Source organism: Lepidochelys kempii, chromosome 3 (assembly GCF_965140285.1).
Source record: "Lepidochelys kempii isolate rLepKem1 chromosome 3, rLepKem1.hap1, whole genome shotgun sequence".
Classification (NCBI taxonomy): domain Eukaryota; kingdom Metazoa; phylum Chordata; order Testudines; family Cheloniidae; genus Lepidochelys; species Lepidochelys kempii.
In genome coordinates, this window is record NC_136382.1 from 114,362,324 (window position 1) to 114,601,083 (window position 238,760).

At 41.9% G+C, this 238,760-nt stretch overlaps 7 protein-coding genes and 1 pseudogene across 30 annotated transcripts; 2 read left to right on the plus strand and 6 right to left on the minus strand.

Annotated features, from left to right (window-relative positions):
- Nucleotides 1–19,244: 19,244 nt before the first annotated feature.
- On the minus strand, nucleotides 19,245–42,202 carry ZC3H12D (zinc finger CCCH-type containing 12D). Its single transcript, XM_073337600.2, has 6 exons — nucleotides 36,424–42,202; nucleotides 33,215–33,655; nucleotides 27,971–28,110; nucleotides 26,490–26,724; nucleotides 23,858–23,964; nucleotides 19,245–23,134 (listed from the first exon to the last, which is right to left on the minus strand). The coding sequence occupies exons 2-6, from the start codon at nucleotides 33,514–33,516 to the stop codon at nucleotides 22,077–22,079; spliced, it is 1,842 nt and encodes a 613-aa protein (XP_073193701.1). The 5' UTR covers nucleotides 33,517–33,655; nucleotides 36,424–42,202; the 3' UTR covers nucleotides 19,245–22,076.
- Nucleotides 42,203–42,304: 102 nt separating this feature from the next.
- Nucleotides 42,305–69,509, minus strand: PPIL4 (peptidylprolyl isomerase like 4). 2 transcript variants are annotated; one of them, XM_073337601.2, is made up of 13 exons: nucleotides 69,268–69,509; nucleotides 68,039–68,106; nucleotides 67,889–67,953; nucleotides 65,636–65,753; nucleotides 64,684–64,826; nucleotides 62,185–62,281; nucleotides 60,011–60,127; nucleotides 58,608–58,732; nucleotides 57,921–57,988; nucleotides 57,060–57,185; nucleotides 55,897–55,993; nucleotides 55,277–55,415; nucleotides 42,305–42,734 (listed from the first exon to the last, which is right to left on the minus strand). In XM_073337601.2, exons 1-13 carry the CDS (start codon nucleotides 69,335–69,337, stop codon nucleotides 42,516–42,518), a joined length of 1,452 nt encoding a protein of 483 aa, XP_073193702.2. In that variant the 5' UTR covers nucleotides 69,338–69,509; the 3' UTR covers nucleotides 42,305–42,515. The 2 variants fall into 2 exon arrangements, with proteins under 2 accessions (XP_073193702.2, XP_073193703.2); XM_073337602.2 differs by having other exon boundaries at nucleotides 57,060–57,171; nucleotides 57,922–57,988; nucleotides 69,268–69,507.
- Nucleotides 69,510–70,857: 1,348 nt separating this feature from the next.
- On the plus strand, nucleotides 70,858–116,940 carry GINM1 (glycosylated integral membrane protein 1). 8 transcript variants are annotated; one of them, XR_012158078.2, is made up of 9 exons: nucleotides 74,887–75,181; nucleotides 95,520–95,579; nucleotides 95,774–95,870; nucleotides 99,295–99,446; nucleotides 101,588–101,744; nucleotides 102,540–102,673; nucleotides 104,836–104,999; nucleotides 115,321–115,446; nucleotides 116,728–116,940. XR_012158078.2 is itself a non-coding variant. In XM_078852204.1 (8 exons), exons 1-8 carry the CDS (start codon nucleotides 71,187–71,189, stop codon nucleotides 107,721–107,723), a joined length of 894 nt encoding a protein of 297 aa, XP_078708330.1. In that variant the 5' UTR covers nucleotides 70,858–71,186; the 3' UTR covers nucleotides 107,724–113,109. The 8 variants fall into 8 exon arrangements, 6 of the variants coding, with proteins under 6 accessions (XP_078708330.1, XP_073193711.1, XP_073193712.1 ...); XR_012158076.2 differs by lacking the exon at nucleotides 115,321–115,446 and adding an exon at nucleotides 107,624–112,304 and having other exon boundaries at nucleotides 74,890–75,181; XM_078852204.1 differs by lacking the exons at nucleotides 74,887–75,181; nucleotides 115,321–115,446; nucleotides 116,728–116,940 and adding exons at nucleotides 70,858–71,216; nucleotides 107,624–113,109.
- On the plus strand, nucleotides 83,415–87,992 carry LOC140909104 (BOS complex subunit TMEM147 pseudogene; annotated as a pseudogene).
- KATNA1 (katanin catalytic subunit A1) lies at nucleotides 108,224–144,692 on the minus strand. Of its 6 annotated transcripts, none has more exons than XM_073337604.2 (11): nucleotides 144,621–144,692; nucleotides 134,763–134,936; nucleotides 133,834–133,991; nucleotides 130,586–130,769; nucleotides 128,956–129,077; nucleotides 127,696–127,801; nucleotides 118,887–119,045; nucleotides 116,757–116,883; nucleotides 114,920–115,054; nucleotides 114,001–114,127; nucleotides 108,224–109,799 (listed from the first exon to the last, which is right to left on the minus strand). In XM_073337604.2, exons 2-11 carry the CDS (start codon nucleotides 134,931–134,933, stop codon nucleotides 109,601–109,603), a joined length of 1,488 nt encoding a protein of 495 aa, XP_073193705.1. In that variant the 5' UTR covers nucleotides 134,934–134,936; nucleotides 144,621–144,692; the 3' UTR covers nucleotides 108,224–109,600. The 6 variants fall into 6 exon arrangements, with proteins under 6 accessions (XP_073193705.1, XP_073193706.1, XP_073193707.1 ...); XM_073337605.2 differs by lacking the exon at nucleotides 144,621–144,692 and adding an exon at nucleotides 144,432–144,608; XM_073337606.2 differs by lacking the exon at nucleotides 144,621–144,692 and adding an exon at nucleotides 144,158–144,412.
- A 4,480-nt stretch (nucleotides 144,693–149,172) lies between these two features.
- Nucleotides 149,173–190,291, minus strand: LATS1 (large tumor suppressor kinase 1). 11 transcript variants are annotated; one of them, XM_073337619.2, is made up of 11 exons: nucleotides 189,891–190,285; nucleotides 186,948–187,063; nucleotides 183,486–183,624; nucleotides 181,725–181,839; nucleotides 180,865–181,377; nucleotides 176,608–176,758; nucleotides 173,708–175,239; nucleotides 168,770–169,352; nucleotides 167,423–167,605; nucleotides 166,004–166,110; nucleotides 149,173–155,797 (listed from the first exon to the last, which is right to left on the minus strand). In XM_073337619.2, the coding sequence occupies exons 5-11, from the start codon at nucleotides 181,213–181,215 to the stop codon at nucleotides 155,288–155,290; spliced, it is 3,417 nt and encodes a 1,138-aa protein (XP_073193720.1). In that variant the 5' UTR covers nucleotides 181,216–181,377; nucleotides 181,725–181,839; nucleotides 183,486–183,624; nucleotides 186,948–187,063; nucleotides 189,891–190,285; the 3' UTR covers nucleotides 149,173–155,287. The 11 variants fall into 11 exon arrangements, 10 of the variants coding, with proteins under 10 accessions (XP_073193720.1, XP_073193726.1, XP_073193718.1 ...); XR_012158080.2 differs by lacking the exon at nucleotides 186,948–187,063 and adding an exon at nucleotides 165,412–165,490 and having other exon boundaries at nucleotides 155,710–155,797; nucleotides 183,486–183,687; nucleotides 189,891–190,291; XM_073337625.2 differs by lacking the exon at nucleotides 186,948–187,063 and having other exon boundaries at nucleotides 173,708–175,236; nucleotides 183,486–183,687.
- Nucleotides 190,292–204,299: 14,008 nt separating this feature from the next.
- LOC140909109 (uncharacterized) lies at nucleotides 204,300–206,829 on the minus strand. The gene is made up of 2 exons (XM_073337616.2): nucleotides 205,503–206,829; nucleotides 204,300–204,915 (listed from the first exon to the last, which is right to left on the minus strand). Exons 1-2 carry the CDS (start codon nucleotides 206,074–206,076, stop codon nucleotides 204,395–204,397), a joined length of 1,095 nt encoding a protein of 364 aa, XP_073193717.2. The 5' UTR covers nucleotides 206,077–206,829; the 3' UTR covers nucleotides 204,300–204,394.
- Nucleotides 206,830–206,927: 98 nt separating this feature from the next.
- On the minus strand, nucleotides 206,928–223,429 carry NUP43 (nucleoporin 43). Its single transcript, XM_073337614.2, has 8 exons — nucleotides 223,139–223,429; nucleotides 221,794–221,916; nucleotides 221,436–221,513; nucleotides 218,622–218,802; nucleotides 215,595–215,730; nucleotides 214,689–214,840; nucleotides 211,239–211,361; nucleotides 206,928–208,120 (listed from the first exon to the last, which is right to left on the minus strand). Exons 1-8 carry the CDS (start codon nucleotides 223,256–223,258, stop codon nucleotides 207,909–207,911), a joined length of 1,125 nt encoding a protein of 374 aa, XP_073193715.1. The 5' UTR covers nucleotides 223,259–223,429; the 3' UTR covers nucleotides 206,928–207,908.
- Between the last annotated feature and the right edge of the window lie 15,331 nt (nucleotides 223,430–238,760).

The following is a 238,760-nucleotide window of genomic DNA, read 5'->3' on the forward strand; positions in this document are numbered from 1 at the left end:
GAGCCTGGGAAGATGTGAATGTGGCTTGGCACTGGGGTGTGGCTTGTGCAGCCAACATACTGTTGTTTGGCCTGGCAAGTAGACTTACCTGTTGTGGTAAAAGGGATTGGCTAAGTTTTTCAAGCTTGAGTTGAAAAAGATTTTTTAAACAGTTTAATATATGTAGGTTTTAAATATGTAGGCATGGCTTGACGTGTAATTGGACATGGGGGAGGCCTCATTTCTTGAAAGACAGGATTAGGGCAGTAAATGGATCAGCAGACTGGAAGCAGAATGTGTGTACTAGCTAAGATAAGGGGGAACACCTAGGGAACCATTTACAATGGATAAGATGAGGTAAAGAGTAAGTTGTGCATGGACAGTGTGTGCTGACAGCGATTGGTTCCTAAAAAGTGACCAAACCAATCGCAAAATGTGTTGTGTAATGTATAATAAATGGAATGAAATGTGTAAATGTATGTCAAGAAAGGTTTGCTGTGTGATATGTCCTATACCTTCTCTCTGTGCTCGAGTCTGAGCAACTCAGCATAGTACTGCTGTATGCCAAATAAAGGAACCTGGGTGATGAGACTGGAATTGAACTGAGTTCTTGGGGGAACCAACTAGAAAAGGACTCAGAAACCCCAGCAAAATGTATGCTTTATATACATACTATACGGTATATATTTAAAATGTATCTAATATGTAAAATACTATTTAGAAGAACAGTTGTCCCCAAAATATGCAAGTTAGGTCTATAGAAAGAAAGTATTTCAAGGCAAAGGGTGTGTGCATTTGTTTGTGTTACCCTTGAGCAGTTTAGAGTTCATTTTATGAAACAGATTTCCTGGAAAAAACATGTTCTTGTGGTTAAGGCAGAGGATTAGGAGTCAGGGAACGTTGCTCCTCGACTCAACTCTTCCACAGACTTCCTGTGTAACCTTGGGCAAGATATTTAATGATACATTTTAAAAGGATTGAGGCCAAGCCTCCCTTGTTATTTGAGCAGTTTGTGCTTGCAAACATGAATTGCAGAGCCAAATCTGAGTAGCTGCACCTCTGACAACCAGTCGGAGGTATGCATTCATCTAATCCCAGGACTCTGAGCAGATCTTTTCCCTTACTCAGGTCCCTTTAAAATCTTTTAATTCCAAGTCCCTCTGTATTTACCTGTCTAAAGAAAAGAGGAATGCAGCCAACCAAGGCCGGTTCTGGCTAGAGTGAGATTAAAACTAGGGTGGGGGGGAACCAGCCAGGGAAAGTGGCCATAATATGCTAATAATATGAGGTTTCACTGGGGAGCCAGCTGGGTAGAATCAGGTGAAGAAGCTGCTACCAGCTCCTTGATATGGGTTCCTCGGACAATTCTAGATCATGAGAAACAAAGGGAAAAGTCACCTGGCCAACAGAAGCCTGATGGGGAATCATATCACCTTCATGCAGTCTGAAGATGATCACATTGTTCGATCTCTTCCCTCCTGTGTGCTCTTGTTTATTGATCTCTCATTACTCACTATGGTTTTGTCTAAGTGGACCTCCCTTCTTGGAAGGGACTCTTACTCCTTGATATTAGACTGAGGCCTTTAGGGGTTGTGTATGGGAGGAGGTACTCCTACAGAATATCACCTATCAACCCATTGCATAAGTGTTTGTACTGGCAAGAAGAGTCTATACATGAATTTAGCATTGATCAGCAGTACAGCCTCTACCATGTCCCTTGTTGCCATGTTCCATGGAGTTATAGCTCCTTCTTAGAGAAATTTAGAAATAGGAACTTTTAAGAATACCACAAACAGGCATACTACTATAAACATTTAAACCAGATATTAAAGAAACTTTTCCTTTCTTCACAGCATCTGGGCATTGCTGCTTGTCCTACAGCCTTCTACTATGAATAACTCTTTTCCCATAAACCATCACTTTCCTGTACAAGGATGTATGTTTATCATGTATTAGTCATTTGGGATTGACCTGACAATTATGTGCTTTGGGCCTGTCCAGGGGATTCTTTGTTCTTAGCTCAGTCCCATTGTTCCATATTCTCTGAATATTATTTGCCTATGTTATGACATTGCATTTTTTTGTTTTTCTGTCCTGATTCTAGGAAAATAGGTGTGAGATGGTTATCCTGTTGCAAAGCGAAGTGCTTTCTGATATCCTTTGTCCCTTTATTTTAACTGAATTACTAAGAATGCTTTACACTGAATGCTGTTGGCATAATTGCATTTAAAAAGTCAAATAAAACATGAATATATTCTGCTTTATTTTGAAAAGTTTCGTGAAATAATCTTGGAGTTCGTTAAACAACAAACCAATGAATGAAAAAGGAATGAAACTTTTATTCAAACAAACTGGTGTGTGTCTGTGGTGAACTGCTGTACACAGCTACACTGTTTTGCCACCCGTGCTTCCAGGGCACATCTCAAAATTCCTATATTTATGATACTGTCCCTTATGAGAGAGTGTCTCTAAATTATAATCTTGCACAAACATCTCTACATCTTCCCTCCTAAAAAAACCCAATTATCTTGTATATCAACAGCTAACAGCTATCTAATAACACATTCATTAAATTCCCAATCCATCTAGTACATTTCCATAAACCCAATGCGTCTACTACCTAGAGGGAAGAGGTTACCAGCACATCACTCTGGAGTGAGTCTTTACCACTCACTTTCCTCAAATACTCCTCCTCCAGGTAGGTTAGCAAGTCTGAGTCTTTCGGAATGTTTAATCTCCCGCTCTGATCTTCTCAGTGTCAGCCTTTCATTGGAGTCCGAGTTCTCTTGTTCCTTGACAGTTTATCCTTTGTGCCTTGATGATAAATGATAAGTCTGTTGGTAAATGCCAGAGTCCACATCTGCTGTCAATGTTTTGGGAACTTACTCTTTGATCCCTTTGATTACACTGAAATGTGTCCCCTTGGTCTGTCTGGACTACAGAAGACCTTGGGTGCAGCTCTTCTTTAATGGTACCCCTTTGGTCTCAAGTATTAGAGTGGGCCTGAGGAATCACACCTCTGTCACCTGGGTTAAGAGATGAGTGATCCTGGGCCCTTTTGTCAAAATCATATTTCTGCTTCCACTTCTGATTTTCTTTCTTCTTTCACGTGGTTTCATTGTCCTGAGATTTCAGCAAATTATTAGTGATTGGTAAATTAGAACTGGTCCTTCTTCCCATAAAAAGCTGAGCTGGAGAAGAGCCATTCTCCAGGGTGCACTTCAGTAAACCAGTAACTCTTTGTACAGCTCACCCCCACTATCAAAAGTATTTTTTGTAAGGTGCTTTACCATCCATATAGACCTTTCCAGAAGTCCCTTCGATTGGGGGTAATTTGGATTTGATGTTTTGCGATGAAAACCCCAATCTCTAGCAAACTGTCTAAAATCTGCACTGGAAAATTGTGGCCCATTAGCGCTGAAGACTTCATCTAGAATTCTATGTCTGGAGAAGATTCCCTTAATGCTGGCCATCACTGATTTACTATTAGTACTGTTCAGTGTGCTGATTTCTGAATACAGAGAATAATAATCTGTGATTTAAATAATCTTTTGATTGCCAGGTAAATAAATCAGTGCCTACCTTCTCATAAGGCCTTTGAGGAACTGGATTTAGGTCACAGCAGCTCTTCCTGTTGGCGTGGCTTGTATTTAAAGCATGAAAAGCAGTTTCCTACCATAGTACTAATGTTGTGATTGATCCAGGGCCAATACAACACCTTCCTTGCTCGTTGTTTGCACATCTCAATTCCTAAAGGACCCTCATGGATCTTCTGTAGCATTTTTTTCCAGAGGCTCATTGGTATTACAATCTTGCTGCCCTTGAAAATCATCCCATGTATCACAGTAAGTTCATGTTTGCCGTTCCAATAGTTTCTTATACTTGGACAGCAACTGCTTATTTCTTCAGGTCACCCTTTAATTATCACTCCTTTTAGGATTCCGATAGTCATCTTTTTCTGTTTTTCCTCTCTTATTTGCTGCAGTTTCCTGTTAGCTACAGGAATTGACTTTAGAATCAAATCTACATAGGCTTGCATTTCTATCTCTCTAAGGTCTTCTCTGGGACGTGGCATCATTTCAGCAGCTGAAACCTTCTTTTTATCAGGTTTTACATTTGTTGAAAATAGTATCCCCATCAAAAGTCAGTTCTGTATGTCCTAAAACACATTTCTCCCTATTTAGTTAGAGATTTGCAGCTTTAGTTCCATCCAAAACTTCCCAAAGTCTATCATGTTCCTCTTTCACTGAGCTCCAGATGATGATTGATGTTAATATTTTAATACATCTTATATATGGTTTTGTGGTACACTTCTGGTGCTGAGGCTATGCCAAAGAGTAAGCGTAAGAATCTGTATCTTCCAAATGAGGTATTAAATGTGCATAGTTTTGAGCTTTCTTCAGTTAATTTTAGCTGCCAAAATCCTCAGGATGCCTCCAATTTACTGAAATATTGAGCATTTGCAAACTGAGCCATAATCTCTTCTCTGGTTGCTAGTTTTGAAATGGCTTTTTTGGTAGCCTTATTGAGGTGTAGCTGGCCGTTATTTTTCTCCAGAATGACTGGAGAACTCATTCATTCCATTGGCTCCTCGGTTTTTGTATTAGTTGGATTGCTTCCATCCTTGCAAGCTCAGTCTTGAGTTTTTCCACTAATAGCACCTTTCTACATGGATGGATAACTGGAGGGACTGTATATGGTTTGTATGTTCACCCTGCAAGCAGTCCATCCCTTGAAACTGATCATGATATACCCAAATAAGTGCCTCATAGCTAGGTTCACTATGTGATCTTGTAGTGAGAGCACCCATTTTACCAGATTGAGTTTTTCACAGGCAGTCAGGCCTAAAATTGGTGTCCCCTCCTTTGACGCTACAATGAACGGGAGCCTGCACATGGTGTTTTTACAGTTGCTGCTAACAATGCACTTCCCTTTCATTGGTGTATCTGTTATTTTCATATTTGTTGGGCCCAGTTTGGGTCTTATTTTCAGTCTTTCATAATCTTGTTCAGATAGAATATTAACCTCAGCTCCTGTGTTCAGTTTCAGTGGAATAATTGTTCCATTCATTGTCATATGCAGTATCCAGTCCCTCTTATCCGGTTTGCTTGATCCCACTATGTCTGTGTAAAACTCCTCAATCAAGTTATCTTCAGCTGAATGCACTTCACTTGTCTGCATTTGTGATCTGAAGCATTTTCCAAAATGATTATTTTCCCCATGTTTATGACCGTTTCCCAAACGCGAAACACTGTTTGGGGCCATGCTGTGATCCACACCTTCCACCTGTCTGTACCCGGTCTTTTTCCCCCTCCTCCCACACCCCCCAGCAGTGGTTTTCATAGCAAGTGGTTCTTCTTTTTGTTTTGACCTATTTTAGCTATATTATTTTGTTCTTAGTATATGAATAACCCCTTCTCGTGAATTCAGCTCTTTAGCTTGTGCTTTCAGTTTCTGTTGCCCTGCATATTGGGAGTGCTTTTTCTAAAGTTAAATCTCCTTCACGGAGCAGCCTTTCTCTTAATACGTTGTCTTTAATGCTACATCTGATTCTATCTCTGACCAGAGACTGCCAGGTCACCAAAGTCACAGGTTTTACTGAGACTCCTTAATTTTGTGACATATTGCTCTATGGTGGTGTCTGATTTTTTTGCATGCATGTAAAAAATGTCTGTCTCAAAAGTCTCATTCCTTTTTGGCATGCAGTGTTCCTCAAATTTAGTCAGTATTGTATGTAACTTCTTGCTTTCACCTTCTTCAAACTTAGTTGTTATAAATATCCAATGCTTCCTCCCCAACAACATGCAAAAATATTTGATTTCACTTTATCGCTTTTCTCCTCTGCCCCTGCAACTGCTAAATACAATTCAAATCTCTGTCAGAATTTTTTTTCAGTTCTATGCAGCATTGCCTGACACATTCAGACTGGACAGAGATTGCAACACATCAATTTCTGTTTTTTTTCAATTCTTAAGAAAGTCAAGTTACTATTGTGCTCATAAAATACATATACATGCTCCCCTTTCCTCTGCTTTCAGTTTCAAACACAGGAGTTAACCTCAAAATGACTGCAGTCTTTCTCATTCAGCATTTCTGACACCATGTAATACTCTTGGGGTTCATTAAATGACAAACCTATGAATGAGAAAGGAATAATACTTTTAACGAACTAGAAACTGTCTGTGGTGAATTACTGTATACAGCTACACACTGTGTCCTCCACCTCTGCTTCCAGGGCACATCTCAAAATTTCTATATTCATAGTACTGTCCCTTGTGAGGGAGCGTGTCTAATTTATAATCTTGCACAAACGTATCTCTACACTTAGAAAAGCCTCAACTTGCTTTTTGTTTGACCCCGTAAAAAAAAAACTTAAGCTTCTACATAGAATTCACCATTTTGAGTTTGTTATAAAGCAAACAAATGAGAGTAACCAATCTAGGAAAATCCCTACTGTGAGACAGCCTGGCAAACCAAAATGCAGTCTGGACAAAATACGCTTAATTGCTTATTGTCCACCAGAAACACTGCTGATTTTAAAATCCTGGATACCCGGATATAGAAGCGTCGAATCCAATTGAAAATGAAAAGTGAGTGCCTGCCTCAATAGACGTGTTAGTCTGTATTCGCAAAAAGAAAAGGAGTACTTGTGGCACCTTAGAGACTAACCAATTTATTTGAGCATGAGCTTTCGTGAGCTACAGCTCACTTTGAGCTGTAGCTCACGAAAGCTCATGCTCATATAAATTGGTTAGTCTCTAAAGTGCCACAAGTACTCCTTTTCTTTTTGCCTCAATAGAGCAACTGAAGAAATGACTTGCTTACCAGTCTACTTCTTTGCCGGACTCCTGCTCTGGCTCAATTCAGCCACTTGTGCCCCACATAACACTATGGGGAGCGTGCATGTGGCTAATCAGCCAGACCTTCTTCCCAAAGAAGAAATGGTAGAGATACCTTTTGGATCACAGCTCCCATTTACTGGATGTGCCTGTCAGTTAATCACCAGGGATTTTTAAGTGCAGTTTTTAATAAAAGTTGTTAGAGACACAGAAGTGCTGGTAAGAAACTACCCTTTAGTTTCTGATGCTAGCAATGTGACCATGGTCAGGATTACAAAAGGTGATATTCCACATGACATGGCAGAAGTTAAATAATCTGCTTTATTTAAATAAATAAAACTGCTAAAAACATCCACCTCAAACTTAATACAGCCAGTGAATAAAACACAAATTAGAGATGTTGTGGATGGAGGTTGGAGTAAATGACTGAAATTGCCCTGACATTTGAGAGGATTCTTTTGTGTCTCCTGGTTCAGCTGTCAGCAACTCTCTCTCTGGCTTTCCTGATCACATGACCCCCGGCTTGTGCTCAGAACAGTTTTGTCTGTAGTGGTTCGTTTAGCTGCAGAGTTCGCTTTGTACCTGGAACCTGTGTTTGCTGCTTCTGGTGTTTTTCATTCAGTGGGTGGGTGGATGTTAGTTCTGTCAGTGCACATGCATTGTCAGTAGCATTCTGGGTGTCCTTAAGATATAAAGAGTATTGTGCTCCTTGATTTTGTCCAGATGCTATTCCTTCTGTAGAAATGACCTTCAAGGGCAGTGAGGTTTGAACTGAAGTTTTTGTCTGTCAGCCCTTGTGTCTTTAAATGAGTGCCTCTAATACATCATTGTGAGGGACTTTGCGAACTGCTAACAAAGTTAAGAACTGAATTTTTAAATCCGCTCCAAGTACTTTGCTATTTGTGCTGCTTAGTAAGGGCTGGATGTGTCGGGTATGAATTGTTGAGTTACTCATGAACTGTGAGCCACTATTTGTTGTCAGCTCATCTCAAATCTCATGGCAAGTGAAGTATAGTTCACAATGTGTTACTGCATTGTTACTCCATATGTTGTGCAATGGCTCTATTGCAAACCAAAAACAAAAAAAGTGGAGAGATTTCCTTTTTTATTCAAATAAAACTGTGCTATCTTTGGACTAAGGCCATCACATGCAGAATCTGATGTGGTTTCTAGTGCTGCTTTTGCATTCTGATTCCAATAATTATTGCATATTTCCCATTCTGGATACCCTATCTTTACTAGCAGCATTCATGCCTGGTCAGAACAGGACATTGTGGACTCTGTTATCAGACTTCAAACACTGGGGATTATGTTTAGCATTTCCAACCTTGTGCTATGTGATGATATAACACACTGTCCTTTGTACAAGATCCAGTCATGTCACAATTTCCTCTCAGTATTTCCAATAAATTCTTATGTTTGGAAGCTTTCTGCTGGTCATCATCTAGAATTACTCTTTCAAACTCCTATAAGGCTGAGTCATTTGCTTTCACTACTCATAGTGAAATTGCTTTCAATAGTACTGTAAAATGCACCTGACTGGGTCTGTACTTCCCATTTTAATGAGTATTTATTTTTGCAATTTCATGAGCATCTCCTGAAGTCTAGGAGGTGCTTTGCGCAATGGTTTCTGTAATGTGACTTCCAGTGGTTTATGGCTTGGGTGATGAGGCGTTGGCCCCACACAGATGTAGAAAAGGTTAACCTCAGCAGGGAGCAGAGGCAGTGAATCCTCCGAGTGGCCCAAAGAGGCTTCATGGGATGCAGTCAATAGGAGAGAGGCTGCAAGGAGCAGCCAATCTGGGACCAGCAGGATCACATTAAAGGAGCTGCAGGGCAGAGCTGAGGTCAGTTGCTGCTTGGGAGCTCAAGGAGTCAGGACAGTGCCGCATGACTGTCTCACCCTGCTAGAGCGCAGGTGGGCAAACTTTTTGGCCTGAGGGCTACATCAGGTTTCTGAAATTGTATGGCGGGCCGGTTAGGGGAGGCTGTGCCTCCCCAAACAGCCAGGCATGGCACGGCCCCTGCCCCCTATCTGAACCCACTGCCCACCGCCACCCCATCCAACCCCTCCTCTCATTCCTGACTGCCCCCTGCCACCCCATTCACCCCCCCTCTCCTTCCTGACTGCTCCCCCAGGACCCCTGCTCCCATTCAACCCCCCTGTTTCCTGCCCTCTGACTGCCGCAACCCCATCCACATCCCCACCCCCCCGACCACCACCCTGAACTCCCCTGCCCTCTATCCAACCCCCTCTGCTTCCTGCCCCCTTACTGCGCTGCCTCGAGCTACAGCCATGCCACCCAGCGCACCAGAGCTGTGCCGCCTGGCTGGAGCCAGCCACGCCACCGCGCAGCACAGAGCACCGGGTCAGGCCATGGCTCTGCAAAAGCCCCGCCGCCTAGAGCATTGCGCCAGCAGCACAGTGAGCTGAGGCTGTAGGGAAGGGGGAACAGCAGGGGAGGGACGAGCCTCCCGGGCCAGGAGCTCAGGGACCGGGCAGGAGGGTCCCACGGACTTGATGTGGCCTGCAGGCTGTAGTTTGCCCACCTCTGTGCTAGAGAGACAATGGACAGAGCAGTTGCTTGCAGAGACTGACAAGGTGAGCACCTGAGCTAAACGTGAAGAAGGTGCTTGAGCCACAGGGAAGTGGCCCAAGGAAACCTACTGAGCAGTTGGAGGGGACACGACACGTGTCTGCCATCTACAGAGTCCCTGGGCTGAGACCTGGAGTAGTGGGAGGACCTGGGTTCCCCCTTCCCCCCCCCGACCCCTCCACTTGCCACTGGGGAAGCGGCATGATTATTAGACTGAGACACTAACCCCCGGAAATTGGGAACACGGCAACGCAGCCAGAGAGCTGAGTCGCAAACAGGGTGCTGCAGTTCCTGAGGCTGCAAGAGGAGCTACAGGCAGATGCAATGATGGTTTGCATGTCACGGATGGGAGCGTTGGCCTCAAGTTAATCCCCAGTGTGCCCAGGAGGTGGCGCCAGTCAGACAGTGAGTGACGCCCCCTGAGAGAGCCTGTTTCTATCATGACCAATTTCTGGCCATAAACAAATTCATGAAACTGCTCTCCACCAAAACTAATTGCCAGCATTTATTTTTCAATATGAGCCTAGTTCTGTTGGGTTTCAGACAGTGCTTTGGAAGTGTATGTCACTGCGTAACCATCTCGCAGAAGGACAGCATCGAATCCAAAATAACTTGCATTGCTTGAGATCTTAAGCTCTTTGGTAATTTCAAAATGTTTCATTATATGTTCTTCTGTGTGCACTTCTATTCCCAACAAGCCGCCTTGTTGCCTTTTTGTACTGTCTAGAAGCAGCACTTAATGCAATTAACTGGGGATGAATTTGCAAAGAGATGTTAATATGCCCATGAATCTTGTTTTGAGGTTTTTCTGTTTGTGCAAACATCTCTGCCTTTCTTGAGAGACAAGGTGGGTGAGGTAATATCTTTTATTGGACCAACTTCTGTTAGTGAGAGAGAAGCTTTCAAGCTTACACAGAGCTCTTCTTCAGGTCTCAAAGACCTGAAGAAGACTGGATGGGCTCTTGTAGTCCCTGTGAACGGTGTGGCAAGTTCATGCAATATCCTGGACTAACCTAGGATCTCATTGTATTAAAAATGCAAATACGTATGTGGTATGGAATTGTATGTCACTTGTCTAGAAGATGTGACTAACATAAACCTTGGGAAGTGTTTTGAGTTTCAAAGGACTCTCCCATTTTTGTTTAAAGCAATGGGCTAAGAAAAGAATCAACTGTTAGTTGAGTAGGTTTCCTAGGAAATATTTGGGATGAGGGGAATGCAAATACCCACCTCCTGATCTCATCTTTTGAAGCTTTGCTCAGGGGAAAGGGGAGCTCTGTCTACAAATGGCCTATTCCCTGGATGAAAAGGCCCAAATGGTATAAAGGAGTGACTCTAAGGCTCATGCGGATTCTTGTTCTGAGCAAAAAACAAAAGTTATGAGCTTGTAACCACAAGAATATCCCTGTGTGGGGTTTGAAGGCTTCACTACCTACCAGAGCCCTTGCTGGAGTTGGGGGTGAGCTCTACTACCCTAATTAGCGTGTCTGTAAGTTTTTATTGATTTTTAATGTGTTTTTCTCTGTAATGCTTTCACCTTAAGTATAAAAGTGCTTGCTTAGAAAGAGCTTGTGTGATAACTTATAACCGTGGGCAATTACAGCTGCTCATAGCCTTTGAAGAGTAAGCAAAGTACAGCCACAGAGCCTGTTTACATGGTTTGCCTTGCTGGGGAATAATACAGTGCAGGCAGGGAACTGCACAGCCTAGAAAACCCCCAGTTTAGGAAGGAGAGAGATGTGGGTCTCTGCCTTTCCTGTCTGCTTTACCTTTATAAGTCTTTACTGCTAACTACTGCTTCCTTACAAGTTCCATGCCTACAGCAGTGACTGTGATATGAGGAGAGGTGTATGTATATCTTGAGGAATCAAGTACGCTTCGTTTCAGTGCTGGATTTTGCAGGTTGTCAGTAGAGGTGCACAATGCTGTCTTTCTGCAATGGGGGTTGGTCTCTGGGGATTAGGGATGGTACGTAAAGGCAGTGTCTTAGAAGGAATCCTAAGGGCCAGGACAGAGGGGTGGTACCATTTAGCAAATTTGAGGTGGTTGTTTTGGGTGTAGACTGTGTTTGAGTATGGGCCAGGTTTACTATGCCTGACCTAAACCTAAGTTGGAGCATCACTTGAAGATGGCAGAGTTAAGGTAACAATGAAGGGGTGATGTGTATCTTAACTTTATATTTTCTTCTTTTCAGAGGCTTTCATTTGCATTACCTTAACTCTTCATTTCCTGGTTGGAGTTCAGCTGAGCTCAACATTTTGGAAGGGCATGAGGCACCTCTGGGCAACTTCAATTCTGCATTCAGTAAGTTTGGGAGCATTTAATTTCCTTGATTTTAATAAAAATATCTCCTCAGCACCCTCTTGTACCTCCACCTCCGGCTGCTTGGCAATAATTACCTTGGCCAAATGGCCCTAGAGCTAGGTTATGTTAGTTCCTCCACTGCCCCAATGTCGTCTCCAGTCTCACAGCCTGTGCAGTACAGCTTGGTGCTCCCCCTTTCCCTTCCTTCTCCTTGGCGTGATCTGAAGGCAATCTGGAGTTCTAAACTTCTTGCCCTTAACTTTTTCAATATTACTTCCCCATTGGAGCAGGGGGTACCAGGTACTCGCTGACAGAAATCTTGAGTGACTGAGATCAGTCTGGGGAGGAATAAAGCCGTAGTTTGAGCTTTAGGCATGTACAAAAAAAGAGAGAGAAATGGGTGAACAGTGGATTTGAGGGGGCTGTATCTGAAGAATTCCTGTGACAAATTTGGACCGCCAACCATATCCCAGATGAGATACCTGACAAACCTAGTCACCATGTGGATTTTAGGGCCCTTAGACTAGTTGACCTTCAGGTAGAAGGCAATGCTCAACCTTAACTATAATAGAGATAGTGCACTGTTGTTATTAGAGACAACGTGGTATTTTTCAGCTCCTTGAACTGGAACAAAAATTAGCAGCAGTTGGCTGAGGTGTCAATGAAACCATGTGGTGCTTATCGTTCTGTGGCGTGGCGTGTACCAGAGCACCTTGAAGGGAATGTTGCCGCTATTAGGCAAACTTCAGTTCAGGCTTTCACGATGGTGTTACAGCAGTTTTTATAGTGGGAGTGCTGAAAGCCGATGAACAAACCCTGTAAACCCTGTATATGTTGGAAACCACCCCAAGCCTGGGGGTGCTGCCGCATCCCCACAACCCCCATAGCACCCCTGGCCTTTCAGAACCTCTTTGGTCAGGATGCTTGAGACAATTTCTCTTAAGATTACAAGTCTACCCATCCGCCAAGCGGGCCTGAAACACCACAAGAACAGGCTTTTTGTGTGCTATTGACAGTTTTTCTTCTAGCCTCTTTCTGAATGGGGCGGTACATCTGTGAAGTGTGTACACATGTACACACACATGTAAACTGAGCTTTCTGGAATACCCAATGTTTGGCTGGAATTTGGGGGCAAAAGCTTGGGGTAATTATTTTATCTAAAGGAAAATACTTTGTACCCTTTCAGACATGAAGTAGGGATCCTGTGGCCCTCACCTAGTGAACCAGAGACCTCATGTCTTGTGCTTGCTGAAATTTATTTCAGTAATCTTCTTTGGAGCAGCAAATCTTTTCTGCTGTAAGTTTTGTGCTACCACAGTGATACCTGGTGGTGAATAGAGTTCATTACACTTGTTAATGTCCCTTTTGTCAGATCTCCTATCCATACCCTTTATACAAATCAGACTAGTAGACATTTCCAATTTCTGTATTAATCTTATATTTCTAATTTTCTTTTCTCATAATACCCCTGCTCTATATTTGTATAACAATGTTAAAATAAAAATCAGAACACCCAAAAACCAAAGCACAGACCCTAAAAAAATTAAATAATAAAATAACAAATCCTATTCCATAATGAATACCCAGTATCTGTATTCCCTCTAGTCCAGTGGTTCTCAAACTTTGGATTGTGACCCCATGTTAATGGGGTCACTAGGGCTGGTGTTAGACTAGCTGGGGCACGGGGACCAAGCCCAAGCCCTACCGCCCGGGGCTGAAGCCAGAGGGTTTCAGCCCTGGGTGGCAGGGCTCAGGTTACAGTCCCCCTGCCTGGGACTGAAGCCCTTGGGCTTTGGCTTCAGCCACCCCCCTGCCCAGGGCGGTGGGACTTGGACAAGCTCAGGTTTCCATCCCTGCTCCTGGGGTCATGCAGTAATTTTTGTTGTCAGAAGAGGGTCGCAGTGCAATGAAGTTTGAGAACCCCTGCTAGTCTCTTCCTAACATGATATCCTGTTGGGATAACTTAAAGTATCATCAGAATGAGAAATATTGGGTAGCACTTATAATTTTCTGCCAGCAACTCTGCATATTTTGGCAATAACAAATCATATGTTCTATGTTCCCTTCCCCATTGCAATTTCTCCAACACTGCTTGTGTGGCAGTAATTTAATAAGCTTTGAGTTTCCATCAAGTTTCAGGCTGTGGTAGCATTCTGGAGCATATTTTATCATTCCATTCTTCCATTTTGATGACAAAAGATTTTCCTTGACTTCTTATAGGTTATTTTGTTAATTTCATTGTCTATGTAAGATTTATACTGTTCCTGTCTATTTTTAACCCTTTTCTATTGAGAATCCAGAAATCAGGTTTTCTGTCAATTACTCCAGGAGTTGATTTTGTTCCCCTTGTGGCAAAAATATTTATTTATTTATTTATTTATTTATTTAACTGGAAAGAAGCAATAACAGAACCCCTTCCTGCTTCTCACATTATTCAGTGCAATAAATTGTCCGCTCTCAGAGGTTACTGTAATACTTTGTCATTTTCTACTAAGCTACTTTCTAAATTATTTAAACCTTTAGAGCACAAACATTAAGCTCAGTACCTAGAGTATCAATGGACTGGTAGTTTGGCCCCATTTTGCTATATGTTGTACAAACACAGATAGACGCATGTCTAATCTTTTTCGTAGACTCGGATTTTATACTACTTTGCTCAAGGATCTCTTTTGGCAGTGAGTTCCAGAAGTTAGCTATACATCATAGAGACTATATTGCCTCCCATTAGTTCTAAAACTGTGCATTTTTTTCTTTGTTTAATTGGGTGTCATCTTACTCTTGTATGTGAGAACTTCCATATACCTGCATGGACCCTCCCCATGCAATTCATTATTTACTGTATGTTTTCGGATTTTATACTGCTGCCCATCACTGTGGTATCTGAGCACCTTCTACCTAAAATTAATAGTAATAGTGAAGTCTCTAGTTAACTTCATGGTGTCTCTGGCACCTCTCCCTTTTGGGGAGGATGATAACTCTGCTTGGGCTAGGGTTTTGGTTTGAAGAGAGTAATTAAGCTAAGGACAGCTATGATTATAAAGCTTCCTGTTGGCGGCTGGCGGAAGCTTGAGTTATTAAAGCGGGTGTAAGTGTGCACAGAGAGTGAGGCAAATTTATACTCAGGTTTCCCTGTGGTGGCCAGATCCATGGGACTTTTCATAAAATATACCTTAGGGAAAGTAGCTGTAAGGAGACGGAGAGAAGAGATCAGACTTTGAGCATGCCAGGTCTCTGTCAGGAAAAAGATATCGACCTCAAAAGTAGTACTATAACTCCTTATACAGTTAGAGCTCTGTACAAAAATATATATTCTGATGAAGGGTATAGTTCAGAGAGATGTGTACTCTAGCAGGGATTTCTCATTAATGAATTAGATGTTAAGTAAAGCTTAAGAGCTTAGATGACACAATGGGGTTGGGGTGGGACTGATGTGTTGGTCTTGATCAGGATGGAACTGTCACTTTGTCATGAGAAGCAAGTAGTGGACAGCTGATACCTGAGGGGGAGCAGTGACAGGCCAGGTTGCTGAAGAGATTGAACAAAATATGGGTGATCTGGGATTGAAGAGTGAGAAAGATGGAAGGACAGGACAGGAGAATGCATAGTTGGGGACACAGGAAGAAAAGGTGGCCAAGAGTGCAGTAATGATAGGAAGGTGTGAAGATAGGAGGGTAGGGGAATGAAAGTGCTGTTCATGGGTGGGAAGTAGAAGGTGGAGGAGGGACAGTGGTATAACAGCTTGAGAGAAGGTAGAAAGAAAAGAGGTTGTTGCAGGGGAGGATTTAGAAATTGGGCAGGCTAAATAAAGGGCGTGGGGAGTGCTTGGATTGAAACCATGCAGAGCAATGAATGGAAGAGGAGAAAGAGAAATTAGTCAGGCAAGCAGGAGAGAAAAATTATGATGCTGGAGAAAAACAGGAAGGGATGGGGGGGAGTGGGAATAAGTGGGGTGGCTGTGATGAGCAAGTCCTAGAATGTCAGTGGTCTGCAGAGGGAGACTGTTTGTTTGTTTATTTTGATCAGCTGACTGTGTTCAGTGCTTAAATGGTCCTGTGTACTATTGTAGCATTTTAGCTTCCTGCCTGGCACGACTTATGCTTCTAATTATCCTCTTCACAGCTCCTCTTTTTCTGGCCCACATGCTGTATTTTGATTCCACATTACTCTCAGAAATCACTTCAAAGAAATTCAGCTGTTTTCTTGAGAAGGTAATTAAGAGGAGATTTTATTTAAAACCTTGTGCGAATGTTGATCCTGTTTGCAAAGTCAGCAAATGTATGTTTTGCAAGGGAATTTTCCTTTTGCCTGCAACAAAAGGAGCAGTTCATTCAGTACAGCAATTCTGATTCATAGCATGTAAAGGACACAGCTGATTTATTGTCATAAGCCGATACTCAAGGAATCGTTTTAGTAACATTAGCCACCCAAATGGCCGTGCTGTAATATTGCTGTGCACTTGTATAGCATTTTTTCATCCAAGAATCTTACAGTCAAGTAAGCCTGTACCTGTGAGGTAGATGTTACACCCATTTTACACATGAGCAAACCTAGGCACAGAAAGGTGATGACCTACCCAAGGTCACATAGTGAACTAGTAGCAGAGCTAGGAAGGAAACCCAGGAGTTCTGTCTGGCACCTCGAGAGTTTAGTTAATACAAAAAGATGATGAGTAAGGTAAATAAAATGTAATCATGGAGTGATGTGCTTATTCTATAGAGAACACAAGTCACGTGTGCTATGTAAGAGTGGAGTCTGTTTTTGAAAGGCTTTCACCAAGACTGATTTTGTTCCTTTTTTATTTGTGGTGATATTCTAATGCTCTAAGACTCTAAGTGGAATTTAATGTTTGTATTCTCTTAGGAACAAGAGAATTGGTAGGCAGGAAGGAAGCCATGAAGCCCATTTTGTTCTATTTAAATGTTTCTGATAAGTTAAAATGCTTCCTTGTAAACTCTGTGTCAGGTTGCATGTAAAGGGTAGTTTGAACGTTAACAGAATCTCTTAAATTGTGTTTACAGAACATTTTATGTTAATCTCACCCTGGTTTTGCATTTATCTGTTGTTTATAGACTTCCCTATGGCATTCACTGCAGTATTACCTGAGCACCCCACATCATTAATGGACTTATCCTCAACACCCATAGGAGGCATGAGAAGTGTCACTGTCCCTACCCCATTTTATACTTGGGAAACTTAGGCACAGATATTGTGACTTCCCACAGTCATGTAGGAAATCGGTGATAGAGCCAGAAATAGAACCCAGATCTTCTGAGTCAAAACCCAGTGCCTGAATCGTACCCATTAGCCCCTTTACTCTGTCCTGTGGTCTCCTTCCTGCATGGGTGGTTTGTGCTTATTGCTTTGTAATGAGGCATTTTATTTTTTGTCCAATTTCCCCTCCATGCTGTAACTGAGGGCCTCCCTGGCTTCTGAGACAAGGGGAGGAACTCATGGAAACTTTACAACACCCATACCCTCCAAGTTTCGCAGGAAAACATCTGTTCTGGGATGAGATGTAGCATATGAAATTTCAAGGGCACAAACTCATTTTGTGGAACTGGGGGGGGAGATTCTGAGGTTTTGAGAACCTAGCTTCAGCTTTAACCCTGGAGCCGTTACATCTGCTTCATAATTTAAATATCCCTGAAATGGTAGAGTGCTTTTAAATCAGCTTTATATCCACCCACATGACTACTTGTGATCTCTTGGGAGATAATGTGACAATTACATAAAGTTTGCATGTTGTCTCAGAACTTATGATCCAAACTTATTTCCTTGGAAGGTTATTGTTGAATCTTTTTGCCTTTAGTGAAGCTAAAGGGTAAGCCCCCTTATGTTAGCTTCCCTAAAGGCACAGAGATTCAACAATAACTTCCAAGGAAATATGTTGCCTTTCCTTTGGAAATCCTCACTTTGCTGTAGCTTTAGACAGGGCTATTTTTCACAAGTGTGATCACTGTTTAGTAAGTGGGGGAATTTTCCTCCAGCATTCTGGAACATAATTTAAAATGCTCTGATCTAGGTAAGAAGGATATAAATTTGCAGTTTTCCCTGTAGATGTTGGCAGGCCATGGAATTAATCTTGGCACAATAGAAACCAGAACTTACTACTGTCACTTCCAGAAAATGTTCTTGCCTAGACCTTTACTAAATAATTATGTAAATTGACCCTACTCTTCTGAACAAAAGAGAGTGGAAGGACTCCTGTGTGAGCAAATATCTGGTGAGCAGCTGTCCTCCACCTCCTCTTGGCCTGAATTCAAAGCCAGGTGTGGCTCTTTTCCTTTCAGACAATATGCACATGGCTTCTAGAGTGGCTTAACGCCAGCCTGCTGACATGCTTTACTGATCTTCTTTCAGAAGAACTTCATTTCTCCCCCCAAAGGAGAGAGGTACAGTATGGATATTCTGTCTGGGAGTGCTACTGTATCATAGTTTCAAGGAAATACATGTTTATAGAGGTAGAAGGGACATAGCATTAAACTGAATCTTGGGTTTAAAAAAAAAAAGGGCAGTTGGAATCAAAATTCTCAAGTTTCTGAAAAGCAAGGGTTGGTGAATAATTGACCCCTGCTGATATTTTAAGGATTTGAGAAGTTTTGGGAGCTTGTGAGGCCCCTGCCCCTGTTTTTCTCTAGAAACTCCATCACATCCAGTGAGAGGCCATCTATGTGACTGGACAACACCACCTATAGTGAAGGGGCAAGTTATGGATTTTTTTAAGATTCTCTGTTTAAAACCACCCTTGCATGTAACACACTTCCTCTACAGCTTTACCATTATGTGTCATTGGATGAGGAATTAAGTTTTTTATATTCCTAACTGAAATGGATAAGGGCATCAAAAACTCCAATAGTGCTCACTGATGTAGTAAAGCAGAGTGCATTAAGGTTAGTGCTATACACTGTTCTCCAGTAATCAATTACATTACGGATGTTATAGGAAATAAAAATACCAGATAAGAAACTCCTCTCACAGGCTGAATTACTTCCTGGTTCTTTGTGGTGCAGTCAAGCAGGCTTCAGTTACGCACACAGGCACCTTTGTGGTACTCTATCTTCAAAACTAATAAAGTTAAACTGAGTTTGCATGACTAGGAGGAAAACCACCTTATCTGCCCCAGTGAAGGTTTGGCAGCATAATAAATTAATCCAAATATGCCTGCTGAATCTACATAAAACAACATGAAAATTGTTTATTTTTTTTTTTAAATCACCATTGCTAAACTGCCCCCAATATAAATAGTTAAATCCCTTTCATTTAATCCTCTTTTTAAATAAAAGTAATTTCCAGGTGGCAGGGGAAACCAGGTTAGAATATTCCCACCTTCTTCCACTTAACAGTGCATCTAGTTGGGAAGGGCCTTGACAAGGGCAGTGACTGCCACATCCACAGCACCAACCCCATCCCCCCCACCCCTTATTGTAAGGAAGCTTCTCTAATGATGCATCAGAAGGACTCTCAATTCACATGCAGCCATGAGGACAAGTCAGAGCCAGGATGTTGGTTCTCCCTGTCTCCAATGCCACACCATGCCAAAGCTAATGTCATAGCAGGAGATTTATAAAGGCATGAGTGGGAGTTAATTAAGCACTCAACTTTCATTTGTCTTTGAAAATCTCCCCCATAAGAAGCAGCATCAACATCGGTTCTATTTGCTCTCAGTGCATAATGCACAACGCTGGCAGCAATGGGAGTGGAGAGTTCTGATCTGGTAACATTTTACATCCTCTTCTCAAAGAGGCTGAGCATTATGGAGGATGAGAGGCAGTGGAAAGATCAGGCTGTTTTGTATCCAGTGCTCTTGTGCCTTTCACACAGGTGTTATGTGGCAGGCAGTGTAATAGGGTTATGGGATATGCGTGTTTGATCTCCCAGAAATCCTGCTGTGGATAAATAGCAATAAATCAAGGCTCCCAGACAAGCTGCTGGATAGCAGTGATAGCGATGCATGTTCAGAGTCTCAAGCTATTGAGCTACATTGGCTCTTTTGTGCAGGTGGTAGGTGTGGTGGTCAGAGAGAATGCAGGGCCGGACCATATTACTCTTGAAGAAAATACCCCAAAAAGAAGCAATGGATAAGAGATCCTCTACCGATCCTACAGAGATTAGATGTAGACAGGTACTTGCAGGACAGTGTGGCAGGAGTGAGAGACTGTGTGTGTGTATTAAATTGAACAGCTCGGATATACAAATATTTTTTCTAAAGCAGAATGTCATCCATATAATGAAGAACATTTAATATGTGTTACAATGTGACATACTTAGAGTTTGGAAAAATTCCAAAAAGGGTCAAATTTTAAGATTCCATGTTTTGTAACCTAGATAATTAAATGGCACAGGCTAGCAGCTTTACAGCTTACCAAAATCAAACATGTCCCAAAGGAACACAGTTTAAACGTTTGCGTCCATAAATCAACTGTACAACTGGGATCATAGTGGGTAACTAAAGGTCAGTTTAACTCAGTTAAGTTTTTGTTTTTTCATATAAGAAAAACAGCTTCTCTTCTCATTATCACCATCCTTGTGTTTTGTCCAGAAAAAAATTCAGAGGAGTTCAGGGTTTAAGTCAAAGATAAACCCACTAAATGGAGTTGAACTGCTCTTAAGTGTTGAATATGGATCATCATCAGCTTCAGCTGTCTCTACCATGGTCTGTAGGAACCCTGCTAATATTTCTTAACTAACAAAACAGATTTTTAAAAGAAACCTACTTTTTATCTTGTGAAGTATAAAATGGGTCCAATCCTGCTCCCACAAAGCCGATGGGAGTTGTTAACCATTCAGCGAGGACAGGATTGGGCCTAATGGCTGTAATTATAAAGGCAGACATGCAATGACGAAAAGCCAACATTCTCTTATAGCTGGGATGTCAGACTAATGTGGGAAAAGGCCACATTAAAAATGTAATGTTGGTGTGTGACCAATGTCTATGAAGCAATATACTAGATCTTGTAGGCAGAGCTCCTACAATGGGAAGTTTGTACAAAGCTCAGAGAGAGTGTACGAGCCTTTTGATGGAACTACACTTTTTAGGCCAAAATTTTAAAACATGACTAGTGATTTGGTGTGTCTGTCTTCGGGTGCCCAACTCATGTTTGGCATGGTGAAACTGTCTCCTTTTCCAGAGCGCACAGGATAGACTATTGCATCCTGAGGCCACCCCTTTTTGGGAAGGGCTCAAATCTTGCAGTAATATATTCCTTAATTGGGCTGAACTTTCATTAGCTTCAATGGATAAGATAGTCTGTGAGTAAAAACTGCAGGATTTATCCTCTGCTGAAGTTCTGACTTTTCCAAATAGTTGCACTAAGCACACAGAAATGAGGACACTGCAGGAAGCCTGCATGCATTTCTGCAATGGGAACAGAACCTCAGTCTTCCCATTCAACCTTTGTCATTTCAACAGAGTAACCAAAAGACAATGAAAGCAGCTCTGTGTGAGACCGGGAGAAGTTTGGCCCTCATGGGAGGAAGCCCATGCTAGTGGGAGATATGCTCTGTGGCTTTCTGTGGATTGTCATCGCTTTATTTTATTTTTTTTAAAGAAAATCTGAGTTCTGAGGGGAATCCTTTAAAAATGCAAATCTCTTCAAAGGAAGATTGTCCCACATTGCTCTCATGAGCAGGGGCGAGGGATAGCTCAGTGGTTTGAGCATTGGCCTGCTAAACCACAGGCTGACCACAGGCTGAAATCCACTGCAATAGCATCTTTGATTAAAGGCTCTTAAAGTGCTTGTAAAACATACACTAAGCCTTGCAGCAACTGCTCTGTAAGGTGGGGCAATGTTGTTAGCGAGTAAAGAATAGGCAAGTTAAAGGCCCCGATTGTGACTGACCCTTCTTTGGATGGGTGGAAGGTTTTCAAAGAGTACATGTTCCTTGTGTGGTCTCTATATAGGTCAGTCACAATTGCAGCACCTGTATGCTGGTGACCCCAGTGTCTGCTCCACTTCCAGGGATGGCTGGCATCTCTCAGAAGATGGGAAGGGAGAAGGGGCAACAGCCCCACAACAGGAAGTAGAGTTGGCCATCCACACGAGGGGGATCCTAAGGGTGGCGCAGTCTCCCTGTCCTCTTGTAGGGAACTCGGTGAGGATTGTGCCTCAAGGAAGGAATCACTCTCCAAGGCACAGTCCCTCCCCAGGATCCCTCCACGGGTGGTGCAGCTCCGTACCATTGCCTGCTGGGCCCGTGGCTGCCTGCCACCATTTGAGTCTAATTGCCTTGCCCAAGGCTACACAGTGAGTCACTGGCAGAGCTGGAAACAACCTTGGACCCCTGGCCCCAGCTGGCAAAGTCTCTTGGTTTTTGGTTTTCTTTTGGGGGCACTGATGTTAGGAGGGTATCCACCACTTCATAAGTGCTTGTGTCTTTGAATTAGTAAAATTAAACTAGCCATATCCTTGAGATCAGGGTACAAGAACATAACTCGATCCACTACATCGTATGGGAAGACAGAGCAGAGCACACTGCGGATGTGTGCTCGCTCTCCAGCAAGTGGCTCTGGAGCATGATTCAGGAGATACTCGCTGTGAGAAGTGGGTGAGTGGCTGAAGGAGCCGGGCTCCTTGCGGGGATCTAACAAAAATGGCGGAATGGGAGGCTGATTCTGCAAATGCCTTTGGTATTGTCCATCTTCACGTTTGCTGTAGGGAAATGGGCCATTAAGAGGAGACCTGACAGAGTGTGTGACTTGCTGTTGGGCCTGTAGGCCTTGTGTGGACTGAGATCTGTCCACAATGTATTGGATTCTCTGACTTTGCGCCGCTGACATTTGCACATTGCAGCGGTGCTCAGGCCTAGGGTGAGCTGGGTGCCTACAAAGATGAGAAGGCAGCTCGCACTGTTGTAAGCACATGCAGTCCAAACTATGGTTGTGATGAGTTACGTATAGATTGTGTCTAAGATTACAGCATTGATGGATACTGTCCATTGCATCCCCTCTCGTAGAGGGGTCTGCCAGCCTATTTGCACTATATATCTTGTCCCTGAGGGATAACTCAGAGAGCTGCTTTTCCATGAGCCTTTGATCTCTCTGTAGGTCTTGGTGTAATACATTTTGTTGGGGTTCCAGCTTACGGAGCGGCCTGTCTCCCCAGGCTCTCGCTGAATGCTCGGTGTATCTTCTTTCCTGTTGCGCGGAATGGAACCAATCCGGTGCAAAGCTCTGAGTGGAGCTGCCGCCACCTGAAGCACCACTGGATTCCTCCAGCCTTTCTATGCCGGCACCGTGGGATGCATTCCCTCCTTGGGCTGTAGTCGGGGCAGCCTTCAGCTTTTCTTCCTCTGTCTCCAAGCTTTGAGAGGAGGCCTTTGTTTTGGCTCGGAGCTCATCAGCCACTGACAGCTGAGCTTGGTGCAATCGTTCTGGGTGGAAAAATTTGCACTTGCTGCCATATGTGCATTTTTTGCCTGAAAGAAAACAAAACAATGAGCTGAGAGGTAGGAGTGGGGCATTAAAGTATCAGACAAATATTAATTTATCTATTTTAGGTACTTAGAAGGGAACCCTTCCCCACAGTATTTGAGCACCTCACAGTCTTTAATGTATTTATCCTCAACACTGCTGTGAGGTAGGGGAAGTGCAATTTGCTATTACTAAGGATACCAGAGGTGCCAACTTGCCACTTTCACCGGGGGTGCTCGATCCCTGCTCCACCCCCAGCCCCGCCCCCCACTCCACCCCTTTCCCGCGACCCCACCCCCACCTCTTTCCACCCCCTGCCCTGGGTGTGCTCTGCCCCCTCCTCCCCAGTGCCTCCTGCATGCTGCTGAACAGCTGATTGCGGCGGGCAGGAGGCACTGGGGGGAGGGAGAGAAGCTGATCAGTGGGGCTGCTGGTGGGTGCTGAGCACCCATTATATTTTTCCCTGGGGTGCTCCAGCCCCAGAGCACCCATGGAGTTAGCGCCTATGAAGAATACGATTTAGTCACAGAGGTCAGGGAAGTCACAGATGCTGTGACTTTACCAGACCTCCGTAATCTCGCTTCAACAACAGGGCCGGAGTGCGGGCTGGTGCCCTTGACCTGCAGCTTTGGCCGCAGCTGGGGCTGTGTGCTCCCCTCAGAGCTGTGGTAAGGAGCTCCAGAAGAAAAACAGGCAGGCATCACTGTGTCAAGTTAAAGAAAACCTACCATAAGGACAGGGCTGCCATCTAGTAAAAGGAAACACTGGCTTTTTGCTGAGGAAATTGTGAAGAGTAGGTCCATGACGGCCTAGTGGGTCATCAGGAGGCATAAACCTGAAACCCAAAAAGAGCATTAGTCACTCAATAGACATCCCTTTGTGAAATACTGCATTTCACTTACATTCCACTCTGGGATCTTTATTTTTTTAATCATTTATTGTGCACAGTTATGACAGAAAAGCCTTGTAACATTTACACAATCCCTATCAAAAGGAGGAAGGATGTACTAAAAATCCACACTCCTCTATCTTAGATCTCTGAGCTGCAGCCACACTCTTTCTGGAAGGGAAATAGTGCTCTTTAGCTGACCAGCCCTACAGGTACCGTACTGCAAGTTCATAGAGCTCCTCTCCTTGCCACAGGTTCTAGTACAGGGGTTCTCAAACTGGGGGCCAGCACCCCTCAGGGGGTTGCGAGCTGTCAGCCTCCACCCCAAACCCTGCTTTGCCTCCAGCATTTATAATGGTGTAAAATATATTTTAGAAGTGTTTTTAATGTATAAGGGGGGTTGCACTCAGAGGCTTGCTGTGTGAAAGGGGTCACCAGTACAGAAGTCTGAGAACCCCTGTTCTAGTATCCGTGCTGGAATCTCAAGCTGCGGAGAGAAAGGGTTGGCATTATGTTGGCCAGGCAATGACGTTGAATTTTCAGGCCCTGTATGATACTTTCGAAGCAACAGAAAATGACATGTTGGTATCTGCCCAGACTCCCTGTGTGCATCTATTTGCAGTGTTTGCAGCACAATGATCTGTGTTTAGCCACCCCAACTCTACAATATATACATATTTTAAAACAGTAGGAGTTGGCAGACTCAAATCCACCAGTGAAATCAGAGTGAAGGCTGATGTCTCATCACTCTGCCATTACTTCATCTTCCTATGCAACACATATGCACTGTATGTAAGAACACATGGATTTCTAAGACCTAGCACTAAGCCTTGGTTGAATACCAGACCTACCTATGAGCCTCTGCATGCAGTGATATTGTGTTATGTAAGTCTTCGAAGCATGGCGAGTTGGAGAACTGATTCCCCTGTCATCTGAATGTGATGTTTTAGGAAGAGCCATCACAGCATGAATGTCAATAACAGTTAGCACTTTTATAGTAATAAACCAATTAATCCTCACAATACCCCTGTGAGGGACTAGCTGGCTGATGAAACAGAGGAAGAGGAGCTAACTGACCAATTTAGGCCACAGAAGTTGTCAGAGTGGATTAGAAACTGAGCAGCTCCTCTCTCCTCATCCTCTGTTCAGAGCACTAGCCCACACATCTCTCAGCAAATGCTGATTGGCCGTAGCTCTTTCTGGTCTATCGGTGACCATGGTTATGTGAGATAGCAACAAAGGGTTGGTGGGGTTGGGGCACATGAATGAGCGAGGACATTTAATTCCCTATCTCTGTGTGTAATGGAACCAGCAGCTGGCATCCTAAGTGTCTCTTAGAGATGAGCAGGTCTGTCCTAATGTGCTTGGCAAAAATAGCTAGACGTATTTTAATTTTTTTTTTTTTTTGCAGTGAGGCTTGTGAAAATGTTCTGACAGCCTTACGAATGGGAAAGGAAGACAAGGGCAAGGAGAAATGTTATGTAAATGTTTGATACCCATTATTAACAAGGGAAGTAACCTGATTGTTAGAGACACAACAGATCTGACCTTTGAGTCCCATTATGCTGATAAGTAAGGGCATGAAGAAACCAAACACCATTACATTAAATGCATTGCCAAGTATTTTAGTGCAGTTTTGGGTGGCTCAGAACTACCAGCAGTCTGATATATCAAAGGTAAAATCAATTGAGCGTACCACATCTCGAGAGGTTTGGTGGCTACGCTATCAGTTTGAATGAAAACTTGCTCTCAGTGCACATTACCCAGCTAAATAAAGGCCTGGACCAGTTGACTGAGTAACAACCTTTTCAGGGGCAGAGAAAGACCTACAAAATTGGGAATGATCTGCACACCACCCAGATTTATATATCTATGATGAATGCAAAAAAATAATGAAGGGATCAGTCGTGTGGGAGACCAGGATCTAATTGCAGATCCTGGCCCCTCTCTGCTGCAGCTAGAAGGATCCTGGCCTCTTGCTGCTGCAGCTACTGTCTGGGAGGAATTGAAAATGGAGGGGAAAGAATTACTCACAAAGGGAGGGGGAGGTTTAACTCACTCTTAACCCAGCAGGACGATTAGACATACTGCCAAGCAGCCAAATGCCTCCCTGTTGCCAGATATCAATTTCATTGTGTCTCTGTCCAAAATCAATGTTATAGTGCTGTGACAGGGAGACACAGGCCTATCTTCATCTCATATCTCTTATTCTCTGCACTAGTCGGGCTTTAGGAGCAACATGGGTCCTAGATCACCTTTCAGTAAACCTGAAATAGACAAATTCCTCAAGGAGTTACACAGGACCTTTGAGACCAGAGGTGGGGAAGAAAAAACTAAAGACAGGATGCCCTAGCAGACTCTCTTAAAAATACACCTGCTCCCTTTGACATCAATTAAAGTTGCACTTATGGGTTGAATTTGGTCCACAGCATTCAAGGATGTAAATAAAAGTAAAGACAATTGTCCCCTACTTGTCACTGACAAAGGAGTACATGAGTAGCCGCTTCTCTATGAACCACTTCCACTCAGGATTCTCACTCTGGAGGTCCCGGTAGTTGTCATTGGACACAATCACCCCATCTTTCTCATGGGCCACTTTAATTATATAGCGATCGTCGTAGCAGACCACCCGCCTGCCTTTCACCTTGCGGGATGGGGTGTACACGAGAATGGTTTGCTTTGCAAGCTCATCAAGAATGTGCTGATCTGAAAACAAAAACAAGAGGGAGGAAAATCAGCGATTAGCGTGTACCAAACATATGTAGGAGTCCTTTAAGAATCTAAAAGCATCTTAAAAATAATAAGGGTTTTTAGGTACCTAAATACAGACTCAGGACCCTAAGTGAGGGATGTGATTTTTTTTTAGCGGCACTGAACTATTGGCATCAGCAGGAGCTGATGAGAACTCAACAAAGGTATAAATTAGGTAACCTTTCTAGGTGTTTAAATATGGACTCAGGAGCCTAGCCTTAGACATCTATTTTTTTGAAATCTGGGCTTAAAGGATGATTAAGCTGTGATCCTGAGCTACGCTGAGCACCTACAACTCCCCCCAACTGCAGTGGGAGCTAATGGTGCTCTCAAAATCATCCCCTCATATGTGAGAACCCACCATTAAGCAAGCCTCTTTAGGAGGTAGCCAATTTACATATCTGAGACTGCGGATACTGTATTACTGAATTACAAACAACAGAAAATGTCTGGGTGGTTCAAAATCAGTTCTGAACCGATAACAGGCTACATGGCTTATTGTCAGTCATTCCTGCTGTTGGCTCTGTAAACATTAGGGCTATGCACACAATTTCACCTGTAACAGCAATTTTATTTCTTTTCCCTCTTCCACGTGGGTCTGTCTTCTTATCTAGAAGCAGCAGCACGATCGTAAGCTCAGTGTTCTTGCTGATTCATTTTTGTACACTCATTTCTTCTCCGCTCTCTGCCCCTCTGTGCAGATATAGGCTTTGGCTAACATGTTTTATATATTTTACACAGTAAGTGCCTATATCGGTAATGACATAACCGAAAATGTTGTGGATTGGCTGTCGTTTGTGTGTTGCAACTAACTGCTGCTGGAGAAATGTCACCCTCAAGTAATACAGCTGACAGCTATACCATACATCATAATGCAGTTAAGCGCTACCAGAGATTCATTCTCCTTTAGCTCAACTGGCAGAGGTCTGTGCTTTTGAAGCAAAAGATTCTGATGTCTGTCACACATGCTACATAGACAGCAACAGCATATACACGGCCACGGATTCATCACTGAAACACCCTGAAATGTGTGCCTTGCTGTCTGCTTCCATTGTGCTGCTTTCTCTCCAGGAGAGAATTGCATCAGATTCCTCAAGTCCCCAATGCCTACCCTTTGCATGACATGATAGAGGTACAGTATTGCTATAGAAAAGGTTAATTTGTAATATATTTCAGATTGTTCTTGGAACACCCTGTCTACCTGTAATGGGGCTATCAAATCGTGGTGCTTCCTTTCTCCACGATGGGACAAAGACCTTGATGTCTTTGTGGCCTCTCTCCTTGAACCAGTCCACTGCCAGCTGAATCCCCCGGCATGAGAACACTTCTTTGTTCCCATGGCTGCAACCAGAAAAGAGAGCGGGAAATAGGTTAAGATTCAGGAAGAGGTTCATGCAGCTCTTGGAAGCTGAATTAGTAATACAAGGTAATCACAACATCAGCCCCAGCACCTCTTAATGATAGCCATGGAAGCCACCTTTACATATTGAGCAGAGAGCCCCAGCTGCACAACTTCAAATATATCTTCCAAAGGAAGAAGTGACATTTTATTTGCACCACAACTGGGATGTTTTCAAGGACAAGTGCTCCTGTACACTAGACTTCAAGGGCAGATGTAATTGGGGAGATACTCTCCCTCTCCCTCACACTGACTACCTCAGCCTCCATGTAGAGATGGACCTGTGACATAAAGGTTGGATTCACTTTAGTCCATGTGGGGCTGCTCTGGACTCCCCTTCCGGTGTAGGCTGGTGTTTTGAACAGAAAGTGCTCATGGTGGGAGCTGAATCGCAAAGCAGCAATTTTCTCCTCAGAAATAAAACTTCTTAGGCCCTATTCTCTTGCTGTGCTATGTTAAGATGATGGCCAGGGTGGCTGCAGGTCACTCTTCTCCAGCTGACTCTTTGAGAGGCGTGGAGGACACATGACTGGAAATCCCCACCACCCTCCCAGCAGATTGCATGTGTAGGTGCTCCCTGCCAATGACTCCCCATCAGGGGACAGGACCACCATGTGGGGATGGGAAAATAGGAGACCCTGTGCCCTAGACCACTTTAATCTAGCCCAAATTGTTGGATTTTGTCTGTCCAGGCCAGAGGCCAGGGGAAAACCTAGGAAGATCTGTTGTAGCGAACCCAGTTATGGAAATCGGCTAAAATTCAGCATCAGTCAGGATGGCCTAGGGAAATGATGTCTGAGAGAGCCTGTAAGAGACTATATCCTTGTTCAGTTTCTTCACCCTGCCCCGTAAAGTTCTTGTTTGTCATTATGGCTTGTTTAAATTTGACTACATTGTACATTGAAGAAGGTTTAAATTTGACTAAACAGTACACTGAAGAAGGTAATTTCGTTGCTCTTAACCATCTCTGCACAAGGAAATAAATGTACTGTTTTCATATATAGTAATCATCACACACAGATTGAACCCTATGCTACGGTCCTGAAATGGAAAAACATATCCACACCCACGCTATCTACAGCAGCCTCACTTGTGTACTTTGAACTCTCTAGATCATATCTCCACAATCATACTAGTGCTTTCAACATTGCAGAATACACACACTAATTATTAGTCTGTTGTTATAGTTCTACATCTGCACCCATCTATAGTGACATGAAAGATAGGTTAGAAATGTTTATATAATTACTGTCACAGGTACAGAGTACATTTATCTTCCGAACTAACAAAGGCATGGAAAGTATCATTTTATGCTGAATCATAAGTGCAGTAGTGAAATGATTGATTATCCCAAAATGATAAAATGGAATTTTATGGAATGGAATTTAGGGGGAGCCACCCAGCTGCCTCTGAAGGAGCTGTGGTTACAGGCCTCCAATACCAGAAGCCTACTTCCCCATTCACTTACACCACTGTTATAGCCATGTACCGTCACTCTGGATTTACTCCAATGCAGATGCAAAGAGAATCAGACCCCAGGAGTTTGTGTTTGGCATAGCGAGTATAGCAATAATACTTAGCCACCTTTGTAAAATGCTTGAGGTTCTGTGGATGAAAAGCTCTAAGGATTAGTACTGGATAAGCAGTGATGTTATTACAGTGAAACAAAATAAAATAGAGTCAGGGCTGAATTACCCAGAATGCCTTCCTCCACCTGGCAGCTTGAATATTGCTAGACATACCTGCGCATAATAAACTACATAACCACTTTTTCATTTTAATATGCTTGCAGCTGGTAAGATTCTGGCAGTTCCCTTTTCAAGTTGGGAAGGGATATGTTTGTTGTTTTAACAACCCTGCCATCAGGAGCTCTGCTGTAGAGCTCCTCTCCCCAGGCAGTCTAGCTCATGGTTAATATAGTTTGTGACTCTGTTAGCGATGGGGATGCAAACTGTTTTTCAACCATCCTACTCAGGTTTGGGAGACAAGAGACAAAGACATGTTATTTCCCCCCACCATATATATAGAGATGGCTTGATACAGTACAGTGCCCCATCTACTACACCACATGATCTTTCTGTATCATGTACCAATGAAGTTTGTCACCAAGATGCTAGGATGCCAAAGCCCCTTTTCCAGCATCACTGGGAGTGTTTTAGCTAATAGCACCTTCTAGAGCCATCCAGTGATCTAATTAATTTTCATAGATTCTAAGGCCAGAAAGGACCACTGAGATCATTTAGACCAGTGACTCTCAACCTTTCCAGCCTACTGTACCCCTTTCAGGAGCCTGATTTGTCTTGTGTTATACCTCACTTAAAAACTACTTTTGGAAACCCATTTTGGGTATATGGCCTAAAAGCTCAAAATAGTAGCAACATTGCAACCAAAACCATCTACTGCACCTACAGCATAGCATCACTGGTTTTGAACATTTCCTGTCTGGTGATCTCTGAAGTAAAAGATTATGCACACAGCAGACCAGGGAGAGCTCTGAATTATGGAGTTGCAGTCTAATTCCATCGCAGGATCCTGCAAAGAAAGATGGTCTTGTGGTTTTCAGGTGAGCCTATGCACACCTGTGTTGTAACCCAGCTGTGATAGTGACTCCTTGTATGACCTTCAGCAAACCACTTAACCACTCTGCAAATTTACTTAGCTACCTTTCAGAGAGCTAGTGGGGACTCAGTAGTTAGCACTTTTCACTTTGAGTCCATTATCAGTATTAAGTACTGTAACGTGGGCATTAATTTCAAGCAGTTTGTGAATTCACTAGAACCTTTGATGATGGCGATCCAGCCCCTAATTCGAGATTGTTTTGGCTTTTTTATTTTTTACTATGCAGTACCTGTATCCAACAATAAAAACCAAGCTCCCTATTGCTTTACTTTATTGTTTAGCCCAGAACATGTGCATATACCCCCTGGGCTACAGTGATTCACTCTCAACTGGCCTAACACAAGGAATGAAGAATCAGCTGTTTAATCAACAACAAAGTCCCTTCTCCAAAGATCCTAAAACACTTCTCCAAAGCTCTTTGGGACATCATTTAAAACAGCATTTTCCTCCTCATTAGTACTACTGTGGAGCCACATGTCGGTATCAAAGCCCTCTCACTGTCAAGTCACGACATCATCAGTGGAGTCCAAATTTTCCAGCAACTACACACTAAGCATTATGGGACACTGCCCTGCTCAGAGGCATACTCAAGTGACAGCTGCAGTGGAAGACAGCTGTACAAGGGGTGAAGGACAGGTTGTTGGCTTTCCCCCATTGCCCTTGAAAACCTTCAGGGATCTGTGAGGGCAGAGGTCCTGCACGGAGTCGGGGCTAAATGGAGACTCAGCACCAATGAAGATCCTGCAGAAGGAGTACCTGGCAATGGTGGAGGTAGTTCAGGGGTCTGAAGGTTGAGAGTGGTTTGGGGCTGATCTCAGGGCCTGGTGAAGTAAGTGAGGAACCTGTGGCAGGTTCTAGGCTGAGTCGGAGGAAAAAATGAGAGGGTAGAAAATTCCAGTTTTGAGCAGGAGAGCCGAAGCTAAAGCATGTGCTGCTCCCTCCCTACTTGCCTAGGGGATGGGTCTCCCATGCTCATACCCAGCCTTCTCTCTCCTGCCTCGGGGAGTTGGTTGCTCCCACCATTCTGCCTGGAAGATAAATCTTCGGCACTTCTCCCTCCATCCAGAGGAAGAAGTTACCAGGCAGGGTTCTCTTTCCTTCCCCAAGGGTCAATCTCTGGAGGGGTTTTCTCCCTTCTCACTCTTGCTTCCCAAGGATCAGGCTCCTTATATGGGGAACTCCCCCTCTCCCCTTCCCAGGACTGAAGATGCTGAATGGGAAATCTTTTTTGTCTGTTCCCCCTCCCCACCAACAATGCAAGAAAGGAGAGCATGCCAAGGAGTCTCCTAAGACGATGTCATCAAGTAGGGAAATGGGAGTTGGTTGGATAGGAATAACTGACAGTCAGTGTAGGTTTAGAAGGTGATTGGTGCTGGGCTTGATGGCCTTGGAGGTTAAGGTCACTGAAGTAAACGATGAAACATTTGGATGTTTATCCAGTACTAACTCTGAACACCTGGAGTTTCCATCGCCAGCTTTACAGGGGTGTATAATGCAATGTTGGTGCTAGTTGTGTGTCTCCTGTGTGCTCAGCTGCGTTTTTGCCACAGTAACTGGAGTATGTATATTTTTAAAAATTCTACTTCTCATCCTAGAAGTGGAACACAAACTATTTACAGAGAGAAAGGAGATTTATTTCAGTATTAAAGTCACAACTGAGCTGATAAACACTTGGAAAATGTAATATAGTCCAATTCCTATAAATCATGAATCAAAACCAAAACACACAAGCCAGGGATGTTTTGGGGTTGTGCTTGTAAAACCAAAATGATGATGCTTGAGGTTTTGGCAAAACCAAAATCCACATTTCCCCATTTGAACTGCTTTCTGCTTCTCAGGTCAGTTAGACTCTTCACTCTCTTTCTTGAGTCATGGTCACCTGATTTACAATCCAGACAAAATGGCAAAAACAGTACAAGAACTAACCATGTGATCTACTGAACAAATACAAGATTCAATCAACTGAAATACTGTGCTGCTGCTTATCTGGACTTCTCCAAATGAATCTGATTTTTGAAAACCAAGTATAGTATTTACTTTATCTGGTCCTCCAGCTTGTCCTGCCAATGCCTCAGCATATTGATTTAGATCTCCTGGATACTTGTGTGTAGCGATAGCATGACCTCACTTAGGAACTAAAGTGAAGGGAAGCCTTGTGAAACATATTGCTACAGACAGTAGAGGTTAGGAGTTAGTTTCAAAATGGTGATCAGAGGTGATCATTATTTTAAAAATCAGCTCATGATACTGAGGGAGAGCAGGTCCATGAAATAAGCTACAGCCCCATGAACAGAGATATGAGATATCCTCACCAAGCATCTTGTGTGCTTCACACATAAAGGAGAGCACAACTTCAGGCTGGATTCAAATGCAAAGTTACTGAGAAATGGAAATCCCTTGTAGGTATCAAAATGGAAAGGCACATACCTCATAGCAATGTTGCTGCCATCGATCACGATAGGTCTCAAGTGACTGGAAGAATCGCTTGCCTCTTCTTCTGGCTGCTTGGGCACTGCCAGCCTGCTACATGACCCCCGGGGGACAAGTTTTGGGAGAGGATGCTGGGCCTGCCTCTCCTGAACCGCAGGCCTGCTACCTACCCGAATCAACTCTTTTAGCACATCATCCTCCAGGGCCCCTTGGCCCAGATTCTCCAGCACTTTGCAGATGTCCTGCTTGCCATACCCCAGCTTGCAGAAAAACTCCATCTTGCCCAGGTGCGCTTCCATCTGCACAGCAGATACTTCCTCTGGGTCTGGGCTGTTACCAGTCGGCAGGATGTGAACCTGCCAAGGCCAGTCTCAGCAGGCTTTTCTGTTCCCTTTACTTAATGCTTTTGTTCTCTCGGCTGCTTTTTGCTGGCATCAGCTTTAGAGGTGGGGAAAAGATTTTAAATAATACAGTTAAATGTGGTAGCCAAGGAACTGCTCTCTCTCTCACACACGTTCAGTACACAGTTACACCTGTACAAGAGGCCAGTCTTATTAGGTCCCTTCTGGCTTAAGAGAGAGCCTTAGCTTTTCCTCAGACACCATGGAGGTTCTTCTGTTCCACTCTTGTTAGAAAAGCACCCCTGTAGAGCATCCAGTTTTTGTCAGCTTCTTGGGGAGAGTGGTTGAAGACAGGCATTGCACTACTCTCATCTCACAGGAAATCACTTAGAATAAAACATAACTGGGGATTTTCAATTTGCTCAGTGTGGTTAATGAACCATAGATAACATCGTTCTGATTTCAATGGAGTGATCTCAGATGTCATAGCAACTCAACAAACATGGCAAACTTCATCTAGTGGCAAAGAGGGAGTGTATTATTTTCAGTATTACTTGGAACTTTGAAAACAGGTTAGCACTCATGAAAAATTCTGCTCTTGTGAAACTGTTCAGGTGAAATCACTCAGATGTTCCGCTGATGCCTGACTTAACCTGTTGTTTTTTTAGTACTAGCTTTTCTGTCAGGGAGGTTTTTTTTACTTGAACAAAAAGAGTTTACCCTTACAAAGGTGTAGGTGTAGCACCTTGAGCCTAAACTTATTTGAGCAGTTTTAATTTCAGTTGGATTCATTGTTGAGGGGCTGTGGCGAGAGGAGCAGACTGAGTATGCCTGCCTGAGAGTAAGCTAAGGTAACGTAACTTTCTCCAGCATTCGCTAGGAATGTTGTACTGGGTCTTGCCCTGGCATTTTTCTGAAGGCCTACTGCCACTGCAGCTCCATGATGGAAGCACTAGTTAAGACTGGCATTTTAACCCAACCTCATCTCTGCAGGAGTGAAGGCCGACGTTTCCTTCCAGAGAAGCTGAGCTACTTTACAACAGGAGGCTCTCTTGGGGGCAAAAGTGGATGGTAGTTAACTTAGAGCTTCAACGAATCAGGGTTCACCTGTAATACCATCTTTGTCTCAGCACTGGGCTTTTCAGACTTTTCAAAAGCCAAGTTCCTTCCCTGATGAGTTTGCACTTTAAAATATGGTCGTTGGCTAGCACAATGAACAAGGTGCTAGTGGGCCGAGACCACTGGCTGTGAGGCCGATCAGTCCTGTGTCACTGAGTTCTTGTACGCCCCTGCTGTATGTATCCTACTGTTGTCTCTCATCTTAGATTCATATTGTAAACTGCTCCTGGCCGGAGCCAACTTTTTTGTTCTGTGTTTGTACAGCACCTAACACGGTGGAGTCCTGGGCCCTGCCTCGCGCTCCTAGGCACAATGATAATATAACTAATTATAGAAGAGTAGTACCCCTTGGGTACCTGCCCTCACATTGCTGCCGTCCTCACCAGCGGCTAGTCCCAGGTACAGGCTCATGTGTTTGCTGCAGGCTTTGCATTAAGGAGCCAGGCTCCTTATCCCAGGCCATGGAGACTCGTGCTTTTGGTTCCATGGGTCCTGGGCTCAATCCCCATGTCAGTCACTCCAGCCAGGGCATCACAACATGTGTTGTGACCTAAGTGGGGATTGGGGGTGCTGTGGCTCTCTGGAACGTGGTCTGAGCTTCCCTGGCCAGACCCCATCTGTAACCCACCCACATCTGCACTGTGGCTCTGGGCTCCCCCTAGTGGTCCAGCCATGGACAGAGGATTGGAGTCTGCTAGCTCCTGTGAGCTGTGCAACCTGGGTCTTTCCGCTCAGGCACCAGAGGAGAGGTTTAGGCTGTTTGATCCCAAGTTCCTGGTTTCAAGCCCTAGAGGATTACACTTTGGGCTGGGAAAGCAGAGCAAGCAAATTGCCTTATTGAATAGATTGTGTGTGTCTCCTCCCTCCCTGCTTTTAAATGAGTAGCAGAAACGGAGGGGTCAAGGGGCACATTAATAGTGAAAATACATTTCCAAGGGAACTCCCACTGAATGTCCGCTCGGAACTGATCGGTAAGGCCACCGGCTTCTCCCTCACGCTCCCCTCCAGACTCACTTCTGCAACATCTCCACTAGCTGACTAACAATGTATGGGCTATGGGGCAACTGGGTATAGTCAATGGGTAGAGACTTCAAACAGACAATGAGCCCAACCCTCAACTTGTGTAAACAGGGTAGTTCCCCATGAGCTACCACAATTTACACCAGCCAAGGTTCTGTCCCACAGTCACTTCTCTTTGAAGCCCCTGATCTTACAGAGAGACCCTCACAGCTGGATATTTGTGCCAGAGGAGTGAATGGGGCTCTGTGTAGCTTGAAAGCTTGTCTCATGCCCAGAGGTTGGTCCAATAAAAGGTATTAACTCAGCCATAAATAAAAGGTTTTGGAGCCTGAGGTTGTTCATAGCTGGCATTAAGCCAGAGCAGCAGTCAGTCTCCTCTGACTTGCATGCTGCAGGGCCAGGAGTGCGTGGACAGCTTTATACCACTTTAGCGCTCCTCTCCATCCCCAACTTGTGCTGGCTGCTGCTGAAAAGGTAGCTGTACAGCTCTTGAAATGTATCAGCTACCACTAATTTGATTCTTACCTGTGGACATTGTCTCCACAGGAAATTTTAAGAACTAGTCTTAAGACGCTAAAAATACTGATCAAACAGCCTCACAGAATATTTGGTGGGAGGCTAAACCATTTGGTCATGCTGAAGGATTGTGTGGGTGAAAACTCAACTTTCTCCTCTACCACCCTCCTGCGTTGGCTGAAATGAATAAAAGTGAAGAGTTGTACTCACAGAGAGCTCTGTGACTCGTCCGATACTATGCTTTGAGTCACCGGCTGCCTTGTCCCACTGCTAATGCACCAGGCTGGCGTCTGAGCAATGCTGTTCCCCACAAGGAAGTCAGCCCTGTATTTAGAGGCTTGTTATAACTCTGATGTCAACTGAACGCAAACAAGTGCAGCAAGCAGGCGACGCCCCTTGCATGTGATCATTTTACTTCCTCAGTTGGTTGGTTAATATAATTGAACTACAAGTCCTTAGACTTTCATTTGTTTTGCAAAAGAAGAGGAGGAAACTAAAGGTTTGAAACAACAGCTTATGAGTCACACATGGAGAACCCAACAGCATTCAGTTAGCAAGAAAGAGAAAAATAAGTTAATCTAAAGTCTCAAAGTGGATGTTTACCAGGTAATGTGTTTTATCAGAATGACGGGGGTGGGGGCGGGATAGGGAGAAAGTAAAGAATGATTTGTACACCACACTGTCTCCTGAATTCCCCATTTTGTTTCATTTCCTAATGACCCACATCCTGCAAGCCCTTAGCCAGGTGCGTCAGTGGTGGAGAGGAGCTGCTCAGCAGGCCTATGATATATTTATAAATTCACTTGGCCATCACAGATAAGCCCAGAGCTCTTTACTGAAGGATTCCTGAACTCACACATTCATGTAGACAGACACACTACTCTCTCCAGAGCTATGGTGGGAGATGCCTTCCCACTATAAACATGGAGTTCTTTCATCTCACGCCGAATGCTGCCATAAGCAAACCACTGTGCCTGACACTTCACTGGCAGGGAGGGACCTAGCCTATGGGAAATATCTGCAGGGATGGTTAGTAGCTATGGGGGGGGTCCCAACAATTAAGATGGATTGAATCTCTGGAGCACTGAAGTTGCTGCAGCTGGCTCCTGTGGGAGCACGGGCCCAGGCCCCAGGCTGCTGCAGAGGGAGGGGGTGAAACAAGAAGGAAGCCTGCTCTCTCATTGTCACACAATAAGGTCTCAACACTAGCCTGCATTTTATGGCCAGTGTGGCTATTTATTTTATTTATAAAACTTCAACTTTAACTGACTGAGGCCCACCGCGTTGTACACAGACACGGCCCTAAGCTGTTAGCCTGCACGCTCCCTTCTCAGGGCCCTCCAATTTGTTCAGTACATGCAGGTGTTATACAGCTAGTCTTAAATGAGCCTGTGGGGCTTTCGCCTCTTTGTATGTACAGCACCTAGGACAACGGGGCCCAAGCCTTTTGGCCCAGCCATAATATAAAGTCAGCAATTGCCTTGCTGTTACTGTAAAACCCAGGAAACTCATTCCAGTACATGGTGACTGGAGCTGGTTTTTATTTTTTTAGAAGAATGATGAAAACTCTTACTGTGAAGTAGTAATAGTGAAACAGTGCCTGGGGTGGGTTGTTTCTGACTATACATAGCTGCGGCTGCAGCACATTCAGTGTCTGATAACCCACAGCACAACAGAGGAAAGGGATTTCCCCCCCCCGTTTTTACAATTCTAAATTTTCAAAACACCAGCTATTGCCCCATGACAAGCTCACCAGGGAGAAGTGTAACTAATTAAAAAACAGACTGTGCCATTAGTTATCACTCGTGATGGCATCGGGCTGTTTTCTCATTCAGTGTAACAGTACAGCAAAGACTGTGTGATATTAGCTGCCCGGCTTGCTAGTGCCTGTCCTGGCCCCAGTACCGCCGAAGTAACAATGAACCTTAGTTCATTTACCTAAAGAATTGCATTGCTTTGATCAAAATGTCTTTCCGAGTACCTTCTCGTAGAGACAAGGACTAGTAGACGTTCCCCTCTTGAGGCCGATTGTTTTTGGATTTGGGAATTTCCTGCATTGTGAAACAGCCAATATCTTCCCCCAGAAGAATGTTTTACCATCCTGAACCTAAAGTAGCTCGTGTTTGACACTGCTATGAGGTAGCGGACAGATTTTTGTGTGACTTCAATTGTCCCTATGGTCTTAGAGGACCGTGTACATTCTTGGTGTAGATTCCTCAAGTGAAATGCAGGACCCACTGAAGTCCATAGTAAAATTACCATCAACTCATATAGGGATGGAATTTCACCCTTGAACTTGAATTAAAATGTCTTGGCTTTACCTTCTCATTTGTAAGTGTATTACTGAGGCAGGGTGTTCAATCATAAGTACATACAATTTGCGCTATTGTCTGAGACTGTGGGTTCTGAGCAAAGAGATTCTAAATGGCAGGATCGAACATTAGGGCCTGACCCCAAAGCCCACTGAAGTCAATAGGAGTATCTCTGGGCTTTGAATAAGACTGAGTGCCTTGTGTCAGTTTATAGCAAATCTAAAATACTTCTGAAAGCAAGACACCTTGATTCAGGCCACCTGCTGATGACAGGAAGTGACTGTGGAACTTCCACTGGCACTATTATCACTCGGTAAAATCGTTTGGTTTCTTAAATTGCAAAATGACAGTCACCTTCCTTCACTAGGGGCACAGCAAAATATTATTTTGTTTGCTAATAAAAAGGGGACATCTGATTTGTTATCAGTGTTACAGCTACAAGAAACCCTGTTCTGGCCCATGCTACCGGTTTCAAAAGAGAATACTTTGCCAGAAATCTGGTGCAGTTTGAGGGGACTGCATGATAGACACACTTCGCTCTTTCAACCAATTTATGGAGCAGCATTGGAGGTAGGCTGCCAACAAAAACAAGCACTGCATTTAAAGCCAACCAAGGGGGACATAAAAGGCTATAGAAAGTGGTGATTAGTCAGAAAAGAGAGGAGAGCCCTCCCCTAGCCTGGCTGGATATAAGTTGGCCTGCCCCCAGCAAAACTAAACATAACGAGACAAAGCCACTAAACTCATCACGACCAGAATGCAACTATTTCAGGCCCAGGCCATTGCCAGCAGTTTCACTAAACAGGTGTAGGAGGTTTTTAAAAGATCTTCTTTTGATGCCATCAGGATACACATTGCCTCGTCCCCTTCCAGGAGCAGAAAATTCTTAGGCTTCTTGGAAAATGTTATGACCCCATTGCAAGATTTATCAGAACATGACCAGAATTTTTTTTTAAACTGTTATTGCACCACTGCTTTAAAGAGCTAGCAGAAAGATTTTATTCCTGTTTTTATAGCCGAGTTGTTTTTATACCCCAGAGTTTTCTATCATACTAACTTAAGCACCTCGCTCTCAACCAAAAAGTCCCAAACAAGCTTCAAGTTGAAAAGTTTATTACTAGTCAACCCGAGATTTCTTAAGTGCTCCTGAAAACATCCTTCAGCTTTAAAGATTTGTCATAACACCTACAAAATTCACGGTTACTTTTTTAATGCAGACACAGTGCATTACATTAAGACCATCACTTCAAAACAAAACAAAAATCTGACAGTAGCTAGAGCAAAGGTGTTCAGGCAATATATCACATACAACAAGCATTTGAGTGACCTACTGTCATTTAACATTTTTCAGATTGTTCTTAGCCATCAGGGTATTAGGCGCTTTTCAGAACTAGCTCCCTGCCCCAAGGAGCTTACAGTCTCCGGCTCTGATTTTACACTTGACAGTATGCTCTCAATTGCAGGATTAGAGACTAATTTTAGACCTGACAGACAGAGCAACAAGCCATGGGGAGACGAGGAAAGAAGAGACACACCAATAAGATCAGCTGGTTACTCAATTAAAGCACATGCACATTTTGGTGGTGCACTTAAACATATTTATCAGAATAATTACAACTCATTTTTATGGACATCAGGCAAAAAGTGAGTCTTAAGAATCCATTCGAATAGCGTGCGTGAGAGAGAGGGGTAAGTGACTTGTAGGATAGAACTGGGAGGACCTCTCATGCACAGGGGGAAGTATGGAGGAATAACTTTGGCAAATGCCCCAGTTAGTATTTCACAGAAGGGAAACACGATATGATTATAGCATTTACAAGTCGGCATTTTGATTATAGAAAACTGAGCTGGATTGAGAGCTACTGAAGCTGCCAAAATATGAACTGACAGAGCTGATCATACTAGAGCAAATTCATAAAATACTAAATATCTACCTACGAAGATCAAAACAGGAAACCATCAGCAAGACAATTGAGATGAAATACTAAGGTAAAGAAGGTACCTGGAAGAGTATAGGATGACCGATTACTTGTGGATCCTCCCTATCACATCATCTAGAATAGTGCACCAACCAGCCCCAGAATGCTAAAAATCAGGCTCCTCTCATTCCCCACCAATACGTCACAGGTGTAACCTTAGGCCTCTATTTTGAGACCCTGGCTTCCTGCAAATATTTTTAGTGCATTAACACCAGCACTGGCAGGTGATTGGGGGTTTGAACATAAACATTCTCTCACCTATGTGTGCAGCTGTTATGTGTGTAGAGAGGTGTCTACAAAGTTGCATGTGGACAAGAGCAGAGGACTTGAAGCTCCATTGAAACTCAGATCTATAACTCCCCATCGCCATGGAATAAGATACTTGAGAGTGTGCTACTGTACTTTAAAGCTGTTTAAGGAAAAGGGAATTCTATAAGGAAAGAAGAGGGGAAACCCCAAATCTTGAGCTCAGAAAACTGCACTGATGCCCTGGAGTGTCTGAAAAATTCCCCTTGAAAAGACGTCACAGCCACAGCTAAGTGAACGTAAAGAAGCTGAGGTTTCTGCTCCGAGGTTTGTGGTTTTACAATCAACATTGCCAGGGAAATGGATTATTTAAATATCATGCTCATCAAGTGTCAGTATTAATCCTGAAGTTGAAGCTATCGTAACTGACAAAAATGAAAGAACAGTAGGGAAGTATGAACGCAACATGATTAGAATGAGTCAGCTTTCTTAGGACATACAGGGCATGATTATGGCCTATTATTAAAAGAAGAATCTTTCTCTACTAAGCCACAAAACCACCGCAAGGACAGTCATGGTGTGAAATGGCTGGTTGTCTCAGCTGACCTTGCAACAGAGGTCAGTTCATCTACACTGTAATGTTACTTCTGAACGCACCGGACAACATGAGCATGATCATAGCAATGGATTCCATTTATCTCATAGTGCTTAGAACTTGTAGCAGGAAGAGTTTGGATATTTTCCAGAATAGCAGCCTTCACATAGTGAGACATGCTGGGAATTGAGGTAGGTATGCCAGAATTTCTCAGCCCCATTTGGCATCTCCTAAATTTAGGTACTTACATTTGTATTTAAATCATAGAACAGTAGGACTGAAAGGGACCTCAAATTGTTCATCTAGTCCAGTCCCCTGCACTCAAGTAATTACTCTGTACCTCTGTATTGAGTACAGTGACTTTTGCACATTTGAAAGGCAGCATGGAAAGTTTGCACTGACACCATCAGTGCGATGGATAAAGAGTATCCAAGATCATCAATCCATCTCTCTTCAGCAGCATTAATTTCAGATACAGCAAGCATTAAGAATAAGAATTGTGTTAATAGTTTTAAGTGTTTACTAGACATGTGGTGAAAAAAGAAGCCATTTCTGTCTTCAAAACAAGAGAACCTTTTTCAAGGAATGGATTTTCTTATAGCAAAGTAGGAAGTGACAGACAAAACCCAACTCCCTTGTATTTCTTAGGGCTATGAGAAAACCATACTGCTCAATCGGTCCCACTCTGGACGGTCTGTTGTAATACAATCCAACAGTCGAATACCATGTGCTGAATCCCACCCTGACTGATCACTGTTCCTAGCTCTGGGGGTCTCAGGGTAGGTCTACACCGCAACAAAAAAACCCCACTGAACTGAGTCTCAGAGCTTGGGTCAATTGGCTCAGGCTGCAGGGCTAAAAATGTCTACACTGCAATTTGGGGTGGGCTGGTGATGTAGAGGCCCATACCTCTACACTGCAACTTTTAGCCCTGTAGTGAAATAGCAAAGAAATACACATAAAATACAAAACCCTTTATTGAGAGAGTCACCCAGAGCCAAGCAGTATTCTACGCTATCAAAGGTTACACATGTACACTGGGCATTCCTGGAACTGAAAGGTCAAGAAGCACCGGCAAACACAACTGTGCTCTGGTACCTGCACAGTTGTCTCCAATGCATTATACAAATATAAAGAGAGAAGGGGAGATCATCTGTATCTGGACCGCTCCTAATCTTTGGATTTCTTAGGACTTCTGCTTCGGTCTCTCTTTTTATCACGCTCTCTTTCCCAAAGCTCTCCTCGGTATTTGTCTTTAGATTTGCTGGAACTGTAGTGGCTGTCTCTGTCCCGAGACTGGCTGCGACTGCGACTTTGATGTCGGTCTCTCTTTTCACTCTTTCTTTTCTCTCTACAGCATTCTTCTTCTTCATATTGTCGGTCAGAGTCCTGTCAAGGAAGTTTGGTGACATGCAGGTATAGGTGAAGGGGTAAAAATATTAAACGGTATAAAACAGAACAAGAAAGTAGGTAAGACCCGCTCTCTGGCTTTCTAAAGCTTGTACTACTAGTAAGCAATTCAAATGCATAAGGTGAAGCATTTAATGTGAAATAAACATGTAGCTAAATAAACTACAGCAACACCAAGAAGTGCTACCTCTAAGGCAATGGTATTCAATTACATTTTCTTGGCGGGGGGGCGGGGGCAGGTCGTGCAGAAAAGGCAATGTCCAAATCTTGGGGGGGGGGGGCCAAATGGCTCTTCAGGTGTTTGCACTTTAGTGAAACCATGTCAATTCTTCACCCAGCTGGCAGGGATTGGCTACCTATGGCGTATGCGCCAAAGATGGCACATTGGTTGATTTTGTTAATAGCATGCAGACTGCTAGTCCAATCAGGGGCATGCTTTGGGATGCACTTCCGTTTGCCTTCTGCTTACAGTCATGCCAGGTATAGGTGTGGTCTGTTTATCTGAATTTCAAATCGATCGAACATCATGATTATCTGAATAAGCAATGTGTTCCCCCACGCTCATTCGGGTAATCAGGATTTTCAGTCCAATGGTGGCGAGAGGAAGGGGGAGTAGCTGCAGAAGACACGAGCCTCCTTATTACTGCATGTGCCGGGGGGGAGCTGGGAGAAACCCAAAGGAACAGGGGACGACTTCCCTAGAGCCTGTCCCATCCCCACCTCCCCCTGCCTACATCCAGCTCAGGACTCCTCTGTAAGAGGACTCCTGCTACCTGGCTTCCCATCTAGCCAAGGGCAGCCCTGCTACTCAGCTCTAGCTCCACCCAGGCTCCCACCAGCTCTGACCAAGGATGGTCCTGCTACTCAGCTCTGGCTGTGGCCTGGGCTCCCAGCAGATCTAGCCCCTGTATTCTGTTCCTGGTCTCAGCTTCAACTTCTTTGCATGCCTTCACACCCAGGCCAGCGCATGTTGGCTTGGAGGATGCATTGCAGCCATGGAGTGAAAGGGGCTGCCTGGCAGGGGAGCTGCCCATGAGGCAATGTCCAAATCTCCACACAGCTCCAGCCTGTGTCAGCATGGGGACACTACAGCCAGGACCAGCAGGGGAGCCTGTGGCCAGAGCTCCCAGAGAGCCCAGGTTGGAGCTGGAGCCAGGTAGTAGAGCTCCCTGCATGGAGCAGGACAGAACAGCTGACACCCAGCCCATCAAATGGAAGGCCTCTGTGGCCAGATTCGGTCTGTGGGCTAGTAAATGACCAACACTGCTCTAAGGCCTTCTATCTTCCATTAGCTGAAAGAAGAATAGCAGATAGTGGTTAGTTCTTGTGATTAAGGTCATGAACCAAAGCAAGTGGTAACTTGGTAATAATGGTCGGGGTTCAGCTCCGGAGCTTTTGTTTGGCCTGTTATCACAATTGGAGTTATTTGCAAAATTCAGATCTGGGTTTGGATTTTGATTATTCTGACAATGGAGGTGTCTGGATCCAGGCTTTTGGTTCAGGCCCATCTCTATTTTGTATCAGCACAACACTGATTATGCAAAGCTCTATAATGTTAAGTAGTTAAACTAGGGAAATTTCAGACACTACAAGTCATCAGAGAACAACTGCTATTTGAAAGCTCATAAGTAACATGATTCAAAATGCCATTTGGCATTAGAACTGAGCAGCCTGCGGCACTTACCTACAAGCTCAACACATCAAAGCTTTTGTCAGAAGCGTTCAAGAATTTGCATTTTGGGAAGATCATTAAGAAACTGATTTGGCACTGAAATATCTGCCAAATGAAGACAACAGGCCCTTTAACATATCATTTCTGGAATGATTAAGACGATGGAGGCCACATCATTTCAAACCCCAAGCTTTTCCGTAAGATGTTCTGGTTGCTTTCATTTAAAAAAAAATAGACTCTTTACTGTTTGCACAATCATTAAACTACCCAGAAGTGAGATTTCTTTTATTTCAAGATCTGAAAAGGACGATTTACCCTTTTTTCCTTCAGCTCCTTCCCCTCCCAACACACATGCATACACTTCCTAAGAGGTTTTGTGAAAGTCCATATTCTAACCCCATTTTGTGTACTCTTCAAGCCAGTGTTGTAGCTTGCGTGGGAACAAAGGATACTTCACCAATATGCAAATATCAGAAAAAAACCACACAATGTAGTCATTGCCAAAGAGAAAGAAACGTGCTTAACATTTGTTCATAGTTATAAACTATCCCTTACCATAAAGGCAGGTATAAATTTGCCTTTTAAATAAAGGACATATACCCAGTCCACATGTACTACAGGTATAAAGATCAACATTTATAATCAATAGTACATTGATCAAACAGGTGTTTATATGGACACCACAACAAACAGGTTGGCTTGTATTCTCAAACCTATTAACTTTAGTGTATCAAAACACAATAGTCACATGTTTACCAAAGCTCACCTGGCCTAAAGCACAGTTAATTTCACTGACCAACAGCACCAATGCCTGTGTTCATTTACAATTTAAATACTAATTTAATGTAACTCATGCAGCTGTGTGTGTAAACCAGGTCTTAGATTCAAGGTAAGTCCCCAAGCATGCCCTCAATGAACTCCCACTGGACCTCAGTGGCCAAGTTTCTAGACTTAAATCCACAACTTTAAATGGAAACCTTTTCTGACAAAAGAAATCCAAAAACTGCAGCACTTCCTTCAAAATAACTCCACAAGTGTAAGGGAACAGAGAGAAACCCTTCATCTTTTAAGTTGTGGTTGTAAACAATAAAACTGAGATTACATGAATCCAAGAGAAAAACCTATATAATTATTAAGTGATTATATAGGTCACAGCCATTGAGTCCATAACCTATGTGAAAGATACTTCCAGGCTGCCCTCACACAAACACAGCAACTGCTGCAGAGGGAGATCAGGCTACACAATCTAAAGCAGTCTGAAAAATGTGAGCGTGACAGCATGCTCTTTATTTAAATAGTATGCGCTGCTACAAAAGATTAATTTGTTTGGGGATCACAGAGCATCTTCACCTCTCTGCCTCAGTTTCTCTACCTTTAAAATGGGGGTAATACCTAGCCTCACAAGAGTGTTATAAGGATTAGTTAATGTTTCTTTCCACAGCTATCTGGCCATGTGCCCTGCACCATAGGCTGCTGGAGGTAAGGGTAGCATGGCATGAGCTATCCCAGCTTTATGCCACTTGAAGATCTCTCTCACACTAAAGTGTGGAACAGATGGAGTAAACTGGGACAGGGAGCCTGGGGAGGAGAAAGAGGAAAAACAGATCAGATGAGGAGCTTGGGTAGTAGGAGGGGAAGTTTTGGACAGGATGGAGATGGAGACTGGGACAAGAAGCTAAATGGTGGGGTGGGAGAGTCAGGACTGGAACAGAGACAAAGTGGAGCAAAAGGGGTCAGGAAAGGCAGAGGAAGAAGGGTATAGAACCACTTGAGAAGATTCTCCTACAGAACCTGGAATTGTTCCGAGTCTCTACTGTCGTCATATAGCTGTGAAATTCACTGCCAACGTCTCTCTCCTTTCCCCTTTAGTGACTAGTCAACATAATATTAACTTTGGGTGTAGTTTTGTACATGTAAATTTCCTAGAACATTCTGAAGACTGCAAAGTCAAGCACTCAAAAGTTAGGAAATGACAGAATTAAGGTTGCCACCTTAATTCAGCAATGATGCCCATATGTGTTATGACATGGTCTTTAGTGACAGGATCACATATATGATTCCCCCCCAACCCCCCCAGGATCCCTGCTTTATTTAATGAACAGAATGGATCCGCGCTGGGGATGAATCAGGGATCTATGATTCTATGAGTAGTGAAGGCTGTTCGTAGGACCCCTGCCTTATTTGTTGCAGAAGATGGGTGTGTAGTTACTGAGGCATGGGACTGCAGGAAGAGAAAAGAGTCTCATGGTTTAACCAACAGAATGCAACCCTGGGAAATAAAATGTTATAGTGTATGTGGTGGAGGCAATAGGTAGATGAGCCAAATGATCCAAGTAGGATCATGTGTCATGAGAGTTAAAAGGAGAAGCAAGATAGCATGGAATGTTTCCCCCTTTAACCTGTATAGTTGAAGAATCCACCATACATTTCAAAAGCTTTTTATTAAATCCACGCGCAGTTTACGTGCGTGGCAGGGATATGCCCTTTATACAGTTATGCAAGAATTGCTGACATGGTAATTGGTCATGATAATAAATCAGAATCAAAACTTTATAGAAGGAAGAGTACAAGAGCTGGATTCAAAAACCTACAGAAATGTAAAATCTACCTTGCTAGTAATCATTTTATAATCAAATTCATTTTGGAGATACAATAACTTCAATATTTGATATATCACTATGAACTCTTGTAGCTGTTTGCCATCTTTATCATGATGTTAATAAAATTATATTAACTGAAAACTTACCTCAGACTGTTAATTATCTTTCTGTAGAATAGTTATGTCAGCACTATGTATAAAAACAACATCTCTCCCTTATTTTATGAAGGATAGCTGTACAAGTATTTTTATTAATACAAATGAAGAACACTACGTTGACAGTGTGGTTGAGTTTTTTACCACACCAAAAATGTAAAAATAAAATAAAAACCTAAAACCCAACCCCAAGCAGAATTTTTAACCTGAAAGGGGAGAAGCACCAGAGACTCCATGAAGGCAAGTAAGGACTTAAATAGTGCGATCAATTTTAAATGAAAGGCTGTCAGATACTACAGTGATAGAAAGCAGTATAAAACCTGAAGACAGACAGACAGACAAAGTTAAGGAAAAATAATCAGACACCTGCCTCCTGCAACAATCGTAATCACATAACACGACCCTACATTATTCAGTGGTCATCTGTTCAGGTGAATAAAGCCATCTTAAATACAATCCACAAATGGCAAACTTCTTAGATCCCCTGATTAAAGTTTCTTTCATAAGCAGCTTGGAATTGGGTAGGCAGGGTAGGAGACAAAAGTTTCTTGTTGCACAGATTAAGGCCAGAAAGGACCTTTACATCATCTCATCTATGACCTGCTGTATAATACAAGCCATAGAATTTAAATAAACTTTTCTGCAGAGAGTCTGAGGTATGTGCTCAACATGGAGTTCATACCAATTACCTTAAAATTAAGAGTGATCACTCTATTGACTGAGCTAGCCATGGCACCTTAAAGAGGAAGTAACAATGACCCTGATCCAATTCAGATAAAAAGAAAAGGAGTACTAGTGGCACCTTAGAGACTAACCAATTTATTTGAGCATAAGCTTTCGTGAGCTACAGCTCACTTCATCAGATGCATTCAGTGGATCACTGTATTTTCCACTGAATGCATCCGATGATCCACTGAATGCATTCATCAGATGCATTCAGTGGAAAATACAGTGATCCACTGAATGCATCTGATGAAGTGAGCTGTAGCTCACGAAAGCTTATGCTCAAATAAATTGGTTAGTCTCTAAGGTGCCACTAGTACTCCTTTTCTTTTTGCGAATACAGACTAACACGGCTGCTACTCTGAAACCAATTCAAATAAATAAATAGCCTTCAGACCTGGAGTCACATTCTACTGTTGTGCTATGAGCTTTTGTTGATCTTAGCTATCCTTTTCCATACTTTTTCCCCGCTTAAGTGTAATCTTATCTTTGAATACAGAGGGCTAACATTTGCATTTTCTGACAAAACTACTATGCATCTCTACAGGATCTCTCTGTTCCTTTAAGTAATTAATTTACAACCTTAACTCCACTTTATCTAAGTTTTTAACCTTAGAATAATATATATGGTTGCATTCAGTCATAATTTTGTAGTATTTTCTATAATGTTTGTTTAGTTGACTGAGAACAGTAAATCTCATGAAAGATATTGTGAGAGCCAACAGTAGTATTTTTACAGTCAAGTATGTTAATTAACTTTTACTACCCTAGGGTTTTCTGCATTGCACATCACTGTCATGAGTGACAAGAGAGGGTTATGTCTATGATCCTGTTTAACTTCTCAAGGAGAAACAGCAAAGAGATTTTTCTAACAGCAAGTTGGAAATTAAGTTAAAATGTGCAGTCAACATACATCTGATTTAGAATCAAACGTTCTGGTTTTAAGTGGACAGTACTGAATGGGGAGTTGGTAAGGGGTAATCCAACTACAGTACTTGGGTTGTATTTACCTATTCTTAGAGCAAAGGGAATTGTAAATTGTTGAATTAATTTTAAGTGCAAAGGAAAATGTTAATCCCAGAAGATGCTAATTTAAATTGGCTGTATAATGAAAAGGCAGCATGGAGGCTGTTGTACTTTTCTTTTCCTGATAAAATTATGATTCATGAAATTTAAGAAACCGGCTATATCTGCCCTATCAGCTATAAGAGAATTTAACGTAGTAATAGAATATCAGAAATTAAGAGAAAGAAAAGGCCCATTAGGTCATTTAGACTCTCTCTCTATGCCACCATAAACCAGTCACTCTAAATGTCTGAAGTGGAGGGATATTTACACTCATACTATACAGAAATTAGCATAGTTAAGCAAGAATTTATCAGATACTTGCTTATTCCCTGTAATTGAAAGTCAGGTGTTTAAGGCTCTGATTAAAGGGTGCAGAATTTTGAAAAAAATTCATTCAAGTTATAACATTGCATCAGCTGCTTTAAGATTCTTCAGTTTGATGCTAGTTACCATTGTGGCATTTTAGAAGTTGCTTAACTAGAGGGAAGCTATGATTCTTATGTTTCCAGAAAAATAACAGCTTGCCTCAACACCACTTATCATTCCTATGGGGGATCAGACCAACAGGCTAGTTAGAAAAAAAATTATTATATAATTACATCTGTAAATGCTTATTCTGCTACATTCAATCCTAGTCTATGGATCCAACGATTTCTGCTATTCTATCACTGCTACTCAGCAAAGTAGTCTGACTGGTGGTTAAACATTTATCATTTTTTTCTGCTGTAAATTTGTCTTATTTTTGGGTGCAATGATAATAAAATGAAGAAGGCTAAAGAGAACATCTTATTTACTGAATTTTGAGACTAAATTCAGACGGAATGTGGTAGTTTCAAGGTGCCTAGGAAGAAACCAACTGGGCATTGTGGGCAAAGAAATAAATAGACAGGTACACACGTAGGTGACAGCCATGTGATATTGTATTTTCACCACCCTCTGTGCACTAACCCAGATCTATGGGAATTACTACAAACAGAATCTGAGGCGCTCTTAACTTCCACTTTTTTATTGTATTTGAATTGGCTACAAGCAAAGTGTTTCCTTCTCCTCCCAATCTCCCATCTATTGAATTTCCCTCCATCTTTCCCAAAAATTAACTGGCCTGAAGCCCTGGACAAGCAACATTTAGTCCTGGAGGACAGATCAAAGTTTAAGATCCGACATCCTGAAAACCAGCAGGGCTAGAAGTTTACTCCACACCCAGGAGATACCCAGCTTTCCAATAAGACATGCAGCATTTCTATTCTGGGAGACCCAGAAATATCAGACTTTTAAAATTACAACATTACTGACGAGGAAAAAGCTTTTTGGGGGGGGGGGCGGTGGGTAATTTTTTTTATTGGGTTCTAAGAACATATTGACTAATTTTCCTCTCCCTTTGATACCTGTATAAGATGAACCTATAGTCTAAAGAGAACCTGGCTTTATAAAAGGAAGATCTGAAAAGGGATACAATTTTAAAAAAACTTTTTAAAATCGTTCTTTTGTAAAAATGACAGATTACATGATGCCATGGGGGGGTGGGGGCGGCAAATATTGTATTGCTTCAAGTTTAGGATTACTTTTAGAACCTGAAAGCGGTTTTACCTCTCATGAGTCGGGTAACCATCTCAAACTCATGCTGACCAAACCTTTATATTTCACCAGCCATTGTACATAGTCCCTATATTTTCTTCTCTTATTTACCATTGGTGATTCATGTGTACATTACATATTACACAAACTGTACAGTAAGTGATGGCACGATACAAAGATTGGTACTAGCATGAGTTTGTTACATCTTAAAGAATAGCTATTTTAACATGATTATCAATTACTTGTACTGTATTTCTATAGCACCTAGGAGCCCTAGTCATGGGCCAGTGTGCTCTTGTGCTAGGTTCTGTACAAAAAGGTTGTCCCAACTCCAGAAACCTCACAAGCTAAGTCTAAAATCAAGAGGCAACAGATGTATACAGAGTACAAGGAAACAAGAATGTACTGGTCTGCATGACAGGCAATACTCTCAGCACACCAACAGCCTAACTGTTGTCAAGTTTTTTGTAGGCCTCAGGGCAAAGGAGAATTTTAAGGAGAGACCTGAAGACTGATAACAAGGTAGCTTTGCAGATATTCATGCAGAGCGGCTCACAAACGAGAGAGGCAGCATAGGGACAAGCATGAGGGTGTTTATTTGAAAATTTAACAAGTGTGCAATGGAGGTGGCATCGTGGGCCAATCAGAGGTGGGAGTTGACATCTCCACTGTGAAGGAGAGATGACAGGTAGGGTGGGGACAGGCTGTGATGAATCTTGAAAGTGAAGACAAGCAGCTTATGTTTGATGCCATAGATAAGGAGTCAGAGGAGGGATGCAAAGAGAGGGCTATGTGAGTGTGACAGAATATGCAAATAATCTTTTCAGCAGCATTCTGAATGGACATGAGAAAGGCAAGATTGCATTTGTTAAAGCCAGAGAAAAGGCTATTGCCCAATCAACACGTGAGATGATTGGAGCCTGGATGAGAGTTTCAGCTGTGTGGATGGAAAAGGAAAGGCCATATTTTAATAATCTTATCCATGTGTAAAATCTGTATCTTAACATTTTAAAGATTTTAATCTATTTTATTTGTCTTTTCCCTTTAATTCTTTCTCAGCATGTAAAAACATGTATTGGCACAGAGAAAGATAAATCTTTTAGGAACCTCACAGTTACTAAAATGATAATGGATTTTAAGATCCAGAGTCTTGTGACATAGCAGAGCTACAAACATATGTCACACAGCATTGGAAAGGGAGGGGGGAAGGTTCCTAATATGCAGATAGAATAAATCCCTCATTGGCTAACTCCTTTTAGTTATCTCATGTTGGATTTTAGGCCTGTCATTGGTCCAGCATTAAATATTGCTCATCCTATTTCTTTGACCAGTGAAATGTTGGGGTGGAGGAATTCCACACTGGGTTGCAGCAGGAGGTTTAGAAAGGGAAGAGGAAATAGGAGAAGGGAATCTGTGGCAGTTTATTTATTTTGAAATGGCACTTATCTGCAAGCTCCTTAGAGGTTTGGAGTATTAGAAGCAGTCTAGCTTTAGGGGCATTACTTGGCAAAGGACAGGTGAAGCACCTGAAGGATCATGCAAATTGCTATTTATCACACATGATTCCACCACCAGAGAAACACCACAAATTTGCAAACTCATCTCACCATAGCAGAGATATCACAGGCATTTATATCAACAGAACAGCAAACAAATGAGATTGCCTTTTCCAATTGGCAACTTAAGATCAAACTTAGCTGTCAATATTTTTATTAAACTATTACAGCTATATAACAGAACAAAGTCCAACAGAAAGAGTAGCTGACTCACTAATCTAACACTTGCTAGCAACCATAAAAATCAACACATGGCTCACTATGCTCATAAACCGTGAGAAATTATAAACACATGGGAAAGTCAGTAAGGTCTTAAATAAATGTCAACAGAAGTCCACTGGACAAGAACTACACTCCTCCCACAGATTCACTGACTGATAAGAAATCAAGGAAATCGACACCGAGAGCAGAGGAAACTGGAAAGGAAGGAAGTCATAAATGAAAATAAAGTTCCCAAACAATAAGTACAGGTATTATCGAGAGCACCCTGCCAGCTCCTATTCAGATCCCTTCTCTCTGCCAGTGAGCCCACCTGCTCAAGACCCACATCCTGCTACTTACTGAAAGAAAACCACAATACCCTTACAGCCCTACCCTCTGGAATCAAGACACACAGTGGAAGAGTCAAAAATAATGTTTAAACCTGAAGTAGACTGAAGAGTCAGAAAACAAGAGTATGAAGAAGGATGAGTCAAAACACACTGAAGGAAAAAGAAAAAAAAAAAAAAAAAGACCACCACCAGAGAGCAGAAAAACATCTTAGCATCATGGAAACTACTCAGAGCACAAAAATACTCTTCAGATCATTATAGCTGATAGCGCCACCCAGAGTCAAGGTTGCTTACTATTATACGACTTTGTTTTCAGTTGATTAAAACTTCAACCATTCAGTTTCAAAATTTCCATACCGGGTGTCTACTTCAGGCTAAACTTTTAAATTAGGAAATTACATTTCAAACAAACAAAACAAAAACAAAAAACCCCCACTTTGTTAAAGGAACATTAAGCACTCAAGAGTTGGAAATGCCAGAATTAAGGCTGCTCTTGCCAGACACCAATATAGTAGTGATGAACACCACAGAAGCACCCAAGAGAAATTAATAATTTTGTATTCAGTGTAGGTTTGGATGGTATGCAGTAAAAAAGGTCGGGGACCATACAATGGCTGTAGAGTATAAAAAAATATTGAATAATCACCTGTTTATTGAATGAGTTAGGGATCCTCTGGGAAGAATAGCGTGTGATCACGTAATTAAAAAAAGGAGTACTTGTGGCACCTTAGAGACTAACATTTATGTGAGCATAAGCTTTCGTGAGCTACAGCTCACTTCATCGGATGCATTTGTTAGTCTCTGAGGTGCCACAAGTATGTCTTTTCTTTTTGCGAATACAGACTAACGCAACTGCTACTCTGAAACATGTAATTAAAGACTTTCACAGTGCACATGCACAAGGAAGCTGCATTAAGTTTGCACAGGAAACCTTTCTGGCATGTCCTAACTTTTGAGTGCTTGGCTTTCCAAGTTTCATGTTCTTTTAAGGTAGATTTTTTTTATATATAATTCCATAATGAAGTGAGGCCTTAATGTAGGACAATTCTATTTGAAATTATCTGCTCTTACAGAAAAATAGAACACATGCAGATAAACTTAGATTTTTAGGGGTCAATTCTGCATTTTGTAAAAAAAAAAAAGGAACAAATGGGAAAAAGGGGTAGAAAAGCAGAGCTATTTGAACTCTATAGAACATGTCTGAATGCTATGGAGACAACACAACTTACCTAGTGTATTATTCTGTTTGGCATGACATGTTTGTATGTGAAAGAGGAGGAGTTTCCACACTCTCTTAGCCTATATCTATGCCCATAATGGGAACCTGTTTAGATGTTGTCTCCCCCATGCATCACAGTCTCTCCATTGCAGGATGGATTTCCTAGACATTTCTTTACCTTGTTTCAGAAGAGGAACTACATTTTTTTTTAAATTGGTCACACTGTGCTGATTTATCTTCTCAAACTACAGTCTCCAAACAGCTTAGCCAATATGCCACCGATATGAGCGGGAAATAGGATACATTTACTAACACTTCTCATAGTCTATTTGTGGCCGATGTAATCGCACCTTACATATAGGTCAGCTGTTCTAAATACCACATCAATATGTAGTGCAGCATTGTACGGTTAGGATAGGTTGCCTGTCAGTGAAGTGAATGTCTCTTTTTAGCCACGGTATACCTCAGCAGACAGAACAGAACACAAAATGCCTTTGACCTAAAGAAAAGCAGCAGGGAAAATTACAAACATCAGCGGAACTGTATTGCTACCGCCAATAGTGGAAACAGTAGTGTAGACAAGTGCAGGTGTTTTTACTACCACGTGATTAGATGACATGATAGTAAAAATGCCTGTGCCCTGTCTGCACTAAGGGTTCAATGGTTAATACCAACAAGGCGCATGAAATCTGCCATGTGCCAGGCAACGGAGCTTTTTAAAAGGAATTGTCAATCAGCTGTGTTCTTTCATACATGGTGTTAAAGAATGCTAAAACGACCAACTTAATAAATTCTACTTGGATTACATTAAATGAAGATCAATAGTATCTTAAGAATAAAAACAGATGGGTGCAGGGAGCGGGGCCACTACTGACAATCATTGTCAGCAACTGATCGTTTTCACAGTGTCAACAAAGCCATCATTCTCCAGTATTACTAATCTACACAATACAAACACAGATTTCACATTTATACTTCTGAGTCAGCTGAAAGACAAGTAAAACCATTAAGAGGCTGTTTTCTGACTGCACGTTAGAGGAAGCTCCTGTGCACAATTCCAGGAAGTACATGAAAAATACATTGCACTCATGAAATATGATTAAGCTTCACTCATCTGTGATGGGAAATATGTGAAAAACAGACCCGTGTTGAAACGCCTACTTTTGTGAAGTCTGTGCTACCTTTTCAGGACATTTCAGCAGAAGGTCAATTATGTACACCTAGCTTTAGAAGTTCAAGAATATCTTGGGCAGCCACTTTCTACACTGCAACAAGTCCTTCATTCATTGCACGTTCGCATGCAAGGTCCCCAGTCGAACCCATTTCCTTTTAGCAGTTATGAGGAGACATGGCCGTAAGGTGACAGAATTAAATAGTCAGTGAAAAGGTGGCAGTTCAGTACCTTGGATTTTTTGGTCTTCTTGTCATCCTCTTCATCGTCTGAATGGCGGTGCTTTTTCTTCTTGTGTTTTTTACCTGAGTGTAGGTGACTTGCTCTAGCCTCCTCTATCTCCTCATCCAGCACAAGGTCATACTTTGCGCTACATCAGTTGATTAAGGGCAGACTTGATACCAATCATTGGTCAATTCAGAATATAAAAGCTCAAACCAAGCAAAACCACGCTTTATCATGGGCATAACATTGAGACAGTCAGTATTTTGTGCAAAACAAAAATCATGTATAATGAAAAATTAAAAGAGTAAGGCTGATTGAAATCTGCTCTGGGAAACAAAACATCCTGCCTCTCCACTGCTTTGCAGTAGGGTAGTTATTTACAACCGGGAGAAGTGGGTGTAAAATAAACACATTCTGATTTGACCGTGTGTTATTCACACAAAATAGCAAATTGAAAAATAAATCTGTAATTCGAGAACTGATGCCACATAGTTATGTTAAGCAGCAGTTAAACGTCTGCCCAACAAAAGCTTAGAGATTTAGAAGCTGTTTTCACAACATCTAGTTGCAAGTCCACTACATTATAGGCCAATATACCACACAGATTATTCAACTGTTAAGGATACTCTTGATTTAGCTTTACTTTCTCCTTCAAAGTTAATTTGGAAGGTTTATCACATTCCTTTTCATACTCTTTGAAGTCATCCTTGGTATACTTCCCACCTGTTCATACAAAAACAAACTGGGCTTTCATCTCCATCTTAAAAATCAAAGACATAGGAGTATAGCACATTTCAGGATACAATTGTCATCATTACTGTAATCATATTTACAGATGTGCACAGTAACAAACTCCAGGAATGGTCTTATAGTGTGCATGACCCAGAGCAAAAGAGGGAGGATCAGGCCATGATTTCCCTTCTGTCTCTAGTCCTTCTGCTGAGAAGACCTAGCTAGGTAATTGTTTCCTCCCACCTCATGCCTATTGGATGCAGAGCTTGGATAGGATCACAAGGCACCAAGTGGCAATTGTTCTGTTTGTGCTTGAAGCTGGTCCTGCAGCTCTCTGCTTACAGCTCTGTTGGCATTTCTGTTACTCCCCCCTATTTTCAAAATGAAAACAATGAAACTTTGCTCTGTGCTAAAACTTAGAGGAAGGGAGGGAATCACACTACAAAATTATACACTTTTTAGTATAAATTTTGAAAAACATTTTTCACCGGTTAACATTTTGAAGAGGCCTATTGGATTTTATTTTCCATATTTCTGTTTTGAAGTTTTGAAAACTAGTTAACAGTACTGTCAGTTATGTGCTGCCACCTTATGGTGAAGGCTAATACTGCAACAGAAGTATTAAATACCTTGATATTCAATTTGTCTTGTAAATGTAGTCCTTCATGAAGTGAATGGCAAACAAAAAGGCAGAATATGCTGATTACTGCAATTTTATGTTAATAAATAATATCCAAAATTATCCCTTTAAAGCTTGAGATTAATATAAAACAATACCAATAGTTGACTTTTACTGGCAAAAAATACACTTGGCAACATGACAGCCACCAATAAACCCCTTGTCCTCTAATATGTAGTAAACAGGTAGAGACCTAGACTTAGTAGCCTTTGCTCATGCAGCCAGGAATACCAAGCTGTGGCCATTATACTGCCGAAAGGAGTTGATTAACCTTGTAACAGAGATGCTTGTCCTATACAACAACTCTAGTTTAGGAGAGCAATATTTAATAATTTAAGGTTTGAAGTTGGTACAGAATCAAAAGGATGACAAAACTACCTTTTCCTCTCCATTTAATCTTTGCAACAGATTGGCTAAAATCCACATGTATTCTCCGGTCATCTATCAGCACGTTATCCATTTTGAAGTAGGCTTTCTCACAATCTTCCTCCTTTTGCAGTGTTTCCAGAAGATTTAAGTCAAGATTAATTAACAAATCATACACAAATATTCTTATGAAGTCAGCATTTAAATCTAAAGTGAATTGCTCTTGGCATAGAGATTCCTAATGAATATGCCACAACTGAGTAAATACGTATTTCATTTTCTAAAATGGATTAAATCACAACACTCATCACACTTCTAAAATTTTTAAAAATAAATATAATAATTTTACTATTTGCCTTAATGTAAGCATTTCATCTTTGAGATTAGATAAATCTATGCCATGTGTATTATGTTTGGAATAATACATTTAGACGCAATTACAACAGACAATGGCTTTATTAAAAATCCTAAACTCTCTGGCAGGCTAAAGATAAGTGTTCTGGCATACTCTTGAATTTCACTGATAACTTTCTCACAGAATGACAGTAGAGTGATAACAGCCAACCAATAAAACACAAGCTATAAATTTTATATCATGAGAACAACTCTTACAGTCTGATCATATTCCAATTGACTTCAAAAGGGACTGAAGTACATATTTAAACAGTTTGCTAAATAGGGATGAACTTATATATATGCTTAAATGTTTTCCTGAACCGAGGACTACATCCTTTGTAGGCTGCAGTCAATAGATGAGAATATTAACCAACACACTTGAGCAGATCACCTGTTCATTCCATCCAGCACAGAGCTGCGTTTGTGAGGAGAGAGATAACCCAAGCATATTATTACACTGCTTTTATAAGCAACCTACCTTTTCAAATTCAATGAAAGCATAACAAAGAGATTCACCCGTCTTCCAGTCTCTAATCACTTCACAGCTGAAAAAATAGCATGAGATTAAAGTGTCAATGCCTTCTGGTTTGAAAATAGCTGACGACTATCACTGTTTGAAAGGGACTTTAACAGGTTAGAAATTTTAACCTGTGTTATAATGCCTTTGAGGCTTGATCCTCAACCGTAACTCACATAAGTAACCTCTACTCACACTGGTAGCCTCAGTGACTTCAAACAGCTGAAGTGGATTTAAATAGGACTACTCATGTGAGCAATCGTTGAGATTTGTACGGGTTTTAAAATTAGTCCTAAAATTAGTAAAACGAAAGCTTCTTGAATCAGATTCTATTTTCCATCATTAATGCTCTGATTTTTTTTTACATTTTACTAAGCTAGGACAAAAATTTGTTAGTTTAACTTTTGGGATTGCAATTAATGCTGAGGAATGTTTAAGAAAGAGCCATGTAACAGGCTGGCAGTATTTCTCCGAAACACCCCAACTTGTCAACAATTGTCCCACTACTATACCCAGATACAAGGGTGGTCAAAGTGGGTCTCCAAAGAGAGTGAGCGCACGCAGAGCAGTAGAACCTAGGGAGACTGCTTAAACTGAACTTGGTTCTCTTTTTGGTGTTTTTTTTATAACTATTCTGTAAAAGTTACCTTTTAATGGGCCCAAATCGTGAAAATATTATCTCCAGGTCTTCATCTGTGGTCACAGGATTCAGTTTACAGACAAACAGCACATTTTCTGGTGGTTTGATATCTGCATCTGGTAAATCTCCCACCTGCAGCACACAGAAAAGGAAAGGCTTTTCAATTTGTTCTAGACAGAGCTTCCTGAATTTCATGGCGCTATGTTCTGTTGGGAAAGGAGGGGAGGGGACGGGACGACAAATATTCTTTTCCTCGTGACTCGATCAGTGGAAACCTGGGGAAATACCTATAGTCACTCAGAGGACTCAGAGGAGAACATTATTTTCCCCAAAAAGTATGGTTAGTGGTTAAAACAGGTGACTAGAAATGTGCAGTGTTCTACTGCCAGTGACTGCATGATTAATATTCTCTGCTTTAGTTTCCCCATCAGTAAAATCAGGATAATACTTCTCTCTCTTGCAGGAATGCTGAGGCTTAAATTTGTTCGTAAAAAGCTTTTTTTACGTTCTTTAGATGAAAGATGCTATGCCAGAGTACCATTAGAGTTTAGTTGGTATTAGTCAAATTTGGGTGGATGAATAATACAAAGTTGACAGACAAAACAATGCGTAATGATTTGTCACATACATTCATACAATGAAAGGACTCACTGCTGCCATTTTAAAAATAAGAATGGAACTGGGTCTTTTCCTCATTAATATTCCTAAAGAAGGTGAACTGAACCTCCTCTAAAGTCTGGCACCAGCCATATTAAATTCTAGTTCACTGCAATTCCACGAGGACTCCAGAAGCTACAACCATATAGTACCATTAAGTCAAACATCCCAAGGGCAGAAAGCAGGGAGAAAAAATTAACTATTAGTGGGTTCTTGCTTATTATCTAACAGCAGGCAGCTATTCTGTTGTAATTCTGTGAATGGGAACCAACACTATATTCCTGTGTATTCCCAATGCCAATATGTGAATTTGGGGAGAAATTATTTCATGGTAACTCAGCCATCCAATACATACAAACTTCCAGTACCAAGAAAGAAACACACAGCAGGGATAACAGTTCCATGCAGGACTGACCAGCTTTTATAATTTTACAAGCATCTCTAGCAAGTTCTTACAAACCCCCTATAAGACCAATTCTAGTCCTGGGTTTGGAACAGAGATGGTACAGGTGTTCCTGGGAAATCTCCTCCTACAAATGGATGAAGATCAAGTGTCCATGTTCACTCTTTTAGCTCTACCAGAAGCCTGATACCATGCACCCTAGTCCATGAGACCAACATTTCTGATATGCAACTCAAGGCAAGCACTTGTCTTAAGCATTCACTCATCCAAACATAATGTAGAGCATATATACACAAAGAAATTACATTTGACAAGACCAAAAAACCCCAAAACACAAAACTGATGTTTACCATTTCCAAAAGAATGGCCTGAGTTTTTGCTTCTTTCTCTGCCTGAATTTCTTCCACTTCATCAACAGACTTTCCTTTGAAGTCATCAATTTCTTCATCTGCTCTTATTCTGCCACTCTGAGAAATTGGAAAAAAAAATAGCATTTTAATACTGACCCATGGGTAAGCCTTTATTTTTCTTAATACTAAAACTCTACCTCAGTCTGGGATTGTGTGTGTTGTGAAACTAAGACTATATCCCTGAACCATTAGGCTAAGATCATTCATTCTGGTCAGACAGACAACTAAGCAGCCTACACATGGTAATGAGCTTCTATCACAGTCAACCTGGGCTAGATTCAATTAGACAATATGGAGTCTTTCACCTCTATTATACCAAATGTATCCCCAACATACCTGCCAGCTTGTTTCTATTTAGGGGAGTACCCCCCCCCTTTTTTTTTAAATATTTCTTTATTGAAATGAGTATACAAGTAGTATTGAAGATTTCAGCCTCATCTAGCAGGACTTCAATTTAACAGAATACAATTACAGGAACTGTATATTTTATACTATTGTATTTAGTCAAGTATTCCAAACAAAAACATTCCTACAACAAAATATTGGCCATTTTAAATTCTCTTCCAACAAGTTCTCTTATTTCAAAACATTTCACTAGAGCTAACTGGTGTATCCCTGTTTTTCCTCTGCAAGTGTCTGATAATAAAACTTTCAAGTGTTTGTCTAACATACACTGCGCTATCAAGCTCCATATGCAGTGTTTAGACTTGTGGATATATTAGACAAATTTTGGTATACCCTCTATTCTAATTAAGTTCCTATACCAAACTCATCACTAAGGTATCTGTTAAAACTTTTTTTAAAACATGTAACTTCTCTAGTCAATTTATTGTTTGAAACATTGCTCCCAGACAAAAGATATTTCCTTTCAGCAGCTCCAATAACTGCAAGGTAAGAAAACATAATAAACTGAATTGTTCTGCAAATCCCTTCTGCCTAGAATACAAACAAAACAAATCAGCGTGTCTGCTTGTATGTGAAATAATACTTTCCAGTTTAACAATAATTTCCTTTTGTGTGGAAATGCTGATAATGTTTCTTATTGAAAAAAAGGGAATAAAAGGATAAACTTCATTTTATACTGTAAAAAGAAAATAAGTTAGCAGTGATTTTTTTGATTCTTCCAGAAGAATGTATCAAGGAAACAATGCCAGAGCTGGGCATTTCAGACGACAGGTTCATTACTATTAAAATAACATTACAGCTTTTCTCTTTGTAGTGTGAATTATAAAGTAAGTCTTTGCATCCCATCCCACTATACATAGTCACAACCGGAAACACCCTGATCTTTTTTTTGTTCTCTTCTTCAAAATTGTAATAGTTATTTGCTTTGTAACCATAGAGGTCACTTCAAGTACAACTGTGCTGTGAAGGTCCATCTAGACTAGTATGCTGTGTTCCGACAGCGGCCAATGCCAGGTCCCAGTGGATAAGGAATGAACAGAACAGGCAATCATCAAGTGATCCAACAGAGGCAGGGACACCATCTCTGCCCATCAGCCACTGATGGACCTATCCTCCATGAACTTATCTAGTTCTTTTTTGAACCCTGTTATAGTCTTGGCCTTCACAACATCCTCCTCTAGCAAGGAGTTCCAAAAGTTAACTGTGTGTTGTATGAAGAAATACTTCCTTTTGTTTGCTTTAAATCTGCTGCCTATTAATTTCATTTGGTTACCCCTAGTTTTGTGTTATGAGGAGTAAATAACACTTCCTTATTTACTTTCTCCATACCAGTCATGATTTTATAGACCTCTAACATATCTCCTCTTAGTCATCTCTTTTCCAAGCTGAAAAGTCCCAGTCTTATTAATCTCTCCTCATATGGAAGCCATTCCATACCCCTGATAATTTTTGTTGCCCTTTTCTGAACCTTTTCCAATTCCTATATATAGATCTTCAGAAATCTTCCTCCACTCAAGAAATGTGTAATTGCATATTGGCAGCTCTTATTTTGCTAAACACTTCCTTGCATGTTTAACTTTAAGCACGAGTAGTCTATTTGACTTAAATGGACCATTCACGTGCTTTGCTGAATGTGGGCCATAGGGGAAACTAGTTAGCACATTTATTCATTTTCAACACCTTCCCAAGAAGCTGTTGGCAGTACTTACATCTAGTTGTTCCTTGCTGGGCTCTGGGGAGCAGTCAGGTATTATTAAACCGGAGGGGTCATCAAATGGATCATCTAATATCACTGTATGATTTATCCTAATGGGAAATTTAAAAAAAGTCAAGTCAAGTCCAGTACAAGAGTCAGCATTTTAATTGGTTTAAAACTAGCTTACTTTGATTCCATGTTCATCAATTAATGTTAGGGATACTAGCAGAGATTATATCCTACTACAGGGCTAGACAAATACTTTGTATAACTACATACTAAATTCTACGTACTCATATATAACGATTAATAAAGCCAGTTCAGATGTGCACACAGGCTGCTAGGATACAAGGAATAAACCAAGTATTTTTATTAATAAACAATTTTTTTTTAATGTACTTGTTTATTCCTTGACCAACATTTAATCTAGTTTACGAGTAAAGTCTTCATTTCAACCTCTTGCCCTCTTAACTCCCCACTTAGTGCATCCTACAGTTAATTTTGGCTACATGGAATCAAAACAAAAATACAGCTGAACTGTCCGAAAGTGGTACACAGATTAATATAGAAGAAACAGATCACCACAGACACCTTCACAGATCCAGTAACCAATCCAAACACACCAAGAAATCTGTTATCTACAAACAGACACTCAGATACCACAGAATATGCTCCAAGGAGAAAGTCTGGGATATTCATCTTAACACACTTAAGACCACCTTCAACAAGTAAGGGTAGTCCACTACAGAAGTAGATCACATCATGGAACAAGTCACCCCAATTCCTCGAGAGAACCTGCTTCAATATGGAAATAATGCCTCCTCTGTCTGCACACCTCTAATTGTCACCAACAACCCACACTGGAATCCATATGGGAGGCAGGGGTATCAAACAATTACAACCTATACACTATGGGAACCATATCCTGAAGTAAATCTTTCCTGAACTGCCCCCCTCTTCTGGCCTTCAAACAACCCCATCCCAACCTCACCATCAGAAGCAAGCTCCCCACAGACCAAAATACATCAACTAAAAGCAACAGAGCCTGCTAGATGAGCACATACAAAAATCTGTAGGTATATCTGAACTGCAATAATGATCAACATCCCCCAACAACGCACCTTTCAAGATCCGTTGGTCCTTACACATGCCTGTCAACATGCGCTGTACCTCATCCAGCGCACTAAATGCCCCATCACTACATTCCCAAAAAGTTATAAAAAGACAAAACACACCCTATCGCTTCTGTGTGTGTGAACATTTTTCACAATGAGATCACTCTATATCTGACCACTCAGTTCTCATCCTCAAAGGAAACCTGCATAACACTTTCAGTAGACAAGACTGGGAGCTTAAATTTATAGACACTAAAAATCATGGACTGAATACAGAAACTAGATTTATGGTTTATTACAATAATCTATAACCCACTAGCCTCCTCCCCCAGCTTTTTCTTCCTCTCCTTTTTCCCTCTATGATTAGAGAGGTGTTAACAGGCCACTTCACCTTGAATGATCCCTTGAAATATGTGCTACCTACTTATGCTGCACAATCTGTTCCACCTTGTACTTAGTTTTGACACTGAGTACATGTCCCAGACCTGAAGATCTGTGTGTAAGCTTGTCTCTCACCAATAGAAGTTGTTCCAGTAAAAGAAATTACCTCACCCACCTAGTCTCTCTCATATCCTGGGACTAACACACCTACAACACCGCATACACAGATGAACAACATTATAAACATTATTTTGGATGGTCTGGACAACATCCATCCCATCTATGGACCCAATCCTGCAAATTCCCAATGTTGCTATGTGCAGATGCAGGGTCCATCTGAGCTTACAGGTCTGGGGCCTACAGCTTCTCTTTCAGTTGATAAGACAGCATGATCTAGTCAATGCATCTTCCTCTAAAGTCATTTAGTAAGTCCCCCATAACATATAATTACACAATATTTTACCAGTAATAATGGAACGAAGAAACATACTAGATACTTTAACAAGTGTCCTGACATTGCCATATTAACTCTATTTACAGAAAGATCAATGAGCCAGTTCTTACAAAAATCACAACACACCCTCTGTAAGAGGGCAGATTCCATTCCCACCCTCTGATACCCACAAACCTCTCTGACTCTCCAGTAAGTAGCACCTCCATATTATTTATTTATATTCCTGCCACCAACCCCAATACAGTCCTGTGCAGCTAAGTATTAACAGTGGTTTCTTGCCCCTTCCTGCAGGGCCAGAGAGGCACAGAGATCTCCCTTCTTAGAATTCCAGAATAGACAGGGTTCAATTAACCTAATCTTCTGTCCCTTCCTTCCTGTGTCACCCTCAGCTGGTGTCTAACTGGTTCATCAGTCTCGAGACTGATCAGCTAATTAGCCACATACTCCCCAGTTGGCCTTCTCCATAGAAACTAATTTGCGCCTAAGTGATCTGAGGGCTGGCTAATAAGTTAGCCTCCAGCACTTTGTCACCACTAAGCTACGAAGTTAAACCTAGTCATACCTGATGTCTTGATAAGGAACAAATTCCTTGTCAACGAAGGTCTCGTTAATTTTCTTTAATACATCCATGCCTTCTGTTACTTCTCCAAACACTGTGTGCACACCATCAAGGTAATCTAGATTTTCCCCTGTAGTAATAAGAAACTACAAGGACAAGATGAAAAAACCTGTTTACAAGTAAACTGTAAAATTTTTAGAATCTCCATATAATTTTGGGCCTGACACCGTGCCCACTGAAGTAAGTGGGAGTTTTACCATTGACTTCAATGGGAGAGGACAGGAACAGACCTTCAAGCAGCGTAAACTGATGTAGCTCCATTGGCTTTAATGGAACTATGACAGTTTACACCAGCTGAGCATCTAGCCCTCCACCGTTAATTTAGAACAGACCATATGGTTAACCAACACAATAATGAATGACAATTGCAACCCAGGGTTTACAATCAAATTGGAAAAGTCTTGCTCATTGCTATATTTAGCTGGACACAGCTCTAGCTAGGAGGAACTGACAGATTTGTCCAGGAGCACAGGAGCAGATTTTAAAAAATAAATTTTTTTTGAAGTATATGTAGGGAATACTACACATTAGGCCAGGTTAACCGCCACACTGTCCCTTTCAGTCCTCTTCTACCTAAACAACGTTATTGTTAATGATTATTTTATCAGCCTAGCACCTTTGAGCAGCTCTACAATAATGAGCCAATAAGTGCACCTGATGATGAAGAAAACATGTTATTAAGGTAGGATTTCAGCTTCCAAGTTAGAGAGTTTATTATAACCAGGAAGCTCTAGAATCATTTGAAAAAAATATGAATACCTCATCAATATCCTTTTAACAATAAGGAACAGCAATTGTGTGTTATTTTCATTGTTATGCACATTTTTTAAACTGTGGAGTTTCCCTCTTTGCTATTCCAGAGTTATAGCAAAGCCTCTCAACACTGTGTGCTGACCTGAGATCCATGTTGATCATTGCCATTGTTCACCATTGACACGGTTCCCTTTTTCTTGTGCTTAATTCTTGGCACTTTTTCTGCCTCAAAAAATCTAGCTTGATCACCATAGAGTTTACTGAAAATATATACAATAAATATGTTATGAGCCAGCAAGATTAAAAAATGCTGACAGTGAAACAAGCGTTATACAACAGTGAACAAGACAAAATAATTTACAAAAATATGTTATAATAAGAATGCTCAAAGAAAATGATCACTTTACACTATACATTTATACTGTGACTATAGGATTACCCAGCCACCCCCCATAATGCAGATAATGTTAACAGCTCTTTCCCTGCAGACATTCTACAGAATTAGGGGGTTTTAAGCATATTAGAAAATATTTTCTGACATCTCTGGTAGATACTAGCATGTAATTTGCTACAAGCTACTGTCAAAATGTACTTTCAGTACAGTGTGCAAGGAATTAAAAGCATAATTCACTTTATCAAATATAAATGGCACTTGTGCATCAAATTCTCCTTATAAAACAAAGTAAAAGCAATTAAATAGCTTGTTCATAGACTAAAATTCATCATCTGAACAGAAAAAGCTGCAAACTTCATTTTACACATTCGCTTTCAAGGCATACAGGACTCGATGCAGTGATTTTAAGTGTCAATGTCTGATCTTGATCTCACATTGTTCTCCCCCAGGTGAGAGATCTGGCTTACACATAAAGTTATGATTTTAAACTGATTATGATTTTAAACTCTTAAATCCATTTCAACATGGCTTATATCAGTTTACATTGCACCAAGAACTGAAACCCCCACATTTCAAGGCATACAGGACTCGATGCAGTGATTTTAAGTGTCAATGTCTGATCTTGATCTCACATTGTTCTCCCCCAGGTGAGAGATCTGGCTTACACATAAAGTTATGATTTTAAACTGATTATGATTTTAAACTCTTAAATCCATTTCAACATGGCTTATATCAGTTTACATTGCACCAAGAACTGAAACCCCCACATTTCAGTCCTGTTCAGCAATAAAAAAAGATAACATCCTCAGAATGGATCTGTATTCTCAGAGGCGAACAGTAGAACAGAAGAGGGAAGCAAGTCAGCCTGCCACTCTTTTAGAAGATTCTACTTTTGACAGAGCACATCAAAGAGCCAGGCAGGGAAAGAAAAATCAGTGTATAATATGAAAAAGTGCAACGGAAGAGAAGATCCCAGGAATGACTGGTAACAGACCAGAATAATAATACACCAGAACTCTGGATTGTCAAAAGTTTTAAACCACTTACAGGGACACAGTTTGGTCCCCATCTACCCTATAGCGTGGGTAAAAGTTTGTAACCAGGTCTCCCTAACTCCATTGTAGCATAACATAGCATAGAACAGATGCAAATTTATTTGGTGTACTTCCTTAAAGGTCTGTATTACGGAGGTCTGGAGTAGCATTAGCCAGTTTGCAAGTCTATTGGCTGCAGATAGTTACATGAGAAGTATTCATCAACTATGCGGTAAATACAGGGTTTTTTCCCCCTGCAACTTGAACTTGGTTTTCCCTCTAGAAAATCAGTTTCAAAGGAAAAATGATCTGGAAGATTATGCAGTCAGCCAGAATTCTATCTTACCTGTCTGCATGTTTCTTCAGGTGCATCACTATAGAAAACTGATTTTTATAAGAAACTTAATTTTCTTCCTAACACCAATTTTAATGCGTCCCTCTTAAAAAACTCTCAAACTCAAGACTCTCCAATTATCTATTTCCAAAAAGCACACTTCATGTATTTAATGTAGTTAAAATGTGAACCCAAGCAACAGTTTTATTGACTTGGAAAGGGAGCTCGGGGAGTGGACACATGAATACAGGAATTTTTACTATAGTCGCCTGCTTCCTCTCCATCACAAGCAAAATGTAAGTGCAGTAAATCATAGTTCTCAGCACTACAGTAGAAAAATGTGTTTACTTCCACAGAGCAGCTATGTAGGACACATAGCACAGCAGCCTAACGTACAGTCACCTGCTCACAATTACACCCATTATTGATTTGATTTAGAACAGAAGCAGCACGCTGTCCCAAAAAAAACCTAAGTGTCTAGGATCAAAAGATAGCATGAGGAATGACAAGATGTATGAGCCAAAAGAAGCTCTCATCTCCCAACAACGATTCAGTAGGACATTCAGCAAGTGCAAACTGGGTCAACTATACTCCCAAATTAGGCCTATTTCATTTTATGTAGGTTTTACTCACCAAAAGATGGACTCCCCTCCACGGCCAGTCCCCAGGGGGTCACCAGTTTGTATAATAAAATCCCTCTGTAACAATGCAAGATACACAAGGTATTAGTCTACTTATGGATGTAGACAAAGAAGGAAATAAAAATCTATTATAAACACTTACCTGTACATTGTGAATGAGGCAGTAGTTGTAGTACTTGATTTTGCAAAGCTTCAGAAAGTTCTGACAAGCTGCAAGAAATTATATTGAAATTTACTAAAAAAACCTGTTAATGTGATTTGCACATGGATCTTTTCTTTTTGGCTGTACTGGGACTTTATTAACCTTGATTCTAAAGCCTTCCGCACACGTATGGAAAAGATTAAATACTATGCATTTTCCCTTCTTAAATCCCACATCCAGCAATATTTAGAATCCTAAATATGAACAGTTGTATAACAAAGATCAGCACACATTCTACCCTCCTTGGCCTTCCCCAATTAATGTCTACCAAGGAAAAAGTCAATGTTGGTTTTTCAATTTAAAAACTATTACACTTACTGAATATTTTAGAGACTTAAAAATAAGATGTATAGTGTCTGTAGTAGAAGAAAATGAGTTCCCAACCAAAATTGTTGTTTATAATTAGAAAAAAAAAAACAGAGTAATAAATTTCCACATCCCCCTGAAATTAAATGTGGAAACTAAGGCCCTCATCCTGCAAGTACACACATTTAACTTACCAGAGTAAGCATCTTTTATCCTAACGTCCTTACACCCACCCAAACACAGAATCAAGGTCCTAATTTGGTATAGCGAATGTAATCTCCAACACGCATTTTTTCAACTAAAAAAAATAAATAAATATCCGTGCACACTTTATGAGAACTGCAAACCAGAAAAGGGCAGGATTACTGCAAGCCCCCAACAAGGGGTTCCTTAAGAGTGTTAAGTATCAAAGGGGGTAGCCGTGTTAGTCTGTATCCACAAAAACAAGGAGTCCGGTAGCACCTTAAAGACTAACAGATTTATTTAGGCATAAGGTTTCGTGGGTAAAAAACCCACTTCTTCAGATGCATGGAGTGTTTGAGTCAAGTCAAGTGCAATCAACCCCTCATTTTCATTCTGTGACCGTATCGCCCCGGAGAGCTGAAGCACAGTCAGCATCACACATGATCTGCTCCGTGACCCTACTGGCGCCCTGCTTTTGAACTCACCCACGCCCCACTCCCACCCCTAGGAGTCGCCCCCCGCAGCACCGCGCCATTAGCGTTATCCTAAACTCTGTGGCCTCCGCCCTCCTCAGTTGAAGGAGCGGGACGTTTGCACTGGGTGGGTCTGCCCCCAACGCGCCCCCATCCGCCCCCCCCCCCGCTGCAACTCCCCAGCGCCCCCCCCCCGCCGCCCCTCACCTCTGGGCCTCTCCTCCGTGTACAGGTCGACCACCAGGTCGCCCACCGTGGTCTCCAGCAGCACAGCCATGGCCGCCGCGCCCCGGAACCACAACAACGCGGCGCCAGGCCCCGCAGCGCGTCCCTCCCGCGGCTGCCTCCGGGAGACTCAGGGCGGAGAGGCAGCAACTTTCGGCTCTGCAGCTATGGAGCGCGCCCGCGCAAGCTGAGCGTGCTCAGTGACACCTATTGAAGCCGCCGCCCGCCTCACCCTCTGCCCTCACTTGGGCGGGCGGTGTGACGCAACAACAAAAGGGAGCAGGGTGGGCGGAGCGGAGGGGCGGGGCACTGTCCGCACAGGGGGGTGAGGGTAGGCAAGGCGCATGCGCTGCGCTGCGCTGATTGCCAGTGGCAGGGGGAGTGCGCGTGCGTGTGGGCGCGCTGAGTCTGCCTGCAGGGGTTATGGGATTGGGGCTGTGAGGGGTGGGAGCTGTTTCGCTTCATGCAGCCGGCTACAAAGGTGGATGGAGCCGCTGAGGGAGGCGGGGTTCTGTGAGGTGTTTTACACAGACAGCCGTACTTGCTTGTGTTAAAAGCGTCCCTTGTCAAAGTGTGTCTGCCTAAAACCTCCGGGCCCTTCACTGATTTGTCTCAGCAGCGGCTGGTGGGGGCCTGACGTGGGGCTACCTTGTTCTTCTCCTCCACTGGCAGCGTGTGGTTTCGCACCTTTAAATCACGGACTTTTAAAAATGTTATTTTTCATTATCATTAGCACTGCTCTGCTTTATCTTTGCTAATGCTATGGGGTGGGGGCTATCGTTGTGCTATTTAATATTTTAATCGCCAACAGGCACTGATTTTGTAGCATCTGGAACTTCTGTAAGTAACGAGTGTCAGGGGCTGGAAATCACAGGAGAATGATTCAGGGGGGCTTGGGGTGTACGTATGGTTAGCCTGCAAGGTGAGTTAGGAGAGTGCAGGGCCGTCCCTAGGCACACGCAGAATACACAGCTGCGTGGGGCACCAAATTGCCCCAAATTTCATGGTGCCCTAGGCAGCTGCGAGCTGCATACGCGGTAGCACCAGCTCCGGCAACCAGCCTTATCCCTTGGCCGCCGCCCACTGCAAGGGGCAGGGCCGTCCCTAGGGGCGTGGGGGCCCTGAACAACTCCCTCCACCCCACCTCTTACCCTTCCCCCAGCTCCGCCGCCATTCCACGTCTTCCCCCAGCGACCCCGCACTCGCCGGCGGAACCAGGAAGCAGAGCAACTCGGCCGCAGCCCGCTCTACTCAGCCGGCTCCTAGCCGAGTCGCTCCGCTTCCCGCTGCCCGTGAAGGGGGGGGGGGGCCGACCCCCGCACTCACCGGCGGCGGGAAGCAGAGCGCCGCAGCTGGAAGCCGGCTGAGTAGAGCGGGCTGCGGTCAGGCTGCTCCACTTCCCACTGCTGCTGGTGAGTGCAGGGGACCCCTCCCACAAGCAACACGGCTGGGGCCGGGGCGAGGGAAGCGGAACGGGCTGCTCCCAGCCCCCTGCTAATTCCCCGAACCACTCTGGGCCTGTGGGCCCCCCCCCCAAACTGGCCCCCACAGCTCCTGCCCCTTGGGCCCCGCAGGCCTTGAGTGCAGCCTAGACCCTGGCGGGGGAGGGAGCAGGTGCTGCCCCCGAGGAGGCCTGGGGTCCCCCACAGCCCCCCCGCGGGGGGGGGCCTGCGTAGGGCACCAAAATGGCTAGGGACAGCCCTGGGAGAGTGCTTGAGTGACCGAAAATCTGGTGGTGCCAGGAAACTGATACCCAACTACCACAAGAAAGACTCCCTCCCCCTAGAGACGCGGGGTAACAGGCTGACTCTCAGTCCTGGGTACACCAAAAAGTGTCACATGTATTCAATGTAATTTTGAATGAGGAAAATTAAGAGAGGGAGTGATGAAGAAAGCATCAAATGGAAGAGAAGAAAGAATGGCTTTATAGGGTAAGTGAAAGCAGAAGGGAAAAGAGAGAGGAAGGAAGTCAACGCTTAGATAAATATCCTGTACAGGGATCATCAAAGATGGGATTTTTCAGAGGTGTCTGAGGGAATTAGTTAGACACCCAACTCCCATTTAATTTCAATGGGAGTTGGGTGCTGAATCCTTCAGGCTCTGTTGAAAATGCAAGGCTAAAGGGGATCCTTATTTTGCTACATGTTTGCATATTCATACAGTATTCTAAATAACTATCTTTTTGTTTAGTACATTTTAAGTATGATTTAATCACAAAGTCCATACTCAGAACATCATAGCAGCTTTAGAAATGGGCCTGGTGTCAGTTGTGTAGAGTTCATCAGAACGCAACCCACTGAAACACGAACTATGACTTACCACTGGAATGCAATCCATAGTTAGGAATGCATGTAATTTAAACCTACTCCCATATGCAATATTCACAAGTGCCAACAAATGATGCATGCTTATATCTGCCATTCCATCCTTGCAAACAGCTTTGTCACCATTATGAAATTCAGCAAAATATATCACTAGGATCCCTATTTACCAGATTTATTGCATTATGTTGCTGGCTGACCTCCAGAGTGAGACTGCACAATGAACAGACACAAACAGAACTTCTGCACCCTCGTTGAGTGGTACTTCTCTTATAGATGAGTCTTCTTTTTGGAAACTGCTTCAGTAGACAGCCATGCTGCATTTAAATTAGGGCTGTCAAACTATTAAAAAAACATCACAATTAAGCGTGAGATTTTAAAAATAGTTACAATTAATCACACTGTTAACCAATAATACAATATCAATTTAAATTCAGCATGGAAGCGTGACCTCTGGAATGGTGGTCAAAGCATGAAGGGATATACAAATGTTTAGCATATCTGGAATGTAAATACCCAGCAATGCCGGCTACAACAGTCCCATGCGAACGCCTGTTCTCGCTTTCAGGTGACATTGTACATAAGAAGTGGGCAGCATTATCTCCCGTAAATATAGACAAACTTGTTTCTCTTAACGATTGGCTGAACAAGAAGTAGGACTGAGTGGACTTACAGGCTCCAAAGTTTTAAATTGTTTTGTGTGTGAGTGCAGTTGTATATAAAAAAATTCTATATTTGTAAATTGTACTTTCATGATAAAGAGATAGCACTACAGTACTTGTATGACGTGAATTGAAAAATACTATTTCTTGTTTCTATTTTACAGTGCAAATATTTGAAACAAAAGTGAGCACAGTACACTTTGTATTCTGTGCTGTAAATGAAATCAATCTTTGAAAATGTAGAACATCAAAAAATATTTATAATAAATTTAAATTGGTATTCTATTAATGTTTAACAGTGCAATTAAAACTGTGATTAATCATGACTTTTTTTAATCTAGTTAATTTGTTTTGCATTAATCGCTTGCATTAACTGTGATTAATTGACAGCCCTAATTTAAATAGCAGTGTGGGGGTAGAGAAAGGAAATGGAAATCAAGAAACCTGTTCTATTCCTTGCTCTGTCAGTGATTTGCTATGTGACCTTGGGCAAATCACAAAACTTCTCTGTGCCTCAGTTTCCTGATCTAACTGGAAATAATAACAACAATAAAAATCATACTAACTGTTGGCAAGTGTTTGAAATTATCAGATAAAAAGCAACTATATAAAATATTTATTATTAAATAAATTCTTGAGAAATCAAAATTTAAAAAAATTATAACATTTATTTGGAGATAATCACAAACAAAACAAAAAAATAAAATAAAATAAAGCAGGACCAAGCAGTTATACACATGAAAGTTTCTTCAATGCTGAATGGTTCAAAGTCAAAGAAGTGAGAAGAATGCGCAAGATGTCATTTCCTGTAAGACTCCTAAACCTCAACCTCCATTGCCTTGTACATGTGCAAAGTGGGTGTAAAATACTACTTCTCTGTTTTCATAACATTTCACATTTGCTCTACACAGATGTAAATGATCATGCAAGATGCAAGGTATTTGAAAATAAGCCCTTTTGTGTATTTAACTTTCAAGTATATAGATCTTCTATCCTTCAAATTATTATTTGCACAGAGTTTTAAATGTATTTACCTTTCCTGCCTATTATATCTGGAATCTCCCCTTTCCAGTGATATAGAGCTCCCACTTCTGGCCTTGCAGGGTAGGGAGGTCTCAAACCTGGTTCTGGTGCAAGACAGAATATTGCCTACATCTCAAACCAGTGTAGATTACATCAGAAAAGTCCACTTATGGGGGAAAAGAAGGAAACATTTATATAGCAGGGTTTTTTTAATTTTGTTTTTTAATATACAGTGGCTCTTCAAAGCTCCTCAACAGTTTGAGAATTTGGTTTGTTCGAAATAGCTTCAGAAAAGGATTTATAGACAGCGTGCAGGTGAGGCCATGCAAAGATGTATGGTGAAGTAATTATCACATGAATATCACCACCTATGTTCATATGGTCTGTGGGGATGCGAGTCTATTTGCTTACTGTAAAAAGCATTATTCAAAATGTGCAATTTGTTTTCTTAATGTAAAATGGATATTTAGAGCGCAGCCCTGGCTCACTGAAAAAGTCTCCCAGTAGGCCCTGATATCACAGAACAAAATGGTTTAAGAGAAATCATTACCATCAGTTGCATCAAAGATTCATTAACTACAAAATCTTAAAATAGGCTTTAGCTCAGCAGACAATTGCAGACTGTCAAGCAAGTAAGAAGGATTTTTAAAAGGCTGTAATATAAGCAGGCCTAATTAATTTTCTTTCCTTTTCTGTTCAGGGGATTTATAAAAGTAAAAACAATTATTTTTTTAAAAGATGTGTAATGAATAATACTTTGGGGCCCAGTTATTTCGTTTAACAATCTGGGGACCTAATCCCACAAAGAGTTGTCCACACGCATCGAGTCTGATCCAAAACCCACTGAAAGCAATGATAGTCTATCCACGGACGTAATGGGTTTGGACTGAGGTCCTTAGTTACTCCTGTATGGAATCCCACTGCCGTCAGTGAGTACAGGAATAACTATAAATGTGTTTGTAACAATTTTCATGATCAGGCCATTGCATTATTATTGTAATTAAAATACTTTAACATCTCATTTTCTTTTCTCTCCTTAAGCTGTTTGTTTACATTTGACATTTTACTCAGCTTGGACAGTTTCACTTTCACTTACAATAAAGACTCCCCCCCCCCCCCCGACACGTACCCGAAGATACAAAGCGGGGCGAGGAGAGCGTCCCGCACACATACTGCGGGCTGGGACGGCGGGGCTTTGAGAGCCGGCCCACTTCTCCAACATCGCGCCCCGGCATCGGGAGCGGGGAGGGAGGGAGAGAGAGAGAGGAGCGCGCTGGCTGGCTGGCGGGAGGGGGGGTGTCCCTTTCTGGGAGACCGCTCCCGGCAGCCAGGGGAACAGCTGGGCCTGGAGCCTCCCCTACAGGCTGTAGCCGAGGGAGGAAAGGGGCAGGGCCCGGGAAGGGGGAGGGGAGACCAGGCTTTGCCCGGCACACAGACTACGCGGGGCGATGCAATGGCCGGAACGAGCCAATCCGCCTCATTGCCTTTCCCACCTCCCGCCGGGAAACCCCATCGCCTCCCTCCCGCGCATGGCTCCGGCGACGCCCCGGGGCCTGGGCTTCGGCCAACACAGAGCCGCCGGCCGACGTGCCCCCCTCCCGCGGAGGCGGGGTGTTTGCGCGCGTCCCGCTCGCCCCTCCAGCCGCTCTTATGCAACAGCCGGCAGCCGCCAGCCGCAGCCCCGGCCCGGCCCCGCTCCGCTCCCTTCCCTCCGCTGCGGCCCGCCCCTCTCCCCGCGGGGAATGTTTCGCTAGTTTGCTTTAATTCCCGGGACCCAAGATGGAGGCTGCGCTGGGGCCTGGCGGGCTCCTGCTGCTCCTCCTCGGCCTGGGGCTGCTCGGCCCCGCGGCTCCGCAGCCCGCCGCCGCCCGCCCACAGTCCCTCAGCCAGGTACCGAGAGGGGAGACCCGGCCCGCGGCGGGGCGGGGTGGGTGCGCTGGCAGAGGGGCTGGGCTTGAAGCGCTTTCCATCGGAGAGCGGGTCCAGTGGCTCTCAGCCGCAGCCCTCCCCCGCGGTACCGGTTGTTCCGGCGCCCCTGTGTGCTGGGGAGGCCGGGGTGCGCCGGGGGCGGGGGTAAGGGACGCACTTGGCAGACAGGGGTGTGTGCTGGTGGGGTAGGGGTGTGCGGTGTGCCTCAGTGCAGTGAGGGGTGAGCGTACATGGCGAGAATCAGGCTGTCAGTTTGAAAATATAAGCCTGATACTGGCCGGGTGCTGAAACTTGACCTTGAGGATCTGTTTTCCAAACGCATTTTATTAAAATGTGCTTGGGTGATTCCATGTTTTCAGACTGCACCAAAATGAGTTTACCGGGGATGGATCTCTCCTTTTTTTTTTTTTTTGTTTGTTTTTTTACTCTCTTGTGTATGGAAGGGAATGCTGCAGATTGATAGTTTATGCACATGTTAATATTTAGAAAAACAGCTGCTTGGGGGAAGCGAGAAAATACAGGCATTAAAAATTAACTCGCACATGAGCTGTATTTTTTCTTTGTTTTTTTAACGCATACATCCATATCTTGACAGCTCCGTGCTATAGATTAACATGATTAACATGTAGGCCCAAATCTTGCTTTCAGTGCTACAAGAAAATGTTATGGTACATAGACAGGCTTCAGAGTAGCAGCCGTGTTAGTCTGTATTCGCAAAAAGAAAAGGAGTACTTGTGGCACCTTAGAGACTAACAAATTTATTTGAGCATAAGCTTTCGTGAGCTATAGCTCACTTCATCGGATGCATTCAGTGGGGAGATTTATATACATAGAGAACATGAAACAATGGGTATTACCATACACACTGTAAGGAGAGTGATCACTTAAGGTGAGCTATTACCGGGGGTGGGGGACGACAACGACACCTTTTATAGTGATAATCAAGGTGGGCCATTTCCAGCAGTTGACAAGAATGTCTGAGGAACAGTGCGGGGGGGGGGGGGGGGAAATAAACATGGGGAAATAGTTTAACTGTGTAATGACCCATCCACTCCCAGTCTCTATTCAAGCCTAAGTTAATTGTATCCAGTTTGCAAATTAATTCCAATTCAGCAGTCTCTTGCTGGAGTCTGTTTTTGAAGTTTTTTTAAGTATTGCCACTTTTAGGTCTGTAAGCGAGTGACCAGAGAGATTGAAGTGTTCTCCAACTGGTTTTTGAATGTTATAATTATTGATGTCTGATTTGTGTCCATTTATTCTTTTACGTAGAGATTGTCCAGTTTGGCCAATGTACATGGCAGAGGGGCATTGCTGGCACATGATGGCATATATCACGTTGGTAGATGTGCAGGTGAACGAGCCTCTGATAGTTTTCAGAGTAACAGCCGTGTTAGTCTGTATTCGCAAAAAGAAAAGGAGTACTTGTGGCACCTTAGAGACTAACCAATTTATTTGAGCATGAGCTTTCGTGAGCTACAGCTCACTTCATCAGATGCATACCGTGGAAACTGCAGAAGACATTATATACACAGAGACCATGAAACAATACCTCCTCCCACCCCACTCTCCTGCTGGTAATAGCTTATCTAAAGTGATCATCAAGTTGGGCCATTTCCAGCACAAATCCAGGTTTTCTCACCCTCTGCCCCCCTCCCCCCCCAACTCACTCTCCTGCTGGTAATAGCCCATCCAAAGTGACCACTCTCTTTAAAATGTGTATGATAATCAAGGTGGGCCAGTGTGGCTGATGTGATTAGGCCCTATGATGGTGTCCCTTGAATAGATATGTGGACACAGCTGGCAACGGGCTTTGTTGCAAGGATAGGTTCCTGGGTACACATAAGGTGGGGGTTGGTGCTGAAATATATATTTATATGATTGGCTATAAAATAAATCTGTTTTTTGTTAGGGGTTTATTTTGGTACGATTTAGAGGTTACTTTTGTTGGAATTAGGGGATACTTCATGAGACCTGTAAACCATGACCTCTAGAATTACACCACCTCCCCCAAAAAACCAAACCCAACAACTGGTTCTGTGTAGATACTGAAATTGTCTCTAATTACAATAGTTGTGAACGTCAGAGCATCTTATCACAGAAGTACCATATGGGAAGCTTCTGTTGGGTTGGCCTGTTAACACACAACTGATAACATGAACTTTGTTACAAAGCTCTCCTCAAGATAACTGTGTAAATAAAAAAATAAGCCTGGTAGCAAACCCATTAGTGGTACATCCTATACTGCAAAAAGAAAACCTGAGTTTACTTCCTGGTTTCTGCCTCTCTTCACAGAGGGCCTTCATTTGCTAACTGGAAACTCTCAGTTGGGAAACTATGGTCCTGATGCTGTTGCAAACATATAGCACCTGTGTAACTGTAGGATTGGGGCTTTATGGAGGTTTGCTGTGTGTAAATGTTATAACAGCTGTCAGCATTGACAACTCTTTCTGTGTCAGTGAGATGTATCTACACTGGCCCAGAAACAGGTGAGGCAAGAATGACCCAGTCTCAATTGTACTTTACCGCCTAAAAGTTACTATCTGTTTGGAATGTTCCTTAATTGTCAGGACTCCTATGTGGATTGAAGATGCAGGGAACAAATGATTGAATAGGAACAAATATTTCTTAGCTTGATACATTTCTAAAGCATGCCTAAAGGTATTTTAGATAGAAGAAACAAAACCTTCATTGCTGAGCAGCATTACTCTTGACTAGATATGAACTGACTTGTCAAAATGTAGCTGCTGCTGCAGATTTTGAAATTGAAGGTCCCAAGAATCAGAAGAGCATGAGTTCTCCCTTCTATCCCCTGTCCATGTGGCTTCTTCACAAGACGTGATGTTTAAGGGATACAATGAGTGGTAGACTAATCTTTACTCTGAATAGTTTTGGATCTGCAGACCTGTGAGTGGCTTTCTCATCTGTGCAATATTATCACTTTTAGCTAGGTCTGGACTGGGCATTATGTAACTTTGACAGTTTGTGGACAGAATACTATCAATTGCTTGATGTTTTAAACTTTTTAAACATGATGTTAAAGATCCCTTTTGATGCAGGTTAAGAATGTATGTTTTTAATTTAGGAAAGGGGTTATGGGAAAGCATGACAGGAAGGGATTGAAAAACATTGACATCCTAAAATAACTTGAGTCTGATTTATTTTGTAGGTTTGAAATGTTCTGCTTTAGCTCTAGTATTTGAGTACGTCATTTGTTGCTCAGTGCCTGGCATTTCCCAAACAAGCACTTATGGATCATGGACTTTTCCTTCTTTTCATAATTTTCTTTGGACAGCAGCACAGGTTTTTTCCTTGTAATTTGGGCGAATCATTCCGCATTATTCTGTAGCGGTTCAAGAGATATTTCACAACGTTATCTTTTGTTAAATTCTTCTTTCAAAAATATGTTCAAACTGCACTGGAAGCTTAAAAAATGAGGGAAGATTAAAAGGGCCTGGAATAAACATCCTTCAGGTCCTTCAGAGTTCCTTGACAAAGCAAAAGCAGCTAGGAAAATCACAAGGCAAAGTAGTTAATAGTCTCTGCTGTGTAAAACTAGGATGTAAAAGAAATACAATACAGTTCTTAATGCTAAATGAAGAGTTAGATTAAGTTTAGGTCATTTGGTTTTCATTTAGTTTTTTTTATTCTTAGGCCTGGTCTACACTGGGGGGGAGGGGAAGATCGATCTAAGTTATACAGCTTCAGCTACGTGAATAACGTAGCTAAAGTCGACGTACTTAGATCTACTTACCATGGTGTCTTCACTGCAGTAAGTTGAAGGCTGACGCTCTCTCGTCGACTCCTCCTGCGCCTCTCGCTCTGATGGAGTACTGGAGTCAACAGGAGAGCGCTCAGCGGTCGATTTATCGCGTCTAGACTAGATGCAATAGATCGACTCCTGCTGGATTGATGGCTGCCCCTCGATCCAGCGGGTAGTGTAGACAAGCCCTTAATATGGTCCTGATGAGAACAAGACATGAAGTGTGAGGGAGCTGGCTGAAAGCACAATGGGCTGGGTCCTACAATTTTATGGTTGGTCTGATTTACATTGGCGGTAAATGAGTTTAGTTATCTAAATGAATTTTCCCCTGGATGGTTGTTTCTAGTTTTTGAGGATGTGATTTTTGCCTTTTGATTATTTATGTTGATTATTTCTTTTGATGTGGCCTACTCACCTGTCAGAAATATGGCATATATAATTAGTGTGCATACTATTATGTTTCTTGCAGATAATATCTATGTTGTTGAATACTAAAAACATCTGACAAAAATAGTTTTTCATTGGTGAGATGTTAAGATATTCTCCACTATGTAGACCACATACACAATATTAACATATGCTTGCAGGCACCATGTGCTGTTATACTTCAGAGGAAGAGAAAAGGATTGTTAATAATGACTAATTTAAACCAATAAAAGAAATAACTTTTGCAAGTATCTTGTGGTGCTAACCTGATATGTGTTCTGAACTTGTGAAAATTTGTGTAATTTTCTGTATCTTTCTGTGCATATTTTATTAATTGACTGCAGGATGATGTAATGATGTCTCAATGTCTTGGAATTAGGTATGTGATTTTACAACACTTGGTAAAATAATCATAATATGTTATGATTTAATAGTGAGAAAGCAGAAGTTTAATTCTAGCTATGTAAGTAGGAAAGAGGGGAGAATAGGTGGTGTTATCCAAAGAACCTTACTAATTCACCTTTGTGACTGGGACACGATTGTGAATTAATAAAATTTGCAAAGTAGGAAGTAAACAAATGTGTACATGCAAAAAGAAAAGCACAGCTAGTGCATGGTAATGTCATTTATTTGACAAGTGTAGCTTAGTTTTTAATTACTTTCATTCATACTGTACTACTTAGACTAATAATAAATGTAATGAAGTTTTAGTGATATAACATCTCCCTCGATGACTGTTCTAAAAACTTTGCTGTAAAGTATGCAGGGTCTACCATTTTTTGTCCTATAGCCATGTCAGTAGACCCGGTTGCAACATGGGAAATTTTAAGAAAGTCTTGTGTAGACATCCACTTGCTGTGACAGGCATTAAGAACTGTTTGGACATTTCTACACTACTATGTGTGTGTGGAGTTGTGTGTGAGGGGATGTATGCATGCTATGTATGATGGGGTGCATGCATGCTGTGTGTGCCAGTGTATTGAGGGGTGAGTCCACATGTTCTCATTTTGAAAATATAAACCAGATTTTTATTTGACCTGTATTTCTTCTTCAAGCTGAAACTTGACAATGATAGTCTATTTTTCAAATGTTTTTTTAAAAAATTATTCAGGTGACTAAGTTATAAGACTGCTCAAAAAGTAGGAGTTTTTTTTAAATACTTTGTAACTTATAGTAGCTTTTTGTGTATTTAATGGAATATTGCATATTGATTATGTATGTATCAATATGTAGAAAGACTGCTGGCTGGGAGAAGGGAGAAAAATCTAGCTATTAATATTAAAGCTATTCCACATATATATCTTTACATTTTTAACATATATACATCTGTATCATGACAGCTCCATGCTATGGATTACTTTAGTGCTGTAGGCCCCAGTGTTGCTCCTGTGATTTCAGTGCTACAGGATTGGGGCAAGAAAATGTTGTGGTGTATAGTTAATTGTGGTTTTTGTTGTTGTTGGGCAGGATAGAGGGGAGAAGGGAGGTTATAAAGTAAATTTGGAGTTTTTGAATAGTTCGGTTTATTTTTGTACCATTTTAAAGATTACTTCTGTTGGAATTAGAGGCTGCTTCATAAGACCTGTGAACTTTGACCTCAGATTTTAAAAAAAGCTGGAAGTTCTGTGTTAATATTTAAATTGTGAGTAAACATCCTGTGATTACACTAGTTGTGAACTGCAAAGTGTCTTATAGAAGCATGAAACGGGAAAGATCTGCTGGGTCATCTGGTCAATTGTCCTGCTAATACTATATTGTAATAAATTCATACACCAGCAAAGTTCTCCTCCAAGTAACTTTGTTTAAATAATTGGCAGCAATTCCAGTAGTGGCCTATCCTGTACTGTAAGGTAGGAAACCTGAGTTTACTTCCTGGTTTCTTTCTCTCTTCATGAAAGGGTTGGGAATTGTGCTAAAGCACAACTTGGGGGAGTTTCTGGGTATACACTGTAATAAAAAAACTATAGCATTGAGTGTCAGAGTCTGAGTCAATTTGTTTTAGGCTTACAGGGCTCAGGCTGTGAGGCTAAAAATAGCAATGTAGTTGAGGTTCAGTCTCAAGCTGCAGCCCAGGCTCTGGGACCTTTCCTCCCCCAAACAACTACACTGCCACTTTTAGCCCCACAAGCCTGAGTTAACTGACTAGGGCCAGTGGTGCCACAGGTCTTTTACTGCAGTGTAGATGTATCCTCAGCAAACTACGGCCCTCTAGGATTGAGGCTTACTAGGTTCTCTGATTAGCTGTAATAAATTATAATTGAGAGAAGGTGGGTCTCAGCCATGTTGGTCTCAGCATATTAAAGAGACAAGGTGGACCAGTAAAAGGTATTACCGCCTTGTGGTGCTACTAACCTGAGACCAGCATGGCTGCAACACTGCTTGCATAGATTATAGCTGTCAGAATTAACAACCCACTATTTGTGTCAGTGCAATATTTCTGTTGCAATGCAGACACAATTGAGGCAAGGATGACTGAGACTCTATCATTTAGCACCAAAAATACTGAGGCCATGTCTACACTACCACTTATGTCAGCAAAATTTATGTTTCTCTGGCATGTGAAAAACAAAAAATAACAACAACACTCCTGAGTGACATAAGTTTCGCTGGCATAAGTGGTAATGTGCACAGCGCTGTGTCGCTGGAAGAGAGTCTCCTGCCTACATAGCTGCCGCTGCTCATTGAGGTGGTTTTATTATGTCGACAGGAGAGCTCTCTCCTGTCGGCATAGAGTGGCTACATAAGCGATCTTACAGTGGCGCAGCTGTGGCGCTGTAAGCTCGCTAATGTAGACATGGCCTAAAATCTGTTTGGAATGTACCTTACATAGTTGGTAATCCTCTGAAGGCCTCTGTTATGTGCATGCAAGATGGGTATATATGACAACAGGAATAAATGTTGTTCTTTGAGTGCTTGTTCATGTCGATTCCATTCCGCGCCATGTGCACAAGTGCTGGAGATTTTTCCCTCAGTGGTATCTGCAGGGCCGGTCCTAGTGCCCCTTGGAGCTCCACGCACGTGCTGGTATAAAGGGCATCACCAGCTCCATACCCTCTCAGTTCCTTCTTATTGCCCATCATGGTTGCTAGGAATGACCTTCTTGCTCTTGCAAGGCTTTCCTAACAGTGGTTTGGACTCTGATCTGTTGTAGTTAGCAGATTTAGTTATTCTGAGTGTATATAGAACAGATAGTTGTCCCAGTCTTGGAGAGATGTTGTCCCAGGTACTGGGCATGCCCCGGTCCCTGGGCTTCAAGAGTGCACCTCCTGCAGCAAGCCTATGCCTATGAGCAACCCGTGTTCGCCTTGCCTAAAGTGCCGTGGGGAAGCTCACGTTAAGGAGAAGTGTAAAATCTATGAGGGCTTCAGACCAAGGACTCGGAAAGACAGAGACATCCACCTGAAGGCTCTGAGCTGTCCTGCTCTGAATTGGCACTGAGTACTTCAGTCTCTGTGCTCTTTCCAGCACCATTCCCCATCACCAGTGCCGAGGAAGAAGCACAAGAAACAGTGCACTGGGAGAGGGCACTCTCTGGTGCCGAAGAGTGAGAAGAGGGGAGCAACTGATGTCGGGCCCATGCCGGGCCATTCGTCCTCTCCAGATCCACAGTCGGTGTACCAAGCCCGATTTGGAACCCGCCTCTGACTCTGGGGAGCGGTTGTGGTACCTCGTGCTTGCGGCCCCCCCTCAACTCTGGAGGCCTTCCAGGCTGCAAAGGACTTGATGTCTCTCCCGATATCTCTCACCACCCAAGGTTCCATGCCAGCCAGGGCTACCAGAGACAGAAGGGCGCAGGGGGTAGAGAGCTCCTGTTTGGCATCAGTGGTTGCGGCACCTTCCTGGCCCTGTTGCAGCAGTCCCTGACCCAGCATCGGTCACCAATCCCCTGGCATCACCTGGAGGCAGTACCGGGCACAGCGCCTCCATGGTCTCTGTTGTCCCTACCCTCTGTTTGCGAGAAGCTGGGAATGGGCAACAACTAGGGGGTCTAGTGAGTATCAGGGGTGGGGAGCCCGGACTCCTGGGTTCTGTCCCTGGCCTGGGGGGAGCCAAGGGGTCTAGCAGGATCTGGGCGGTGCCAGATGGCCCCGTCCCCCTACCCCCACGCTGATCCTGGCACCAGCACAGCCGTGACCCTCTTCCACTTTGGGAACTGCTTCGTGCTGGCCTGTTTCCCCTACTTCATCACCTACAAGTGCAGCAGCCTGTTGGAGTATAATGCTTTCTGGAGATGCCTCCAAGCTGGGGCTACCTACCTCTTTGTCCAGCTCTGCAAGATGCTGTTCTTGGCCACTTTCTTTCCCACCTGGGAGGGTGGAGCCAGGGCTTACGATTTTGTGGCGGAGTTCATGAAGGCCACGGTGGACCTGGTGGGGCTGCACCTGGTGATGTCGAGGAACGCGGGGAAGGGCAAGTACAAGATCATGGTGGCAGCCATGGGATGGGCCACGGCAAAGCTGGTCGTGTCCAGGTGCATTCCTCTCTGGGTGGAGCCCTTGGCATTGAATTTGACTGGAAATATATCCAGATGAGTGTCGACTCCAACATCAGCCTGGTTCACTACATCGCCATGGCTGCCCTGGTGTGGATGTTCACCCGCTACAACCTGCCCCTCACCCTGCTGCTGGGCCTCAGCATCTACAAGGCCTTCTTCATGGAATCCTTTGTTCACATCTTCCTGCTGGGCAGCTGGATGGCGCTGCTGGTCAATGCTGTCATCACCGGCTTCCTGGTGCTCAGCTCCCTGGGTCTCTTCGTTACCTCGGTCCATGGAAATTAATCGCTCCCACCCCGCCAGGGATACTCTCAGCTCTGCTACCTAGAGACCTTGGATAGCTAAACACCTGGTTTTGCCGCCCACTGCCGTGCCGGATCTGATCCATCTTGGAGCAACCAGGACAAGGGTCAGAATGAACCACAACTGGAACCAAAAATACCCAAAAAAAAGACACAACTGAACAAACACAGACCTGCAAAGGCAGCCCAAAACAAGTGAAACAGCGAAGGTCAGCATGGAGGGAAAACAAAGTCTAGTCGGCGTGTTTTGAGAAAGCTGAAGAAGGCCATAGAAAGCCGGTTTGGACTGACACAAAGAGCACCAGGAACAGAGGTCGTGGAATGGAACACCCCCAAAGGAGCCCAGGGCTTAAAACCCTCCGGAGAGCTGGAGCAATTCGGAGAGCACAGCAGATCCTTGGACGGTCTGAGCCCAGGACAGCACTGCCGTCCATCTCTTGCCACCCTCCCCCCCCGCCCCTCTTCTGACGTTACACCCAGACTTAGCCAGTCTAGGAGGCGTGTGTGAGTATGAAAGTGGGTTAGGGCTTGGGGCATTAACACTTGCTTTCTTCCCCCCGAGTGACGGAGTGTTCTCTGCTGTTGTTTTATTATTTTATTAATAAAGCTTTAAAATTTAGACACTTGGTGTGCCTCGTCATCTCCTCCCCAGAAAGATCCTGTGGCCCTATCCTGATTAACTGTGGGCCCAGGCAGATTGGTAATGAAAATCTGTCACAGGATCTGTCAAGGTTCCTTCCCCACTCTGAACTCTAGGGTACAGATGTGGAGACCTGCATGAAAAACCCCCTAAGCTTATTTTTACCAGCTTAGGTTAAAACTTCCCCAAGGTACAAACTATTTTACCTTTTGCCCTTGGACTTTATTGCTGCCACCACCAAGCATCTAACAAATATATAACCGGGAAAGAGCCTGCTTGGAAATGTCTTTCCCCCCCAAAATCCTCCCAAACCCTACACCCCCTTTTCTGAGGAAGGCTTGATAAAAATCCTCACCAATTTGCATAGGTGAACACAGACCCAAACCCTTGGTTCTTAAAAGAAGACTTTTAATTGAAGAAAAATAAAAGAATCACCTCTGTAAAATCAGGATGGTAAATACCTTACAGGGTAATCAGATTCAAAACATAGAGAATCCCTCTAGGCAAAACCTTAAGTTACAAAAAGACACAAAAACGGGAATATACGTTCCATTCAGCACAGCTTATTTTATCAGCCATTTAAACAAAACAGAATCTAACGCATATCTAGCTAGATTACTTACTAAATTCTAAGACTCCATTCCTGTTCTGTTCCTGGCAAAAGCCTCACACAGACAGAGAGCCCCTCCCCCTCCAGCTTTGAAAGTATCTCATCTCCTCATTGGTCATTTTGGTCAGGTGCCAGCGAGGTTATCCTAGCTTCTTAACCCTTTACAGGTGAAAGGGTTTTTCCTCTGGCCAGGAGGGATTTAAAGGTTTTTACCCTACCCTTTATATTTATGACAGGATCACCTGATGATTACCTGTTCTGTTAATTCCCTTTGGGGAACCAGGCATTGGCCACTGTCGGAAGACGGGATAGATAGATACTGGGCTAGATGGACCTTTGGTCCGACACAGTATGGTGGTTCTTATGTTCTTATGGCTGCTGAGGTCTGAAATGCTTCCTGAAGGCCGGGAGAACATATAGGCCTAGAGAATGGAGCGTGGCGCTCAAGTCTTTGAGGCTGTGCAGCTTGGAGTCTGTCTGCTCAGAGAATAGAGCAGTGCCCACTTAGGACTAAATCAAGAATTGCCTCCCCTCTTGTGGGTTCCAGGACTAGCTGCTCCAAGAAGCAGTCATTTAAGGTGTCAAGAAACCATATCTCTGCATCCCGTCCTGAGGTGACATGTACCGAGTCAATATGGGGATAGTTGAACTTCCCCATTATTATTGGGTTTAATAGCCTCTCTAATCTCCCTTAGCATTTCACAGTCACTATCACCAGCCTGGTCAGGTGGTCGGTAATATATCCCTATTGCTATATTCTTATTATTAGAGCATGGAATTACTATCCATAGAAATTCTATGGTACAGTTTGGTTCATTTAAGATTTTTACTTCATTTGATTCTACGCTTTCTTTCATATATAGTGCCATGCCCCCATGAGCACGACATGTCTGTCCTTGCAATATATTTTATACCCTAGTATTACTGTGTCCCATTGGTTATCCTCATTCCACCACATTTCTGTGTTGCCTATTTATATCAATATCCTCATTTAATATGAGGGATTTTAGTTCACTCATTTTATTATTATACTAGCATTTGTATATAAGCACTTTAAAAACTTGTCACTTTTTAGCTGTCTGCCATTACATGATGTAATTGAATGGGACTTTTTTTCATTTGACTTTTTCTCATCAGATCCTACCTGTATGTTATCATCATCCATCCTCTCCTCCTTACTAGGACATAGAGAATCTCCATTAATAGATCCTCCCCTCAGGGTTGTCTCTGTCTGAACCACATGCTCCTCCGCACCAGTCAGCTTTTCCCCAGCCCTTAGTTTAAAAACTGCTCTACGACCTTTTTAATTTTAAGTGCCAGCAATTTGGTTCCATTTTGGTTAAGGTGGAGCCCATCCTTCCTGTATAGGCTCCCCCATTCCCAAAAGTTTCCCCAGTTCCTAATAAATCTAAACCCTTCCTCCCTACATCATCGTCTCATCCATGCATTGAGACCCTGCAGTTCTGCTTGTCTAACTGGCCCTGCGCGTGGAACTGGAAGCATTTCAGAGAATACTACCATGGAGGTCCTGCACTTCAGTCTCTTACCTAGCAGCCTAAATTTGGCCTCCAGGACCTCTCACCTATCCTTCTCTATGTCATTGGTACCGACATGTAGCATGACCACCAGCTCCTCCCCAGCACTACATATAAGTCTACCTAGATGTCTCGAGAGAGCCGCAAGCTTTGCACCAAGCAGGCAAATCACCGTGCGGGTCTCCCGGTCATTGCAAACCCAACTATCTATGTTTCTAAAAATTGAATCGCCCATTACTAATACTTGTCTATTCCTAATAACTGGAGTTTCCTCCCCTAGAGAGGAATCCTCGGTGTGAGCGGATACCACAACATCATCTGGAAGGAGGGTCCCAACTATGGGATCATTTCCTTCTGCTCCAGTTGGTTGTTTTCTTTCCCTGAGACTTTCATCCTCTTCAACAGCACAGAGGCTGTCAGACCGGGGATGGGACCAAACCCACCTCAGCAATCTCAGACCCAGGGTCTCTGGTCCCAGGAAGAACTCTCCCTGCATATAAACATTAGGGAACTCAGGACAATATGCCTGGCCTGCCAGGTGTTTCTTCCCAGCTGTCAGGCAGTCTTGTGCAGGTCTTGATGGACAACATGGCCTTGATGTTTTACGTCAACAAGCAAGGGGGAGCTTGCTCCTCAGCCCTGACTGTGGGCCTTCTGTGTGAACCACGACATCCATCTCAAGGTGGCACACCTCCCAGAAGAGCAGAATACGCTGGCAGATCACCTCAGCAGGTCCTTTTCCTCTTGCCACAAGAGGTTTCTTCACCCAGAGGCTGTCAGCGTTAACTTCCAGAAGTGGGGAACTCCCCAAGTGGACCCGTTCACCACCAGACAGAACAGAAAAGGCAAATGGTTCTGTTCAGTGCATGGGCTCAGCAAGGGCTCTGTGTCCGATGCCTTCCTGTTCTCGTGGGCGAGTGGACTGATGTACGCCTTCCTGCCAATCCCCCTTGGTTCACAACGTCCTCTTAAACTTTCACCTTGTCCCTCTTGATCTTATCTTGATAGCTCTGGCGTGGCCACATAAGTATTGGTTTGAATCACTTCTGGACCTCTCACTGGCAACTTCATTGGAGCTGCAACCACGTTCAGACTTGATTTCACAAGACCAAGACCAGTTGCTTCACCCAAACCTTGCCTCTCTACACCTGACGGCATGGCTTCTGCATGACTGAACCCCGAAAAGCAGGTCCAGCAAGTTTTGCTAGGTAGCAGGAAGCCCTCCACCAGGGCTACCTACCTAAGTGGAAGCGTTTCACTTGTTGGGCCTCAGAATGGAATCTTTCTCCATCTTGGTCTTCTCTGCAGTCCATTTCGGATGACTTGCTCCATCTGAAGCACCAGGATCTGGCACTGTCATCGTTCAAGATTCACTTGTTAGTCATCTCGGCCTTCCATCCTCCAGTCCAAGGCAGATCAGTCTTTTCCCACGAGATGTCGATCAGGTTCCTCAAGGGTTTAGAAAGACACTACTCACAAGTCCATGAACCGAATTTCCCCCATGGGACTTAACCCTGGTCCTGTCAAGGCTCGCTGCACTCCCCTATGAGCTGTTGGCATCCTGTTCTCTACTGCTCCTCTCGTGGAAGGTCACTTTCCTAGTGGTGGTTACGTCAGCCAGAAGGGTCTCCGAAATCAAAGCCCCTGACTTCAGAACCTCCTTATACGGTGTTCTTCAAGGACAAGGTCAGCTGTACCCCCAACCACCCTTCCTACCAAAGTTGGTGTTGCAGTTCAATAACAATCAGGACTCTTCTTTCCAAAGCCTCACAGCACCAATGAGGAACATTGGCCACATACTTTAGAGTGGGGTGGCCAAACTTACTGACCTGCCGAGCCGCTTATGATAATCTTCAGACATTTGAGAGATGGGCATGCCAACTGTGGCTCAAGGCTTCAGTCCTGTGGGGTGTGCCAGCTGTGGCTCGGGGCTTCAGTCCCGCTCCTGCTGAAGCCCTAAGCCCCACCAGATGCCTCCTGCAGATCCCCCTCTCCGCAGGGCATAAGCCCCAAGCCCCACCATCCTGCCACAGGGCAGAAGCCTTAAGCTCCCCCCACCCCAGACTGGTAGTGGAGAATGGGGTGGGAGTGTGGGGGAGACTCGGTGAGCTGCACTTTCACTATAAAAGAGCCGCATGTGACTCGTGAGCCACACTTTGGCCACCCCTGCTTTAGATATTAGACGGGCCCTGGCCTTCTATTTTGAAAGGATGAAGCCCTTCTGCAAGTCTGTGCAGCTTTTTGTAGCTGTGGTGGACAGAATGAAAGGACTACCGGTGTCGTCCTAAAGAATATCACCCTGGATCACTGCCTGCATCTGAGCTAGTTACAAGCAGGTGAAGGTCTCATTCCACAAAGGGCCCAGGCTTCATCAGCAGTGTTCTTTGTGCAGATACCAATCCAGGACATCTGCAGGGCCACGACGTGGTTGTTGATTCATATCTTCACATCCCACTATGCCATCACCTAACAGGCCCGTGACCATGCTGATTTCAGTAGAGCAGTGTTGCGATCAGCACATCCATGAACTCTGATCCCACCTCCAGGGATACTGCTTGTGAGTCACCTAGCATGGAATCAACAAGAGCAAGCACTCCCAGAAAAAAAAATGGTTCCTAACCTTTCGTAACTGTTCTTCAAGATGTGTTGCTCATATCCATTCCATGACCTGCCCTCCTGCTCCGCTGTCGGAGTTTCCAGCAAGAGGGAACTGAAAAGGCACAGAGCCGGCAATGCCCTTTATACCAACGCAGGAGCACTGGGGGCACCATGGCAGGCCCTATGGATCCCACTGAGGGAAAAATCTCTGGCATCTGTGCGTGGCACACGCATCCCTAGCATGGAATGGGCATGAGCAGCACATCTCAAAGAACAACAGTTACGAAAGATCAGTAACTGTTTTTTTTCATTGATAAATTTTTCGGGGGCAGACAAGCCAATTATGGATATGGGGAGGAACAAAAAAAAGTCAAACAGTGAAGGAACAAAATATGGACACCGTGTAGAATCAAGCACATGGGTTTATTACGCACAACGCTGGCGGAGTGTCACCTTGCTTATTAGGCTCAGAGACACTGCCAAACAATTGATTACAATGGATTATATGGATTTTCCATGGGTGGAGGGAAATGACAGGGTAGGCAGTCCCAAACCCCTGGATAGGTCTAGCAGCAAGACAAGATAGGCACGGTAGCCAATGGTCAAAAGGTTACATAATGTCTCCGCCCATGGTTTCAGGTTAACACATGACACTTAATTCGTACCCAAGTGTTTTCCTTTAAACAATATAGAGTGTGTTAGTATAAAATATATATGTTGAATTCTGATTTGGGATCCATAGGAATAAAGTAGCTCCCCTGATTGTCTGACAGGTACGCACCTAGGAATTAAAGCAAAAGGACAAATGAAAAGTATATAGCAATAAAGATAGTCTTTTAGTTGTTCGTTTGTGTTTCTAAGGCAGGCACTGGCAATGGCTTGGGGGAGAGGTGCACATCTGTGAGAGGGAGGATATCATATCTCATACTGACATGTTTGAACCTCTTCCATAAACTCAGGGCTGGTGTGTAGGAAGGCACCTCTTCTACAGAAGAAACAGGGCCCCTTTTATTCCTTTGGTCTGTTTGCAACTTTGAGATAAAGCCCCCAATTATAATTTCCACCTGGCTTCTTGCTGACCAAACTTATCTTAGCAAAAAGCAAGGTTGTCCTTTGTTTGTTCTCCTTTTTAGCTATTGTTCACTGTTTGCTAGGCCTCTGTCTTCTTGACCAAACTCTGGATTTTTGGGCCTGTAAAAAGAGCTGACACAGTCTATATATCAGGTTGTAACATAAACAGCATATGGATTTTGACCCTTCAAACAGTTACTGAGCAGGAGAGTTAGTCCTATCTAGCTATGAACAGACTTAGAACTGAAGGCCCTGAGAATTGGGAATGGGAAGAGCATGATTTCTCTGCTGCCCATGTGGCTCTGCAAGCCATGAACACAGATGTGGCTTTTTTTTTTTTTTTGCAAGGGCTACAGGCAGATGTGGGTGTGTGTTGTGGCAGACTAAATTGCTCTGACTAGATCAAGAGCTGCAACCTTTTTGATGTTGCACACTTCAAAGCATTTTGAATGTCCAGGCACTATGACTGCAGTCCATAACTTTAGCAGTATATGGACTGGACAGGACAATTGATCACTTTCATTTTTTTAAACTACTTAAACATATGCAGTTAAAGTTCCCATTCAAGTGGGAGTTAAGAATATTTTAATTTAGGACTAGATACTATGAGTTGAAAGGATTGAAAGACCTTGAAATACCAAAATAACTAGAGTATAATTCACATTGTAAGCTTGAAATGCTTGGGTTTAGCGCTAGTATTTGAGCACATGTATTTTTCTTTTATGCCTTTGTCATGGGGTGGTGTCCGGAGGATCCTTTCCAGTCTCACTCAGTCACCCGGTCTTCTTCACCACCACTGCACTTTATTATATTCTTTCCACAGGCCACAGCTGGTAGTGTTGTTTACATATATTTAGAGTCCATAACCAGCTTCCCAACTTGTTTCTAGGGAAGGGAACAGTACGAGTAATAGCTAGTCACGTCTACATCTGCCTTCATTCTGGCTCCCAGAACTTTCTTCCTGTCTGCTCATAAAATCCCAGCTGCTGGGGGTTGCTCCCCCTCAATTAGCCCCTCAGCTATAGCTCTATTCAGTTAACTGGCACCTTAGGTCAAGTTACCTGTCTTCCAGTTAAGTCCCAATTAACAAATACTGGTGGGGAGCTGAGTGACAAGATGTTGAGTTAGCTGAAGACTCAGCATGTCCTGTTACACCCTTTCATTTGCCAATCTAACACTTTTTTGAAACATGAACTTTCCTTCTTCCCTTTTCATTATTTTTGGAACGGTGGCACAGTTTTTCCCCCAACTCATCATCTGAGTGAGTCATTCTACATCATTCTGTAAAGATTTTTGTATAAATACCTTTTGCATAAATATGTTCAAAATGCACCAGAATCCTAAAAAATGAGGGAGGAATAAGACTGGCTGGAAAACGTACCCTGTGGATCATTCAGTGTTACTTGGCAAAGCAAAAGAAGTTAGGAAATCACAAGAGGAAGGGAATAGTAATCTCTGCTGTGTAAGGCTGGGAGGTAAAAGATACAATACAGCTCTTAATGCTAAATCAAGAGTTAGATTAAATATATGTTTGTTTTAAGTATTTCTTAATATGAGCCAGATGAGAAGAATGTGTTTAGAGTGAGGGAGCTGGCTGAAAGCCCAGTGGGTTGGGTTCTACAATTTTATTATGAATCTGATTTACATTGGCAGTAACTGATATTAGTTATGTAAATGAGCTGGTGAGCTTCATCTTTCCTGAATGGTTGTTTCTAGTTCTGGAAATGGTAGACCTCTGCTTCCTGTAACAGACATTGAGGAGCAAATTGGCTTTTGTACATTAGTGGCCAAACTGTTTTCAACCCCATTTTACTGGGGACAAAATATTTGTGGTTGATAGATAAATGAGTCATTTTCCCAGAGAACTGCTATCTCTTGGGCTTTGTGGAGTGTTTATACTTGATTTAAACCTCGTTCCATCCAAATAATTTTCAAATGTGGTTTGGACTGACCAGCATAGATGAAGCTAAATTATTATAATGAGGACCCGCTCAGTAAATGGGGCCCTGTTGTGCAGTGCACACACATGGTAAGACATTCCCTGTCCCATAGAGCTTACAATCTAAATTGTATAAAGCCATTTCCAAAAACCATTTAAGTCTATGTGACCCCAAACTGTCTCTTTTAAAACATGGCTCAAATCCCAATGTAGAGAGGGTCAAAGAGAGCAGAAGTAAAATAGTGATCTGAGGGACTCTGAGATGCTTCTTTAGCTATGAAGTTTGTACAAGAAAATGCAGTCAAAAAGGCTGCACTGAGTTGAGGAAAATGAGTATGGAGAAGAAAGTACCAACAGCAGAAAAAGAAGATATGGCTCTAAGGAGAAGAAAGTTTTCCAAATTATGGCCAGAGCAAAAAGCAGGTTGAAATCAGTTAAGGTTGTATGAAAAGTGAAGTGGGGAAATTAAAAACTACTTTGTCAAGCAGCTTGCTGAGAAAGGGCAGGGTAACAGTGGAACAGTAGTGAGTGTGTGTCAGGTTTGAGGGAGTTGTTTTTTGAAGACCGGAATGAACAGTGGCAGGTTTTGGAGCTATTTGGAAGGTACGAGAGACAAATGAGGGATTGACAGTGCTAGTAAAGTAGGCGTCAGGACAAAGTGACAGGACTGAATGATGAGAAGGGAGGGAGAAGATGTAAGTTTTCTTAGGGACTGGATGATGGTAGGGGGCAATAAAGGCATGAATTAAAACAATTTGAGATTGAAAGAGGGAAACAAATCCTTTGCATCTGGACAGGGAAAGGATGTATGGGTGGGGTTAAGGATTGTGTCATGGGGCAGAAGGAGTGAGGATTACCAGCAACTCAGACAACTAAAATTTTGTCCCATTTAAAGGCAGCGTTATGCTTATTGAAAACTAGACTGGATCAAGCACTAAAAATCATGTAGATTACTTTGCACTGATGTGGAGTGGGAATGGACTAAGTGTCATACTGTATTACCCATTTGTAAAATGTGATGGCCTGTCACAACCTAGGATATAGCTTTAGCACAAAAAACATCTGCCTACTAAGTATTTCTTCTTCGCAATATGTAATATGCATATTAATAGGTTTCAGAGTAGCAGCCATGTTAGTCTGTATCCGCAAAAAGAAAAGGAGTACGTGTGGCACCTCAGAGACTAACAAATTTATTTGAGCATAAGCTTTCATGAGCTACAGCTCCAATGCATCCGATGAAGTGAGCTATAGTTCACAAAAGCTTATACTCAAATAAATTTTAGTCTCTAAGGTGCCAGAAGTTCTCCTTTTCTTTATACATATTAATTTAATACGTACTAAATAAGTACACCATACATATTACCGTGGTGGCTCCTATGGCTCCTGTCCTGTAGGGTTGGCTCCCTGCTCCAGGCATTGTGACCTCTGGGGTTGCAGCACCGCTCAGGTTTGGCCTGGCCCCTGTGGTGAAGGGTTGGCCAGGCCACCTTTGTGTGAGTGGCGTTTCCAGCTGGCGCATGGGGCCACAGCACCACTGACTCAAATTTGGCCCTGCCAGCTCCCTGTCATCATGATGGAGGGATGGCTGGGCTAAACCTGAGCAGCGCTGAGGCTCCCAGCAACAAGTTGTAACACACAAAGTGGGAACTGAGCCCAGACAGCCCTACAGGACTGGAGCCGCAGCTGCAGGGTGAGTGCGGAGTGGGCTCTGCAACTGCCTCTCTCAGGATAGGAAACTCCTCCCCACACTTTGTCTTCCACATGACACATTTTGGACAGCTTTTGATGACCCAAGTTTGAGTCATGACCCACAGATAGAAAAAACCTAATATGTCGGAATTTCTCAATCTTCATTTACTATAATTTAGGGCCCTATCAAATACACGCTCCTTTTTGGTCAATTTCACGGTTATAGGATTTTAAAAATAATAAATTTCATGATTTCAGCTATTTAAATCTGAAATTTCCTGGTGTTGTAACTATAGGGGTCCTGGCCCAAAAAGGAGTTGGGGGAGGGGTCGCAAGGTTATTGTAGGGAGGGGTTGCGGTACTGCCCAGCTGCTCTGCCTTTAGAGCTGGGCAGCTGGAGAGTGGTGGCTGCTGACTGGAGCCCAGCTCTGAAGGCGGAGCCGCCAACAGCAGCAGGAGAGAAGGAAGGATGGCATGGTATGGTATGGCCACCCTTACTTCTGCGCTGCTGCTGGCAGAGCTGGGCCCTCAGTCAGCAGCCGTCGCTCTCTGGCTGTGCTGCTGCTGGCGGGGTGCTGTCGTCAGAGCTGGGTGCCCGGCTAACAGCTGCTGCTTTCCAGCCACCCAGCTCTGAAGTCAGTGCAGAAGTAAGGGTGGCAATACTCCGACCTCCCTAAAATAACCTTGTGACCCCTCTCCCCACAACTCCCTTTTGGGTCAGGATTGCCAATTTGAGAAACGCTGATCTCCCCCCGTGAAATCTGTATAGTATAAGGTGAAAGCACACTAAAGACCAGATTTCACGGGGGGAGACCAGATTTCACGATCTGTGACACATTTTTCATGGCCGTGAATTTGTTAGGGCCCTTGCTATAATTGAGTCAATTTCAAGCATATTGGGATGTGAAAACATGGCACGTTTTCTTGATCGTCTTTTAAAAAAAAATCACTTTTTTTCACTTAACAGGGAGTGGTAATTGTTCTTTTGTAATTAGTCCTGTTTAAAAATGGATGTGTGGGACAAGTAAGCATATTCCACTAGCTGCACTTTGCCAGACAGTGAGCATAGGGAATGTGCTCACTTGTCCTACATGTCATTTATTCTTCAGTAAAGTACGTGAAAGTAGTTGGTAGACTTAATGTCTTTTGCACTGCAAGACACTTCCATTTTACAGGACTCAATTTATTTTCTCATTACTGTTTTTTTTTGTTTGTTTGTTTGTTTTTTTTTCAGGAAAACATCAGAGTTAATGTTACTATGTGGAAAACCAGTGGGGAATCTCAAGAAGCACAGGTTTGTTGTTTTTGTTTACTCAACGTATTAGTAAGTTGTGAATCAAACTCTACCTGCGAACATGTGGCTTCCGCAGATGTTATTCATTTCAGTATTTTATACAATAGTGACTCACTAATCTGTTCTTTATTTATGAAACTGAAAATCTGACTGTCTATATTAATATTTTGCCTGCTATTTTTTATTTTTTTAAGGTTGTCTTTAATATCACCTACAACAGTGGACAGATTTATGTAAATGACTTTGCTATGAAGAGAGGTGTCACCCGGATTAAGTGTCAGACTTTAATATGTGAGTACTGCTCAGTTCTTTATGTGGGATATCTGCTTCCATGTCCCCGAGGGAAGGACATAATTCATTGCTATGGTGCTCTCTGAAGGTCGGCAATATTTGGAAACAACACGGTTACAGAGTTAGGATGTGTGTAGAATCAACATGAAACAAAATCTGACATCCTCATTTGTTCCCATGTCTCAGTCATGTCCTTGGTATTTACATGGTTTCACCTGAAATACAGACCTTGTGTATATTTTTGAAAGGGGAGGGTTTTGCACTAGACTAGGTAATGTGAATATGATGATGCAACTCCCCACTGCTAATGGTTGTCTCCCTATGTTGGGTAGCACACATCCAAAGAGAGTTTGAGTAGATAAATAAAGATCAACATAATCCTAATTTCTAAGTATATTTTGCCATTATGTCATCCTTCCACATACATTGGGACTGCAGGTTTCTCACATGTAAGATACTGTTGTGTAGGTGTTGCAATCCTGATATTGTATACTGTCTGTAATGGGGGAAGCTGTTGTATCCCCCACTAGTTCAATAAGAACATAAGAATGGCCATACTGGGTCAGACCAAAGGTCCATCCAGCCCAGTATCCAGTCTTCTGACAGTGGCCAGTGCCAGGTGCCCCAGAGGGAATGAACAGAACAGGTAATCATCAAGTGATCCATCCCATCGCCCATTCCCAATTCAAACTGGAAGTGGAATGGACACGTGCAATCACTCAAAGAAGGAACAGTTACTAACCTGTTCTGTAAATGTTGTTCTTCGAGATATATTGCAATGTCTGTTGCACGGACCCAGCAAACATGTCTGTTCTCCTTCCCTTAGTTCAGTGTTGTAGTCTTGTGCAAGGACTGCCAATCAAAAGTGTTTTGATATTTGGATTTGCACAGTGGATTGCATAATTAATGAAGGTGAGACACTGATGTTCATTTGACTGAAGATCCTTTTACATACAGATTTAATACTTATGGTCAGTCTCAAGGTTGGCTTCTGAGATCATTTGCCCTTTATGATCAGACCTTTACTAATGGCCTTTTAAATTGCTTCTCTAAACTGTGACCTCGTCTTTTGAAAACCCAAAGGATGACAAATGAATAACTAAATATTCTCTTTTTGGGGTAGGCAGTAACTCATTACTATTTGTCTCATGTAGTAAAAGTATGGGCCTACCTTTTTCATCTCTAGTATAGATTATAAAACATTTCAAAGTGTAACCACTTCAGAGGTAATTGACTGAAGAAAAATGCAAGACAAGATTTTATTCACTAATGTAAGGCCTAATCCTGTGAGATGCTGAGCATTCTCAAATTCCGTTTTCTTTCTAATTGTCCAACCCACTAATCTACAGTGCTTTTGAAATTTTACAGATGTGCTATGTAAATCAGAAACTAGGCAAAAATCAGTGATTTGACCCCAGGTCTAGGAACCAGGAACTCTAGAGTTCTGTTCTCAGCTTTGTGACCTTGGCACAAGACTTTTAACCTCTCTACAGGGTTGTTGTGAGGTTTAATTAGATAATATTGGTAAAGTTCTTTGAAGATCTAAAGTGCTATAGGATTACTAGGGTCCTCAGTCTGATGTCTCTTATGTTATCGTAAAAGCAAATTAACTACACTGACTTTATCTGAGGTCTGAATCAGGCCCTAAGTATTCAAGTTCTTGCCCTGGACAGAAGTCTTCGAGTTCTTACTGAGTAGTTCTGTGTTAAGAACTATGCCAAATCCTGCTCAGCACCTCTTAAGCACTTGTAACTCCTATTGAGATGAATAGGTTCAATTTTGCTAAGTGGTGAACGTCTTCAGTTCCCATTAAATTTAATAGAATTCAGGGGACTTAGCATTTAAAGGTTGGGAGGATTGGGAGCTGCAGGTGCTTCGCATCTCTTAGGATTTGGTCCTTTAACTGTATATTCAATATTGTGATTCAGAAAATGTTCAACAAGCTTGTGGGTCCACTGGGAGATACCTATATAAATTTATCTTAATATTTTCTCTTATCTGGCAACAATTTTTCATAATGCAAGGCATTGCTGCATAAATAAAAAAATCTTTGATATTAAGGGGCTTTACTGTAAGCAGTGAACATTTTAGGGTCTTATTGGGTGATTGAAGACACAAGGCCAAGCACCTTGTGCCTCCCAACACCGACAAGCTGTGCAGTGCATCAATAGCCTGGATGTGACATCCCGACCAGCCTCAGTTCATATGCCTGACCACCTGCACATCAAAATTATCAGTGCAAACTGGGACTCCTCATTTCCACAACAAACTGACTTTCACATCTAACACACACTCACTAGTGGTGGGAACATGGTATTTGGGGAGGAGGAAGCACTGAGAGAGAGAGGTGGAGGGCTGTTGAGTGTGTGCTCATGGTAGACTTTGAGGTGGTGGGTATGAGGCAGTTGTGGGTAGTAAAGTCATGAGGTTGGCAGGGGGGTATGAGGAGGCAGGAGCAGTGGTGTCTGAACATGGTGGGGAGGGGTTAGCTTGGGCCAAGGATACCCCATTCCCCAATGTGCTGGCGAATCCCTTCCCTGCCTTTGGGCCCAGCATATGCTGTGTGTGGAGAAGGGTAGTGGACATTCTCCTGAAGGCTTTGGTGACTGCTGAGGGGGTAGTGGCTCCCTTGGTGGCCACCTGAAGAAGGAAAATGGGGTCTGAGCCAAGCAGGTATCCCCAGGAGGAGAGGGTTGACCTCCTTAAAGAAAGTTTTTACACAAACTCCCGCTGATATTTTTCTAAGTTGTTGAATGAGTGGTGGTTTTGTCTGCAGCATCATCCCTTTGTATTTCTCTAGACAGTTGAGATGGGATGACAGCTGAGGTGTAAATGGAGCAAGTCAGTTGGATTGGATGCAGACAAGTTTAGACAGACAGTTGCACCTTTTCTTCCCCTGGTGTGAAATTGCAACTTAAAAATAAGCACATATATTTTCTACACTACCTGTCCCTTTCAGATTTCCCATAGTTATGTGATTAGGTCAGTCAGTGAAAGCATTAGTGCAGACAGGTTGAGAGGTATGCCAGACTTTTAAGCACTGTATCATTTTAGATCTGCTTTGAGTAGGATTAAATAGGACAGCATTGAAAACACCGATGGTGGCTGCTCTACCCTAAAATTCCCAACATGGCTGCTACCAATGGTACTGCACCATGGAGAGCAATGATAGAAAATTTTAGGGGGAAAAGTGAAGAGTAGACTGCACTGTGGAAAGTTACAATGTCTCTAATTGTATTCATTGTACTTTGCAGTTCTGGTGAGTTTTGACATTGCGATAATGGTGTATTTGCTGGGTACATATCATTCTTTGTCAATGTTATAAAATTAACTTCCTCAAGGGTGGACTAACATATGTCATTTATTGGGTGAGACTTCTGTTTCTCTTTGTGACTTTGTGCACTGCATAATTATCTGTTGACAGTGGAAACTGGAAACTCTGATAACCTATTGGATCAAAGGCATTTGGGAATTGTTAGTGTTCGCATCATGTTTCGTGAGTGGCCCTTGGCATCCAGATCGAATTTGCAATTGATTGTCATTCAAGAAGAGGTGACGGAAATTGATGGGAGAGAGGTAACACCAGCCATGCTTATTTGCCCATTCTAAACCAGAATAGTAATTTACACGTTTTAACTCTCATATGCTTAAGTACTTTGTTGGATTGGGGATGAAGCACTTAGCACCTTGCAGGATCAAGGCCTAGATTATTTTGTCTCCTTATAGAATATTGTGTGTGAATTTTAAGCAATGCCCTATCCCCAAAAACTTGGTAGTTGCCATGAAAATAATCATCACAGACAGGATTTTGGGGAGAGACACTGAGGGCAAATGACAGGTTTCAGAGGAACAGCCGTGTTAGTCTGTATTCGCAAAAAGAAAAGGAGTACTTGTGGCACCTTAAGAAAAAATAATCTAATTTGCCTCTGGAAAGATGTTTCTCAATTATAGTGGAGATGAGAACTCAAGACATACTGGTAAGCAGAAAAATTGAAAAGTATGAAGCACTTTATTTTTTCAAAACTTGGCATAAATGGTTAGCTGCTCACTCTGCAGACCTGAGAAGCTCCACACCGAGCACACCCTAATAATACAAGTTGTTGCTGCAAGTAGAAATGTCCAGGTTATGGTTTAGTATACATTTCTGTCTTTTATACAGGCTCTAGTTTCTGTTGAGGTTTTACTATCAAATGTACTATTAAATTTACCTCAAAATGTCTTATAGTCTCCTTTCACTGTGCATGCACAGACAGACATTTAACAGGTAGTACATTTGTCAAAACAATTGTGACTGGAGCTTATTAAAAGGATCTGGTAATTCATTGTTTCAAGTGAGTGTGTATTACACCTTTTATTATGAAAACATTTAGCCTGTGTTGCACTGGTTCCTGCTGTGACTACCATAGAGTAATATTGCTTTGTTTCAGATCTTTCACTATTCTGTACAAAATACTTCAAATCTTGCTAGGGAGTTAGTACTAGCATATTAAACTGCTTTATTTCTATCTGAACTTTCACTCTTTACAACCTGAAGAAGAGCCCTATGTAAGCTCAAAAGCTTGTCTCTTACTAATAGAAGTTGGTCCAATAAAAGATGGTCACCCACCTTGTCTCCTTAATATCCTGAGACCAACACTGCATGCAATCTTGTTTATCAGCTGACAGTGAACAGATGATTCCTATTATGCAGTAGTTCTAATTCTAAGCTACGCAATACTGTTTACCACCTAAGGGCAGGGTCTAGCTAATAGCTTACATCCGACTGCATTCCTTCTTGTTGACAAACTTCCATGTTGCAGTCTTTGTCCTGGACCCAGTGCACATGCCGGATTTCTGTTCGTTCCTGGTCTTATATTTTGAACAGTTGTTCTATTACTCTTCACACTGAATTTTTTTCCTATCAGTCAGTACTTCAAATGATCATTTTTTAAAAATAAAGAATAAGTCAAAATTATACATCACCTAATATTTGTGTAGAAGAAAAATGAGTTTTGTTATGTTTTAGGTCAATCTAGTATAAATATGGTTACAAAATATGCATAGTCTGTCTGTACTTTTTAATAACTTTGTTACATCAGTGTTGTGCCACTCCCTCCTCTGAATATTGTAGCTTTAAATTAAAGTCGATAAGCGTAAGCTGCTGGAAGGACAAATGGAGATATTAATCATGTTGGCAGAACTTGTTTTGCAGAGAAGTTGAACTGCTGCTGGTCACACCAAAAATCACGTTACTGGCTCTGCAGATAATACACCTGTGTAAAAATACATTATCCCTTGATGTCAGACTTTGATAAAGTAGGAAATGGTAGCAGTAAGGCCAGTAGCGTAGGCCTCAGTTCAGCAGCATACTAAAGCATGTGCAAAATCTTATTTACTTCATTGGAACTACTCATATGCTTGAAGTGAGGCAGGTGCTTAAATACCTTGCTGAATCAAGGCTATAATGAGTTAGGTACAACTCTTGAAAATCAAGCAGATCATATTAACACACCTTCTTGCAGGAACAGGCACCTTCCCAACCTTTAACACACTCATGCTAATGTATAAGTAAGTAAAAAGAATTATGTTATGTAATTATGTTCATTATGTTAGTAATATTTGTGCATCCACAAAAATCTTCATGCTAAAAGTATTTTAATGGTGCTTGTTTTTAGCCAGTGGCCTGCCTCACCCTTACTTTAAAATATATAAAATTCCAATATTTTTCTCCTTTGCAGGTTCAACAAGAGGAGGTTACTGAAATAAACATATTAATTAAGGGCCTGAGAGTACTTAGACATTCAAACCATTCTGTTCCTCTGAAGGAAAGCATGCTGTATTCCATCCCCAGGGACAAGGACATGTTGTTTACACTTCCCAATCTCTCAGGAAAAGGTATGTAATATATAGCACTTACATCATGCTTTTAATGCATAAATCACAAAGCATGTGACAAAGGCAGGCAAGTTTCACGATCCCAGTTTCATTGAGAGGGAAGCTGAGGCATGTAGAGGTGAACTGACTTTCTCAAGACATACACTGTTCATTAAGAGATTATTGGTTATGATTTAGTATTGTGTGCTGTTTCTTTTGTTCTTTTCAAATATGTTTTTTCCTTTAGAGGTGATTCTGAAATGGCACTTAAGATGATGGGGGTCTAATATCACTGTAGTTCTCCTAGCTGAGTTGTATTTGCCATTTCTGCCCTAGTCCTACAATAAAGGTTACCACTGAAGCTCTCTCAAGACAAGAATTGAATTCTGTAAAGTAAGTTCCTGTCTGGTCCATTTCTATATAGGGAATAGTTTGAGTTACCAAATTTTACTTTATATTGAAAATGTGGCTAGAATTCAATTTATTAATCAAATTCTCCTATGGGCTTACTAAGGGATTTGATGAATTTTATTTCTCACCTTTTAGCAGATGACAGCTAAAGTTCATAGTTGAATCTGCCTTGTAATGCTACCTCAGCTTCTTTCAGGGTTTATTCTGAAGGTCAAATGAAAATGTCTGCTTTAATTATTTGTATTTTCATTATAAACTTAGATAACCTTGCAGTGCGCACATACGTGCAGCTTTCTTTTGCTTACTGTGTGCATCGTTATATCATATGCTGCTCCACCAGAAGTTGTGTGGGTGAAATGGAGAAGCTAAAAATGTTTAACTAACTATGCCTCTCTGCTTCTTTAGTAGATGTTCAAGGCCCACTGCAACCAACCAGTCACTACCTCCTCTGGCAAGTAGAAACTACAGTAGATGAAGAGACATTACCTGGCAAGTTACCAGAGACTCCTCTCAGGACAGAGCCTCCATCATCTTATAAGGTAATTGTTTAAAATACTTATGGTGCCCATCTTAAGTCCCAGTTAAAACAGAATCAGAAATGTCTCTAATTCTGTGTTTAGGACTGGAAATGGATAATAGCAAGTGAGAAATCTAGAAGAAAATAACAACAGTTAGGGGGAATGCTGTTAAGACTAGCACGATACTAATCAACACAAACTTATTTGTCCAATGTTACAGAATCTTAGTCTCTCCTCCTTTTGGAATCAAGCAGAAAGCAGTAAATTTTCCCCATTAATCCATGGCTAGGAAAGGAAGCCAGACACCCCTTGTCAAGGTTCCTTCCCCACTCTGAACTCTAGGGTACAGATTTGGGGACCTGCATGAAAGACCCCCTAAGCTTTTTCTTACCAGTTGAGGTTAAAACTTCCCCAAGGTACAAACTTTCTCTTGTCCTTGAACCCTGCGCTGCCACCACCAAGCGTGTTAAACAAAGAACAGGGAAAGAGCCCACTTGGAGACGTCTTTCCCCAAAATATCCCCCCCAAGCCCTACACCCCCTTTCCTGGGGAAGGCTTGATAAAAATCCTCACCAATTTGTATAGGTGACCACAGACGCAAACCCTTGGATCTTAAGAACAATGAAAAAGCAATCAGGTTCTTAAGAAGACTTTTAATTGAAGACAAAATAAAAGAATCACATCTGTAAAATCAGGATGGTAAATACCTTACAGGGTAATCAGATTCAAAACAGAGAATCCCTCTAGGCAAAACCTTAAATTACAAAAAGACACAAAAACAGGAATATACATTTCATTCAGCACAGCATATTTTACCAGCCATTTAATAAAAGGAAATTAATGCATTTCTAGCTAGATTACTTACTAATTTAGAGTTTGAGACTGCATTCTTGATCTGTTCCCGGAAAAAACATCACACAGACAGACCCTTTGTTCCCCCCACTCCAGCTTTGAAAGTATCTTGTCTCCTCATTGGTCATTTTGGTCAGGTGCCAGCGAGGTTCTCCTAGCTTCTTCTTAACCCTTTACAGGTGAGAGGGTTTTGCCTCTGGTCAGGAGAGATTTTATATCACTGTATACAGAAAGGTGGTTACCCTTCCCTTTATTTTTATGGCAGCTCTCCTCCCACAAAAAAGCATGATTCAGTAAGTTGTGCATTGCAACATAAAGGCCATCCACATACCATTTCACAAACACAGTGCCTTTCTAGAGGCTATGAAAGCTATTCTGGTGGGTTTTTTTATTTTTTTTAGAGAAGCCTGTGATTGTTTTTTTTCCTCAGAACTCCATCTCTTGGAGGTTTTTTCTTTTTTTTTTTTTTGGTATGTAGAAAAGCAGTATGATACATTCTGCACCAAAGTAATAGGCTGTTTCAAGTTAAACAGGGCTGAGAATTGAAATTGCAACTTTCCTAGCTGCAATTTTGTTGCGGGTACACAGTCTTATATGATAAGAATGTAGTAATTGCTGTTGTATGATACTAGTGATCCATCTTATCCAGTCTCCTGTTTCTGAGAGTGGCCAATACCAGATGTTTCAAAAGAAAAAATTCTGTTCAGTACTCTCCACCTGGGAGTACAGTTACTGCTACAATGCTCCTGTTTTAGAGACTGTTGCAGTCAGACACAAAAAGTGAGCACCATGAAAACAAAACATACTACCTGCAAGTTACCACTGCAGCAGGTTAATGCCTGGCATTGTTTGACAGTTGAAAAAAAATCACCAGGGTCCTCCTCCAAATATTCTACCCTCTTGTGCTCTCTCAGGCAGCCCTCAACGGTGCTTCATAGCCAATGTAATGTTGCTGCTGCAGCACCAGTAACCCTTTCCCTGATTCACACTGCAGTGGGAAATGCTATTCTGGTCACAAGTAGCATGTGTAATCTACCTCTAAGCTTCACTATAGCCTTGCCTCTGGCTGCTCTGTGGTTCTCAACTCCCCACCCAAACATGGGATCTCCTCTCATATGACTAAGGCTGTTTTACAGATTTGCATGTGTCAAATCTTCCTGAGCAGGGAGACTATCTATTAGAAAACAAGAGTGATATGTAAAGCAGTGTATGAACTGTATTATACGTTTAAACCAGAGCTAATCCATCTTGTAGGGATTCACCAGTAGCTAGACTGCACTAGACATATTTCAGAAACTGTTTTGTTCTTTTAACATGTTTGTTGGTTTCAGGTGATGTGCCAGTGGGTGGAGTACTTGAGAAAAGAGCTGTGCGGGTTCTGGCTTAAATCTTTCCCTGTGTTCTTTAAGTTGATGGAAGTCATTGGGACTGGAGTTGTAGGAGCAGCTCTTGTTTTAGGAATCTTAAAAGTGCTTTTCCCTTCCTGCGAACACAAGTGAGTAATTTTTGCATACTCCCAAAAAAGCTGTTTATAGTCCTAAGACTAGTCCATGAAAGGAGACAACCTCATAATGTGGAGAGTTTGCTACCACTCCACAAAAAGGCAGTGATTAGCTTTCCACTGTAAGTGGTTTCTTATAAGGAAGTTTGGAAAAAACAGGTCAGTACCCCCTATTAAATTGTTAATGTATTATCACCATTTTACATGCGTAGCAGTAGCTCTCTGAAGACCATCTGGGAGGGGTACGCTTTTTCTCTACAGCATTATTCACCTCAGGAACAGGAAGACCAGATATCTGAAGCTCTGCAATGGCAGTGTAGTCAAACAAGGTTAAGAACTGTACGTTCCGTTTCGGTCCTAACTTTGCCACACAGCCTGGCTTTAGCAATAACTCTACACTTTCAATCAAGGACACTGAAGCGCTTTAAAAGCACTACGGCTTTGTCTACACTACACACCTTTTAGCGATGCAGCCCTCACTCAGCGTAAACGCTGTTTGTCTGCACTTTTGCTGACAAAATACTTCCACCCCCTCCAAGGAGAGCACTCCTGCTGACAATGAGCTGAGTTGTTTACACTGCCACTTGCGTTCACCACACTTTTGTCTTTTGGGGGGAGGGAGCTTTTTTAAGCACCTGTGAACGACAAAAGTTGGGTCTTTCACTTGGCAGTGTAGACAAAGCCTAAATCATGTGAGTCAATTATATACACCTTCTCATTCTACAGAAGTCACTTCACTTCCCTCATCGTGACAGTTTGCCTCCCTTTTCTGTAAGGGTGGGGGGCAAATTAGTGGGTGTAGTGCTCTGACAACGAAAAACATTAATTGCAGCTTGGCAGAGTAGAGTGCCGTGATTAGTCCCTGTATCCAAGGTGTGCTACCTTGAGTAAGAAGCACATCAGCTCAGGGCATGTCTACACTTACCTCTGGAGCAAACAATCCAGTGGGGGTCAATTTATCATGTCTGGTGAAGACACGATAAATCAACCGCCGAGTGCTCTCCCATAGACTCCGGTACTCCACCTGAGCGAGAAGCGTAGGCAGAGTTGATGGGGGAGTATCAGCAGTCCACCTACCATAGTGAAGACACTGTGGTAAGTAGATTTAAGTATGTCGACTTCAGCTACATTATTCATGTAGCTGAAGTTGCATAACTTAGATTTCTCTCACACACACAGCATAGACCAACTCTCAGTGAGCAAGGCATGGAGTTTATGCTTACTTTCAACACAGTAAGACAACATACCTCAAGGTTTTAACGTACTGAAAATAAAATACCAGGCCAACATTAAGATGGAGTTAAAACTGAAAATGTTTTACATCTGAGCCACAGTGGATTTGTCTATGCCAAAATCAGCTGAAGTCTTCAGCTGTAACAGATTATATAAAGCCATATAAGGAATAAAGCCAGCCAGGCAGGAGTGAGACCTCAAGGTGCTTGACAGCCCTTCTGGGTTTGGGGAGTAAAGGCTTTGCAAACTGAAAAAGTATACCCTTAATGTGCCAAGGCATCTGTCCTGCTGTCACCCCCTGCCATCTTCACTTCTCACCAAGAACAATGTTAAAACCAGAGCAATTCATTTACCATCAGAGTAGACAGCCAGCAACACTCATTGGATCTGACTACTGTACAACAAGCAAGTGGTTTAATACTGATATCTGTTTAAACTAGGCAGAACTAGAAAAAAGGCTAACTATACAGACTGACAATGAGCAAAGTACTGATTTGTAAACAAGTGGTCAAAAACAGGTGGAATTAAGCTATAATTCCTTAACCTACCACTGAAAAGCATACATGTGACCTAATCACTGCTGGCCACTGTTCCAATAGGTGGGGTGTATGCCAACAGAGTTTGAAAGAGGTAATTTTTCAATTGCAGGTCACCTTTCAAGGTTGCATTTTTCTTTATCGATTAAAGAAATCACCTTAGAACTAGCCACAGTGGCAGGTCTCATGTTAGTGGAAGACTTACTAGGGCTTTCAAGCAGATGGGGAATGCTCATCCCTTAACTGAACAGCAGCTTGTTGAATCCTCAGAGTTCTCTATAATAAAAGTGTGTCTTGTAAACGTGTCCCGCCTGTCTCATTTGACATGCGGTTTGGCTTAACACGAATGTAGCTCCTGGTGGCAGATAATTGTTTAAACTGCTTTCAAATCAAGTTTTAATATCTGTGAGGTAGGAGCTGAATCGTATGCTAATATTTTAGATTGGAAACCAGCTTACATGATGTGCCAAATGTCACCAAGTATCAAAGCAGCTTTCCTAAAACCTCAATACTAGTGCTGCCTCTTCATGTAATAAATAAACGAAGTCTGCACGTACTTCATATGTTTTTACAATGAAAGGTTGAGAACATAAACAAGAAAAACTTGACAATGAGTCCGGTGGCACCTTAAAGACTAACATTTATTTAGGCATAAGCTTTCGTGGGTAAAAAACCCACTTCTTCAGATGCAAAAAAGTGGTTTTTTACCCATGAAATCAGTTAGTCTTTAAGGTGCCTCTGGACTCTCTTTTTGTGGATACAGACTAACACAGCTACCCCCTGATAAGAAAAATTTGCATTCTCCGAACAGAGCTATCCTTTTCTAATGTTAAGTAATGTGTCTTTCAGAGGAGTCCTTCACCTGGAGGCTAGCAACACTGCACCTGTGGTTGTGATAAACATCTCTTCAGATATGCCAGCGAAGACAGACAATTTAGTGGAGAAATGATGTACTCAATACCATGCTTGCGTCTGAATCTTTGTACCCATCTTCAGTGGACCTAAAAGTTGGCACTGGAACTTTAAATACCGTATTTGCTTCCTTTTATGAAAATAGTATGTCAGCTGATTTATGTTTAAAGGGACATTTCAAGGTTGAGGCCCAAAATGATCTCCCCTCTTTCCACAGCCTCTTGCTCCTAAACAGCAGCAGCTTCCTACGATGAGGGTTGTGACAGGTTTTAACTTCTTTAAAATACTCTCCCAGCAGATAGGACAGGGAGCTGGCCTTTGTATTCACAGATAAGGTAATGAAATACAGAATGTGATAATCTTCAAGCATGGACTAAAGCACTAGAAGGAAGAGATTACACACGTGCCTGCAAGCCAAAACAAAGGTGGTCAACCTGGTTTTAGACCTATTACCCTTGACTGTGCCTTGTAAAAACAACAATTGTTCTTACTATTAAAAGAAGGAGTTACTATATATGTAAAACAAGATAAAGGCAATTTTTGATATTTCAAGCACTTTATTCAACAGCCAATTTCATATTAAGCCCCTTCCCTACTGAAAATTGTAAGCCACTTAGAGATGTTTACTATGCTTTTTGTATATCTTGTGGTATTGTATAAAGTTTCTCAGAAACACAAATGTCTTACAAGACATTGTTTACTATCTTGAATACAGGAGGCATAGTTTTCTCACAGATGTTCACATAAATTAACATTTAAATTGTTTACTACACTCACTGTACATATAAAAATATACTGAAAGGAAATCAAACTGTAGAGAAGTGACTTGCAGAAATCCATTACCTGAAGAAAAAAAAAACAGGCTGGATTTTTAGCTTTCCAATGGTATTCCCGAACTAATAGGATTATTTAATATTACAAGAAAGAACCTCACTAAAGAGTCATGTGTGGTCTTGCTTTAAGATTGAGGGCAGTGGGCCTTAGAATAGTTGATCTTTGGCCCTATTTTAAATTTTTTAAGTAAAATTCCTCAATATGATAAACTGGCACATGCCCAAACAGGGGTAGTAGTTATCCTATTTTAGATGGCCACTCTTAAGAGCTTTAAAACAGGACTTCTATAGAAGTCTAGGACATACTCACTTGTACATCACAAGCTTATTTTAGAACACAGATTCCTTCCCTGAGCAAGTCATCTGCCAACTTTTTTTTTTATTTTAATAGAAAGTGTGCCAGATATGTTTAATACCTTGCTCTCCACTTTCTAAAGACAACTGCAACACTTGTAGACTGCAAACCTGACTCAGTGGCAGTGCTGGCAAAATAGTCTGGTATTAATCAGAGTTGCCCAGCATATCCGAAGGAAATGCTTTTCCCAATGCATCTTAAGTGAAGTCAGACTTAAGTTTAATTTATTAACTGTTACAAGTTTCAGGGTTTTTGCACCTTAGTCTTGTCACAATTTCTTTTAACAGATGCAGGAACATTTAAAAGGCAAAATTTGCTACAGATGAATTGGCACCACTGTTTAGTGAATCTTATTCTTCCTATGTTGAGATTTGCAGTATCAGGATCTAACAAGCACAAAGACAACCAGTTTCTGTGCTAGTGAAAGAATTCATATGAACCCCACTGGTGAACAGATCCCACTATTCAATTAAAATAAAACAAAATGAAAACCAAAACATTTGACTGACGTTCATATCTTTTAAAGGGAAGGAGACTTGTTCTGAGTAAATTCAAAGAAAAGGCAAAAGTGACATGCAATTTAAAAAATTACTTTATTCAGAATCATGTTGCTCTTAAGTTCAAGAAAGTTAAAAAAATAGCACTTAGTGCACATGAACACTACCTTTCGTTACTTCTGAAGCTGTTTTAAGACAGGTTTCCCAGGGGAAGTTTGGTTAGGAAGACTTAGCATGATCCAAATTCAACAATCCATTTTTCATATTTTTCAATGTCCGCAGCAGATACCGATTTAGAAACCTTTCTTAAAGCCATTTCAAAATCCTCCATAGTTGTAGGCATATGCATTTCATCCCTGGAAAGATTTCGGATTTCTTCTGGTGTCAAGCCTTCAATACGCCTTCTCATAGCCATCAGTGATGCATCCCTATACGTTAAGAGGAAACAACTCATTAATATGGACATTTAGTTGCTTAAGAGGCTACCAAGTTAGGCTTTAAATTAAGTTACCACATTCCAATTGGGAGAACCAAAAATTAATTTTCACTAACTTCTGTTCTATCTTAGTACTAATATGGCCCCTGATTACTGTGGTAGCTAAGCACTTCACAATTTTTAATATTTATCTTCATCATACTCCTGTGAGGTCAGGAAGTCTCTTATTCCAGTTTTACAGATGGGGAACAGAGAGAGGTTAAATGTTTGCCAAAGGTCACACAGGAAGTATGTGGTGGAGAAGGGAACTGAACCCACTTCTTCCAACTCCCAGATGAGTGGCTTACTTACTGGACCATCCTTATGTGCAGCAGAATCTTTGATACTGATACTGCACCCTTAGAACCAGAGAGCTTCAGTGACACCTATCTGCAGTACTACTGAAAGTACATTTACCTTGTACCTGTTAGATTATGCAGTAGTCAAATTCTAGCTTGGAATGTTGCTTTCAGCTAGCAAAACCACCTGTGGTTGGCTAAAGATAATTAAATTGATCTAATTGTCTAGTGTAGAAAAGACCTTAGTTATGTCAGTCAGGGGTATCAAAAATCCAGACCTTTGAATTCTTCCATCAATGTAACTACTGCCTCTCAGGACTGAGGATTGCTTACACCAACCTCTTATCAGCATAGCGTCTACACTGAAGTGCTAAAGCACCAGAGCTGTGCTGCTGTAGTGTTTTAAATGTAGACAGACACTGAACAAGTTCAGGGTTGTGGAATAATAGGGGGCTAATGCTAAAAATTATTTCAAGATCCCTCTGTAGCTAGAAGATTACTTTTCACAATATATAACCTGGAATTCTATTTCTGATTTGCACCACCACCAGCTTGTCAGTTTAGTGAACCAATTTTAAATCAGTTAGGGCATAGGTATGACAGATGGGGGCAAAGAGAACCACAATACATAATGTGCATCTGTTGGTTCCTTTTGCTGCTGAAAGCAAGCCTTTTTCTCCTCCTGTTATATCTTGCAGTAAGGTCAGAACAATGCAGAGTCTGCATAGAAATGGTCATCAAGTTGAGCAGTATGACTTCGCTTAAACTGATTACTGACTATGGAAGTATGTCCTTAATTGCTCCTTATCACAGCTAGCTGCAGTTTGGATAAGAAATGTGAAATATATATGGAGTTCCCATTTATGATGTTGTTTGGCGATGTTAAACTGTTCTGACCATCTCTAGAATCTGCATGGTTTGGAGCAGGAGTTTCAACTCAAGCAGAGGGATAGTCTTGAGTTCACAGAAGTTACTTTTATCATAGTCAGGAAAGTCTGCTGTTTTGACCAAGTAACAAAGGCTGGAAAATTCACCATTTGCAGATGCATAACTAAACTTCATAGAGTTTTGTCCGTTAAATCTCTTGATAATTCCAGTTGCTCTGCACAACTTCCTCTTGCATCATTCTAAAGCAGCCAGACAGAACTAAAATTCCAGATGGGACATGAAATGGATCCTTCTCCTTGAATGTTCTTGTATCCTTAGGATAATTTCAGTGGGCCAGGAACCAGAAGACTAAACATTCAAACCTCACTTGGTTAATATTTCTGTGCACTTCACAGCCTTACTGAGCACGGCTTATACCCCTATTCTGTGAGGAATAGAAGTATCCACCACCACTACAGATAGATTTGTAGTGGCAGGGACCTGTGTTAGTCCCACACTATTTTCCTTTTTGACTGTGCTATTGTACAGAGAATTGGACTGTCCCTATTTAGAACTGTTTCACGAAATCCCAAACCGTCACACATGAATGGAACATATACATTTAAAGGGAAGGGTTTTGAAAAAGCAGTTTACTATAGAAGGTCTGTAGTATCTCCAGACTGCAAATTACTTACAAATCTGAGCTAGGGATTGAATGATTACCCAAACAAATCCCAAACCTATTCATCCCTATGTACCTTACATTGCTGGCTGCAATAAGTGCTTATAAACTGTCCCTATAAATACCTCTTTTCCTGCTGTATTAAGTGATTGACTTATTGGTAGTTCCTGTGTTAGGTAAGCAAATAAAGTAACAGTCTACATACACATACTTAGTGGGGGGGGTTGGACAAGTGACTGAAAAGTCTGCAGTTTAGCTTGCACTGTTTGAGTAATTTATTGAAATTAAGTTCTAAAACCATACATTTTCAACCAAAAAGAAAAGTTTGTGCATTTTAATAACTAAAAATAGTATTTCATTTTACTACAGCTATTGTTTCATCTTTTTCACTAGCAAATATAAACGGACAGATCAGGCCACATGGGAGATGCTGATAAAATCATGATTTTGTCCACGCTGAGGATGGACAGAAGCCCAACAGACCAGTCGCAGCAATTAAAGCCATTGTTGGGAGGGGGGCACAATGAAAGTGGTAACAAAGTTTTATTTCAAAGCTCAGAAGGACTTGAACTAAGCCACCTAATTTTCTTTCTTCTATATTCACCCTCAGGTAAAGAGTACATATTGCTCCGCACCATAAAAATGTTAACAGGGTGGGCCTTGGGTGTCGAGACAGCTAGATACGCTGCTGCCTATTTATAAAAACTTAACTCTTTATACTATAGTACTGAGAATGGTTTAACTGGCCGTGAATGAGACAAAAAACAGCTTCTCGTTCCCCCTAGATTTCCAAATTCAGTTACTGCAACAATAGCCACCACTTGCCAGGCCTCGGGGGCAGGGAGTTCTCTTTTAGGGAGCTACTGGGAGCTTTAACTATCTGACATGTTAACAAGGGCCTGGCCCTTGCTTTCCACTGCAGAAACTTCAACTGAGATTTGTCTATACCGTGCAGGGAAAAAGGCGGCAACAGAGACCCAAAATTCAAGACCAAAATGTAGGATAATCAGTCCCCAAAATGATTCACAGGCCCAGAAAATCTAAAAGTCTCAACATCCTAGGAGGAGAGAGATCTTGAGATTGATACCAGAGGAAATAAAACCCCTGCTCTGCTGAGTCTGCATAGCAGGATGATCAAAAAAATCAGTAGCATCTTCTGGTGTGTGTAAAACCCTAAAGTTACTAAAAAGGTAAATCTTGCTTTTAGGGAATCCTACATCTCAATAAATTAATCCATGTAATTAAGGAAACATTTAATGTGACTGAAGATTTTATTGAAGGGACCCTTACACATCTACCATATTTCTGAAGCAGCTTCAGGGAACAAAGTAAGGATTTCTCTGGTTTGGAATAGGTCCTTTGCATAGAAGCATTTAACAAATCGATAAAGGTTGAAATGAACCACCTGGTGAAAATGGAATTGACTGGTGTGCTTTCATTTCTCATTTCAATTTGCAGTTCTCCTCGGAACTGCACCATGAAGTTGTCCATTTTCTGACAAACAACTTGCCTCCCTTAATATTCGTCTAGAACACCTCTTCCTCCTGCATCTTCCTTCTCCTCTCCCCTTCAAAAAATTGTTCAATCCCTTCCATTCTCTCCTGTTTCTTTTCTTATGTAACTGGATGTTCCAGTTTTCCCAATATGGCAATAAAAACAATATTTCAACCAGTATTAACTGGATTGTGTAGCAAATCTAGTGTCAACCAGCAGAAGAGATATTTTAGGACAATAGAAATTATGTTAAAAAAGTTTAGTAGCGTCATTACATCCAGCATCCTACAAACAACATTTTGGCTAAAGTGCCCCTATGCCTCCCTCATTCATATAAATTGAGTTGAAATAAAAGCCATGTACACACACACCAAGAGAAGCAGCTACTTACATCTAACACTGTATTTGCCTCAACTCAGTTTATAGTGGTCAAATATTTAGGGCAAACTATTCTTTATTCACTGCCTTTTCACCATCCACTCCTTTGGTCCCCTCTACTTGTTCTGATTACACACAAAAAGCTGCCATCAGAGTGGGGAAGCCCTCATCATAGTTGGTGTTGCATAGAGTGGGGGACAGTCCTTTGCCCTGGAGAGCTTTCAGTTCAAGAAGCAGACAGAATGTGAGAACTACTCCAAGAACCAAGTCAGTTTAATAAGCCTTTAACTTAGTGACAAGATTTGTGTTTTCAGAGTACTGTTAATTTCAGTCACCAAATTAGGGTCGCTACCGGACATGATTAAGGCCGACTAGTTCTCAAATAAGTGATTCAACAAGAGAAACTGTTTTATAAGGTTGCAATTCTGACATACCTGCATACATTGGTAATGTCTGCACCAGAATAACCCTCCATTTTTTCAGCTATATTTGCAAGGTCAACATCGTCAGCCAGTTCCAACTCTCGCAGGTTTATCCGTAAGAGTTCTTCTCTGCCTTTTGCTAAACAAAAAAATAGCATGTCTATAATTCTGTGATTCAAAAGATACACACAGGCTGGCTCTAAGTTGTTTTAATCCTCCTTTGCTCTATTCTACATCTACATCTAAAGTCCAATTCAGAAGGCAAATATTTTCAGAAACAGGAGCACAAAGTTAAGTTCCTAAGTCTATATTTAGGATCCTAACAAGTTGCCTGATTTTCAGAAGCGCTGAGCGCAAATGGACTTAGAATCATAGGGTTAGAGGGACCACAAGGGTCATCTAGTCTAACTCCATGCCAAGATGCAGGATTTGTTGTGTATAAACCATCCAACACAGATGGCTATCAAGCCTCCTTTTGAAAAACTTCCAGTGAAGGAGTTTCCACAACCTCCTTAGACGTAAGAGGTTGCAGCTGGGCACTCAGCATTTCTGAAAGTCAGGCCACTTTTTAGGAGTGTTAACTTTGCATTCCTATTTTTGAAATTCAATCAATTATAGTCCTTACATTGTTTCACCTCTCTGTTCTAGGCTTATCTCTGTATCCATTGGCCTTATACCCACATGTACCTGCCATTTTAATGCTTTGTCTGTGGTGTTATGGAACTTGATGCACTCTCTTCCATATCCAGACCATGAATGCATTCAACCAAACAATACACTCAGGGTAAAGTGCCTCCAAAGTTCAAAGGTCTCTTCCGAGCCCAGATGTCCGGCACAGTATACTAAGATACTGCCAAAAATCACAAGACTCATCACAAAACAAAAGAAGCAACGATCACTTTTTTTTTTTAATTTAAGGAAATCTTTGTACCTGATGGTAAAGGAATGTAAATTCTCTTTTCTAGTCGTCGTCTTAGGGCCTCATCAATATCCCAAGGAAAATTAGTAGCAGCAAGTACCATAACCATTTTGGAAGGATCATCATTTTCAGCAGCCCCTCCAACACCTGTGGTAGGAGGGGAAATAGTTAAACCTATTCAGCTATCATGGGAAGATCCTATATAGATACAGAATCACGGATACCCTGAGATCTAATATTAAAGTGCAAGTTTAATTTTAGTTCTACCTGCCATTTTGGGATGAAGAACTGCAAATTCTAGGTCAGAGAACTGAGGTTAACATTGATATAAGTTTCACAAGATGGGCAAGTCCTTCTGCATCAACATACAGACAATTTTGCAATATCTGCCTGGATTTTTGCCTTTATCACAGGGTGTCAACGTGAAAACTTAGAATGGAACTAAAAATAAGGATACTCAAAAATGTCATTAACTGCTGCTATCAAAATCAGATCTTCCCCACCAATTTGTAGGCCTGATACTGCAATCCCTTACTCAGGTGAGTAATTTTTATTAACATAAGTCGTCCCAGGAAAGTCAGCATTCAAGACTGGTGGATTAGGTCCATGGACTAAAACCCTTTTGAACAGACAGGAAGTATTTTAATCTGTAAAGCATTGTTAAATTAGTGGCACTATATAAATAGCTTTTACTAATAAAAATCCAAGATGTGTTTTACTAGAATTGTCATCCTCTACATCTGTTACCAAGGTGTTTATTTGTAAATCATTCTAATGACAAAACCGACAGATTTTGCTTGTAATCAGTGACAGACCCTGGAATACCCACTGTACTGTTTGCCCTAATATTAAAGCATAACAAGACACCATTTATGAATATTCCAAAATTCCATGGCTAAAAAAGGGAGCTAATGAAAAATTCATTACTGATGCAAATATCTGAATTGCAAGGAAAGTGTCTCAAGGGCTCTGACCATGCTCCTATTTAAGTCAATGGGAGTTTCTCTATAGACTTAAATGGGTGCAGGATCAGACTGCTCAAGTTTAAAAAAAAAGATTTTATGACTCCTGGAATCTTAACACAAGTTATTCTGCAGATTAGCAAAGGATTTGAAGGTTTCTTTAAGTACATATTAAACAGTGTTGAGCAAAGAATTTGAAATTTAAAATAGCTAATTTTCTGCACAAATAAAACTGGCATGGGTTTTTCCCTATTCAGTAACAATTGCTTAAATTAACTGTAGAAAGTAACTGAAGTGTGCCATTTTTATTCAAATGCTATTTAAAAACAGTATCATAATGTGAATCCTTTTGGAGGTGATGTTAACTGCCATTAGAAGTTTAAATTTGCATAGATTAGTTATTCAAATCACTTGTATAGAAGACTACAGTCTGGAGCGCTTAGTGATGGTTGTCTTTGAAGACTTTCTGCTACTACAGCTATACAGCTACATCTGACTGTTCTACTTTATTGGACTACTAAGGGGGAAGGGTTAGGCTGGAAGGGGGAAAAATCACTTGTGGGAAGTGTAGGGTTATATAAAAGGAGTCATGACTGACAAGGAGCTCAATGATTCCACACTTTTGAGGAAGCTCAATTATTCTGAAGTTACAATACGAAGTTGAGATTCAGATACTGAAGAGCATTTGCGGGAGTAGATAAGGTAGTACAGATGAGCTCAGTATATTTGTAGTGTCTTGTGAGTTTGAGTAATGTTTATGTGTTTATCATTTTAATCTGCCTTTTTAAAAACAGCATAAGTAAGTTCTTGTGCCTAAAAGAATAAAATTAAATCCTTTTATTTTTTCCCATAACCCAGAACCATCAACAATGATTAAGTTCATTTACCATCCATCTGAACCAGCAGTTCCGCTTTTACCCGTCGACTGGCTTCATGCTCCTCCGAGGTTCCTCTGCGACTACAGATAGAGTCTATCTCATCAATAAATATAGTTGTTGGTGCATAAAATCGAGCCTAGAGAAATCAGAAACTGAAATTACATCAGTTTAAATAAAGCTTAAGATAATCTTATTTCTTTGGAATTGTCACATCTCCTAGAGCTGCCTATAAGCAAGCTGTCTTGGCTTTGGGGATTCACCACAATAGGAATAAATAGCCAACATCTCTTCTCCCTTACCTCCACCTTTCAAACATACATACCATGAGCAATTATGCTTTCAGTAGCAATGATATAAAAGCAGAACATTACCCTACTCAAGTGTAGTAACCCTTAGATTATTACATGCCAGCTATTTAACAGCCTGCAGCAACACTATACAATAATTTACCATGGAAATGAATGTCACATCCAGCTCAACGTGCACCCCAGAATGTAATTTAAATAAGCACAGTAATTATCGAAGGTAGTTATCTGACCAGGACACTAAAGTTAACACCTGTAATATGCTATGGGATCTTTAATGAAACCAAGGTCAAATCTCCTAAATCAGCACTAAAACCATGTTGGGATAATCAGTTCATTACTACTACAAGGGGTGAATGCCACCAACTGATTCATCCACACTAATTCCTGTAGCACATGTTTCCAAGAAGCCTGGCAGTCACATGCTAATCCTAGCCAGACCTTGAGATTTGATAAAAAGCAGAGAGAAAAACACCTAGGAAATTCAAAGTTATTGTCCTACAGCAATTATAACATATTGCTTTGTGCATACATAATATTTTCTGTTGCTGTATATGGCATTAACTTTGATGCCTTTACCATGTATAATGTGGTCAACTTCAATAAATTCAAACCTGAAGTTCCCACAGCAATGTGATAGGATTTGTTTGTAGAACTGAGGCTACAATAACCACATTTTACAAGACTGTTCACCCCAGAATCCACTGCATTTGAACTTGGCAATGTAGAAAAGCCTTTACTGAGTCCACCACTCCATTAATTCCAAGTGTCACATGCTCTGTAGACTACTGAGTCTTAACCACATTATATGATTTGAACTGAAGATTAAAATTTGTGTTATTCTTAGCTAAAAGGGAACACTACACATTTTATATAGCGGATGATTGTGTGACCATATCTAATCTACTTAATTGGGATCTAAAGTCGCAGAGCAAGGTTTTGAATTTTAGTAGTTTTGTCTTTAGGGAGTTATTTCAAATCAGCCTGCAAAGTCTATTTGTAGAAAGCACAGACCAAATAGTGTCTCAGACAGAAAATGTTTATTTTAGTGTATCACATTAGTAGTAGGTATAAGCAGGCCTTGATTAAGGAAATCTGGAGCCTTTGGGTATGTCTACTTGGGAAGTTTCACCCATTACGTTTGTATAACTAGTGATTTAAACTCCCTGTGTAGGCACTTATTCTGGAATAAGAGTGGCTTTTTTCAGCCTACTTTAAACCATTTTCAAAGAGGCATAAGCGAAACCACAAAAAAGCTCTTAAACTAGAATCAGCATGTCCACATGGGGAGTATAGTGGTACAACTATAATGAGTTAAATTCACATTATCTTATACAAGTATACCTTTCCCATGTACCTGAAGGTTTATCTATGTCACAATATGCCAAACCCCTCCTTCCACCATTGAGCTATTGTTTTGGGCTGCTTGCTGACTCAGGCAGACATTACTACATTGGTTACACTATTCACAGTTTTTCTTAAAACCATGAGGAATAGCAACCTTTTATTAAAATGAAACTGGAGATTCTGATGCAGTCACATGAATCCAAGAACTGTGGCCATAAGTTTGGCTGAAAGCGCTTATGCTTTAATTCAACCTGAGGTATGAGCACATACGCTAAGCAGGACCATTCTGTCAATTTTTACAAGTGGTTTTCTATGAATAATACCTGTGTGCATATTTATACACACACTAAAAACTGAGGGTCTCAAACTTCAATATAACTAATAAGGCTTTAACTTGGAGGCCTACTGCCACACTGTATCTTGCGTAGGTTTCACTACTCTGGGAACAGAATTACAACCCACTATTCCTTTTAGAGTTGTTAGTCACCATTTCAAACAGCAGGCGGACAAGTTTCTCAGATTCTCCTCTGTATTTTGAAGTAAGTGTTGATGAAGAGATGTTGAAAAATGTTGTTTTGCATTCAGTAGCTACAGCTTTTGCAAGGAGAGTCTTTCCAGTACCAGGTGGACCAACCATCAGCACACCCTATTTGAAAAGAGACAGTCCAAAGTGATGTACCAAAAATCTGTTAAGGCTAGTGAAAACCCACTGCAATAATCATAGCCTAAGAAACTGTTTGATAGCCTCAGTGTTGGACTATTTAGTACGAACTTTTGCTTAATTACATTTCCAAACCAGGAAGAGAAGGTGGATGAGGCTTTTTTTAAACTAACAAAATCATCCAAAACACAGGGCTTGGTGGTGATTTCAACTACCCAGACATCTGTTGGGAAAGTAAGACAACAGGGTACAAATTATCCAACAAGTTCTTCAAATGCATTGGAGGCCACTTTTATTACAGAAGGTGGAGAAAGCAAATGGGTGAGAGGCTATTCTGGCTTTGATTCCAACAAACAGGGAGGAATGAGTGGAGAATTTGAAGGTGGAAGGCAGCTTGGTTGAAAGTGATTATGAAATTATGGCGTTCATGATTCTAAGGAGTGGTAGGAGGGAAAAACAGCAGAATAGAGACAATGCACTCAAGAAGGCAGACTTTAGTAAACTCAGAGAGTTGGTAGGGAAGATCCCATGGAAAATATGGCTAAAGGAAAAGGGAGTTCAGGAGCGTTGGCAGTTTTTTAAAGAGATGTTATTAAGGGCACAAGAGCAAACTACTCCAATGCTTAGAAAAGATAGGAAGCATGGTAAGAGGCCACCTTGTTTAATTAAGAGATCGTCCATGACCTGAAACAAAAAAGAGAGTCATACAAAAAGTGAGACTAGGTCAAATTACAAGGTTTGAATGAACACACACACACACACACAGGCACTTAAGGACAAAATTAGAAAGGCCAAGGCACAAAATGAGATTAAACTAGCTAGAGATATAAAGGGTAATAAGAAAGCATTTTACAAATTCATGGGAAACAAGACAACAATGAGGGACAGGGTAGGCCCATTACTAAATGAAGGGCAGGAGGGGAAAAGGGGGGACAAAAACAGAAAACGCAGCAATGGCCAAAGTCTTAATTAAATACCTTTTTTGTTTCAATTTTCACCAAAAAAAAGTTAGCAGTGATTGGACAACTAACAGAGAACATCAGTGTAAATGGGGTAGAATCTGAGGCTCAAATAGGAAAAGAACAAGTTACATGTCTTCAAGTGATTAGGGCTTGACGAAATAGATCCTAGAATTCTTAAAGAACTGGCTGAAGACATCTGAGCTATTAGCAATTATCTTTGAGAATTTGTGGAGGACAGGAGAGATGCTTAAGGACTTGAAAAGGGCAAAATTAGATACCTATCTATAAAAAGAGGAATAAAGACAACCCAGGGAATTATAGACCATTCAGCTTAACTTCCCTAATCAGAAAGATAATGGAGCAAATAATCAAACCATCAATTTGTAACCACCTAGAAGAAAATAAGATGGTAAACAATCAATACAGATTTGTCAAGAACAAATCATTTCAAACCAACCTAGTGTCCTTCTTTGACAGATTAACAAGCCTTGTGGATAGGGAGAAAGCAGTAGATGCGATAGTAGATTTTGACTTTAGTAAGGCTTTTGATATTGTCTCATGACTTTCACATGACATAAATAAACTAAAGCAGTGATTTGCAAACTTTGAGCTGAGCCCCCCAATTTGAGTCACATTTTGGTTACACCCCTGCAACTCAGACAAAAATAGACACATGCAAAAGTATACTTGTTAGCCTATTTATAAACCTAACAGAGACCTTAATACAACTTTAATTAAATTACCTACACCGGTAAGTTTCAAATACACAGATACCAAGCCAAGGCTCCCTCAGCAGCAGGTTGCTTCTACCTTGCAGCCAGGATGCACCGCTATGGCAGGGCCAATACCTGGCCCTCTGCCCCTCCCCACTTGGGTTTTCAGGGTTGGGGAAGGCATATGCAATGGTCTCTGGGGACAGAGCCAGAGCTGGGCTCAGAATCTGCCAGAAGTGGAAATGGGCCCAGCAGATGTTGACACTGACCCAAAGGCTGGGTGGCCCCCTGAGGTGAGTTGGAGCTGGAGGTGGCACTCCCTTCCCACCCCTGTGGGGGCTGGCATGAGCTGCCTGGCGTCACCACTCGCCCCCATAAGAGTTCCTCCACACTGCCCTAGGGGGCACGCCAAACAGTTTGAACACCTCTGAACTAGAGAAATACAGCCTGGAAGACAAATCTACTATAAAAGGTGAAAAACCACACTCAGAGTAATCCTCAACGGTTCACAATCGAGCTGGAAGGCCATATATAGTGGCGCCTCAGAGAGATCTGACCTGGTTTTATTCAACGTCTTCAGAAATAATTTGGATAATTCATAGATTCATAGATATTTAGGCCAGAAGGGACCATTATGATCATCTAGTCTGACCTCCTGCACAATGCAGGCCACAGAATTTCACCCACCACTCCTAAAAAAGACCTCACACCTATATCTGTGCTATTGAAGTCCTCAAATTGTAGTTTGAAGACCTCAAGGAGCAGAGAATCCTCCAGCAAGTGACCCGTGCCCCATGCTACAGAGGAAGGCGAAAAACCTCCAGGGCCTTCCAATCTGCCCTGGAGGAAAATTCCTTCCCGACCCCAAATATGGCGATCAGCTAAACCCTGAGCGTATGGGCAAGATTCATCAGCCAGATACTACAGAAAATTCTTTCCCGGGTAACTTGGATCTTACCCCATCTAAAAACCCATCACAGGCCATTGGGCCTATTTACCATGAATATTTAATTACCAAAACCATGTTATCCCATCATACCATCTCCTCCATAAACTTATCGAGTTTAATCTTAAAGCAAGATAGATCTTTTGCCCCCACTACTTCCCTCGGAAGGCTATTCCAAAACTTCACTCCTCTGATGGTTAGAAACCTTCGTCTAATTTCTAATCTAAATTTCCTAGTGGCCAGTTTATATCCATTTGTTCTTGTGTCCACATTGGTACTGAGTTTAAATAATTCCTCTCCCTCTCTGGTATTTATCCCTCTGATATATTTATAGAGAGCAATCATATCTCCCCTCAACCTTCTTTTAGTTAGGCTAAACAAGCCAAGCTCCCTAAGTCTCCTTTCATAAGACAAGTTTTCCATTCCTCGGATCATCCTAGTAGCCCTTCTCTGCACCTGTTCCAGTTTGAATTCATCCTTCTTAAACATGGGAGACCAGAACTGCACACAGTATTCCAGGTGAGGTCTCACCAGTGCCTTATATAACGGTACTAAAACCTCCTTATCCCTACTGGAAATACCTCTCCTGATGCATCCCAAGACGACATTAGCTTTTTTCACAGCCATATCACATTGGCAGCTCATAGTCATCCTATGATCAACCAATACTCCAAGGTCCTTTTCCTCCTCCGTTACTTCTAGTTGATGCGTCCCTAGCTTATAACTAAAATTCTTGTTATTAATCCCTAAATGCATGACCTTACACTTCTCACTATTAAATTTCATCCTATTCCTATTACTCCAGTTTACAAGGTCATCCAGATCCTCCTGTAGGGTATCCCTGTCCTTCTCTAAATTAGCAATACCTCCCAGCTTTGTATCATCTGCAAACTTTATTAGCACACTCCCACTTTTTGTGCCCAGGTCAGTAATAAAAAGATTAAATAAGATTGGTCCCAAAACTGATCCTTGAGGAACTCCACTGGTAACCTCCCTCCAACTTGACAGTTCACCTTTCAGTAGGACCCGTTGTAGTCTCCCCTTTAACCAATTCCCTATCCACCTTTCAATTTTCCTATTGATGCCCATCTTATCCAATTTAACTAATAATTCCCCATGTGGCACAGTATCAAACGCCTTACTAAAATCTAAGTAAATTAGATCCACTGCGTTTCCTTTATCTAAAAAATCTGTTACTCTCTCAAAGAAGGAGATCAGGTTGGTTTGGCACGATCTACCTTTTGTAAAACCATGTTGTATTTTGTCCCATTTACCATTGACTTCAATGTCCTTAACTACCTTCTCCTTCAAAATTTTTTCCAAGACCTTGCATACTACAGATGTCAAACTAACAGGCCTATAATTACTTGGATCACTTTTTTTCCCTTTCTTAAAAATAGGAACTATGTTAGCAATTCTCCAATCATACGGTACAACCCCTGAGTTTACAGATTCATTAAAAATTCTTGCTAATGGGCTTGCAATTTCTTGTGCCAATTCTTTTAATATTCTTGGATGAAGATTATCTGGGCCCCCCGATTTAGTCCCATTAAGCTGTTTGAGTTTCGCTTCTACCTCAGATATGGTGATGTCTACCTCCATATCCTCATTCCCATTTATCATGCTACCATTATCCGTAAGATCCTCTTTAGTCTTATTAAAGACTGAGGCAAAGTATTTGTTTAGATATTGGGCCATGCCTAGATTATCCTTGACCTCCACTCCATCCTCAGTTTTTAGCGGTCCCACTTCTTTCTTTGTTTTCTTCCTATTTATATGACTATAGAACCTTTTACTATTGGTTTTAATTCCCTTTGCAAGGTCCAACTCTACTTGACTTTTAGCCTGTCTCACTTTATCCCTACATATTCTGACCTCAATAAGGTAGCTTTCCTTACTGATCCCTCCCTTCTTCCACTCCCTATATGCTTTCTGCTTTTTCTTAATTACCTCTCTAAGATGCTTGCTCATCCAGCTTGGTCTACAACTCCTGCCTATGAATTTTTTCCCCTTTCTTGGGATGCAGGCTTCCGATAGCTTCTGCAGCTTTAATTTAAAATAATCCCAGGCCTCCTCTACCTTTAAACCCATAAATTCTTCAGTCCAATCCACTTCCCTAACTAATTTCCTTAATTTTTGAAAGTCAGCCCTTTTGAAATCAAAAACCCTAGTTGCAGATTTATTTTTGTTAATCCTTCCATTCAGTTTGAACTGAATTAGCTCATGATCACTTGAGCCAAGATTATCCCCTACAACCATTTCCTCTATGAGGTCCTCATTACTCACCAAGACCAAATCTAAAATGGCATCCCCTCTAGTCGGTTCAGCAACTACTTGCTGAAGGAATCCATCAGCTATCGCATCTAGGAAAATCTGAGCCCTATTATTATTACTAGCACTCGTCCTCCAGTCTATATCTGGGAAGTTAAAGTCTCCCATGATCACACAGTTTCCATTAGTATTTACTTTATTAAAAACATTAAAAAGGGCTCTATCCATATCCAAATTAGATCCCGGCGGTCTATAGCACACCCCAAGCACTATCCCAGGGGAGGCTCTAATAGTTTTCTTCCCCAATTTAATTGTTGCCCAGACAGACTCAGTCATATCCATTTCATCGCTTCTTATTTCTTTACATTCTATCTCATCATTGATATACAATGCTACTCCACCACCTTTACCTTTATTTCGGTCTTTCCTAAACAGCACATACCCTTCAATACCTGTAGCCCAGTCATGACTACTATTCCACCAGGTCTCTGTTATACCTATAATATCTGGTTTCACTTCCTGCACCAGTAACTCTAGTTCCTCCATTTTGTTACCTAGGCTCCTTGCATTAGTGTACAAACATCTTAATTTTTGCTGTTTGGCCTCACTCACATTCTGTACCCTATTAGGCACGGTTATTTTACTACCAGTATAACCTATTAGACTTGTATCTACACTGCCCTTCCTCCTACCTACAGCTGTATCCACTCTTACTTCATTTTCTTTCCACTCTATGCTAAATTCTGGCGTGGAGATTACCTGGACATCTCCCAACCATCTCCCCCAAATTCCTAGTTTAAAGCTCTCTTAATCAGTTGTGCCAGCCTCCATCCTAGAAGTCTATTTCCTTCCCTACTCAGATGAAGTCCATCCCGAGAGAACTGTCCTCTATCCATGAATGCCTCCCAATGGCCATACATCCCAAAGCCCTCCTTATAGCACCACTGCCTAAGCCATCTATTGATAGTCATAATCTTGTCACACCTTTGTTGCCCTTCTCTAAGAACAGGCAGAATCCCACTAAAGATCACCTGAGCCTCAATTTCCTTAAGCGTCCTCCCCAGCCTAGCATAGTCTCCCTTAATACTTTCCAGCGAGAATCTAGCCGTATCATTTGTTCCCACATGAAGGATAATTAGGGGATTCTTTCCCGCTCCCTTTAGAATCCTTTTCAACCTCAGGTCTACATCCCGTATCTTAGCACCTGGAAGACAGCACACCCTCCTATTTTCTGGATCAGCTCTGGTTACAGGCCTATCTATTCTTCTCAGTAAAGAGTCCCCAATCACATAGACCTGCCTTTTCCTAGTGACGGTGCTATTCTCCAGTCTATCCCCTGTTCCCTCTGGCTGCAAGTTCTTTCCATTCCCATTCTCCCTTGTAATCCTTTTTAACCCATCCTGTATCCTCCTGGGGCTCATATTTGGTGTAATCTCCATTAACTCTTCCCCTTTTCCTATAGGACTAACCGCTCTTCTCTTCTTCCTTGCCCTATCACCTTCAGTGACTACCTGCTGAGCCCCTTCTTCATTTTCCAACTCTGCAAACCTATTCTGAAGCTCTATTTCTCCTTCACTAGCCCGTCTTTTCCTCTGCCTAGTTCTTTTAGTCACATGCTTCCACTGACCACTTTCCTCACCCAGTCTCCCCTCAGAATTCCCTAGTCCTGCTTCCATCTGCAAGTCTGAGCTTTTCCCTTCAGATACCTCATGTCTTTGCTCCATAATCTGCTCAAACCCCTTCCTAAACTCTACCAGACTTTCCACCTGCATCTCCAAACCTCTGATCTTTTCCTCCATCAGCTCTATCAGACGGCATTTCAAGCAGAGAAAACTCTTACCAGGTGCCCCCTCCAGGATCATGTACATACCACAGCTTCCACATCCAGTCATCTTCATTGTGTCATCTGCTACATGGGTCACTCCCACTGCCACCTCTGAATCTGTCATAGCCTTCCCACCTAAATCCTGTTAATCTGGGAAACACAAACCACACCAAAACACCACCACCCACAGCAAAACCAAACCCCACACAAGCACCACAAGACAAACTCCCCTTTCAAACTCCCACTCAAACTCCCCTGTTTACAGCTCTGTTTGCTAGCTCCTGTGCCGCTGCCTGACTGGCTGCTACCTTTATAGGACCCCTAGTCAGTGAAGCCCCGCCCCCTAATCAGGGCTCAGCTTCTCTCCCAGCACAAAGCCCCTACACATACAGATACTACCAATACAAAACCAAACACACACAAATACCTTCTCCTCCAACAGAACTCCCACTCAAACTCCCCTGTTTACAGCTCTGTTTGCTAGCTCCTGTGCCGCTGCAGCTGTCTGTGCCGCTACCTTTATAGGACCCCTAGTCAGTGAAGCCCCGCCCCCTAATCAGGGCTCAGCTTCTCTCCCAGCACAAAGCCCCGCCAAGCCTCTACACATACAGATACTACCAATACAAAACCAAACACACACAAATACCTTCTCCTCCAACAGAACTCCCACTCAAACTCCCCTGTTTACAGCTCTGTTTGCTAGGTCCTGTGCCGCTGCAGCTGTCTGTGCCGCTGCCTGACTGGCTGCTACCTTCTCCTCCAACAGAACTCCCACTCAAACTCCCCTGTTTACAGCTCTGTTTGGCACAGAGAGTACACTTAAAGTTTGTGGACGATATCAAGCTGGAAGGGGTTGCAAGAGCTTTGAAAGACCAGATTAAAATTCAAAATGATCTGGACAAACTGGAGAAATGGTCTAAATTAAATAGAATGAAATTCAGTAAGGACAAATGCAAAGTACTCCACGCAGAAAGGAACAGTCAGTTGCGCACACAGAAAATGGGAAATGACTGCCTAGGAAGGAGTACTGCAGAAAAGGATCTGGGAGTTACAGTGGATCACAATAATACTGTTGCAAAAAAAGTGAACGTAATTCTGAGATGTATTAGCAGAAGTGTTGTAATCAAGACACAAGAAGTAATTCTTTCATTCTACTCAGCACTGATAAGGGTTCAATTGGAGTACCACGTCCAGTTCTGAGCAGAACACTTCAGAAAAGATGTGAACAAATTTCAGAAAGTCCATAGGAAAGCACCAAAAATGATCAAAGGTCTAGAAAACACATTTTATGAGGAAAGACTGAAAAAAATTGGTTTGTTTAGTCTGCAGAAGACTGAGGGGAGACCTAACAGTCTTCAAGTACATAAAAGATTGTTATGAAGAGGTGGATGATAAATTTTCTCCTTAACCACCGAGGACAGGACAAGAAGCAATGGTCTTAAATTGCAGTAAGGGAGATTTAGGATAGACATTAGGAAAAAACTTCCTAACTTAAGGTTAGTTAAGCACTGGAACAAATTACCTAGGGAGGTTGTGGAATTGCTGTCATGTAAGGTTTTTAAGAACAGGTTGGACAAACACCTGTCAAGGATGTTCAGATAATACTTCGTCCTGCCTTAGTGCAGGGGACTAGACTAGATGACCTGTCGAGGTCCCTTCCGGTCCTACATTTCTATGATTCTATTCAAAACTAAGTAGTGAAGTGATATTACTTCCTTGAATACTAACAGAATGCACACGTCAGTATACGTTTTAGCCTACACTAACTTCATTTGTATTCAAACGACACACAGTTGCCTTAAAAGTTTTGGTTAAAGATGGGTAGATATAATATACACAGAATATTTGTGAGTTGAGGTGCCCCACTTAGGACAGGTCTTAGAATTACACTGCATGCTAAGAATCAGCAATTTCTTACCTTCCACGGTCTTCTAATTCCCTTAAAGAATTCTGGCATCCACATTGGTAAGACTACAGCTTCTTTGAGCAATTTTTTGGCGTCAACTAAGTCAGCTATATCATCCCTGATAGAGAAAAAAAGAACGTTGTTTAACACTTTATGACAGGGACATGCCTGATCACTGTTCAATTCAAGATGCAAAAAACACTTTTATTACCATTAATAGCTATTTAGTAGCCTATATGAATGAGTTGGTCTAGTTCTGTTTCTAGGGAATATCTACACAGCTAGAAGAGGCAATTTCCAGCTCGGGTACACAAACCTGTAGCATATTAAAAACAGAAGTGTAGCCAAAGCTGCATGACCAACAAGAGGGACTAGACACCTGGAGTACGATCCCATTCAAGACCATAAGTACATATTTGGGGCAATTAGCCCCTCCTGCTGCTTGTGCTGCAGCGGCTATACTTCTATTTTTAGCACACTAGCTTGATCAGAGCAGCATGGGTATGTCTCCTCAAGCTGGAAATTATACTTTCCAGCTTTACTGTAATCAGACAACTAGTGGGCAAATTCTCTCATCAATTCTTCAATTGTAATCTCCACAGAGGTGCCAACGACTGAAAAGACATTGAAATTAAACTATGTTCTCACTTGTGCCCTCAGCCTTTCCGTGCAGTCAGGGAGGAAGAACACTGGTTAAGGCAGTTTAGGGGAAGCTTGTGTGTTACCACTGCCTGTTCTGTAGCTCTCCCACTAAGGACTTTGACAGCCCAAGAAACCTGATCTTGTGATATTCTGATCAGCATATTCAAGGCAACAATGCTTCCCTTCTTGTTTGAGACTAGGTTTGAACACTTTCTGTAAACGCTGAAAAATGATTGTCTTTTTCCACTAGAGGTTACACTATTTTCAGCACCAATTCAGGTGGACCCATTAGTGACAAGTCCTTTTGCTAGCATAGAGCTATACAGCAGAAAGCCTTTCCAAAAGACACTGGCAGACCTAATATAATCTTACATATACTGAAACAGTGCCTCATGCATGAGCAGCTCACACAGTGGACTATAAGGCGGATTTGGAGAAGTTTTCCACCAGTTTTCTTGTAATTAAAAAGAGCACTAGAAACATTCAAGCAAGCAAATTTACTTTAATATAGAAAAAACAATGTAGCTGTAATTATTTAATGTGTCAAAAAGTTAATCCCAAAAAGATAGCCTCCACTTTATAACAGAAAAACTGCAACCTGGATATAAGCTTAATTTTACTCAAACTTACCATCGAACATTGGGATTTTGAGAAATTATATCTTTTTCCAAAGCCTCTACTAAGTCTTTATCATACCCAGTACCATCAAACTTCTTTGGCTCAGATTCTGAAACATCAGATGATGACTTGTTCTATGTTAAAAAACAAAATTGATACATGTGATAGTCTGAATTCATGAGAGGCTGTACTGCAGTATTATATATTGCCTTCTCCTGGGTAGACCCAACAGTGGCTCCGAAGGCTGGAATTTTGGGGGTAAAAGGGATCCCATCTAGCTCTGAATCCCTGCATAAATATTCTGCCCCTGTGATGCTTTCAAAGTGCCTTTACTAATAAATAAATATATATATATATATATATCTCAAACTGACTTGGTTAAGAAAACTTTTCATTAACACTTCACCATCAGCAAAGCCCACCGAAGGCACAGAGGCAACATTTTTTTCCTTTCTTTCTAAAGGTTCAATGTAGCATTTTACTTATTAGAGTTAATCCTGCTCTTACTAAAATCAGCTGCAAGACTAGCATTGAAATCAATGGGAGTAGGATTTGATACTATCACTAGTATAAAGCACTGAACCCTGCCTACCTCCCACGCTAACTGTTTAATTTACAACGATATACTATATGGTGTACATGCTATTTCATTTCCAGGTGTCTAGTAATAACGAGGCAGTTTATATTATGCATGACACCCCTATATTGAAGCACTTTTAGAGATTACAGAAACGGAAGTAAACCCTGGATTCTATCTTTCCATCAGTTCTGTGGACATTAATAGGTTGGCTTTGATTTATTTGGTAAAGACATTGGTTTATTTTAGAAAGCTATGTCAAAGATGGATTTTACTTGTTGAATGTGATCTCTTATTTCAGCCATTATCAGGTTATTATTATGTGACACTGTCCTTCTGGGAATTGCACCGTTCTGACCTAGTTCTGACTGGAAGAATAGTCGTTTTTAGATTGAATCCAGATATATTGCTAGTTTGTTTTTAAAAAAAGAGAAATGTAACTAGCTGAGATCAGGCTGACTTTCTGAATGAGAGGTTTAAGATCTCCCTTAAGAGTTAAGTGAATCCTGAGAAATTTTGCTTCCAGATGTTTTGAAAGATACAAGGCAACAGCCTCCCACTGTCGTCTGCAAGAGTCCTATATAAAAAAATAATTCACTCTGACTCTCAAAATTTGAATCAGCTACTGAAATGGAGGACTGAAGTAATACAATTTTGTATTTCTTGTAAACAGCCATGTCCAAGAATTTCCAATGAACTCTTGTATAAGGTCTGAGTTACACAGCAGAAGGGCTTTACAAAGAGGCAATATCGTCTAGGGGAACATGTACTGGATTTGAGGTCAGCAAGTGGCAAAAGTTCTAAGCCCTGGCTGTGCTAATTAATCTATGTGGTCTTCAGCCAATTATGCTGTCCTTCAGTGTTCATCTTCATCCATTAAACACCTTACAGATATGTTCCGAGGTTTCATGCTTGTATATAGTGTTTTAAATATGAGAAGCACTATACAAGTTTTAAGTTTGGTCAAAGATAACGTCTTTGCACTAGTCATCTCCCTATCCCCCAACGTAAGGATGCAATGAAACCACAAATCTCTAAACTTCATGAAATGATCTACAAGTTTACCTTTTCCTCTCTTCCTTTATTCTGCTGATCCTTCCTTTCTCGGCCACGGACTGCTTTCCCTTTATCATTAGGATTTCGAGAGGCGGGCCGGTGAGGGCCTCTGACGGCTGCACTTACACGGTTATTGTGACCTCTGCAATCATTGCACTGAACAGACTGACGTTTTCTGGCTCCTGGAGAAGGTCTGATTGGTCATAACATATACAAAAGGTTTAAATTTAAAGACTATGGTGACCTTTACCAAACCTCATCAAATCTTTACTCTTTCTTACCTATTTAATTTTACGATGCCACCAATATTACAAGTTGCCAATATAAAAGCTAAGCTCAAAAACCAGGACTTTTATTTTAAAATAAAGTCACTGAGATTGCATACTTTTCAAACTCACTTCATCCTTTGTCTATACTTAGCCTACCTACACCAGAAGCTTAATACATTTATAATATGTTAAAGTACCAATGCTCTTGGTGCTGTCCTAAAGATGCTTATGATCCAACAGAAACTGAAATCCCTATACCAGAGTATTCTTCCTTGATCACTTGCACAGAATGAAAAAGCTTCTCATGAATACTGGATCACTGGTCAGTACAAGTCAAAAAATCCACTGGAGCATTTCACCTCCTTCAGAAGACTTACACAGACTTTGCAAACCAAGGAGGGAAAAGAGTTTGGAGACTTCAAACGTTGCCCCTCTCTGTTTAGGCCCTTAATAACAAAAAGCTACATGTACAACTGCAGCTTTTTTTTTTGAAACACCACAAGAACCATCAGATTCTGACTCCAGAGATGAAATGCTAGTGCACTAATCTACGTTTCTTAGAAGCAAAATATTTAAAAAAAAAATTGTTACTGATAAAACAGTAAGATTTAATACGAAGTTGCCTTACCAGGATCCAAGTCTCATCTCAAGCCTCCAAAAAGACAGCAACTCCACCAAGCTTTTGTTTTCTAACCCTGCACACACATTCCCTTCCCAAAACCTCCTCAATATGACCAGCTTAACCCAAAAGAATGCAATTTATTCTAAAAATGTGTAAATTTCCCACCTTCAGAATTCTCACTGAAACTACTAGATGTGTCTCCTACTCTTCCTGAGACTCTCAGACAACCTTTAGAAACATGCATGCAAATAAGTATGGAGGGGATCACTGAATTTTTTTAAATTCAAGGTCTCTCCTCTGTAGGTACATTTGACACACAATTTCTTAACTACAATTAGTATGTATCATATAGCATCAGTCTGTATTTTATATTCTTTGGCACCAGCAAGACTATTGATACAAATATTTTTGCACCAGCGCTTTCAGAAAAATTCCAACTTACAATCCTAAGAGCCAAACTGTTTTCTTATGGATTATTTCTGAGAAATAAGGAAGAGGAAACTCCATGAGGTTTGACTTGAATGGCCTGTTGAGGTTATGTGCAAGGGATCTCTAGTCCACAAAACTCATGGGTATCCTAGGAGATCTGTGGGGAGACTCTGTGCCTTAATAAAGCTTAACAGCTCTCTGGCTTCCATAGCAACACATTTTCCACCATGGTTCCTATGCGTGGTGGTAGGCAAGAGATGAAAGAACCTACATAAATTCATGCTAATATGGTCAATGTTAAGCAGCAGCTAACCTTCCTGCTCCCTAGTAGTCTAGTGACAAACAGAACTTTCTTTCCACCTGCAAAGTGAGTTGTGCTCATTGTCACTAAAGCCTGGTAGGAGACAGAAGGATAGATTTCTGGCATCTGATCAAAGAGAATTGTTATGTTGCAGTCAAAGTACTGCATTCGGAGGGCAAAGTAATGAAACGTATTTAACTGCTTAACGGACAGGTGAGATTAAATATAAGTAAAAAAAACGAGGGTTAAAAAATAAAAATGAAATGTGCAGATTTAGATAGAGAAATTATAAATAGAAAAAGTTAGAGTTAATTTAAAAATAGATCAGGCAGGGTTAAATATTAAAAATAGAACTCTCCGGTTTAGTTTATTAAATTTTATTTTAAAAGGACGGCAGGGTAATAACCAAGATGAACATCTGCCACCTTCTGACTGACTGACCTTTCTCCACCCCCTATTTGGCTGTTTTGCCTTTCAGAGTATATATTCTTCAACACAGGGACTGTCCTAGCACAAAAAAGCCCAAATCCTCATTGGGGATTTTGGGTACTACCATTATCCAAGACTAAAGCCAGTAAAATAGTCACTTCTAATATAATAGTTTAAGCATACTTCTTGACCAACACTAAACACTTTCCTAATGCCCATTCCATCTTTAGGACCACAGGAGAAGTACAAATGAAGTAAGCAGGTTTTTGCATGGGGACAGGTATCAATCTATGACAAAACAGCTTGTGGGATCAGGGCCCTAGTCTTCAATTTCTACAGATTTTAAACTTTCATTTTTTAAAAAATAAATTTACATTTCAAGACTTTTTGGTTGCAAAGGCAACTTTCCAAAAATGTGAACTGAAATATTTTCTTTAATCTTCAGACATAGTTCCAATGCCTCTGCTCCTTGACAAAGCCGTTGAAATTGGAATTACCAAGATTAGTAACGTTGAAACTGACCTCTCAGAACACTGGGTAGCAAAAACTGTCAAAATATCACACCTATTTCAGGCTGTTGCTTGGGAAAGCTACTAGCAGCAGCAAAGGCAAGCCCATGAGTTATGAACTAGAAGAGGACCCTAAAAAAAAGAGAGGCCTTAGAAAGTGCTAGAGTAGTAGATACTTCTCCCTCTCCTTCACACTACCTGCAATGAGAATCATTGCAGGGATGATGAGGAGGGAAGAAAAATACAGCAGTGGAGAGTCAGCTTCCTTGGAACCTCCAAAACACTCATGTTTTCAAACTACACTTTCTTCTTGCAGCTAGAAAGTTGGCTGACGTTTCACATTTATCAGACTATTAAAGACAAAAATAAAATGACATCCTAAAATATTTCAGAGTAACAGCCGTGTTAGTCTGTACTCGCAAAAAGAAAAAGGAGTACTTGTGGCACCTTAGAGACTAACCAATTTATTTGAGCATAAGCTTTCGTGAGCTACAGCTCACTTCATCGGATGCATCCTGAAATAGGATCCAGAAATCTCACTCCTTTCCCAGAATTTGGCTATTTAGGTGTCAAAGTTTCCAAGCCCTGTACCTTAGCCCTAAAAAAGGGAGGAATTCTCCAACTGCTGACTCTCATTGAAGTTGGAGCATGTTTTTACTTAATTACATGTTATCTGCTCCTACCAATTTTCTTCTTACCTACGTTCAGCTGGCACAGGCAAGGACCACACTTCTCCATCACGAGCTGGTAATTCTTGCTGTGCTGCTTTCAAGGGACTGCAATCTAATTTAAAGCTTTCCAGTGTTTTCATTATATCCTTCACATGCTTAGCTTCCACGCTTATCTCCTGCCAAACCTAATGCAAAAATATGAAGTATATTAAAGCATATTACTAACAGATTTGTAACAGAGTATGCTAAAGCCAATGTGAATGAACTCTGCTGGATTCCACAAGATTTCTCTAGCTATCTTAATTCTGATGCTTTAAATTAGTCCAATACATTTAAAATACTACGTATGCTACAGAACAAGAAATATACATTAAATTTGTGAAGGTTTTTTTTCTTTTTCTGGTCTTAACACATTTTACACCGTGAAGAATCGGTCAGATAAATGAACAGAGATGGGTTTAATACCAACTCCATAGAACCTGCTGCTGGTTTTCATTTCACAGTCTTAAGAAAAAAAACAGTACAATGAAAAAAGACTGGGTTATCCTTAGGCGGGTAAGGCTTTACATCAAGGGACATGAATATGGTGGTCTTAACTCACTCTGTATTAGACAGCCAAAACCACACCACTGAAGTATTGTAAAAAGAATAAGAGTGATAAGAATTAACTGTACTGAAGCGTAACCAGGGCACTCATTAACACAGTTAAAAGTCAAACTGGCAAGCAAGTTAGTACAATACTAACTCAGTGTTGTTCTTCACTCCTTACTCTGCCAGGGGCAACAAAGAGAGAAATCAGCCAATGAAGCCTTAAATAAGAATATATAGTGGTATTACAGTTTACCAGGGAATAGTTTAGATATTTTTACATTTCTTATTCAACATTGAACTAAATCATTCATATTAGCTTAATACTTTACCATTGAAATATTAACTGGCAAAACAGGACTGCTCACCTGTTGCCATTTCTGTTGCAGATATGCATCTTTGACAGAGTAGAGGTATTTATTCATTTGGTCAAGTACTCCTTGGTAGTAGACCATTGCAGAATCATAGTTTCCCAGCAATGCATATTCACGGGCCAGTTTTACATTCTCGCTAATCATAACAAGACTCATACTCAACATAAGCTGAAAAAAATTAAATTGTTATACTGAAAATTCAGTACAAGAAAACAAGTCAAAGCATATATCTGAAGTATTTTCCAGATAATTAAACATATCCTAATCATCTAATTGATTAATAGGGATGCCAGGAGTAGATTCATTAAGAGGAGTCACTCTGGAAGAAGGAAAAAAAAAAAAACCTATTTGGTCAGTATAAAAATTACAAATGAATTACACTTGTCCATAACCACAGATGTATGTGAAACTTATTACACAAGCTGAGTTATCATGCAGTGTAGAACCTACTGTTAAGCACATATGCAAGTGTGCAGAGACTACATGACATTGGGAGCCATGACCGAATACACTCTTCCCCACCTTTTTCCCCCCATCCCTTCAGGTAAAAGAATCTGGAGGTAGTGAGTGTGATGGTTTGGGGTTCAGGTCACCATCTGCCTTGTAATCCTGGCTGTTTTGTAGCAATGCAGCTTTGGTCCAGAGCTCTGACCCAGCAGCCTACCAGCAGTCCACATGCCTCCCCCTGACTTTGCCCAACCTGGATACTCCTTGCATGCTGACCTTAGTACTCTTCCAGCCCCAAAACTGTCCTACTGCGGGACCAGTCCCTCTCATTGGGCTTTCACAGAGAAGAGTTAGGATTGCAGCCTTTACAGAAACAGGAAAACATTCCAACCTGTTAGCTTTCTGGAAGCACACACTTCAATGAACTTGCACAGCACTGATTTATAATGAACATAAGAACGGCCATACTGGGTCAGATCAAAGGTCCATTTAGCCTACTATTTCCAACAGTGGCCAATGCCAAGTGCTTTAGAGGGAATGAACTGATCAAGTAATCACCAAGTGATCCATCCCGTTGTCCGTTCCCAGCTTCTGGCAAACGGGGGCTAGGGACACCAACACGGGACAACAATAAAAGCCAACATGTTTATTTACAAAATAGAATGGATTAAATTATACCAAGTCAGGGAGATGAAGAAAGAGATGTTTACAAGCAAATATGTGAGAACATCTAAAAATCTAAAACTTATACAAGATACAGTCTTTGTTCAAGATGGATTCTTCATCCAACAATCTCCTTACTAGCAGGCCTAGCCAGGACCCATCACAGAGATCAAATTGCTTGGTTTCTTTGTCTCCTAAGGTGAAAGATAAAGATGGAGTCTCTCTCCATTCCTTATATCCCCAAAGGGAATGTCTTTGTCTTACAAGTCAGAAAGGCCTGCTGGAGATTCAGTCTCCTGTCTCTCTCTGGGGTGCACGAACCTTGATAATTCTCAATCTTTCAAGTTCAGGATCAGGGTAACTCCCAATGGTTCAGTTCGACAGCTTTGTTTACTGCTATTATGGAAACAATCCTTTGTTTAGGACAGACCTGTTCATCTAGGCGAGGCTGTCTGGTTTTAAACGTGTTCTAGTAACATCAAAGAGAATTCATAAATTCACATATAACGTTTACACATGCAGTTTACAGTTATATTAATAACAAGAGTCTAAGCTTTCATATGATACCTCAACGCATACTTTGTACAAATATTATTGCACTCTGTGTTTAGGGTGCAAATACAGGGGTGCCTAGGGTCAAAGTGACTGATTTTATTGCTGGTACTCCAGCATCATTAATATTACATGAGCTCTATAGGTTTTTTATTTCACTGAACTTACTATTAAAAAAAAAAAAAGTCAAATAAGGGGCCCTTCCATCCCTGGAGACTTCAGGCTTGAATAAAGGTGCTCCCCCACCTATATAGCCACCTACTAGCCTTATAGCACTATCTTCTTCCTACACATGCAGAGATTACAGAGCTAGCAGGAGGAAGTGGCCACTGAGAAGGTACAAGCTGAAAACAAATGCAGCCAAAATCTTTAACATGTCAGAACACACCGAAGGACATTGTCTAGCTTTCCAGGACAATCTCAGGTCATGGAAATTCTAAATCTTGTTTCCTGTAGTTCAGGGTCTCCTATTGTTTCCTTATCTTGTCTGTATTTAACAAAAGTAACGTTCCACCTTAGAAGAAAGAAAAGGAGTACTTGTGGCACCTTAGAGACTAACCAATTTATTTGAGCATGAGCTTTCGTGAGCTACAGCTCACTTCATCGGATGCATACCATGGAAACTGCAGCAGACTTTATATATACACAGAGAATATGAAACAATATCTCCTCCCACCCCACTGTCCTGCTGGTAATAGCTTATCTAAAGTGATCATCAGGTTGGGCCATTTCCAGCACAAATCCAGGTTTTCTCACCCTCCACCCCCCCACACAAATTCACTCTCCTGCTGCACCAGAATTTAAATATTAAAGGATCACAATTGCTGCTTAGACTAGTTTATTTGATTATAGGACTGAGGAAAATAGAAAGGAAGATGGGTTCTAGTGAGAAGAACAAACCAAGTACTGTGAACACACTCATTTGTACTGTGTTAAGAGTCTAAGCACAAAGTATATGCAACTAGTGCCTCTCTAAATAACAGCGGAATGAAAAACATGCATCCTTCAATGCATAGAAAAGAGGGAAATGAAGACCTGGATCAGGGATTCAAAGACTTAAATATCTACAAAGGAAAGAGGTATTTGAGTGGGAACTGAAAAACAAATATTTAAGAAACTTTGGAAAAACGGCAGCAAATGTGTTCAAGATGCTGCAGTTGCTGCTGATATATTTAAATATGCCTTTTCTAAGATTTTTTTTTTTTTTTTTTTTTTTTAATAGCTACACAATAGTTAGTACCTTTGGCCTGGCACAGCTCCAGATTCAGAGATGGGACATCAGTCAAGGGTAAAGCATATTCTGTAAAACTACTAGACAAACTGCTAAAGTTTTTCACATAACCAAACATTGTCAGCTTGTTTCTTAATTTGACATAATTTCCTATTAGTAGTGCAGAATAATATAAACAAAATAAAAGTTAATTGTCAGAGTCACCTTGTTCATATACTTGGAAAGTTTCTCTCATCTCCTTGTGTCCTAATCCCATAAGAAAAGAAGACAACCACTGACTTCAGGAAACTGTTAGATGCTAAAGTCACTGAGTTAGGTCCCAAGCATGATTTATCTGACAGAGTCTCAATATGAGAAGCACACAGATGGGTACTATACAGAATCCTTCCCATCACCTCGATTGGTCTTGTTCTCAGAAGAGAACAGCCGTCTACCTCATCTGAAATAGAGCCATACGTGAGTAAGACCTCTCTGACATCTGAACACCACCCCATTTCTAAAACTTTTTTTCTAAAAGCTAAACAAGAACAACAGATATTTATTTAGAAAGTGGATCATAATTGACAATACATTTTTACAATCCCCCAATCGGAGATTTAAAAACAGTTTGTATTGAAATTCAAAGTAAAACTACTATACTGGATCAGATCTCTGACCCATCTAGGTCAGTATCCTGTCTCCATCAGTAGCTAGAACCAGATGCTTCAGAGGAAGGTGGAAGAGACCACAAAGTAGGCAGACCTGGGATAATCTGCCCCCCACCCCACATGAAAGTCTCATCTTAATCTCTAACCGAGATCACCCAAAACCTGAAATGTAAGGTTTTATTTCAGTTCCAATACTCTTTATTAGCATTAACTATGAAAACTCTGGATATTCTTGTGACACATATCAATGTTCAATCTCTGAGTTTTGCTAAATCCTTGGCTTTAACATCCTGTGGCAATGAGTTACCAAACCTAATTATGTTAAAAATTTTGGAATTTGCTATGTTCCGTTTCACTGAATAGCCTCTTGGTCTTGTGTTATGACGACACAGGAAGAACATACACTCTCAAGCAATGTTCTCTGCACCATAGGCGCTGACTTCCACTGTTCTCAGTAGGTGCTCGACACCCCCCCGCCCCTCACCCCACCCCCTTTCCCCAAGTCCCTGCCCCTTCTCCGCCTCCTCCCCTGAGCATGACACATCCCCGCTCCTCCCCCTCCCTCCTGGAAAGTCCTAAGTGTCACCAAACAGCTGGGAGGTAAGCAGAGAAGCAGGGACAAGGGAGGAGGTGGGACAGGGGGTGAGGGGAGCTTGGCTGCTGGTTGGTGCAGAGCAGCCACTAATTTTCCCCCATGGGTGCTCCATGAAATATTCTTCATGAATATTTCTGTGATGCTCTCACCAAAGCATTTGGGAGGTTCACAAACAATTAATTTTTCTTAATGCCATTGTGAGATTAGATGGTATTATCCACATTTTACAGAGGACAAACTGAGGCACAGAGATTAAAACTGAAACAGTAAAGTGTCCACTAATTTTGGGTGCCCAGCTTGAGACACCTCGGACCTGACTTTTCAGAATACTTTGTATTTTTATGGTGCTATATATATGTTCAAAGCACTACTCCCATTGACCAGTTGCAGCTGTGAACACCCAGCATTTCTGAAAATCTGGCTCCAGTGTCTCATATTGGGCACCTAGAAAGTAAAGAAAAGCAAGTTTTTACAGTAGAGCAATACGCATGTGTTAAGTGATTTTCCACCTTACATGGAAACTCTGTGGCGAATATAGGGATAGAATCTATTTCTCTGGGGTAGCATTTAATTCCCTTAGTCATGGGACCATTCTCTTGCTGTAATCTCACTCACTACACACTTTCTAAATTCTCAACAAATAAGGTAGGTGTCCTACAGACAACTGCCTTCACTATAAGCCTGATTCATCCATGGGGCCTGTTCTAGCCTATGCATTGAATGAGGCAGAGCTCTATAAAAATAGCACATTACTACACAATTAAAGACTATCATAATACATACACACAGGGAGACAAAGTAAGAGTACATAGGCAACATTTAATTCTCATATTTCCTAATTTTCGAACTCTTGGCTTTGTAACCTTAATATTCTTTTAATGTAATTTAAGGTTATTTTTCTAAAGCCTGGACTAAAGCAGTGGCTCTCAACCTTTCCAGACTACTGTACCCCTTTCAGGAGTCTGATTTGTCTTGTGTACCCCTCAAGTTTCACCTCACCTAATAACTACTTACTTACAAGGAGCTTATAAGGATCATCCCTGCACTCTACAAATAGCTGCAGAGACAGTGCTATAAATTTGTGGTTCCGGCTCTGAGGCCTATGGAGAGTTCCCTATACAGCTTTTTTTTTTTTTTTTTTTTAAAACCCAGGCTGGGAGGCTCACGGCCACATACTCTGTAGATGTACTCAGTGATGCCTAGTTCCCTTTCATGGAACACCTAATTTAGATTTTGGGAAAAGGTTTTAACTTAAGTTTTCAGAAGAAATCTATGTAAGGGTCTCTTGTTATGTAGGAGAAAATACATAAAGTTCATCAAGGATCACTACAGATATTACCACAGGTTTTAATAGCAATATTCAAGATCAAGCATTTCCACATGTGTCATCCTACCAGATACACCTGTTTGCCTGTCCCATGAATTTTAACTGATGACTAAACCTGCTGAAACAACAAGTTAAGCAAGATGCTACTAAACATTTTAAATCAAGTAATGGCATGTTACTAATGTAGAACTAGCTTCCAAAATAAAAAGGAAGAAAACTACACCATAGCTATATACAATAAATACAGCACAGAACTCAGAGCAGGGCAGGCATTCTTTAGAAATCTGTGCAGGGGAACAAACAGTTCACCCATATGAGCGTTTTTTCTTCCAAATATGTGGAGTCACAAAGAACAGAGAGGAAACAAAGGAAATGAATGATCCCTTAATGGAAAGAAAAGAAGGCATGGAATGCCTAGCCAGGAAAATGGGGGTAAGAACACAAAAGATGGATGCTGTGCTGGTCTACTAAATGAATTTCCCAAGTTAAAGAAAAATGAAGGAAGTAAACAATGTGCAAAGGAATAAAATAGGCAGAGAATGGGAGTAGGAAGAGAGAGAGTTAAATCAGTGGATTTTTGCTTGTTTCAACAAAACTCAAGTGTTTCTCCAGATGTTATCTGAGGGCTGTCAGTTTAGATGTGGGTGCTAAAGAGGCAACACTAACAGAATTTAATCGATTTGCTGACCAAGGTTTAGCCTGTAATCAAGATTATGTCTACACAGCAATTCAAGGTGTGACTGCAGTACAGATAGACAAAACAGCTAAAAAAAGGTACATACTCACTTTGCTAGCTTGCTGAAGCTTGTGCCACTCCATCTACACTGCCAATTTTATCTGTACTAGCATGGGTAAAGATAATACAGGTATGGTGTGCTGCAATCACACCGTGAACTGCAGCGTGGACATAGGATAATTGCCTTAGTAATGTAGGCTATTTTAAAATGCCAAAGCAGCATATAATTTTTCTTTCAAATTTTGTGTCCTAGAGTGTGACAAGTTGTTGTTTTGAGATTGATGATTTTCATAAATACCAATGCATAATGCATTCATATTTGCATCACAGTTTTACTATCAATTTTTCTTCATTTATATTGTTGGATAGCACACTGATCCTGGATATTTAAACTGTGCTTACCACCATTTTAGTGGAGCACTATATTCTACAATGTCTTTTAAAGAACAAGACTAGATTATGTAAATTAAGTGGACCGTTCAACACTATTTCCTCTGTACCGCTACACAATTAGATAATCGGAAATACATATGGTTTTTCAGAACTGTACCAGACTGGTTCCATATACAAACAAGCATATGCAAATCTATGACTACACTAAAATAAAGGAAAACTCCTTTATTAGATAAAATATTTTAACTTACGTGTGCACAGTGGCACTAGACGACGATAAAGCAGATAGTCTACATAGTACTTTTATCAATTAGAACCATTCCCCGAATTGTATTCTATGAAGTTATCTATGAACAAAGCCACTACGGTGAAGATGAGTCTGTAAAGTCACCACCAGGCAGGAAACAATGCAAAGAATCCACATTGAATTTTGCCCTCTTAAATGTAATGCTATGCTGAATCCCCAAAAAAGGTTTCAGAATTAAAATAATTTATTCAGAATACAATGCATAGGATTTCCCAGAGATTACTAATATAGAAATACAATTACAACTCTTGACAAATCATCCTGTCACGAGCCACAGACTTTAGTCCACTTGCCTCAAGCGCCTGAAGTGCAGCCAGGGTTTGGTGTGTCCAGCAGGGCAAGGGTTGAAGACACATGGTAATTTAAGATAAAGCAAGAGGCTTTGGCATTTGCAATCCCATTGTTAATCCTTGAGATTAAAAGTAGTAGTTCACACATATTAAGGACAAATCATGCTTTTTTCCTCCATAGAAGAGCCCTCGAACAGCCAAATCAATGCAATTTCACCATACAAGATCTGGGAAGTCTGTGTAGTGGCTGAACACCCCTTTACCTCCCAACACACATACCGAGTTTAATCAAACCCAGTTCCACAATGGTATTCAACATACCATATGAAGCTGGTACGTGGGTGCCTAACTGCTTTATCAACTACTACATGGATCCACCAGCTACTCTATCCACAAACTGTGCACCACAAGTGGGATAGAGACAGTCCTAGGGCCAGAGTAACATTAATGGAAGAGTTCCAATGCTACAAAGAGGCCTAAGAATTTTTTTTCCACACCCAGGGGAACTCTTCATCACACAACCTGGCTGCTTAGACTGAGCTAGAGCCAGGTTTTTTGGGGCCTTAGGCAGTTTCTATTATTTCAATTTGTTATGCACACTCAGGAAAACCATGGTATCAGTTCACATTCAGAAAGTTTTTTTTTAGTGGAAGATCAACATTTAAAAAAAAAAAAAAAGTTTAAATTCTGCAGAAAAAACGGATGGAAAGTCCCCTAGTACTCTCTCAACTCATGGGGGTCCTCAATATCAGCAAGTGGATTTGTTAAGTTTGGCAACTGTATCTTTAGTTGCCAATATGGAATACTAGATGTGAAATTAGGTGCATGTGTTTGCTCTGTGCGCTATGTATTCTGGTTCGTGCTTCCATTCTGTTCCCCCCCCCCAGCCACGTGTGCTTGTCTGAAGTGTGCCAGTGGTTTATTTCCTAATAGATTGAAATGGTGTGCATCTTTAAAAAAAAAAAAAAAAAAAAAGAGTTTATTCTGGAACAGCCCTTCTTATTTTACTAACTGAAAAGGTCTGTGTTTCAAGATTGGTTGCCTAAATGCATGTCAGACCCTCTGAGGTAAGGAAGTAAGCAGCATTCTGTACTGACTCATTTGAAAGACTCAAACTTGACAATATAAAAAAGGACTTCTAACAGACAAGTGCCAAGTCAAATTTTTTCTATATAAACAAAAGAGTACGTGTGAAATCTAAAATATTAATTCATACTTTATCCAGTGGCGGATTAGCCAGTAGGCCAACAGGACCTGTGCCAGGGTCCCCAGCCAATTGAGCATCCCCGCGTGCTGACCCCACTCATCTGGCGCTTCTAGGGAGCATGGTTGGGGAGCAGGGGCTTGCCCTGCTCTGCCCACTGCTCCTGCCAGGGAGTGGGGCTGGGGCACAGGGGCTTGCCCTGCAATGCCCGCTGCTCCTGCCCAGGAGCAAGGGAAGACCCCGCACCCCAACCCCATTTCCTCAGCAGGAGCACCAGGGGTACTGCAGGTGGAATGGGTGGGGAGGGGCCCCCACTTGCTCTGACCCAGGGCCCCACAAAACTTTTATCCGCCTCTGACTTTATCAGGAGAACAAAAGCACATGTGATAAGGGCTGCACATAGCAAGTTGTCATAAGTATGACCGGTATAGATGTTAACAGCAATTACTGTAGCTACTCACATAGAAAATGCAGTTTGATCACGGTCTTTAAAAAGGTTTTAATAATGTCAGGAATGACAATGGATTGCAGGATGTTATAAAAATTGGGCTGTTTAGAGTGCACAGCTATGGCGGAGAACTTTGAAAAAAGTTAAATTAGCAAATACTTTAATAGCAACTAGTGATGGGGTGGGATATTAAAGGAGCTTTTACTTCACTTGATCCTTTTTATTGACAGAGGCCTCATTTGAAACTTGCTTACTTATCAAAACGCCTTAATTTGAGATGTGAAATGAGCAAGGCAGACTAGGAACACTGTCTAGTCTACACAGCCTCAAGAAGCAGTCCAAGACAGACTTTCTTCCATTTGTTTTGTTTTCAAGAGATTTCCAATTCACACCCAAAACGATTTCCCTAACTGTGTCTCCCCGTCCGGGGTCTCTTAGCCATGACCTCACCACCACCCCAACTCCGGGGGGTCGGAGGGAAGAAATCCCCTCTGGGATGACAAGGGAATAACATCGATACATGCCGCATACACCGATCACCACCCTCACCGGGACACCGGCCCCCGCAGCGCTCCTCTCCCCCAAACCCGACTTAAGGCGCTAGGTCAGCTGCAGCCAGGAGCGGGCACAACGGCACGAAGCGCCCGACTCGCCTAGGGCCGCCCGCCACGCCTGGCTGGGGGAGCCGGAGGCGCCTGCCGCGGGGAGAAGAGCGGCCTCCCCGCCGCCCGGGTAAGCCGAGGACCCGCAGCAAGCCCGGCCCCGAGCCCGGCCCCGGCCCCCCACACACACACACAGCCCCGCCCCATCCGGAGCCCGGCACCTTCCCAGCCCCCCTCGCCTCAGCTCGCGGCGCGGGGAAGAGGGGGGCGGCGACGCAAGCGCCCTGAGGTCCAACGGCAGTTCAGGGATGGGAGCGGAGGAGACCCCGTAGGAGGAACGGCGGGCAGCGGGGCCTCCACAGACACGGGAGCCCCTGCCGGGCTGGGGCAAGGGACGCGCTGATACTCACTCGCCTCCAGCGCGCTCCGTCACCTCCGTAACGGCGGCGCTACTCGCGCGCGCACCCCCGCCCCCCCCCACCTCGACCCCAGCTCCTCCCACTACCCCGCCCCCGTTCGAAGGCAAATCTGCCTGCGTCATTTCCTGGAAGCCTCGCGCGGTGTGCCCGCCCTTCCCCTGCTGCAGCGTGAGGGCTGGGGAGCCTGGGTCGGAGCCCCTGCTTAGGGCTCTGGGCGGGGCTCCGCTGGCAGCGCGTGGTGCGTCCCCCGCCCTTCCCAGGGTTTGCAATCTCCCGTCGGTGGGGAACCTGAGCAGAGAAAACCGAACAGTATCTTGGCTCCGCTCGCTCTTGTACTTGTGAATGTGAACCAAAAAGATACTCATAACTGCATGGGCCAGGAATCGAACCCAGGCTTCCTGCAGGGTGGGTAAGAAGTCTTATCATTGAACCACCAATGCAAACATAGCTAGAGAATTTAGCAACAGCTCTGTCAGTTGTGTTCTCACCATGCAACTCTTCAAAGCAACCCCTGGGCAAATCAGTAACAGCTAGTGTCAAGGTTCCTTCCCCACTCTGAACTCTAGGGTACAGAGGTGGGGACCTGCATGAAAGCCTCCTAAGCTTACTTTTACCAGCTTAGGTTAAAACTTCCCCAAAAGTACAAATTATTTTACCCTTTGCCCTTGGACTTCCACTGCCACCACCAAACTTTATCTGGATTTATTGGGAAGACGTTGTTTGGAAACGTCTTTCCCCCCAAAAATCCTCCCAACCCTTGCACCCTACTTTTTGGGGAAGATTTGGTAAAAATCCTCACCAATTTGCATAGGTGAGCACAGACCCAAGCCCTTGGATCTTAGAACAGTAAAAAAAAAGCATTCAGTTCTTGAAAAGAAACATTTTAATAGAAGAAACAGTAAAAAGAAAAGGATCACCTCTGTGAGATCAGGATGGTAAATACCTTACAGGGTAATTAGATCCAAAACATAGAGAATCCCTCTAGGCAAAATCTTAGGTTACAAAAAAACACACAGACAGGAATTTTCATTCTATTCAGCACAGCTATTTTCTCAGCCATTTAAAGAAATCATAATCTAACGCATACCTAGCCAGATTACTTACTAAGTTCTAAGACTCCATTGCTGTTCTGTCCCGGGCAAAAGCATCATACAGACCCTTTGATGTTCTCCCTCTTCCCAGCTTTTGAAAGTATCTTGTCTCCTCATTGGTCATTTTGGTCAGGTGCCAGTGAGGTTATCCTAGCTTCTTAACCATTTACAGGTGAAAGGATTTTTTCCTCTGGCCAGGAGGGATTTAAAGGTGGTTAGCCTTCCCTTTATATTTATGATAGCTAGTTTTGGCTGACAGTAACATTGTACTCAGGGCTAGCATTAGCTATTGTATTGTCTATAGTGGAAAACTTTTTTGGCATCCATCAATCCCCAAACCATGCAAGCAAAAAACCACCCTCAAAACGAAGGATTCGGCATCCCAAAAAGTGGTGTGTGGGCAGTAGCTCTAGTACTTAAAGCTTTCCCTCATTTTGCTACTGGGGAGTGTTGGGGGACTCACTTGCTTTAAAGAAATCAATAAATGTCTGCCTGTTACCCTCAGAAACAAACCAAGCGGAACATTTTTAGGTTGAGCAATATGTGTATTTGGACCAAGAAATTAATGTGACCCTAATCAGGAAGGTGAACTCTCGCAAAGAAAGCAAGCAGGTTGGTGTGCATTCAGTTCTTATCAAGGATGTCCTCCAAGGAAGAAAAATCAACAAGGCAACACGTGCCAGCCTCTTCAACTCAACAGTACTGCCAGCAAAGTTGTATGGCAGCGAAACATGGGTGCTGAGGAAGACAGAGAAGCAGCAACTGTCTGTAACAGAGAGGGCGATGGAAAGAAGAATTCTGGGAATTTCAATCCGCGACCGAGTCCCCAGTGAAGTGATGAGACAGCAGAGTGGAGCGCAGGATATCGTTGTTAAGAGAAGGCATAATCAAATGCGATGGGCAGGGCATATAGTGAGGCTCACTGACAATCGATGGACTGCAACTGTCACTGAGTCGTACCGATGCCAGGAACTGAAACAACCACTCAGCCAACCTCCAAAGAGATGGGAAGATTTTATCGTGAAAAGACATGGCCGCACACGGAGAAGGAAGGCCAGGATACAAGAAGAATGGATGAAGTGTTGTGATTGGTGCAATCTATTTGAGGACAGAAGGACTGATTGATCAAGGTGATCATATTTTTGCTGACATGGCTTTCACTTGTTCTGCCATTTGTGGCTCAGTTAGGGCAGCTGAGTCTCTTTTTAAATGTTTCTGTTTAAAGGGGAACTGTCACTTTAGATTTGGCCTTGACTTCACAAACAGTTGATAAGGGAACACAGGCAAACACACACTCTCAGCTCCTTCTAGGACTGGCTTTAGTTTTTTTAAAAAAAGTTTATCCAAGACAAACAAATATTCATACAAAAATACAATGGAATTTTTTTTAACTATCTTGCAGTGTTTGCCGCTGCGCATTCCAGCACTGTGGTAGTGCATTAGAACCTAAAAGTGAAATCTACTAGAAAATTACTACAAATCAAAGCAGAACTAAATCCTTTTAATTTCCGGTGGAGTAAGATACATAAACAAATATAAATAATAAAAAGTTGTTTTGAAATCATTAGCATTACTAATCTACAATATGAGTAATACAAGTAAGAGCATTTGTCTTTTAGATATCACTTTTAACCTGGCAGTGTCCCTTTAATCAAGTCAGACTGAATGGCAATAAAATTACATCATAATGGTTTAAATTGTTAAATTTTTGAAATACATTCTTATTTAGGAAGAAGGGAATTTGAAAAATTATAAGCGTGTGGCACAATAGGAGTCTGAATGTGTGATGTATCCTTTTTACCTTTTTCTCCATTGTTGTTTGGGGGGCAGAATACGTGGAGCCTGAGGTGATGTGCCTTGTTTGCCACTCAAGGTATACCAGACAAGCTGTGTCTGCTCTGCAGTTTAGGTGACGAAGTGCATTTGGAAGTGCTGCATCAAGCTCCATTTGTCCCCACTACAAGGAATCTTTGTTGGACTCCCTGAAATTGAGGGCCCAGTAGAATAATCTCTACTTTGTTTAAAACTTTTAAGTGATGTTACAAAGTTGTGAGCCATGTTCACACTCCTACTAATCCCCCCAATTTTTTTTTTGTCCTCCATTTCTTAAATGTAAAGTAATTCTATCATTCTCTGTAGTACAGTACTTCCAGCTTCACTCAGGAGACATAGGACTGGTTGCATTGACTTAGCCAAATGCATACAAACTGATTTAATTAAATCAGTGCAACCCCCTAAAGCAGATATTATTTAAGATACTTATTTAAGATTAAAAGAAAAGGAGTACTTGTGGCACCTTAGAGACTAACCAATTTATTTGAGCATAAGCTTTCGTGAGCTACAGCTCACTTCATCGGATGCATACTGTGGAAAGTATAGAAGATCTTTTTATACACACAAAGCATGAAAAAATGGGTGTTTACCACTACAAAAGGTTTTCTCTCCCCCCACCCCACTCTCCTGCTGGTAATAGCTTATCTAAAGTGATCACTCTCCTTACAATGTGTATGATAATCAAGTTGGGCCATTTCCAGCACAGATCCAGGTTTCCCCCCCAAACCCACTCTCCTGTTGGTAATATCTATTACCAACAGGAGAGTGGGTTTGTGTGTGGGTGGGGGGAGAGAAAACCTGGATTTGTGCTGGAAATGGCCCAACTTGATTATCATACACATTGTAAGGAGAGTGATCACTTTAGATAAGCTATTACCAGCAGGAGAGTGGGGTCGGGGGAGAGAAAACCTTTTGTAGTGGTAAACACCCATTTTTTCATGCTTTGTGTGTATAAAAAGGATCTTCTATACTTTCCACAGTATGCATCCGATGAAGTGAGCTGTAGCTCACGAAAGCTTATGCTCAAATAAATTGGTTAGTCTCTAAGGTGCCACAAGTACTCCTTTTCTTTTTGCGAATACAGACTAACACAGCTGTTACTCTGAAACCTTATTTAAGATTGAGTGCTATACTTTGATTTTGTTTGAGCTAAGTTTCTAACCAATTTAAATCTAAATAAGTGCTTGAAATATGCATAGACAGGACTCTGCTAAAGTTGCAGTCAGGAGCTGTCAGGCTTCCCTCCCTACTCTGAACTCTAGGGTACAGATGTGGGGACCCGCACGAAAGACCCCCTAAGCTTATTTCTACCAGCTTCGGTTAAAACTTCCCCAAGGCACAAATTCTTTGCCCTTGGAGGGTACGCTGCCACCACCAAGTGATTTAACAAAGAATCAGGGAAAGGAACACTTAAGAGTTCCTATTCCCCCAAAATATCCCCCCAAGCCCTTACACCCCCTTTCCTGGGGAGGCTTGAGAATAATATCCTAACCAATGTGTTACAAAGTGATCACAGACCCAAACCCCTGGGTCTTAGGACAATAGAGAAATAAATCAGGTTCTTAAAAGAAGAATTTTATTTAAAGAAAAGGTAAAAAAAATCACCTCTGTAAAATCAGGACGGAAGATAACTTTCCAGGGTAACAAAAATTTCACAAACACAGAGGAACTCCCTTTAGGCTTAGTTCAAAGTTACAAAAAACAGGAATAAACCTCCCTCTAGCAAAGGGAAAATATACAAACTAAAACAAAAGATAAATCTAACACACCTTGCCTGGCTTTATTTACTATTTTTGTAATATTAGAGACTGGCTCAGGATTGGTTTATAGGAGGAGGAGTTTTCTGACCTGATGCTTCTCTGCTTCCCAAGAGAACACCCTCAAACAAAGCCTCCCCCCCCCAGATTTGAAAGTATCTTCTTTCCCCATTGGCCCTTTTGGTCAGGTGCCAACCAGGTTATTTGAGCTTCTTAACCCCTTACAGATAAGGAGGAATTCTAGGCTACCCTTAGCTGTATGGTTATGACAGGAGCAAGGGTGCTCTGTTGCCTTTAGCAATGCCCTGACCATTCTCCAGTTTCTTTACATGCCAGTTGAAATTATTTTCTTAGAATAAAACATTTCAAAACCATTTTTTAATTCAAATACATATTTCAGAGCAGAGCCATTATATTTCTCTCTTCTGCTGGATTTCTTCACTAAGATATGCAAGACCAGCACAAAGCACCTCTCAAATTAATGGAAGGAACCTGTGTGAGGGTTTGGGAATGTCATTTTATGAATTCCATTTTGTTTTCATAGAATCATAGATTAGGGTTGGAAGAGACCTCAGGTCGTCATCTAGTCCAACCCACTGCTCAAAGCAGGATCAACCCCAACTAAATTACCCCAGCCAGAGTTTTGTCAAGCAAGCCTTAAAAATCTCTAAGGATGGAGATTCCACCACCTCCCTAAGTAACCCATTCCAGTGCTTCACCACCCTCTTGGTGAAATTGTGTTTCCTAATATCCAGCCTAGACCTCCCCCACTGCAACTTGAGATCATTACTTCTTGTCCTGTCATCTGCCACCACGAACAAGAGCCTAGCTCCATCCTTTGGCACCCCCCTTCAGGTAGTTGAAGGCTACTATCAAATCCCCCCTCCCTCTTCTCTTCTGCAGACTAAATAAGCCCAGTTCCCTCAGCCTTTCCTCATAAGTGAGGTGCCCCAACCACCTAATCATTTTCATTGCTCTCCGCTGGACCATCTCCAATTTGTCCATATCCTTTCTATACGGGGAGGGGGGTTGCAAACCTGCATTGTGGAGTAGAACTTCCAGTTTGTGTATGGACCTATATTGTCAAGAGCCAGTTTAAACTGATATACGCATAGCCAAAGGTGATGCATAGTAAGGCTGGAGAAGGAAGCTTTCCTCACCTTGGAGATCTAATACAGGATGACCCATCCAGACTGACCTTAAGGACTACTGACTTGCTAATGATGTGTCTTGGTTTACTAGGCCCTCCTTGTGAACCACAAAGCATTAGTATGTGAGCCTAGTTGGAACAGGGGATCTCATGGTGGGGCTTAGGATCAAGTCGATGTGTAAGTAAGTAAGTAAGAGGGCTTGTGGGTAGGGGGCTAACTACCACCAGCAGCAAGGACTTGCTGCATTGGAGACATGGGAGTCTTCACAGACCCTGAACCTGGACAGATTTCAGTACCAAACCAGAGGGGTGAGATCAGCTTAAGTGAGGATTTGCATTTAGATGCTTGTTGTTTTTCCCATAGATCTGTAAATCTTTTATGCTTCTGAGAGTAAAATGTGTATATGTTTAAAAAGTTCCTTTGCAAAGCCTATGTGTTTCTGTCTCATGGTCCCTGCAGAGTTCACCAGCCACTCAAGAACATCAAAACTATCACTATATTTTATTTCAAGCCCAAGAGATCTAAGTCTGGTAGAGGAGCTAGCATGTAACATACCTCTTTGGTAAAGCATGGATTTATGCTCCTGTTTTCATTTTTAGATATGCACTTTAAGCTGAAGCCTATTAAAGAAAAAGTCAATGTCCTATATTTGGATAGCATTCTTATGCTAGAAATGGATTTCATAATTTAAGAATTGCACTTCCTCTAGATCTCCAAGAAAAGCAATAATTTATGAAGTTAGTTGTCCATGATGTACAGTCTATACAGACTGTGTACCCATTCATTGTCTGCTGAATAAGTAGATCCTGAGCAAGGCTATTTTAATCATTTGATGGTGGAAGTGGGAGAAAGAAGAGAGTGACATAAATTACAATTGTGTGACTTGAGTTACAAAATTTCTAGAATACAGATCAAACTATGTCCAATAACAGCTAACAACATCATTGCTGTTAACTGCATAATGATGTATTAGTTCACCAGTTCTGACTGTTATGCCATTTGCACAGATTTAAGAGAACAGAGGAAGACCAACAACTTTTGAACAAAATTTAAAATTTTAACTTGTATTTGATTAGTAGAACCAGAATTTACCATTTATAAGGAAAAAGATTTACTGTACTTTATTCTTTATTATCCCAGCAGATATTACACTAGAGAAACTGATTTTGAGAAAAATGAAACATTCATAAACAGTTATAGGGAATGTCACTGATTACAATTTTATAAAATGACACTAGATTAAGAGAAGGAATTGCAGCCTTCGTAGACCATATAAATCCTCTTTGCATACTTCTGAATGTAACAGCTGTTGGTAGTGTTTTGTCAGCAGAACATTTATCATACAAAAGACGTATATACACACGCAATACAATAGTAAACTTGATTAGTGCCTTTGCTCAAAAGCATATTAAGGCACTCATAACATTTTTACCGTTATGTTGACTGAAATTTGTTCTCTCTGTGCTTTGGTTGAATTAAAGCAAACAGATTAAATGTCTGATTTTAAATACCAATAACATTTGGAACAGAGTCTTAGGGTATGTAGGGTAACAACAGCAGCAGCATCATCTAAGAACCCACCCACTGCATTAGCTAATAACTAAACAAAATTAAGTCCAAATAAATCATACCCACTGTCAGCTTTGCAATTAGCAACAGCAGAAGATTTTTTTAAGTCAGTTTCAAAATGACTTTCTAGTCATACATTCTATTGATTCTATTAGAAATATGAAGATAGAAAAGATACAGCAAGAGGGCCTGCCCTAGGATAGAATATAATTGAACAATACATCAGAACAGTATTTACAATAGTTACATGATTACAGAACATTTTATAAATACAATTTATATGTATACATGAGGCAAAAAAAGACAGTCACTCATTTTAATTCTTTACAACTGAAAATATTTTCAAGAAGTCCAAACTAAAACTGTGATTATACAGTCTCACAGCTGCTGGTTATAAGTATCTCTCCTCTGTTGTCAATATAAACTAGTCCGATCAAAGATCAATCTGAATTTCAATGCCCCAGAAGATTCTAGAGCAAAATTTATGAAGGACTGAAATATCAATATTGTAAACAGTAGACACTAAGGGTTACAACATGTCCTGGATCCACGTTTGGAACTACTTCTGTAGTCAATGGGAATTTCACACATGGGTGCAGGGAAATACACTGGAGAGCTGAGATAAACAATTGTGTTATGAGGATATTTTCTGTTCTTCCAGAGCAGGACTTAGCGCTGTAATGCACTGGGAGATCCAGGAGAGAAATACACGTATGGAGTACTGCAGCATCTAGACTGCAAACTTCAGAAATTAGGAGAATCAGAAATTTAATGGTAGATAATAGAAAAACTTGAAATACTACCAGTTTCTCAGGACACATATGTAAGTGTTTCAAAATGGCAGAGCGGTATCTCATATTTCAGTACCATGCATATTAGCTTAAAATACTCAATTATTTTGGTTTAATAGCAATTCCTGTTGGATTTAACTCCCTTATGTAAAATGGAAGTGCCTTGGAAAGGACATCTTTCTTCAGCTAAACCCATCACTGTTTGGCTAAGACCAATCACAAGTCTAGATCCTGATGGACTGGGAAAGGAGAAATATGCTCAGATAATCAATTATAAAAATTGTATTTGTAATTAAAAGGTGACATTGTCTAAGGAAGTTTTATTTATTACATGCCCACAAATAATGCTCACTTGATTAAATTGGTTTTAACCAGTAATATGTTACACTTTACTGCAGGACAAGTAAAGGAGATTAAAACTGCCAGTTTTACTGGGACACTTACCAACATGATGAATGGAGACAGTCCTTTAAAAAATTATTTACTATGAAATAAAGCCTATTTTTACAAACAAAAATAAAAAGCTGAAGTATTTATATATTGCATCCATTTTATAATGTTGAAGCTAAACATTATAGATCTTAGAAATGTTGAGACAGAACAGCTTTCTTTAAGATAGGCACACAGGACTTGAATTGTGTTTTACTGATTCAAGTCCTATTGAGACTATAGAGAAATAGCTATTTTTTTTATTATAAGGAATGGATATTTTTACATAAATATCTTTTCACCATGATAGATGCTTCAGAACAGAAAGAAGTAAATATCCTTAAAGAAACAGGACTCTCCTCTTAAAATTATTTTTAAAAGACATTTATCATGATAGCACCATAGTGGTACTGCATGTACTCCTTACACTGCTGTGATACCAGCTCTGAATGTGGTTTCATGATGCTTAGGGAGCAAGAATTCTAGTATAATGGCCTGGATGATCAGAGTAAACAAGAGGCACTGATGTTAAAAATTTCAGATTGATATTAACACACAGGACTTCAACCCAGGAGTGGGGAAACTGTGGTTGTTTAAAAGTATGTTTAAATTTGGTTTTTGTTTTTTAAAAAAACCTGCATTTCCCTGTCCCTCAAAAAAAACCTGCTGGCTATGGGATGGAGGGGCATTACTCTTTCTTCCCACACCTGAAACAACTGCTGATCTTGTGAGTGGGACAGCTGTTTAGTGGTGTGTTCCCCTCTGAACATCACAAAAGGCTTATTAATTTTGCATCTTAAGGCTGTGACACTAGAACTTCTGCTTAGCTGCTGCTTGAACACCATGAAACCAGTATTCAGAATTACATGCATCTGCTATCGCAGTATCAAATACCACAGAGATGAATCTGCTTTGAATTAAGCTGTGAATGACAGAACACCAGAAATGTAAAAAGGGGGAAACAAACAGCTTGACTTGTTTGTTCCCAGGTACACGCACAGCAGTGTTTCCAACTGGTTAAGGTTTAACACACAAAACTGGTCTTCGCAGCACAAAAGCCTGATGAAAGCCATTATCATACTCTCAATCCTTCCTCATAACCAGCTGAAAGGCTGGAGCAAGAAACAGAACCATTTTAAAAACAATTTTTCAAGCTATAATTTTCTGATTGGAGCAGAGTTTGAGACACAGTACAGTTTGGCTTCCGTCAAAAAAATGAAGCTGGAGCAGATTTCAGTCTTTTTTTTCTAAAGCTTCATTCCTCCCACATCTTTAAGAGGGGCTGACAGGGAGAGAGCTAAGTAAATACTATTACTGGTTTTAGTTATAAATCTAGTTATAACTTTCAATATAATTTTAAGTTAAATATAAATAAAAACCCTAAGTTTTTTTTTTAAACCATTTATAGTCACATTACAACAGAGACTGATGTTTCCCATTTTCAAAGCTATCTACTGTGCAGTTACTGTACTGACTGGGAATTACTTACCAAACAGGCTTAATTTTGCTAACAATGGAGCCTGATATTGTGGGAAGCCACAGTATAGCAGCCTTGTATCAGAGAGGTATCAGATAGTTTTGTAAGTGTATGATAAGATTTATATTTGGTCAAAGCAAGGCAGAACTGTTTAAATCTGGAACAAAGATTTTTTAAAAAAAAAAATTATTTAGCCTATGTACAAATAGATAACATCTCCTTTTAAGAAATCACTATTTCCTATATTGAGTACTTAAAGTACAAAGAACTGATCATAAAACTCAGTTCATAATTTATTTTTCCTAACATCAGTTCTTTTCTAAATGAATGATTAATAATGCTGGAATAAATTAATGTTTTAAAATTATTTCCCTGCATTTTGGGGAAACAAAATGTACAGAAAGCAAAAATACAGAACTCTGGGATAATGGTAATTTTTTTTTTTTAATAAAGTATGCATATATTTACCCAAGCAATCTTCTGTTAATTCTCTTATCACAGGGGATTTTTGAAAAATCCCAACTTCAAAACACACAGTTCAACTATCTTCAACTTCTCTGCTAAACATAAACTAGATCACGATTTTGAACCCCTTTGCCTGCCTGCTCATCATCATCATCTGATTGCTGCTCCAAGTTTTGTGGATTATTGTATTCATATTCAATAGGTTTTGGGTAGTTGTAAGGGTAGCCATTGTCATCAAAAAACCTTCGAAATGTGAACTCATAAAAAGCATGTTCAGGATGTTTCCCATTTTTGTACCACCCATTAAGTGTGTCATTTACATTTCCGTCCTTATCATCATCACACCATAACTTATCTGGATCAACTGGGTCAAAATTGGATGTGTCTGTGGGATGTGTAATTTTAGGAACATATGAAGCAGTCTGCTGTCGTAGATCACTTGAAAAATCAATAGCTTTAAAAAATGGATGAGCTTTTATTTCATCTGTACCATTCTTGCCTAAGCGGTCTTCTGGCCCTCGGCAGAGTTTGATAATAAGGTCAGAAGCCTCTGGAGTCAATTTAGCTTGAGGTGGAATGTGAAGAGCTGTTTGCCAATTTATAACCTTTAAAAAGAAAGTGTAAAAAGATCATAAAATAAAGTTAGATTTTTCATTTTCTGTAATTTCTTAAAAATAAAACCCGCCATGTATGAAATATACAATGAAAATTGTTTCAAGAGTCATCACTTAACACCTATAAGTGTTTTCCCCTAAAAACTCAAAAGCCCACACTCTTGATATTTTTATTTATTTTGCCATCATCTCTCTCTTCAGGACTTATATGATCCTCCTTTACCAGAGCATCCGAGTTGCCTGAAAACCTTTAACGTATTTATCTCACAACACTCCTGCGAGGAAGGAAAGCACTATTATCCTCACTGAACAGACAGGAAACCTGTACTGACTAAGGGCTAGTCTACAGTAGAATTGCTACAGCATCACAGATGTACAGATACTCTATGCCAAGGGGCGAGAGCTCTTCAGTCGGCATAATTACTCCACCTCCCCGAGTGGCGGTAGCTGTGTCGACAGAAGAACTTCTCCCGCTGACATAGCGCTGTCCACACTGGTGCTTAGGGTCAGTGTAACTTATGTCGCACAGGGAGGTGGCTTTTCCATAGCCTTGAGCAACTGAAGTTATACTGAAGTAAGCGCTAGTGTGTACAAGTCTATCTGCGAAGAGCTGGGGCAGCACACAGAGGGAACACGCATGCAGCCAACTGTTATCATCGAACAAGAGCACAGCACCACACCAGTAGCTGCTGACAACACAAGCCTTAAGAGATGAAGACATTTGTTTTCCTACAGCCAAATGAAGGTAGTTCATCTAGGAACAAAGAATGTAGGTCACAATTACAGGATGGGGGGACTGCATTTTGGAAGGCAGTGTCTCTGAAAAGGACTTCGAGGTCATGATAGATAACTAATTGAACATGAGCTCCCAATTTGATGCTGTGACTGAGGGCAAGTCTACACTTAAAATGCTGCATAAGCTGCACCGATGCAACTGTGCCCCGTAGCGCTTTAATGAAGACACTCTAAGCTGATGGGAGAGAGCTCAACTGTCGAACTAGTTAATCCACCTCCCTGAGAGATGGTAGCTATGTTGGCAGGAGAAGCTCTCCTGCTGACATAGCATTGTCTACGGAAGGTGGTTAGGTCAGTATAACCACATCACTCAGGGGAGTGAAAAATCCACGACCCTGTCCTGAGTGATGTAGTTCTATTGATATAGGTCTGTAGTATAGACCAGATCTAAGAAAACTAATGGGATACTTGGATGCATAAGCAGGGGAATATTGAGAAGTAAGGTGGTATTACCACTGTATATGGCATTAGAGAGACTATTACTGGAATACTGTGTCCAGTTCTCATGTACACACTTTAAAAAGGATGCTGACCAACTGGAAAGGGTTCAGAAAAGAGCAACAAGAAGGATTAAAGGTCTAGAATGCCCGTCCTACAGTGAGAGACTATAGAAACGTAATTTATTTACTTTATCCAACAGAAAATTAAAAGATGGCTCGATCACAGTCTGCAAGAACCTACATGGGGAGAAGACTTTGATAGTAGAGAGCTCTTTAATGTAGCAGAAAAAGGCATTCAAAGATCCAAGGTATAGAAGCTGAAGCTGGACAAGTGCAACTAGAAATAAGGTGCAAAGTTTTAACAGTGAGGGTAACTAAATGGAACAACTCACCTAAGAATATGATGGAATCTTACCCTTGAAGTCTTTAAATCAAAATTGGATGTCTTTCTAAAAAAATATGCTGTAGCTCAATCAGAATTTATGGGCTTGACGTAGGAATTACTAGATGAAATTTGATGGCCTGTTATTCCTACCAGCACTACAATGCTTACAGATGTTTGTCAATGCCAGTGATCACATTAGATGATTATAATGATCCCCTCTCGTCCTATAAATAAATAAATCTATGAACATATTTTCTCACAGGAGGCATAAGACAGAATCTGGAAAGACCAGGAGATTCTATATGGTAATATCTGGCTAAACTTTCTGATGTCATCTAATGTTTCTCTTTCGTAACTAAGATTTCTAAGGGTCTCACAAGGGCCTAGAAATAGGACTGTAGATAACATGTATTATCTTCTAAATCTTATCAATATTTTCTCTAATGGACTTCAAAATAAAAATATATAATTTTAGTCATTCATAATTGAATCTAGGTGTGTTATGTGACTGTTACCATTCTTGAAGAATATGCTATTCACTGGTCTTAAGTTCTGGAAGAAGGTAAGAGAAAAAGATAACTATCTGGTTGTGACAGGATGCACCAGGCCTTCGTAGCCTCTCTAGAGCCCACACTTCTCCGTTACACCCTACCCTAGGAAGCAGCAAGGTGTAAGGAAAAGAGCAACAAAGGTGGGTCCTCCAGGCCTACCTAGAAAAACTTCACTGGAGCACTCATCCTAAAAGCTAGCGACACCTGGTCCTTCAAGGGCTAGTGACAGCCAATCAGAGCTCAGCAGGCTCAGATAAAGGAGCTGCAGGGTCTTAGCAGTTCAGTTTGCCCTCACATCATGTGTGGGGAAAATCATGGTAAAAAATTATACCAGTGGAATAGTTGGAGAAAAATGATATTATAAACAGCACTAAGTGGTTTCATAAAAAGGAAGATGCATGGTTGAACATATATAGTGAGACTAGAAATGAAGGTACAAAAAATCATAAAGAACTAAGAACTTTATGATATCTGTCTTCCTGGACATTGAAAAAGAATATGACATACTATGGAGGGAAGACTTCCAATATAAATTAGCCAAAATTGAAATAAAAGGGAGAATGTTTTGGTGGCTTAGGGACTTTTCAAGTGATGGAACTATAAAGGTAAAAGTGGGAACAGCTTTATCAAAAACCTACATGCTTACACATGGAACTCCACAAGGGAGTATTATTAGCTCTCTTTTGTTTTCCATTATGATAAATAACTTCCCAGAAATTGTGCAGATGGGAATAGGTATTTCCCTTTTCACAGATGACTGTGCTATATGGACGAAGTATGAAGACTAAAAATAGCCATATGAAAGACAAATGAAGCACTCCAGAGAATTTCCAAGTGGGGAAGTGATTAGGGATTTAAATTCTCACTTGCAAAAAACTAAGGGAATGCTTTCAACCAGGAAGAAAAAAAGGGAAGACTGGGACTTATTTCTTTATGGTGGGGGAAAAAAAAAACATTCAAAAGCGTAGGTTCTTAGGAGTAGTATTTGTTATTAAATTAATTTGGAAAGGTCACATAATCATACAAATGTATAGAAGTAGGATGAACTTACATAAAAAAGCATAGCTGGAAACAAATGGGGTGCAGATAAGAAGGTACTGATGATGATATACTGAGCATTGATAAGACCAGTTTTAGACTACAGATGCCAAGCTTTTGGTTCAGCCGCAAAAACAACTCTTAGAAACTTGGAACTGCTGGCACAACATCATCATCATCAGAGTGTGTGCTGCAAACAGCCACTGCGGAAGCACGTATCTAAGGATGAAACTATTAGCTCTAACCTTTCAGGCTAAGGTAAAAGGGAATCATGACAATGGAAGTACACAACTGATTTACAAGTATTACTAAGAGCTTAGTAGACAAAGTGATATGGATTGCCACAGACTGCCTCATACTCATCATCCGTCAGTCAACCAACCATCCGTTATCACTGTTCCCATTACGCCTCTGGCGTTTAGGGCAGCAACGAAGCTCCTCCATTCCTGTCTGTTTCTGGCAAATCTTTCAATTGTTCCCCAGTTGTGCCCTAGGGTTTTTCAGCTCAGCTTCTACAGCTCTTCACCCATGTTGTTTTCGTGCAGCCTTGTTTTTGCTTGCCTTCAGGTGTCCATCTTACTGCTAAAACACATGGCCAATCCATCTCCAACACCTCCTGGGAATGATGGTGTCATATTTTCTTGGCTGCACCGTGTGATCTTCGTTTGAGATTGTTCTGGGCCAAAAGATAGAGGATTTTTCTGAGGTAGGCTGTATGGAATGAAGACAATTTGGATGTGTCATACTCTCTCATTTCCCCAGCATTCTGCACAATAAAGTAGTGTTGAAAGTACGCAGCTCTGATAAATCTCGAGTTTGGTTTTGGTGCTGTATTTTAATGATTTCCAGACTGTATTTAAGCTTCTGAAGGTGTTCCTGGCTTCACTGATTCTGTTCCAGATATCCTGGCTTGTTCCACCCTCCTGGCTGATGGTGCTGCCCAAGTACATGAATGTTTTTACATTGGTGAGAACATGATCCTCTATCCGTACTGGTAATGGTGAGACAATATTAAAGGTCACGATATCGGTCTTATTGCGGTTGATTTTCAGTCAAATTTGCTGGCTGAATGTGTTGAGTCTAGTTTTTTCTTGTATATGGGGTTGAGTATGTGATAGGAGAGTGAGATCATCTGCGAAGTCTCTGTCTTCAAGGGAGGAGAAGGATGTTTATTTAATGCCTCTTGGCATGTCTTCTGTTGTACACTGCATTACCCAGTCAATGGTAATGTTGAAGAGGATTGTAAACATGACTCACCCCGATGTACTCCTGTTCTGACTTCAAAACTGAGCTCACTGTGATCAACATTGCATGTAAAGTTGGAATAGAAGCTTTTGATTATGTTGATTATATGGAGAGGGATTCCATATGCCCACAGAATGCACCATAGGCTGGTCCTGTGAATGCTATCAAAACCCTTCTCAAAGTCTATTAAGTTTATGTAGAGTTGCCGTTCCCATTCTAAGCATTGTTCTGTTATGTTTCATAAAGTTAAGATCTGATCTGTACATCCATGCCCTTTCCAAAAACCAGCTTGCTCTTGTCTGAGAATACTATCATCTGCCTCTGATATATGCTGGATTATGATCTTGCACAATACCTTGCTTTGCACAGATAAAAATGTTATACCATGCCAGTTATTACAATCCCTAACAGTTCCTTTCTTTGGTATCTTCACTATAACACCTATTGGTCCACTCATCTGGCACTTTTTCCCTTTCCCAAACTGACATAAACAGAGGGACCAGGATAGATGCTGCTAACTCAGGATTTACCTTGAACAATTCTCCATTCAAGTTATCCTTGCCAGGAGCTTTCCCATTTTTTAAGGAGTTGATGGCTTCAATCTCTTCCTTAGTTGGGGTGTCTGTATTGATATCAAGATCTTCTGCCTCCTGGATGTTTGCTTCCTCTTTAGGTGGCTCCCTGCTCAGCAATTCTTTGAAATGCTCTGTCCAGTGCATTTCTTGTTCTTTTTCTGGTGCCAATAGGTGGCCTTGTTAGTCCCCGATGAGAGTGTTTGTTGGTGTCTGCTGTTTACCACGGATAAGCCATGTAGACAGTTCCTTGTTCACCACAAGCACCTGAATCCTCTGTTTGTGTTGCCAGATCATCAATATAATGTCATTTGTCCGCTCTCACAAGGCATTTGACCTCCCGGTGTGTCTTGCTATACTGCTGGTGGTATTTGTCTTTGTAGCTTCTGGGATTTTGTCTCTAAAGCTTTTTTTCTTCAGGGCTCATCTAGTTTCTATGGCATTCCATGTGCTGGGAGTAATCCACCCCTTTCTTCTCTTCTGCCTGTAGTCTAGACAGGTTTCACTGCTCCATTTATAAATTATTGTTACTTTGTCCCACTTTTTGTTGATCTCATCTGCATTCCCCTCCTCTTCACTCTCTGCAAGTGCCTGAAACTGGTTCTTTAACTGCAGAACGAAGGCTTTCTGTATTTCAGGGGACTTTAGCTTGTCAACGTCATAACGTCTATGTCCCTTGTTTGATGGACCCACACTTCTCAGTTTTAGCTTGATGGAGGCTGTCACAAAGTGGTGGTCACTGCCAACATCTGCTCCCCTTCTCACTTTCACATCTGTCAGTGAGTGTCGCCATTTGTCAACGATCATTATATCGTCAATCTGCTTCTTATGTCTGCCATTTGGAGAACACCATGTCAGCTTATGAATTTCACAATGTTGAAATAGGGTTCAGCCAATGACTAGGTCATTCATATTGCACAAATCAACAACTCTCTCCGTTTTCATTGATGGTGCCACACCCATGTCTTATCATTGCTCTGTCGTTGTTTGCGTTGTCCTTACTGACCTTGGCATTCAGGTTTCCCATGACAATAGGTCGTGGCATGATCCTCTCTCTAACTCTGCCTGTAATGCAAGGTAGAATTTGTCCTTTGCTTTTTCATCACTGTCATGTCAGAGCATAGCACTGAATCAGGGTGATATTATTGTGTTTCCCTTTCAGTCTAGCTCTCATAAGTCTGCTGCTGATGGACTTCCACTCAAGCAGGAAACGCTCCACTCCCTTCTTCAAAAGGATGGCAACACCCTTTTGGTGCTGTCCATCATCCTGTCCAGAATACAGCAAAGTTTCATCCTAGGTTGTTAATCTTCCTGATCCCATCCATCTGCTTTTACTGACACCCAGAATTTGTAAGCTGTAGCATCTCATCTCTGCTGTGACCTGAGCTAGCTTCCGTTTTGTAAATTGTCCGTATGTTCCAAATACCAAGTTTGGTTTTTGTCTTGGTGTTGAGCACTTTAGTCTTCATGCCAGTGGCTTCCTTTTGACTTTCAGCACTGCCAGTCATACAGATCACTGACTTCTGCAGGCCATCACACAGTAATGGTTAATTTCTCCGCCACTGTTTCCATAACATATTTTGTTTTGTTTTTACCAGACAGGGTTGTTAGCCCTGTGCCTAACCCCTAACCTGGACGGCCAGGGTGTCTTCATACTCTCAGGATCAAAAAAATCGTTAAAGGAGGCATATAAAAATAAAAAAACAAAACTAAAGGTTTTTAGTCACAGAAAATGAGATTTCAGTTAGACAGTTATTCCTCCATTGGTGGATTTGGAATTGTTTGGGAAAAAAGAAAAAAAAATGAGGGAAGGAAACAACCCACACATTATGACCAATGAAATTTCTGAATTTATTTATGAAAAACGGGCCACCTTTCCCAAGTTTATACAGACGAACTAAAAGATGACAACACTGGGTAGAGTAGTAGTTGTGGTCCTAGTTTTGGAATCCAGAAATCTAAAAGGCTATTGAATTATGTGAACGTACTGATGGCTGAACTAATGGGACTAATGTTGGCACTAACCTGGGTAGGAGATGAGTGACTGACTGCAGCTGTAATTTTATCTAATTCCTTGTCAGGTATTAGGACACTCAGAACAGGGACTTCAGAAAGCAGAAATGACATAAATGAATAACGTTCCTAACTACGGAAATAATGCAAGCAGGTAGCTGTGTAACAATAGAATGGATTCCATCTCATAACGGAATACCTGGAAATGAGATGGCTGACAAAGCAGCAAGACAAGCTCTAAAAAAATGAGGAGGTGGATATTAAGATACCCATAAGTAGACAAGAATTTAAAAGTGTGATCACAAAGGAGCTTGCGAAGGAATGGCAAGAATTATGGACTAAGGAAATAAAAGGTTTTATGATAAATGCTAAAAAAATCAAAGATCCCACACTCCAGTCATGACAGAAAAAAGCAAAGTAGTGATTTTTAGAGAGTTAACAGGTCATTGTGTCTTAAATGATAAGGTAAACTTATTAAAGACACTTAAAAAGACAGACTGTACTTTGTGTAAAACCAAAGAAACTGTTGACCATATTCTATGGCACTGTGTGCAATATTCTATGGAAAGAAAGTTTCTTTATGAAAAATTGAGACAACTTGGAATCAAAGATTTTTCCCTAAAGGGGAACATCAGGGAAATGGAATTGTGCACACACAAAAAAGCCTTGCTGCATTTTCTTAAGGTTACTAGACTGAGTCAAAGGATATTAAGAAAAAAGTTGGCCTAAAAATGAAAGAAGAAAGTGGCTGTCATAGCCTTGTATGAGACTGCTGTGCCAAAAAACAAAAAAAAGGACAGACAGTTCAGTTCAGTTCTTGGGACCTGGAAAGGAAGGGTGCTCCTCTCTGGACAAAGGAAATTGAGGGATAGCCGGATTGTTTTCTGGCTGCAATTTTGCATAGCTGGGAAAGAGAGGACCTAAGAACCACAACTCTGAGATAAAGGTGAAACTAAAGGGGAATCAAGCCGTAAGTGGCTGCTGTTTTTAGGATCCCTGGGCTAGAACCCAGAGTAGTGGGTGGGTGTGACTGAATACATCTCTGTGTTCATACTCTAAGCACTATTGTAATAATCTTTGTACAAGGTACGCCTTGTAAGGTATCATTTGAAAACTCAATTTGCTGGTCAATATTGTCTTGATAAAATGTGTGCGTTATAACTTAACATAGTGTTATGATTCCCCTGTATGATGTTATTAACACACGTTCCAAACCTCACAGCCCTGCCCAGCCACAAGTTAGGTCTGTCCGAAACAAAGGAAGGAATGTGTGCGTGCCTTTGTTTGCATTTAAGCAGTAAACAGTGTCATCAACCAGGAAGGGAAAACAAAGGAAGTTCAAACAAGTGGAAAAAAAAACCCAACAGGGAACATCCTTCCATGTAGACTCTTTGTCTCCTGGTTCTCAGCTGCAAATGTTTTTTAAAGAAGGGGGCTGAAACTATAAAAAGGAGGGACAAACACACCAAGGGACCCCTCTTTCTCTCCCTGCCCGTCGCCTCCTCTGCAACTGTGAAGACAAAAGGAAATAGCCAGTGGACTCTGAAGGAGGGGTCCTGACCTGAAGAGTTTGGTCAATAACCTTGCTGGAAATATGTGGTGAGAAAGTTTGCTTTGCAACTAAGGGCTAGTCTACACAGGCAACGTTAAAGCACTGCCACGGCCGTGCTTTAACATTCCTTGTGTAGTGGCAGAGCGCTGGGAAAGAGCTCTCCCAGCACTCTTAAAAACAAAACAAAAAAACCCCACCCCCATGAGGGGCGCAGCTCCCAGCACTGGTGCACTGTCTACACTGGCACTTTACAGTGTTGAAACTTGCTGCACTCAGGGGTCTGTTTTTTCATACCCCCGAGCGAGAAAGTTGCAGCGCTGTAAAATGTCAGTGTAGACAAGCCCTTAGATAGTTTAAGTAGGTACCAATCAGAGTTTTATCTTTATTCTTCTTGTAACCATTTTGTCATTTAAGCCTCATTACTTATACTCCTTAAAATCTCTTTGTAGTTAATAAGCTGGTTTTAGTATTTTATCTAATCCAATGTGTTTAAGTTAAAGCGTCTGGGTAACTATTTAAAGTAATAAGCGGTTATATTATTTCCTTAATGATCTCTTGCACAGTACAAATGTCCTGAAGTCCATTAAAAGGGTGGGCAGTAAAGGACATACATTTCTGGGGGAAGATTCTGGGGGTGTGTTGGGTCACCTGCAGTATAACCAAGGCTGGGAGGAGCCAGGGTGTAGCTGGGAGGCCGCAGTTACACACAGGTACTCAGGGTGTGGAATACATGCTGGAAAGCTGTCTGTGAGCAGCCCAGGAGGGAGTTACTACAGCAAAGCATTGTAAGGCACCCAAGGTTGCAGGGCGGGGCTGTGTCAGCCCCCCACTAGTGTGGACTGTGCCCTTGTATGTTACAGCAAGCCCTGGTTCCCCTTCTGGCCCCAGGTAAAGTGGGGTAAACCCCAGAAAGGGTACCAGGCTTATTTGGGAATCTGAACAAAGGGCCCAGAGCTGGGGCTGAAGACCCAAGAAAGAGCAAATAGACTGTTTAGTTACTGGACTCTTACATACCCATGAAAAAGTTCATTTGAACTTTGTGACTTGGCTGAAGAGTGACGCCACTGAAGACCCATCAAGGTCAGCTGGCAGCCTGCAAGGGGTGCCAAGGGTGAGAAAAGGACTGTATTACTGCATCCAGCCACTAGGAGGTGCTCAAGTGAGTACCCCTTTACACTGTTAAATTGCTTATCTCACAAAAAGGATGTTGGGCCAACACTCTCGCTCTCTCTCACTCACACGTGCCATGGCACTGTTTGAGAGAAGTATGGTACTGAGAAGGGCATACTGTAAGAGAGCAAAAATGGTAAACTCTTGACAAAGCATGAACAAATGACTAGTTTGGATTATTGCATGAAACTAAAATCAGATCTTACAATATTCAGCCTCTGTGAAAGAAACTAACCATATTTCTAAGCCAAAGGGTATCACCTAGTTGTGCATAGTGCTTATTCACTTAAAACTCTCCTCTCACTTTATAGAATTAGAAAGTTTTGCACAAATTCTGACTCTGCTTTTTCAGCATGGTAATGCTTGTAGGATTACACAAACTACTACTTTTGCCCATTACTATTACATAATTTTAAGACCTGATTTTCTTAATTACCTTCATTTGTGTTTCCAGTGGGGTTTGTGCCAGAAAGGGAGGCTGCCCCACCAACATTTCAAAGAGAATTACTCCAACACTCCACCAATCGCACAGTTGTGTATATCCTGAAACAAAAGCAAACTATAAAAATGAAACCAGTGCTTTGGTTACTTAAATTTACATTTAAATGGGTAACCAACGTATCAAGTATTTGTTGCATTATCTTCAAGATTAATAATAATTTAGTACTTATTTTTGACCCAGAAAAGCTTAAGAATGGCCATACTGGGTCAGACCAATGGTCCATCTAGCCCAGCACCCTATCTGCTGACAATGGCCAGTGCCAGATACTTCAGAGCAAATGAACAGGACAATTATCAAATGATCCATCCCCTGTCATCCAGGCCCAGCTTCTGGCAGTCAGAAGCTTAGGAAAACCCATAGCATGGAGTTGCGTCCCTGACCATCTTGGCTAATAGCCATTGCTGGACCTATCCCTCCATTAAACTTATCTAATTCTTTTTTGAACTAAGTTACACTTTTGGCCTTCATAACATCCCCTGGCAACAAGTTCCATAGGCTGTGTATTGTGTGAAAAAGTACTTCCTTATGTTTGTTTTAAACCTGCTGCCTATCAATTTTTTGGGGTGACCCCTTGTTCCAGTGTTATGTGAAGGGGTAATACCACTTCCTTCTTCACTTTCTCCACACCATTCATGATTTTATAGACCTTTATCATATCCCACTTAGTCATCTCTTTTCTAAGATGAGCAGTCTTTTTAATCTCCTGTCATATGGAAGCTGTACCTTACCCGCCTAATAATTTTTGTTGCCCTTCCCTGTACTTTTTCCAATTCTAATACAGATTTTTATTTTTATAGAGGCCTTATGATATTCTCTGTCTTATTATCTATTCCTTTCCTAATAATTCCTACCATTCTGTTAACTATTTTGACTGCCAATGAGCAGATGTTTTCAGAGAACTATCCCTGATGACTCCAAGCTCTCTCTCTTGAGTGAATAAAATTTCTTTTTTAAAAATTGGCCTTACATTAGCTACCTGGTACAGAGGCTGATATAAGCGATAGGTTACATTTCACAATTAGTAGTTCTGAAATTTTATATTTGAGTTTCTTCAGGACTGTTGGGTGAACATATCCTGTTGATTTATTACTGTTTAATCAATCTGTTCCAAAACCTCCTCTTATTGACACCTCAATCTGGGACAGTTCCTCAGATTTGTCACCTAAAAAGAATGACTCAGTTATGAGAATCTCCCTCACATCCTCTGCAGTGAAGACTGATGCAAATAATTCATTTAACTTATCTGTTACTGGCTCCATTATTAATTAATCTGTACAAGTGCTGGTCTTCAGAAATGGCCAAAGCCTTTAGACATCAGTCATTTTGCAAAGGGATCCAATTAAAAAGCTTTACCTGTTCGTAAGAGTACTTCTGGTGCAATATAATTAGGTGTGCCAACAAGTGAATGTGCCAAACAACGTTGATGCTGCCGTGCTGCCCTACGCTCAAGTGGCTTAAGCCTGTCTCCACATCTGCAGTTTGCTGGATCGCCCCATTCATTACTAAAATCCATGCTGTCTTGACGTGAATGGTCACCTACAATATAAAAATGAAAGCGCTAATATTTTGGGGTTTTACCCCTTAGTTGAGCTTCTCAACTAAGACCAGTTTCTCTCCAAATTCTTTAACATTCCTTTTTTATGAACACACTCTATTCTAATGAATTAAAGTACTTTAAAATAAAAATAATTAAAAGTGAACTTGTAAAGAACTTAGAATATTGAGCTTGTGTGCTTTTTTTTTTTGCTTATGATGTAAAAAAGAGTGCCTGAAAGTTATTTTCTTTTGTTTGTTAAAAATTGGTTTTTTTTCCTAACAAATAATAGGAAATGTCAATTCTGGTCTTCCCTAGTTTTGCTGAAGAACTTGTTAGAAGTACAGGATGTATATGGTTATTTCTCTCACCTGCAGTGAAGGAGGGCCATCTCCAAAATATCAATCACTGAAGTTAAACAGGTGTTTAAAAATTAGAAAGTTTTTAAAAGTCTGATTAAAAATCTTACCTATCACAATTGTTCAAATTTCACTCTCTTGCCTTATGTAATGTCATCCCTCTTGCTACTTCTCCAATCACCGTAAAATATACCAGGCTAAAGAGGAACTGAATTCTAGTGTAAAAACAAGCCAGAAAAGTGGGTTTTGAAAAAACTATTGAAGAAAAAAGGTACAAGCCCAATTTTCATTTAATTCTTTGCAGGTTACCTATAAGAAAAAATAACCGTAAAACGAAGAAGGAATCCAGATACTGCCACTTGGAGAACAAAATGCAAAATTATCTTTGCCATAAGCTTCCCGCAACTACCCTGAAGGCATTAAATAAACTTAAATCTTTTTTTAAAAGAAGCTCACTTACTGAATTTCCACACAACTGCAGAAGAGGGATGAAGATTGTAGATCTTGGGTAAAATTGTCAAAAGTGCCTACATGACTTAGGCTCCTACATCCCATTTTCAAAAGTGACTTAGAATTTTTGTACTGATATAACTATTTCAGTTAGATTTTTTTTTTTTTAACCAAAATAGTTAGATCAGTACTACTTCAAGTGTGCACACTGCTATACTGGTTTAGCTTATTCCATTTCCTGTATGGGTATTAAATTCAAACTTTTTTCATGTTGTGTTCATCTTTCTACTCATACTTATTATTCATAAATTAGCATGGAATGCTACATCAGTTCAGATAACAAAAATAGCTACTTACCACTTTGATAGTATTTGGAATCATGCGTCCATCGAAAACCTGTACAAAGCCCGAAGTCAGTCAGTTTAATATGACCATCACGATCAATCAAAATGTTATCAGGTTTAATGTCTCTGTGAATGAAGCCCATCTTGTGAACACTTTCAACTGCACAGGTCAGCTCTGCTATATAGAACCGTGCCAGATTTTCTGGGAAGACCCCCATTCTAATTAACAGGCTCATCATATCACCTCCTGGAATGTAATCCATTACAAAGTACAAATTGTCCTTATCTTGGAATGAATAGTACAGGCGAACCACCCACTCATTGTCAGCCTCTGCAAGGATATCCCGCTCAGCTTTAACATGAGCAACTTGGTTCCGAAGCAGCACATCTTTCTTCCGCAGGGTTTTTGTTGCATATAAAGCATTAGTGTCCACTTTCCTTGCTAGGCAGACCTCTCCAAATGCCCCAATCCCAAGAGTCTTAATTTTTACAAACATTGATTTGTCCATTTTAGCCCTTTTGAGACGAATGTAGTTAGACTCCTTCTGGCACAGCATTTTTCTCATTTGATCCTGGGCATCTTGGGACAACCCAACCTATGTAACAAAGTTAAATTTCACAAGTTAAAAACACTTTTCGCTTTGTGGTGATCATCATACATTAGAAGGTTCAAGCAAAGTAAAGGAAAAACTTGCATGTAAAATGAGGAATAATACTTGACGTTTTTTCCCTAACACACATTAGGTCTCTATAAAAACACTTAAGGTTGAAACAAACAACCCATAAAATGTGCAACCTAAGGGACAGTTATAACAACAATATGCACAAGGTGCCATGCACCACCATGCTCTTGATTAAGGGAGCCATTTTTGGGAAGGGAATAGGGTGGGAGAAAAAGACAAGCTGATGGTGGTTGCCTTCCATGCCCTTTGTAGAAGAAATGGGTTTGTAGGACAGGAGGGAGGCCATTAGTAACCCACTATCCTTCACAGAGATTTTCCCACATGGGAATACTTCCCTTACATATTAACAACTGTACAGATTTGTCCATGACACTCTGCATTACTGGAGTCATTACTTGCTTGATTCCTAACACAATGAACTGAATGTATTGCTCTGTAGATTTTCCAATTAGTTATCCACTGATTGATCACTCATTCTTTGCACACTTAATTGTTTTGGCATAACTATTTCCATTTGGTTCTTAAAGGTGTCCTTCTGCCCTATTTTGCTTCTTATGAAGTAGCAAGCCACAACGAAAGGTGGTTCTGCTTGTGTTTTTACATTAAGAAGTCAAGTCTTGTATATCACGGAAGACACTACAGTGGTTGGAGAACTAATGAAACTATCAAACAGAAACCAAGATAGTAAAAGGTGAGCAATTGAGAGAAGATTTTCAGTCAGGATGTTTAATACTCTTGTTTTAGTTAATTATTGTTTAACGCAAATTACTAATTAATATTTTGATAAAGGGTATCTTTGTTGAAGATTCTACACCATCTTTTTAAGTAAGGTATTAAACTTAATAAAAATGCTCTGGAACCCTAAAGAGATCCCATATAAAGATAATTTAAGACAAAATAGGCAAACAAAAAGAAGAAAGAAATGAGGGAGAACAAGAACAACAGAAATCACGGTTACATAGGTAGCTACAGTTTAATGATTCCTGAAGGCACTTTTTGTTTTAAAAAAATAAAATCAACTATCCAACTCTCATAAAACCAGACAATAGCAGATTTCTTACAGGCATCACAGCAACAGTGGGTCTCAAGCAGAGATTTAAAAATCTGACTTTGTATCTGTCCATACATCAAAAAACCTGGTGCAGTCCTCACCATCTCCAGGTTTGACTACTGCAGCCACCTCCTCTGTAGCCTTTGAACACCCATGATGCTCTCCTTTGGCTCCATCAAAACACTGCCAAGATCATATTCTTTGCCCATCAGTCAGACCATTCCATCCCCTCTAACCTCAGTGTACTAGGCTCTCCTTCCTCCATGGCATCAAATTTAAATGTTTTGTCCTTATCTTCCAGAACCTCCAAGCTTCTGCTCTCCACTAGCCTTATCTCTTCATGTTGCTTGACAACCCCTTTGCTCCATCAAAAATCTCAGCATCAATACCTTATTTATCTTCTTTCCCCCAAAAAGACCTACACACTTTCCTCCATGCCACCCACACTGTACCTCAAACACCCTTCCTGAGCTGATCTGCAAAGTCCCCTCCTTCACCTAATTAATATTGCTTTTAGGACCCACTTCTACGATGGCTACAAGAAATTAACCTTGAAATATATTAATTTTAAATTATACATACATACACCCCCCCCCAAAAAATACGCCATTCTCTTTACTTCATGCCATACACTAGCTCTTTCTGAATAGCCATGTGATCTCACTGACATCACCTCTAATTTCCTTCCCTATGGTCTTGTTATTCCCTACATCATGACTAATTTTGTTTTCACACTCTTCAGGGCAGAAGTATGTGTGTTCTGGCAGGTGCCTCGCACCACTTTTGGCACCATTAGAAAGAATAAGATAATATAAGCAAGTGCATACCTCCAAAACACATTACTACTCCACCTGTGACACAGCTGCTCCACGCCCAAAAAACCCAGTTCTCTCCAATACGCACCTTCCTTTAGACACCTGCCCTCCCACCAGGGAATACATACTGGCTGAAACATTATGGTGGCCCTTTTCCCTCAGCTTCCTGCAGAAGGAGAGAAATGAGGAAATCCACTCCTGGTTTAATCCTCTTAACTCTCCTGCAAATAAAGATGAAAAAGTGCTAAGGGAGACAAATGGCCATCAAGTTTCACTTCTCTTCCTACTCAAGATGTAAGGTGAGTTGGCCTATTCCAGTCAGATTTCTCTCCCATTGCGTACTAAAGGGAGCAGCTTCTCCCCCCATGACACCCCATTTTTCACTATCCAACCCCCAAAAAAGATCCTCCTTTTGAATTAAACACATTTTGTGTGAATTGAGCACAATTACCATAAAATATATTTAGCGTAAATAAGAAAAATAAAATTTTGATTTTAATTGACTATGTTAAGCATGCAGGGAAAAAAATCATTACCACTAAGAGGGATGTGTGTCAACATAACTAATTGTGCTTACACCATGGCAGAGCACACTCAATAAAATGCTCCAAATAAGAAATGAAAGTGAGGTTTGCAAATCAAACTTAGTGATCTTGCACTTAAGTACCCAAATGTAATATTAAAAAATACATCAACTTCATGCTTTAGTTTTGATGCAGGTATACATGCAGAGTCCTTTGGAAAGGGTTCATGCTATTCTTAATATAATACTGTTTCTCCAAAGTCTTACTTGCCCACACAGTAATGGAGGCTATAGAAGTCAGCAAAGCTTCCAACACCTTAAGAGTTTAAAATCAGTTGTTAGTGAAAGTGAAAAGGAAAAAGAAGACTAAGAATAAACATCTAGAGAGACTTTCAGGAATAAATCTTATTTGCTAACATTTACTTAGGTTGTGATTAAGTAGACACTTATATAAGAGTACAGTTTAAATCAAGATTTTTTTTCAGAGCAGGAGAATGTGGATTTTGAAATGACGGCTCAGTCAAGCAAAAAAAAAAAAAGGTTTCAGATAAAGGTATCAATTTCAAACAACCATTTGTCTAAATTCTGTTACCTACTATTATTCTCAGAAAAACTAAGATTACAAATAAAGCCTAAGATGATTGCAAAAATCATAGCTAAAATTCTCTCTGTATTTTCTTGTTTTAATGTGGGTATTTCTCAATGTTTTCTATAAAGTCAGTTTCACTGTTTCCCCTGTTGTGCGGGTCTTTACACGGCAACAAGGAAGACAAAAGTTTTAGTATAAAATGTGACTGTAAAAAACACAAATTGGAAAGGGTCATCAGATGCATCATCGAAAGCCAGTTTTTACACTAAAAGCTGTCTTTTTTTTTTTTAACTTCTATTAATAGAACGTGTACTCTTGGGCCAGTGCTAGATAAAGGAGTATAGGCTTTACAGAACTGTGGCATTTTTGTTGCACGCTGTAGTGTTTTAAAGTGCAGATTAAAGTGAGTTTTAAATTCCCTAGCCAAGATTTAGTTAATATACTATGGTGGCCAACCCTGCATTCCTTGTGTACCCAGATCTCTCACTGATATTATAGGAATTTTGCACACTATGGAAGGACTATGGAATAGAGGATCAAACCTTCTGTATATTTAGCAAAATCTGACTCTAATATTTAGAAGTATAATTCATTCTCTACTTCCAAATACTTTACTTGGGTAGAAATAACCTACAACTCAGCAAACAGACAGTGTCTCTTTTTGTTCTATAATATGCCTTTTAAGCACTTTTGAATGTTGAATAACATGAAATACATTTTTAGAATGAAATTTCCTGGACAAATACCATCACACAGTGGTGTCAAACTGGTGAAAGTGAAGGAAGTAATCATTCTTTGGGGCTCTATATGGAGACTTTAGCCAGTCCTATTACCATTTTTTCCTAAATTGCATCTACAAAAATCTTAAATAATACTTAACTGTGACAATTTTAACAAATAGTTTCCCCCAAATCACCATTAATATCATCCATGAGAAAAACGTGGGAGCTGTGCAGCTAAGCCCAATGCAAGCTTCAATAAATTTACTTCAGCCTCCTCATAAATGACTGAGATGATAAGTGTTTAGAATATAAAATATTTTTGGTTTGCTTGATTAATTTAAAATTATACTTTCCAAAGAGGAATGGGATTACCTAAACACATACTGAAAGGCTGGCTGCTTCTTAAACATGTGGTCAAACTAAAAATGAACTTCAATACCAAAAGATACTACAACTGCACACAAAATTGTAGTATAACCAAGAAACCTGTCTAGATATGCAGTTTTTAAAAATGTGTACTAAAAGATAAGTAGTTCCATTCAAATATTAAAGAAAATAAAAGTTTTACCCGCATCATTTCATTCTCTAGTTGTTTCTTGCGATGCAATCGTTGCTGATGAGACTTGAGTATGTTTTCCACATGTTGCTCCATGAAGAATTTAAAGGCCTGAGGAGAATAGCTCTGAATGCGAGACTCCCTTCGCTCTTCATCTCTCTTATTTTTCCTAACAGGAACAGGTGAGGTTGTTATTTGTTTTTTTTCTTTATCTGTCCCATCAATACATTCATTATTCTTTTCACTCTCTTCTTCCTTAGGTAAACTGGGATGATCTTCTTTGTTAGGTTTGGTTCCTGTCTCATATGGACTGACGGATGGATTCTGGTGTAGCAAGTGTTTTGGATAAGGTGGTGGAGGACCTTGGTAATTTGGAGCTTCTGTAACAGGTGACATAACTGCCATGTTAGTAGATGGACTCTCAGAGAAGGGGACTGGTTGGACAGCTTGCATTGGCTGTGACATCCAAGAAGGATGAGTTGGTGCTAAGGCAGTCTGCAGCTCTGGCTTTAATACTCGCATACTTTTTACTGGCTGCTGAATGGGAGCTGGGGTTATAGCTGTTACTGTGGTGGCTGAAGGCTGAGAACTGCTAGAGTGACTCTGTCTATTTCCATGAGGGTTATTGAAAGAATTTGATCTTACTGGAATGTTGGGTTGCCATGTAGGGATTTCATGTCCACTGCCAGGTGGTGATTGGGGCGGAGCAGATGAAGGCTGTGACCAGGACATTGGTATTCCAGGTAGATTTATATTGTAAAGTTCCATGTTATGGCTGTTTCTATTTGGCACGATCATGGACTGAGGAATGTTTCCATTGGTGTATGCTGAAGGAGGAACAGATCCTCCTGCTTGCATCTGCAATGCTGTAGGACTTTGCCTGTTAGTTGCAGATATTGGGTACGGAGGGGGTGGCTGACGATTGACCGAGTTCCCAGATACAACATTCTGATGAACCATGAAATCAGTCTGACAATTGCCATTTTGCATTCCAGCTCTTCCTGATGGAAAACTAAACTTGCTATTGGCAGAACTCTGCATGATTATTGGTTGCCTACCAAGTGGAACAGAATTAATGCCTCTTTGTCCCTGCGTAGAAGAACTTATGGGTGACGGATTCATTGGTGGGGGCGGATAGCCATCCTGCCATGCTCCTGGTGGTACTGGAGAAATGCGAGAAATCATATATTCCATGCTTCCAGAATAACGTTTTGTTTGAGCATTTGGTTCCCAGGAAGGAGGTGGTGGAGTTGTTCCTCTTGGTGGAGGAGTCTGCCCTCTTGGAGGTGGAGGAGGGGGAGTAACACTCCTTACTTGTGGTGGAGGTGGTGGATTCACTCTTTGTCCATTGCCAGGATGAGCCTGAGCAAATGCTGCTAATCCAGAACCAGATAAGGGCCTTCCTACATCCGACTGAGAACTTGGACTTTCTGAACGATAAGTTACACTATCTCCCAATGGAGGGCCATGTCTCGGAGGTACCAAGGACTCTTTAGAACCTTTCCAGCTCTGTTTACGGTTAATTGATTGCTGCACACCACCTGCTTTTACAACAGAAAAAAAAACAAAAAAAAAAACGCATAGGATTTTATATTTGTGGGGGAAAAAACTACTTGCAGCTTGCAATATTTCACTACTATTCTAATTCAGTTACTTTTCCTTTTCTTGGCAGTTACCTTACTGCTACGAAATAGATAATAAATTTTAATGTAAGCCACAATAAGTCACATGACTGATTTGTGACTAATCAGAAAGGAAGCTATCGAACTATTTCTAGCATGGAAAAGCTGAGCAAAGAAAAATGTATTGACCTACATTTTACATAACATTGATATCATAAACATTACATCAAATCAATCTTATAAAGTGACAACTTATGAACTGGACAGCTTTATAAAGTGACAACTCAGTGATGTACTTGAGGGGTTCACAACCTTTGAGTGAATTAGTCAGCTGAAAGATTTCTAGGACTTGTACACCTGTAAACAGGCACACTAAATTAAAAAGATAATGCACTTAACACAGTTAACCCAAGTGCATTACATTCCTTGTATGCAAAGTGCTGTTCATCAAAAGGTTATGTTTTAAATCAGTCTGAAAGATACTGTATGTTTGTAAGTGTAAGATAAGACTGCATAAATGCAAAATTTACAATGACCATCTCAACACTGAATTCTTAAAATTTAACTCCTTTAAGAATTACAGAGCCATCTTTTATTGGAGGTACCAGAAAGTAATTACAAGATAGAGGTCATATTATGGCATATGAACAGGGCAATTGTATGTTTAATTTTGAAAGTTTTCATTTATTATTTTCACTGCTGCAGATCAATATTTTTTCCATAAATGAAAAATGGGTAAATTGTGATAAATTGTGCAAGTAAGAATGAAAGTCCTGGCTAAATTCCAATATCCCACCAAAAGCTTGGTACAAATTCTAGTTAACTCAATTTAATAGGTTGAAAGATAGTGGATTGAAAACGAAAGCCCTGTTGTACTTTGCTAGTGTTGTTTACTATGTTATTTTCTTGTACATAAATTAACAATTTAACTGTAATTGCACAGAAATTAAGTGATATGACTTCCAAATTTAAGAAATGAATGAAAAGTATTCAACACAGGAAACGAACACCAAAATGACAGGTCTGAACAGGATTACGTATGTATGATGTTGAAAACATAACCTAAAAGCTTATTATAAACTAACGTCAAGTACTGACATTTACGTGGATTACTTTATAAATTATACTAAAAAATTTCTCCATTTTCAAGAAAAATGGAATTTCAATCACCTATTTGTTAAAGTTTATGCTTCACTTCCCGTCCATCCCCCAGTTGAGAGTGCAGAACTGAAATGTTTGGCTAATTTATGATTTCTTCCTATAAGAAAAATACCTATTGGATATACATACCTGGTGGTTTCATACCTGCATTAACAGGTCTGGCTGCTGCTGCAGCCATCTGCTCCCGACGAGGATCTTGGTAGCTCATTTTACTTATGAATTCAATTGCTGCTTCTATACTACGGCTGTTAGTTTGCTTAAGAGCTCGTACAACCATATCCTAAAGGGAAAATTAAGTTAAAAATATTTTATTTTTAAAATTAACAGAAAAAAAACAAACAGTCAAAAGCACCAACAGTTGAGATTTTCAAAGCACTGCAGGGGGATTTAGCCACACATCTTCCATTAATTTTAATAGAAAATGCCTGGCTAAATTTCACTGACATTTGTAAAGACTCAAAGCATCTCCCTGAGTCAGAAAAACTGCTGTTAAATCTCATATTGCCAAGATGCGCAGAAAAAGTTAACATTTTAAAGAGTCTCACTTTAGTGTATCTACTGTGCTGTTTGAATCTCAGAATTACTGTTACTACAATTTGTTCATGTGCCTATATATTACTGAAAGGCAGTAACCTCTACACAATTAAGGTTGCAACCAGCTTCCAATATAAGGCCCTATTTTTAGCCCCCACTGAAACTTAAAATAGTTAAAAACTGTAGAGCTGAAAATCAACTGATTTATTGTGAAAGCAAAGGAGATAATGAATTACAGGTCACAAGAAGTACTCCGATTTGAAATTCTGAATTTTACTATTACTTCAGCATTAACTCTGAATCTCCTTGTACGCTAATGCCCTGACTATATCGGAAGAAAACAGGCTGACATCAAGTAATATTAAAAGCCTTTGATGAGGTGCCTCACCAAAGGCTCTTAAGCAAAGTAAGCGGTCATGGGATAAGAGAGAAGGTCCTCTCATGGCTCATAACTGGTTAAAAGACAGGAAACAAAGGGTAGAGATAAATGGTCACCACTAACTCTTTCAGAATGGAAAGAGATAGTGGTGGCTCTCAGGGACCTGTACTGGGACCAGTGCCATTCAACATATTCATAAATGATCTGGAAACAGGGATAAACAGCGAGGTGGCAAAGTTGGCAGAGGATACAAAATTGCTCAAGATAGTTACATCCAAAGCAGACTGTGAAGAGTTACAAAGGGATCTCACAAAACTGGGTGACTAGGCAACAAAATGGCAGATCATATTCGGAATTGATAAATGTGAAATAATGCACATTGGAAAACACAATCCCAACTATACATACAAAATGATGGAATCTAAATTAGCTGTTACCGCTCAAGAAAGAGATCTTTGAGTCATTATGGGTAGTTCTCTAAAAATATCTGCTCAATGTGCAGCAGCAGTCAAAAAAGCTAACAGAATGTTAGGAACCATTAGGAAAGAGATAGACAATAAGACAGAAAATGTAATGCCACTATATAAATCCATGGTATGCCAACACCTTGAATACTTGCATGGAGTTCTGGTCGCCCCATATAAAAAAAACTATATTAGAATTAGAAAAGGAAGAGAGAAGGGCAACAAATTAATAAAGGTACATAATTTTCATATGAGAGATTAAAAAGTGAGACTTCTCAACTTGAAAAAGAGACAACGGGGGGGGGGGGGGGGGGAGAGAGGGATATGACAGAGGCCTATAAAATCATGAATGGTGTGGAGAATCCGGGGGTCACCCAATGAAATTAATAGCAACAGGTTTAAAACAAACAAAAGGAAGTACTTCTTTATACACAGCAGTCAGCCTGTGGAACTCATTGCCAGGGGATGTTGCGTACGCCAAAACTGTAACAGGATTCAAAATAAGTAAGTTAATGGAGGATAGATCCATCAATGGCTATTAGCCAAGAGAGTCAGGGATGCAACCCCATGCTCCGAGTGTCTTTAGCCTCTGGACTGCCAAAAGCTGGGAGTGTGCCACAGGGGATGGATCACTCAATAATTGTCTGTTTTGCTCATTCCCCCTGAAGAACCTGGTGTTGGCCACAGTCAGAAGACAGGATATTGGCCTACATGGGCAACTAGTCTGATCAAGTATGGCCATTATGTTCTTACTTATTTCTGTTGTGAACAGATTTGAGCCCTATTCTCTTACTGATACAAAGGGGATGTTTTTTGCCACTGACGTCAGTGACAGTAGCATCAGACACTTTGGTGGGATTTTTAAAAAGGATGAAGAGTTAGGCACTCAATTCCCATTGAAATTCAGTGGAATTTGTGTGCCTAACTCTCCTAGACTCCTTTAAAAAAAAAACCTTATCTATATGATTGAACATGTTGCTTTCTACTGACTGGAAAAATAAATAAAAGTATAAGGGTCCTTCAATGGGTGACAATTAAGAAATTTTCCTGTAGCTCAAGTAGTAGATGCCTATAAGACCAGATGACTACTCCCCACAATACCAAGGTATAGTTCACTGTGGAGCAGTAGTAGTCTTTCCAGAGCTAAAACTGATTTTGATCTTTCTTGTAACCACCAGAAAAATCCTTATGCTTTTAAAAGTTTAGAATTCAGGCTCATTGACAATTAAAACATCTGATAATTTTGAATAAATTAAGTCCTTTTTGAGATTACATGATACCTTTAAAAAAGGCTTCTTTTTGAAAACACTGACATATCTAACATCCTTGTGCCCCACCAGATGAAATCACACATCACAAAATCCATAATTTAAGCAGATTTTACCAGATGCAGTGTCACTATTTCTTAATCCAGGTACAGTAGCATAGTGAAATTCTTTATAAATGCCAAAAGTTTAGATACTGATTTGTGTGATATGCAGTTTTCAACAACAAGGATGTAGGAATTTTTTTTAATTGGATATTTGAAAACTAGACACAATGGCCTATCATTAAACAAAATGGAGAAAAGAAAGCCAATGGAGAACAGATATTATGACAACCCGTTGTCAATGAGTTCTTTCAGCAACTAAACTGAGCTGATGTATCATTTATATGCACTGATGAGCTGAATGCATTTGTAGGTTATTGAGAAGCTCTTTTCACAATCTTTCTGTATGGGCAACAATATGGTGACCTCTTAACCACTCCTTCTTGAAGTCTTTGCTAACACTACGTTGATGTACAACTAATACATATGACACACCAAAACACTTTGCCTAACCTTTAATGGAAATTAGTGCAAAATAAGTTGATTCTTTAATATTAACCTGCAATTACAACTTTTGATAGGATCGTTATTTTGACTAGTGCAATTATGAATGAACCATTCTACCTTGTTCGCTTGTAAGCTATCCTTGGCCTGCTATTATATATTTTTGAAAGTGATGGGCCTGAGGTCTGTGCTCAGGTTTACAAGTGCATGTATAAAAGGGTCTTTTAGACCCACTTCCCAGTAAATATATTGCAAACACACACACACAACGGTCTCTAAATGTATTAATTCTTTATTCATGGAAACCAGATATTTTATCAAGAAATTACATGACACTCTTTCCCATACAAAGTGAAAACAAGTTCAGCTGGTATTGAAGTAGATGTCAGAATTTCAGGCAGATGCCTGTCAATCACCTCATCCATGTCTTTATACTGACCAACAATACCAACTTTGAAAGACATCATTATGGGACTCTGGCTATATAATGTTTACATTTTTTCTTAGAAGACACTACGTTGTTGAAGGTATTCTGCACTGTTCTCCTTGCAGTGTATTTATTGTACTATCATGATACATTCTATTGTATCTGATTTAGGGTAACATACATCATTTGAATATAGCTAAGATTCAAGCGTTCAGATGAATAAGACAACAAATGCAGTTTTTTGTTAATATTCAGCTCAGATAATGAACCATTTTTCTGAACAAGTTTAAGTTATTCATAATCAGGGGTTCTGAAATACTCATATAAAAAAGAATAAAAGTATTTAAATATTGTCAAGTCACTCACATTTGGTATCCTTGCTTTACTATTCTGAACTGTATTGTTCTCTCAACACATTTTAAACCACATAATCCAAAATTCCATTAAATTACTCTGAAGAAAACTCCAGACTTTGAGGAGTTCACTCCTTTCCACACACAGGGATGTAAATGACTAATCAAACTACTGCTAAACTTATAAAAAGAACAGATTACACTGGATGTAGAGGGGGAAAAACATGGGTTATTTTAACATTTCTAATTTCCTCCCCTCCCCCTTTTTCTTCTTTTTGGCCAGGTCACAGTTAAAAATTCATTTATATTTCAGGGAAACATTTTGACTGTCATGCTACTTACACTCTTTACTTACAAAAAGGGTAACATACAACTAAAATGTGTGTATATGGTTAATATTCAACAAAAATGCTTACCTCATCAAACCCAGCAGCCTGTAAGTCTTGCAGCATTTGTCGATTGATTTCAGATGTTCCCCTGGCAGAGGGGCTGGTTTCGTTTGCAAAAGGCAGCAGGGAGTTTCGAATTTCTTGCAAAGCTTTATGGTACGTCACAAATTTGGTGGGATTTCGGCCTTGTCTGGGATCTTCAGCTGACATCTTACCCATATTGTGTTCAACCTTAGCAGCATCTGAGGGCTTAGGCAAATTCCTAAGACTCTCTCGTATTTCTTGTAACATTTGCCGGCTGCTGCCAGTGTAGTTACTAGCAGGAAAAGTCTTAGGCCTCATTTGTCTATATCCTTCCGGCTTCTCACTTCTCTTCATGAAAACATGTATCTATGTAACCTCCACCAAGGATTCAGCCACAAAAATTTCAAGAAAGGCTGGTTGGTAGTTTCAGAACTCACTCTTAAACAAGAGTGAAAACATTCACCACCGTTTGTGGTTCCAACAGTGCTGAAATTCTCAACAACCAAGTCAGCCACCCTGTAACAAAAAGAAAATTCAAGTTACACATGCAGTGAAAAGGTTGCAATTTGCAGGGCATACATATATCATTTCTTCCATATTTACTAAATTCATCATATGCAACTTATCATTCATGCAGTCTTTAACCATTCTAAATTAAAAACTATTTTGGCCTGGCAACATTTAACTAGTAAACAATGTTTTAGTTGCCTCTCAAGTCTAAAGATCCCGAAGCTGGGAGGGATCGAAAACAGGCTTATCAAACCTAGGGAGTAAACTTGTCTTACAATTATTGACAGTGATAAACACTGCTGATTTTTTTTCAAGCAGGGAGTGTACAGCCATCAGTTAACTGCAAACTTAACTATAATCTTCGAAAGAGTCCTTGGTATCTGCTACAAAAATTAACTGCATGCCTCAGTCATTTTAAACTATGGCCCAAATGTTTAAGTCCTGAAACGTCCTTGAATTTAATCTCACCTAGAAGACAAGAGAGGGGAAAAAAATACATAGTTTATTTTCCTCTACAGTAGTTTATCCTGATCACTGTCCTAACAGGTTGCTTTTCTGTGCTACTATTTGAAATATCATATTACCACAACTGAAGGATTATCAAAGATCTACACATAAAAAAAAAAGTGATCTAATGGACAAAGAATGGAGGGCTCCTTGATCCTGTTTCCTGCTCTACTCCTACTCACTGTGATACCTTGGATCAAGTCATTCAGCTCTCCATCACATCAACGCACTGGAGTTTGTTCCCCACCATTCCTCCCACCTTTCATTTTATTTTTAAGGACACTACGGAATTTAATCATAAAACAGATTTTTTATAAATATCATCTGCTTCAATTTCCTAGCTAAATGCAGATGTCTGATATCAGCTTTGCTTCAACAGAAGTGGGACACAGAAGAGCGCTTTGTAAGCTTGAAAGCTTGTCTCTCTCACCAATAGAAGTTGGTCTAATAAAAGATATTACCTTACCCACCTTGTCTCTCTAATATCCTGGGACCAACACGGCTACGACTCTGCAAACAATTTCAAATAGTCTGCCAAGTGGGTGATATTGTAAGAACTTCAGTGCAACAGATTGTGTGCTTTTAGCATATCAGAAAAACTGAAATGTATTTAAATTGGCAAAAGTGAACTCAATAAGGTAAACTGTTTCAAAAGAAACATTTTTCTCAGTGTTCTATACAAAATGATAAAGCTACTAGTTCTCATTACATATACTTGTCCATCAAAATTTTAACAAGAGTTTATATTTTGGTTTGAATTAAAGAATTGTACTTCTGCATGCCTAGGCAAATCACACAAGTTGATTCTGATACCACCTTTCTTACACCCTCTTTATAAGGCACAACATATGCCTAAATATAAGAGAAAAATGTAAATAAGTCATTCTTTTTTAAGCTTCCAAATGAATGCCTTACAAAATCAAGTAAAAATAGTCTGCTGTGTACAGGTCTGACATGACAAAAATTGGTATCAAACTAACAAGTTGGGGAAGAAAACAATGGGAGAGGAAGGATGGTGACACTAATAAGGCTGTGAATTAAAAACAACCTACATAACATACAAACTTTAATGATTCTAGTCATTTATTTTATGTTAGTCATAGATTTTAAGGTCAGAAGGGACCATTAGGATCATCTAATCTGTCATCCTGCGTAACAGAGGCCAAAACTTCATCCAACAAATTCTACACCCAGTCCATAACTTTTGTTAGAACCATAGTATCTCCTTTTAGAAAGATATACAGTCCTGATTTAAATATTGCATGCAATGAAGAATTCACTACGTCCCTAGGTAAACTGTTCCAAGTGTTGTAATCTTTCCTCCTCCATCACTTCTTGTCAGGGGGAATGTGATGAAATATTCTTAAAACTTCACAAAAAGTAACTAACAGTAAAATTACTATATTTACAGAAAACTATTTCAGATCTCCTAATTATGGGGTAGACATATATGTTTCTCTTACAAGCATTACAGCTGAGGGGGGAGAGGAGTGTTAGAAGTGCCAAATACTTGTGGCTCCCACTGCTGTGGATGCTCAGCACCTCTTAAAAACAGGTTAACTAGTTTTTAGTTCTGCAGTAGGATCTTAACCATTGATTTTACCCACCTTGTGCATAAAACCAAACATTTGCTTGCATTTTTCTCACTAGTGACAGCTTCAGTAGTTTCCTATGCCATTTCCATTCCAGCCCTGTTTTCAGGCGCTTTTAAACTTCTACAAGTGTCATCCCTAAATTCTCCCATGCCTGGTCATTGTCACAGATTCAGCCATTTGGGGGATGAGGAGAATCGGGGGAGAGGAAGAGAGTCTGAGTAAATAAATCCAAAGAAAGGTTTTCCTATTGTAAAAATATTTTAATTTAAAGTTAACTAACATAAAACTCACTGTGGGTAGAATCATGAAATATGGCATGGAAATAATCCTCAATGGGAGATGCCTTTGAATGTTGTTGTAAAAGTTTTTTGTTTTGATGGGATTTTGACTCATTAAGGAAACAAATTACACTGTATACACAGAGTAAGCTTTTAAACCAAGCTCATAAGGCGTGCACAGCTAAGGAAGACCATATTGATTAACTTATGTCGTAAAAAGTTTGAGGTGGTGGAACAAGACAAGCAGAGGTGTGCAGAAACACAATGGACCTCTGCTTCACTCAGCATGTATCTTATAAAGTAAAACCCATGCAGCTCCTAAGGCTTCCCAGGAAAGGAACTCCATCCTACCAATAATGTAAGGTGCAAGGAATAGGGCATTCTTGTGATGTCTTCCTTTTTCCTTTATAGGCAACCTGAAGAAAAAAAGGGCACAAATCCCCTATTTCTTTATTACATGTTAAGGTGGCCTGAAAGTGCCCCATTGTGACTGCCCAAAAAAGTTTCTGCTTTTTTACCACCTTAGAAATATCGACAATGCCAAACATTCTCTATATAGTTTTGCTGGATGCTTTCCTTGGAAGACCCAAACACATGGAAAAGGCACTCTCTCATCCCTAAGTTAAAGGGACAGGATGTAGACAAAAGCCTTTGTTTTTTGTTTTTTTTAAATTACTAAAACCAAGCCAAACGGCTCTTTTAATCTCATTTGCACACAAGCCCAGAACTCCTGGGTTTGCACTGGGGACACAGAACAAGCCCTGCGCTGCAGCCCCACTTGGGGCCAGCTGGCAGCTAAGCCAAGGGGGTGAGAACGCCTCCGCCTGGGGAGCCAGGAGCATCTGCAGTACCTGAGTCTGTCTTTAAGCCTTCCTTGCTGTCACTTTTCAAGGGGAGTGAGGTCTGCCCGGGTGGCCTCCTGACTAACCCTGCTCCCTTAGCAGGCAAAAACTTCCTCACATGCACAAGCCACAAGCCTGTGGCACCCTGTGGGTCCAGGCCTCAGGAGGTAGCAGGTGCAACAGGCACAAAAGCAGAAAGATTTCACGTTGAGGCTGCGCCCTGCGGGCAGCCCGCTGGGCTTTTCCTTTGGACTGGAGCCAGCAAAGCAAGGGAATCACCCAAGCCACAGGTGCATCAAACAGCAGCAGAGGATTCAAAGGCAGCACAGGCAGTCAACCCCAGGCACTGGAGTGCAGTACAGAGAGAGGCAGCCCTCCTGCCCCCTGGAGGGCACTTCGCCAGGAATCTTCCTGGGGCTGCCAGACACCAGCTGGGATGACACACCCCCAAGGCCCAGCAATGAGGGTTAGGGGATGGAGAAGCAAACCTGCCTCTGTGCGTTACATTCAGAGGGGACAGCTCTGACTCCACTACAGAGAACGATAGTGCTCCTTCCCGTGGGTCACCTCCCCCTTCTCGGTGCCAGCAGCCCATGGGGGGCCCAGCTTCATGCTCCCAGCAGGCAGCTCCTCCTTATCAGGCATTTGAGTTAAACTGGGGTATACAAGTACTTTTAAATAGTCTGCATAACAAATTACTCTGTCTCTCAATCCAGTTTTCATTTTTATGATCTCTCTCATGTCATAAACCTCCAGTTGTTCATGCTATTTTAATACAATATATAATCATTTTTTTTTTGTAGTCTTGTAATGTGCTCTTTTATGCTACTCAGTGAATAAGGCAGAAATCTTCAGGTATATACTTCCAGAGACTGTCAGGCATATATAAAATATTACAAGATGCTATGTGTTAGAATATAAATTGTAAAAAAAAATACATGTATAAATAGTATAGGATTATATAAAGAGTTATAATCCCTATAGGCAAGGGGACATAGTTAAGCTTTCCTGTACAACCATAAACTCTTAAAATCAGGAAATGTAAAAGTTAACTGCAACTTTAACATTAAAAATTTCAAAAAGTCAGAAGTAGTTGAAGTGAAATATGATAAAGCAGAAAGTATGCAATGAGTTATTAAAAAGACTGTTGAAAATAATTATGCTTAGATAAATTAGATGCTTAGATTTTTGTTCTTTACTTAGTTTTAGTCTTTATTTTCTATTTCTTTTAATGTGTGAAATGTAACTTCAATGAGAGCGTCTGAATAAAGACATGTGTCCCAAAGAAAGGTGAAGGCTAGGGTAACTTATTGCCAATTCTAAGTGGGATTTGTTCTTGCTTGGCCAACATGATGGAGAAGGAAGTTTTTCATCAAGGAAGAAGGTACTCAGAAGGTGTAAATGTATCCAAGACCCCATTCAAAATTATCTTTAAGACTAGATGGCTCAGAAGATTAGTAACAGAACGTTTAGGTTACTGATCAGAATTCAGCTGAAGCTTGTAGCACCCAGAAGCAATTATTATCTGACCACTATTATGTAAGCTACTTAAAATGAGTTTGTCAGTCCACACTGTGATAGAGAGACAACCATTACAATTTAATCTGACTACATATTTTCCAAGGAACAATGCCTAGTGGAGGAATTTTCCTATATAAATTTGCATACCCCGATAATTATGGGGAAAAGGGGACTGTGAGGAGGAAAAAAGTTGCTTTGCACTCTTACGGTTTTCCATAATATTGTTTGGTGCTTAGATATCTAAGGGATAAGGCATCTTTTAAATACCTAAGCCAAACAGACATTCCACCCTTGAAGGGCTCTGTGGTCAAGTGGATAGGGCACTTAACTGGGAGTAAGGAGACGTGGATTCTATTCTGAGAGTTACTTATGTGGCCTTTGGCAAACCACTTAACTTTGTGTGTTAATTTTCCCCAATAAAATGGAGATAATTATACTTGCCTTCCTTTGTAAACTGCTTTGACATCCTCAGACAAGGAATGCTATGTAATAAGTGTTACATATAATTTATTGTTTTCTTGGTGGTTTCAGCAAGACAGTCCAAAGACCAATGGGCTTGAAAACTGAATTGCTTTGAAACCAAATTGAGTTGGTTCCTCAGCTGAGATTGTCCCTCCATATTAGGGAAGTATGAGGAAGCAAGTATTGTCACAGACTGAGATATACCTGTTTTATGTACAGGGAACCTCAAACCCCAAGGCTGTCAATTCATCACATTTCACAAACAAGGAATTTACACACCCACTTTAGAAGTAAAAAAGGCTTTGCTAGGTGGTCAACACCACTCCCTTCGTCTTGCACATTAGCCAGGGGACAATAACTTCTCCCTGTACCTGAAGAACTGATGATGGCCCCACTTGCAAGTCTGTAAACATTGTCCATCAGTACATTTTCAGCTGCATCTATCTCTACTTCTCAAATGAAGCTGCATCAGTTTGCCCCTTCTTTCCTTTTAAGGAGACAAAAACCAGGATAACAGGTTTCTTACTTTCCAGGCCAAATTCTCAGAATATGTTTATTGGTCCTAGAAATATCTGTACTGATCTGCCATAGTGCTTCTATTCCCTGTATTTCACAAAATATTGGACCCTAAAAATGGATGTTGTTTAAGCCAAGAAAATATCCAACTTGAGAGCTGGGAAGAGAAAGTCTGATAATTTAGGTAGTTGTAGCTCAATTTGAGAGCGTAAACACTTGCAGCTTCTGACAGTAGCGTGTAAGGCCTTTCAGACTTCACTGGGAAAGGGAACCATTGGAGACATAAAAATATTATAGTTTAAGGTTTTATAAAACTATCACAAAGTTGTACATAGTTAATATTTCATAACAGCAACAACATTTAAATAAGTTATATAACACCCAATCCTTAAAAACTGTAATTGGAATAAACTCTCATTTCTCCTTCCACGCTTCACTTCTAAACAATTTAACCAGTCCAAATTTCTCAATCAAGACTATCATGTTAGAGATCAATTCTTTACACTTATTTAAAAGCTGAAATTCTTAGTTGTTTTCACATAGTGTACAGAAGTGATCCTAGAAGCTATGAGGACAGTAGCCACTAAAATCACACTGGAATTGGCATGACAGAGAGGTATTATGGTAATTAGAATAAAGCAATTTTAAAGGTGCAGCATCTCATGGAACGCCAGGGCTACAAATGAATGGGATACTGCATATGAAATTACTTTGCATTACTTTGGCAACATTGAATGTGCATTAGAAAACATAATCCCAACTACACATAAAAAATTATAGGGTCTCAGTTAGCTGTTACCACACAAGAAAGAGCTCTTGGAGTCATCATGGACAATTCTCTGAAAACACTGTTCAATGTACAGCAACAGTCAAAAAAGCTAATATCTTCGGAACCATTAGGGAACAGTCAGAAAATACGACAGAAAACATCATAATGCCACTGTATAAACCCATGGTACGCCCACTCCTTGAACACTGCGTGCAGTTCTGGTTGCCCCATCTCAAAAAAAAATGTATTAGAATTTGAAAAAGTACAAAGAAAAGTAACAAAAATTATTAGGGGGGGTATGGAACAGCTTCCATATGAAGAGAGATTAAAAAGACTGTAACTATTTAGTTTAGAAGACAGATATATGATAAAGGAAAAAAATCACAAATGGTATGGAGATAACAAAGAAGGAAGTGTTATTTATCCCTTCACATAACACTAGAACCAGGGGTCACCCAATGAAATAGGCAGCAGGTTTAACACAAACATAAGGAAGTACTATTTCACACAATGCAGTCAACCTGTGGAACTCATTGCCAGGGAATCTTGTGAAGGTCAAAAGCATAACTGGGTTAAAAAATAATTAGATAAATTCATGGAGGACAGGTCCATCAATAGCTATTAGTAAGATGGTCAGGGACGTAACTCCCATATTCTGGGTGTCCCTAAGCCTCTGACTGCCAGAAGTTGGGACTGGATGACAAGGGATCAATTGATAATTGCCCTGTTCCCTTCATTTACTCTGAAGCCTCTGGCACCAGCCACTGTTGGAAGCCAGGATACTGGGCTACATGGACCATTAATCTGAGCCAGTATGGCCATTCCTATGTTCTCATGATGTCCTCTTCCATACTGTATTACAATGGTTAACAGCTTTTGTTTCTAATCCTGGTGATTTGCAAGATACTGGAACATCTGATCCCTCACATCAGCACTGTATTTTGGCATAGACCACAGATTTATAGCAAGTACCGGACATGGGACCAATTTAGTTTTCAACCTATATACAAAAATTCAGAGCAGCATAAATACCATCTGTCAAAATATCAGATTCTCCCTTATCTGTGACAGCTGGGTACTTGGAGATGGCACTTGGACTAATGTGAACATCCACCAAATTTAAATCACTATAATGGTGGGATGTTCCTGGGACACCAACAGATAAATAAGTTAAACTAGGTTTCACTTAAATGAAAGTATGCTAGCCAAAGCTGACCTACTTTCATATAACAAATTATTTGAAGCAGAGGTTAGTGCCAGTAACAGCTGAAGAGGCCAAATGGGAGCATCATGTACAGGGAATAATCCCTCATCCAGTGTCTCCTCCTTAGCCCGGTGTCATCCCAACCCCACAGTCCTCAAAGATTAATAGATTGGGGTCTCGAATCAGTTGCACACACACGCTTTCAACTACCCTGCCCCTTTCGCCCCTATCTTTATTTTGCAGGAACGAGGGGAAACGTTTCAAAATTTAATCCAGGACTTAAATACACCAAAACTCCAGCTGCAGGAGAGGAGCGCCCAGAGAGGCAGAGACCCCAGCCCGTGCCCACCCCGGGGCACAAACTGGATTCCAGTCGGCGCCGCCCGGCCCCTCCCCAGAGCAGCTAAGGCGAGGCGCCGAGGCAGCAGACGGGGAACCCCAGCCGGAGAGATGGATGATGGTGAATCTCCCCCAGGCACAAAATGCTCTACCGGGGCGAAGAGATCTGAGCAGGAGCTGGTGGGGTGGGGGAGAGATGCAGCAGCCGGGCAGAGAGCTGCAAACGGCGTGAGCCAGGCGGGGAGCCGGGAGCAACCCCCATCGCGCCTCCCGAGGGCAGGGGCGGGGGAGGAGCTGTTATTGTCTCCACTCGCTCGCGGGGCAGCGCCCCCCACCGTGCCGAGAGGCGGCGGCCGGGGCCGGCGGGTCACGTTCACGCCCGAGGCGCGGTCCGGACTCGCCTCCAGCCCGGGCACGGGATCCCCCTGGCCGCGCTCCCCTCCCGGGGCAGAGCGGGGCGAGGGCGCTCAGCGGAGCCGGACCTACCTGCGGGGACGAGGCGGCGGCGTTGCCCCGGGCCCACGCCTGTTGCGCGGTGCGGCGCGCTGCGTGCGGCACTGGGCTCCGCCCGTGGGGCGGCGGCGGCGGCGCCGTTCGGGTCCCCGGCGCTGGTGGCGGCTCGTCCCCTCCCCCACCCCCCGTGGGGCTCAGTTCCGGGCCGCCATGGTCTCGGTGGGCCTGGCGCAGGCGGTTTCCCGGATATGGGCAGTTCCCGGCCACCTTTGCGCGTATTCCCTGCTGCTCCCCCCGCCCCTCTGGATTGGAATGTGAGTAGTTCGGAGTCAGCATTCCGGGCCGGGCCGGGCCGCGAGCGCTTCACGCGCGCCCTCGTCCTGGCTCTGGCCGCGGCCCGTAGCACAACTGCGCCCCCCCCCACTCAGGGAAGGCGCCGTTTCTGGTTGGCTGATACCCGAGGATCCCGCTCCCCTCCCAGCCGCCCCCACTTCTGAGTGCAGAGTTATTTGGTGCATGCAGAATAATCTGATGTAGCCAGGCCAGGGCGGCGGCGTTCTTATCAGCGGGGTTCCGGGCAGGAAGGCCTCCGGGGAGCGGAGTCATTTTGCAGTGCTCACCCCTGCGTGTCACGGTTTGTGGCTGCCCACACTGACACAGTCACCTGTCTGTCACGCGCCACTGAAATTCCGCTGCGGCGCAAATTCCATGCCTCATACGAAACCGGTTCAGAAGGCTCCATTGCCTTGGTAGTAAATCAAACCCGGGTTGGCATTGAGTGGGGTCCGAAGCAAGATAACTATATGTCACTTTCTCTGCGGACTGTGAAGTTCCTCACGCGTCCTCTCCTGTACATCCCTCACCCCACACTCGTTCACAGCTGGCAGCATGAGGGCAGACGGCCATATGGTGGATTAAACAAGTTTTTAATGAACAATAGAGAAGTGGCATATTTTGCAATTTTGTCATGAGTTTTGCTACGCTTTCCTCTCTACCAACACTGGCCGCAGCAATATTGCAGAGCACTGGCCGCAGCAGTATTGCAGAGCACTGGTAACTATGGTTAAGGTTAAGATTTTGTCATGGTTATTTTAGTAAAAGTTACAGGTCTTCATAGTACAGAAAAATTAATGGGAGCCATGACTTGTCCTTAGTTAAAGTCATGAATAACCGGGGTGAGGGGGGGAACAGCTGGAGCTCCATGGCGGAGACTGAGAGCCCAAGTCCTACTGCAAGGGGGACTGATAGCCCCACTGAAACAGGGGGCACCCGGCTCCAGCTGAAGCCAAGGGTTAGGGGCGCACAGCCTCAACCAACGACACAGGACAGGGGCACACAGCTTCGGGCCCAGACGCAGGGTTGGGTGGGGGCACACAGCCCTGCTCGAGCCCTGGCCACAGCTATGGGGAGTGGCGGGAGCACAACCCTGTCTCCAGCCCCAGCTGAAGCCGCTGGTTAGGAACGCCCAGGCCCCAGCTCCAGCCACAGCAATGGGCAGGACACAGCCCCAGCTCCTGCCATAGCTGTGAGGAGGGCATACGGCTTTGGCTCCAGCCGAAGCAGACCGGTACAGTTACAGAATTGTGACCAAATCATATCCTTAACCATGGTAGAAAAGTAGATGTAAATATGCCTGAAATGATAGGTACAATTAAGTTATACGTTGATCATCTTTGCATGAGACAAGCAAGCCCCTTCACCTCTGAATAACTGAGGGTCAAGGCTGAAGTACCTTAGAGACTAACAAATTTATTTGAGCATATTGTTAGTCTCTAAGGTGCCACAAGTACTCCTTTTCTTTTTGCGAATACAGACTAACACGGCTGCTACTCTGAAAAGCTGAAGTGTGTAACATATGGGCGTTGGCACCCCATGTCGTTCTGGCCACTTTCCTGAGCAGATTGTAGCACGTTTTGACTTTAGTTGCTGTCTTTGTAAGATGGTAACAATATGTGAAAGTTCTATCCAACGTGATGCCAAGATTGACCGTGTGTGAATCATGCTTTGGTCTCTGACCATTGAGAACTACATTCATCTCTGCCTGCTTTTGCATGATGTAAGTGGAAGGCACTCAACACACTCTTACTTCTACTTGTTATAAGGCATCACCACCAATAATAATCAGCCACAGCTGCCATATCTGCATTCAGAACACTCTCAAGTATGTCAAAGGAGTGATGCAGGCTCTGGGCTGGGGCTGAAGGGGTCGCAATGTGGAAGAGGTCTCTGGGCTGAGCCTGGGGCAGGGAGGTGGGGTGCAGGAGGGCTTGAGGAGTGCAAGCTCTGGGAGGGAGTTTGGGTGCAGGAGGGCACTCCAGGCTGGGGAAGTGTTGGGGTGCAGGGGGGATACAGGGTACTGGCTCTGAGAGGGGCTCAGGACTGGGGCTTGGGGTCCAGGAGGGGTTTCAGGGTGCTGGCTCCGGGAAGGGGCTCAGGGCTAGGGCGTGGCCTCCTGCTGGGCATCACTTACCTCCAGCAGCTCCTGGTCAACAGCGCAACGTGGCGTGGCTGCTACTAAGGCAGACTTCCTGCTACCCCAGCCCCATGCTGCTCCCTGAAGGGGCCAACGCATCCCTGCAGCCTCTGTGGGGGGAGGTATGTAGCTCTGTGTGCTGCCCCTCTATGCAAGCACCGCCCCACAGCTCCTCGTTGGCCATAGCTCCTCGTTCCCAGCCAATGAGCAGTGCACAGAGGGAGACCCCTGCCCCCTCCCAGGGCCACGCTGGGTCCAGGGCAGCATGGGTCCAGGGCAGGCGGGCAGCCTCTCTTAGCAGCAACCACGCTCAGGGCCATCCCTACCCATATGCTAAGTTGTAGCTGCTCCACCCCAGGCACACCTCTTCACACCCCTGCTCCCCCCACCCTACCCCCACTCCACTCCTTCCCCAAAAATCCTGCCTCTGCTCCGCCCCCTGCCCCGCTTCTTCCTGCCCCTGCTCCGCCCCCATTCCCCTGAGGACTGCAGCAGGGGGTGGGCCTGCACTCACCAGTGGCGGTAGGTAGAGCAACCCAGCCCCAGCCTGCTCCAATTGGTATGACCAACAGGTCATACATCTAGGAACAAAGAATGTGGGCCATACTTAAAAGGATTTGGGACAGAATCCTGGAATGCAAGACACTGAAAAGGATTGATATCTTGGTGGTGAATTAACTTGGAGGATAACCAACTAAGCAATACTGTAGCCAAAAGGGGTTGGCTGGATGTATAAATAGGGGAATATAGAATACAAGTAAAAAGGATTGATATCTTGGTGGTGAATTAACTTGGAGGATAACCAACTAAGCAATACTGTAGCCAAAAGGGGTTGGCTGGATGTATAAATAGGGGAATATAGAATACAAGTAAAAGAAGTGATTGTGACATTGCACGCCATATGTTTTATGGAAAAATGTTTATAAGTGTGAATATGATGTAACTGGAATATGCTTCATGCAAAAGGTCTCTTATAAGATATCATTACAAAGCTTATGATCTACTGAGTGTTCATCCTATTTGTATGAATGTATCATTCTTGTATTTGAAGCTAGAAATATGAAGTATTACTCTGAAGTCCTATTGTAATTATGCAAAGTGTGGAACATTAATGATGGCTTGGAATCTTGATGGCTCCCATTGACTAGGACAATTGGTTGTAAATGTCTGTGTTTACTTGCAAGCCTTCCTGTGAGTCAGGCCAGGAAGAATGGAGGCTTGGGGTCTCACAGGACAAGTGCCCATGTCACCTGGTACTGGAATCCATCTTAAACCTGGTGCATTTCCATTTAGGAGAAGGGATGGGGACCCAGAGAGACAAAAGATTCCTGCCTTGTGCCAAAGCTATAGAAGGGGGTGGAACAGAACAAAGGGGCTTCTCACTCATGAGAAATCCCCTAGTTACCACCTGAGCTGGAACTAACAAGGACTGTACCAGGGAAAAGGATTGGGCCCAGATTAGGAAGGAGTCTAGTCTGTGAAAGCAGCTTATTGGAACATCTTTGAGGCTGAGATTTAACTGAATTCAGTTTCTTAGTGTATTAGGCTTAGACTTGTGTGTTTTGTTTTATTATGCTTGGTAAGTTATTTTGTTCTATAACTTGAAACCACTAAATCCTCCTTTTTATACTTAATAAAATCACTTTTATTAATTAACACAGAGTAAGTGATTAATATCTGGGGGAGTAAATAGCTGTGCATATCTCTCTATCAGTGGTATAGAGGGTGGACAATTTATGAGTTTGCCCTGTATAAGCTTTATACAGAGTAAAACAGATTTATTTGCGGTTTGGATCCCATTGGGAGGTGGGTGTTGAAGACAGGAGTACTTGCTGAGCTGTTTTCAGTTTAATCTGCAGCTCTGGGGCGTGGTTCAGACTCTGGATCTGAGTTGCAGCAGGCTAGCATGTCTGGCTCAACAAGACAGGGTTCTGGAGTCCCAAGCCATTTGAGAAAATGGACTCAGAGGTAGTTTCAGCACATCAGGTGACAGTCCCAGTGATATTACTTTTGTATACAGCATACGTGAGATTCATAGTGTCTCTGGCCAGAAGGGAGCAGTGTAGTCATATAGTCTGACCTCCTGCATAGCACAGGCCCTAGAACTTCCCCCACATAATTCCTGTTCGAACTAGAACAGATCTTTTAGAAAAATATCCCATTTTTGTTTAAAAGTTGCTAGTGATGGAGAATCTACAACCACCCTTGGTGAATTATTCCAATTGTTAATTATCCTCTTTGTTAAAAATGTACACCAGTGGTTTTCAACTTTTGGTCCATGGACTGCTGGGAGTCCACAGACAATGTCTAAGATTTCCAAAGGGGTCCGCACCTCCTTTCAAAAATTTGTAGGAGTCCGCAAATGAAAAAAGTTCGTAAACCACTGATATATACTTTATTTCCAGTCTGAATTTGTCTACCTTCAACTTCCAATCATTGGGTCTTGTTATTCCTTTCTCCACTAGATTAACAAACCCATTATCAAATATGTGTCTTCCATGTAAGTACTTGTAAACTGTGATCCGGTCACATCTTATTCTTCGTTTTCTTAAACTAAACAGATTGAGTGTCTTAGGTATCATGTAAGGCATGTTTTCCAATCCTTTAAATCATTCTTGTGGCTCTTCTCTGAACCCTGTCCAATCTATCAACATCCTGAATCAACCTACATCTTTAATTCTGGACACCACAACTGGACACAGTATTCCAGCAGCAACCGCACCAGTGCCAAATACAGAGGTAAAATACCCTCTTTGCTCCTTCTTGAGATTCCCCTTTATGCATCCAAGGATTGCATTAGACCTTTTGGCCACAGCTTCACAGTAGGAGCGCATGGTCAGCTGATTATCACTGCTTCCCAAGACAGTGTCCCATCGTGTAAATATAGCCTACATTCAAATGTAAATATATACATTTCTAAGACTGTACTAAAATATATATTGTTTGTTTACAACCAGCTTACCAAACAATCCAGATTGCTCTGTATCAGTGGCCTGTCCTCTTCGTTATTTACCACTCTCCCAATTTTTTTGTTATCTGCAAATTTTATCAGCGATGACTATGTTTTATTCCAGGTTGTGATGGGATGTACAAACCCCACATAGGGCCAGAAGAGGTTAAAGGTAGCCCTACCCCTCCAACCTTGTTGAGCATTCTCCCAACTGGAGATAGGGTTGAAAAGGGAGCAACCTAGCTCAGAACGGAGAGGCTTGGGGGAGTGCAGATCTACCAAGAAGACTCTTGCCCAAAAGAGGCTGGAGAAGCCTCCCTGCATGAACAGGACTGTATGCTGAGCCCAGTTGGGGCTGGGAGTTTGGGTTCCATTTCTCCTTATCTGGGACCAGAAGCTGAGGGAGTGAAGCAGCAGTAGGAAGTAACCCAGGGAAGGTAACTCAGAGGGACCTAGCTGAAGGTCAAATGATGCTGACCGTCTTAGGGCTGTGGGTCAGAGCCTGGTGAAATGGGCAGGCCCAGGCTCCCCTACCACTGCCCCATGACCGAGTGGACATTAACCACTAGGCCCCTTGGCCCAAGGACCCTATTACACTGGTCATTAAGGACATTAAATAGTGTAGGGTTAAGAATCGATCCCTGCAGGACTCCACTAGAAACTCAGCTGCTTAATGATAATTCCACATTTATAACTACATTTTGAGACCTGTCATTTCGCCAATTTTTAATGTGCTTAATTGGCATCATGTAAATTTTATATGGTTCTAGTTCTTTTGTTTTTAATCAAAATGTTGTGCAGTACCAAGGCCAATATGTTGGAGAAGTCTAAGTATATTACATCAACACTGTTCTCTCTAGCAGCTGGATCACTACTGGAATACTGGTTGCAGTTCTGGTTTCCATATTTCAAAAGGGATATTGAAAAATTGGAGAGGTTGCCAGTCATATCTCCTTTTACAGTTACTTAAAGGCAATCAAAAGTTATTCTTAATAGTGATTTATAGGGTGCATCCAACCATCATCTCTTTATAAGAAGGTAAAAATCAAGATCTAGCATAGGTTAGAAAAATTGAGTACAAAACAGAACTTCAGATATAATAAATAGGAAATAAGGCTTTTTCCCAAAACCCCTCCAAAAGCAGGTTTCCCAGATCTACAATAAAGAGATTGTTCAGACAAGTACTGGCTGCTCTGCCTGCAGCTCATAAGCTAGGTTTTTAAACAAATGCTGCACATCTGTGTCCTACTGAAAAGTTCAAACTGAGGTTTCATTAAGGCTAAAGGATTTCTCTCAGCAGCCTATAAAATACTAATGAACCTAACACAGCGGAACCGTGTAAGCATCATCACTCTTTGGAATAAAGATTTAAACATCTCAATCAAACCAAAGGCAGTGTTCGAAGCTTTATATTCAAAGCTTCCAGTGCTTCCTAAGGGGACCTGAATTCTTGCTAAGTCATCTTCATGGCCTCTAACTAAGAAGTATACTGTAGTTATATCCATGAGTAATGCTTTCTCTATCATCTCCAGAGAGCTAGAGACTCCATCCCATCCTGACAGATGATGATCTAGCCTCAGTTATTTATGCCTTCATCACTTCTTGGCTAACTAAATCAATGTGATAAACCTGGGCATGAAACCTTCATCTGTTAGGAAACTCCAACTAGTACAGAATGCTGCAGTGTATCTCCTCAGCAACAGTGGCTACTACAAACACATCAAACCAATCCCCCCGTCTACACTGGCTTCCCATTCAATTCTGAATCAAGTTCAAGGTCTCAATCCTTATTTTCAAGGACTTGGACCAGGAGATATAAGACACCACTTAAAACTCCAGGATGAAGACCACTGTTGACAGCTACACTCCTCTGGCACAATGGAACTCTTTATAATTAACATAACCTATGAGAGGCAGAACTTTCTTGGAGGCCAGTCTGAGACTGTAGAGTTCACTCACCCATGAACTGAGGGCTATCACTAACCTCACCACCACCTTCTTCAATGGCAAGGCAAATTTGACATTGCCTTCTCTAATAAATATAAAGCAACATGAATAGTTACAAAAAAATCCTACCAAAACAAGGTTATTACATGGGGGGGGGGTGGGCACGAGCTGTCAGCCTCCACCCCAAACCCAACTTTGCCACCAACATTTATAATAGTGTTAAATATATTAAAAAGTGTTTTAAATTTATAAGGGGGTGGGGGGGTGGGGTGTCACACTCAGTGGCTTGCTACATGAAAGGGTTACCAATATAAAAGTTTGAGAACCACTGGTATAGATAGAATTGACCAATATAGAACAGGAGATGCTGAAAAGTGAGGTTTTTAAAAAACACTTTAAAAAGTCATTATGAATCTATTCTTTATCAAATATTTAGCTACATAAATGTATAACTAGGGGTTTCTGGTCTTTTTCCTGGAATTTGGCAGTTAGATTATGACTCCTTTTCAACCTATTGATTTTAGATTTTATCTGTTAATTTTTTTTCAAAGCATTTTTAGTCCAATGTTTCCTTCCTCTTATACAATCAAAGGATGCTGTCTTGCTTCTAACAAATGTATATGCTACAGTTCCTTCCCTCTCTTATTATTAAGTTCCTTCCATCTCTAGATTGTCTTCCAATTTGTTGAGAAATCAACAAGCAAATGTCAAAGAAACCCCCTAAAATTTCAAACTAGCTAAAATCAGTCATTTGCTGAAGTGAAATATAGTCTCTTTTACTGTTGGCTGTACCAGGACAGGGAAGAGAGGTAGCCTTAAATGTTTATTCCTCTCATATATGTAAATACTTGCTTTAATTCCATTTTTAAGTTCTCACCGACACCAAAACACAAAGTAAGATCTCTCTTTCACATTGGTAGGTATTTGTAAATCAGTAAGTATGCTATTTATAAAAAAATATCAGAATGACAGTTCACTTTTCCGTTGATCAAAACCTAAAAGTTTTCTTCCCACGTGTATTGGACCCTAATTTGGTGGAAGTGAACATTTAACCATGATCAAATCCAAGAACCATATTAATCACCATTCCCACAAATGGCATTGAAAAGGCCAGGGTCCAGAGACTGGTATCTTTAAGAGATTTGATCGCCTGTCTTGTTTTGCAAAAGAAAGAAAAGGTTGACTTTTGATAATAAAACTACTAATATTGAACCTAACCGGTTTTGTATTGGAATCTCATTTGTTTTAACTAGGGTAATGTCAGAAGACTTGGGCGGAGGGGAGGAAGAGCTGAATCACACCAGGTTTGATCAAGTGGTCTCTTTTCATCTCCTTGTGTGAAGGGAATTGGGATAAGAAAGGGATTGGAAGAGGTGACAAAGTATGAGCTCTGGAAGATGTTAAGTGTCCTGGGGGAGAAAGGACTAAAAACAAAAAAACTAAACCGTTTGACTCACTTATTAAATGTATTATCCTAATTTAAGACATTTTGTACAAATAAAAGATAGTTATTTTGAACACAAGTTTGAGCTTAGCTTGTGAGGTTTGTTTTGTTGCCAAAACTCTTCAATAGAGTTATTTGCAATTCACTAAATCCTATCTATTATGAATTTAGAGTAGCTTTGTGACTTGATGGTGTATGCAACTTAACATCTAACATAACATCAAAAGTCAAAATCAAAGTACATTTCTTTACCATAGATCATTTAGTCACGCTCACCTTTCAACAGTGAGAAGGGGAAAAGATGTAAAGATCCTTGGAAAAGTAGCTGAGCCAGGGCAGTAATATCCATAGGTTCCCATTTTGCTAACACACAGTCCCAGGTGATCACACGCTACCACTGTAATTACCACTTTCTGGGCCCAAAGATACAAATTCTCTTTCCCCCTCTCACTGATGGTAACCTAAATCTCACCTCCCAAAGCCAGTCTGAATCCCCCCCACCCCCGTGATCATTCATGATAATGGGAAGTATGAGGCTGTTTAGGTGAGAATTCATGTTTTTGTTGATGGTTCAGTCTACCATCTGTGGCAAGTAGGTTGAAGCACAGAAAATGTACTTCATCACTACAATGCATAGGAAAATAACGGATTTTAAAGTGGTTTAAGCATGTTCTGTTCTTTACAGGTGACCAGCAAATTATTTTTGAATTAGAGATATTTGTCCTTTATTTATTTATGTATGAAGGCAGCCTGGCAAACGTTTTTTTAAAATTAGTTTGGCTTTTTTTAACCTTGGAAATATCAGGCGGCATTAAGAAAGTTATTGGGAGCACTGACCACCTTAATCGTAGGGGCTAGGGTATTGAGTCTAAGACTTCTATTCAAATTATCATTTAAGTTAAATTGTTCTTTTCTGGGGTAAAAAGTTTTGAAAGGTGAATAGAAAATCCTTTTCCCTTCTTGCTGATATTCTCTTCGCCATTTCACTTGTTCTCTAGGCATCAGAGATTTCCAGCTTAGACAGAACCTGAATTCCCATTTTAAGAGAAACAGGCAGAATTTAAAAAACAAAACAAACACTGCCCCCCAAACCCATCTTTCAGCACTTCTTACATCATAGAGAGAACCAAAGAGAACACATCCCCCCCCCACCCCCTTCTGTAGGTCACTTTTAAAGAACAGAAAAAGAATGTGCCTTACAGCTTTGCAAGTCAGATCTTTCCTATGTCAAGATGGCAGCTTCTTTTTTAATTAGAATTTAGACATTTAATTTTTTAAGTGATGTATTCTCTCTCCTGTTACGTAGAATACACTCCAGTTTTCCTGTGGTTATTTGGTGGCGGAGAAGCTTACCCTTACACTATGGTCTCTGTCTGGATTCTAGATTGGTGGTCTTGTCCACCGTTGGGATTTATGAAGATTCATAGCATAGACATACCAAACCAACAAATCGTTTCAACTAATATAAGTACATCTTTTGGAGTAAACTACAACAGCACAAATTATGGTTTATAATGTGCTATTATGTATAAATTAGGGGTTTGCACCAGTATATAGGAGCAGTGATGTAGATATACTGGTTCAAAAAGAAATAACACACACAGAGCGTAGACAGGACCAACCCTTCAAGAGACATCACCATTTTGAGGTAGCAACACCTAATATGTATGTAATGGATCAAACATAAAAGCATCAGTTGACAAATTAGTTGTCATAATACAGTGAGCCTGATTACTAGGAGTTAATGTTTTACTGTCTCACAACACTTGGCACCTACATAGCTCTTCCTCCACAAAGCTCAAACTTTACAAAAGGTGAATAAAAACCATTAGCCTTACTTTACAGATAAGGAAACTGAAGTAGAGATTACATTACTTGCCCACAACAAAGCACAGGCAGAACTGGGATCTTGGGTATCCTGATTCTTAGTTTTATTCTGTCAGCCAGTTCATCTTGATTTACAAAATGTTAAGCCTCAAGCATTACTCCCTTAGGGTATGTCTACATTACGAAATTAGGTCGAATTTATAGAAGTCGGTTTTTTAGAAATCGGTTTTATATATTCGAGTGTGTGTGTCCCCACAGAAAATGCTCTAAGTGCATTAAGTGCATTAACTCGGTGGAGCGCTTCCACAGTACCGAGGCTAGAGTCGACTTCTGGAGTGTTGCACTGTGGGTAGCTATCCCACAGTTCCCGCAGTCTCCGCTGCCCATTGGAATTCTGGGTTGAGATCCCAATGCCTAATGGGGCTAAAACATTGTCGCGGGTGGTTCTGGGTACATATCGTCAGGCCCCCGTTCCCTCCCTCCCCCCGTGAAAGCAAGGGCAGACAATCATTTCGAGCCTTTTTTCCTGAGTTACCTGTGCAGACGCCATACCACGGCAAGCATGGAGCCCGCTCAGGTAACCGTCACCCTATGACTCCTGGGTGCTGGCAGACGCGGTACGGCATTGCTACACAGTAGCAGCAACCCCTTGCCTTGTGGCAGCAGACGGTACAGTACGACTGGTAGCCGTCATCGTCATGTCTGAGGTGCTCCTGGTCGCCTATGTGAGGTCGATCAGGAGCACCTGGGCAGACATGGGCACAGGGACTAAATTTGGAGTGACTTGAGCGGGTCATTCTCTTTAGTCCTGCAGTCAGTCCTATTGAACCGTCTTATGGTGAGCGGGCAGGCGATACGGACTGCTAGCAGTCGTACTGTACCATCTTCTGCCGAGCAGCCATGAGATGTGGATGGCATGCAGTCCTTCTGCACCGTCTGCTGCCAGCCAAAGATGTAAAAGATAGATGGAGTGGATCAAAACAAGAAATAGACCAGATTTGTTTTGTACTCATTTGCTTCCCCCCCTCCCCTGTCTAGGGGACTCATTCTTCTAGATCACACTGCAGTCACTTACAGAGAAGGTGCAGCGAGGTAAATCTAGCCATGTATCAATCAGAGGCCAGGCTAACCTTCTTGTTCCAACAAGGACAATAACTTAGGTGCACCATTTCTTATTGGAACCCTCCGTGAAGTCCTGCCTGAAATACTCCTTGATGTAAAGCCACCCCCTTTGTTGATTTTAGCTCCCTGAAGCCAACCCTGTAAGCGCCCCTCCCAGCGTCAGAGCAATGGCAAACAATCGGGCATCTGAGAGTGCTGTCCAGAGCACTCACAATGGAGCACTCTGATGGGGCTAAAACATTGTCGCGGGTGGTTCTGGGTACGTGTCGTCAGGCCCCCGTTCCCTCCCTCCCTCCGTGAAAGCAAGGGCAGACAATCATTTCGCGCCTTTTTTCATGAGTTACCTGTGCAGACGCCATACCACGGCAAGCATGGAGCCCGCTCAGGTAACCGTCACCCTATGTCTCCTGGGTGCTGGCAGACGCGGTACGGCTTTGCTGCACAGTAGCAGCAACCCATTGCCTTCTGGCAGCAGACGGTGCAATACGACTGGTAGTCGTCCTCGTCGTGTCCGAGGTGCTCCTGGCCACGTCGGCTGGGAGCGCCTGGGCAGACATGGGCGCAGGGACTAAATTTGGAGTGACTTGAGCAGGTCATTCTCTTTAGTCCTGCAGTCCTATTGAACCGTCTTATGGTGAGCGGGCAGGCGATACGGACTGCTAGCAGTTGTACTGTACCATCTTCTGCCAGGCAGGCAAGAGATGAGGATTGCTAGCAGTCGTATTGTACCATCTTATGCCAGGCAGGCAAGAGATGAAGATGGCTAGCAGTCGTACTGTACCATCTTCTGCCGAGCAGCCATGAGATGTGGATGGCATGCAGTCCTTCTGCACCGTCTGCTGCCAGCCAAAGATGTAAAAGATAGATGGAGTGGGTCAGAACAAGAAATAGACCAGATTTGTTTTGTACTCATTTGCCTCCTCCCCTGTCTAGATCACACTGCACTCACTCACAGAGAAGGTGCAGCGAGGTAAATCTAGCCATGTATCAATCAGAGGCCAGGCTAACCTCCTTGTTCCAATAACAACGATAACTTAGGTGCACCATTTCTTATTGGAACCCTCCGTGCAGTCCTGCCTGAAATACTCCTTGATGTACAGGCACACCCTTTGTTGATTTTAGCTCCCTGAAGCCAACCCTGTAAGCCGTGTCGTCAGTCGCCCCTCCCTCCGTCAGAGCAACGGCAGACAATCGTTCCGCGCCTTTTTTCTGTGCGGACGCCATACCAAGGCAAGCATGGAGGCCGCTCAGCTCACTTTGGCAATTAGGAGCACATTAACCACCACACGCATTATCCAGCAGTATATGCAGCACCAGAACATGGCAACGCGATACCGGGCGAGGAGGCGACGTCAGCGCAGTCCCGTGAGTGATCAGGACATGGACACAGATTTCTCTGAAAGCATGGGCCCTGCCAATGCATGCATCATGGTGCTAATGGGGCAGGTTCATGCTGTGGAACGCCGATTCTGGGCTCGGGAAACAAGCACAGACTGGTGGGACCGCATAGTGTTACAGGTCTGGGACGATTCCCAGTGGCTGCGAAACTTTCGCATGCGTAGGGGCACTTTCATGGAACTTTGTGACGTGCTTTCCCCTGCCCTGCAGCGCATGAATACCAAGATGAGAGCAGCCCTCACAGTTGAGAAGCGAGTGGCGATAGCCCTGTGGAAGCTTGCAACGCCAGACAGCTACCGGTCAGTTGGGAATCAATTTGGAGTGGGCAAATCTACTGTGGGGGCTGCTGTTATGCAAGTAGCCCACGCAATCAAAGATCTGCTGATATCAAGGGTAGTGACCCTGGGAAATGTGCAGGTCATAGTGGATGGCTTTGCTGCAATGGGATTCCCTAACTGTGGTGGGGCTATAGACGGAACCCATATCCCTATCTTGGCACCGGAGCACCAAGCCGCCGAGTACATAAACCGCAAGGGGTACTTTTCGATAGTGCTGCAAGCTCTGGTGGATCACAAGGGACGTTTCACCAACATCAACGTGGGATGGCCGGGAAAGGTGCATGATGCTCGCATCTTCAGGAACTCTGGTCTGTTTCAAAAGCTGCAGGAAGGGACTTTATTCCCAGACCAGAAAATAACTGTTGTGGATGTTGAAATGCCTATATGTATCCTTGGGGACCCAGCCTACCCCTTAATGCCATGGCTCATGAAGCCGTACACAGGCAGCCTGGACTGTAGTCAGGAGCTGTTCAACTACAGGCTGAGCAAGTGCAGAATGGTGGTAGAATGTGCATTTGGACGTTTAAAGGCGCGCTGGCGCAGTTTACTGACTCGCTTAGACCTCAGCGAAACCAATATTCCCACTGTTATTACTGCTTGCTGTGTGCTCCACAATATCTGTGAGAGTAAGGGGGAGACGTTTATGGCAGGATGGGAGGTTGAGGCAAATCGCCTAGCTGCTGGTTACGCGCAGCCAGACACCAGGGCGGTTAGAAGAGCACAGGAGGGCACGGTACGCATCAGAGAAGCTTTGAAAACCAGTTTCATGACTGGCCAGGCTACGGTGTGAAAGTTCTGTTTGTTTCTCCTTGATGAAACCCCCTGCCCCTTGGTTCACTCTACTTCCCTGTAAGCTAACCACCCTGCCCTCCTCCCTTTAATCATTGCTTGCAGAGGCAATAAAGTCATTGCTGCTTCACAGTCATGCATTCGTTATTCATTCATCACACAAATTGGGAGATGACTACCAAGGTAGCCCAGGAGGGGTGGTGGAGGAGGGAAGGAAAATGCCACACAACACTTTAAAAGTTGACAACTTTAAAATTTATTGAATGACAGCCTTCTTTTTTTTGGGCAATCCTCTGTGGTGGAGTGGCTGGTTGGCCGGAGGCCCCCCCACCGCGTTCTTGGGCATCTGGGTGTGGAGGCTATGGAACTTGGGGAGGAGGGCGGTTGGTTACAGAGGGGCAGCAGTGGCAGTCTGTGCTCCAGCTGCCTTTGCTGCAGCTCAACCATACACTGGAGCATACTGGTTTGGTCCTGCAGCAGCCTCAGCATTGAATCCTGCCTCCTCTCATCACGCTGCCGCCACATTTGAGCTTCAGTCCTGTCTTCAGCCCGCCACTTACTCTCTTCAGCCCGCCACCTCTCCTCCCGGTCATTTTGTGCTTTCCTGCACTCTGACATTATTTGCCTCCACGCATTCGTCTGTGCTCTGTCAGTGTGGGAGGACAGCATGAGCTCGGAGAACATTTCATCGCGAGTGCGTTTTTTTTTCTTTCTAAGCTTCACTAGCCTCTGGGAAGGAGAAGATCCTGTGATCATTGAAACACATGCAGCTGGTGGAGAAAAAAAAAGGGACAGCGGTATTTAAAAAGACACATTTTATAAAACAGTCGCTACACTCTTTCAGGGTAAACCTTGCTGTTAACATTACATACATAGCACATGTGCTTTCGTTACAAGGTCGCATTTTGCCTCCTCCCACCGCGTGACTACCCCCTCAACCTTCCCCCCTCCCTGTGGCTAACAGCGGGGAACATTTCTGTTTAGCCACAGGCAAACAGCCCAGCAGGAATGGGCTCCTCTGAGTGTCCCCTGAAGAAAAGCACTCTATTTCAACCAGGTGACCATGAATTATATCTCACTCTCCTGAGGATAACACAGAGAGATAAAGAACGGATTTTGGTTGAATGCCAGCAAACATACACTGCAATGCTTTGTTCTACAGTGATTCCCGAGTACGTGTTACTGGCCTGGAGTGGTAAAGTGTCCTACCATGAAGGACGAAATAAGGCTGCCCTCCCCAGAAACCTTTTCAAAGGCTTTAGGACTACATCTAGGAGAACCGCAAATGCCAGGGCAAAGTAATCCTTTCACATGCTTGCTTTTAAACCATGTATAGCATTTTAAAAGGTACACTCACCAGAGGTCCCTTCTCCGCCTGCTGGGTCCAGGAGGCAGCCTTGGGTGGGTTCGGGGGGTACTGGCTCCAGGTCTAGGGTGAGAAACAGTTCCTGGCTGTCGGGAAAACCGGTTTCTCCGCTTGCTTGCTGTGAGCTATCTACAACCTCCTCATCTTCTTCGTCCCCAAAACCTACTTCCGTGTTGCCTCCATCTCCATTGAAGGAGTCAAACAACACGGCTGGGGTAGTGGTGGCTGAACCCCCTAAAATGGCATGCAGCTCATCATAGAAGCGGCATGTTTGGGGCTCTGACCCAGAGCCGCTGTTCGCCTCTCTGGTTTTCTGGTAGGCTTGCCTCAGCTCCTTCAGTTTCACGCGGCACTGCTTCGGGTCCCTGTTATGGCCTCTGTCCTTCATGCCCTGGGAGATTTTCACAAAGGTTTTGGCATTTCGAAAACTGGAACGGAGTTCTGATAGCACGGATTCCTCTCCCCATACAGCGATCAGATCCCGTACCTCCCGTTCGGTCCATGCTGGAGCTCTTTTGCGATTCTGGGACTCCATCATGGTCACCTGTGCTGATGAGCTCTGCATGGTCACCTGCAGCTTGCCACGCTGGCCAAACAGGAAATGAGATTCAAAAGTTCGCGGTTCTTTTCCTGTCTACCTGGCCAGTGCATCTGAGTTGAGAGTGCTGTCCAGAGCGGTCAGAATGGAGCACTCTGGGATAGCTCCCGGAGGCCAATACCATCGAATTGTGTCCACAGTACCCCAAATTCGAGCCGGCAACGTCGATTTAAGCGCTAATCCACTTGTCAGGGGTGGAGTAAGGAAATCGATTTTAAGAGCCTGTTAAGTCGAAAAAAAGGGCTTCATTGTGTGGACGGGTGCAGGTTTAAATCGATTTAACGCTGCTAAATTCGACCTAAAGTCCTAGTGTAGACCAGGGCTTAGAAATAAAATTGCAAAGAAGAATGACTTTCCCAGAGCCACAAGGCAAATGAGCAGACTAGAACTCAGATTGTGTGACTTCCTGTCCTGTAGTCTTACCAGCCACGCAATCACTCAGACTGTGCATTTTGTAGCTGAAAGGCTAGCTACTCACCATTGTATCCAGATGAAGATATTCTAGTGTACTCATGGACTGATTGGACTGCAATGGGATTAGAGGGTGCTCTACACATGAGAGAAGTCAAGCTATTAGGGCATAATAACTAAGGTCCCAATCCCACAAGGTAATTTGTGCAGGAGGCCCATGGTTCCAGTGTGGAACCACATTGTGGGACCTTAAAGTGGGCATGGTGCATATTAAGATCAACTTCTATCAGTCAATTGTAACACCAAACTAAGCCAAAAATAAGTTGTTTCGCCTCCTACAAAATGGCCATTCAAAATTATCTTTCACTTTATAATAAAAGCTAAGGCATAAGAACGAGTAATCAAAATTCTGGTGGAAAAAATATTTATTAAAAACATTGTAGAAAGGGCTCCTTGTTACAAAAGCTAGTATTGAATAATAATATTGAAAAGTTAGGCGTTTTTATGATAGCTGTTGGGTAACACTTAGATTTAGTACTCCATTAATTTGGACAAAATTCATGACTAAAGCTTTGTCAAAAATTGTTTATCATATGAAATTAACCTTAATAGGATAATGCTTGTCAGATGTCTGTCCAGCACCCATAAAGACTAACTTATAAACAATTTTTTCAACAAATCAGAAGTGTACAGGCACAATGTCCACATCAAATTTTAACGTGCCTATATCAGTGTTGTTAGCATTGTCTTAGATTACTACAGCTTCAAGATTTTTAGACTCTTATGGGACTTAACCATTCACCATTTAAAACAGTCCTTTTTGCATTTCACTTAACTCTGTTTCCCTTTCTAGTTGTCATGCACCAGCATAACAATTGCATTTCTAATAGTGTCTGGGGATCTTTAAATATAAAAATTTCAAATAAAAAAAAGTAATATTTCTTCTTTAAAAGAACATAAGAATCCTAAATTTTGGCCTTGAATGAATACTTTAGTGTTATTACAGTAGCATGAACATTAAGGGACTTCAAAGCTATCATAACACCCTTAGACCATTTAAAATACAATTTATTTCCCTACTGATTGTTTTTTTTTGCTTGCCAAATAAGAAATGCAAAAGGTAGTGGGCAATAAAGAAGGGTGCACTTACATAACATATGGTAAATGCTATTTCATTCACTGGATGCATAAGCATCAATGGTGATGGAACAGTTCTCAAGAGCCTTATATAGCTTGTTTTCCCTCTGCATTACTAGGACTGCATTAAAGGCCCCTATGTTACAGGCTTCTGTAAAAGATTTCATTTTTAAAAAATTGGAATCCTCAGGACCTTTCCTGCTAGTTCTCAAGGTAGTTAAACTACTTAAGAGTGTCGCTTCAAAGTATATTCAAGCAAAAAGGTGCCTGTTAACATAAATGGCTTCTGCATCAGTACCACATACTAGACAGGGTCCTAAAACATCCAAGCTATTCACAGATAATGTCTGATTTGGAACTAAATTGGTGATCTCCATGCGGTCCTTGGTAGGATTGTTGCTTAGCCAGGCACTTATTACAGACTGGTTAGCAGTGTGTGATAGCAGTGTAGTACTTCTTCCACCTAAACAAAAAACAAACAAAAAAAAGAACCAGTTAGCTTTGATTTTATTTACTTTAATTCAGGATTGGGGTGGCATATTAAGCATTCAGCGAAAATGGTGGAATACCAAAGTCTGCGTTTCAGATTGAATTGATTTGATGGGCTTAGATGAGTCTCCAGTGGACCAAAAAATATTTTGCATTATTTAACTGACAGAAGTCAGTCAGAATAGCTAGTTTTTACTAGCTTTTTACCAGATCTCCCCTCAACTGAGAGCTAATGCCATCATAACAGTAAGGAATCACCTTCCTAGGGTACAATGAGAAATAACATATTAACCTCCTGATTAACTAACTTGCACAGATCCAAGCTTGATTTCAGTTTGAAAGAAGTTTGCTTAGAAGGTATTTTCCTATGTTTATTGCTGCTTTAGATTTGTGTTTAAGATACTGATCCAAATCATCCCATCCCATACTCCCCACCCCCCCCAAATTTCCTGCTTATCCTTTACATAGGATACAGCTGGTTTTGACTTTGCTATGGAAAGAAACAGTCACAAATTTCACAAAATCAGAATTATGATTTCATTACAAGATTAAGATTGGAGGAAGAGATAGACTGAGGGAAAAACTATTTGTTTAGAATCCAGGGTATGTAATAGGCAAACCTGGTACAACTGAGAAGCAGAGTGCAACTAGATTTATTATTTAGTCTCAGTTATATCAGCTTTCCCTGATATAGAAATCCCTCAAACCTCTGAGCCCAGGAGAGAGGAGGATTTACTTCACAAGAAAATCTGAATATTTTCCCTATTTTTAGGTACAGTAATGTTTTGTACTAGAAATTTCCAGTGTATTTTACAACAACACTATGTTGTGAGTTTTGTTTCTACATGGAGGTGGAATTTTGTACTCCAGAAATGAGGACAAGAATGAAAACAGAAGGCAGCAGAATCTGACCTTCTTAGTATTAAGTCTCATTTTTCATTAAAATATGTTTTCCCCTACAATGATTTGTCTATAGGGCTGTCGATTAATTGCAGTTAACTCATGCACTTAACTCAAAAAATTAATCATGATAATTGCAGTTTTAATCACACTATTAAACAGAATATCAATTTAAATGTATTAAATATTTTTGGATTTTTTCTACATTTTCCAATATATTGATTTCAATTACAACACAGAATATAAAGTGTACACTGATCACTTTCTATTATTTTTCATTACAAATATTTTCACTGTAAAAATGATGAAGAAATAGTATTTTTCAATTCACCTCATACATGTACTGTAGTTTGATCTCTATCGTGAAAGTGCAACTTACAAATGTAATTTTTTTGTTGTTACATAATTGCACTCAAAAACAATGTAAAACTTCAGCGCCTACAAGTCCACTCAGCCCTACTTCTTATTCAGCCAATCACTAAGAGAAACATTCGTTTACATTTATGGGAGGCAATGCTTCCTACTTCTTATTTACAATGTCACCTGAAAATGAGAACAGGCATTCACATGTAGCCAGCAATCGCAAGATATTTACATGCCAGATGCACTAAAGATTCATCATGTCCCATCATGCTTCAACCACCATTCCAGAGGACATGCATCCATGCCGATGACAGACTGTGCTCGATAACGATCCAAAGCGGTGTGGACCAACGCACGTTCATTTTCATCATCTGAATCAGATGCCACCGGCAGAAGGTTTTTCTTTTTTGGTGGTTCGGGTTCTGTAGTTTCCGCATCCGAGTGTTCTCTTTTAAGACTTCTGAAATCATGCTACACACCTCGTCCCTCTCAGATTTTGGAAGACACTTGAGATTCTTAAGCCTTAGGTCGAGTGCTGTATCTATCTTTAGAAATTTCACATTGATATCATCTTTACGTTTTGTCAAATCTGCAGTGAAAGTTCTTAAAACAAACATGTACTGGGTCATCATCCGAGACTGCTAGAACATGAAATATATGGGGGAATGTGGGTAAAACCGCAGGACACTCCCCCAAGGAGTTCAGTCACAAATTTAATTAACACATTTTAATGAGTGTCATCAGCATGTCCTCTGGAATGGTGGTTGAACCATGACGGGATATGATGAATCTTTAGTGCATCTGGCATGTAAATATCTTGCGATTGCTGGCTACATGTGAATGCCTGTTCTCACTTTCAGGTGACGCTGTAAATAAGAAGGAGGAAACATTACCTCCCATAAATGTAAATGAACTTGTTTCTTTTAGCGATTGGCTGAATAAGAAGTAGGGCTGAGTGGACTTATAGGCTCTGAAGTTTTCCATTGTTCTATTTTTGAATGCCTTTTTTTGTACATAATTCTACATTTGTAAGTTCAACTTTCACACTAAAGAGACTGCACTACAGTACTTGTATGAGGTGAATTGAAAAATATTTCTTTTTACAGTGCAAATATTTGTAATAAAAAATATAAAGTGAGCACTGTACACTTTGTATTCTGTGTTGTAATTGAAATTATTACATTTGAAAATGTAGAAAACATCCAAAAATATTTAAATAAACGATATATTATTATTGTTTAATAGCGCGATTAAGTTTTTTAATCACTTGGCAGCCCTATTTGTCTAGTTTATTAGACAAGACATTTCCTTCAACAGGTATATAAAAAGTCTTCCATTTAGTCTCTAATATATTTGTCCAGTTAAAAGACAGACAATTCCCTTATTCATAGTTCAGTTTCCTTATGTCCTTATTACAGTATTCCAGAATCTTATCCATACCATTCTTTAAGTCTCCCTCAAGGATATATGCAGTTATATGGCATTTAGTGCCCTTCCAAATCAATAAAGCTATGATTTTTGGAAAGTGAACTGGATTTAGCTGTGAAAATTCTAGGTGTGCCCCTTGACCCATTGTTGGTGAGTGCACTCACATCGGATATGAGGTAATATTTAAGGAAACAAGTGAAAGCCCTGAAATTCTCTTGAAGAGGACCACTAAGACCATCTCTTTCTAATAAGAAATAATCATACTCCCATCTTCAACAGCCCTCAATATAAATGATCAGAGTACGGAATAGTGCCCTCAAGCCAATTAATTAACTACTCTGCACGAACTCAGCCTAAGATCTTCACCTTCCTAAAAGGAAATTTGCATCAAAAATACTTACCTTGATGGAAAAAAGATGGCTTTTCTGATACATCTGTGGAGGTATCCCAATGCCAAAGAGAGCCATCTTCAGAACATGTAAATAGGTGATCTGGGTTGGAAGGATGGAAGTGAACTTCCCACACTACAAAAGTCAAGCAATTCATGTTTATTACCCATGATTATATAAACAAATCTATATTAAAATAATATCAAAGAGTTTGATTCTCCAAGAAAACAAGGAAATTCCAAATCAAGGTGTTCAGTGTAACTCCTCACTCAATGTACTGGAGATGAACTAAACTGTCTATAGAGCTTCCATTCTGTCTTAACACCCACCAAACCAAAACACAAAACAAAATTAAAACCACACAACCCATACACAAAACCCCCACTTCTTTTGCAATCATTTCTCGGTCATTGCAGAGGCACTGGTGCACCTCAGTCCCTCCTATTCTCTGCCTGTGGCACATCAACAACTTGGCCTCCTCGGAGCTGTAATACTTTGGTCTAATTTCAATTGTTGGGTTTAACGGTTGCTGGGTGGTGTTGATAGCCTGTGCCATACAGGAGGTCAGGCCAAATGATTTGAGATTCCTTCTGGCCTTAACCTCCATAACTGACTCAACTTTTAACTGTCACTGTTCTAAATAATATCTGAGATTACTTTATTTGAGCATAAGCTTTCGTGAGCTACAGCTCACTTCATCGGATGCTGTAGCTCACGAAAGCTTATGCTCAAATAAATTGGTTAGTCTCTAAGGTGCCACAAGTACTCCTTTTCTTTTTGCGAATACAGACTAACACGGCTGCTACTCTGAAACCTGAGATTACTTTATTTGAAAGACTAAAGAATTTTCTCCCTGGTTTACATTGTGCATCATGTATACCCAGTTTCACTGTTTCCCCTGGTTTTGTGGGTCTCTTCTCCTATCTGAAGTTGAATCATCTATTCTACTCCCAGCAATGTGCTAGGTGCCTCATAAAACAAGGCAAAAAGGTCCCCGTCTCGAAGAATTTACAATCTAAATTTAGATAGACAAAAAACAAACAAGAAGGGGAAAGGACACAAAAATAGGAATGCATTAACTAAGCTATATACACTTCATAAGACTGTATACTTTCCTCCATTCACCTTAATGTTTAAGTTACCTGTGTCCTGCCACACCAAAATTCAATTTGCTTACTTAAAAGTGGAATATATTTTAAAACCCATTTGTATTAGAAGAGAACCCATACTATTGTATCAACTTTCATGAAGTGTCACACATGAAATGTTAGAAAACAAATGCAAGATACAGTAAAATCTCATTAGTTTGCACCAATGGGGGAAATCCAGTGCAAGTTAATGAATGCCAGGACAGGGCAGATGTAAGCGAGAAATAACGCTACTATACTTGCATAATCTTTTCTTGTTATTGAGATCAGTGGTAAGACAAAGACCACCAGAGCCAGGTTATCTAGCCAGTACTTGCTGTAGCTCAGATGGAGTTGTGGAAGAGATCATAGAATCATAGAATATCAGGGTTGGAAGGGACCCCAGAAGGTCATCTAGTCCAACCCCCTGCTCGAAGCAGGACCAATTCCCAGTTAAATCATCCCAGCCAGGGCTTTGTCAAGCCTGACCTTAAAAACCTCTAAGGAAGGAGATTCTACCACCTCCCTAGGTAACGCATTCCAGTGTTGCACCACCCTCATAGTGAAAAAGTTTTTCCTAATATCCAATCTAAACCTCCCCCACTGCAACTTGAGACCATTACTCCTCGTTCTGTCATCTGCTAAAAGATGCTAGTAGGCTTCTGTGGGGTGGACCATCAGAAGCCAAGAACTGGACTACTGTCTTTCTAAAAGGTGCACAGGCATAAACCTGATACTTTCACAATCTGCACACTAACTCCCTCTTTACTTATTGCCCCCAAGAGGGCTGTTGGAGCAGCATAGACCAACCTGACCGTACCCTCCGACTCATCAACACTTTTGTATCCGTCTCCCATACTTGACAGCATGCAATTTGATTAGCCAGTAGATTTAATATCACATGCATCACTCTACCCACAGCTAGAACCTGGCTAATATATCAATAAGCAAGCCCCCAAAGTTATGGTTAGTGTGAATTTTTGGGCAAAGTTATACATTCAATGCAATGGATATACAGAAAACTGGTAGCTTTTCCCCTGCCTCACCCTATTCAAATTAAGAAGCTGAGTGTAATAAGTGTACATTTTCCCCTGTAAGTCAGTGGTTCTCAAACTTTTCTTTTTCGCGGACCACTTGAAAATTGCTGAGGGTCTCGGCAGACCACTTAATGATCTTTCTAAATGTTATTTGTACCATTAGCTATTGTAAAGCACTTTGGAAAAAGCGCTATATTTAAAAAAAACAACAATAATTAATGTTTGTTTTGTTCTACAAACAAAGGAGGGCCATCTCTCCCTGGCAGCTGCAGCCCTGGGGCTGGGGAAAGTCACCTCTTCCTCTGGCCGCCACAGCCCTGCAAGTCCCTAATTCCCCCCACCCCTCTCTTCTTACCCCACTTCCCCCTGCCACTTACCCCCTATTCCTCCCAAGGCTGCCACCTCACATGTACTTCTTTTCCAGGGTCCAGACACCTAATTAGTGGAGCCACACCTGCACAGCTCCACTAATTAGGTGGGTGGTCCTTCATTCTCTTGTGTGGCCGCCCAGGCGCGCACCTTCGAGGGAACTATCTGCAAACCACCTGAATGGACCACAGTTTGAGAACCTCTGCCATAAACTAAGTTGACATTTAGACGTAAAAGGCAACGTTCTCAAAAAATCTTCCGTCCCACTGAAAGTCAATGGGACTTATGATCTTAAATGACGTAGGTGCTTTTGAAAATTTTACCCCAAATCTTTAAATACATTTCTGCAACTCTCAAGGAATATTTCCAGCACAATGTTGTGAAAAAGAGCTACTCCCTCATAGTTAATGCTCTCAGAATTGCCAGTAGAAGTGGTTATGTTTCATCATTTGAGGGTACATCCCAACCACAAAAACGAACGAAAAAAACCTATCCCAAAGAATATTTTTAGAAACTATTTTTTTAAGTTTCTCTCTTGACTCAGTTGCACATTTTCAAATTTGTCAGTTACTATAATCCTGCGCTCGGTGCTTATGTGATTCCTATCAAATGTTAATAGATGTTACACGAGCAAAGGACCACCAATATGCAATTCTTATAGAAACACACAGAGCAATATATGTTTAAAGGCATTATAAGATGCGTTAGACAAAACACAAACCACTTGCTCAATTCTATTTCTTGATTGACTAGACTTTTAGTTAGCCATAACATACAACATTAACCAGCTCCTGTTAGACAAAGAATAAGCCTGGAAGCAAACTGTGTCGATGAACGCACATTTAGTAGCTATAACACAAAAAAGCAGTGTTTAAATATTTCTGGACAAGATTTGGAGATACAATATCTGTTTCTCTTTAGGTTCTTACTTTCAGCTTCATGAGCATTGAGCAGGGACACTGGCATGCTGCCTTGTCTAACATCCCAGATACTCAACATTCCATCTTGGCCACCTGTAGCTACAATATGCTGCTGGTTGGGATGCCTGTCAACACAGTGTAGTGGAATTCTGTCACCTGTCCTGTGAAGAGGGGGAAAACAAAAATAATTTCCTGTTCAAACCATTTTTCCCTCCGAAAGTATTATACTGTTGATCATAATTAATATAATTACCAATTTTGATGTATAATTACCAGGAGTATCTTACTACTGAGGCTAGAACAATTTAACACCCACTGGAACTTGTTTTTTTTATTAAGTTATTGACCACTAATTAGAGAGGCACCAGGCTCTGTACCTTGTGGTTTATTATTGACCACCTACAAAAGCTTAATAAATATTTCACTAGAAGTGTAAGGGTGCTTTGTGGTAACAAGTACAGATAAACTTATATTTACAAAGGGTTGTTACACATCCATTCCTAATTCCAATTCTAACACACAATAGGCTGCAAAGGGAGTTTTAGTCACTCACCCACTAGATAAGCCTGATTCTCCATTGACATCAGTGGGATTCTGATCAGGCCCTATATTTCAATTTCTTACCTACCTCACAAAGCACAGGGAATTAGTGTTCATAAAGCACTCTGAAGGCTAAAAGTACCAAGTGTTACACAATGCGGTTTTCCTAACCAGAAATCTACTGTATTCAGAGGAGATGGGAGAAAAATTTCTATAGATGTAAACACTGCAGTTCTCCAATTACAATATCCAAATTCAATTATGTATCACCTGTTATCAAGAAAGTATAGTCCAAGAGATTTATATGCAATAGATTTTGTTTTCTTGTTTAAGATGTCTTTACTGGAAAATACAAGCTGAAAATAAAAAGCTTACAAGGAAAATATTTGAGATGGCTCGTTTCTTTGCTGTCTGAAGTCCCATATTTTTAACTGTCCAATTGAATTTACTGTCAAAATCTCAGTTGTGCGAAGGAAAGTCACTGCATGGAGTGTACTGCTATCTGCGTTTTCTGCGAGAGGAAGAGATTAGGAAAATATTGATTAAACAACGAATGTTTCAAACTAAGTGCTTGCATTATTAACATCTATTTTCATTTTATCTGTCAAAAACCCATGGTCTGCAGATTAAACTTCACCAGTTTTCAAAGCAGCTGCTCTTGAAACTCACTGCTAAGAACATCCTTCCTCCCCCTTTATATATAATAGAGTTTTCCAATATGCTCTAGCTTCCTCTATGTCCACAATGTGTTTGTATTGATACACCATCTCCCGAAGTCTATCGAGGAAGCCATTTCCCTAACCTGAATTCCCTACTATGAGTTTGTTTAAACAAAGTTATTGAACCAGATTTTTAATTTTATTTTTACTGGGTTTACAAAAAATTAAGTAATACTTGAAGGTACATAGGAAAAGATATGCATGTTCTACAGACCATCTAGTTTGTTACTGACAGTCAGGTTATTGGTCTGTGCTTTATAAATTGAATTATTTTAGAAGAATCAGATCTAATTTTTGACTTGGGAAGATTTACTACAAGTGGTTGACAAAAGGAAGTCATTTAGTCAGTGTTTGTGGCATGCGCCATTGCTTTGCAACAGACCTTTTCAAAAAGGATATATTGTATATCCCAAGTCCATTGTTTCACAACTGGAGGCTGTGAAGCTTTTCATAGTGTGATTCTGTGTTCCATAAGAGCCACAACTCCAGCTACTATGATAAATTAAACAGCTGTCTACAAAAGGATTTCAGTGCCATTTCATCAATCTTTACCAATAGGTGACTTATTATTCAATCACCACCACCTACAGGATGCCCATCCAGCAGGTCATCTGTCCTTCAATAGGTCTTCTCTACAACAGCACCGCCCACTATTGTTAACCCCATAGTTAGGGTTAAAAATATTTGTTTTTCATTAAAATATTTCAAGAGTACTTTACGAATACCATCATTTACCTTCAGAGATGAAAGCCAAATCTAGCAGCATTTGGTCACTCTTTTGGAGTTTAGAAGACAGTGCCTTAATTGACTGACTTACGCTATGTGTCCTTATTAACTTATGTTTTCTGTATTGCTCATACTTTGTTTTTTACTGTAATGGAATATTGTGTATAAAACGTGTACTGGTCTCCTTTTTAGATGCTTTTGCATTGTACTTGTTAATTCATGCTTAAGATGAAACAAAAATTCTTCAGGAGGTATCCCTGTTTTTCTTTTATGGAGATTACCTGAATTGTATAGCTATCATGTTAAGCATGCATTTAAATGAATGTGTTCTTTTGTGTTCAGCTGAGAGTAGACAACCAGAGAATATTCTTTAAAAGTGAACTAGACTACAGTTTGTGCATACTGCACAAACACAGGAAAGGCCAATTCCATTAAAACTTCAGCATATACTAACTACAAGAAGAATTTAGAAAGTTTGCACCCTTTTAGCATGACTTAATATCTGCCTTTTATATATTTACATAGACTTCCCCTCTAGTTTTTCTTCTGAAGATAGTAGCTTTGCAATCTATTCAATCAGAAATAGAGAGGAATTACATTCCTGAACAATGTGCTTATTCATAAATAAATTAGAACAGCAGTTAGCACAGTTGCCCAATTGAAGTTTATTAAGTTCAACTTCAATTGCATATTAATTTAGTGTGTATTTCACTTTGAAATTTCACTGAAGGCTATTTCTTATAGGGAACCCCATCTTGAGACCATTCCGATATATCCTCTCATTTCCCCTATCCATACTAGAGAAGCAAGTTTTGCTCATCCACTGAGTGTCACTTAAGACAAGTTTCACTGACAAGGAAATTTGTCCATACAATCTAAACAAAAAATACATTCTGGCACATTATTTCTTTTCCCCACATACTCTGTCTCTTTATAAAAAACTATTTCCCTTTTATTTCTATTTCCCTATTATTCCCTTTTGTGTTCTGATGTATATTAAGTGCATGCCCTGCAGCAGAACTTACTGCAAATTGTCATAATTTAGCACTTTACTATTTAGCATATATTGGACATATTAGCTAAACAGTAAATTCCCCTTTTATTAGGAATTAGTGGTAAATAATCCTATATCTATATTTCAGTTTTTTTTAACAGTAAGATTTTTTTAAGTGTGCAGAATTTATGTGGGTTAAATCATCTGAACAAAACAATTACACATTTAATACGATGTCTGTTATAAATCGTCACCCTGTCTCGTGTTCCATAGCAGAGACAGAAATAGAATTCTCGGTCTAGAAGAGATTAAAAATCTCTTACAGGAATTCCCAACGGAACATTACCATCCCCATCACATATTTTTAGGATACATCTTGTATATTTCTATAGTGTCTTTCACATAAGACGATCCCAAAACACTTTGCCCATTAGCTTACTCATTATAGTTTGGATTCCTTCATCTACCAAAAATGCAACTATATCTGGGGTGAATCACAACAGCTGTTTAACAGTGCAATTTCAGATAAAAAGTGAAACATACCACGTCCAGCTGGAACTGCCTGGGAAGTAAAAGAATGTTATCAACTTAACAAAAAAAACCCCTGAAAATATTTTTAGATACCATTTAAGTGGGGGACTTACTCAATATTACTGTAACAGAAAGATTAGAGAAACGTTTATTTTTCAGTTTGTTTACTTTGTAAATTTCACTTCTTATATGGTTGTTTCTTTTGTGTGAATGGGGTTTTCCCCACAGACAGAAAATGTAATTGCAAAACCAGAGAAAATGGCAAGAGAACTGAAGGACCAATATAGTACCAGAAGCTAATTTTTTTAATTTATAGTGTTCCTTTAGGTAGACATAAAACAAAAAACATTCCTACATTTTTGGACTGTCACCTGATGAGTAGAGACTGAAATTCTTTAGACCACATTTGTTAAAAAGGATTATTTGGCCTACCTATAGTTCTCACAGCCTCCCTGTGGTCAGCTCTGAAAAGATTTATTCGACCATCTTCTCCAACAGTGACAATTTCTGGGTTGTTGCAGATGACCCCTGTACATGATGCTCCACCATAGAAAGGGGTATCTGGATCCACATGGTAATGGGCCCTCTCCCATTGTTGGTTTACAGATAAAGTCTAAGAAGTAAAGAGGAGAATTTATCAATAGTACTAACCAACAATCCTGTGACGCTGTTAGAGACCAAAGCTTCTGAAATATTTAAAGAAGTTGGATCAGAAACTAGTTCTGATACAACCAGGGCACACACTACATTATTTCAAGGGTTGTTCACATCATTACAGATCAGATCTGTCATTCCCCTTTAATCCCCAATGCACAACCCTGCATTGCAGCCACTATCCTTCTGGGCATGATGGACCAGACCAAGCTCTCTTCTCAGCTCCATCACTGGAGCTTCCTAACAGAGACATGTTGAATAGCAATAGCTCTAGAAAGCGTAAGAATCCTGCCAGACAAGAAACGGAATCTATTTACATATTTATTTTTATGATCAGAGACATGTATTTCAACACAGTGATATTTATCAGGGATATAGGGTCTTCATGAGGTCTGGATACTGAGCATAGACTTTTGAGATCAAATAATTGGTTTATGGCAGTAAAGAAGTCAATTTATTGCCAAAAAACCCTCTCTCATTTAGTTGTTCTCAGAACTACACAATAAAGTAAAACAAATACTGAAAGTTAATTTACGGGTGGAACTGTAGAGTTCTCAGATATTGCCTGTCTTTCTATCAGACAGCATGTTCATCAGGAAATAAATCCAACAGTTACGAAACATCCTGTTTAGCTAAGTGTGTACTTGCTTTATAAATTCAGGTTATATCTAAGTTCTAGACTCATACATGTTCTCTTTAAAAACAAAACAAACAAAAAACAACAAATAGGCCAATATTCTTTCAGAAGTATGGCAACTACTACACAAATCAAGTAACATACCATTGTAACTTTTATATATGCATAAACATTCAATGAACAGACTATTTGCCGACATATTCATGAAAGGAAGGAGTCTGTCTAGAACAGAGATGGGCAAACTACATCCCGTGGAACCCTCCTGCCCAGCCTCTGAGCTCCTGGCCCAGGAGTCTAGCCCGGGCCCTTGCCCCGCAGCCTCAGCACGCCATTCTGCCGGTGTATCTAGTGTAGTGCTCCATGTAGGAATGTGCTACTGATAGCAGTTATGGAGAGCAATTTACTACACTACACCAGTGCAACGCTCTGGGCAGCCAGCCACCAGTGCTCTGCGGTAAGGGGCCGGGGGTGTTGGATAGAGGGCAGGGGAGTTCGAGGTGGTGGTCAGGGGGCGGGGGTGTGGATGGTGTCGGGGAACGGGGGTGGGGGGTTGAATGGGGGGTTGGATGGGGTGGTGGGGGGCAGCACAGCCACCTCTAACCTGCCCTCCATACAATTTCTGAAACCCAATGTGGCCCTCAGGCCAAAAAGTTTGCCCGCTCCTGGTCTAGAACATGGCTCTTCATATAATCCTACATGAGTCATCTGTCAGACAACCGTAAGGTCCGCTGGATGGTTTAGATGAAATAAAGGGCCCAAAGATGTTAACATGACCCAGTCACTATTCAACACCGAACAGTACTAAACAAGGCCTGGAGTTTTGGTATACATACACCAGCTTAGTACCATGGCAAACACACCATTAAAAATCCTTTTAACCTTTTATTAAAAGATACATGAGACAGAAAAACAGTTAAAGCATTTGAAATGTAAAGTATTAAGTAAGGATTTTATTTTAACAAGCTTTCTTGCTCCCTTTCCTTTTAACTGGAGAAAGGAAAACCCCCTTCTTTGACAGTCTCTTATATGGTATTAAAAACTGTAATAACTTCCCTTTTGGGGGAAAAGAAAAGAAGCTGGTTAAAATGGTCTGAACTGTCGTTGCTGCTGTTGTTCAAGTCCAAAACTTTCAGGGAAAAAAGAAGAGGTTAATTGAGGTGAGCTGCAGCGGTTGTCAAAGTCCAATCCCATTTCATTCTAGGTAGGGTTTGGGATTCAGCTAGAACTGAGTGAGGTGGTGTTGTCATCAGTATTCTTCTCTTTGGCTTGGTCTGATCAGAACATCACTCAGGTTTAGGACAAAAAAGTTCCAGAGTGCAGAAGACAGTTGGGGGTGACAGCCATGATGGTGGAGCTTGCTCCAGTTGCTGTCATCTGTTTTTATTTTTGTTTTTTCCACACAAAAAATTCTCTTTTAATGACCCAAAAAGGGAACAATCGGTGGAATACCCCATTCCCTCATTATTTTGTTTATTAATTAGACTTAGTATTTGACACACCATTTTTGGATTAACAACTTTTGGCTTTACATTCTGTGTTGAACATAATTCAAAGATTGTGTTAAAATTATACTTGTTAACTTGTCCTTTTTGTTTAGACTAATTTAGTTATGCTATCTGCTTTTTATATCTTTTCCTATTACCATTTGTTATTATGGGTTATTGCAATCTCTTATGAACGTATGCATACTTTCTACAATAAAGTTAACAATTTAGGTAAATGTGTAAGCCCAGTTGTTACCACAGGTCCATTTATATAAGTACTATCTGACTATTCTCCATATTTTAAAAATTAGCCTAATTCTTGCTTTACAGATTTTAGTACTCATGAGTTCATTTGCTTCACGTTTTGATAGTTCTGAGAAGTCATGTCTCTGTTAACACTGAAATGATTTGTACTATAAGCAAGGAGCAGCTGAAACCAAGTGCAAGTTATGTCTACAGCAAGTTATTTACCTGATTATTTTGATGGTGACGGAAAATTGTTACATTTCCTGTTGATGAAGCAGCTACAATTCTTTCCTGGTCAAAAAACTAAGAAGAAATATTTTAAGCTTGCTACAGTTTGAGGACATTATCACAGAAACACAAGTGATTTGAATTTGCAGCAGTCTTACTCATTGTTAGATAATCTCAGAATGTACACATGCAAAAACTGATGTTTGGAAATTGATTTACACAATAACCCCCAGGAAGAAATTATTTCATTCTCAATATTCTGATATTCTATTGATACTTAAAATTTTCTTAAAAAGTGGTGTTAAATCCTTATTAAAAAAAGAAAAACAACAGCCATTGAATATAACTATTTTACCTGCATGTCCATAACATCACCATGGTGTCTGATATCGCATAACAGCTGTGGTTCTCCTTGATACTCCCCATTGGGGCCCAAACTTCCAAAGTCTCCAACAGACCAAACAGAGATCTTGTTTTCCTGTATGACAAGAGTGAAGCTAGCTTATTTTAAAATATTCTAAGACACTCTTGTCAATAAGTCAGCTGAGACAAGGTGGGTGAGAACATTTTTATTGGACTAAATTCTGTTGGTAAAAGAAACAAGCTTGTCTTTTTGAGCAAGTTGGTCCAATAAAAGATATTACCTCATCCACCTTCTCTCTCGAATATCCTGGGACCAACAAACACATCTACAGCTACGCCAGAAACAATAAGTCAGCTCAACTTTTTCTCTCTTCCCAAAGAGACTACCTTGGGAAAATAAACAAGCTGATGTATTTTCATAGAGGTAGATTAAATACATTCAAAGCACCTGGAGAAAATTAACATACCATAATTTTTTGTACTTACACAGCTTATTAATCCTGCAAAATGCTAAGCAATTAATGGAATCTACATAACCAATTAAATGCAGCTCTCTCTAAGGAGAAGAGAGCCAATCAACCAGCACACACCAAAAGGAAGAGGAATTTTTGGTCGTGGAACTAGGCAAAGAAACAAACACACAGTGTCCAGCAAGGAGCTTTAGCCTTCATGAAGAGAAACCAGGAACTTAGTTCTTAAAACCTCACACAACTCGATGTATGGTGCTCAATTTATTGAACTGAGAAAGATGAACGTCTCTGTTCAACCTACCAGGAATTGAAAATACTGAATGCATCCGATGAAGTGAGCTGTAGCTCACGAAAGCTTATGCTCAAATACATCTGTTAGCCTCTAAGGTGGCACAAGTCCTCCTTTTCTTTTTGCGGATACAGACTAACGCGGTTGCTACTCTGAAACCTGAAAATACACAGAGAACCACGCCGGCCCCGGCGCAGGAGGCTTCGAGGAGGTCCCAGCGCTTCAGCACCAGAGGCAGCGCCAGCGCCAGCGCCCGCGCCCCGCCGCAGCGTGGTGAGGCGGAGGGTCCGGGCACAGCTCTGAGGGTGGGGGACCCGCTGGGCACCGCCGCAGCACGAGGCGCAGCACCCCGCGGCTTGTACCGCTGTTACACACTCGCGCCGCTCGGCCGCCTCTCAGCCTGCCCGGGGGGGGGGCAATAAAGGGCGCGAGCCAGGCGGAGCCGAGCGAGCCACACGTTCGCGTAACGGCCACAGGAACTGGGGCCCGGCCACACGGGCAGGGGCGCGGCAGCAGCACGAGCCGGGGCGGGAGGGGATTTGGGGGCGCAGCGCGCGGGGCTGCCCCGGGGCCGGTACCTCGTTGTCCCAGGAGCCGGTAGCGAAGAGCTCGGGCGGCTGCAGGGCGGCAGCGGGCACCGGCCGCCAGCGAGTCTTACTGATCTTCTGGGACACGAACTTGGCGGAAAAATCCTCCATGACGGCAGCAGCGAGAGACACCAGCCCTACGGAGCGGTAACCAGCTTCGACCGCAGCACCCCGCTGGGCTCCCGCCTCTTCCTCCCCAAACAGTCTCGCGGATTGGCTGAAGCCGCCCGGTAGACGGCGGCAGCGGAAGGACAAACCTCCTCCGCGGTGGCGGCTGCGCTCAGACGCGGGCGGGAACTGCTGGGGTGGGGGGAGATGAAACGTTGCCTGGGGGCGGGGCCGCGCTGTCAGTCCTGCCTGCTTCCCGAGGCAGGTTCGTGCGCCTGTGTCACTTTGCACTGATAGCGCATCCAAACCCAAACAGGGCTGCACAAAAATCTCAAACAGGATCCCCGCTGTCCACATTTACGGTGTAGGGTGCCAGAGCTGGACCTGCTGATTAGCCAGTAATACCCAACACTTCATGAGAGAAAAGCATAGATAGCCCTTGGAGAAAAAGGAAGGGCCGGTTTCACATCTGCACTTCAACTGTCAGGTCAACATTTTCAGAAGAGTGCGTTGGTGTAAAGGTCAACAATGCAGACAGAGCTTAGCACTACGAAGTCCAACACTGTTATCATACTAAATTATTCCAAGGCCAGAAGGGACCATTATGATCTAGTCTGACCTCCTGTATAAAACAGCCATAGAACTTCTTCAAAATAATTCCTAGAGAATATCCCTTTGGAAAATATCCAATGATGGAGAATCCACCATGATCTTTGCTAATTGCGGACTATAGTTAATTACACTCAGTGTTAAAAATTTACACCTTATTTCCTGTTTGAATTTGTCTGGATTCAACTTCTAGCCATTAGATCATGTTATACGTTTCTCTGCTAGTCTGAAGAGCTCATTATTAAATATTTGTTCCCCATGTATACACTTGGAGACTTCAATCAAGTCACCGGTTAACCTTCTGTTTGTTAAACTAAATAGATTAAGCTCTTTGAGACTATCACTAAAAGGCATGTTTTCTAATCCTTTAATCATTCTTGCAGCTCTCCTTTGAAGCTTCTCCAATTTATCAACATCCTTCTTGAACTGTGCGCAGTGGAACTGGGCACAGTATTCCATCAGCAGTCACACCACTACCAAATATAAAGGTAAAATAACCTCCCTCTTCCTAATTGAGTTAAGTCCAAAGCAGACTGTGGAGAGTTACAAAGGGATCTCACAAAACTGGGTGACTGGACAACAAAATGGCAGATGAAATTCAATGTTGATAAATACAAAGTAATGCACATTGGAAAACACAATCCCAACTATACATATAAAATGATGGGATTTAAATTAGCTCTGACTATTCAAGAAAGAGATCTTGGAGTCGAGGATAGTTCTCTAAAAACATCCACTCAATGTGCAGCGGCAGTCAAAAAAGCTAACAGAATGTTGGGAATCATTAAAAAAGTGATTGATAATAAGGTAGAAAATATCATATATAAATTCATGGTATGCTCACATGTTGAATGATGTGTGTAGATGTGATCAATCCATCTAAAAAAAGATATACTGGAATTGGAAAAGGGCAACAAAAATGATCAGGGGTATGGAATGGCTTCCATATGAGCAGAGATTAATAAGTCTGGGGACTTTTCAGCTGGGAAAAGAGATGACTAAGGGTGGATATGATAGAGGTCTATAAAATCATGACTGGTGTGGAGAAAGTAAATAATTAAGTATTATTTAATCCTTCTCATAACACAACTAGGGATCACCAAATGAAATTAACATTAACCATAACATAATTAAATTAACCATAAAATTAAATTAACCATTAAATTAAACCATAACATAATTAAATTAACCATAACATAACTAGGGATCACCAAATGAAATTAATAAGCAGCAGGTTTAAAACAAACAAAAGGAAGTATTTCTTCACACAACGCACAGTCAACCTGTGGAACTCTTTGCCAGAGGATGTTGTGAAGTCCAAGACTATAACAGGGTTAAAAAAGAATTAGATAAATTCATGGTGAGTAGGTTCATTAATGGCTATTAGTCAGGATGTGCAGGGATGGTGTCCCTAGCCTCTGTTTGCTAGAAGCCAGGAATGGGCAACAGAGGATGTATCACTTCATGATTACCTGTTTGTTCATTCCCTCTACAGCACCTGGTATTGGCCACTGTTGGAAGACAGGATACTGGGCTAGATGGACTTTTGGTCTGACCCAATATGGCCATTCTTATGTTTTTATGTTCCCCTGTTTATGCATCCCAGGATTGCATTAGCTTTTTTGGTCACAGCATCACACAGCGAGCTCATGGGTCCCAAAAGGTGGACTGCTACCATGTAACATACTGTAGGTCAGTGGTCTGCAACCTCTTTACACCCAAGATCACTTTTTGAATTTAAGGACAAACCAGGATCTACCCCGCCCTTGGAGGTTGTTTGAATGCAGGAGGGGGGCTCTGGGCTGGGGCAGAGTGTTGGGGTACAGGAGGGGGGGTGGGATCCTGGCTCTGAGAGGGGGTCAGGTCTGGTGCCGGGGTTTGGGTACAGGAGGGGGTTCAGGGTGCAGGAGGGGGTATAGGGTGCTGGCTCTGGGAGGAGGGTCAGGGCTGGGGCAGGGGGTGCAGGAGGGGGTTTGGGGTGCTGGTTCCGGGAGGGGGCTGGGGTGTGGCCTCCCGCTGGGCAGCACTTACTGCAGGCTGCTCCCGGTTGGCGGTGCAGCGAGGCTAAGGCCAGCTTCCTGCCTGCCCCAGCCCCACGCCGCTCCCGGAAGGGGCTGATGCGCCACTGTGGCTCCTGGTGGGACACATGGCTCCGCGCACTGCCCCTCTCTGCCGGCACCACCCCTCAGCTCCTATTGGCCACAGGTCCCCATTCCCAGCCAATCGGAGCTGCTGGGGGCAGGAGCAGCACACCCAGACCCACCCTACCCCTTCGTCCCCCGGGGCCGCTCTGGCCACTTCTGGGAGTGGCATGGGGCTGGGGCAGGCAGGGAGCAAGCCTGCTTTAGTGGCAGCCCCGCTACACCATTGGAGATCGCAATCGACTGGGAGAGTCCCCAGGATCGACCAGTCAATTGCAATCGACCAGTTGATGACCACTGCTGTAGGACAAGGCCAGCAGTTCTAACATTAAGTCACTATCAACAGTCCTTCAGGTCACAATCAATGCTAGGATAAATATGTTGAGACAGCTCTTTTAGCACTTATGACAAAGGTCAGTATGAGGCTTCAAAACACAGCTGCTCTGGAGGGGACAATGTAGGTTCTACAAATCATGTAGTCAAACTTCAAACAGTCTGGAGGACTCTGGAGTACACAAACTGTTTTACTGTTAATATCTTATTTAGGGTTGCCAATTTTGATTGTATGTATTCTTGGAGGTTTCATCATATGACATGATCTTTAATTAAAGATTAAACTTTAATTCTTGGCGACTCCAGGACAGTTCTGGAAAGTTGGCAATCCTAGTCTCATTCCTGCTAAATCCATGGAGTCAAAAAAAATTGTTATTTTTTCTGTATTTATGGTTATTTCTTTGCTTCATGAAGATGTGGTCTTCATTTAAATAACTTATGTCCAAGGGTTTTTGGGAGGAAAGGCAGAGGGTAGTAAGTGGCAGTGTATTCATTTGTTTAAGAGAAAGAGAAGGACTTGAATGCATTCTGGTTCTTTACAAAGAATATTGGCATAAAATGTATTCTGTTTTTCTGTTTACTGAATGTAGTTACCAAACATTTTCTGGGATATGTACATAATTATAGGGGAAGCTGGTAGCAACACCTTGATTTTGGTTGTCTAACACTTTCCATTATTATAAAAATTTACTAAAACCTTTTTTGGAGAAGCTCTAACATCTCACTTGTTTGCAACAGGTCTCTGAAAATTCTGCATGCAAAAAGCTGTTGGCCTAGAGAACTGCCTTCTCTTTGTCCCATGGAATTCCATTCAGGTTTAGTTGAGTTGTAAACAATTAAAATCACCATATCCCTTCTCTCACTTGCATTCCTCAAGAATAGTTTGGCAACATGATAAATGTGAGTATTGTGACAGATTTGGAACGGTTCTGTAATATTTTTTGAATAATATACGTTCTATATGTAGTGTAGTTGTAGCTGTGTTGGTCCCAAGGATATGAAAAAGACAAGGGAAGTGAAGTAATGTCTTTTATTGGAACAACTTCTGCTGGAGACAGAGGCAAGCTTTCGAGCAGCTCAGAGCTCTTCTTCAGGTCTGGGAAAGGAACTCCCAGCATCACAGCAAAATGCAAGGTGGAACAGATTGTTTAGCATAAGTAGTTAGCACACATTGTAAGGGACTATTCAAGGTACAGTGGCCTTACCTGTTAAGACCTCTGCAGTCACAGGACAAAAGAAGGGGTTAGTGGATTACAGATTGTTGTAATAAACCATAAATCCAGTGTCTCTGTTCCATACATGATTTTCAGCATCCAGCAGTGTAATGAATTTAAGCTCCCAGGCTCATCTTTTGAAAGTGTTGTGAAGGTTTCCTTTGAGGATGAGGCTGGAGAGGTCAGATATGGAGTGATAGCTTTGTGAAAAGCGTTCACCCATAGATGATAGGGTATTTTTGTATGTTATCATTTTCCTGTGTGAGTTAATTTGAGATCATAGTGTTTGTATGGTTTCACCCACATAGTTGTTGGGGCAGTTAGTGCACTAGATGAGGTATACCACATGTTTTAGTAGGCATAGGTAGAATCATAGAATATCAGGGTTGGAAGGGACCTCAGGAGGTCATCTAGTCCAAACCACTGCTCAAAGCAGGACCAATTCCCAATTTTTGCCCCAGATCCCTAACTGGCCCCCTCAATGATTGAACTCACAACCCTGGGTTTAGCAGGCCAGTGCTCAAACCACTGAGTTATCCCTCCCCCCTGGATCTTGAAAGCTGAGGTGTCTGGGGTGTTGATCACTATGCCAGTGGAGATATGTCTGCAGGTTTTGCATCTGTTGTCCTGGCAGGGTCTGAAGCTACTTTGAATTGGTGTGTCCTGGTGTGTGGGGAGCTTGCTTCTGGTGATGATCTTGGAAAGGTTGGGAAGTTGTTTGAAGGCCAAAAGTGGGAGTTCAGGAAAGATATCTTTCATGATGGGGTCCCCATCGAGTATGGGTTGTAGTTGTTTGAAGATACCTCGTCTGGGTTCCAATGTGGGGTGGTAGGTATTGATCATTGTAGCAGTGAAGATATGTCAACAATCTGTAACCCACTCATTAACCCCCTCTTTTTGTCCTATGAGTGCAGAAGTATTAACAGGCCACTCCGCCTTGAATTACCCTTTACAATATTGTGACACTGACAGACCAGCCAACCTGTGTATGACCCATAAGCATTTAACAGAAGGCATTATAATTGTAATCAAGGCAATCTACTTGCATGAGAATTTCAAAGAGATGTACTAGACTAGCAATCATCAACTCATTTATTTGTGGTAACAGAAATCATGGATAGATGCTAAGAGTATTCATTTGTGTTTACCTGTATCTACAAAAAGAACAGGAGTACTTGTGGCACCTTAGAGACTAACAAATTTATTTGAGCATAAGCTTTCATGAGCTACAGCTCACTTCATCTAGTTAGAAGTTTAACAATGTAACCAGATTAGTTTGTAGATGCTAATTTCCTTTGATGTCTTAATTGCCTTAATTATGTATGGGACTGTGTCCAGTTAACTTTAAGATCAAAATGTAAGATACTGCAGGAAAACTAATAATATTATGACAGGTTTCAGAGTAGCAGCCGTGTTAGTCTGTATCTGTAAAAAGAAAAGGAGTACGAGTGGCACCTTAGAGACTAACCAATTTATTTGAGCATAAGCTTTCGTGAGCTTATGCTCAAATAAATGGGTTAGTCGCTAAGGTGCCACAAGTACTCCTTTTCTTTTTAATAATATTATCTACATTGTCTTCAGTTTAACTATCTCTGTTATTTGCCTTATGTTAATACGTTAATGAGTGTAACTAGTTTACCTGTGTATGCATAGGAAATAGAAGATCATCTTCAAAGCAAAGGTTGACACCGCCTGCTGTGACAACGAGGCATGTCAGCCTGCTAGAAGAGCTATAAAAGAAAAGCCCCAAGCCTAATCCTGTCATCTCTCATCTGCTTAAATTTTGAACAGGGAAAGTATACATGGTAAAATGGAGATCTTCCAAATAACTATTTGGAATGTCCTGGATAATGCATGTAAAGACTTTAACAGACTTTACATCTAAACTAAACATCTAAATTTGGATTCTGACCTGTTGGGATGATTCCAGAGAGATTTTTACAAACCAGCAGTTCATTCCATCACTACTCTGATCCTGAACTGTGAACACTAAAAGTCATTTGTCTGTGTATTGTTCTTTTAACCAGTTGTACCTCTCTTCTTTCTTTTTCCTTTTAATATTAAACCTATTATTAGGACCTTTACTTCGGTGCAGCTGCACTGCTGTTAGCTCTGCAATGTAGCCATAGCCTAAGACTTCAGAGCTTGGTCCAATGTAAATTTGGCATTTCCTAATTGTGCAGTCCAATTTAATGTCGATTTTTGTATGTCATTGAGGGTATGTCTACACTACGAAATTAGGTCGAATTTATAGAAGTCAGTTTTTTAGAAATCGGTTTTATATATTCGAGTGTGTGTGTCCCCACAGAAAATGCTCTAAGTGCATTAAGTGCATTAACTCGGCGGAGCGCTTCCACAGGACCGAGGCAAGCGTCGACTTCCGGAGCGTTGCACTGTGGGTAGCTATCCCACAGTTCCCGCAGTCTCCGCTGCCCATTGGAATTCTGGGTTGATATCCCAATGCCTGATGGGGCTAAAACATTGTCGCGGGTGGTTCTGGGTACATATCGTCAGGCCCCCGTTCCCTCCCTCCCCCCGTGAAAGCAAGGGCAGACAATCATTTCGCGCCTTTTTTCCTGAGTTACCTGTGCAGACGCCATACCACGGCAAGCATGGAGCCCGCTCAGGTAACCGTCACCCTATGTCTCCTGGGTGCTGGCAGACGCGGTACGGCATTGCTACACAGTAGCAGCAACCCCTTGCCTTGTGGCAGCAGACGGTACAGTACGACTGCTAGCCGTCATCGTCATGTCTGAGGTGCTCCTGGTCGCCTCTGTGAGGTCGATCAGGAGCGCCTGGGCAGACATGGGCGCAGGGACTAAATTTGGAGTGACTTGAGCGGGTCATTCTCTTTAGTCCTGCAGTCAGTCCTATTGAACCGTCTTATGGTGAGCGGGCAGGCGATACGGACTGCTAGCAGTTGTACTGTACCATCTTCTGCCGAGCAGCCATGAGATGTGGATGGCATGCAGTCCTTCTGCACCGTCTGCTGCCAGCCAAAGATGTAAAAGATAGATGGAGTGGATCAAAACAAGAAATAGACCAGATTTGTTTTGTACTCATTTGCTTCCCCCCCTCCCCTGTCTAGGGGACTCATTCTTCTAGATCACACTGCAGTCACTTACAGAGAAGGTGCAGCGAGGTAAATCTAGCCATGTATCAATCAGAGGCCAGGCTAACCTTCTTGTTCCAATAACGACAATAACTTAGGTGCACCATTTCTTATTGGAACCCTCCGTGAAGTCCTGCCTGAAATACTCCTTGATGTAAAGCCACCCCCTTTGTTGATTTTAGCTCCCTGAAGCCAACCCTGTAAGCGCCCCTCCCAGCGTCAGAGCAATGGCAAACAATCGGGCATCTGAGAGTGCTGTCCAGAGCACTCACAATGGAGCACTCTGATGGGGCTAAAACATTGTCGCGGGTGGTTCTGGGTACGTGTCGTCAGGCCCCCGTTCCCTCCCTCCCTCCGTGAAAGCAAGGACAGACAATCGTTTCGCGCCTTTTTTCATGAGTTACCTGTGCAGACACCATACCACGAAAGCATGGAGCCAGCTCAGGTAACCGTCACCCTATGTCTCCTGGGTGCTGGCAGACGCGGTACGGCTTTGCTGCACAGTAGCAGCAACCCATTGCCTTCTGGCAGCAGACGGTGCAATACGATTGGTAGTCGTCCTCGTCGTGTCCAAGGTGCTCCTGGCCACGTCGGCTGGGAGCGCCTGGGCAGACATGGGCGCAGGGACTAAATTTGGAGTGACTTGACCAGGTCATTCTCTTTAGTCCTGCAGTCCTATTGAACCGTCTTATGGTGAGCGGGCAGGCGATACGGACTGCTAGCAGTCGTACTGTACCATCTTCTGCCAGGCAGGCAAGAGATGAGGATTGCTAGCAGTCGTATTGTACCATCTTATGCCAGGCAGGCAAGAGATGAAGATGGCTAGCAGTCGTACTGCACCATCTTCTGCCAAGCAGCCATGAGATGTGGATGGCATGCAGTCCTTCTGCACCGTCTGCTGCCAGCCAAAGATGTAAAAGATAGATGGAGTGGGTCAGAACAAGAAATAGACCAGATTTGTTTTGTACTCATTTGCCTCCTCCCCTGTCTAGATCACACTGCACTCACTCACAGAGAAGGTGCAGCGAGGTAAATCTAGCCATGTATCAATCAGAGGCCAGGCTAACCTCCTTGTTCCAATAACAACGATAACTTAGGTGCACCATTTCTTATTGGAACCCTCCGTGCAGTCCTGCCTGAAATACTCCTTGATGTACAGGCACACCCTTTGTTGATTTTAGCTCCCTGAAGCCAACCCTGTAAGCCGTGTCGTCAGTCGCCCCTCCCTCCGTCAGAGCAACGGCAGACAATCGTTCCGCGCCTTTTTTCTGTGCGGACGCCATACCAAGGCAAGCATGGAGGCCGCTGAGCTCATTTTGGCAATTAGGAGCACATTAATCACCACACGCATTATCCAGCAGTATATGCAGCACCAGAACATGGCAACGCGATACCGGGCGAGGAGGCGACGTCAGCGTGGTCCCGTGAGTGATCAGGACATGGACACAGATTTCTCTGAAAGCATGGGCCCTGCCAATGCATGCATCATGGTGCTAATGGGGCAGGTTCATGCTGTGGAACGCCGATTCTGGGCTCGGGAAACAAGCACAGACTGGTGGGACCGCATAGTGTTGCAGGTCTGGGACGATTCCCAGTGGCTGCGAAACTTTCGCATGCGTAAGGGCACTTTCATGGAACTTTGTGACTTGCTTTCCCCTGCCCTGAAGCGCATGAATACCAGGATGAGAGCAGCCCTCACAGTTGAGAAGCGAGTGGCGATAGCCCTGTGGAAGCTTGCAACGCCAGACAGCTACCGGTCAGTTGGGAATCAATTTGGAGTGGGCAAATCTACTGTGGGGGCTGCTGTTATGCAAGTAGCTCACGCAATCAAAGATCTGCTGATATCAAGGGTAGTGACCCTGGGAAATGTGCAGGTCATAGTGGATGGCTTTGCTGCAATGGGATTCCCTAACTGTGGTGGGGCTATAGACGGAACCCATATCCCTATCTTGGCACCGGAGCACCAAGCCGCCGAGTACATAAACCGCAAGGGGTACTTTTCGATAGTGCTGCAAGCTCTGGTGGATCACAAGGGACGTTTCACCAACATCAACGTGGGATGGCCGGGAAAGGTGCATGATGCTCGCATCTTCAGGAACTCTGGTCTGTTTCAAAAGCTGCAGGAAGGGACTTTATTCCCAGACCAGAAAATAACTGTTGGAGATGTTGAAATGCCTATATGTATCCTTGGGGACCCAGCCTACCCCTTAATGCCATGGCTCATGAAGCCGTACACAGGCAGCCTGGACAGTAGTCAGGAGCTGTTCAACTACAGGCTGAGCAAGTGCAGAATGGTGGTAGAATGTGCATTTGGACGTTTAAAGGCGCGCTGGCGCAGTTTACTGACTTGCTTAGACCTCAGCGAAACCAATATTCCCACTGTTATTACTGCTTGCTGTGTGCTCCACAATATCTGTGAGAGTAAGGGGGAGACGTTTATGGCGGGGTGGGAGGCTGAGGCAAATCGCCTAGCTGCTGGTTACGCGCAGCCAGACACCAGGGCGGTTAGAAGAGCACAGGAGGGCGCGGTACGCATCAGAGAAGCTTTGAAAACCAGTTTCATGACTGGCCAGGCTACGGTGTGAAAGTTCTGTTTGTTTCTCCTTGATGAAACCCCTCGCCCCTTGGTTCACTCTACTTCCCTGTAAGCTAACCACCCTCCCCTCCTCCCTTTAATCACCGCTTGCAGAGGCAATAAAGTCATTGCTGCTTCACAGTCATGCATTCATTATTCATTCATCACACAAATAGGGAGATGACTACCAAGGTATCCCAGGAGGGGTGGTGGAGGAGGGAAGGAAAATGCCACACAGCACTTTAAGCACAGCACTTTAAAAGTTTACAACTTTAAAATTTATTGAATGACAGCCTTCTTTTTTTTGGGCAATCCTCTGTGGTGGAGTGGCTGGTTGGCCGGAGGCCCCCCCACCGCGTTCTTGGGCGTCTGGGTGTGGAGGCTATGGAACTTGGGGAGGAGGGCGGTTGGTTACAGAGGGGCAGCAGTGGCAGTCTGTGCTCCAGCTGCCTTTGCTGCAGCTCAACCATACACTGGAGCATACTGGTTTGGTCCTGCAGCAGCCTCAGCATTGAATCCTGCCTCCTCTCATCACGCTGCCGCCACATTTGAGCTTCAGCCCTGTCTTCAGCCCGCCACTTACTCTCTTCAGCCCGCCACTTACTCTCTTCAGCCCTCCACCTCTCCTCCCGGTCATTTTGTGCTTTCCTGCACTCTGACTTTATTTGCCTCCACGCATTCGTCTGTGCTCTGTCAGTGTGGGAGGACAGCATGAGCTCGGAGAACATTTCATCGCGAGTGCGTTTTTTTTTTCTTTCTAAGCTTCACTAGCCTCTGGGAAGGAGAAGATCCTGTGATCATTGAAACACATGCAGCTGGTGGAGAAAAAAAAAGGGACAGCGGTATTTAAAAAGACACATTTTATAAAACAGTCGCTACACTCTTTCAGGGTAAACCTTGCTGTTAACATTACATACATAGCACATGTGCTTTCGTTACAAGGTCGCATTTTGCCTCCTCCCACCGCGTGACTACCCCCTCAACCTTCCCCCCTCCCTGTGGCTAACAGCGGGGAACATTTCTGTTTAGCCACAGGCAAACAGCCCAGCAGGAATGGGCTCCTCTGAGTGTCCCCTGAAGAAAAGCACTCTATTTCAACCAGGTGACCATGAATTATATCTCACTCTCCTGAGGATAACACAGAGAGATAAAGAACGGATTTTGGTTGAATGCCAGCAAACATACACTGCAATGCTTTGTTCTACAGTGATTCCCGAGTACGTGTTACTGGCCTGGAGTGGTAAAGTGTCCTACCATGAAGGACGAAATAAGGCTGCCCTCCCCAGAAACCTTTTGCAAAGGCTTTAGGACTACATCTAGGAGAACCGCAAATGCCAGGGCAAAGTAATCCTTTCACATGCTTGCTTTTAAACCATGTATAGCATTTTAAAAGGTACACTCACCAGAGGTCCCTTCTCCGCCTGCTGGGTCCAGGAGGCAGCCTTGGGTGGGTTCGGGGGGTACTGGCTCCAGGTCTAGGGTGAGAAACAGTTCCTGGCTGTCGGGAAAACCGGTTTCTCCGCTTGCTTGCTGTGAGCTATCTACAACCTCCTCCTCCTCCTCCTCATCTTCTTCGTCCCCAAAACCTGCTTCTGTATTGCCTCCATCTTCATTGAAGGAGTCAAACAACACGGCGGGGTAGTGGTGGCTGAACCCCCTAAAATGGCATGCAGCTCACCATAGAAGAGGCATGTTTGGGGCTCTGACCCAGAGCGCCTGTTCGCCTCTCTGGTTTTCTGGTAGGCTTGCCTCAGCTCCTTCAGTTTCACGCGGCACTGCTTCGGGTCCCTGTTATGGCCTCTGTCCTTCATGCCCTGGGAGATTTTCACAAAGGTTTTGGCATTTCGAAAACTGGAACGGAGTTCTGATAGCACGGATTCCTCTCCCCAAACAGCGATCAGATCCCGTACCTCCCGTTCGGTCCATGCTGGAGCTCTTTTGCGATTCTGGGACTCCATCATGGTCACCTGTGCTGATAAGCTCTGCATGGTCACCTGCAGCTTGCCACGCTGGCCAAACAGGAAATGAGATTCAAAAGTTTGCGGTTCTTTTCCTGTCTACCTGGCCAGTGCATCTGAGTTGAGAGTGCTGTCCAGAGCGGTCAGAATGGAGCACTCTGGGATAGCTCCCGGAGGCCAATACCATCGAATTGTGTCCACAGTACCCCAAATTCGAGCCGGGAACATCGATTTAAGCGCTAATCCACTTGTCAGGGGTGGAGTAAGGAAATCGATTTTAAGAGCCCTTTAAGTCAAAATAAAGGGCTTCACTGTGTGGACGGGTGCAGGTTTAAATCGATTTAACGCTGCTAAATTCGACCTAAAGTCCTAGTGTAGACCAGGGCTTAGAAGGAGAAATCTTGTGTTGCCCTAGTTTAGCTCTCAGTAAGCTTCCTCTAAGGTACACCAAGTAAATTCCACATCATAACCTTCACTCACAAAAGCCTCTGACAATGGATGGAGCTTTATACTACACTCTATTATAATGTTTTCTAAATGAAAAATCTTTGATGTTATAATTAATGGAATGAATTGATATGCTGATGGATGCAATCACCCTCATAGCCCCTCATTTCCCTTCTACTATTCACTATTGTCACCCTCCCAGTTTCCAACACATTTTTGGTGTGGTGAATTTTAGGGCACTTCCACACTGGCAGAGTTACAGCACTGGCAGTTACAGTGCCGCTCAGAGAGTGCAGAAGGAAAATCGCTGTTCTGTGTTCACTATGATAGCTGTCTGCACAATCGTGTGTTCACACTTGTGGCACTTGCAGAGCTATTTGAAGTGGTGCACTCTGGGCAGCTATCCCACAGAGTACCTCTTTCTCTAGTGCTGCTAAGACTGTGGGAAGGCGGAGGGGGTAATGGGGCATCCTGGGTCCAGTCCCAATACCCCATGATGCATTGCTTTGCATCCCAGCAAACCCTGTGCTTCCACCCACATTTGGTGCCATCTTTCAACGGTTTGTGTACTGCTCTCCCTGCCTCTTTTAGGCTGCAGGAATGGTTCCCGAACTGCTGACCAGTATGCTGCTCACTCTGACTAACACGTCACAAGGGGCAGTGGTGTTATTCCTTAAACTACAAAGGCAAGAGGAGTGCGATATTGATCTCGCCACGCATAGTAAGACACACAATTTTTTTGTGGCTTTCACGGAGGTGCTGACCACAGTGGAACGCCACTTTTGGGCTTGGGAAACAAGCACTGAGTGGTGGGATCACATCGTGATGGGATGACGAGCAGTGGCTGCAGAACTTTCGCATGAGGAAAGCCACATTCATGGGACTGTGATGAGCTTGTACCAGCCCTGCGGCTCAAGGACACAAGAATGAGAGCTGCCCTGTCATTGGAGAAGCACGTGGTGATTGCACTGTGGAAGCTGGCTACTCCAGACTGCTACTGATCGGTCGCTAACCCGTTTAGAGCGGGAAAGTCAACCGCTGGACTTGTGTTGATGGAGGTGTGCAGGGCCATTAATCGGATCCTGCTTCGAAAGACCATGCCTCTGGGCAATGTGTGTGACATTGTGGATGGCTTTGCACAAACAGGCTTCCCTAACTGCGGAGGGGCGATTGATGGCACGCACATTCCAATTCTGGCACCAGACCACCAAGCCACTGAGTACATTAATCGCAAGGGATATTTCTCAATGGTTCTCCAGGCACTTGTGGATCACTGTGGACGTTTCATGGACATTAACACAGGCTGGTCTGGAAAGGTGCATGACACACACATCTTTCGGAACACTGGCCTGTTCAAGAAACTACAAGCAGAGACTTTCTTCACGGACCAGAAGATCACCGTAGGGGAAGTTGAAATGCCCATTGTGATCCTTGGAGACCCCGCCTACTCCTAAATGCTGTGGCTTATGAAGCCGTACACGGGGCAACTTGACAGCAGCAAGGAGCGGTTCAACAACAGGCTGAGCCAGTGCAGAATGACTGTGGAGTGTGCATTCGGCCATTTAAAAGCTCACTGGCGATGCCTGTATGGGAAGCTGGACTTGGCCGATGACAATATTCCTATGCTTATAGCCGTGTGCTGTATACTCCATAATATTTGTGAAGGGACAGGTGAAAGCTTCACTCAGGGCTAGACCAGGCTCAGTACCTGGAGGCTGAGTTTGAACAGCCAGAGACCAGGGCTATCAGAGGAGCAGGGATGCCTTGAGGCAGCAATTTGAGGCTGAAAGCCACTAAGGTTTGTTGCTATGCTCAGGATTGCAGTGCTTGTAATGCTCGGAGGTGATTGGTGCACATGATACAAGAATGGGCCTTAACATAATTGTATGTTGCCTTGCAGTGCTTTTTGCTTTCACTTAATAGAATAAAGATTGCTTTCAAACAAACACAATTCTTTTATTAAAAGACAACAACCGGAGGAGAGAGTCAAACAAAAAAATTCATCAGCAGGGAGGAGGATGTAGGAATAGAAGGTCTCAAGAGGAGGAGGGGTTCTGGGACAGCTACAGATTTATGTATGTCCAGGGATCATACCCAACCTTCTCCTTTGGAGTACAATGCAGTGGGTGGTGTACTTCAGCAGGGCCAAACTGCAGAGGGATGGGTGTTGAGGGCAGTGGGTATTGGGAGTCCACAGTGCTGGACTGTGAGGTGGGAGGAGTGGAATGCTGCGGGTAGAAAGCGGAGCCAGGAGGTTGATAACAGTGTGTTGGTGGTAGGGGGTGTGGGAAAGAGTTTTATGACAGCGGCTACAGGGGAGGGCGGACGCGGAGCTGCTCACTTTGAAGAGCTAGTATCGCCTGGAGCGTGTCTGCTTGGTGCTCCATAACGTTTAAGAGCCGCTCCGTGGCTTCTTTCTGGTGTGTCACATTCTCCTTTCAGTCCTTTCAGTCTTCTCGCGGTTCTGCCAGTCCTTCAATTTCTGCAGCAGTGGATTGCCCAGTATCTCCATGAGAGTTTCCTGGCGATCTCTGAGGGAGATTCCAGTGAAGTGAGGGAGTCTATCAATAGCCTGTGCCGCAGTTCAAAATAGGCATTTGGTGGGAGACAAGCCTGATTTGTGCAAGCCTCCTGCCTGCAACAAATTGCTTCAGCAATTCCCAAAATCAGATCCACTTACCAAGGATCTCCTCTCCTGTTTGCACTTCGCCAAAATCCGACTTGCTAGGCTCTTCCGGGGTAAAGAGCTCTTGACTGCATGCATCTCTGGCCTCCAAGCCATCCTCTGTCTTTGGGTCCCCCGCCCCACTTCGTCCAAGATTTTCTCCTCCTGACTTGGTCCACTCTTGACTGGCACGTGAGCAGGGCTGTCCTTACCCATACGCAAAGTATGCAGCTGTGTAAGGCATCAGGAAACTTGGGGCACCAAATTTCCTAGTGCCCTGTGCAGCTGCGTGCTGCTCCAGCCCCTGCACCGCCTCTTCCCCAGACCCCCCCAGCCCTGCCTCTCCCGCCTCTGCTCCACCCCAGTCCCGCCCCCACTCCACCCCTACCCCAAAGCCCCCGCACTGCTCTGCCCCCACCCCTGCCCCGCCTCTTTCCACCCTTGAGGATTG

Coding starts and splice junctions, on each gene's coding strand:
- ZC3H12D (XM_073337600.2), bottom strand. CDS start 33,516: ATGGAAGCGCACCTGGGCAAGATGGAGTTTTTCTGCAAGCTGGGGTAT. Junction 28,111..33,214: donor GGCAGCAACATTGCTATGAG/GTATGTGCCTTT, acceptor TTCTGGTTGCAG/CCATGGGAACAAAGAAGTGT. Junction 23,965..26,489: donor TACTCCTTTGTCAGTGACAA/GTAGGGGACAAT, acceptor TTTGGGTTTCAG/GTTTATGCCTCCTGATGACC.
- PPIL4 (XM_073337601.2), bottom strand. CDS start 69,337: ATGGCTGTGCTGCTGGAGACCACGGTGGGCGACCTGGTGGTCGACCTG. Junction 68,107..69,267: donor CACGGAGGAGAGGCCCAGAG/GTGAGGGGCGGC, acceptor AATTTCTTGCAG/CTTGTCAGAACTTTCTGAAG. Junction 58,733..60,010: donor AGGCCATTCTTTTGGAAATG/GTAAACATCAGT, acceptor TGTGTGCTGCAG/GTGGGAGATTTACCAGATGC.
- GINM1 (XM_073337609.2), top strand. CDS start 75,071: ATGGAGGCTGCGCTGGGGCCTGGCGGGCTCCTGCTGCTCCTCCTCGGC. Junction 95,580..95,773: donor GGGAATCTCAAGAAGCACAG/GTTTGTTGTTTT, acceptor TATTTTTTTAAG/GTTGTCTTTAATATCACCTA. Junction 95,871..99,294: donor TAAGTGTCAGACTTTAATAT/GTGAGTACTGCT, acceptor ATCTGTTGACAG/TGGAAACTGGAAACTCTGAT.
- KATNA1 (XM_073337604.2), bottom strand. CDS start 134,933: ATGTTGAGTATGAGTCTTGTTATGATTAGCGAGAATGTAAAACTGGCC. Junction 129,078..130,585: donor ATAAAGGAAGAGAGGAAAAG/GTAAACTTGTAG, acceptor TTTTTAACATAG/AACAAGTCATCATCTGATGT. Junction 116,884..118,886: donor TCCGCCTGCTGTTTGAAATG/GTGACTAACAAC, acceptor TGATTTCTCTAG/GCTCGATTTTATGCACCAAC.
- LATS1 (XM_073337621.2), bottom strand. CDS start 181,215: ATGAAGAGAAGTGAGAAGCCGGAAGGATATAGACAAATGAGGCCTAAG. Junction 169,353..173,707: donor TAGAGAATGAAATGATGCGG/GTAAAACTTTTA, acceptor TTTGTTACATAG/GTTGGGTTGTCCCAAGATGC. Junction 166,111..167,422: donor AGAAGTACTCTTACGAACAG/GTAAAGCTTTTT, acceptor CTTTTGTTTCAG/GATATACACAACTGTGCGAT.
- LOC140909109 (XM_073337616.2), bottom strand. CDS start 206,076: ATGCAGAGCTCATCAGCACAGGTGACCATGATGGAGTCCCAGAATCGC. Junction 204,916..205,502: donor AGGCGGAGAAGGGACCTCTG/GTGAGTGTACCT, acceptor TTTCTCCACCAG/CTGCATGTGTTTCAATGATC.
- NUP43 (XM_073337614.2), bottom strand. CDS start 223,258: ATGGAGGATTTTTCCGCCAAGTTCGTGTCCCAGAAGATCAGTAAGACT. Junction 214,841..215,594: donor CCATCTCAAATATTTTCCTT/GTAAGCTTTTTA, acceptor CCCTCTTCACAG/GACAGGTGACAGAATTCCAC. Junction 208,121..211,238: donor GCCATCTTTTTTCCATCAAG/GTAAGTATTTTT, acceptor TTTTTTGTTTAG/GTGGAAGAAGTACTACACTG.